General features: G+C 38.1%; 3 protein-coding genes and 1 pseudogene across 57 annotated transcripts in view; all 4 read right to left on the minus strand.

Moving 5' to 3' along the window:
• Positions 1 to 4,724: 4,724 nt before the first annotated feature.
• Positions 4,725 to 79,165, minus strand: CCDC138 (coiled-coil domain containing 138). 36 transcript variants are annotated; one of them, XR_011525868.1, is made up of 18 exons: positions 77,841 to 78,005; positions 76,067 to 76,121; positions 74,120 to 74,240; positions 72,145 to 72,272; positions 70,097 to 70,284; positions 67,922 to 68,080; positions 65,519 to 65,638; positions 60,838 to 60,915; positions 60,618 to 60,725; positions 58,608 to 58,772; positions 44,315 to 44,431; positions 35,391 to 35,539; positions 34,932 to 35,022; positions 34,158 to 34,350; positions 25,200 to 25,376; positions 24,743 to 24,864; positions 7,133 to 7,271; positions 4,725 to 5,222 (listed from the first exon to the last, which is right to left on the minus strand). XR_011525868.1 is itself a non-coding variant. In XM_070571936.1 (17 exons), exons 1-17 carry the CDS (start codon positions 77,931 to 77,933, stop codon positions 5,048 to 5,050), a joined length of 2,253 nt encoding a protein of 750 aa, XP_070428037.1. In that variant the 5' UTR covers positions 77,934 to 78,005; the 3' UTR covers positions 4,725 to 5,047. The 36 variants fall into 36 exon arrangements, 32 of the variants coding, with proteins under 32 accessions (XP_070428037.1, XP_070428038.1, XP_070428036.1 ...); XM_070571936.1 differs by lacking the exon at positions 24,743 to 24,864 and having other exon boundaries at positions 70,097 to 70,281; XM_070571937.1 differs by lacking the exon at positions 24,743 to 24,864 and having other exon boundaries at positions 34,932 to 34,986.
• A 1,201-nt stretch (positions 79,166 to 80,366) lies between these two features.
• On the minus strand, positions 80,367 to 169,347 carry LOC103543735 (E3 SUMO-protein ligase RanBP2). Of its 5 annotated transcripts, none has more exons than XM_070571929.1 (30): positions 169,151 to 169,340; positions 140,873 to 140,940; positions 138,930 to 139,041; positions 138,282 to 138,434; positions 134,349 to 134,579; positions 133,867 to 134,012; positions 131,857 to 132,049; positions 117,208 to 117,295; positions 115,162 to 115,371; positions 114,037 to 114,218; positions 113,779 to 113,954; positions 113,482 to 113,605; positions 112,665 to 112,826; positions 112,263 to 112,400; positions 112,035 to 112,181; positions 110,996 to 111,175; positions 110,825 to 110,908; positions 108,423 to 108,558; positions 104,719 to 104,813; positions 98,808 to 103,785; positions 98,123 to 98,200; positions 95,751 to 95,918; positions 94,983 to 95,075; positions 94,524 to 94,702; positions 88,392 to 88,596; positions 87,058 to 87,159; positions 83,618 to 83,763; positions 82,418 to 82,691; positions 81,955 to 82,289; positions 80,367 to 81,583 (listed from the first exon to the last, which is right to left on the minus strand). In XM_070571929.1, the coding sequence occupies exons 1-30, from the start codon at positions 169,220 to 169,222 to the stop codon at positions 81,278 to 81,280; spliced, it is 9,561 nt and encodes a 3,186-aa protein (XP_070428030.1). In that variant the 5' UTR covers positions 169,223 to 169,340; the 3' UTR covers positions 80,367 to 81,277. The 5 variants fall into 5 exon arrangements, with proteins under 5 accessions (XP_070428030.1, XP_070428033.1, XP_070428032.1 ...); XM_070571932.1 differs by having other exon boundaries at positions 95,751 to 95,921; positions 169,151 to 169,336; XM_070571931.1 differs by lacking the exon at positions 98,123 to 98,200 and having other exon boundaries at positions 169,151 to 169,347.
• On the minus strand, positions 125,028 to 126,724 carry LOC139075496 (phosphatidylinositol 4-kinase type 2-alpha pseudogene; annotated as a pseudogene).
• Positions 169,348 to 187,507: 18,160 nt separating the features above from the next.
• LIMS1 (LIM zinc finger domain containing 1) overlaps positions 187,508 to 288,358 on the minus strand; it is a 158,546-nt gene continuing 57,695 nt past the window's right edge. For 3 of the 16 annotated variants that reach the window (XM_070571967.1, XM_070571970.1, XM_070571965.1), the window contains exons 2-11: positions 213,807 to 213,966; positions 199,282 to 199,348; positions 198,321 to 198,441; positions 197,695 to 197,844; positions 195,682 to 195,832; positions 195,092 to 195,184; positions 194,300 to 194,348; positions 192,625 to 192,700; positions 192,242 to 192,434; positions 187,508 to 190,232 (exon numbers count right to left, since the gene is read on the minus strand). In XM_070571967.1, coding sequence (XP_070428068.1) covers positions 192,287 to 192,434; positions 192,625 to 192,700; positions 194,300 to 194,348; positions 195,092 to 195,184; positions 195,682 to 195,832; positions 197,695 to 197,844; positions 198,321 to 198,441; positions 199,282 to 199,348; positions 213,807 to 213,966 — 1,015 coding nt within the window. In that variant the 3' untranslated portion in view covers positions 187,508 to 190,232; positions 192,242 to 192,286. Of the gene's footprint in view, positions 190,233 to 192,241; positions 192,435 to 192,624; positions 192,701 to 194,299; positions 194,349 to 195,091; positions 195,185 to 195,681; positions 195,833 to 197,694; positions 197,845 to 198,320; positions 198,442 to 199,281; positions 199,349 to 206,751; positions 207,276 to 213,806; positions 213,967 to 218,099; positions 218,435 to 224,292; positions 224,380 to 251,288; positions 251,797 to 288,358 lie in introns of those variants that run through there. The other 13 variants (XM_070571969.1, XM_070571973.1, XM_070571966.1 and 10 more) reach the window with 10 other exon arrangements.

Genomic DNA, 288,358 nt, shown 5'->3' on the forward strand with positions numbered 1-288,358 from the left:
GCGGGTTCCTTTGCATGTAACTAGTTGTTTTTCTCTTGCTGTTTTTAAGATTCTTTAACTTTGACATTTTCATTATGTGTCTTGGTGTGGGTCTCTTTGGGTTCACCTAATTTGGAATTCTCTATGCTTCTTAGACTCGGACGTCTGCTTCCTTCACCAAGTTGGGGAAGTTTTCAGCCATTATTTCTTCAAACAGGTTTTCTGTCCTTTTCTCTCTCTCTTCTATTTCTGGGACCCCTATCATGCAAATATTAGTATGCTTGATGTCCCGGGGGTCCCTTAAACTTTTTTGTTTTTTTTAAGATTGGCACCTGAGCTAACATCTGTTGCCAATCTTTCTTTTTTCTCCCTAAATCCCCCCAGTACATAGTTGCATATGGTAGTTGTGGATCCTTCTAGTTGTGGCATGTGGGATGCTGCCTCAGCATGGCCTGATGAGCAGTGCCAGCCGCACCCAGGATCTGAACCAGCGAAACTCTGGGCCACCAAAGCAGAGCACACAAACTTAACCACTCGGCCATGGAGCCGGGCCCTATCCTCATTTTTTAAAATTCTTTTGCCCAGGGCTGAGCTGGTGACACAGCAGTTAAGTTCGCACATTCTGCTTCTCGGTGGCCTGCGGTTTGCTGGTTTGGATCCCGGGTGCGGACATGGCACTGCTTGGCACACCATGCTTTGGTAGGCATCCCACATAGAAAGTAGAGGAAGATGGGCATGCATGTTAGCTCAGGGCCAGTCTTTCTCAGCAGAAAGAGGAGGATTGGCAGCAGATGTTAGCTCAGGGCTGATCTTCCTCAAAAAAATTTTTTTTTAATAAATAAAATTTTTTTCCTTTTGCTGTTCCAATTGAGTGATTTCAATACCCTATCTTCTAGATCACTGATGTATTCTTCTGCATCATCTAATCTTCAGTTGATTCCATCTAGTGTATTTTTCAGTTCAGTTACTGTATTCTTCAGCTCTGATTGGTTCTTTCTTATATTTTCTATCTTTTTGTTGAAGTTCTTACTGTGTTCTTTCATTCTTCTTCTTCTTTCAGTGAGCATCTTTACGACCATTACTTTGAACTCTTTATCTGGTAGATTGCTTACTTCCCTTTTGTTTAGTTCTTTTTCTGAAGTTTTGTCTTGCTCTTTCATTTGGAACATATTCCTCTGTCTCATTTTGCCTAACTCTCTGGATTTTTTTATGTATTAGGCAGATCATTTATGTCTCATCATCTTGAAGGTGTGGCCTTATGTAGAAGGTGTTCTGTGGGGCCTAATAGTACAATCTCCCTTGGTCACCAGAGTCAGATGCTCCAGGTGTGTCCCCTGTGTAGGCTGCAGCTGTCCTCCCGTTGTGCTTGGGCCACAACTTCTGTGAGCACACTGGTGTGTGGGGCTGGCCCCAGGGGCAGGAGATGCTTTGGAAGGGTGTTGGCTGAGGCAGGTCTGCAAGGGAACACGGGAGCAGGGCAAGCAGTGCTAGCAAGGTAGACGGAGAGTGTTAGAAATGGTGCCCACCAGGGCTGGGACATAATAATAGTGCTCACCAGTACTTCCATCTCCAGCAAAAGTGCCAACAGATCCCTGCCCCTCCAGCACACACCCTAAAATTAGTCAATAAATATCCTTCATGTATAACCCAAGCACTTTTCAAACTGCTGTCTCTGTACTTAAGATTCACAGTAAGTGAGTTTGTAAGCATACCCTTTGTGAGCATAGTCTTGGTTTCCTGTAGCCCTCTGGCTCTCCTGGACGTAAGCCTCACTGGTTTTCAAGGTCAGACATTATGGGTGCTCATCTTTCCAGTGCAGGTCTCCCAGGCTGGGGAGTCCAATGTGGGGCTCGGGTCCCTCACTCATCCAGGAGAACCTCCATGGTTGTGATATCCTTTCTGATCTGGTGTTTTCTTTATGCTCTTAGTTGTGGAAAATCTGTTCCGCTGGTCTTCAGATTGTTCTCAGAAACAGTTGTTCTCTATGTAGTTGTAGTTTTGGTGTGTCCATGGAAGAAGGTGAGCTAAGGATCTTCTTACTCTGCCATCTTGACCTAAGTTCCACCCTCACCAAAGTTTTGACAGCCCCTCATTTAGGTTTTGAATATTTGTTTTGTTTGATTCCTATTTCATAAAAGTTTATTATATAAACTACTATTGTTTACTATTAATATTGTAAGTGAAATATTAATTTCTAATTAGTTATTCCTGGAATATTTCAAAGCTTTGCTTTTTATATGTTTATTTTATAATTGGGCATCTTGCTGAAGTTTTCTAAGAATCCTACAGTTATCCAGGTAATTACATCATCTGCAAATGATTTTTTTCTCCTTTCCCAAAGTTATGTTTCCTTAAAAACTCTAGCGTATTATATAAGAATGGTTAGCGGACTCCCTAATCTTATTCTTAATAGGCAGGTCTCTAGTATTTCACAACAAATTTGTTCTTGGTTTCAGATTCCTTTAAACACACTGTAATAAGTTTCATTAGGAGTATAAGTTGAATTATCATATTTTTAGGCATGAAGGGTATGGCTTTCCTCTTTTGCTCTACAATTATAGTATAATATTTTTTTCTTACCCCAAAGTCAATCTTGGATTTCTGGAATGTATGCCAGCCTACTTGGTCATGGATTAATGCTCTTGTAATATATAGTTGGTGTTAATTTGTTCATAATTTTTTAAGAGTTTTGAATCTATTTTATTCTTTCTTACTTTCTTTGACAATTTTTGGTAGTGGTTCATGCTAACTGTATAAAACGAATTAGGGTACTTTCTCTACATTCTAGGACAGTTTAAATAGCTTTAAATATCTCCTCCTTGAAATGTTAAAGCAAGTCATCAGTAAAAACATCTGTACATGATGTCATTTTTAAAAAGAATTTTCATAATTTTATAAAAGACTTCAATGATTTCCTATTGCAGATTTCCTAAGATAATTTTGATAATTTGTGTTTTTCGAGAAAACAGTCCATTATCCCGATTTTCAAATTTACCAGAACAGGGCAATACAGAATTTATTTATAATTTTAAAAACCTCTCACTTATCCTAAATATTTTTCTTCTTTACAAATCTTTTTGGCTTTCTATCTTTTGCTATGTCTATATATTTTGGGTTTTTTCTTCAGTGTTTTGAGAATATTTATCCTGTTTTTAATTTTAATGGTAGTTACCTTGACATTTTCCAGAAGCATTCTTTTATCCTTCATTTTTCTGTCAAATATTGAAATAGAACATTTGACTCTATTTCTGATGAAAATACAGAAAACTCTTACTTATTAGCTCCTGCATCTCTACCTCAATCTACCTATTAATTCTCAGTTTTTAGCATCAGTTAATATAGTTTTATCCAAATACTTACTACTAAAGTACTGCTTTTTCCGTTCTTTATCCTGTTGAACAATTTAACACTTCACTCTGTTTTATAAACAATTATTTAAAGTTATTTATGTTTAAGTGGTTTCAGTGGTTGCCACAGTCTTTTTGTACGAGACTGATTTAACAGTCTCAATTTCCCTTCATCTCTAAGTTGGTTAGAATAGTCTAAGTAGTTTCTTTTCATAAGAACAGTACGTAAGTGGTAGAATTTCTGAACACTTGCATATCTGAAAATGTCTTTCCATTGTCTTCACCCATGAGAGGCATCTTCAGAAGGTATAAATTCTTAGATTAAAAATTCCCCTTTTCAGAACTTAAGAGGATACTTCCCTATCAACTTCTGGCAGTGTATGAAGCTTGGTTTTTCTTCCCTTGTAGGTAACTGGCTTTTATTTGTTTTTGCCTTTATCCTTATAATTTAATACATACAATTAAATTCTAATTATAATTTGTGTCTGAATTACAGGATGTGGCTAATTATATAGTCCTTTGCTCACTGATTTTTCCAGCTCTTTCTTTAGCCTCCCAAATCTTTATTCAACTGTATCTTTTACTAATGCTTCTGTTCTACTTGTTCTGTTCTCTTCTTCAGCAACATCAAATACCACATGCTGGAGTGCCAACCTCTGCTCTACCATCTGCCATCCATGCTCTTACTCACACCATCACTAGGACTCTGCATTCTGAGATAACTGGTCTTTTGTTCTTGTAACATTGATTCTATTTTCTGAAATATCAATGATGGTATTTTTTTGTTTCTGATGTGCATTTTTGCTTCTGCATTTTCTATAAGCTTCACCTTAGCCTGTCCTCTCTTTATGGCTTTCTGTTTCTGCATCACAAATAGCACATTTTCTTATATTCTTTTGAAAAGACCCAAAATTTTCTGCAAAATTTCTTCCAGATCCTGAAAATGAGATTATATACTGGTAGAGTATAATTTTATGAGTCTTTAGGACAATGCTCCTTTTCTTTGTTTCTCAGTATTCTGTCCTAAGTCCAAGTTCCACCACTTTTACCTCACTCAGAACTCGAGCTAATTCACTCATCTTTTGCTATAGCAAGAGATATCTCTGGGTGTTGGGGCTATGCTATTGTGGCTCACTTTTCAGTTTTAAAAACAAGTTTTTATGCTGTACACATACGCTTTGGTAAAAATTATATTTAAAATACATATAGAAATACAGAAAAAATAAAAATTCTTTCTCTAAAGTACTGTGAATAGCACAATAAAAAAATGAATTATTTGTGAACCTAAGATATATGGAAGAGTTATGATATGAAGACGGTAGTTAAAAATTATGTACTTTTGCTTCCAAAGGGGAGATTTCTAATATATTAAGAAAACAGAATGACAACATGATCTAATCCTGTTCCTACATAAACACCAATTTTATTCCAAAGAATCACATAATTTCAAGAATTTTCCTAAAACACTTTTACAAAAAGTAATTCTAGTGTCATTAATTCTGGAAATTCCATCTTGTACATTAGGACTACCTTAGTTGAACTGAAACATCCCAAATATTCCAGAGCTTCTATGGATTACATTAAAAATTTTTTTTAAAAATTCTATTTATTTTTCATGATGAATAATGCTATTGATAACTTTACTTGGTAGACTTTTAGTTACTTTGGTGATTTTTACAATCTCACAAATAAGAAAGACATATATAATATATATAAAATAATCAGCCAGTCTCATGGCTTGCATTGGAAGCCAGGGAGTTGCATTTTGTTAAACCCAAATTGAACAGAGTTGAATTTAGGTTAATACAGAGAAAGGCATGCTCTGGATGTGTTGTCCTTTGTATTTCTTGAAGCATCAGATGAATTGTAAAAAGCTCAAAGAGCTTTTTATTACTCCTGTAAGAGAATGGGTAGATTAATTTAATTACACACACTCAGGGAGTTTAACTGTAATGATATTTAGAGATAACCTGTGTAAATGTGGGAAAATGGCATCTATTTTTGAAAATAGTTAACTAAAGGACTAACGTGTCAAGAGAAATGAAATAGGTTCTATGAGATAGGCCTAAAGTGGAAAAGTATTCAAGGAAAAAGGAAAATGTTTTATAATCCTGAAAACTGCTCCCTATTCATTGTTACAGAGTTTGAGGGTTTTTTTGTTTTTCCCCTTCACAGCTTAGAAAGAGTCAAATACTTGATCAACTTATTTTAAGTAAACCAGACTTTTTAAAAAGCAGGATATTGGTTTACCTTCTGACTTAGCTCCAAAATACCTTTTCGACCATCCTCTTTCTAATAACCAGTCAGTAATTTCACTTCCAATCAGTTAGAATTATATCTTATAACCTATTTCTTATTTCCTTATCTACATATATTTACCTCTTGAGAGAAATTATCAAGTAACTTTATGTAACCATCCATTTGACAAAAAGAATTTACATCTTTGTGATTTTACAGATTTACTTGATGACTTGCTTGAGCATCAATTATTCCCAACCCTCTTGTTCAAGCTTTGCTCTAGTTCCTGAAGTCTGAAATGAACATAAGCTATAAAACACATCATGAATAGAAAAATGCTTTGGCCCAAGGATGTACTTGCACTTTGGGACTATTTTTAAAAATCCCATGAATTAAGAGCTAAGATAGAATTAAATCTAAGAATTGTTCTTGCGGCTTCATGGCATCACAGGTAACACAGAATGGGCCTTATTGAGAATTTACTGATTACAAATCAAGACAATCATGGCATAGTCAGTCTGCAAGAAGAAGAAGACAATGAATTGCTAAGTTTAACCAATACAAGACCAAAACTAATAATTTGGTGAGTTGAGTATGAGGTTATAATCTCACAATTAATAATTTACTATGGTGTGGTACAGTGTGTGAGGCACCATATAGAATATATGGACCCACTATCACACATCTACATATAACCTTAAGATGTAGTTTATTTACTATTCAAGTATACTGAGGCCTCGTAAGATACCTAAGTTCACCACCATGGAACTCATGGATGAGTGGAAAGGGAGGGGGCAGAGCTGAACCAGAACCAAAATTTTACTGTTATAAAAATGAGGTAAGATAGAAGGTGTTCAGATTTGCCTCAAAAGAAACACTAGACTATAGCAAGACTCAGGGAAAATATAGCTTAAATTCTATGTCCTTTATTTATAATTTAAATACTGGTTATACCTATGTTTGTGTCAGGGGAAAGAAGAGGATATAAAAAGAAAGCCCTTGAATCTTACAATAAAATCCAAATTAGTGGCAGTAGGAAGCCCCTAATAGTCTCCTAAAATAAACCCAATTACTAATACTAACATCATTTTATATCTTTTCTGTCTGCTTCATTCTCATTCCTAAACTCACTTCAGTATATTAATAAACATCTGCAAAATATATTTTTATCTTTTTTATTTTACAGAATACCAATCTGTAATAACTTATTCTGATACTATCACTTGGTTGCTAAAAACTGCTCTTAGTCTTACATACTTTTTGTGGTACTAAAGTTCATTTAGCGGAAATGAGCTGCAGAAACAATAAGATATTCTAAGATTAGCACTCTAATTCTAGTCTAAGTATGTGGTCTTAGATATTATATTAACATAGTTATAGATATCTATATTATATAGATATCTATATTATATATAGAATATTAATATTCACGAATCTCAATTTTATGCATGTTTATTGGAAATTTTGATTTAATAGTCAAAGTTCAACTAGTACAGGATTCATAAAAGTCTAAATGATCACAATAAGATATCTTTCAATAAAAAATGTTAGAAATAAGAAATTCTTACTTGATTTTGGAAAGTTTCTGTAGAATAATACTGAGCTTTTCTAGTATGTGAAGATCAAGCTTAGGAGTTCGAAGCAGCACAGAGCAAGTACGAAAAAATAAAGTGTTGCTACAGGCCTCTAGGAATGGCTGCAAGGATTCTGCAAAACAAATCACCAGTGCTTTACTGTCAGGGAGTAGCTAAAAAGGAAATTAAAAACAAAATAAAACCAGAAATCTGTGAAGTACTTATAAATATTGACTTGGATTTCCATTCTTTTCCTACTTAAACTGTGGGGCAATAATATCATCATTTGAAAACCCACTGGCTTTTGTTGAACAAGGAACACCAAAGATAAAATTATTTCCCCTAACATCAAACTTTCATTAGGTAGAATTTGGCAGAAATCCAATGTTTGAAAAGAAGAGGGAAAGTCATTTCTTCAATAAGTTCATAACAGTATGCTGAGTTTAAATAATTAGCAATAAGGAATTTTGTTGAGGTAGCAAATTTTTTTAAAAACCTCAATTTAGGAATTTCACTTAAGTGTATGACAATTTACATAATCACTGCATAGGAAATAACTTTTTAAGCATAAAAGCAAAAGAGGGGAAAGACTCATAAAAGAAAAGATTTAAAAATTTTATAAAATAAAAACCTTAAGTGTCTATGTAGGATCCCCCTCCCCCCAATTAAAAGGCAAAAGCTCTTTAAAAATAAAACACAGTCAATCAAAGGGAAATATCAAACTTAGGGGGGAGGAGGAGAAATCCCTTTGTAATATACTTGCCAAAAGATATTATTATAAAAAGAGCTCTTATAAATCATGAAGAAAAAGATGTAACTAATACTTTTAGTAATGAGCAAAAGGCACAAACAAGTAATTCACAACAGAATAAATACAGTAAAAATATTTAACCTTAGTAGGAATAAAATAATTGGAATTTGGCAAATTTGTATCAAAAGCCTTAAAAGTCCGCAGCTCCTTTGATTCAGCAATTCTGCTTCTAAAACTGTGTCTGATAGAGCTGCAGCACAGGTTAATGAATACGGGCCACAGTGAAGTTTCTAACAGTGAAAACTGAAGGCTCTGTTAAAGTTGCTATGAGTTGAACAAGACAATGTATAAAAATGCTTTTTAAGGTGTAAACCACTATTATTGGTAATTAGGGAAGCTTAAACAGAAACAAAAACCACACGAAAATATTAAATTGTGGTCTTTAAAACTGAGAGGCTCCACAATCACGACAGGGCTTTCTTTCAAACACAGATGAGGTAGGAGATATAAAGGACATGAAAATACGACAGCTCTGGACTCATCATTCTGTTTGAATCCAAAAGCACAGCGTGAAAAGACACTATGTCAGTATCTTCATAAGTGTACTGAGTAAAATAAACTATTAAATGATGAAATCAACAAAATCCAAAATAATAAAGTCAGAGAAATGTTTTGATAATAGAAAATGAAAGGTGGTATATGCTAGCAATGGAGCACAAGAGACAATAATTACTTTGCATGCAACCATGTGGCAAAAAGTAGGAGAAAAAACTTATTACTCGCCCCACAGTAGTCTAACCCAAGTATGAAGTAAACTTAGCTCACCAAGTTGTATGTGTGTGTGTGTGTCTATATACGTACGTGTGTACACATATACCTCAATCTCTCTCTCTCACACACACATAAATCTCAATCTCAGTTACAGAAAATCTTCTTAAAGAATGAAAATTTAAGTTACAAACATTATCACAAAATCTACAAATAGCATTACAAATACATTGACTGAAATTTCAAGCAGCTTCATTAAACAATTGTACATAGCTTTCTTATTTTAGATCCTGAAGCATATGGCTCATATCAACTCTAAACAAGAAAGTTAACTATCATATGGCTAACAGAATTGAAATCAATGGGTAAAGAACAATCATAAGTCATTTCCAGAAAGACCACTGATGGTTCTTAACATACCTACAATCTATAATATCAATATTTTCAATTTAAAAGCCTAAAAAGCACATAAGAAACTCTGATGGTTGTTTGTATATTGCAAAAGCATGAAAGAGAGTGTATTTTCCTTTATTTTACTATAGTTTATATGTAAATCAGGTCTTGGCATGAACAAAACACACACATTTAAGGGTATTACAAAAAACTCCAACTAAACATTGCCAAATAAAAGTGAACTTCCTTATATAACCTCTGTAGTGGAAAAAAGCCAAGATCATCCAAAGACTTTAATATATTAGCTTTTTTAAAAAGTGAAGCTTGTAAAGTTCTTTTAGAAGTAAAAGAGGTTCAGTGGCTTGATTTCCAGTCTCTCTTTTAAACCTGTGAGATAGACATAAAATAGAGGAGAAAGAAAATTCTGGAATTCTTATACACATTTGGTTAGGTTTAATTATAAGGTTCAAGTATTGGAGTTTTAACATTTTTTCAATACTACAATATTCAAATGTAATTACATTTCATTAATTACCCACAAGCACTTCCTAAATTTGGGGGGGGGGTGTTGGGTGCACATGAGACAGAGCAATTAAGAGATCATTCAAAATTAAGAACACAGAAATTTAGAAGTTACAGTAAAAAGGACTAGTCTTGAGACTGAATAAATTAAATATAAAACCAATATAAAGCAAAGAAATAAGAAAAACACTAGTATGAAGCAAATGTGTAAATTGTGGTCACAGAACAGAATGTAAAAATAACAACATAATGCAAAAATAATGACATAGAGGCTGGCCCGGTGGCACAGTGGTTAAGTGCGCAGGTTCCACTTCGGCAGCCTGGGGTGCGCCGGTTCGGATCCCGGGTGCAGACACGGCACCGCTGGGCACGCCATGCTGAGGTAGGCGTCCCACATATAAAGTAGAGGAAGATGGGCCTGGATGTTAGCTCAGGGCCAGTCTTCCTCAGCGAAAAGAGGAGGATTGGCAGCAATTAGCTCAGGGCTAATCTTCCTCAAAAAAAAAAAAAAAAAAGACATAACTAAATGTCAGGAAGTGAAAGAAGGGGAGATGAAAACTGCAGTAGTGCTAGTGTCCTCATCTTCATCGCTGGGAACAATACCATCTAAAACTGAAACAGTATTAAAAAAAATAGGGGACACTTAAAGGTGATTAAAATGGTAAATTTTATGTTATATATATTTTACAATAAAAAAGGTTAACAAAAAGAGAGACTCAATGTTTTTTACCTTGTTTCTTAACAGAAGAAACTTGCGATAAGACAGTATTTATGACTCAAATCCATTTCATTTTTCCTGTTAAATACATTTCCTTAAATAACATATGTAATAAATCACACTTCTGTGAAAATACTTTCATCTGTCTAACCATTCAGACATCTTATCATATGAACACAACTGTAGAAAGTTATATGAAACAATGTTCACCTAATATTAATGATGGTTATTTCTAACTGATAAGGTTTATGGTGATTTTTTTAAAAAACACTTATGCTTTCTACATTTCTTCTTTGCTTGAATATTTTTCTTTAAGTTTTAAAGGTTTATTATATTTAATTTTAAAATTGTCATTAAATATGCATCACACACAAATTTACCATTTTAACCATTTTTAAGTGTACAGTTTGTTAGTGTTAAGTACATTCACATTGTTGTGCACGTATCCATCTCCAGAAAGTTCTCATCTTCCCCAACTGAAACTGTACCCATTAAACACTAACTCCGCACTTCCCTCTACCCACAGCTCCTGGCAACCAGCGTTCTACTTTCTGTCTTTACATATTTGACTACTCTAGGCAGCTCATATAAGTGGAATCATAGAAGATTTTTCTTTTTGTGCCTGGCTTACATCACTTAGAAATGTACTCAAGGTTCATCCATGTCGTAGCATGTGTCAGAATTTCCTTCCTTTTTAAAGCTGAATAATACTCCATTCTATGTATAGACCACATTTTTCTCTTGCTGTTTCAGGAGTCTCTCTTGGGAGAATGACATCAGCATCACAGTAGAATGAGTTGTTCCCTTTGTCTTTTCTAAGTTACAACCAGTCAGACAACCATTGTTAACAAAGGACTCCCTACACAGCACACCAGAAGGCCTGAGACATCCATGCATCTATACATTTGAAGGCGGGTGGACTGGACCTCCAGGAGGCAGCGGAACTTGAGGAGCAGCCCCCTTCCCCTCCACCTCCCCAGACAGTGGTAATCCAAAACGTACATCCTCCTGGTAGTGGTGCATGCCGGTAGCTAGAGGATGCAGGAGCAGACACGGCACTTGTGGCTTAGCCCCTGTCCCATCACAGCGGTGGCGTGTGGCACACACGTACTGCGCTTCAGGACAGAGTGCTGCCAGTGACCCAGCCCTCTCCTCCTCCCCTAGTAGTGGTGCTGTTCTTTCCAGCAGTGAGGATAGCATCCAGAATGTGGATTTCCCTGGCAAGGGTGGAGTGCCCTGACCTGAGGTTTCAAAAAGCACACTGGTGCACACCAGTGACCAGAGACTGCAGAACCAGCAATAACACTATTGGCTTAGCCCCGTGCCTCCCCCAGCAGTGGCAGGTGGCACCTGAAACCTGAGGCTTCAGGAACCACAGTAGAACCCAAGACCCAGCCACCAGTGGTGGCATCCCTGACAGTGGCTCTACCAGCAGCGGGGACTGCATATAAGACTCTGGACCACCAGCAGCAACAGTGTCACCTGTGAACCTAGAGCCTCAGGCAGCAGTGCTACTAAGCACCGAGACAACCCAGGAGCAGCAGTGCAGGTGGTGCACAGGGCAGCAGCACCCAAGTCCGTGGAGAGCTAGTGGAGGAACAGGAGACCCAGGTGATCCCAGAAGCAGCAGAAGTGTTCAGAGTCTGGTGACCCCGGTGGCGACACCTGAGACTACAGCAACATCGTAAGCAGCAAGGCACCAGCAACCTCAGAGGCACAAGCTGCACAAGGAGGGCACTGACAACACCTCTGGTAGAGGCAGTGGAGGGTGAACAGTGCAGGCTCTCAAATACAACCAGGAGCAGCTTGAAATCAAAGCCTCACCCAAACAAGAAAGGTGTTGACCACCACCAATGCGCCAGCAGTGGATCAGCTCATCAAGCACCATGAAGCACAGCAGCATGGCAGCACAGAAAGCAAACGACAGCTCTCCAGAGGCAAAACCTGCAGTCACAGAGGACTGCAGTCTAACTGACAGAGGAGTCAAACTAGACGGCATGAAAAACTCAAAAGAGTTACAAGAAAACACAGAAAGTTCAATGAGCTTAGGAATAAAGTTAACAAACAGAAGGAGTGCTTCACTAAAGAGACTGAAACTCAAAGATAAACCAAACAGAAATTCTGGAGATGAAGAACAAAACTAATGAGACGAAAAATAAAGTAGAAAGCACTGGAAGCAGAGCAGACCACATGGAAGAGAGAATTAGAGAGCTCATAGATAGAAATGCAGAAATGATTCAAAAATTGAGTAATAAAAACCACATGATCATCTCAATAGATGCAGAAAAAGCATGTCACAAGATTCAACATACATTTATGACAAAAACTCCAAATAAAATGGGTATGGAAGGAAAATACCTCAACATAATAAAGGCCATATATGACAAACCCACAGCCAACATCATATTCAACAGTGAAAAACTGAAAGCTATTCCTCTAAGAACAGGAGCAAGACAAAGATGTTCACTCTTGCCGCTCTTATTCAACATAGTATTGGAAGTCCTAGCCAGAGCAATTAGGCAAGAAAAAGAAATAAAAAGGATTCAAATTGGAAAGGAAGAAGTACACCTGTCACTATTTGCAAATGACATAATTTTATATATGGAAAACCCCAACCCACCAAAAAACTGTTAGAAATAACTAACAAATACAGTAAAGTTACAGGATACAAAATAAACATACAAAAATGAGCTGCATTTCTATACAGTGACAATAAACTAGCACGAAGAGAAATCAACAATAAAATCCCATTTGCATTAACAACAAAAAGAATAAAATATGTAGGAATAAATTTAACCAAGTAGGTGAAAGAACTACACACTGAAAACTGTAAGACATTATTGAAAGAAACTGAAGAAGACATAAAGAAATGTCAAGATAGTCCATGCTCATGGACTGAAAGAATAAACATACTTAAAATGTCCATATTACCTAAAGCAATTTACAGATTCAATGCAATCTCAATGAGAATACCAATGACATTTTTCATGGAAATAGAACAAAGAATCCTAAAATTTATATGGAATAGCAAAAGACCCTGAATAGCCCTGAGAAAAAAGAACAAAGCTGGAGGCATCACACTCTCTGAATTCAAAATATACTGCAAAGCTATAGTAATCAAAACAGCACGGTACCGACAGAAGAACAGACACACAGATCAATGGAAAATAGCTGAGGGCCCAGAAATAAAACCATACATTTAGGGACAGCCAATCTTCTACAAAGGAGCCAAGAATATATAATGGAGAAAGGAAAGTCTCTTCAATAAATGGTTTTGGGCAAACTGGACAGCCACATGCAAAAGAATGAAAGTAGACTGTTCACACACACAAATTAACTCAAAGTAGATAAAAGACTTGAATGTAAGACCTGAAACAATAAAACTCCTAGAAGAAAAAGGAGGCAGTACTCTTTGACATCAGTCTTAGCAGTATCTTTTTCAATACCATGTCTCCTTAGGAAAGGGAAATGAAAGAAAAAATAAACAAATGGGACGACACCAAACTAAAAAGCTTCTGCATGGCAAAAGAAACCATCAACAAAATGAAAAGACAATGCACCAAGTGGGAGAAAATATTGCCAATTCTTATATACGATAAGGAGTTAATTTCCAAAATATACAAGTAACTCATACAACTCAACAAAAGAATGAACAACTTGATCAGAAAAATGGGCAGAGGATATAAACAGACATTTTTCAAAGAAGATATACAGATGGCCAACAGGCACATGAAAAGATGTTCAACATTACTAATTATCAGAGGAATGTAAATCAAAACTACAATGAGATTATCACCTCACACCTGTCAGAATGACTATTACTAAAAAGACAAGAAATAACAAGTGTTAAAGACGGTGTGGAGGAAAGGAAACCCTCATACTCTGCTGGTGGGAATGCAAACTGGTGCAGCCACTATGGAAAACATGGAGATTTCTCAAAAAATTAAAAATAGAAAAACCATACAATCCAGCTATTCCACTTTTGTGTATTTATCCAAAGAACATGAAAACACCAATTCAAAAAGATATATGCACCCCTATCTTCATTGCAGCATTATTCACAATAGCCCAGACTTGGGAGCAACCTAAGTGCCCATCAATGGATGAATGGATAAAGAAGATGTGGTGCATATATATATATATAATGGAATACTACTCAGCCACAAAACAAGACGAAATAGTGCCATTTGTGACAACACGGATGGGCCTTGAGAGTATTATGCTAAGCAAAATAAATCAGAGAAAGTAAGGGTTTTATTCTAGGTCTGATGTTTCAAAAGTTATAAAAATATGGCAACATTCAATGTCAACCAAAAGACTTCAGCTGCCATCCCTGAAACTGAACATAGGTCAACTAATATTTAAAAAGAAAAAAAGCAACAGTAAGAAGGATATACATAGGTAATCTTTTGAAAACACCCAACTGTACATAAATTCCCCCTCTTTAATACTTTTTTCAAGTCCACCTTCATTCCTTTTTGGAACAAGGCAAGGTGGGAAATGCTCTCAAGATCAGCTATTTCTTGAAAGATGACTAGGAGTTTTCTAGAGGCTTGATGTGGGGAAGTGCTAGTCCAGGGACAAAGGCTCTCTCTGGAGCAGGATAATCCATATCCATAATCAATAACACTCCAAGAAAAGTTCCTGGTCTGCCCTTTTCCCACAGTTTCAAACCCCTGTTCCTCCTTCTACTTCTTCATTCCTGAGAGAATTCCAAATCTGTTTGCCTCCTTTCCTTTCTTTCTTTTTTGATCTCTTGGACACCATGAGCATTGCCACTACTTTCTGCTCTGGAACCCCTCAGTTCTGGGGTCCTAACATCCAGAGGAAGTTTCTCCCTTATCTCTATCTTTTCTTTTTCTGAAAGACTTATCTAATCCTCATCACTCCCCTGGCTCTAGCCATGTGACATTAAACAAGTCACTTAATTTCTCAGAACCCTAAGTTTTCCATCTGTCTATATATTAAATGAAGCAGCTGACTAGAGGAGCAGTTTCCAACCCAGTGACTCATGCCATTTTTTTATAACAAATATTTTATAATTCCCCTTTACTATCTTGATGCTATCCTAGGCAAATAACATACTTACACACAGATTTTTAATCAAGAATGCCCTATATGTAACATAAAGGAAAAATAAAAACTAATTTATAATAAAGCAATATTATTTCAATATCAATGCTTGAAACTGCACTGTAAGACACAATGAAGTGGTTGTGTGTTTGTATCTATATATAGAATCAGCACGAATGCAACAAGTATACATGCAAACTGGTGCTGAGGGAACTCTCAAATTAATGAGGAGAAAAAAGGACAGAACAGTGTGGATGGCTGAATAATGGCTGCCCAAAAGATGTCCACATCCTGATTGCTGGAATCTGTGAGTGTTATAATATTATCTTATATGGCAAAGGCTTTGCAGAGGTGACTAAGTTAAGGATCTTGAGATGAGGGAGATTACCCGGGACCATCTAGGTAGGCCTAAATTCAATCACAAGTGTCCTTATAAAAGAGAGGCAGAGGGAGATTTCAGACAGAAGAGGAAAGACAATGTTGTATTAACCATGTGGTTCTGATGCTTTGACATCTGGGGCCTTGTTGACCCTGGAGAGACTGCCCCTCCCACAGGTAGCCAATTCCTAGAGACAGTAAATGACTTGCATGTGAGCACATCTTTCATATGCAAACTAACCAATCCTGGTCCACACCCGGCAACCACCTCCTCTCTATGGGGCTCTCACATAACAGGTCGCTATCCACCTGCCCTGATTACTCCAGGGCCAGGTAGCAGACAACTAGGAATAACCCTTAGGCCCCAGCACCTGCTGAAATTATTCAAATCAGCCAATCCCAAACCTGGTTACCCTGCTTTGCCCATACCTTCCCATGGAAACCACAATAAAGGTTCTTGTCCACAGTTCTCCCCTTTCCTTCTGCTTCCTGACTGATGTGGTGCCTCCCCATGTGGGCCCCTGTGGCATGGTGTGCCTCCTCTCTTAGTATAAAACTTGGTCCAAAAACTCTTTACAATGGGTCATCAATCTCTTGGCCTCACCATATCTGAATAATAATGAAACCTACATTTTAAAACAAATGTGATCACGGAGGCAGAGATTACCGTGATGCAGCCACAAGCCAACAGCTATGAGAAGCTAGAAGAAGGAAGAACAGACTGTCCCTTAGAGCCTCTGGAGGGAGCGCAGCCTGCCAATACCTTGTTTCCCGCCCAGTGAAACTCATGTCAGAATTCTGGCTTCTAGAATTTTAAGAGGATACATTTCTGTTAAGCACCAGATCTGTAGTAATTTGTTACAGCAGCCACAGGAACCTAATACAAATACCAACACGCCCACATCCCAGGGGAGGAAGAGAAAAAAAGAAAGGAAAAAGAAGAAACAACATGTTAACAGCACGCAAAATAAAAGTGGAAAGGAATAAAATTGAGCATCCCATTGTTAGAGTAAATATGAATGTTAATATCCAGTCTAGGATTTAGCATGGGTAATCATGAGTGAGATCAGTTTATTATTTTCCTTTGTGATGCAAACAAACAAAATCAGCAGAACATTAAAAGAAAATTGTTCCATGACCAAATGTCATTTATTTCAGGAATTTAAAGACAGTTCAAAGTCACCATTTTAATTCACTACATTAATCACATGATCCTTTTTAGATATATCAACTCCAAAGACACTAAAAGTGCATTTCACAAAATTCAATATGCACCCTTGAACATAATTGTACAGAACAGATGGATACTTCCTTAAAATGATAAGATATTATCTACCTCAACTCAAGCCAGCAACATTTTGGTTAATCAGAAAACACTAGAACCATTCTCATTAAAATGAGGACTAAGATGAAAATGTTTACTATCATTGCTATTATTCAGCATCGCGCTGGAGGAGACACCCAAACTCAATGAGACAAGACAATATAAAAATTGTTAAAGAAGAAATAAAATTATTATTTACAGATAACATAAATATATCTCTGGAAACCCCAAGAGAATGAAATGGAAAGCCACTACAAACAATAAGACAATGGAGAAAAACTTAAAATACTTCCAAAGGAGACTTCCTAAGCAAAGGGAGAAAGATAAGTTCATTGAATAAAGAGTGTTGGGTCAACTAGATAGCTATCTAGAAAAATAGTTTAATCCATTCCTCATACCTTTCACCAAGATAAACTGCAAATGAATTAGAGACCAACGTGTGTATACATACACATACACACATATATATGTATATCAGCTAAGCATCTGAGAGCAAATAAAGCAGTCAAGGGGACAACGAGAGTGGATGGGGCTCAGTTGTACAGCATGGTCAAAGAGGGACACTCTGAGGAAGTAATATTGGAGCAGGGACCCAATATGAAATTATGTTCTCTGGGTTTAAATTAAGCCTGTAAACAGTTTTTTAAACTACAACAAATTTAGATGTTGAAAACAGTCTGCATGTTGCTTTAGCGGCTGAATGGGCTTTGGAGATAAACAAAACCAAGTTTTATTGCTCTTGTCTTAAAGTATTGTCTTAATTTCAGTACAATTTCAAACATTGTTGTTCACTCTGATGAAAGACATTTGAAGACTGAAAGCTATTTTAAAGACCCCCAAAAATTGAAAACAGGAACTCAAACAGATATTTGCACACCCACGTTCATGGCAGCATTATTCACAACAGCCAAAAGTGGAAGCAACTCAAGTGTCCATCAATGGATGAATGGATAAATAAAATGTGGTGTATATATACATACAATGAAATATTATTCAGCCTTAAAAAGGAAGGAAATTCTGACACATGCTACAGCATGGACCAAATCTGAAGACATTAAGCTAAGTGAAATGTCAGTCACAGAAAGACAAATGCCATGTGATTCCACTTAGATGAGGTACCTAGAGTAGTCAAATCACAGAGATAGAAAGTCAAATGGTGGTTGCCAGGGGCTGGTGGGAGGGAGAATGGGGAGTTAAGTGTTTAATGGGTACAGACAATCAGTTGGGGAAGACAAAAGAGTCCTGGAGACAGATGGTAGTGATGGCTGCACAACAATGTGAATGTACTTAACACTAACTGTACACTTAAAAATGGTTAAGATGGTAAATTTTGTATTTTACCACAATTAAAAAAAACTATTTCAAAGAAAATGAAGAAAAACTAAAACTGATATTGAGATGTCATTTTAAAAATGCTGTAGAGAACAGGAAAAAAAATCTGCTTCTTGCCAGTCTATGATTAAACTTCAAATAAGATGTTTATTCAGGCAGTCCTCAACTTCCAGACACTACATCTTGAAGCCCATGAACCTCCTCCGGCACTTAGACCGCCAAGGACCTCAGGCGGCCCCACGTGCCAGCCAAAGGCTCCGTGTCAGCAGGGCTGCTGTCCTAGTGAGACAACAGGGCTCCCTTTACCTGTCCAATACTATACTGAGCACCAGGTAGATGAATTTACGAGTGGGGAAAGGAGGGGTGAAGAGCTGGGTATTGGGAGGATGTAGTCACAAGGGTATGGGATGTAAGAGTTCTTGAATTATCCCTGTCATCGTATCCATCTATATTAGACTCAATTTCTGAGTCTCTGAACTATGATCTAATAGAAAACATCCATTTGTAAAAAACAAACAAAACAAATGATTAAATAATTTGTTACCTGTCTCTTTGACTCCCTTGCTCTTTTCCTTTTGTTATTTTAGCCACTTTTTACTCTGTGTCATTTTCATAATCTGAGAAATTTTCTTTTGATCCAATAATTCTACTTCCAGGTAGCTATTTTACCAAATAAGCTCCCACACGTGCAAATTTACTTTTGTATAAGTGAACTTATAAAGAAACACTGTTTCTAATAGCAAAAGACTAGAAACAATCCAAATATCCATCAATGGTGATGTGCTTAAATGAATGAATTTTAATTGAAGAAACTCTTCATGTACTAATACAAGATGATCTCGAAGATACAGCGTTCACAACAACACATATAGGACGCTAGCATTCTCTTGATAAAAAGATGATAAAAGAGAAAAATAATATGTGTATGTTTCTGTGTGTGTGTATGTACATAGACAGTATATCTATGAAAGGATATGGAAAAAACTAGTAAAATTGGCTTGGTAAGGAAACTCACTAAAAGAAGATTTTTCCCCTTTTGTACCTTGGAAATTATTAGCTATGTGAGTGTTTTAAATAATAAACATAGTTTTGAAAAAAAATTCCTTAAGTTAAATAGCCAGAGAACTCATTTTTTTTTTCTTCCCTTTTTCTCCCCAAAGCCCCCCAGTACATAGTTGTACATTCTTCGTTGTGGGTCCTTCTAGTTGTGCCATGTGGGACGCCGCCTCAGCGTGGTTCGATGAGCAGTGCCATGTCCGCGCCCAGGATTCGAACCAACGAAACACTGGGCCGCCTGCAGCGGAGCGCGCGGACTTAACCACTCGGCCACGGGGCCAGCCCCCAGAGAACTCATTTTTAAAAAATAAATAAAAATAGTATATTTATTATCTGTATATTTAATTATTTGATTTCTCAGCTTTCTCTACCACATTGATTAGCAGGTCAGATTTTACTCCCCATCATACACACGTTTTTATTGTTTTGTTTTTCACAAAATATCAGAACAAACTTCCTCAAGACAGGCTATATAACACAAACCTAAAGCTTGGCCAAGAAAGGGTTCATATCACCTAGTGTTTACACAGTAGAAAGACCAGCCTTACATCTGAGAAAAAGAGATTCTGTTAAAGTGTCAGACTAGGGAATGCAAGCATCACTGAAGTGATTCTGCAATTTTTAGTACAGCTGTAGATCTGGCAGCATTCAGAGACCACTGAAAAATATATGACTACCTGTGTACATCAAATGACTCTTAAGTAGACTTCAGAGGTTATGGAAGGGACCTGCTAGGTTAGTTCCCTGAAAGGACTGGCCACAAACTCCTTGAAAACTCTCCTGTGCTGAGATGGAAGGCCAAGGAATCAATTTCCTTAGCAAATTTCATAAAACTTCCCACAAGAAATGTCTTAATAAATGGTAACAACAACAAATGAATATAATGAAATATTAAGCAACAAATAAGAGCTAGGCAGAAATGTACAAAAAATCTCATAATATGACATTCAAACCAGAATAGAAAGGAGAAGCGCAAGGAGTTTTATGATGTCAAAATCCCCAGTCTTAATGATGGCCAACAAGCCCCTCCCAATGAGTGCCCTAGGCCCTTCCTTTCCGATTCTTCTCTACTCCCTCCACTCACTTGATTCACCACCCTGGCTTCCCTGCTGTTTCTTGAAATTACCACACCTAACACAACTAATACTTGCCCTAACACCTGTGCTCCAGCTGCTCCAGCTGCTCCCGCTGCCTGGAACAGTCTTCTCCCAGATCTTTGCATGGTTAACTCCCTCACCACCTTTTATAATCCTATGATACTGATATCATCATTCCCCAGTATACCAATAATTTGAGAAAAGTCAACTAGACTATAAGCCTCACAATGACAGGGGACCACTTGCCTTGCTCTCTGTTGTACCCCTAGTGCCCAGTTCAGCATCAGGGAGGAATGTATCGTCTATAGATAAGATATTTGTTGACTGAAATAAATCTGTATCTTCTAATTTTTCTATAACAAATATGTATCACTTACAAAACAAAGTATGTAGATTATGACTGCAACTATGTAAAACATATATATGTATATGTGTGTATATATATCGTAGGCAATATGCAAACTATAAATGTTATATTAAGGTGGTAGAATTAAGAGGGGTGTCAACTTCTTTTAAATTTTAAAAAATATTATTTTATGTTGTTCAGTTATTAAAAATAATCTTCCCATTGTGTTTCCTACAGAGAATATTCTTTCATGTGAAAACTTTTAACTGATAAAACAGGTTCATATGTATGTAAGATTCATGAACTAGAAACGTGGGTGTGTGTATACTAGGTTATGTTTTATTGGAAATATCACATTTATCATTTCATTAAAATTGTCCTTGCTTCAATCTCCTTACTAATAAAAACATAAGAGAATGACAATAAAGAATAGCAAGAAGGGAAGAAATGATTTGCCCAAATCAAAAAAAATTAACTGCCAACGGAAAATAGTAGCTGCACCATACTAAGAAATATGAATAGGTCTACAGTAAGTTTCAGATCCACGGAACAAATTTAACGCATGTAGCATAGTCCAAAATATTGGATGATTCTTTAACTTTATTAAATTTTTCTTACCTATATTCACAGATAATTTAAACAGAACTCAAGCATATTTCTTAGCAAAATCTATTATCTTTTTTATAGTGATATTTAGACAGATAAACAAACATTGATACAACTGTATACATACTAGGACTTAACCATGTTAAAAAAAATAAAAGAAAAACTCAACATCATGAAAACTATTCACAGAAAAAAGACAGGAAGCAATATTCACAGAAAGTAAATGTACATATCTCTGTATAGTAAGACTTTCTTTTTTGTTACTTTGGAGTTTTCCAAATTTCTATTATTTTTGTAATAAAAATAAACTTTACTTAAAAAAATAAGTTCTGCAAAATGTACTCATGTACATTATTGCCATTCAAGTGTTAAACGGTAGCATGTTTACCTTAGACAAGGCAGTTTCTGGACCAAAAAAGAGAATATATAATACAAATACAAACTTAAATCCCTCTATTTAAACTAAGTCTGACAAGAAAAGGAAAGTATTCTTTGAAATAAAATAAGACTCAAGTTCTTATACAGGTAAACCCAAACGGGTGAATAATGGCTTTCAACCACTGAGAGGAGAAAGAAACCACACAGTAATTTTCTAAAAGCAACACTAAGTTATTATATGATATATACCCACGCCCAGAACAGATATAACAAGAAGCCCTCAATCTAAAAACAGTATAGTGCTCATAACACATGTTGAAGTAAATCAATGCATAGATTTTAACTCACACTCAGAGAAATACATTTTAGCAGCTTTCAAAAAACAATATCTATGCAGCTGGAAATATTTCTCATACCTGAAAACATGAATCTGGGGGAAGAGCACAAGGCGAGAAGAGGAAAAAAACCATTCTGCAGAGCACTAACCATAATACAGCTTAATATAAAGTGACCAGCACAGACAGTGTTGTCCAACTGCTCTTCAAAATGTGATGAAGGACCAGTCTTTTTAATTTCCACTCCATCACATGAAGAATCCATCACACTTTTACAAAACACTATTAAAATAGTTAAACAAGGAGGTTATTGGACTAGGGTAGGTCTAGTGCCTTGGGTAGTCAGCCTACCTAAACAAACCAAAACCTAAGCCAGAGGGAGTGCACTGGAATCTAGGAAAAGGAGACTTAAGAACAACTATCCTAACAGCCAAATAACCAAATTTTCCCATGAAGGCAACATTTAAGTTATAGCCAATTAAATAACTGCTTTGCTTCATGTCTTCTCTGTGAAAATCTCTGCTCCAGGCCCGGCCACAGAGCACCCCAACCATTTTCAGTTTTAGTGCTGCTCCATTCGAATCGTCGTTTGCTCAAATACATTTTTCAAAATGTAATGTGTCTCAGTTTACCTTTTATAATACCATTAAAAACACTAGAAAATGAAATAAAACAAAGTCCAAATGTTTTAAATTATTATTGGATTTAACAGATACAAAATTACTGTCAAACTGCTACACAGCTTTCTCAACACTGTCTCTGTGGACTTCCTAGTGAACCAGTCCTAGGCACTTTGCAGTCTGGGGCTCCAGCTCAGCCCACTGACACCTCCTTCCAGCCCCTTGCTCCTATGCGCTTCAGAGGAAGCCTCATGGCTCAGCAGAGCACTGCAAACACATGCTTGAAACACAGTGCCTCACACACAGCTAGCCACCAATGCCCACGAGTTGGGTAAGATAAGCCATGTGTAAATCAATTCTACTGAGATTTCTTTTCCAACAAGGTTTTCCTATGAATTAAAAAAAAAATGGCATGCGAAAATTTTGATAGGGTGAAATTAGTTTCCTATCGCAAATCTAGGAAAAAAAAAACATAAAACCAACAACTAGAGAGGTATTCACTGCATTTTGATCTATATCATCCATTTTTGACTAACACCAGGCACTGGATTTACATTAAAAATGGAAAACATATCAAGCAAATAAATACACCTCAGTCACATATCATCAAAGATCCACCCATTTCCGATATTTGAAAAGTTTCCCATCAGTCAGAACAACGTGGCTTTCCAGGAATCAGCATCAGAAACTGCTTTATTTATTCAACCTCAGCAAGAAAGGATAACCTTGGATTTGAGCATAACTTGAACAAAGGTAAACAAATGTGAATGAACTGAGTATCTGTTGACTATCTAACCTAATATTATTTCTCCAAATGTGAAAGTCACACTGTCACAGTCCTTTCACCCAAGTAGGTCCACTATTTCATAAAATTATACTTAGTTTTCCTGTGGCTACAAGATTTCATCTGTTAGACATATTCAGACAAACTTGTTTCTGATGAATTTGCATCTGGTAAGATTTGTTTTCCTCGTTAAAAAAAAAAATCCTGTGAGACTAGTTGGAAATCTACTCACTTAAACAAATAATCTTAGGTCTCTGTGTCTCAGTTTACTAATTTTTCACTTTTTGATCTACACCTTAAATTAGTAAATCAAGATACAAAACTCCAAAATTACTCATCTAGGTAGCTAGATCCCCAACTATAAGTCTAATATTTTAACAGTTATAAATGGCTAAAAATATTAATAAAATGTCAGAGAAAATTAGACATTTTGGAGCAGAAGAAGAGAACAAACCGGCAAAACCTAACCATAGTGCTCTGGTAGAATGCACCTTAAGTCTAGATCAGAGACCTGGTCTCAAGTCTGAGTTCTACCTCTGTCCAGCTGTGGAATCTATGGATAAGTTGCCTAACTTTTCTAGGCCTCAATTTTTCTATCTGGCCTTCTTCACGGGGAAAAACAAGGTAAAGGAAAAACAAGATTGTATATGAAAACCACTTGAAAATGTGAAACCATATACCAAATGCACCTAGTTAGAAGCATAACCATGCTTTGCCCCAGCCATAAGGGATTCACCCGCAAGCAGCACCAAGCACCACAGGTTGCTTACTACCATGCTGAGCAATGGTTTTCCATTTTCAGTTTCCACCTTCTGGAAGGTATAAACATTTTATTTTAAGAAGTGATGTAGAGGGAAGAGGACAAACTACAAGTGAAAAAAAAACACTGAAGCAAAATGGCTGCTTGTTACAAGTCAAGGGGTTACTTGAGGTTCAAACAGCAATGCCAATCAAAGCAAAGGACAGCATTTGTCCCAGTGCCCTACACATGTTTCGGCTAAATTAGGAACGATCAATAGCAAGTTAAAAGAACTTGTTCTATCAACATAAAAACCAAAACGAAAAAACACCCCACAGACTACAAAAAGTACAGATAAGAACTAAAAAGAGGAGCCATACATACAGCTGGAGAGCCCCTCCCTGCCGTCTGTCCAATAAAACAGGAAAGTCGAAGAGGCAACACCAGGAATATGGCTGTTGTTTCTCTCACTGTGGGGAGAGACACATCCGCTGATGCGACACCCTCTAAGCAAATAGGGAATATGGGATTAGATCTGTCAGAATGACGAGACAAGAGAACAGAGAAAGAGGCTCAAATACACAAGCCACATTTGTGGAGTATATCCACATAACTGAGACAACTACTGGAAACTGTGCTAAGTCAGTGAAAAGTTAGACAAAAGGTTAGGCTTTATAACTTTTGGTGATATTATTAATGACTCTATTACACAGCTGCCAAAATGTTTTTCAAGCATTTGTATTATAAAATGCAAATGTCTGAGATATAGTTACACATTGAGAACAGGTGAGAAAAGTCATCCCACTGTCATTTCTTTGTTACATAAAACTTCAAAACTTACTGGATTCCACCGACATCTGAAGCAAGCTATCAATGACATTGGACAGGAGCCCTTTGCTGGATATTCTCAGGTGACTTAACACCACTGGAACAGCCTGACACTCCAAAAACAAGACTTTTCCTTCGTCTGTCTTCAAGTCCAAACACAGAGAGTCAAACGCCTGAGCCAGGTAGTCAGCTGAAAAACAAGACAGAAAATCAACTGCCAGGTCAGTAGTCCAGTTGGTAATCAGAAACAGAAGGTAAGATGGACTACCATCATTTATTAAATAACCAGAGATTTACAGGCTAAATTGAGGTATTTCCCCCTAACAAATTTGTTAGAACTCAAACGGGAAAACAGGAGAGAAGAGGAATTACATTATAACAGGGTCAATTTCATTCAGAATTTTCATATTTTAACACTGAAATAACAATAAACCCTATTTCTTTTTATATCAACAAAGAAAACAATGTTTAATAGTAAATGCCACAAGTAATGTTTATTTTCCATATTTGATTATATTATCACATGCTTAGAAAAATTTAAACAGTATTAATATTTCTATCTTTACAACAGCTTCTGAAATTATATTTTTTGTTATTGCTGCTTTCTGAGTGTTCACCTATTTCAGAATGTAACTTTATACAAACTTGCTAAATGGGTTTTAAAGGAGGTTTTGTGACTTCTAATAAAGATCAAACAGTAGTCATCCAAAGACAACTTCAGAAGATTGGATATGCTCTGGTGTGTTATTTTTTGTGATACATCTGCCATTAAGAACGTCAGCAAGATTTTACCAAGGCCAACGCTATGATGGCACCTGCTAGATCAGAATCCCTGGAACTTTCTTACAGATGTTCCACAGATGACTGGGAGGCTTGTAAAGCCAAGAGAGAGAAGCACTAATTTCACCAGAATCTATGCATGTGAAATATTAAGATACTTATATCATTACACTTCAATACACCAAACAACCCAAGTCAATAGTCTTATAACAATTTTACATTGTGCTTTTAAATATACAAGAATATTCCAGTTTTGTAAAACTCTTTCAACATACTATTCAAAGGAATAAAAAACTGTTTAGGCTGTTCAAGCGCTAGAGTTAATTTTTCTACTGAGCTCTCTGTTTAAAAAAGGCCTAAGAGTGCCTTGAAATACACTGAAAATATGACAGAATCACCCCATTAAAATTTACTGTCTTCTTGCCTCATGTTGCATTTCTTCTCTGCTGTTTCAGCCTATATAAACTAAGAAAATAATTTAAAACTCTATTAAGAATGAGAAACTGAGAATAATCTGTGTGAAATTAAAATAAGTATAAAAGAATGTTGAGAAATAAGATCTGTGCCACTGGATCAATTTATAGTATACTTTTGGTAGAATTTACTTTTGGTAGAATTTAGTTCAAGGAACACTAAGATTATTGTACTTAATAAAGTAAAACGTTGCAAATATTTAGGTTGAGCAAAATCGCTAGCTTCTGTTCAGACTTGCCTTATTTAGAACCCTATTTTTATATAGCAACAACTCAGGTGGAACATAAACGAATCCTGACTCAGTTCTTCACAGGAACAGTTTATAGCACAGTGCCACTTACTGTATTTGACACACATTGCTTCACTTCTTATTAATACATCGTCCTAGACTAAACAGTCTGAATGCTATGATATAGCAAGTTTGCAAACTTAAAAATTAGTCCTCTATTAATTGAGGGGGAGAGTAGAAAAATGGCATCTGGTTATATTTTTTAAGTGGCTTTATCTTTTAGGGAGAATAAAAACTGTATCCTTATTTTAATTTCCCTAATAGTGAAGATTTTCTAAAAAGAAGACCAATTTAATTTCTAAAAGAGTATTTTAAAAAATTTTAGTTACCAATTATACCAAAACTGATTTCTTTTTATGAATATGCTATATTATTGAGTCTTTAAAGTCTTTAAACATTCAACTATAATCTTTTTATTCCTTATCGAAAGTCAATCTGTTGATCTTAATCAGCATGAATCAGGGTTTTTCCATTACTTAGTCTATAAGGCATGTTAAAAAATGATTAGAAACTCTTTGCAGCAACTCCCATCAAAAGGTGAACTCTACTGCCCACCTTTTGAATCTGGGCTAATCTTGTGACTTTAACCAATTGAATACAGCAGAAATGACACTTAACATGTTTAGAAGCCTGAGCCTGGGCCTCAAAGAGGCCATGCCGTGTCTCCTCTCCAGCTGGGCAGTTTTCTGACACCATGTAAACAGGCCCAGGCTAGCCTGCTTGAAAATGAGAGACCACATGGAGAGGCCCCGGATATGAGAGCAAGCCCAACCAACAACAGGGGGGTCCACCCAGGCTGGCCCGGCTTCCAACCACCCAGCTGAGCTCAGCCCAAATTACCAACCCAAAGAATTGTGAGCTAGTAAATAAAATGGGCATTGTTTTAAGCAACTACATGTTTGGTGGCTTATTATGCAGCAACAGAAGTCTAATGCAGTCTAACAACCTCAATGCTAACCTCAAGTAAAACCAACTCTTTTAAGTTAAATAATAATGTTTACAATGATAGCACCTGGCTTATTAGAAGCTTATGTATGCCAGATTCTTTGATTAACCTTCGCATTAATTATCATTTAATCTTCAAAAAACATTTGTGGTGGAAACAGAAAGAAGTGACCTGTCCAATGTCACACAGCTAGTGATGGGGCTGAGATTCGAACCTTAGTTGTCTGACTCCAGAGTTGAAGTTCTTAACTACTACCTTATACTGCCGTCTTACCAAGTCAATCCTTCCTGTTATCTGAGTATGGCAGTAATTTCTTACATTTCTCTAGGCCTTAAATACAAGCCCATAATTTATAAATATAAATCTGCATAAAGTTGAGGGCCAAGTGTTGAGTAGGGCAGGACAGAACTAGCCTTGATGCACATATTAAAAAAAGAGAGAATATTTGATTAAAAAGACAAATTGTCCCTAAAACAAATAATTCTATCAGATAAGATTATGACCTCTTTTATGATATCTTTACCAAGATAAAATTAGCGTGTACATATTGAAGATTTTATTAATTAAAATGTTTTGACGTTGCTTCCCACATCTACAAACTTATAATTGTTAATGACATGTAACATTCTACTATCCTCATGATGGTGTTGTTAAGGGCCTGATTATTTGGGGTCAAGATATGGGTCCCTTCCATTTGCCTGACCCTCAGTTTGCTCTTCTGTAAAAATGACACACCATTTACCTCATAAGGTTATCGTGGGGAATAAATAAGAAATAACCAGGTGAATGACTAGAAAAATGCCAGCAACTGTGTAAGAACTCATTTAATGTTCATTTCCTTCACTATTCCAATTGTGGATTTGTCAGTTATTTATCCTTATCATTATTACAAACAGCACATTAATACTTTTGAGCTTTTTTCCCTTTTGAATTATTTCCTTGCAATAAATTTTATTAAAGGTTATAATACATTTTGGTGGATCCTGCAGGCAGAAGGCACTTCAAAAACTGTAATTTACAATACTATCAAAATTGTACCTGTTTCCTCTCAATGAAACATTATATTCAATCATTTTACTTTTGTGAGTGTAATAGATATAAGATTATATCTTACACCTAAATTTTATTTCAGAGATTCAACATAGCATAGTGATTAAGAGTGCAGGCTTAACTTCTCTATGCCTCAACTCTCCCATTCATAAAATTGAGATATCACTAACATCTCATAACCTTGTTGTAAGAATTAAATGAGTTAGTATATGTAGAGTGCTAAGCCCATATCATAGTGAGCACAAGCTAATTGTTTGCTATTACTATCATTTCTTTGATTATCTCAGGAAGCGTATGCTCTTAGGAAGTCACAGCAGGGTCAAGAGGCTAGGCTTTAGCAATCGATAGGGCTGGGCTGAATCAGACTCTGTCAAATACTGGTTATGCGGCCTTGGCACAATTATGTAACTTCTGTAAACTAATAACCACTAATACGGGGATAATATTCAGAGATAATGTATAAAGGGCTTAGCACTATAGTGTCAAACTCACACCAAGTATTATCATCTATGTTCATTCTTATGAACAATCTACTTCCACTAGCCAGTCAATGGAAACCAGGTATTAATGTTACAGATCTATATATCTGGGTTATTAAGCACTTAATATTATGTTTATTATCCAACACATTTATCTATCTCCTCCTTATTTTTTCTATTAAATTTATCCATCTTGCAACTGATACTTCTATTTTATAAATAGGAAATATCTTCTTACCAGAGTTAAGACAAGCCTATTGTTCTGATTTAAGAGTATTTCTTATGTTTCAATTTTTAGTTCTCCCAGAATTTGTTGCAGTGCATAAGACAGTATATCTAAATTTTATTTTTCTCCATACTTCTAATCATTTATCCTAATAGTATTTACTAGATGTCATTTTCCTTTCTTGGCTCTTTTACTTGGCTTGCTTTGCTGTATCCCAAAATTATACAAACTGAGATCCAACAGCCTCCCTTCAACCCTCAGCCTGCTGAACCTCTCTGGAGCATCTGACACTGAAGGCAGAAAACACAAGGTCAAAAAGGAATCCACTGATCAGCTCTGGAATTTGATACTGACGTGAATTTGGAGCCACACACCTTTCTTAACATTAATTTTCTCTCCCTGAAACACAGGGGTAGGAAAGTGTTCCTCAGGGTAATGTGAATCTTCCTAAGTTATTACAATAGCACTTCATAAACTGTCAGATGGCATTTCCCAAATTGTCTTCTTCAGAAAACTAGTCCTGTATATTGCTCTTCCACAAAGGGTTTGGAAGTTTAAGGTTGGGAAGTGCTGCATACAGTATATTTGAGTTTTAGAGATTCATAATGCCAATCTTCTTTTTTTTTTTTAACTTCTTCTTCCCCCTAAAGTCCCCAAGTACATAGTTGTATATTCTAGTTGTGGTTGTGCTATGTGGGACACCGCTTCAGCACGGCCTGATGAGTGCTGCCATGTTCGGGTCCAGGATCCAAACCAGCAAAATCCCAGGCCACAGGAGCACAGCGTGCAAACTTAACCACTCGGCCACGGGGCTGGCCCCTTAACAAATTTTTAAATTTTTATTCTAGCTCTCCAAGTTTGTCTAATATTTGTCTAATAGTATTTGTCCAATATTAAATTAGACCTAAAAGATTACTTTCAACAACCAATTTATATACTAATAGCTCTAGACTTTCCCTAGGTGATTTTAAAAGCTTTAAGACATATTTCTAAGTGAATTTTGAGTGATGTCTCAGATATTTCTTTAAAAAAATTTTTAATCAATTTTCACAATCAAAAAAAACACCTAAATTTTTCAAACTAAGTAGCATCAATTCTATATTCACATATTTAGATGAAAGGTAACATAAATGTGGATGTTTCTTAAAGTTTCTTGAAGTAAACAATGGAGAATTATTTAGTGGGATTTTTCAACTTCCATTTTATATCCTAAAGTTAAGATTCTATTTAAAAATACACACTTCTCAGAAATACCCACCAATAACACAAAACCTGACTAAAGACTATCAGAAGTTGTCTATCTTCTCACAAAGACTTTACCAAAAAGGGTACAGGATAGAGAAATGCTTACAGCAGTTTTCTAAAGAGGCACTCTGGCTGAAAAGGAACTTAAATTTTTAAAAATTAAAATAACTTAGAAATTGGACAAAATTCATAAGAAAAACAAATGAGACAGTTACGAAGTGACTAGGATGGGTTATTATGGTAACTCTGGCTAGAGCCGTTGTTTACTATCAATTACCAGAGCTTAAAATTCTCTAGGTATTGTGTCAATATGAATAAATCGCGAACGCATTGTTGAGTGAAAATAGTAACTTGTAGAAAAACATGGTAAAACAGAATTTGTATGTTGCAAGAGAAGACAAACCAAAAGCAATGTTTTTAGAGGTTCACATAAACAGCACTGGAGGACCATCTGTGAGCCCACCATGGTTTCACTTTTGATAACGCATTGGTCTTCCCGCATGCCAACCTCATTCACAATCCCAAGCATTTGCTCATATTGTTCCGTCAGGAATGGCCTTTCTCTTTATTTTCTGCCTATGAAATCCTACATACCCTTGATGGTCCAGCTCAAATGCTCACTCCTTTATAATAAACCCTCTCCTGATCCCCTCTCTCATACCACCAGAAGTAACTTATCATTTCTCTCTTACCAGTAGTACACTATTTAAACTTCTAGTATGTCATTAATTATAAGATGAAGCAGAAGACAATATTTACAATCTACTTAACCACTAGATTCTAATGTCTTTGAGAGCAAGGACTGTCTTATGATTCTTCCTATGTTCTTAAAAACATGATTTGCAAGGCCAGCACCGTGGCTGAGTGGTTAAGTTTGCACACTGCTTCGGCGGCCCAGGATTCACCAGTTCAGATCCTGGGCACGGATCTATACACCACTCGTCAGGCCATGCTATGGCAGCATCCCATGCAGAGGATATACAACTATGTACGTATACAACTATGTATTAGAGCTTTGGGAAGAAAAAAAAAAGAGGAAGACTGGCAATAGATGTTAGCTCAAGGCCAACCTACCTTACCAAAAAAAAAAACCAAAACACTGACTTATACAAGGAGGCAATCATTAATTCAGTAAGTATATATGAAATGAAAATCTTGTGTCACTTCTGGACTTACTATTTCTATTGTCCTATTTTGATGTTTGAAATCAATTATTACTCATTTTTTATTAGTATATGTCACAATTATTTTAAAATCTACTAAGGCAAGCCTCTGTCCCAGTGTTGTTGTTTTACTTGTTTTAAATTATCATATTCATTGCAAATATTTTTGAAATCAACTTTCCTACCACTTTCTCAACTTACACAAACTATACTGGAATTTTAGTTAGTATTATTCCACTAAGCCACTTGAGGTATGTTAAAGTTTTTAATACACTTGGTCTTCCCAGGTAAGAAGTATAAAAGTCCTTTATTTCTGCCATTTAACTTCAGACATAATCTTTACTAACCTGTTCATTCACCCACTATTTACTCATATCTTTATTTATGCCCTGTTATATTTCAAAGGATAAGGTTCCACACACACATTCGATCAATATCTGGATTTTATATCTTTTGTTTTGCTTACACGAACACGACTTTTTTCCCACATATATTATGGCTGCTTATTACTGACAGTCATAGTAGTAATACTATAGTCGTAGGTAGTCATACATAGTCATGATAGTATTGAAAGTCAATAGATTTTTGTCAATTTCCTCTGGAGCTTATTTTTTGAAACACAAATTATATCTTAGTCCATTCAGGCTGCTATAACAAAATATCAGAGACTGGGTAGCTTATAAACAACAGAAATTTATTGCATATAGTTCTGGAGGCTTGAAGTCCAACTCAACAGCATCAGCATGGTGGCATTCTGGTGTAGGCCCTCTTCCTGGTTCACAGCGGGCGCCTTCTCCCTGTGTCCTCACATGGTGGAAGGGGCTAGGGATTTCTGTGCACTCTCTTTCATAAGGGCACTAATCCCATTCATGAGGGCTCCACTGTCATGACCTAAGTATGTCGCAAAGGCCCCCCTCCTAATACCATCATCTCTGGGGGTTAGGATTACACCATATGAATTCTGGGGGGACACAAATATTCAGACATAGCACACTATATTCAGTAAATCTCTCAGCCAGTTTCTTTGAATGTCCTTGATTTATATAGTTAGAGTAGCCAAGAATTAATAGTTTTCTCTATTCCTTTCAACATTCATCCTTCATTTTTTATGGCTCATTGCCGATGATCAGCATGCCCAATACTGTTTTACACAAAAGTGGTGACAGGGAGCACCTAATTTCCTCCTGTTTTATTTCTCTATTTCATTAGTCTTATCAGTACTTAATGTTATATTTATCAAATGATGTTGATATGTGGTGAACTTTATTTTGGACTAATATCCCCTTCTCACAAATGACCTTTCAAACAATTATCACCCAATCTGTTATAACTTTAAGAACCATAACCATAAGGAAGAAAATAACGAAGAACACAAAGTTATAGTTTTGTTTTGCTTTGCTTTAATTTCATACAAATCAGGAGTAACTAAACAGAACATATTTCACAGAAAATAGTCAAATGAAATTATTGCCACTGCCCACTTAAAAAAAATGACCAGATTGGGTTATATAATTTAACAAAGAGGGAAGATAGAAAGATTGTATAGTTATTGTTTGACTACACTGGTATGACTTACTTTAACAAAATTTTCATATTTAATAACCCAAAAAGGGAACTACTTATGGCTATATATCAAAACTGTATTAAAAATGATTAACTATTTTTAATTCATTCACTTCCTTATTCACTATTATATATCAAGCACTATACTACGTACAGGGGGACACAAAGGCAACTTTTTCCTCAGTAAACTTATAAACTAGTGTAGAGATTGACAAACTTTTTCTGTAAAGGGCCACATAATAACATTACAGACTTTGGGAGCTACACACTTTCTGCTAACTGCTCAGCTCTATCATTGTAAGGCAAAAACAGTCACAGATAATAGGTAACAAATGAGCATGGATATGTTCAAATAAAACTTTACAAAATAGGTGGTGGGGGCCAGATTTTCTCCATTGGCTATAGTTTGCCAACACCTACTCTAGTGGAAAATAATTTAAAAAACAGGAAAATTTCAACACTCTATGGTAAACACTATATGGTAAATAGTGGGAAGCAAAGGTTGCTATAGGAACAAGAGCTAAGAGAATCAACAAAGGCTTCCAGGAGGGGGCAACCATCCGACTGATGACTCTATTTCCCCAAATTCAGCGACTAAAAGTAGTTTTCTGTAATGTGCCACCATTATAAAACAACTTAAAATCTAATTCTGAAAATGCAAAACATATTTGACTACATAAGAATTGCTTCATTATCATAGTATTCTCTTCTAGCTGTTTACAGAAAATTATACCATAAGCATATTTGAAAGCTTACCTTGAGTGACTGTTTTGAGAACAATTAAAGTTGATAAGAATCTCACTGGTAAATTGGAACTCTTAAAAAAAGCAGCTGTCTTTGGTTTATTCTCCACAGAATGTTCTGAAGAATTATCCGGCATTCCCTTAGTTACTACTCCTTTGAACAGGTCTTCACCCAATCTCCTCAATGTTGATGTCATAGTTGTATGCTGTTAAAAATATGTACCATCTTAGTATACTTATTCATGTCCAGAAAATACATATTTTGAATACTACAATCAAACTTGTGACCTAAAAATGACTCAATTTTTGGCTAATTAAAAAAGTAAAGTGGATGTGCAATATTGCTAAGTATTAATTTTACAATCAACTTTTAAAAATTATGATATATTTTTCTAAAAGAAATAGGCATCTATTAGAAACAGAAAAATTAAGAAATTAGAAAGTTATTTTCTAAGAATAAAATTAGAATAGAGACAAGATTCAATTTCAAAACATTTAAGAACAGAAGATCATGATATATTTCTGACATAGAGAAATCAAAGAAAGGAGGTAGATGCTATGGCTCTTTATTGCTCCACCACTCCTGACAACTGGCATGACTAGCTTACAAAGTCATGATCTGGGGCCTCAGTGCTTTACAGCTCAATGTGACTATAAATGTCACAACTTACATGAGTTTTAATAATTTCAGAAGAATAAAATCCTGGGTTAGAATCACGGCTAATTCTCATGGAGAACAAATTAAAGCAAGAAAATGGGCAAAACAGAAATAATGGCATATAAGTACCTCTAAAATAATGTAGACTCTTACAGTATTCCACAGAGACAAAGGGGCAGAGAATCTGTTTGAAGAAATAATAGCTGAAAACGTTCCTAACCTAAGGAAACAAACCAACATCCAGGTACTGTAAACACAAAGAGCACCAAACTAGAGAAATCCAAAGAGGCCCACGTGAAGACATTAAAATTACAGTATCAAGAATTAAAAATAAAGAGAGGATCCTAAAATCTGCAGGAGAAAGGCAACAAGTTAAATACAAAGGAAACAACATAAGGCTATCAGATGACTTCTCAGCAGAAACATTACAGGCTAGAAAGAAGTGGCACAATATGTTCAAAGTGCTGAAAGGAAAAAACCAACAGCCAAGAATACTCTACCCAGCAAGGCTATCATTCAGAACGGAAAGACAGATAGAGAGTCTTACAGACAAGCACAAACCAAAGGAGTTTATCACCAATAACTAGCCTTATAAGAAATGTTGGGGCCAGCCCAGTGGCGCAGCGGTTAAGCGTGCACATTCCATTTCGGTGGCCTGGGGTTCGCCAGTTCGGATCCCGGGTGCAGACATGGCACCGCTTGGTATGCCATGCTGTGGTAGACGTCCCACGTATAAACTAGAGGAAGATGGGCACGGATGTTAGCTCAGGGCCAATCTTTCTCAGCAGAAAGAGGAGGGCTGGCAGCAGTTAGCTCAGGGCTAACCTTCCTCAAAAAAAAAAGGAAAGAAAAAGAAATGCTAAGGGACTTAGTAAGCAGAAAAGACCACAAATAGGAATAAGAAAATTATCCAAAAAAACCCCAAAAACAAAACAATAAAATCACTGGTAAGGGCAAATATACAATAAAGGTAGCAGATCAACCACCTAAAAAGCTAAAATGAAGGTCAAAAGATGAAAGTATTACAATTATCTATTTCTGTAATAAGAGTGTAATGGGTACATATGCACAAAAAAGATATTAGATATGATATAAAAAACAAAATGTGGGAGGAGCATAAAAGAGAAGAGCTTTTAGCAAGAGGTCAAACTTAAGAGATCATTAACTTAATATACATTGCTATATAGGTAGATTGTTATATACAAACCTTATGATAATCACAAACCAGAAACCTAGAATAAACACACAAATAATTAAGAGAAAGGAACCCAAATATAATACTAAAGAAAGTGATAAAACCACAAGGGGAGAGAGCAAGAGAAGAAAGGAAGAGAGAAGTACTAAAATACCCACAAAAAAGTAACAAAATGGCAAAAGCTACTTTAAATGTCAATGGACTAAATGCTCCAATCAAAAGACACAGGGTGGCTTATTGGATAAAAAAACAAGACCCATACATATGCTGCATACACGAGACACACTTCAGGGGCCAGCCTGGTGCTGCAGTGGTTGAGTTCATACGTTCTGCTTCAGTGACCCAGTGTTCACCAGTTTGGATCCTGGGTGTGGACATGGCACCGCTTGGCAAGCCATGCTGTGGTAGGCATCCCACATATAAAGTAGAGGAAGATGGGCAAGATGTTAGCTCAGGGCCAGTCTTCCTCAGCAAAAACAGGAGGATTGGCAGGAGATGTTAGCTCAGGGCTAATCTTCCTCAAAAATACACCCCAAAAAAACGAGACACATTTTAGACCTAAAAACACTCACAAAACAAAGAGAAGGGATGGAAAAACATACTCTATGCAAATGGCAAAGAAAAGAAAGATGGGGTAGCAATACACATATAAGACAAAATAGACTTTAAAACAAAAACTGTAACAAGAGACAAAGAAGAGCACTACATAATGATGAAGGGAACAATCCAACAAGAGGACATAACACTTGTAAATATCTAGGCACCCAACAAAGGAGCACCTAAATATATAAACAACTATTAACAGAAGAAATAATAACAAAAGGAGAAATAGACAGTAACACAATAATAGTAGAGGATTTCAACACTCCACTTACACCAATGGATACATCATCCCAACAGAAGATCAATAAGGAAACAATGGCCTTAAATGGCACATTAGATCAGATGGACTTAGTAGATATACGCAGAACATTCAATCCAAAAACCGTAGAACACACATTCTTTTCGAATGCACATGGAACATTCTCCAGGACAGATCACATGTGAAGCCACAACACAAATCTCAATAAATTTAAGAAGACTGAAGTAATATCAAACATCTTTTCTGACCACAACAGTATGAAACTATAAAACAACTAGAGGAAGAAAACTGGAAAAGGCACAAATATGTGAAGATTAAACAAAATGCGACTGAAAATGATTGGGTCAGTAAAGAACTAAAAGGAGAAATAAAAAAATACCTGGAGACAAATGAAAATGAAAATATGACATGCCAAAATGTATGGGATACAGCAAAAGCAGTTCTAAGAGGGAAGTTTACAGCAATACAGGCCTACCTAAACAAACAAGAAAAATCTCAAATAAATAATGTTATACTATACCTACAAAAGTAGAAAAAGAACAAACAAAGCCCAAAGTCAGTAGAAGCAGGGAAATAATAAAAATTAGAGCAGAAATAAATGAAATACGGACTAAAAACAAATTGGGTCAATGAAACTAAGAACTAGTTCTTTGAGAAGATAAAGAAAACTGACAAACCCTTGGCCAGACTCACTAAGAAAATAAGAGAGAAGGTGCAAATAAATAGAATTAAAAATGAAAGAGGAGAAATTACACTGGATACCACAGAAATACAAAGGATTATAAGAGAATACTATGATAAACTGTATGCCAACAAACTGGATAACCAAGAAGAAATGGATAAATTCTTAGACTCATACAACCTCCTAAAACTGAATCAAGAACAAACAGAGAATCTCAATAGACCAATCAAAAGTAAAGAGATTGAAACAGCAATCAAAAATCTCCCAAAAAACAAAAGTGCAGGACCAGATGGCTTCTCCGGCGAATTCCACCAAACATTCAAAGAGTTAATACCTATGATTCTCAAACGATTCCAAAAATTTGAAGAAGATGGAATGCTTCCTAACTCATTCTATGAGGCCAACATTACCCTGATAACCAAAATCAGACAAGAACAACACAAAGAAGGAAAGTTAAAAGCCAATATCGCTGATGAACATAGATGCAAAAATCCTCAACAAGACATTGGCAAATCAAATACAGCAATACATTAAAAGGATCACACTATACCAGGAAGGCAGAGATAGTTTAACATCCACAAATCAATCGATGAGATTCAACATATTAACAAAATGAGAAATAAAAAATCAAATGATCATCACAATAGATGCAGAGAAAGTATATGACAAGATCCAACAGCCATTTATGAAAAACTCTCAACAAACTGGGAATAGAAGGAAAATACATCAACATAATAAAGGCCATAGGTGACAAACACACAGCCAACATCATACTCAACCATGGAAAACTGAAAGCCATCTCTGTGAGAACAGGAACAAGACAAGGTCGCCCACTCTCGCCACTCCTACTCAACACAGTAGCGGAGGTTTTGGCCAGAGCAATCAGGCAAGAAAAAGAAGTAAAAGTAATCCAAATTGGAAAGGAAGAAGTGACACTCTGTTTGCAGATGACATAATTCTATATATGGGAAACTCTAAGGAACCAACATAAAACTATTAGAAATAATCACCAACTACAGCAAAGTTGCAGGGTACAAAATCAACCTACAAAAATCAGTTGCATTTCTGTATACTAATAACGAACTAGCAGAAAGAGAAGTCAAGATTACAATCCCATTTACAATTGCAACAAACAGAATAAAATATCTAGGAATAAATTTAACTAAGGAGGTGAAAGACCTATATCCTGAAAACTAAGACATTATTGAAAGAAATCAAAGAAGCTACAAAGAAATGGGAAGATATTCCATGCTCATGGATTGGAAGAATAAACATAGTTAAAATGTCCACATACCTAGAGCAATCTATAGATTCAATGCAATCTCAACAGGAATCTCAATGACATCCTGCACAGAAATAGAACAAAGAATCCTAACATTTATATGGAACAACAAAAGACCTCGAGTAGCCAAAGCAATCCTGAGGGAAAAAAACAAAGCTGGAGGCAGCATAATCCATGACTTCAAAATATACAACAAAGTTGTAGTAATCAAAACAGCATGGTACTGGCACAAAAACAGACACACAGATCAATGGAACAGAATTGAAAGCCCGGAAAGAAAACCACACACCTATGGACAGCTAATATTCGACAAAGGAGCCAAGAACATACAATGGAGAAAGTAAAGTCTCTTTAATAAATGGTGTTGGGAAATCTTGACAGCCACATGCCAAAGAATGAAAGCAGACCATTATCTTACACCATAAACAAAAATTAACTCAAAATGGATTAAAGACTAGAATGTAAGACCTGAAACCATAAAACTCCTAGAACAAAAAAAATAGGCAGTACACTCTCTGTCACTGGTCTTAGCAGCATCTTGTTGAACACCATGTCTACTCAAGCAAGGGAAAAAAAGGAAAAAATAAACAAATGGGACTACATCAGATTAAAAAGCTTCTGCAAGGCAAAGGAAACCATGAACAAAACGAAAAGACAACCCGCCAACTGGGAGAAAATATTTGCAAATCATATATCTGGCAAGGAGTTAATCTCTAAAATACATAAAGAACTCATACAAGTTAACAACAAAATAACAAACTACCCCATCAAAAAATGGGCATAGGACATGAACAGACATTTTTACAAAGAAGGTATACAGATGGCCATCAAGCACATGAAAAGATGTTCAACATCACAAATTATTAGGGAAACGCAAATCAAAACTACACTGAGACATCACCTTACACTTGTTAGAATGGCTATAATCAACAAGATGAAAAACAACAAATGTTGGCGAGGATATGGAGAAAAGGGAACCCTCATGGGAATGCAAACTGGTGCAACCACAATGGAAAACAGTATGGAGATTTCTCAAAAAATTAAAAATAGAAATACCACACAAGCCAGCTATCCTACCACTGGGTATATATCCAAGGAACATGAAATCAACAATACAAAGAGATTTATGCATTCATATGTTCACTGCAGCATTATTCACAATAGCCAAGATGTGGAAGCAACACAAGCACCCATCAACTGATGAATGGATAAAGAAGATGTGATATATATACAATGGAATACTACTCAGCCATAAAAAAGGACAAATCACCCCATTTGCAACAACATGGATGGACCTTGAGGGTATTATGTTAAGTGAAACAAACCAGACAGAGAAAGACAAATACCGTATGATTTCAGTCACATGTGGAAGATAAACAAACACAGGGATAAAGAGAATAGATTACCAAAGGTGAAAGGGGTGGGGAGGTCGGCAAAAGGGGTAAAGGGGAATATATGTATAGTGATGGGTAAAAACTAGACTGTTAGTGGTGAGTACGATGTAGTCTTTACAAAAACTGACATATAATAATATACACCTGAAATTACACAATGTCATAATCCATTATGACCTCAATAAAATAATTTTTTTTAAAAATAAAAAAACCGGGGCTGGCCTGGTGGCACAGCAGTTAAGTGCACACATTCTGCTTCAGGCGCCCAGGGTTTGCTGGTTTGGATCCCGGGTGTGGACATGGCACTGCTTGGCAAGCCATGCTGTGGTAGGCATCCCACATATAAAGTAGAGGAAGATGGGCATGAATGTTAGCTCACGGCCAGTCTTCATCAGCAAAAAGAGGAGCATTGGCAGCAGATACCAGCTCATGGCTAATCTTTCTCAAAAATAAATAAATAAATAAAATTAAAAAACCATAAAAGGCAGGAAAAGAGTGGAAGAACAAATGTCAATGAACAGAAAGTAAAAATATGGTAGATATTAACCAATGATATCAAAATTACTTTAAAAACAATAGTCAAAATATACCAATCAAAAGAGACTGTCAGAGTAAATCAAAATACAAGACCCAACTATAGATTGTCTTCAAGAAAACCACTTTAAATATAAAGACACATTTATTGAATGTAAATGGATAGAAAAATACACCATGCTAACATTAAGCAAAAGAAAGCTGGAATAGCCATATTAATTTCAGACAAAACAGAGTTGAGAGCAAGGAGAGCTACCAGGGAAAAGAGGGGCATTACATAATGATAAAAGGGTCAATTCTCCAAGAATATATAATAGTATCTTGGGTACAGCAATTACTTTTTTTTATTTTTATTTTTTTATTTATTTTTTTAAAGATTTTATTTTTTCCTTTTTCTCCCCAAAGCCCCCCGGTACATAGTTGTATATTCTTCGTTGTGGGTCCTTCTAGTTGTGGCATGTGGGACGCTGCCTCAGCGTGGTTTGATGAGCAGTGCCATGTCCGTTCCCAGGATTCGAACCAACGAAACACTGGGCCGCCTACAGCGGAGCGCGCGAACTTAACCACTCGGCCACGGGGCCAGCCCCTCAGCAATTACTTTTTAGATACAACACCAAAGGAACAATCCATGAAAAAAAATTGATAAGCTGGACATTCTTAAAACAAAAAACTCCTGCTCTGCCAAAGACACTGTCAAGAGAATAAGACAAGTCATAGATTGGGAGGAGAAAATATTTGCAAAAGACATAGCTGATAAATAAAAGACTGTTATCCAAAATATAGAAAGAATTCTAAAAACTCAACAATAAGAAAACAAACAAACCAATTAAAAAACGGGCAGAGGACCTGGACAAAGTAAGATATACAGATGGCAAACAGACATATGAAAAGATGTTCACAAGTGTATTTCATTAGGCAATTGCAAATTAAAACTATGAGACACCAGTACACAACTATTAGAATGACCAAAACCCAAAACACTGACAACACCGAACGTTGATGAGGATGTGGAACAACAAAAACTCTTTCATTGTTGCTAGAAATGAAAAATAGCACAGCAACTCTGGAAGGCAGTTTGCAGTTAAAAAACTACACATACTCTTGCCATATTATCCAACAAGCATGCTCCTTGGTAATTACTCAAAGGAGTTGAAAACTTACGTCCACACAAAAACCTGCACATGGATGTTTATAGCACTTTTATTCATATTTGCCAAAATTTGGAAGCAATCAAGATGTCCTTCAGCAGGTGAGTGGATAAATAAACTGTGGCACATCAACAATGGAATATTATTCAGTACTGAAAAGAAATGAGCTATCCAACCATGAAAAGACATGTAGGAACCTTAAATACATATTGCTAAGTGAAAGAAGCCCATCTGAAAAGTCTAGATACTGTATGATTCCAACCATATGACAAGCTGTAAAAGGCAAAGCTGGGGCCAGCCCCGTGGCCAAGTGGTTGAATTCATGCGCTCCACTTCAGTGGACCAGGGTTTTACCAGTTCAGATGCTGGGCATGGACATGGCACCGCTCATCAAGCCATGTTGAGGCGGTGTTTCACAAGCCACAACCAGAGGCACTCACAACTAGAATATACAACTATGTACTGGGGGGCTTTGAGGAGAAGAAGAAGAAAAAGAAGATTGGCAACAGTTGTTAGCTCAGGTGCCAATCTTTAAAAAAAAAAATAACAAGGCAAAGCTATGGAGACATTAAAAGGATTAGTGATTTCCAGGAGTTAGGGGTTTGGGAGGCATGAAAAGGCAGAGCACAGAGGACTTTTAGGGCAAACTATTTTTAGAATCAAATTATTCTGTATGATATGATAATGGTGGTTATATGCCATTATACAGTTGTCAAAACCCACAGAAGGTAAAACACCAAGAGTGAATCCTAATGTAATCTATGGACTTTGAGCAATAATGACGTGTAGGTGTAGGTTCATTGATCATAACAAATGTCCCACTCTGGTGAGGGATGTTGACAGTGGTGGAGGTACGCATGTGTGAGGGTAGGGAGTATATGGGAAATCTCTGCGCTCAATTTTGCTATGAACCTAAACCTGATCTAAAAAATAAAGTCCATATATAAATTTAAAAAAAGCAACATGAGAAATCTTTATGGTGACGGAATTGTTCTATTATCTTCACTGTATCACTGTCAATATTGTGGTTGTGACATTATACTAGTTTTACAAAATGTTGCCATTGGGGGAAACTGGACAAAGGATACAAGGATCTCTCTGTATTAGTTCTTATGACTATAGGTGAACCTATAATTATCTCAAAATAAAAAGCTTAATTTAAAAAGTACATGCAATTAGACAATTATTAAAACTAAAATATTAGAAATCCATCAATAAATGTTGAATAAATAGAGAGGGGCAAGAACACTACTTTTTACTGCAAAAGTAGATGCAGGCTGGCAGTACTGTCTAAAACAGCACATAGAGTGGGGTACTGAGTATATATTTGAAGACAACAAAAATAAACTAAATTACCTGAAAGAAAAGGAGAAAAACATTTGGAAGGAAGGTAAAACAAAATTTCATTCAATTTTGTGAGTTTAGCCTTTTGTGGCTAAAAGCAAGCATTCACCCAATCATTTTCTGAAACCATTATACAAACAGCAAAATCAAACAGATTGTAAAAAGAAGACAGTGACATTAACAATCTGATAATTTATATAGTGTTGGTGAGGTACATAGTTAAGATCAACAAATTAAAAATTATATTCTCTGCACACTCTGAATATGCAAGCACATACACACACACGCTCCTGTACTTATCCATGTACACCAGAGGCAAAACGTTTAGGATATCACCTCAGGAAAAGGCATCTTTCCTTAACTTCAACCATCACACTACTCAATACTACTTAATCATCAGCACTGCACTGAGCAGTTTACTTGTGTGCTTCCTAAGTTCCACAGGACCAAGATTAAACTACACAAGCACAAATTTGTTTTTCACCTTTCTTAACCAACTGAAAGCTAGAACAGCATTTATCAATACTAACTAGGGAAATAAAATTTAACAAACTCACTACAATTCATAGAACAAATGGCTACATATGCATGTCATAATTTGAATTAAATGACCCTTATATAAGTAGGTAATACATACCATTATTTTATGAAAAGCTGAAATAATTTTGTCTTTGATTAGGTTATCCTAATAATCATTGTCCCATTCAGTTAGTGTATATTTATTAGCATAAACAGACCAAATGCTTAATTTACATTACTGTTAGTAGAATGTGAAAAATTATAAATTAAACAATGGGGGTGGCAGTTGGTTTTAACAATAATCTAACAGCAAAACTCCTAATTTATACAATTCTGAAACTCAAAAAACAATGTTATATATTGAATCTAATATACAGCATTGAGACATAAGATATATAAAAGGAGAAAGAAAAGAAAGCAGTGAATAAAGCAAGGGAAGCAAGGAGAAGTCCTAAAATAAAAATAGAAGACATGCAAAAAAAAAAACCGTGAAAGATCAAGAGAATAATGCTAACACAGTGTTATTTAAAGACAGACTCATTAATCATTTACCTGTGTTCCAGCATCCAGCTGCCTTACAGACCAATATAAAAATTTTACAAAAGGCTCATGAAGTTTGGCACTCACAAATGGCATCCACTGTAGCTGCTCTGTCAACACAGGCAAAAGCTAAAGATAAAATGATGGAAAATATAAATGCACAGTATTTTTAGATGTCTGAAATCAATTACCATAATTTTCCAAAAATTATTTTTTTCCAAAAGAAAAAAAAAGCTCTCTAACAAAAGACAGTCACTTTAAAATCATAAACAATACAATATGGAAATACGTATTTGAAAATTTAAATATCTATTTCCTTTGACCCAGCAACAGCACATCTAGGATTTTCAGATCAACCTATACAAACATACTCTCTGAATCTTAAATGGTTAAATAAATTTATGGTGCATATATTATCATTAAAAATGATAATGGCATCTATATTTATTGCCATGGCATATTCCGGGGCAACAAAAGCAGGTTAAAAAGAACAAGTGTAATAAGATCTCATTTATATGAAATATGTCTACATGAATTTATATTGAAAAAAGATATACGAAAGGATGTTTTAAACAACAGTGAGATTTTAATAATTGGGGTGATATATACTTTCCTCTTTTTTGTCTGTTTTGCATAAATATCTTAATAATTAATGTCAATTTGTAAAAATAATAATGTGCCACTTAATGATAGGGATACATTCTGAGAAAGGCGTCATCAGGCGAGTGTGCCATTGTGCAAACATCCTTACTTACACAAACCTAGATGGCCTACTACACGCTTAGGCTATATGGTACTAGTCTTATGGGACCACTGTCATATACGTAGTCTGTCATTGACTGAAACATCATTATGCAGCACATGACTGTACATATATTCTGAAAAGATGTTTATCAATGTTGCTTCAAGAGTATGTCATTTTGCTAAAAGACTTCAAGACCATAAAGATATATTCTAAGCATCTGGTGGAATAACCCCAATTCCAGTACGGTAGCCTAAGAAAATAACCTAAACTATACCCCTCCAAAAGCACATGCACAGAAGTATTTGTCACATTGTTTATAAGAATAAATACGTGAAAATAACTTAATTGCCTAGCAATAAGGAAATGGTTAAATCAGGTGTATATACACTCAGTGGGCTAAAGATTATGAACAAAATGAAAAATATTAATAATAAATTAAATAAAACAGTAACAGCTAGGATACAAAATCATATGTAACTGGGCCACAGATGTGATAAATAAGGTATGAAAATAAACATGAGTTTGGAAGGACATAAGTGATCTTTCAGAGCAAAAACTAGATACTGCTGACCACTCCTTCCTTTTGAAATACTCTCCTTGGCTTCTGTGACACCAATTTCTCCTAATTTTCCCTCTACTTCTCTGGTCAGTATCAGTCTCTTTTGCTGGTTCATCCTCATTCACCTTATCATTAAATGTTGCCATTCCTTAAATTCGGTATTAGTAAATACAGACTAATGACTCCCATATTTATCTATCTAGCTCAGACCTCTCTGCTGAGCTCTAGTCTGTCATATTTCAGTGCCTACCAGATATTCATTTTGATATCTCAAACTCAACTTGTCTAAAACAAACTTAGCAGATGGAGGAGGCTCAAACCCAGATTTCCTCCAACATTTCCTACGTTGAGTGAATGCTACCAACATTCATCCAGTTGCAAAAGTCAGAAACCTGGAAGCCAATCTGGACACTCCAAGTTTTATACTGGATCCATTACCAAGCCTCATCAAGTTTACCTCCTAAATAGTGCCTTTCTAATTCCATAGTCACCATCTTAATGCAAGTTACTATCTTATTTCACCTCACCTATGTGAGAGCTTCCTAATTCTTTTCCAGCATCTACTCTTGCATCCCTTCAATGCTATCTCCACATAACAGCCAACATGATCCTTTTAAAGCATAAACCTGATCTTATTTTCTCCTTAAAACTCTTAATTGGTTTCCCACTAGTCTAAGTTATTTTCTAGAATGAAATTTCAAGCAAAATTGAAAAATTACACCTTAAGTTGAGAAATATCTAAATTGTACTTTTGTGGATGAATGGAATTTGATAATTACCTACTCTGTTAAGGTCATAATTCCAGCAAAATTTTATATACTTCATTTCCCCCCTCTGTATTTTTATATAAGATTTAAAATTGGTAAAGAATGAAAGTGATTTCAGAGGGAAATCTTTCAAATGGGACTACACTTACGTATACAAGATAAAGTACACAGAATTACCTATAAAGTTTTTCTGCCACAAAACAAGATATGTAACACCACAAAGCAGCATGCGAAAAAATTAAACGTGAGATAGTCAACAGACCCAGGCTCTTCAAAAAGTTATTAGCATAAAAATGTGAAGTGGGGACAGCCCTGGTGGCCTAGTGGTTAAGTTTGGCACGTTCTGCTTTAGCAGCCTGGGTTTGGTTCCCAGGCACGGACCTACACTACTTGTCTGTCAGTGGCCATGCTGTGATGGCAGCTCACATACAAAAAGGAACAAAAAAGAGGAAGATTGGAAACAGATGTTAGCTCAGGGTGAATCTTCCTCAAGGAAAAAAAAAAAAAATGGGGAGGGAAGGAGGAGAGAAAGCAAAGCATCCCAAGTTTAAAGAGACTCAGGAGACAGTAAGACCAAAAGTAACATATAGGCCTGGTTATATGCTGTTTCTGTTGTGGTGGTGATGGTGGTGAATATTTTGGCAATAGCTTTATTGGGATTTAATTCACACACCATAGAATTCACCCATTTAAAGTGTATAATTCAATGATTTTTAATATATTCAGAGTTGTGAAACTATCACCATAGTTTTAGAACATTTTCATCACCTTTCTCCAAAAAACCCTAACCATTAAGTAACTCCAACACTCTGAGCCAACTGTCCCAGCCCTAGGCAACCACTAATCTACTTTCTGTATATAGATTTACCTATTCTGGATTTTTCATATAAATGGAATCCTACAACACTGGGGTCTTTTTTGACTTCACTTGTAATAGTTTCAAAATTCATTCCTGTTGTAGCATGCATCAATACATCATTCCTTTTTGTCAGCAAATAATATTCCACTGTATACATACACCATTTTATTATCCATTTGTCAGCTGATGGACTTTTGGGTTGTTTCCACTTGTTGGCTATCATGAATTGTGCTGCTATGAACATTCATGTACAAATTTGTGTGCACACACACTTTCATTTCTCGAGTACATACCTAGGAGTAGAATTGCTGGCTCATATGGAAAATCCACGTTTAATCTTTTCAGGAACTGCCAGACTATTTTCCAAAGTTGCTATACCATTTTACATTTTTACCACTAGTATATGAGTTCTAATTTCTTCACATCTTGGTCAACACTTAGGGTTATCTGACTTTTCGATTTTAGCCATCCCAGTGGGTATGAAGTCATATATCAATGTGGTTTTGATTCGCATTTCCCAAATTACTATGTTGTTGAGCATCATTTCACGTGCTTATTGACCATTTGTATATAATTCTTAGAGAAATGTCTATTCGGATGCATTGTGCATTTTAATCAGGTTGTCTTTTTTGAGTTGTAAATTTTTTTTTTAATATTCAGGATGGAAGTCCCTTTATCAGATACATGATTTGGAAAATACATTCTCCATTCAGTTGGTTGTTGTTTGACTTGCATGATCGTATCCTTTGAAGCACAAAAGTTAAAACAATGTTTTGACTCAAATTTCACTTTTTAATTAGTTAGAATTTTCTCAACAATGGAGGTTTGCTCGTCTTCTGTTTGGGTCTCAACAACCAATACTTATTGGACATCTGCTTTTATTAAGGCACTGTTAGTGCTAGGGCTGCAAAGAGATACAGAACCCAAACTCATTGTCCAGGCCCACAAAGATCACCATGCTTCAACACTTCCTTCTTTTCCCAGTATTTCCCTTTTTCTCCTCACATCTAGTACTCTAGTCATACAGAACTTTTGCAAACAATTAGAATACACAGCTCTTTTTCCCAATTCCATGTTTTCTCATGTGTTATATTTTCTCCCCCCAACATTACTGAGGTATGATTGACAAATGAAAACTGGATATATTTAAATTGTAAAAAATGACGTCTTGAGGGCCAGTCCAGTGGCACAATGGTTGGGTCTGCGTGCTCTGCTTCAGTGGCCCGGGGTTCGCAGGTTCAGATCCTGGGCATGGACCTAGCACCATTCGTCAGACCACGCTGTGGCAGCATCTCACATAAAATAGAGGAAGACTGGCACAGACATTAGCTCTGCAACAATCTTCCTCAAGCAAAAAGAGGAAGACTTGCAACAGACGTTAGCTCAAAGCCAATCTTCGTCACTCAAAGAAAAAACCACGTTTTCCTATATGTACATACTATGAAATGAATGATTACCACAATCAAGCTAATTAACATATGCATCACCTCACATAGTTACCATTTGGGGAGGTGGGTAAGAACACTTGAGATCCTAACAGCTGCGAGGTGATATCTCACTGAGGTTTTGACTTACATTTCTTTGATGATCAGCGATGTTAATCTTTTCACATACCACTTGGCCATGTGTGCATCTTATTTGGAAAAATGTCTATTCAGATCCTTTACACATTTTTTTCATCAGGTAAGTTTTAAATTTTGATAAAGTCCAATTTATATGTTTGTTTTTCCTTTGGTTCCTTGTGCTTTTTATGTCATATTTAAGAAAACAGTGCCAAATCCAATGGCATGACGATTTACCTGTATGTTTTCTTCCAAGAGTTTTGGACTTTTACCTCTTATGTTTAGGACTTTGATGCACTGTGAAGGTTCATTTCTGGATTTTCAATTCTATTCCCTTGATCTACATATCTACCCTTATGCCAATATCACACTCTACTTGTTACTGCAGCTTTGTAGTAAGATTTAAAATCAGGAAGTGTGAGTCCTCCAACTTTGTCCTTTTTCAAGCTTGTGTTGGATATTCTGGGTCCCTGGCATTTCCATATGAATTTCAAGTCAGCTTATCAATTTCTGCAAAGCAGCCAGTTGGGATTTTAATAAGGGTTATATTGAATATGCAGATCAATTTACGAAGTATTAGCAGCCTACATCTTCTAATCCAGGATTAAGTATGTCATTCCATTTTATTTAGATCTTTTTAATTTCTTTCAACAAGGTTTTGTAGTTTTCAGAGTATGAGTTTTACACTTCTCTTGAACAACTGATTCCTAAGTATTTTCTTATTTTTGATGCTACTGAAAATGGGATTGTTTTTCTTTCTTTTTTTGGGGGGCGGGGGGTGGTTTTGACAAATTTATTGGTACTTTAGTAAAGACATTCACCTCAGTCATTTCTCTCTCCCATCTTGACCTTAGGTTAATATTTCAGTTGAGTCAAGAAAAGAATATGTAAGATGTTATTTTAACATAAATAGTAAAATGGACAAAAACGGAAAGTTTGCCTTTCCATTTAAAGCAAGTTAAATTCAAGTATCTTGATAGAATTAAATCATGTAAGTAAGAACTAATAGCTCTATTTACATTTCCATCGTTTTACTTGGGGCTTACTCTAAACTTAAATGCAAGTGAACACAGTGTTAGGAATATATACAGGCTGCTTCTCTGGAGTTATTACCTATTAAAGAGCTCAGCGAGTAGTTACCAGCAAAAAAGAGTCTGAAGCTGCCTCTAAACTTAAAATTGTAGGAGTTTTCAAGGAATCATTATACTGTATGTTTCTTTTATCTGTGACTACACTTTTTTTTTGAGGAAGATTAGCCCTGAGTTAACTGCTGCCAATCCTCCTCTTTTTGCTGAGGAAGACTGGCCCTAAGCTAACATCCATGCCCACCTTCCTCTACTTTATATGTGGGACACCTACCACAGCATGGCGTGCCAAACGGTGCCATGTCCGCACCTAGGATCAGACCTGGCAAACCCGAGGCCGCCGAGGCAGAACGTGCACACTTACCCACTGCGCCACTGGGCCGGCCCGTCTGTGACTATACTTTTAAAGATGTATTTAACTGTCACATTAAAAGAAATTCATATACAAAAAAAATTTAAAAACCTACAACCCTTAACACATAGATCTAACAAAGTATATGTGGTCAAAGATTCCATAAAATATGCATTTTCTTTCCTTCAATTTTCAGTACCTAAAATGTACTTTTGAGAGGCCACTGGCAAATATGTATACGCTTAAAATAAACCATGCTACTGTATTAAATAAGAATTCTTGCAGTAAGTTAAAACCAAACCGGATTTCACTAGTCACTCAAATGCTTTGACAAAGTTACAGAAAGTGCATCTTTCTCATTCTCCATTGTCATATAATGTTGCGCTTTTTTGGGGTGCATTTATCTCTTTTAAAAAATAAAAGTAGCCAAATATTTAAGTATTTTATATATTTACATTTTTGGTTGTGGTTTATATTTTAAAAGAAAAGCTTCCTTATGATTTGCCTCAAGCTCTGGTGGAGATGCTTACAGAAACTAGCTAATAAAAATCAAGAGAAGCACAACTGAAATACTGACTTACTCTGGTAACAAACGGTTGTTCTTTGAAGACTAATGAAAGTAGACAAGATCCATTAAGGTAAGTGGGCTATTTCAAATACTCAACAGTTTACATAAGATTTTAAAATGTTTTTTAGAAAGAGCTAAGCATCTGTGTCCACTGACAGCAATGCAATACCTGGTTTATCAAGACTTGAAACAAAACCAATGCCTATTAGGAAGAAAGCTATATTTTATCTAATTTACTTTCAGTCAACATTCCACTAACATTTTCCTCCCAATACAATACTCCTTCCTCTCTAAAAGGCTGTTCCTAGGAGCCAGATGGTTTAGGTAAGAAGGGAGTTAAGTTAGAGAGTAACTGCTTGCAGTTGAAGTAGATGATAGGTTTTTGCTTCTCTCTTAATGGGCTAACAGTTGTATCTAAAAAAATATTCCATTCTTAGAAAGATACAATTTCTGATTTTTTGAATTATCTGTAACCTTTGGAAACTAATCACACGAAACTGCAAAATTAGCAAATGTCTTGAAATCTGTATATAAAACATAAATTACCTCTAATTTCAAACTCTCATTTATTAGTATACCACTCAATCTTAAAAAAAAAAAAAAGGCAGCTCCAAAGATAGTCTCATACCATTCTTTAAAAAAGGAAAATGGTTCTTTTTAGCTTGACAGCTGCCCCACACCCAAATTTCAAAACACATTATTTAATTGTCTTGGTCAGGACCTTTCCAACATGAGATTTTACATGTCACTCCCATAGCTTTTGGTTATCAGAAAACCCATGATTCCCTGTATTGCAGGAGTTTGGTCCTGCTGACGCTGATGTATCCCTTCCAATAGCCTTCATCCTCATTTTTGCTTCTGGAGGCATTTCCTCTGGTTCACTATCCATTTTTCTTATTCTTAATCTAACAAATAATATTTATTTGTTCAAAATAGTAACAGCAATGGGGCTGGCCCCGTGGCCGAGTGGTTAAGTTTGTGCGCTCCGCTGCAGGCGGCCTAGTGTTTCGTTAGTTCGAATCCTGGGTGCGGACATGGCACTGCTCATCAGACCACGCTGAGGCAGCGTCCCACATGCCACAACTAGAAGAACCCACAACGAAGAATACACAACTATGTACCAGGGGGCTTTGGGGAGAAAAAGGAAAAAATTAAAAAAAAATCTTCAAAATAGTAACAGCAAGAGGTATTCAGTGATTACATATCTTATGGCTCAATGAAACGAATGACAACAACGTGCTAAGGGATTAGAAGGAGGAACTGGGAACACTGTTATAAGGTATCTGCACTATCTATGAAACGGCTGAGTGTTATCTGAAAGTGGACTTGGATCAGTTGGTAAACATACGCTGCAAACTCAAGGGTAATTGTTAAAAAAAAAGAAAAAAGAAGTATAAGTGATATGCTAAAAGAAAAAAACTCACTCATATAGAAAACTCAATGAAAACCAGAAAAGGCAGAAAAAGTGTGGAAAACAAAAAGAAATAACAAGGACAATAAAAACAGTAACAGAGTACATAGTAATCCAACTATACCAGTATTACTTTGAACATCCATGTTCTAAATACACCAGTTGAAAGACAGGGACTGTCAGAATGAATAATTCAAAAAATATATTTTCCTTCTATTTCTTCTATATCCATTTATTTATTCTATATTTCTGTTTCTTCTATTGAATTAGGTTTGCTAGTACTTCACTGAGGATTTTTTGCGCAAATATTAATCAGGGATATTGGTCTGTAGTTTTATTTTCCTGTGCCTATGCCTATGTCTGGGTTTGGTATCAGGGCAATGCTGGCCTCACAGAGTGAGTGTGGAAGCACTGGTTCCTATTCAACTTTTTGAAAGAGTCTGAGGAGGACTGGGGTGAGTTCTTTAAATGTTTGGTAGAATACTTCAGTGTAGCCATCTGGCACTTGGCTTTTCTTTGTTGGTAATCTTTTTAATTACCGATTCAATCTCCTTACTAGTTACTGCTCTGTTCATATTTTATATATCTTCATGATTCAGTCTTGGTAGGTTCTGTGTTTCTAGGAATTCATCCTTTTCTTCTGGGTTATCCAATTTATTGGCATACAATTTTTCACAGTATTCTCATAATCTTTCTTATTTCTGTGGCATTGGTTGTAACATCCCCTCACTTCTCATTTTAATTGTGTCTTCTTTTCTTCCTTAGTTTATTTAGCTGGGGGTTTGCCAATTTTTATCTTGTCAAAGACCAAACTCTTAGTTTCATTCATTTTTTTCTATTTTCTGTCTTATTTATCTTTAATCTTAATTATTTCCTTCCTTCTGCTAACACTGGGTTTAGTTTGTTCTTCTTTTTCTAGTTCTTTGAGGTGTAATGTTAAGTTGTTGGTTTGAAGATCCTTCTTCCTTTTTAATGTAAGCTATAAATTTCCCTCTTAGTACTGCTTTAGCTGCATACCCTAAGTTTTGGTATGTTTTTATTTTCATTTACCTCAAAGTATTTTCTAATTTCCTTCTTGATTTATTCTTTGACCTACTGGTTTTTAAGAGTGTGGTATTTTCTACATATATGTGTACTGTCCAGTTTTCCTTTTGCTATTGATTTCTAGTTTCATTTCATTGGGATCAGAAAAGATACCGTGTATAATATTAGTCTCTAAATTTTCTAAGACTTGTCTTGTGGCCTAACATATAGTCTATCCTGAAGAATACGCCATGTGCCCTTGAGAAGAATGTATATTCTGCTGTGGTTGGGTGGAATGTTCTGTATATGTCTTTCAGTTCCAACTGGTCTATAGTATTCCTCAAGTCCTCTATTTCATTTATGACCTTCTGTCTGGATGATGTATCCATTACTGAATGTGGGGTACTGAAGTCTTACTAGTAGCAACCTCACATGCACTGCTATTTATTTCTCCCTTCAATTCTGTCAACAGTTGCTTTCTACACTCAGGAATTCTGATGTTTTATGGATAAATACTTATCATTGTTATATCTTCTTGGCAAATTGATCCTTTTCTCATTATAGAGTGTCCTTCTTTGTTATCTCTTGTAACAGTTTTTGATTTAAAGTTTATTTTGTCTGATATTTTGTTTGAACCACCCCTACTCTCTTTTGGTTATTATTTGCATGGAATATCTTTTTCTATCCTTTCCACTTCCAGCCTATATGTATGCTTAGATTTACAGTGAGTCTCTTGTTGACAACAAATAGTTTGATGGGTTTTTTAAATCCATTCAATCTTATGCCTTTCAATTGGGAGGTTTAATCTATTTACATTTAAAGTAATTACTAATAAGAAATGACTTGCTATTTCCATTTTGTTAATTCTATTCTGTATGTTTTGTAGCTTTTTTGCCCCTCCTTTTTTCTCTTACCACCTGCTGTTACATTCCATTGACTGTTTTGGTAGTCACATGCTTTGCTTCTCACTTCCTTTTGTGTATACTCTAGATATTTTGTTTGTGGTTAACAATACAATTACATAAAACATCTTAAACTCTAAAGAAACTATTTGAAAGTGATAAAAACTAAACTTTAGTCATAAGCCAGAACCCTAATCCTTTACAGCTCCATCACTCCGCTTATATTATTGATGTCACAAACTACATCTCTATACATTGTATAACCCATTAACATACATTTAGTTATTTTTTATGCTTTTGTCATTTAAGTTCTATACAAGAATTAAAAGTGGATTTATGCACCAAAATTACAATACAGGTTACTATACTTGTCCATGTATTTCCCTTTAACAGAAAACTTCCTATTTTCATATGGCTTAATGTTGTTGTCTAGTGTCCTTTCATTTAAATTTGAAGGACTCCCTTTGGTATTTCTGGTAGGGAAGGTCTAATAATAATGCACTCCCTAAATTTTTGTTTATCTGGAAAAGTCTTAATTTCGCCTTCATTTTTGAAGGACAGTTTTGCCAGATACTGTATTCTTGGTTAGTGGTTTTTTCTTTCAGCACTTTGTATATATCATCCTATTACCTTCAGGACTACAACGTTTCTGTTGAGAAATCCACTTATATTCTCATAGAAGCTCACTTGTACGTGAAAAGTTGCTCCTCCCTTGCTGATTTCAAGACTCTGTCTTTGACTTTCAAAGATTTCATTATAATTTGTCTCAGGGTGGGTCCTTTTGGGTTTATTCTGTTTGGAGGTTGTTGAGGTTCTTGAATTTGTACGTAAATCACTAAGTCCCTCAGATTTGGGAAGTTATCAGGTATTATTTATTTTAAAAATCTCTCTGCCTCTTTCTCTCTCTTCTCTTTCTGGGTCTCCCATAGTGTGTATACTAGTCTATTTAGGACACGTGACAATATCCCGTAAGTTCCTTAGTCTCTCTTCACTTTTCTTCATTCTTTTTGTCTTTTTGCTCCTCTGACTTGATGACTTCAAATAACCTGTCTTCATCTTTGCTGATTCTTTCTTCTGCCTGATCAAGTCTGCTGTGAGCCTCTCTAATGAATTTTTCAGTTCAATTACTGTATTCTTCAGCTCTAGAGTTTGGTTCTTATATATTTTTTTTTGGTGGTATTTTCCATTTGCTCATGCATCATTTTCCTGATTTTGCTTAGTTGTGTATTTGTGTTCTCTTTTAGCTTACTGGGCATCTTTAAGAGAGTTTTAAAATTCTTTATCTGGAAGTTAAGAGATCTGCGTTTCTTTATGGTCTGTTTCTGGAGCTCTGTTCTGTTCCTCTGATTGTCCCTATTTCTTTGTATGCTTTGTGATCTTGTTTTGATATGGGCATTTGAAAAAAAAAAATCACCTTCATGATTTTATGCCTGGTTTCGCGCAAGTGAAGACCTTCACCAATCAGCCCTGCTAGTGGTTCTAGGACCTCTTTTCTATGGATGTGTCTTCTCTGGGCTTGCATGTGCTTTTAACTGTCTTAATTTCCAACGTGGTTTGCCCACTTCTTCTCAGGAGCCCATAATCTCTTTCTCCCTGTGGCATCGGCCTGTGGAAGTGCAGATATATGCAGCTCAAATATACTGCAGCACTCACATCTATTTTCCGTGGTTTCCAAACTATGCCACAGTGTTTGTCAGGCGAAACAGAAAACAGTCCTGCAGCCAGCCCAACAGGCTAAAATGTTGGACACACAGTCCACTTGTGTTTCAGCACCAAAGGTGGAGCCATGGTGTAGGACTGTTTCCTCCTGACTGCACCATGCTATGCTGGAAGGGGCACAGGCATTCAAAATTCCAGAAGCTTTCATATCCCTTTGGATGGAGTCTCTTCCTGGTTACGTGTTGGCCTGGGTGCTGCAGCTTCTCAACTGGTCTCCAGAATTCTCAGAAACATGTTTTCGTCTGTACACTGTTGTTAACTCAACATCTCCATGGGGGAACAAGGGCCTGGTGCTTCTGCTTCCTACCTAGTCTGCATGTTGTTGACATCAATCTTCTACAGATATTTTTTCCACCATCAGTTGTAACACATCTTAGCAGATTCCAGTGCAGGTTTTACTGAATTACTTTTTTCTCAATTACTTTGAAAACATTCCATCTATCTGTTTTTGAGTCATACAAGAAAATCAGTTTTATAAGGTATACCCAGTTTGGTCATCTACCTAATATACCATATTTAGTTCCCAATGGCTTCTTGTGTTTTTAAATATTAACGATCCTAAAATGTTAATGGGTCACAATTGTGATAAAATATACAACAAAAAGTGTCAGAAGTTTCCAAAGGTAATTTGTGAAGAGACTATTGTGCAAAAATATTTTGAGCTACACCAATATTTTTAAAATAAATACAGTGATCATCAAAGGGGTTCATGCAATAATGCTGTTAACAAAAAAGCCTTTTAAAAAAGACTGCGTTATTTTTAAAGCACAAATTGTACACATTCCTAACAAAACCTGAATACTTGCTTGTATTGGCCACAAGAATATACAATTATGTAATTCATTAATTTGGTACTATTTATCCTTCTCTTATTCTGTTAAGAAGGCTATTCAAAAGCTTTAAGATTACTTTACATTTTTTGATGTATTAGTAACCATAAATTGAAAACAATATTTCAGTTAAGGATCTAGGCTCAACAAAAATTAGTCCCCAATAAGTCAAAAAATCCTTTAAGGATGATTAAAAAGAATCCTGTGCCAAACATGTGCTAAATATTCTCCTCTTATGCCATTAATCTGATATAAAAACAGAATATTACATGATCCATATTCCATTTGTTAAAATTGTCATTTTTTAGCCTTAATATCTTAAGACTGCCCTATCACATCCAGTTCTAACAAATGGAATTTCTCTACAGAACTTTAATACTGCAGGTCCTCCTAATTAACAGCTACTTCTAAAGTAAGGCTAAATATAGAGCGAATAGGCGACATAGGTGCTAAAAGAGAAAAAGTTCTAAACAAAGGTGTATTTGTTTCCTATTGCTCCCATAACAAATTACCATAACCTTACTGGTTTAAAGAACACAAATTTATTCTCTTACAGTTCTCTAGGTCAGAAGTCTGATATGAGTCTCAACCAGCTAAAATCAAGGTGTCAGCAGGGCTGTGTTCCTTTCTGGAGGCTAGGGGAGAATCTACTTTTTTGCTCATTCAAGTTGTTGGCAGCATTCACTACCTTGTAGTTGTAGGACTGAGATCTCTGTTTCCTAACTGACTGTCAGCTGAAGATAATTCCTAGCTTCTAGAAATTACCCACATTCCTTGGTTAATGGCCCTCTTTCTCTATCTTCAAAGCCAGCAAGGATGGGTTGACTCCATGACCTACTCTTCTGCCTGTTTTGTCTGGTTTAAAGAGCTCCTGTGATTACTGGGCTCACCCAGATAATCTTAATCTCTATTTGAAGGTCAGCTAATTAGGAACCTTAACTTGCCATGTAACATAATGTATTGACAGGTTCCAGGAATTAGGATATGAACATCTTGGGGGCCATTATTCTGCCTAGCACAAAAGGCATTTAGAAGAAACATTTTAAGTGAAGATGAAAACCGGAAATAATTTCCTAAAAAGAAACCCTAGCCTGTATTTAATAATCATGAAACTGTTTCTGAAAACATTAAATGAAACAATTTTACACGTCTACTCGTCAAAGTTTTAATGTATTTCTTGTGACATATAACTGTCAATCTCTAATGACCATTTATACTAACCAGAAATCATGAGTACCAATATACAAATTAATGTCTGTAATTTAAGAAAATAGTCATTTCTCTTTGTTAATAAGAAATCCCTTGAAAACAGACTTTTTATCCCTTTGTGAAAAAGGCAAAGTAAAATTATTTTAGTGGGATTTGAATTCTAAACTGATGTGTGACAGGAATTGTTCAAATCAACTGATTATTTGCATAATTCTAATACACAATTATTTTGCCCTTTTAGGAGTAGGGTTTTTTTCCTTTTGAGGAAGATTAGCCCTGAGCTAACTATCTACTGCCAACCCTCCTCTTTTTGCTGGGGAAGGCTGGCCCTGAGCTAACATCCATGCCCTTCCTACACTTTATGTGTTAGGAGGCCTACCACAGCATGGCGTGCCAAGCGGTGCCATGTCCGCACCCGGGATCTGAACCAGCAAACCCCTGGCCGCCAAAACAGAACATGAGCACTTAACTGCCGCGCCACCAGGCTGGCCCCAACAGGTTTTTAATTTCTGATCCCCATCAAGTTAAGAAAAATCTAAGTATGAATTAACTTTAATTAAGTCTAAAATAAATCTTTTTGGAAATGACTATTGGTATGGTCAATTTTCCATCAAAAATACTTTCAATATTTTTTTCTCTTGTAAAATGCACCATAGGCTTTCTTTTTTTAATCTTCATGTCTACTGAGTAACATATTTCAATTAGAAAACAAACCTTCACACACTTCTCCTGAATATCATTTCTCTGAGAAGCAAATTTGATTACTGGTTTTCCACCATCAATTCCATATTCTTCATTTTTCAATTTGCTAAGGTGGTGATCTGAAATCCAGTCCATGAAGACAGTTAAAAGTTCATAAATTTGTGCATTAAGTGGTACCTATATGTAAAAAATTAAATCAAACCTTTATTTCAGTTCACAATCCTATAAAACTTCAAAAGCAAGCTTTAAATTTGGTAAGTGATTATAGAATAATTTACCTAAACCACTTCACTAAAATATATATTGAATGACAAAAGCATTTCCAAACGAAAGATGTTTCAAATCAAGTATCTCCAATTAATATTAGAAACATGTTAAATACTGGCTGAGAGAAGGGGAGAAAACCCACCACAATAAAGAAATTGAAAGAACTTCACCGTATTACTAAAATTGAGAATTTCCACAAAAATTCTTTTTCTAAGTTTGATAACACAGAAGAGTAAAATTGGCCTCAACTCCAGAGCATGAAGCAACATAACGAAAAGATTTTAACAAATTTAAAGGTTTCAAAAGCTGAACAATTTCCACTATGGAATTTCATATTTTCTTCTTCCCAAAGAAGTTGTTTCTTTCTTTGTCTTTACATTATAACATTCTATAAAGAGAATATGAAAATTTTTTCCTGGAAATCCTGTTCTCTGAGAGTCTACCAAAATGGGAGGGAAAAAAATAAGAACAAAATGCCAAAAAAAATTTATAAATTCAGTTCGACTGATTTTAGTCAGCCTTCAAACCACTTTTAATCAATTTAATTGAACATTTATCACACATCTACCTTAAGCAGGGAACTATGCTAGGTTTAATTAGTTTTTTAAAAATCTGAAAAGACAGAGAAATATAAAAGCAAATTAATACAGGGGCCGGCTCCATGGCTGAGTGGTTAAGTTTGCGTGCTCTGCTGCGGCGGCCCAGGGTTCGGAGACTGGGCGCAGACATGGCACCACTGGTCAGGCCACGTTGAGGCGGGGTCCCACATACCACAACTAGAAGCACCTGCAACTAAGATATACAACTATGTACCGGGGGTGGTTTGGCAAATAAAGCAGAAAAAAAAAAAAAAAAGACTGGCAACAGTTGTTAGCCCAGGTGCCAATCTTTAAAAAAAAAGCAAATTAATACAAAGGTAACATTAAGCAGATAGCATGGTTCTGTTTTTAAAAGAAATGAAAACAGATGTCCACAAAAAGCCTTGCATACAAACATTATTAGCAGGTTTATTCATAATAGACAAAAACTAGAAAAAGCCCAGGTGTCTATCAATAGAAGTATCGATAAACCGTGATATATTTATACAATATATATTTATACTAAGAGGAGCAAACTACTGATGCACTCAACATTACAAGGAACAAAATAAGCCATTCACAAATGAGTACACACCGTAAAACTCCATTGACCAAAGTTCTAAAATAGGCAAAATTAATTTATGGTAATAGAAATCAGATCAACAACTACTTGCTGCAGGAAAGAACTGGGAAGTGACATGAGGGAAGCTTCTAGGATGATGGAAATGTTCTTCATAGTTGTAGGTTACATGAGTTGTAGGCATTTGTCAAAACTGATCAGACTGTACCCTTAAGGAGCTGTGCACTATGTTCCTGTATGTGATATACCTCAAAGTAGAAAAATCTTAGGGAAAAAAAGTGAATGAATGAATGGGAAGGATTGTTGTCTTGATAGAAAAGTAACACTGAAGGCTTGTGGAATCTCAAAACACAATGAACGAGGAAGCTGTTGTTAAGCTTAAGTTCCTGTGATAGTGTTACTGTGCCTGAAATACTGCTGAAATATTGTTTTGCTTTTGCAAATTTGAAATATTATGCAGATATATCTCTGTAAAGGAATTATTATGGTTAATCTTTTCATACCAAAAATAATGTTTGCTAAATGTAAGAAAAAGATTAAAGAACAAAGAGAAAATTTCCTGGCTTTCCATTGCAGAAATTTTCAATCATATCATACCTTATAAGTTTTTGAAACTAGTACTTTTTCTTGTTTTAAACTTTTCATTTCATGAGCAGCATGGGAACTTCCTTTCAATCTCTGTATGGTCATAAACTCATATTTCCTCTGCAACAGGACATATCCATGAATTAAAGAACAATTATATTAAAAGTGAGAAAATCCAAAGGAAATCATTTTAAAATTCACTTGAATTGCAAGAGAAGAGCAGGCAACTTACCTGTAAATTATCTAAACGAGCCTGAACTCTTTTAGCCTGAATCTCCATCTTCCTGTTTTCTTCATTTACTTCATTTAACTAAAGCAGGAAAATGTTAGATATTTCAATATAAACCTTAAGCTGATTTCATACTAAAGCTTTCCCACATAATCTATCTTATCTAGTCTGTATAACCAAGCGATGTAACAAAACAGAGGTAGCATTCATGATTAAAGATCACAGCTAAAATCATCATTTGTCTCTAAAACATTAATGGTACCTAAGGAAGTTTACTTCACTCTACGAAAAATTTGCAAGTCTCCTGAAATCTTACAAGCACACATTTTAATGGGAAACGTCTTTTAATTGAACTTTTTATTTAACTATGATGTAGTAACAGAAAAGCATACAAACGATTTAAGTATGCAGTATAATAAACTAATGGGATTGGATTAAATGTATATATTAATTTGGGAGGAACTGACATCTTTACAATATTGAGTCTTCTCATCCATAAACATAACATATCCTTTAATTTATTTAGGTTTTCTTTATTTTCTTTTAATAATGTTTTGTACTTTTCAATCTACATTTTGCACATCTTTCTTTAGATTTATTCCTGGATAGCTAATGTTTTTTGATGTCACTACCTATGGTGTCTCTCAGTAAATAATATTTACTATTTCATTCTTGTTGGTGTACAGAAATACACTTAATTTCTGTATACTGAACTTATATCCAAAGATTCTCCTAAATTGGCTTAATTCTAATAACTTGTCTGTGTACTTGTTTGGATACCTACATACATAGGTACATAAGCATGTCATTGTGGATAATTCTTTCTTCCCTTCCAATCCTTACTTTCTCTTTTTTTCCCTTAGTACATTGACTAGCACTTTCAGTACAATGTTCAATGGAAATAGTAACAGTAAGCACGTTTATTTTGTTCTGATCTCAGAGGGAAAAGATTCCAATGACTTATATTAAGTATGATTTTGATTTTGGATTTTTTTTTTGTAGACACTGAGGGGTAGTTTTTGTTTTTGTAGATATTCTATTAAAAGCCAGCCCTGGTGGTCTAGTGGTTAAGATTCATCACTCTCACTACCTCAGCCTGGGTTTGCTTCCTAGTCAGGAAACCATACTATCAATCAGTTGTCATACCATGGTGGCTGCATGTTGCCGTGATGCTGAAAACTATGCCACCAGGATTTCAAATACCAGCAGCGTCACCCATAGGCAGACAGACTTTAGAGGAGCTTCCAGACTAAGACAGACTAGAAAGAAGGACCTGGCCACCTACTTCTGAAAAACTGGCCATGAAAACCCTATGAATAGCAGCGGAGCATTGTCTGATACAGTGCCAGAAGGCGAGAGGATGGCACAAAAAGACCGAGCAGGGTTCTGCTCTGCTGTCCACAGGGTTGATAGGAGTCACAATCGATTCAATGGCAGCAACAACTCTATCAGAATTAAGAAGTTCTCTTCAATTGCTAGTTATTATCATGAGTTGGTGCTGAATTTTATATCCACAAAATTATGATTTTTCTCCTCTTATCAGATAACATGTTAAATTTCAAATGATAACTACCTTTGTATTCCTGGACTAAATCCACTTAGTTGTATTGTCCTTTTTATGTATCACTGGATTCAATTCACTGATATTTAAAATTTTTGCATCTGGGGCCGGCCCAGTGGCGCAGCAGTTAAGTTCGCACATTCCACTTCTCGGCGGCCTGGGGTTCGCCGGTTTGGATCCTGGGTGTAGACATGGCACCGCTTGGCAAAAAGCCAGGCTGTGGTAGGCATCCCATGTATAAAGTAGAGGAAGATGGGCATGGATGTTAGCTCAGGGCCAGTCTTCCTCAGCAAAAAGAGGAGGACTGGCAGTAGTTAGCTCAGGGCTAATCTTCCTCTAAAATAAAGTAAAATAAAATTTTTGCATCTATATCCACGAAAGACTGGTTTGCATTTTTCTTCTCTTGTAACGTTCCTGACAGGTTTAGTTTCAAGGTTATGCTGGCCTCATACAACAAGGACAGTTTTTCTTCCTTTTTCTATTTATGTTTAAGGTACATGATACTCCTCCTTTAAAGTCAGCTATGAGTCCTACTTGTTCCTTCTTTGAAGGCAAGCTGTCTTATTTTTCTCTGACCACTTTTAAGATTTTATCTTTAACTAAAGTTTTCAGCAGTCTTAAAACAGTGTGCCTATGTATGGTTTTCCTCAATATTTATCATGCTTAGAGTTAACATAAGTTCTTAAATCTGTAGATTAGCATTTTTCACCAGTTTTGCAAAATTCTTGACCATTATCTCTTCACATATTTTGTTTTTGACCTATTAAATCTTTTTGTAACCCCCACGTTAAAACTTTTTATCTATCTCCTACATGTCTCTTTTATGAGTTTTTCATTCTTCTCCACTCGATGTTTTCATTCAAAGATTTTTTTATGAAACTATTTTCCAGTTCACTAATCCTGTCTTCTGCTGTGTCTCATCTGTTGTTAAACTCATTCAGAGTTTTGAAATTCAATTAAGCATATTTTTCAATTTCAGAATTTCAATTTAATTCCTTTTTCTAGATTCTAATTCTCTAATAAAGTTCTCAATCTTTTTCCTTACTTTCTTGAACATATTAACAATTATTTTAGTCATTGCCTATTAACTCTAATATCTGAATCACCTGCAGGTATGATCATGTTGTCTGGGGTTTTTCCTCTTTATATTTAGTCATGTGATTTTTTTTTTAAATATGCTTAATTTTATATAGAATGACAGAAAAACTATAATTTTTATACTTGTAATATCTTTTTTCAGAGAGGGCTCATCCTTTCTTCTGGTACGTATTTAAAATGAGGACTGATCACCTTAATCTGATCAGGAACTGAGATCAGTCAAGGCCAGGTTTCAGTTTGAGGAGGGTTCTATCTACTTCTAATTCACCTTTTCCTAGGGAGCAACCCTACTGCTTTCAACTGAGAGCCTGGGGTGTTCACTGGGACTCTCATCCTCAATGAGTCTTGGACATTAATCCTTGTCTCCTCAGCTTGGCAAGACTTAATGGGAAATGTTACTATTATTACAGGAAGTTTATTTATATCCAGTGCTATCATAAATTACTATATAAGTCAGTCACAAAAATAATTTATTTTTTTTAAATTTATTTTTGCTAAATAGAAATTTCAAAGTATGTATCATTTGTCATGCCAGAAGTTGGCAAATTATGGCCTGTAGGCCAAACCTGACCACTGCCTATTTTTATAAGGTCTTATTAGAACACAGCCATATTCATTCACTTACTTATTGCCTATAGCTGCTTTTGCACTATGATAGCAGAGTTGAGTCATTGTGACAGAGACAATATGGCCCACAGAGCCCCAAATATTTACTATCTGGTCCTCAACAGGAAAAATTTGCTGACCCCTGATCTACACTAAACAAAGTAACCATAAAAAAGCTTTCTGACACTTGGTACCAAAGAGCTTCTCCCAAGCTCCTTCAGTTTGGATCATAAATCCAATTATCAATAGGCGCAATCACTTACTAATGCACATAGCCACTTCAATCACCACACACTCATGCAAACACATGCAAAACTATTAAGCATTACATAAACCTAAGAGATAGGTATAGTTAACAATGTACCTATGTTAGCAACTAAAAGAAGCCCTTCTCAAAAAAGGGTGGTATATTAATATTGTGAAGGGAAAAAGAAATCTTTCCAGGGATAAAGCTGCCTTTCAGACAAAAGTAAGTCAAAGTCATATTCCAATTGTAGGAGGCCACAAATGAATTCAGGGAAGCCAAAGAATTAAATTAAGTGAGAAATAGAGTACCTAGTTATCACTGCCAAGGAGAAAGGTTATAACAAGTAGTGACTACAGGAAATCAAAAGCAGAAACAGAAGAACACACAGCTAGCTGAGGAATTCCAGGAGGCAGATTATCTCTGAGAGTTTGAGTTTAATTACAGTCTAGAATCCATAAAGTTTTCCAGCCCATGCTTCAATTTTTAAAGTGACTGGGTTTACCCCAATTTCTGCTCATCTACTTCTCCCCACACAAATATACACATAATCATTCTTCTTCCCCTCTTCAACATATTCCTCCACTTTCACATCTTTCAGTCAAAAGCTGGCAAAGGAAAGTAAAGGAAAAAAAAGAAAGAAGATAGAACTCACAAAAATATTTCAGTTATGCAACTGTAGTACTATTAAGTATTGTCCTAAATTATACCATTTGTATAAATGAAAAATTGCACTGCAATATGATACCAATCTATACTCCTGAGACTATGAGCAACGTGAAGGCTTTCTTCTAGGACAGTGCCTAGCATAGAACAGATACTCAGAAAAATAAACAAACATTAAATAAGCAGTGGCATGTAACAGCATTTACAAGGAGAAGTATTATAGCTAGAAATCAATACCTAAAAGTCCCCAGGATATCCTGTTTTATCTTTTGCTTGTTTGTAAAACAATTTCAAATTGTCCAACATCTCAGCTGGTTGCCAGATGAGAAACAAAGACCTTAGGAATACTTTATTTATATTTGGAAGTACTTTATAACAAAGCTAACAAATAAATCAAAAATTTCTCTAGCTAGACTGTGTTCTAGGATTTTGACTTACAATTTGTTAAATAAAAGCTATACAGTTCTAACAATGTCTTGTAAACTAATATATATTAAAACAGGTCTTACCTGTTTTTTCAAGTTATCATTCAATTCTTTCAACGCATCAAAAGAGGACCTTAGCCTCTTGCTTTCTTTATTTCTTTCCTTAAGAACTTCAGTTAAGTGCTCAACTTCTGCATCGTGTTGCTAAGAGGGAAAAAAATCTGATCTGAAAATTAGGTAAGGATTCCAAATGTCAATAATGCCACTGAACATAAATTAATTAAAAATTAGAACTCCTTGAATTACAAGGACTTTAATCAGTGCATTTAAGTATACATGTCTAATACTGCAAGTTATAAAAACTGTGTAATCAACCAAAGTCATAACCAAAAAGAAGTATTTGTTAAACACCTATTTAAACGTGCTATATGGGGCCAGCTCAGCACACGTTCCGCTTCTTGGCGGCCCAGGGTTCGCTGGTTTGGATCCTGGGTGCAGACGTGGCACCACTTGGCACGCCATGCTGTGGCAGGCATCCCACATATAAAGTAGAGGAAGATGGGCACGGATGTTAACTCAGGGCCAGTCTTCCTCAGCAAAAAGAGGAGGACTGGCAGTAGTTAGCTCAGGGCTAATCTTCCTCAAAAAAACCCCCAAAAAGACGTACTATACAAATTAAGTAGCAATAAGGCTATTTTCTGCTTCTGCTCAGAAACTCACTAAAATAATTTCTATCTTACATCATGGAAAGATAAAACAATGAAGGATTTCTCATCCTCCTTAAGAAAGTTATTCATAGCTTTATAAATTAAAATTTAACGTTTTAGTTACCCGCAAGGAGTAGAAGCAGCACAATATTCCATAGATAGAACTAATTTCCTGTTCTCATAAAGTAGCTAAAATTGTTTTTACATCTCAAAAAATTTAAATACATAATAAAATTTCTCTGAACCCCAAACTATTTGACTTTCCTTAATTAGTTTTATAAATGATTCAAATCAATTTCCCCTCTAATTACATTTAAATGAGATAGCACCTTTTAGATTTAGTGTGAATACTTGTAGTTTCTTTCACTTTTTACTCGCAATTTATTCATGATGTATTAGAACAAGCAAGTTTCTATAGCAAATGAAGGAACTAAATTAATTCCTTAAATGAATTAAACTATATTAATTTGAAGTAGATGCAAATGAATGCAAGTGGAAAGAAATTCTCATGATAAAAATTAAAAATAGTTTAAAAAGAACACAATTGGAAATTTTTGAACTTTAAAGTACCAGAAATAAAAAAAGTCACTAGATGAGCTCAGCAGCAACATAGAAATGAAAGTAGATCGAGCAATAGACATCAAATCTGAAGAATACAGAAGAAAAAGATGAGGAAAAAGGGACAGAGCCTCAGAAATCTGTGGGATAATAGCAAAAGACCTAACGTGAGTCACTGGAGACCCAGAAGGAGAGGAGAAAGCAACTGGAACAGAAAAAATTACAAAGAAATATTAGTTGAAAAATTCCCAATTTGGTGAAAGACAAATTTACAAATTCAAGATATTTGGTGAACCTCAAAAAAGGATAAAGTCAAAGAAAAGCACAAGGAGATACATCATAATTAAATCAGTGCTGAAAACCAAAGATGAAGAAAAGTCATGAAATGATTCTCTTTACATGACATTCTGGGAAAGGCAGAACTACAGAGACAAAAACAGACCAGTAGCTGCCAGGGGCAGAGGATGGGGAAAGAGATAATCGCAAAGGAGCACAAGGAGGTTTTCAGGGTGCTGGAATTATTCTTTATCTTAATTATGGTGGTGATCAGAAGACTGTATTACATTTTTTCAAAACAAACAGAATGAATTTTACCCTATGTGAGTTACACCTACAGTAACATCCTCAATATGAAACAAAGAAGGATCCCATTCTACCTATATAACATTCTTGACAAAAATATTTAATCTGCACATAACTGTTAGGAAATAATCAGGCAAATACAGACTATGACATACTCCATAAGACTGCTGGCCCAGAGTCTTCAAAGAAAAGTCTTACAAAAAACAAAAATGGTGAACTTGATACTCTAGATTCAAAGAAACCAAAAAAGATACAAAAATCAAATATAAGGTATGAATTTTGTCTAGTTCCTTGATCAGAAAATAATACAAAAAAGCAATGGAAGACATTTCAGGGACCAATTGGGAAAATGAATGAATGGGAAATGAATATATTGAATATATTGTTAAATTATTTAATTAGCATTAATTTTCAAATATGATAATGGTGTGGAGAATGTCTCTCCTAAAAATAAGGATTCATAACACTAAGGAAGCATTTAGGGGTGTTATGTCATGATTTTTACAAGTTACTTTCAAATGGTTCAGGAAAAAAATGGGGCAGGAGGAGAAATAAAGCAAATGTGGCAAAATGCTAATAACTAGTAAATCTAAATTAAGAGGAAAAAAATTATATTACTCTAAAATCAAATGCTGGTTACCTCCTTTATAATCTGAAATCTTGTAAGAACCTCTTCTTCGACACCTTTAATTTTACTCAAAGCAGTTTCATGTCTGAAAAGCAGTTGTTCTCTTTCAACTAAAAAACGTTCTCGCTTTTGAAGTTCTTCAGCAAATTCCTGTTGTGCTGCAGTTTCACACTGTATCAAAATGTCAGATTTAAGCATTTTTAAAAACCACATTCACAAATTCTACAAATTATATATTTACTGAGATTGTAGCTTAATTGAACGATGTTTAGGACTACATTGGTACCAAGTAAAATCTGGACTACATTACAGCTAAACTAGTACAGCAAGTAAACTTGCACAGAAATTCTATCTTGTTGCAAAAGGACATGATACTGTAGTGAGATTCCACTATGATGACTCAAGAGAATTTGGGTTCCCAATGGATCAGTACTATACAGAATTAATCTCCTATCCATGTTCTACTTCAACTTCATGGTCCACTCTTTTACATATTTTCTCCACTCCCTCCCCTTCTTGTCTATCATCTTAGGCTGAAAGACTCCAGTCCTGCATTAAAGCACTAACCCCCTTCCCTGACCCAATGCTACACTGCTAAACATCACTGGAGAAAAACCACACACAATGTAAAAAAAACATGTTCTCAATGCAGCCCAGAGATCATTTTATATTTTCATGGTTGGCTTTCCCATTCTCCATTGTCTATTTCAAACCTTCTCCACTCTTTACTTTGAACACATCACGTCCTACACAATTCTGTGCAGACAGCCTCATCTCTAACTTCACAGGGAAAACAGAAGACAGCAGAAGGAAACATCAACCTCCTCCCCTCAAGACACACACCTTTCTCCTCCCCTCCCTAATACAAAGGTAGCCTCAGGATCTCATTGTCTTCTGCCTTCTCCTGGAGACTGCTATGCTGATTATCCCTCTAATATTTTCAATCTCTCCCATCTCATCGGAAATGAAATCTCTTTTGACTCTGCCCTCATCTCCTCCCCTTCACAAACTTCTTTAAAATACTGTCATTTGCTGAGCCCTCTTCTTTACCTCCCAGTTACTCCTCAATGTACTTTAATCTGGCGTCAGTGTGCATTCCCCTACTGAAATGGTTTACCTATTACTAAACCTGAAGGTCACTTTTCAGTCTTGATTTTATTGTCTCTCAGCAGCATTTTATACCATTGTCCCTTTCTTCCAACTTAAAATACTCTCTTTCATTGGTTTCCATGACACCACATTCTCCTGATTTTCCACCTCCCTCTCTGGCCAGGGCTTCTCAGTCTCTTTTGCAGGCTCTGCTTCCTCTACTGTCCTTTACTGATCTGTGATAGCCAGCCTGAGTTTTCACTATTTTCTTTCCCCCGATATGCTGATAAATTCACAATCTGACAAATCACTCCTTTCTAAAAGCCTCTCACCTCCAATCTCTTGCACCTGGAATGCCTTTCCCAGTCCTCTCCTTCCCTGTAAATTCTACCTCTCAGTGAAGTACTAAGCTAAGTCTCTTCCTGAACTTCTCCCCAGCGAACTTAGGCCAAAACAATCTTCTTCTGAAACGCTATGCTAATTATAATCCGAATTATTTAGACAAAATAAGATATTGGTTTCCAAAAAATGTTTAACTACTTCATGTGTATAGAAATATAACATATTTCCAACTAGAAGAATTTCAAACAGAAACTGCGCATTACATATATACTTTTGCTGCCCACCTAGTGGATGCTTGATAATACACAAATTATATCCTTTGGAGACAAAAAAGTCTCAAAGAAGATAGATAAAGGCCAATGTTCTGAATTGAATTTTGGTGAAAGTTGACAAGAGAACTTCTTACATATAGGTATTTAAAACAATGAATCTAGAACACCTACTTAAAAAAGCACAGTTACCAGCAGATTTTGTTTTATTTCTTAAGCAGGGATGGGATGGGATGGGAATAAAACACAAGGCAATCTGAAATCTAAGAAACACACCTACACATAAAAACACCACTGTTCATATTTTTCTCTCAGCCATACCTTTTTCCCTTCAATAGTTCCAATAAATTGTGTTTGCTCCCTTCTGACCTTGTCTTGACACATTTATCTAAAATAACTAAGATCAAATACTTGTATTCAAATTTTGTAAATGTCTGATGCTTAGAACAAACATTTCTGAATTCTCAATTCAGTATTCAATTCTCACCTGCAGTTTCTGATGTATCTGAAATAATTCATCATATATCTGATTGATCTGATGTGGAAGTAAACTCTGCTTGTTTGACGCTTTAGATGGTGGATAGCTGACATGTTTCAAAGGAGAGTCACTTGCACCACTACAACTTTCAGTCCAATTTCCTGAATTTGGGGCAAAATTAGTTGGCAGGGCAACTGCTAAGAAAACAAAATTTTAATTATAAACTATATTAATTTACAGTTTTAAATATTCTGATGGAGTAATCTTCAAGAAGAGTTACTTTAACTATGAATTGTATTATTGTTAAAAAGTTTCAAGTACTACATACAGAGAGAAAGAATGATAACAAATGTAGTAAAATGTTACCACTTAGAAAATTTGGGTGAAAGCTGTACAGGAACTCTTTGTGCTTTTTGCAATTTTTCTGTAAATCTGAGGTTATTTCAAAATAGACTTTAAAGTGCATGAAAACACTCATGTATTAATTGCCTAGGCCAAGAAACGGAAAGCTACCTCAGAAATCCCTGATCAAATTTCCTTCTCTGCCCTAAACCAAATTAACCACTAACCCAAATATAGTGTTAATCACTGCTTTGCTTCTTTTTAATTTTTACTATTTGTGTTAAAAAATGCACCTTGTTTTTCAACTTTATATAATGTAATTATATAGTCATATAATTAGGTAATTTCTATAACCTCCTCCTTTAAATACTATGTTCTTGTGTTAATGACAGAATCAGGTTCACAAATCGTCACTGCTTTATCCTATTTTATATTTTTATATGCCAACATTCTACAACAGGTGGATATCTAAGCTGTTTTAGCTATACAGATGCTACACCATCTTGCACGTGGCTCCTGGTGCACACGTTCAAGAGTTTCTCCAGGGTATATAACTAATAGCAAAATGGCTGGGACTTACGTTATATGTGCAGGTTCAACTTTATTACTGATACCAAATTTTTCCCCCCAGTGGTTCTACTAATTTACTTTCCCAACAGCAGTGGATGAGTGAGCTCCTCTTACTTCACTTCTTTGCCAACACTGTTAGCAGAAAATAAATGCTGACAATACAAAGAGCAGTGGCTTCAACTTCCATTAGCCTCCTGGGAGCCCTAGCTTTAAGGAAGAGGTCTCTCATCCTGTACAGACACTAGGGGAGCCAAAATTAAAAATAATATGAATTTTTTTTTAAAAAAAAAGTTCCACTTCACTCAGTTCAGCAAATGCCATTAAAGTGAAAGATACTTCTAGTACTCTCCTTGCCTCTCCAGGTTCCCAGCTCACCAATCCCTGGCCTGAATATTTCTTAATTTTGTCAACTTTTAAATACATTCAATTTTTTTTTATAGGTTATCCTATATTTTCAATTGTTTTTGGTGGGAAATTTCCACCATGTAGCAAGAAACACAAATCAAGGCAGAATTATTTTTCATTTTCCTCAAATGCTGAGACGAATGGGATAAAGAAGATGAACGAGAACAGTAAGGGAGAAATGTTCGTTGTGTGTAGACAATGTATTCCCAGGAGAAGAGATGCAGACAGTCTACCAATGGGGCAAAAGTGCTCTCAAAGTCTTGCAGCTAAGAGGAGGAGGGCACCACCTCTGGTTGCCTCTTGCCTTGGAATCCTGACAAAACTCTGATAGGCAGCCTGGTAAGACGGTAACTACTAGTTCAGTGCCTAAGGAAGCCATACCTTAAGTAATCTGGAGTATTTTCTTAAAATATTAAAGGATTACTCAAAGACTACCACAATCTTTTAATCACTCTCTAACACATAATGACATGAAAAAGAACTGAAGAAATTATGAAAAGGACTCAGTTGCTTAACTTATTTTGATACATTTTGGGAGTGTAGGAACACTGTAAAATAAAGAAGTTTATTTTTCTCTTCTCCTTTAGTTTAGTAATAAGCACAGAAACTATCTCACGGCTTACCAAAATTCAGAATACAGAAATTTAGAGACACCTGAGGACCAGTGTTATTACTATGGGATAAGCTTTATGTGCTCTACTTGACAAAGTTAATTGTTCTAAAATGCATATTTCCTTTACCTTTTTCTATTTCTCTAAAAGACTCCTTGGTTATTTTGGAGGTACTGACTCTATCATCACTCTCAATCAAATCTTCTTCTGTTTCCTGTTGCTTCAAATCTTGAAAAGAATCCAGTTCATCATCTAGGCTTTAAAAAAAAGGTCTATCACAGCATTCTGGAAGTTTTCTATAGCATTTCAAAAAGATAAAACTACTTTTCAAATATTCTTAGCATAACAATTGAGAAAAATGTAACAAGTAAACATTTTTAAGAATGCAAAAAGTAAAAATATAAAAAATAATAGTCATTGATCCTGAAAACTCAATACAAGTATCCTTCTACATATTTAAATGGCTTAATTTAAAACTACATATACCTTTGGAATGCTCTACAACTGCCAAAATCTTTGTTTTGATTCCCAATACTTCTGTGAGGTAAATATAACAGGTATTGTTATCTGTAATTTTAGCTAAAGGAAATAATGTTTAGCATGATGAAACTGAACCCTAAAGAACTTAAATAACTGACAGGACACATAGCTAGTAAAATGTGGAGCAGAACTAAAATCCAAGTGTTCTTGCCAAAAAGATGATCTCAAAGTTACAATTTCAAAAGCAGTGCTGTTGAAAGGAAATACAATGCAAGTCACATAAGGTAATTAAACTTTTTCTAGTAGCAAAATTAAAAACACAAAGACATGAAATTTTAATATATTATATATAACCTAGTATATCTAAAATATTATCACTTACCTTATAATTAATACAAAAATTATTGAGCTATTTCACACCCTTTTATCCATCTTCCAAATCCAGAATGTATTTTACACTTACAGCATATCTCAATTGCTGACCAGCCCCGTTTCAAGTACTCAACAGCCACATGTTACCTGTGGCTCCTGTGCTGGACAGTACTATAATTCTAAACTAGACCATAACTATGGATTGTGATAAAACTATCCAATGCTATAAAAACCTTCATAGTCCAAATGCTTCAAATTATAACTTGAAATTATACCCAGATCATTTATAAAAACAAAAAATGATAAAACTTATCAGTTAAATATAAGAAAATAATCTTCATGAATTCATAATTATCTTAAAGCCATTTTTACTTTCCTTAACTTCATGTCCAAATTTTGAATCCAGATCAACAAGGTTACTTTGTGAGTGCCAAATGAAATAGTAATAATGACAATGATGATAATAATAGCATAGTTGAGTGCTTTTCTATGTACTTAACACTGTTCTAAGTGCTTTACATGGATTAATTCATTTAAGTAGAGAATGACGCAATTACATGAAAAATTCAAGCTCCCAAATATTAATTGCATTAATAATTTAGAAATATTTAGACACAATTGTCTTTTATCTCTCCACAATTATCTCAACATTTTATTTTGTGTATGTATACAGCTTTATGATTTAACATTATTTCAAAATGCTTATTTCACCATAGCTTCCACTGTTTTTATACTGGTTTTACCCATCGTAAAATCTCTGCTACAAAACTGCTAACCCCTCATAGCCAAGTATTATAACATACATATTTTGTAGTTACCATCTCCCCAAACCAACTTCAATTTTCTCTCTCAACTACTCAACATACAGTGCTTACCACACTACCAGACACACAATAGATACTGAGTTAAATAACGATGCCTAACAAAGCTATATTCATTTTGACCGTAGTTCCTTTTTTTCCTAAAAAAAAGAGTACAATCTTCATTTGGGTCCTGGATGAATAACCGTAAAAATAATTTTTCATATTTCATACTGTGTAAATAACTTTCCATTATAAAACCAAACATAATGCTAGGTTTATGCTTTTATCACAGAGATTCTCAGTAAAAATTAATGTCTCTTCAACTATTCGGCAGACTCCAGACTGCTTATACTTCCTCTCAGAGAAAAGGAAACACTTAAACTGCCCTTTACTCCTCCTCAATTTTTGAGATGCTGAGAACACGGCAATAAGGATTCAGGATACTTTACCAATTCACGTTTAAGTACTTGAATGAACTACAAAGAGGTGTTGTATAATGCTTTCTTTCATCAGAATAACATCTTAATGATGAACCGACTTTATCTCCAGATGAGTAGATAGCCAAATCATCTGGTAAAAAAAATTGCAGAGATTACTTACTAAGATCAGATGCCTAATGATCTTATTCTAGGCTCCTAAAGGTAAGAAAGCAAAATTACTTAGCGATTTCTTATCTGTCTCCCCAATGCAAACTTCTAGAAAATAGGCATCAAATCTTCTATTTATTTAGCACTTTATTGATTTACTGATCACAAAATGGTCTTTCATTCATCACCTTATTTGACCCAGCAACAACCCTGTGAAATAAGCAGAATAGGTGCCTTTAACCCTGTTCTAATGGTTATGAACCTGAGCACCAGAGAAGTCATGAGAATTTTTCCAAGTAACACAACCAGCAAGTGGAATGACTAAAATTCAGAATCCAGCCTTCTTTCTACCTAATCACGATACCTTGTCAGTTCTCAAAGTTTAAACATTTTAAAATTTTATATATTTCAACCATTAAATATTTGTTTAATAAACTGTTAGCATTATCTAAAGTCAGTGAATAAAAGAAAGAGAGCTTCTCTGATAAGAAATTTGGAAATACTTTTAAATGTATGCACCCTTATCTAACACTTATTTTTACTCCCTCAGAAATTTAATGAGCTATACTTTTTAGCTATATTTTGGAAGGCTGGAAATTTTAGGGCAAATTTCAAAAACCAAAATACAATTTTAAGATATTTTTAAGAAACTAGACTGAGTAACTGAAATATTTTTTTTTCATACTGAAGGAATGTTTCAGAAGAGTGTTTACAAAATTTCAAAATGAAATTCCATAATCCACTATATGGTAAACTTTTAAAGATATTAATTACTGTTTCTGCTGCAATCATCTCAAAATCTAATGACTACGCCAATAAAGACATTCCCTAAGAACTATCAACAAATCAAAAGACTAATGGTTAGTTACACATGTTGGTTACAGACTACCACATGATGGTCTAACCCACCCAATCCCATGGTGTAGCTATCTTTATCAAGATGATAAATTTGATAAATTCCTCCCGTGAAATAATTATCATCTTAATAATTTGGAAAAGTTCATGCCTAGAAAAACAACAATTAGTTTCCTTTACTGGATATACTCTGTTTAATTTTTAACATCTTTAAAGGCAGAAATACTGTAACTGAAAGACACAAAAAGCCTAATTTGATTTTTTTTTTGTAAGGAAGGTTTGCCCTGAGCTAACATCTGTTACCAATCCTCCTCTCTTTTTAGCTTGAGGAACATTAGCCCTGAGCTCACACATTCATGCCAATCTTACTCTACTTCGCACCTGGGATGTGCCTCCACAGCACGACCCACAAGTGGAGGAGGTCCGCGCCCGGGATCAAACCTGCGAACTCAGGCCGCTGGAGCAGAGAGCACAGACCTTTAACCACTCAACCAGGCTGGCCCCTCAATTTGATTTTTTAAAGACATCTTACACACTGACTCTCAAAATCACAATTATTATTAGTTAGTTCATCACCAGAATGAAAAAAGCTCAGTATCATAAGATATCTGGCATTAGCCACAACTCTAAACTTTTTTTTTAAGATTGGCACCTGAGCCAAACTTTTTTTTTCCCCTGCTTTTTCTCCCCGAGTCCCCCCAGTACACAGTTGCATATTTTAGTTGTGGGTCCTTCTAGCAGTGGCATGTGGGACACTGCCTCAGCATGGCCTCATGAGTGGTGTCATGTCCGCACCCAGGATCCGAACCAGCGAAACCCTGGGACACCGAAGTACAGAGCACGAACTTAACCACTGGGCCATGGGGCCAATCCCTAAACATTTTTTTTTAAATCCTTCCTCTCAAATTAAATATGTTAAAAACCCCAAATATACAGAGTATTCTATTGGCTTACCTGGGGAGGTTAAAGATCTCTTACATTTAGCCGGATCAAAGTGTGAAAAATCATACTAAAAAAAAAAAACAAACATGATGACATATTTAATTTGTATACTAAGAATCAACTTACAGTCTCAAAACAGTTACTCACAAATTACGTATTAATTACAAAGGTTAGAGAGAAGAAATCTGGTAGACAACACCTTAATCAAGTGATCAAAGTTAATATCACCAGTAATGGATCAAAGCAACACCATGTCTCGTGACTAACAGAGCAAGCCACATGTCACTCATACAGTCAGCTCCTCCTCCTGGCGACGCTATGAATGAGTGACGTCCGCAACGTCCTGTCCTCCACAGCCCCACTCAGCTCCTGTGGACTCGGGCCTACGGCTTCCCGTGTGGGGTCAGCCCGTCTCCTATTCGGTCCTCCTCTTCTCCTGCTGCCTCTACTGTTCCCAGCGTTACTGTCTTTTCCAGAGAGTCCTGCCTTCTCATGATGTGCCCAAGGTAGGACGGCCGCAGTTTTATCATCTTTGCCTCCAGCCACAGTTCAGGCCTAATTTGCTCTGGGACCCACGGGTCGCCTTTCTGGCAGTCCAGGGTGTCCGCAGAGCTCTCCCCCAACACCATATTTCCAATGAACCCATTTTTTCCTGCAGCCTTCTCCACTGTGCAGCTTTCGTATGCGTACACATACACAGTAGTTGGGAGCACGAGGGTGTGGACAAACTTGGCCTTGGTGTCTGATGACACTTCCTCACACCTGGTGATCCTCCCTAATTCGTCCATTGCTGCCCTTCCGCGTCCCAGCCTTCCCTTGGTTCCATGGCTGCAGCCTCCATTTAAACCGATGACTGAACCAAGGCAGACAGATTCTTTAACAATTTCAGTGTCTCCACTGTCTACGTTAAAGTTGTGCACTTCTTCCGCAGTGGGATTTCTGTCTTCGTGAGGTTCAAATGCATGCTGCTTTGGCACTTCTGTCATGCAGAAGGCATGCAGTCTTAGGTAGTATTTCATTCATGTAGTATCTATGCAGTATTCCTGCCAAAAATGCATAACCAGTATCTAATCATGAGGTGTCCATCAGACAAACCCAAACTGAGGGACATTCTAATAAATAATTCTCCTATAATCTTAAAAAAATCAATATTACAAAAAGAGAGACTTGAGAACCTGTTCGAGACTAAAGGCAACAAAAGAGACAACCAAACGCAATGCTCAATTTCAGACTGGATCTGCACCAGGAAAAAAATTTTTACAAACGACATTACTAATTGGTGAAATCTGAGTACGCACAATACATTATAGAATATTATTGTATCAATGAGAACTTTCCTGAGTTTACTGCTGTGCTTGTATAAGACAACGTCCTCATTCCTAGAAAAACACACTCAACTATTTACACTCGGAGGGAGAGTCACAGACGCCAGCGCATTACCCGCAGCCCGGCAAACAGGCGCGCACGGAAAGGAGTCAGCGAGGGAGAAGGGAAGCACGCGGCCACACGGCGACCCCACGCCAAGGGCACAAAGGAGCTCTTTCTATTATGATTGCAACTATTTTAACTTCGGATTTATTTCAAAGTAAGCAGCTTTCCAAAGGAATTGTTTCTGAACTCCACTCAAGTTCAAAATTGCGCTCAGCAGCGCCGTGCCACCATCCATAAACCACCGCCTCCACAGTCTGCGGCGCCGCGGCCTTCTCACGGGAAACTCGTCTCCCCACGCCCTGCGGCCACAACCCGCCCCCTCCCTCCGCGGCCGCGGACGAGGGCGCGGCCTCACCTCGGCGGGGCAGCCACCGCCCAGGCCGTAGCGGCTCTTGAGACGCTCCACCACGACGTCCTGGCCCGGCGGCTTGACGAGTCTGGGCTCCATGACGCCCAGGCGCCGTTGTGCCGGGGGCAGCCTGGAAACGCCAGGCGCAGGGGCGGGGCTCCGCGGCGGAAGTGCGTGGGCGCCGGCGCGACCGGGAGCGGCGGGGCGGGCTCCAGGGAGGAAGTGCGTGGACGCTGGCGCAGCCGGGAGCTGGGCGCTGGGGCCGCCTCGCGCTCGCGGCGTTGCAGACGTGCGCTCGTCATGGCTGCCTGTCCTGCTTGGCGGTGTCGCGGCTGATTCGTTCGCTCGTGTGCTGGGGCTGATAAATGGTGTCTGATGTTCTTTTCCGTGTCTTAAGTTAAGCTCTTGCTCCTTGGGTTTTCCTGCGTCGTGTCGAAGAACACGGCCGTCCGCAGCGGTCGCAGCCCGCCCCCGGGGCAGTCCCCCGCATCTGCTGCAGGCGCTCCGCATGAGGGCCCAGCCTGCCTGGGAGGACCACCGCCAGGACGTGTCTAACCCGTGTGTTAGTGTGCCTTTGGACGCAGGAAAATACAGCTGGGTGGCCCCTGCTCATTGTGATCCACAGGAGGAGACGATCCAGATTGCTGCCAAGCCTCGGAGTTGGAAAAGGCTCGGCGGCTCCCTTTCCCCGCCACCGGCCTGTGTTCCACCGTGGCCCAACGGCAGTAGTGGCATGTAGGCTCCGAGAGCATTGCTGGCTCTTCTGACAGCTCCCCCGGGGCCTACAGCGGTGCCTGGCCTTTAGCAGGTGCTCCGTATTTATTGGCGTGCTACCTCAACCTAAATCCTCTATTAAACCGGGACAAGAGGCCAGCCTGGTGGCCTAGTGGTTAAGTCACTTCTGCGCTCCCCCAGCCCGCCTCGGGTTCGCAGGTTCCCATCCCGGCGACAGCCGTACACACCACTCGGCAAACCACGCTGTAGCGCATCCCACGTTCAAAATAGAGGAAGACTGGCACAGGTGTGTGTTCAGCGACAATCTTCCTCACCAAAAAAAAAGGGACTGATGGAGGGAAATAACTGAATATCCACTTAATTTCTCCCATGTATACCATTACACTAGTGTAATCCTTTACTTTTCTAAATTGTGATGTTCAACAGCACGTCTAGATTAACAACTCCTAGATTGGATTATCTTTAAAGTTCCACAAATGCCAAAATTGTATATAAGATCAAACTTTTAAAGTCATTATCTGGAAATTATTTAAACCAATACTTTTTGCCATAAAGTATTAAAGTGCACAAATAATTTTATAGTCTGTCGTTAAGCAAATTTTAATGAGAATATAAAAAATCCAGCCAGTTAAAAAAAGTACATTTCATTGTGGGTTTATAGCACATTAGTGACTAAATAACAAAGAGAAATCACAAAGTCCTTTCGTGAAATGTGACACAATGTCTTTCTTATAAATGCTTCAGGCCACTTGTAAGCATCTTTGGAATACTAATACTTTTAGAAAAGTTGGTTTGCGTGTCATTTTATGAATTTTTTTGGTCAAAGTATTAGTTTTCAAAGCTTTTTAATTCATAACTTTAATGCTTTACGATAGCAATCAGTATAGAACTGTTCTCTAAAAGAATCTCTAAAGTGCATTTACTTATTTATTCTAAAATCATGACAAACACATCAGCTGTCCCAGCTGAAAAATTACAACACGCTTTACAGCAACTTATGTTACATAGGTTGCCAAAGGAGTTCTTCATATTAAGTGTGCATGTATGTAGTCCATGGTTCTCATGTGGTTCAAACTGATACCAAAAAAGGTTACCTGACATTGTGGCCAAATGGACTTAGTGATGGTGTTCCATCACTCATTACTCACACAAACCACCCATGACATCCTTTCCCTCCTTTGACTGGCAGCTGAACATGTATTTATTACAGGATAGACTATTTCTCAAATCCCCAAACAAGGGAATAAACCCATCTTTCACTAACCAAAATGAAGTGATTTCACTGGGGAGAACACAGGAGGGTGGAAGGCAGTCATTGTTAATGATTGGAATATACAAAATTTGGTGCTTTAAGCAGATTCTTTGTAGTTTTATATTGAGTTGGGTGATAAGGAAGATTAGCCCTGAGCTAACATCCACCACAATACTCCTTTTTTGCTGAGGAAGATTGGCCCTGAGCTAAAATCTGTGCCCATCTTCCTCTATTTTCTATGTGGGATGGGGGTCACAGCATGGCTTGATAAGCGATGCATATGTCTGTGCCCGAGATCCAAACCAGCGAACCCTGGGCTGCAGAAGCAGACCGTGTGAACCTTAACCACTACGCCACTGAGCCAGCCCCCAATTTTTCTAACTTTTGACACTTGCCATTTCCAAATAAATTTTAAGTGTATCAAACTTGAAAAGGGTCATTTCCTTGGGAACTCTAGAAATTATGTGGCAGTTTGAGTTTACAGACTTTTAGTTGTTCTCCTTACTTTGGTTCTAGAATGAACAAACAACTAGATGCACAAGTAATGAATTTTTAAAATGTCATGGCTGTTAACAATTGTCACTTTATTTTTGCTACAAAATTCACCAGAAAAAGGTACTGCAACAATCTAGTATAAAGCAAATCTTTAACCAAAGAACATGGTATAGACCTTTTTAAAATATTCATACTTTATCACAACAACTGCAAGGAAAAGTTCAAGTTCTATCACAGAACCAAGCTGCAGTTTGAGGTAGTAGAAACAGATGACAGAAAAGTAAAAAACAAAACAGAAACAACTAAGGAAATAACTCAACTTGTTTAAGATGTAAAAATTAATTCAATACCTTTGAAAGGGCAGAGGAAGCTACATATCATTTTAAGAAAAGAAGGTACTCTACTTTAAAAGTTAACCTAACTATACAGGAGGTGCAAGGATTATAGAAGAGCACTTTGGTTAAGTCTCTACCCTCTGTGGCTCTATCCATTCATAAGAATCTCTACGCATAAATGAGCACACCAATAGTTAAAATTACCAAATATATTTCAAATCTAAAATAAAAATTATCCAAGTTGTGGTCCCTTTATTCAAATAGTATATGCATGCAAGAGGTCCAATATCTTAAAAGGAATTAAATTGCATATATCATATTCCTTCAATGGTTTGAGAAGGTCTATTGCTTTTAACAAGATTAGTATTCCATTTTAATACAAATATGTCAGGAGTACATAAACACAAGTACACCTGAAATACACCAGTGTTTTAACTTTTATTTCACACCATGCACGGTCAATTATAACACATTAAAAAGTGACAACAGCTATAAGCTGCAATTTTACATTTATACATTGGAAACGTCCATTTTCAAAAGCTGAACATAATTACCATATTGTCATAATGGCTAAGCTTCAATTCAACTGTTTATACAGGCAAAATTTACTATGAAAAACAATGATTTTATATCTGTCCACATTCTGTGATACTAATTCTTCGACTAACAGACCCTTCCGGAGAACCAAATGATTCAATCTTTTTCACAGTATCCATGCCATCCTTAACAAACCCAAATACCACATGCTTCAAGTCCAAATGTTCTGCTTTTTTCAGTATTATAAAAAATTGAGAATTATTGGTATCCTGGCCTCGATTGGCCATAGAGAGTAGGCCAGGATCAGTATGTTTCACATCAAAATTTTCATCTTCAAATTTATCTCCATAAATGGACCGTCCTCCTGTTCCATCATGTTTGGTGATATCTCCCCCCTGAAAAAAGATTTAAATTAATAGGAATCCTGAATAAAATATTAAAATACAGAAAGAACTAACCACTATAGAATAAGTCCTAAACACCCAGCTTCCCTGAGAATGTGTTTTGAAACTAAGAAATAATGCATTTTTAAAAGATGACAAAAATGAAAAGGTCTTTTTCCCACCCTCAGTTTCTAGCAGGTTTCAAAGTATTAGAAATTTGAACCATTTGTGGGGATAGGAAATTGGGGTGGTGACACCAAATAATGTATGGAGAAGCTAAAGAAATATTAAGAAAATTATAGGTGAGGAGAAACACTCAAATTTCCCAAGTTAGTGTGGTACACTTTTGTAGACTTCAATTGTGAGACATAGTTAATACTTACTTGGCAAACAAAACCTGGAATTACTCTATGAAAAACAGAGTTCTTGAAACCAAAGCCCTTCTCTCCAGTGCATAGTGCTCTGAAGTTCTCAGCAGTTCGAGGAACAATGTTTGAAAATAATTCCATAGTTATACGTCCAAGGGGTTCATCGTCTGCGCAAACATCGAAAAACACCACAGGATTTGTCTCCTTTGATAACTCTGCTATCAGTGACACCTGTCCTTTTTGGAGTTTCAATAAATTCTGTTGACATTCTTCAAATTTTTCCTTAAAACAATCAGCCATTTCTTTAGTTTTAAATCTTACTGCAAGCTGTTCCACTTTGGCTTCTCCATCTATTAAACAACAACAAAAAACACAGTGACCTTAGTATTAAACTAACTGTTATACCTTTCTTTTTATGTATTTGTTATAGATTTTAGAAAAGTCCAAAAACTGAAAAGTAGTTGAATGTATAACTCACCAGCATAATCTGAAGCAGTCCAAACCAAAGCATTGTTTGAAACATTTAAAGGTTTTAATTCCATTGTTTTGGTAATAACATGGTTTGCACACACTTTAAAGACTTGGTCTCTTCTCATTAGGATCCGATAGTAATTCTTCATTGTATGCCAAAGAATCTTTATATCTCCAACACCACGCTCCTTCCACTGACTGACATCTCGATCCCATCTATAAAGTTTGGCTCTCTCTTTAAACAAAACTTCTTCATCTTCTTCTCCAGATTTTACTTCTACCTATGATAGTATATGAAATTATCTATAAGCTGCTGCTTATAACATATTCCATAACAAATTCCAAAGATTCAAATTCCTTAAGATACTGTCTTTGTAATGATATTAACAGTATCAAGATAGACAGTAATCTCTTAGGACTAAGCATACATCTGATTTGGGTGAGATGGTGAAGACCTGATTTGTCATTAAATATTTTTCTCTTATGTAGTATTCTTCCTTTTTGGAAATTAGACACATTCTTTTAACAGGATAGAAGCAATTTCAAAAAGAGCTCGTTTTTCCGAAATAAGCCAGTCTGAGAAAGACAAATAGCAGATGATTTCACTACTATGTGAAATATAAACAAATACACGGACAAAGAAAACAGTTCAGTGGTTACCAGGGGAAGGGAGATGGGGGTGGGCACAGGGGGTGAAGGAGAGCACTTACATGGTGATAGTCAAGAAATAATGTGCAACTGAAATCTCACATTGATGTAAACTATTATGAACTCAATAAAAAAAAAAGGGAAAAAAAGTGCTTGTTTTTCAAGAGAAATTTAACTACTGATTAAGGTTGAAAACTGACAAAGTAATTTACCTAAGACAACATTCCGGTCCAGAAAATATAGTTTACTTTTGATTGAAAAGACTTTGACAAATAGGAGATTAGATTGTTTTTGCCCCCAGATTTATGATATGAAAGCAAACATGATATTCAAACAACGTATGAAAAAATTTAGTTCTTCCCAACAATTTCATATAGAACATTCATAAACAATATTTACATATAAATTTGAACAAAGACACTTTATACATAAAGGCTGAACTTCTAATAAACAAAGAGCTTCTAATTAAAATTGTCAATATTCTGAAAGAAATGCAAACAAAGCTAGCTTAAAAATCTAGCCTAAGTTATTAGTAAGATTTTCGTTCTTTAATATTTACCTCCGGTAAGGAAACTATTGGTTCAAAATGGATATCTTCATTATGAACTACTTCTTCATCACTACCATCTTCATCTTCACCAACTTTACTGGTTGACTGTGTTCCAAACACAGCTGCTCCAGTATTTGCCCACTGGAAATTTTTATCTGATGAATAAATCAGAATATTTAAACAGTGATATCTATTTTTATAAATTCTTAATCCAGTTAGATTACTTTATCGATGCATCTAATTTCCAACGATGCAACATATACATCTAGTAAAAATGTTTAAAATTACATTATTCTAGCAAGTTCAACTCATGCAGTGAGCACACAGTACGTTTAGTACTGTTTATGTTTGCAGATATAAAGATAAGATCATCTGAGTCTTAGGTAAACTTCATGATAGTAAACCACACAAGAATTTTCGGTAATGAATCAGGTTCTTAAAAATACATACCTTGGAACTCTGAAAACTTAGCTCAGTTCCAAAGGTAGTTTATTTCATAAAACATTTTATCACGTGATAAAAATAACTTTGAACCTAAAAATGTCCTCAAAGAGGCCAAATCCGCTACTTCCAAATTAGCCAAAGCAGCCTAAACATGTTTATAATTTCTCTACCTCATAACTAGTGTTGGAGCTTAGATTTCCTGGCCAGGTGGTACATGGTAGCCTTGTGAGAAGTTCGCTGACTCCAGCTGATGGGATACCAGACTGTTAGGAATGAAAAAGCTCTAATTCCCATGCAAAGGAACTAAGGCTATTATTCTCCCTCACACCCTGGAGAAGGTGAAAACAAAAAGCTTCTTCATTCTCCTCTCAACTGAGATGACCCAGCCTGCTAATACATTCCCCACTATCTTAGAAGAAAGAAACACCTCTTAACTTTTCATGGCTTGCTAATAAATCAATGCCTTAGAGAACCCTACATCTGGTGCTAAAAAATAAGACAAGAAAAATGTCACAGATCATTTAAAAAGTAACTCAGCACCTTGAAGAAAGAACAAAATGAGTAACTAAAACAGTAACGCCTCCTAGGCCAGATTTAATAGGGACAAAAAACAGAAAAATGCTTAAAAAAAAAAAGAAGAAAATTCTTAGGAAGATATTGCAAAAGAATGCTTCGAAAACAAACAAAGCACAACCTCAAGTTGTGTGGGGGCTTCCTGAGAAGAGTAACCACAGATCTAGATGATACACAGATTTGGAGCTCAAAAATAACTGCTTCAGGAACTCTCAAGCAGATAAATTTTTAAAATTATCCCAAATACCCTTGGGGTGTGGCAGAAAATTTCAAAATTCCTCTAAAGCAATAATTCTGAAAGCAAAAAGCTGGGTGCATATTACACTCACACTAAGAGCTTTTTGTAAATTACCAATGCCTAGGGTACCATGCCCAGAGAGCCAATATAACTATCAGGTGTTTTTTTGAAGTTCCCAGGAAATTCTAATATGAAGCCAAGTGTTGAAAACCACCGCTCTAAAGGGACCAGGATGAAGAATTTATACAGTAAAAGTATAAAGATATGCATGTCAATAATCAATTTCACAATAATAGTGCTAGGTAATAGTACATAGCAGGCTTCCACTACCCGTTTACTGAAAACATTACAAAATCTGAAGGAAATATGATAAATTGGCAATCACGGACAAAGGCGGGTGGTGGCTGAACAGGTGTTCCTTATGTTCTCTTAGTTTCCATATGAAATATTACACAACAGACATGGAAAGATTAATAGATCTGTGTAAACAGGACTTTCAGAAGAAAGTGAGTAGGAAAAAAAGGAAAAGAAAACAAAATGAAACAAAAATAAAACAAAGGAGATGAGCAACAACAATAAAATGAACAGATGAAGAAAAGTAATCACCACAGAAATAACATGTAAGAGAAAAAAAAAACTAAACCCAACAAAAACAAAAAGTTTAAGATCAAAAAGGTCCACACAACAGGAACAAATTTTAAAAAGATACCATCATTCTAGTGAAATTTATGACTTCTCTCAAAAGAAAAAAAGTCCTACAAGCTCTTAACCAAAGACGAAGGCAAGACTGAAATTGTGAATTATCAAGAAATTTACAAAAGTGTGAAAATTCCCTATAAAAACCGATGGGATACAAACACACTTGATTCCAGGGGATTTACAGTTTCAAATACTATCCTGTGCTTGTTAGCACAATCCAACACACAAGAAAACTAATAATTTAAAGAAAAGTAATGACAAAATCTGGAGATGAATAAAAAACACAAAGAAAAGGAGAACTGATAAAACCAAAAGCTGTTTCTTTTCAAAGACACAGCACAAATTCTTGTCAGATCTCAGAACAAAACAAAGTGAGGAATGTAGTTTAAACAAGAGCCTGGTAAATAATGACTGAAAAATGACCTGTAGCCATGAGGAGTCAGTGTCAGCGGGGAAGACTTAAAGCAAGCCTCCCTCAGGAGATCTCAGTCTTGCCTATCATACTTCGCAATACTGACAGGGTACTCTGAAAAGGATACTGAATAACAGGCAACCTAACATCAATTTTCATGTGGTTTTTTGTTGTTGCTAATTGTATCCACTATACTGCTGTATTTGCTCACTTATCCTGTGACTTCAGGCTACTTCATAAAACAAAAATAAAGCAACTTGGTATCAGTGAAGCTATGAATTTCAACATAATGTAGTATCAGAAGGTAATTTCTAAAAGTTTTATATGTATTTCCATAAATGGCAAGAGCTGTGAAACAAGTGTAAATATGTGAGAAGGAAGAAACACTATTCTGAATTAGATTAATCATGTTAAGTATATTATTTATCTTCAATAAAATTTATTCCATAAATCAAATCTCTTGTACAAGAACAATTCAGGTGGTGCTATAATCAGATATATGAAAGACATTATAAGAATAAGAAAATATGCCAATAAACTTGAAACAATCAAGGAAATGGATTTTCTACAAATTATACCAAAATGGACTAAAAATAGAAAAACCATTGGAAAAGATGGGAAAGCTCACCAATTATAAATTAGAACAATAAGTTCACACAACCATTATATTAAAATTCAATCCAGGATACTGCAAAAATAGAAAACTACAAAATCATGTCCTTAAAAAATACAGATGCACAAATCTTGAAATATTAATAAATCAAATCTAAAACTATAATTAAAAGAACAATATACCAAAGTCAAGGTTATCCCAAAACTGGAAAGACAGTTTTGCATTTCAGGATGAGGAGGACTATTACCATGACTTATGATGAATTAAGAGAAAATTCTTATGGTTATATTAATAAATGTCAAAATAATACTAACATACAGAAGCCATTCCTTATTTAAAAACTAAAACCGGAGGGTGGGGATGAGGGAAGAAACATCCAACTGAGCTACGACACTGGGGCAAAGGACTAGTTCTCCCAGTTTTGCTTGATTCTCTAGCACAATCATTAAAACCTCTCCTCCTGATCTTACCTTTGGAACCAAAAGCAAAATCCCCAGAATTACTGGAAGCCAAGTCTGCAAATGACAGCCCTGTGCTACTTCCAAATCCAAATGCAACTGTTTTGTTTTCCACTGGCAAAAAGAAAAGAGCAATTTAATACTTCATTTAATATACACTGAATATCAAAGTTTTACCCAGGCCCCAGAAAGAATGAGGGTAGGATCTTCTACACTGCTGAGGTGGTGGGGAGTGGGGTATGGATCTTCTGGGTATTTCTCTGAAGAAAAGTTAGAAAATACATCCAATGCTGAGTCCCCTCAGTATTATCAGGTTTACAGGTACTATTCTCAATGAACACTACACTAAAATCACGCCAAAAATCACTTTTAAAAAATGATATAGATCTATCCTAAGCCATATATAGAGAGCTATATAGTTTCTGCTCTATATAGTCTTCTATAATCTAAAGCAAGCATTCATTCAAAGGCAGGACTTTAGGAAACAACTGCATAAAGATTTTTTGTGTTCTCTATTATCAATAATAAGCTCACAAAAACTGAATGTTTTATTTATATTTGGTCACCAGGAGTTTTGGGATCTTGTCTTAATTCTGCCAACGTGCAGCTACATGATCTCCAAAAGTCCTATGCCTTACTTTCCTCATGCGAAAACACATAATTTTAGGTCTGAAGTTACCTTTCTTTTGTAGCATGTTACGACTCTAAAGTGCCTATTATAAATGTAGTATTTGTGACATATTCAGGACTACTTCTGAAAAAAATTAGGTAAAATAGACAATGTACCCATATAAAGCAATAATTTAAAAGATGTCCCCACCTCCTAAAATCAACTGAAATGAAAACCAAGGGGGAAAACATGTCAAATATTAGTTTGCTATAACTGAATAGTTAACTTAATGTAGCCAGTAGAGAAAAAGAAAGACATCATAAAAACTTAACACCCCTACTGTAATGTCTACAATTACTTCATATATACTTACAACAATTTTAATATACTTCAGTGATAATATAATTCAAACAATATTTGAATGAAAATTCTATCATAAAGAAAATTTCTCTGTAAGTATACTATTGTTATTTATGCTCAGGTAGATAGGTGAGAATCACAATGCTCTGTATGCCCTAATAACTACCATTCTAACAATAAAGATACGTGTTTATTATCTTTGTTGGCAAGGCAGTATGACTTTCTGTTTATTACTACAAATATCTTACAACCCAAAATTTAAGAAAGGGAACTTTTAGGATCTGCATTTAAAAGTCTCTCTTCTCAAAAATATACGTATACCTTTTGTAATATATGCCTAGAAAGAAGGTTTTTGTAAACATACATCAAACTTTACCTTGGCTTGTAGAATCTGCATCATTTTCCTTTCTAGTAGACAAATCTACAGGTTTGTCCACAGTTCCAGAAGAAATAGGTGGTGAACTAACAGATTTGGTAATAAAATCAGGTTCTTCAGACTTACATAAAAATGGTACAGTCACTTTAGTCCCACCTGTACACACACTGTCAGCCGTGCTAGTTATTTCCTCATTCTGGGATTTCTGCAAACAGGAAACGAAAAATAACTATGCCATTAAATACTGATTGACAAAAGGATTGTATACCCTATTTTAAAAGAAACTGAGGACTTGGAGTTCTGGACAAAATGGAGTAAGCACACTTCTTCACCTTATCTCTCTGTCCTATGCCGTACTCCACCCTCTCTCCCAATACCTACAGCTGAATCAGACTGAAATAGATAAGGCAACTGTAAGAAGCCTCTGAAAGGTGGATGAAAGTAGGAAGATTAAGAATCTCAAGACATGAGGGATAATCTGGTGATGAGAACCTTGTGGGGTTTGTTTTGTGCCCCACCTCCAACCCACAAACCAGTGGGGTACTACAGCAGCCCAAAAAACTGGAGCTGCAAATGGCACAGACGGAAAAAGTCCCAGAAAAGCCGACTCTCTCTGGCCAGGGGGTGGGGGACGTCATGAAATGATACAGGTGTTGAATGATCAGAAAAAGACTTTAAAGAAGCTATTCTAACAATGCTCCTGGGGTAAAGACAAATACACTTAACAGAAATGAAAAGACAAATTCTCAGCAAAAAAAATTGAAGGTATAAAGAAGAATCAAATACAGATTTTCAACTGAAAAGTACAGTAACAGAAATTAAAAACTTTACAGACTTTATCCAACAGCAGAATACATATTCCTCTCAAGCTCACATGGAATATTTACCATAAAAGACCACATCTGAACCATAAAACACACCTCAACAAATTCTAAAGAACAGAAACCACACAAAGTATATTCAGTTCACAATGGAATTAAACTAGAAATCAATAACACAAATATAGCTGGAAAAATCCCCAAATATTTGGAAATTAAACAAAACACTTTTAAATAATACACATCAAAAAATCTTAAATTAAAAATTGTGAACTAAATAGACATGAAACTACAGCTTATCAAAATTTGTGGAATATAGCAAAAGCAAGGAAGGGGAACTTTCTAGTACTGAATGCATATATTAAAAAGAAGATCTAAAGTCAATAAACTTCCATCTTAAGAAACTAGACAAAGAGGGGTTGGCCCAGTGGTGTAGTGGTTAAGTTCACGCGCTCCGCTCTGGCGGCCCAGGGTTCGTGGTTTCAGATCCCAGGTGTGGACCTACACATCGCTTGTCAAGCCATGTTGTGGCGGTGTCCCACATACAAAGCAGAGGAAGACTGGCACAGATGTTAGCTCAGGGACAATCTTCCTCACCAAAACAAAACAAAGAAAAGAAACTAAAGAAAGAAAAGTAACACAAACCTAAAGCAAAAAGAAGAAAAGAAATAATGAAAAGTAGAGCAGAAATCATTAAAACAGAAAATCAATAGAGAAAAAACTCAACAAAATCAAAAGCTGCTTCTTTGAAAAGGTGAATAAAATTGATAAACCTCTATCCAGGCTAACCAAGAAAACACGAAAGAAAACAAAAATTACTAATATCAGAAATGAAACAGGAGCCATCAGTACCAATCCATGAACACTAAAAAGGTAATAATTTTTTTTTTTTTAAAGATTTTATTTTTTCCTTTTTCTCCCCAAAGCCCCCCGGTACATAGTTGTATATTCTTCGTTGTGGGTCCTTCTAGTTGTGGCATGTGGGATGCTGCCTCAGTGTGGTTTGATGAGCAGTGCCATGTCCGCACCCAGGATTTGAACCAATGAAACACTGGACCGCCTGCAGCAGAGCGCGCGAACTTAACCACTCGGCCACGGGGCCAGCCCCAAAAAGGTAACAAATTTTAATGAACTTTGTAACTTCATGAACAGCATTATGCCCACAGATTTGATAACAGATGAAATGGACCAATTCCTTGAAAGACACAACCTACCAAAACTCACACAAGAAGAAATAGATAATCTGAATAGGCCTCTATCTGTTAAAGAAAATGCATTATCAATTAATATCTTTAAAAAACTTAAGTATCATGCCCAGGTGTTTTCAGTAGTGAATTCTACCAAACATTTAAGAAAGAAATAATATCAATTTCAACAATGTCTTCAAAAAATTTAAAAGCATAGGGAATACTTCCTAACAACATACATGAAGGAAAAATTGATAGGAGAAATAGGCAAATCCACAATTATGCTTGGCAACAGTCCTCTCAATAATAATCAATAGAAGAAGCAGACAAAAAATTATCAAAGATATATTAGACCTGGATAACACAGTATCATCTAATTTGATCTAATTAACATTTATAGAATGTTCCACCCAAAAACAGCAGACTAAACATCTTTCTCAAGGACACAATGAACATTCACAAAGACAGCCCTCATTAAATTTATAGAACTGAAATTATTCAAGATATGTTCATAGACAATAATGGAATTAAATTAGAAATCAGTTAACAGAATGGTATCTGGAAAATCACCAAATATGTGGAAGCAACATACTACTACCTAATGCATGTATCAAAAATAATGTCTTGGGGCTGGCCCCGTGGCCGAGTGGTTAAGTTCGCGTGCTCTGCTGCAGGCGGCCCAGTGTTTCGTTGGTTCGAATCCTGGGCGCGGACATGGCACTGCTCATCAAACCACACTGAGGCAGCGTCCCACACACCACAACTAGAAGGACCCACAACGAAGAATATACAACTATGTACCGGGGGGCTTTGGGGAGAAAAAGGAAAAAATAAAATCTTTAAAAAAAACAAAAATCAAAAACATAATGTCTCAAGGCAAATAAATATTTTGAACTGAATGAAAAGTGAAAACACCACATATTAAAACTTGTGGGATGGAGCTAAACAGTTCATAAAGAGAAACAGCATTAAACATTTATATTAGAATGAAGAATGATTTAATCAGCAACTTAAGCTTCTAATTTAAGAAACTAGAAAAAAGCAAACAGGAAACAACTTTCAATGGATTAATGAATAAACTGTGGTACAACCACGTAATCGAATACTACTTAGTGATAGAAAGGAATAAACTATGTATTACTACACACAATAACTTGGATAATCTCAACAGCACTATGCTGAGTGAAAAAAGCTAGTGCATCAAACGTTACGTTACATACTATATGATTCCATTTATGCGTTAGTCTCGAAAAGGCAAAAATATAGAAACAGAAAACAGATCAGCAGTTGCCAGAGGTTATGAGAGGATCTGAATACCAAGGGACAGTATGAAGGAATTCTTTGGGGTGGTGGAATTGTTTTATATCCACTCTGTGGTGGGGATTACAAGAATTCAGGCATGCATAAGAACTCAGAACATACACACACATACACACAACAAAAAGTGAATTTTACTCACGTAAATAAAAAAAAATTCATACAAATGAGAAAAGTCATTATTTCTTAATGTACTGAAGCACAAGGAAAAGATAATTCATACTATGTTTGTGTCAAATAGCTTAGGTTATCATAGTATGGCTATTCATAAAAGCCAAAAAGTGGAAACAACCCAAATAGCCATCAACAGATAAAGAGATAAAGAAAATGTGATATATCCACACAATAGAATATTACTTGGCCATAAAAAGGAATGAAATAGATACATGCTACAATGTTAATATACCTTGAAAATATTAAGTGAAAGAAGTCATACACAAAAGGCCATATATTATTATCATTTATTTATATGAAATGTCCAGAACAGAAATATAGAGACAGAAAAATACATAAGTGATTACCTAGGGCTAGAGGAGTTGTGTGGAAATGGCGAAGGGTAGTGACTGCTAGAGGTTTATAGGGTTTCTTTTGGGGATGATGAAAATGTTCTAAAATTGATTGTGGTACAGTTGCACAACCACGTGAATATACTAAAAAACCACTGAATGGTACACTTTAAATGGGTGAACTGTATGGTATTTGAATTATATCATATCACAATAAACGTTACCCAAAAAATGTAGGCTAGAGTACTTAGGGGAGGGGAGTGTTTTAACTCAGCTCCTAATGCATCCTCCATTAGAGTTCTTGAATAGAAAACTCCAGGAAGACAAATCAAACTGTTTTGTTGCCCAATCATCGGCACAGTGCTAACTCATGGTAAACACTTACAAATACAGTACCCTTAGGCATTTTATGCAAAGGATGCATATCTGAAGACCCTGCATAATCCAAAATGAATTAGAATTAGATTGAGTGTAAAGTAGGAAGGATGCATTCTAAGAACGTGTAAATCTACATCCATTACAGCATATTTTAGCTTAAATGGGTTTTAATTCTGTTTCATCTCTGTGTATCAAAGGATGCTCTTCTCCAAAATTACCATTTATTGTGACACTTTTTTCAACCTTTATATTGATTTATGACATTTCACTTCTACACCAAAGGTATTTTTCGAGAGCCCCTAGTACTGCTATTTAATAAATATTATGATAGTGTTACAGGATATTTTACAAAAAGATTTTAAGTTACAACAATAATGAATGTTTTACTTTATTTACTTTTTTGCTGAGGAGGATTCACCCTGAGCTACCTTGGGCCAATCTTCCTCTATTTTGTACTGTGGGTCACTGACACAGCTTGGTGTCAACGAGTGGTGTAGGGCCGTGCCCAGGAACTGACCCAGAGCCACCGAAGCAGAGCATGCTGAACTTAACCACTAGGCCATGGGGCCAGCCCCCATGAACGTTTTAAAATAACACAACTGTCACCTCAAATAAGATATTTCAACTCCTATAAACAGTAAGTTCACAAAACACTGACAAAAGATAAGTTCTTTTATAACAGCTAAAGTGGCACCACAAGGTGGGAAAAGAATAGATGATGTACAATTTGGTCTGTGAATCAGTGTTGAAATTCTTTTCCAGTTTTAAGAGAAATTTTAAATAAATAAGTTTAAGTTTTGCACTTAAAAGAGTAAGGTCATATTTAAATTGCCTCGATTCAATCTGCATAATCCAAATGTATATTAATACGACTACATGTATTTGCTGAATGAATAATTGCATAAGTCTCTGAAAGCCAGCAATTAAAGATTAACAGAAATTACATATTGTGTACTTTCAGTGAGTCCAGGGAAACAGTTGATTGATTTAAAACACACTTTAGATCTAACATAGTGAGACCACAAATGTAAAAAGTTGAGATAGGATTTCCACAAATAAATCTATTTGGTTATAAATGAGAAAGTAATGTCATTACCTCAGCTGATGGCCATTAGCTAAAGGTACAGTGATGAATAAGTTTAAACCTACTGAACAGCTGGCAAATCCTAGACGGACAGCTAGAAAAACAGGCCAGCTAGACTCTTCAGAATCAGATGAAATACGAAAAGTAGTAAATTTCTTACAGATTCAGGCCATGTGTTGAATCACATCTCTTTCTAGCCACATACTTTTTAAATAAACCATTGCATTTATAACTAATTCTAGGACTCTACTTCATTTTAACCACCTTTCCAACAATAAAAAAAATAGATTACTTGAGGGGGTAAGGAACCTTTCTGAACATATGTCAATATTAGATTGTAAACAATTGCTAGACAGGGATTTTGTCCTCTAGTTTCTGTGGAATGCAAATTACCACACCAAAGTGTTGTCAGCTATTAAAATTATCACTACATTTGAGCTAAGAAAGTAGCCAAATCATGAAATTACTGACAAAGCAAAGGCCAAGGGAACTAAGTTTCAAATGCTGCTATTTCCTATGCACTTTGCCCACCCTAGAATAAACTAACATGCATGAAAAAATGAACTACTTACTACCATTCTCAGTATTGTGGTAGACATTCTTAGGGATATCTGCTCAGTCCATGATACCCTCACCCCCTAAAATCCAACATTCACACAGGGGTGAACCTTTATAGGCCTCTCTGTAGAATAAAATTTCTCCTTCTCTGGCCATGGCTGATTGGTAGATGCCTAATCCATTTGCTAGTCACAACCCATTATTACCGTACGGTAGGAACATTCTAGTTTATTGCATCAGCAAAGGCAACTTAACCAGAAGGAAAACAATGGAGATGTTCTTACTTGAGCTTCCTGAACTTTTTGAAGCTCTGACTGAAAGTCTTCACCATTTCCATTGTCCTCATCAGTGTCACTGCAGACTCCACAAAAAAACGTAGGTGGAAGTTTTAATGTATCTGCTTTTGCCTTCTCTTCAACTGTTGGTTTCTTTTCCCAAACAATAACACATTCTTTCTCATTATCTGAAAATCCCATATAACACAAGCAAAAGAAAGTTAAAAGCAGAATAAGTCCAACTACTCTACAATGGTCCTCATGCAATCTACGAATGCTAATGAGAACAGGAACCACCAGGAAGATGATGTTTTTCACTTCATATTATTTTAAAATATTTTAAATCACCATGGGCATATTACATAAGTAAAATTGGTAATGACAGAAATAACCAGATTGGGAAATTCCTTTTAAATACATATAAGATTTTTAAAAAACATTATAATTAGTAATTTTAACTTCACATACCCGTTAGATTTTCTTCCAATGGTCTACATTTTTCTGAGTCATCCAGATACAGTTTTCCATTAAGTTTCTTGACAGCTGTTTCAAAATCTTCATCTTAAAGTATAATTGATTTTATTAAATAAAAGAATTTCTACTAAGTTTCAGGAGTTTTCCTAGCCAGAAATCTAGAACTTATCTCTAACTTCATGTTTCCTTACTCCACATATGCAAAAAGCAATCCGTTTTGCCAATTTTATATCCCAAATGCCTTTCCTACTATTGGGACTTTCATTCAGGCTCTCCTTTTGTCTGAGCTGCTCTCCTATCATTTTAGCTCATCTTCCTATCGCCATGTCCCACAACCCAATCCTCTATACCACTACTCAATCGGTCCTACTGAAACTTTTCTGAGCATGTAACTCCCCTGCTTAAAAACACTGACAGAGCACACAAAGTTATCCATCATCAGACTCTTGTCTGCCTCATCACTCCCCTGCCTCATCACTCCCCCATCCCTCTACAACTCTGAGGAAAATATGATTGCTTCCAATTCCCTCAAAACGCCTGCCTTGCTCATCACAGCCATCCAAAACATGCTTACTTAATGAATGAATGCAGTTCTGTGGATCGTTAAATTCATTAACTATTTATACATACATTTAGGAGAAATATCTACCTGCAAGGACAGCAACAATGGGTTCTAAGAGGCAGGCTTAAAATAATTTAACCATACCCTCAATTACTAAGATTAGCATGAACAGAATGCTTGTAGAATAATAGAAGATTTACCATCCTCTTCCTCTTCACTAACATAATCTGGTCTATTCTTATAGCAGAAGAAAGTTGGAGGAAGTTGAAGTTGGCTTGCAAGAGCTTTTTGCTCGGGGGTTGGGGTTAGCTCATATACGATGAGAACATCATCATCTGAAGGAAGATCTTCAGGTTTTTTCTTCTCTTCTGCTATAACACAAGTCAAAAAAAATCGATAAAGGTGTTAAATATATATTAATATCAATATTCTAACTGAAAATAAAAACCACAGAACTTATCTTTAGGTTAAAATAATAGCATAGTGATAAGAACATGTATACTTTGATGTGAACAGAGCTTTATAAAATAATCATGAACTAGAGTTAATAGCCTGATTTAATGTTCTATCAAAAATTCTTAGTGAACACAAAATCTATTTAAAACAAAAAAAAATCCTGCTTTTACTTAGTGATCATCAAAAAAATTATTAATGGCTTTAATTTAAAAAGGTATTTAAAAAGTGTTACCGTAACCATATTTGTCATACTAAATAAGTTTAGCAAAATATCCATGCATTTGCAACAAATGGAAAAAATTAAAGAAATCATAAGCAAAGATTAGTATAAATATGAAACTAATGCAAAGCCAACCTTGATTAGTTCCTACAAGGAAAGTTACATCCAGTTTTGCATATTTCCAAGCATGACAATAGATAAAATTAAATAAAAACTGTTTTCCTGTGGGTAAGAATGTAAGACAATTTCTATAGCTGAAAAACCACCACCAACAACAACAAAAAGGCAAAAAATGGAGAGAAAAGGAATTCTGGTCTATAAAGAAGAATTTCCTGCTAAAGGAACTGATAAAGTAAGCAAATCGTGAAGCATGCTATGTACCAACTGGTGCTGTCCAATAAGGCAGCCTAGCCACATGTGGCTATTAAGCACTTGCTATGTGGCTAGTCCAAAGTAATGTGTGTTGCAAGTGTAAAAATACACACCAGACTTTGAAGACTTGGTACAGAAAAAAAGAATGTAAAATATCTCATTATTTTTTATACTGATTAGACGTTGAAATGGTATTTCAGATATAATGTGTTAAACTGAATAGATCATTAAAATTAATTTCATCTGTTTCTCTTTTTATCACTTTTTTTTTTTATTTTTTAATATGGCTACTAGAAAATTTTAAATTACATATACAGATCATATTTTCCTTTGGATCACCCTGATCTAGAGAACTAGAGGCCTTTCACAATGTTAAACTTGCCTTGCACTCTCCTCCATTACAAAAACTTAGTATCAATTCCTAGCCAGGGAGAGTAAAACAATGCTGTAAGATACAGATTCTTGTTCCAGATCTGCTGTTAACTAGTAAAGACAACTTGGGCATATCAGACGGCTTCACAGGGCCTCATTTTTCTTATGTCTAAAGCTTTCATCTCTAAGGTCCTTTGGGACTATGACATTCTTGGACTTGAAGGAAAACAAGGCTCTCTGTTCCTCAGTAGCATATTGGTAAATTTGCTCTTAGGCCAGGGATTCTTAACCTAGGGCCCACGAAGTCTACGTGCAAGAATATACACTTTACAGACAAAAATCCACACTTTTCACACAATGTCCCAAAGAGTGCATCCTTAAAAATAAAGGTTAAGAGCAGCTTTGTCTAGTAATACGGCTGATATGCTTTAAAACTGAAGGCCCCAGAAATCAAGGATTGTCATTTTATTATTGTACTTGTCTGGCAACCTATAACATCGTTGAGTTGCTCAGGATAGGTTCTTCGACACTAATAGGGAGTTTTCATTCTCCGAACCTTGCTCTCGAAGGTCTTTAACAGATCCCCCTTCCTATTATACTCCAGTATCAACATTTACTCTTAATAAATGATCTATACTACATATATAACATACCAGGTATATAATGGTGACTGTTAAAAATGGGGCTTTCAATACTTTCAAATAGGATTATTTTTCTAAACCATGGGCAAAAGGATAGCCCTAAAGGGACACTCTGTTCCATGTTGTATACATGCTGCTGCCATCACATGTTTGGATACTGGCAGACATTGTGGCTAAAGATAAAGGTTAGACAAAATATAGGTCTTCATTAAGCAGAATTGAATATTATAGAGTAATGAAGTACAAAGCAGCAAAAGGTAAAAACCACACAAGTCTATCTCAAAATAATGTTGTGCAATAGTGAGAAAACCTGACATCCAAGAACATTAAAAAACTGCATTAAAGGGTGTTATACCACCAGTCAAAAGGTACTTGCTTAAACTGACATTCTTTAACATGCACATTGTAGTGTTAAGTACTTAATTTCATACAGCCACAGTTACTTTGCTAAGGACTACCAGCTGCTAAAAAAAACTGATGTCATCTCATACTGAGAATGCTAGCTCTATACCTTTGTCCTCAGGCTGTAAGGAAGGGGTGCTGGTCCAAAAAGCCATTGGATTAGATTTAAAAAGGCTAAAATTAAATCCTAGAAAATAAAGAGTATTTCATTTTTGAATATTTTGAGAATCAAAGTGAATATGATTTTAAAATATAAAAAGCCAAAGTCCCTCAATTTATACCAATTTGGCTGTCTTACATATTCATTTATCCCAGTAGTTTCATTCTTTGCTCACTCAATAAATAGTGGTAAGACTAACTCACATAAAATGTGACCATCTCAGTACTATGTTTTTTGAGTGACAAGAAAATAACAATAAATTGAAGAATGAATACTATAAAAAAATCAGACTCGAGTTAACGCTCATGATTCAAATACATGAGTCACTGAACTTGAGTACTGTATTGGGTTCTTGTGATCTGTTCTCAACATGATACAAATATCTTCCAGTTACTGAAATCTCCTAAATAACTTATACACATACTCTTTATTGCTGTTTGAACATGCACAGGTAAACTATTTAGAGAGAAAAGAAATTTGCACAAATATTTTTTGGCTGTTCACAAAGGACTGTGTTTATGACCCAACTGCTACTAAAACATTAGTATTCTACAAAGGGTCTGCATCAAGATAAACATTAAAAGAAAAAAAAATGAAAGGAAAATTCTGCTTAATCTAAAGACTAAGTGCTTACCCTTTTCTGGTGTTTTAAATGTGTATTTAGTTGAGGACTCCTCCTTTGGAAAAGAAGCAAAGAGATTTTTGACTTTGCCATCTGAAGATTGTTCGGTATCAGAGTTCTTTGACTCTTCGTAACTATCAGGTTCCACTTTTCGTTCAGATCCACTCTGGACTACTGAATTAGTTTCACTATTGTTATTTTTCAAAGGTGCATTAAAACTAAATCCAAACAAAGACCCAGTAGCTGAACTGTTGCCAAATGCAAATGGTTTTGATTTTTCACTACTAAAAATGCTTTTAACAGACTCGGAACCAAATACAAACTTGGGAGGAGAAACCACTGCCTTTGTTGTTATTTCAGATGTGCTAGACACTTCTCCAACTTCTGAAGATGCATCTGCTATATCGTCACCCTGAATTAAATCCGTCCTTTCTCTTGTGGTTTCTTCTAACATGGCTACAGCAATTTTGCCACATGGTGACTCTCTGGGAGTGGTCGATCGAGAAACATGAGGTGTTACCAAAGTATCTTTTTCTTGGGCTACTTTTGCTTCATCAAATATTTTCTTAAATGAGTCTGCAACATCCTGTAGTTTAAAACGGACAGCTAAATGTTCTACTTTTCTTTCTCCGTCTGCAAAGTCACATGCAGTCCACACCCACACTCTTTCTGTCCCTTTCATATTTTGCAAAGTCATGTCTGGAGTTATTCTGTGATTGGCACAAAGTTTTAATACCTGGTCCCTTCTCATTACTATTCGAACTTGCTTATTATCATAATTTTGTAAAATCTTTATATCACCAATGCCTCTTTCTTTCCACTGACCAACATCTTTATCATACCTATAGAGTTTTGCTCTGTGACTAAAAACAACTTGTTCGTTTTCCTCACCACTGGACACTTCAACTAGATCAGGTAAAGGTACAACAGGTTCAAAGTACTGTCCATCTCTCTCTTCTTCTTGAGTAACATCAGATTCTTCATCAGTGCCAACTGAAGCCCCACTCTGATTCAATTTGGCAGGAGATTTAGATGGACTCAAAGCAGATTTAAAGCTGAAGTTAAATCCTGTTGTTGACTCACCAAAGCGGAAGAGATTTTTTCTCACAGGGCTACTTGCCAAAGGTGAAGCATGTACTGAGCTACTACTTACACTATCATCCAAAGCATCTTCCCTTAAATCATAGTTATCCCACTCTAATGTCGGCCCAGTGTTCTCAGGATTTGGCTTGTTGGTTGTGTCTGGAGTACTGACAGGAACCACATCTGAACTCTTACTCTCTTTGTCAGTGACTTTTGCTTGATCATTTGTCAAAAATGTTTTGAAATCTTTTAGGCCACTCTTCATTTCTTCAGCTCTCTGTATTAACTTGGCCGCTCTGCCAGTATCTACAAGTTTATGGGGAGTTTGAAGTGGTATATCTAATAGAAGTCGCTGGCATTCCTCAAATTTCTGCTTGAATTCTTCAGCCAGCTCCGGCGTTTTAAATTTTGCCGCCAGCTGCTCTAGTTTGGCATCACCATCAGAAAAATCACTAGCTAACCACATCCATGCTCTATCTGATCCAGAGAGAGGCTTCAGGTTCATTGTAGTCGTTATCCAGTGATTAGCACACACTTTTAGTACTTGTTCTCTTCGCATCAGCATTCTTAATTTGCCATTGACTTCGTTTTTGAGAATTTTTAAGTTCCCCAAACCCCTTTCTTTCCACTGACTTATCTCAGCATCAAATCTAAATAATTTTACCCGCTGTGAATAAAGAACTTTTTCATCTTCTTCTCCAGTTACAAGTTCTACTTTTTCAGGCATTTGAACTACTGGTTCAAAATGGATGTCATCACTGTCCTCAGTCTTATAGGCATCATCATCTTTCTCAAAGTCAGCAGAAGTGTCAGCTTTATCAGCCATTTTGTCACTTTGTGATGAGAATAATTTTTCTCCAGCACCTGAAAATCCCTTGAAATTAGGGTCTTTTTTGCCAAATTGAAATCCTTCTCCTGAAGCTGATTTTGCAAGATCTGCAAAGGTAAAACTGCTACCAGTCTGACCAAAAATCACACCACTATCATTCTTCTGACTACTAACATCCTGAGCCTGAAAACCAGTGTCATTTCCAAAGGGCTTTTCACTCTTCTTCTCTTGATTTCCTGGCTCCTGAATGCCAAATTTGAATCCATCAGCAGACACTGGAATAGAAAAACTAAATCCTTCTTTTGTTGACTTAGAGTCTATATTGGAAGAACCCTGAAATGTAAATGAAGGTATATTTTCTTGATCCACATGCCCAAATTTAAATCCTTGCTCTGCAGTGCCAAATTTAAAAGTTTTTTCTGAAAAGTTACTTTTAAATCCTGTTCCCACCTGACTCCCCGAAGAGTCATTTAACTTAGTTTTTGAGCCCAATGTGAAAGCTGAAGGAGTTTCTGCAACAGGTTTATGAGTTGGTTTGGGGGCATCACAAGCCACACATATCAAGAAAGAACTCTCATTTTGCACATGGCAAACACTGCAATCCCACTGTCCTTCCTTCTTGGTGAAAATTCCTTCAAATCCACTCTTTGGAGCCTTGCTTGTATCAGAAGAGGGAGGTGCTGAAGTGGAAGAAGTAGGCTGATTTTGTTTATTTGGATGCTCACAGGCAACACATCTGGTAGCGCTTGCTTCATTTCGCACTAAACATACACTGCAATCCCACTGTCCTTCCTTCTTGGTGAAAATTCCTTCAAATCCACTCTTTGGAGCCTTGCTTGTATCAGAAGAGGGAGGTGCTGAAGTGGCAGAAGTCGGCTGATTTTGTTTACTTGGATGCTCACAGGCAACACATCTGGTAGCACTTGCTTCATTTCGCACTAAGCATACACTACAATCCCACTGTCCTTCCTTCTTGGTGAAAACTCCTTCAAATCCATTCTTTGGAGCCTTGCTTGTCTCTGAAGTACTAAACTTAAAAGAGGCAGGTGCTGGAACAACAGTAGACAGACTCGGTTTACCTGGACTCTGACAAGTAACACATTTTGTAGCATTGGCTTCATTTCGTACCGAGCATGAACTGCAATCCCACTGTCCTTCCTTTTTACTAAACATGTCCTCAAATCCACTCTTTGGAGTTTTACTTGTCTCTGAAGTACCAAATTTAAAAGAAGCAGATGCTGAAACAGAAGAATTAGGTAAACTCTGTTTTCTGGGATTCTGACAAGCAACGCATTTTGTAGAACTTCCTTCATTTTGTACCAAGCATTCATTGCAATCCCACTGTCCTTCCTTTATAGAAAAAACAGATCTGAAATCGCTGTTAACAGACTTAGGAAGATCTCCCTGGCCGAATTTAAAGGAAGCCTGCTGAACAAATGAAGATCCACTTTTGTTAGGAGACTTTGTATTCTGGCAAGCAATGCATCTAGATACACTAGGTTCATTTCTCACTAAACAAATACTACAATCCCAGTGACCTTCTTTCTTTGGAGTCATCAATGCAAATCTATCTGGAGTGTTTTCTGGGCCAGTTTTAAGAGTAGAAACAGTTTCAATTAATGGTGGGCCAAGGAGCTCTTTATTGCTTGGGTTTAGATTTTGGCATGATACACATTTCTTAGAGGTTGCAGCATTCTTTAATGAGCAGCTGTTACAATGCCACCAAGACCCTTCTTTCTTTGAAACTTGAAATTCGAAATTCAGGTTTCCAGCATCAGACTTGCAAATATCCTTGTTATCATGACTTGTGGGTTCTTTTACAATTCTCATAGCCTGATTTGTTGTGGTGGTGACATGTGCAGCTGAGGCTTTTAAAATGCTCTGGGCCTCTTCAAACTTGCACTTAAAAAGTGCTGCTTCCTCAGGAGTTTTGAATCTAATAGCAAGTTGTTCTGGTTTGGGCAACTCATCTGCATAATCAAGAGCATGCCATACAAAAGATCTGTCTGATCCAGCATTTGGTGTCAGTTTCATATCTGGACTGATGTAATGATTTGCACAGATTTTCAATACTTGCTCTCGTCTCATTAGAAGGCGAATTTTACCAGATGTTTTATGTCTTAGTATTTTTACATTACCAATTCCACGTTCCTTCCATTCTTTGGATTCTACATCAAAACGAAATAATTTTGCACGATTGCAAAAGAATTCCTCTTCATCTTCCTCACCAGTTTTTACTTCAATCTTATCAGGAAGAGGTACCACAGGCTCAAAGTGAGGGCCATCATCATCATCATCACCATGGGCACTCCCTCCATCTGTTTCATGATTCTTGTTGGCCAGCTCTGGAGCAGGTGTTCCAAACACTGATTTCCCTGGACCATGGAAAGTAAATGTATCATCACTTCGACGAAAACCAGAATTCTTTTGCTGATTTGGGCCCACGTTTTCGGTAAATGAAATTCCAGGCAAGTTTTTGCTCCCGAAATTGAATGTATTTCGAGGTCCAGTGGTTTGACCAGCTTTTGGTCCACTGAAGCCATCACCTTGCAAAGGTTTATCTGAAGTCAAGAGACCTAAAAGGCTTTCACTATTATTGTAAGCTGTAGAAGGGGGCTGTGTCACAACCTGCGGTGAGGAAAACGTGAAGTCACCATCATTGGATTTGAAATTTGAGTTAAATTTAAAAGGAGTTGGCTGTGTTGCATGTGCAGGTGCTGTCAAAGATGGCCTTATTCCTTCACCTGGTACAGGCTGAACAAAATTAGTTTTTCCAAATTCTAGAACCTTAGATTCTGCAGATCTTGAAGCATGAGCTGCAACTGGAGGTTTTGTGAAATAACCTGGTTCTGGTAAAGGTGGATTTGTGTTTGTCTGTTGAACATTGTAATTAAAGTAATCATCACCCCTGGGTGATAGAATTCCTGTTGCAGGAGACTCAAAACGCAATGGAGGACCATACATCTCTTGAGAGAACATACAAGCAGACGAACTTTGCACTGGTGGTGTGTGCATCTGTTGTGAATAGGGATAAATATGCTGTTGAGGTGGAAGTCTATTCATGCCATAAACTGGACCCTAAAAGAAAGAAAAAAAAGTTAAAATTTTTTGTAGGTTGTCTACAAAACTACAGATAACTAGATACAAACCAATTCTCACAAACCACAATCATGAATATTGTAAGGTAAAGATATCATTAGGGTATATGGTATATCACTAAGAGAAGACAACATTACTACAAAGATACTTACAGTTATGGTCCTTCTTGGCATATAATGAAAATTGCCTTAACTAATGACAGCATCTTAAAAATCTAATTCTCCTACAATAAACGCATAGAATAAATATCTTCTTCATTCCTAAACAATGTGCCAAATGACGTTAACAATAATGATGATGATGATGAAAACTAACACTTATTGAGCATTTTACTTACGTGCCAACTGGGCACTGTTCTAAGCACTTTATATATATTATCTCATTTTAGTATCCTCAAAAACCCTATGAATTAACGCATTATTATCCTCATTTTACACATGAGGCAATTAATGCATAGAGAGGTTGAGAAACTTGCCCAAGGTCACAGTGAGCAGAAGAGCCAGGGTCTAAATGCACCCAAGCCCTCTGTCTTCAAAGTTTCACAATGAATTCCTGTTGTAATACTGGGTCTTAATCGACAGTAACATAGCCACTTCAGGTCTGGAAGTACTTACCACATAGTGGTTCAGCAAGGACATTCTAGTCCTATGTCTGCCAAAACAGAATGAGGAAGGACCCAGCACAACCACCACCACCACCACCCACATTTAAAAAATATTCTAAATGTTCACACTTAACATAAAAATAAGATGACTAAGGAGCATAACTTCTATATCTGGAGAGAAATTTAAAATATCTATATCTCGTGGGACATAAAGTTTTAATGCTGACCTATTCCTTGAATTTCTTTGAAGGAAGTCTGAACAGTTAAAAAGGAGATATTTATAAATGTATAAATTATTCCTTTGTTACCTTTGTGGGAGTAACATTAGCTGCTGGTCTGAGAAGATACTGGGAATTATATGCTGGTGACTGACTATAATATACTGAAGGGCCAGTAGTTGCAACTAAAAAAAAAAAAACAACAACAAAAGAAAGAAAACACTGTTAAAAAAAGTCTATACTACAGTTAAGACTATCTAGGCAAGAACTATAAGTACAAAAGCAATAGAAATTAAAGAAAGATTTAACTATACAGATTTTTTTTCTTAAGTTCTATACATCAAAATATACCACAAACAAGATTATCAAATGACAAACTAGGAAAAACTGCTAAATATGACATATGAGGAATAAGAGAGCCGCACCACAGTGGTCAACAAGAACAAGCGCCTCACAACAAGCATCCAAAAAGGAGCCAAGAAAAAGTGGTTGGTTCATTTTTTAAGACTGGTATGATGTGAAAGCACAGTTGTGTTCAACCTCAGAAATACTGGGACTACACTATTCACAGGAAGGATTTAAGGAACCAAAAAGCATCTGATTGCCTCATGACCTTGTTTTTGAAGTGAGCCTTGAAAACCTGCAGAATGACAAAGTTGCATTTTATAAACTCAAGCTGAGAATGTTTGGGTCAAAAATCAGCTGACAAATTCATGGAAAGGATCTCACAAGTAACATAAAACATGTTCCTTGGGTTAAAAAAAAGACAGATCATGACTGAAACTCAGGTTGATGTCTACGCCATTTTCTCAATCTGTTTTGTGTTAGTGTTATACCAGGAGACCAATGACTAGAAGACACTCATGTTGATGGCAAAACTACCAAAAGTCATTTGCTTGATCTGTTTTATGAAAGTTTTACCAGAAAACGAAACAACTTAAAGACCATTTATGCCTTTACACAAAGAAATGGAAATTATGACCCAAGAGGTGCTAAATAATTGATTCTGGAAAGCACTGAAAAAGACCTAGAAAAGGGTAGCCAGTCTATTTACCGCTTCATACAGTTACTAGAAAAGTAAATACTGCCAAAGAAGCCCAAGTTTGAATTTGGAAAACTAATGGAACTGCCTGGTGAAGATGGTTATGTTTGGAAATATTATGGGGAGAAAACAGGCATAGCAAAAACAACAAGTTGATGGATATGAGCCAAGAATCATAAAGTCTGAAATTTAACTAGTCACTTATCAGTGACTAGTGACTCTTAATTGTAAAAAAATTAAAAGTTTTTATAAACTTACTAAAAATAATCTAATAGAAAAAAATACCAGATGAACAAATAACTCAGGAAATACAAAAGATTATAAAGTGCTGAGCACATCTAGTATAAAAATAAAAAACACTGATACTATTTTTGTTTTTCAACACTGGCAAAGGTTTTTATAAACTAGCAATAGTTAACACTAGGCAAGAGTGCAAACAGATGGGCACTATCAGATACTGGTGGTTAACAGTGTAAACTGGCATAGCTTTTCTGGAAAGCAATTTCTCAACTAAACAAATTTTTAAAATACCCTACAATCCTCGGAATGTGCCCACAGCATTATTTATAATAGCAAAAACTGTAAATAACAAAAATAAGGGAATAAAATTTGCATTACTTTCACATGATGGGACACCTGGCATTCACCGATAACATTTTCAGAAAATGCTCAGAACTTAAAGTAATATTTTAAAAAACAGGCTTACTCATCTATAATGTAAGAATATGGTAAAATCTCATTAAAAATTCTTTATGTATACAAAGACAAAGGACCAGAAGGAAATACTCCAAAATATTAATTGAACTGTATGTGATATTGTTAGTTTTTAGTTTTCTTTACATTGTTCAATACTTCTGAATATTTTCTCTAGGCTTATTAATTGTTTTTTAATCATCTTATTTTGAAAAGACAAGGACTATTTTGGTATATTTTTACTTTGATTAAAAAAAACAAAATCTGTGAACACATGAATGGGAATCAGGAGACTTGAGCTCTCCTTTCAGGGCCACAAAGCTGCTTTGTGACCTTGTCATCTAACCGGTTTAGGGTCTCTGTTTTTCTCAATTGTAAAATGAGGATGTGCTGCTTTTACACATTTCATAGGGTAATTGCAAGAATAAAATGAGACAATGTGAATTGTTATGTTTAACACCAGAAGACATCAAAGGAAGAAATGGAAATTGTAACCCAAAAGGTGCCGAATTATCAATTCCACACAGCACACAAAAAGCACTTTTAGAAAAGGCTAGCCAGTTTACTTATCTTCTCTATACAAGGCTCTATATAATGCACAAGGTTTTTAAATGAGCAATGTTTGAACTCATGGCATCTCATTTTTATCTATGACTTATGACATTTAGTAAGTTTGACCTTACAAAGATTTTCTTTCTATTATTTTGCCTGCATTTAGAAAACACTGTCAGAGGGGATAGTGGGGCTGACTTAACTATGCCCCTATGAACCATCACACAAATATACTTATCTAAACTAGACCATACCATTCTAAACCTTTCCTGGGTTAAAATCAATTAGATAAAAATGCCCTACTACTATTTTGGGAATCTGTCTCGTGTAAAAGAAAGCTACTTTTTTTTCCTACAAAGATTGGCAGCTGAGCTAGCATCTGTTGCAAATCTCTTTTTTTTTTTCCTTCCCTTCTTCTTCTCCCCAAAGCCCCCCAGTACATAGTTGTATATTCTTGTTGTAGGTCCTTCTGGTTATGCTATGTGGGATGCTGCCTCAACATGGCCTGATGAGCAGTGCCATGTCTGCACCCAGGATCCGAACCAGGGAAACCCTGGGCTGCCAAACCGGAGTGTGCAAACTTGACCACTTGGCCACGGGGCCTGTCCCCAAAGCCTATTTTTATCATCATTTCTAGCTGCCTGAGGGCAAGGGATCATACTGGCAAGTGGCTTTAAATTTAGGCCATCAGAGTTTTAACCCTGGCTCTATCAATAACTAGCTATACAATAATGGATAAGTTAATCTTTCTAAACTCATTCCCTCATCTATTAAATTGGGATTAATAATGGTACCTATCACTCTGGGTTATTGTGATTATATAAAATTACATACACAAAGCACTTCAGCACATAGACAACCCACAAGAAGCACTATTAGTACTCTTTAGTTCATTAAGTGTTTACTGTATACTATTAAGTAAATGCCTAATACATACCCACACATACACAAATGCTTATAATAAGCATGTAAAGCAAGTATCTCCACGTTTTGAATAGAAAAACTAGCTGAGAGAGGTCAGTATGTGACAAAAGCACAACCTCAAAATCCAATAGGGTCTAGCTCCAAACTCAATCCTTCTACATATGACCATGGTATTTCAAAATAAACAAGATTTCCTATGAATGTCATATCTCTCAGTAGATCGTCAAAATAATTCCTGAGAAGTCTAAGTTGCTAATTAGTCATCTCTTAATGCATAATGATATCAGTTAACGTTTTTCAATTATAAGGAATGGTTCCACCTCAGTCTCAGCTCCTCTGAGATGTGCATTAAAGGTTTAAGTGCTTATATACACAGGATCAGATAAAGCTTGTTCTACTTCTACTTGGAGTTAGAAAAATCTCAGTAATACCAAATATAGCTTAAGCAACCCATAAGCAGACATATATAGACATGCATGTAAACAAATGTACATAGACAAAGTGACTTCACAAGTTATCTATTTAAAGGAGGGAGAAGTACAATGATTTTACTAAAACTGGAATTATCCAGTTGCCAACCCACCTGTTAGCGGGGCCCCATGAAAAGTCTGTGATCCCTGATATCCATCAGGCACTGAATCTGGTCCATAATTCTCTGTAGGCCAACGATGAGGAGACCCTGAGTTACTGCTATTTAGTTTCAACTCTTGCATTTCTTTCTGTTGGAAGAATAAAGAAAACAATTTTAAGTAATTATATCATGCCAGAAATAGTGTTAGAACAAACTTAAAAATTTTAAACTTAAATACTTGATGCCTTCTAAGAGATTCTATATTTCAATAAGATCTGAGTACCAGGTGCAGATTTAAGAACATGATCCTTAATTTGTCAAAACTTATTTGCTCCCATTCTTTTATTCCTTAATACCATTCATTACCTAATTCATTCACTCTAGGTTAGAGTTGGAGTTAGCTCTAATCTAAACAACTGAATAACTTCCTAAATAGTCTACACTTGCCTAAATTGATCTTTCTGAAGTTTAACTCTAGCCAAGACACTTCCCTGCTCAAAAAAAACAAGAAACTACAAATTAAACTTCTCTGACATTCAGTCCTCAGCAGTATTATCCCAAACATCCTTCCAGCATGTCCTTTCCACACTGCTTTACTCTTCAGTAAACCTGGACTACTCAACATTCCAAATTACTGCCCAGTACCAGCTTTCCACTTACCACATTTGATGTAAAAAAAAAAAACAAAACACTAATAATTGTTCAAGATGATGCTCAAAAGCTCCACTAGGAAAAGGAAAACAACTAATTTTTGTTCAGAATATATTATGTATATAATAATATATTCCTAGCACTTTACTTTTAAGTTCCTAATCCTTACATGTTAGGTAAACAAGATTAACTCATACCTTAAAATGAAAAAAAAACCGCAGGAAACGGCACAGCTAGAATTCAAACCACATCTTACTCCAAAAATGTTTTCATAGCACCACTCTGATGCCTAGACAAAATGGGAGACATACTGCTCTCTAATGGGAGTTTTGTGGCTAGCTATCAGATCTCTCTCATTTTATAGACAACTAAATGACAACATCCTCCTCAACTCCAGAACCTACAAAATATCCCTTACAAAACTGGCACTTACTAAGAAATTATTTCTTTTTCCAAAGAAACTATATTGGTTATCAGCCAACAGGTCACTTTTGAAAATAATACTAAATATCTTTATATGGTCCCAGCTATCTGACTGGTTATAAGTGAGTTCAGAGACAGATCCAGCACATCTGCTTTCTTCTTGCAGAAGTGCTTTCAAATAGAAATTTCCCCAAAGACATAATTATTGAGGTCAAAAATACCTCAAATTTTCAAGCTAAATATATTTTCCCCATTCATCCATCTAATATGTCTAGTTGAGATACTGCACATCCAAAAATAAGAAACTGGTAGAATCAACTGGAAAACTCTACTGGTCACCACTGGTATCTGGACCACAGTTTTGAACATGCAATTAATGCTACCATCATAACTTTAAAAATTCAAACAACTAGAAAATGTGATGAGAACTGGTTTCAGTAATTCTCACTTTACAGATGAGAAGGCAAAAGTCAGAGAGATAAAGAAGTGCCTGGCCCAAGATCATTAATTAGTGGTAGAGCACATGGACTATCCACTACACTGCCACAGAATACAATGTTGGGTGCCTGAAACCTGTATTGTAAGCCAAGATTGTATGTAATATCATAATAGGCCACGATTACACAAAATTAACATACAAAATCTTTGTGCAAATTCAAAAGTTTGTTCCCCTCCAAATAGCATATTTGAAATCTCACACAGTGCTGATAGTACTGTAATAATCACACACATATCACGATTTCCTTGGTGTAGCTTTAGAACTACGAGTGATTTACTGCTTGCCCAATGAGCATGAAACAACTTACCTGTACTTGCAATTCCAAAAAAGAAAAGCTCTGTGGAACCCCATAGTTAAAGGTCACTTTCATATAGGTAAAGTAAAATCAAGCACACATAACTATTTCCTTATATAACTAAATCAAATTCATATGAAAGCATTAAAAAGATAAAGAGACTTTTTGAAGCTTAGACTACACGTCAATTCCTAACTACAAATCTGACACACACAACCACAGCCAGTATGAGAAATGAACTCATAGGCCAGGGTATAATTAGTATATTTCACTAGTTCAACTCAATCACTTGGGAATGTCCTCTAAGCCCGGAATGATGCTATGTTTTGGATAAAAGTGTCTCTGCCTTTGAAGGATCCACATCTGGTCGAGGACAGAGACACATAAGTAAATTCAAAAATATGCCAAGTGTCAAGATACAGGTACGTACAACATAGTATAATTGTACAGTAGCATGGCAAAGGGCTTTAGAAAGAAGTGAGGGAGTGGTCAAGGAAGGAATCTTAGAATAAGAGAAGCACAGTTTAGAGAAATTAAGTGACTTACCTTAATGGCTTCTACTTGTTGGCAGATCATTTTCAGTAAAGAATTTTGATCTTCTGCCCATCGTGGTGGTGTTTTGGGAGAATACTAACAAAATAACAACAAAACAGCATTTAAAACATTTAGAACAGAAACACATTTCGCAATGTAATAATTCATTTCTTTCCCACTTACCTTGTAACTTTTACTTGGTGATAGAGAATATTTGGTGGGAGACGGCGTAGAATATTTTATTTCTGAATCTGTAGTCCGCAAAGAACCATTTTTATAAAGAGGACCTCCTTCAATATAGTCATCGAGTTCCTGCATGACTGAATTAAGCATCTCTTTTACAGACTCCAGGGGCACAGGCAACTAAAAACAAAAGGCATGAATCAAGGGCTTTAGTTTGCAAAAATGCCAAAATAAGAACTCTGAAATAAATACAAAGATCTTACTAATTTACTTACATTTTTCTCACTTTTGTATAACAAGCATTTTATGCTTTACATATAAATAACACAGAAGAAACTGCTGTGTAATCTAATGTCTTCTGATTATAAAGGCTATGTTGTTTCTATTCCTTCTGTTAGCCATAACAATGGTAGAGGAATGTTAACTTGGGGACACGTGAACAAAATAAATTACTAGTGTTTACTAATTGATTCTGAATGGTGAGAGAAACATAGATGCTGGAATGCACTAGACAACATAAATCCTAACCTAAGAGCAGTAACATAAATTAATCAACAAAATACTTGGAAGGTTGAATATAACTGAAGTTAATACCATCATGACAGCCTCAAACTGCTGACAGCAGGAAAACAGCCCATAGCAAATGAAGAAGATGAGAAGAAATGCTCTAAAGGTGTCAGCAACTACGTCCAATTTCAGTAAAATGTTTAACCGCCAAATTCATTAAGAACTAGTCCTTAGACTGCGATATTTGCTTTGATTACATTGCCAAGATAACAAAAATAAATGTCCTGCCTTAGAAACCTTTTCTAATTCCCCCGCGAGTATTTCTGAGTATCAACCTAGATTCCCAAGCTTAAAGAAACACCAAACCCAAGACAAAGCAATGCTAATTAAATATTCATACATATACCCCTTCTGTGCATTAATAATAAGGTATTATCTAGCATTTTTGAAAGGATCAAAATATAAAACCAAGGCAAAAATGCTTATCACCCAGTTATCAATAATAAGAAAGTAAAACAACCTACAAACTTACTTTCTTAACCACTGAAAGATTTGAATCACTGTCATCTAAAATCTTTATTAGGTAGTCCCTGCTCTTTCTCAGATAATTCTTGCATTCTTCTTGTTCTTCAGGAGAAAGAGCATCATTTTCAATGTCTTCTGCTTTCCTGTGAAAAATCTACAAAAAGAGTGCTTTTATGAAGCAATAAAGTTAAAAAAAAAACACAAACTTTTAATTCAAAGCACTACATCTACTTACCAGTGCAAGATTCCAATAAGAAACAACATTTTTTATAGATTCAAAAGTAGTCATAGCATCGTCTATATTTCCATTAACTGCATCCAATATAGCAAACGTGATGTGTGCTTCTTCTTCATATTCACCAATTTCAGATGCCTAAACACATTTAGCAATTTTTAGTCAAACTGCCTCTACTCAGAATATCAAACTCAAATGACTTCCCAAAGCTTTTGTATGATCTAATGAGATTAACATCTCAGTACTCTTTTTAGCCATATTCTATATGTGACAGCTAGTGGATTTAGAAAACAACACCACCATTAAACAACCAGGCAATCAGTTTAAGCAGTTTATATCTCCATTTCTTTATAAACTGGAAATCCCTATCTCCAAGTAATTCACAATGGGATCATCCATTACCTGAATGTCTGCACTATGAAAATGTTTAAACAGAGGGTCAGTAGGTTCAGGAATACTGCTCTTCTTTTTGATTGTCTTCAACAATGGTAAAACCTTCCTCCAATAATGAACACTTCTGCCTATGTATTCCCGTTGATCATAAAAAGAATTAAGACTGCTGCCCTAAAAGAGAGAGTTAGAAGCACACAACCTAAGGAACACAAATGATAAGATCTAAAAATTCCTTTATAAATGGTCTGAACAACTGGTTAAAATCTCAAATCAAGGCCAAACAGAATCTCTAAAGTCATACGCTCAACTTTCCAAATATTGGAATAACTAACCACCCTAATACCAGTGATCATTTGAGACCCAACTTTTAAACACTTTCAATGATACTATCTAATGAGGCAGCCGAATCTATGTTTTAAAAATTTGCCATTTTTAGACAGCTGAAATCTGCTGCTCTGTAAGTGTCACAGTTTGTCAAAAGGCTAACCATCTACACCTGATCTTGCCATAGAACAGGCCTCAGATTTTTAGAAGGATGTATAATGCCCTTACCTACAAAGCCTTGTAATACCTAACAGGGAAAATATTTCTCAGGCTGGACAAAAATATAACAGCTAATACTTACATAACACTTATTGTGCCAGGCCCTGTTCTAAGTGCTTATATATTAACTACTTTGTGGTAAGATTAAAAAAATGCAATTTACCTGGCATAACATGAACAAGCTGCTATTGTTTTTAGAACTAAAAGACTTTCAATGAAAAGTTTAGGATTCTTAAAAGTTATGGTAATGTTCTCAACCATGAGTACACTTTAATGAACTCACCGTTTTCTGGAGGCATTTTGCCCAATGTATAAGCAGAGCAGGTTGAAGACCATGTTTTTCCTGGCCTCTCAGAGTGTTTATGTCATGCTGAACTAAAAGTCGTAATTTTGCTGAGGTTCCAGGTCTAAAAAAGTTTTATTTGATAAAATTGATTTATAAACACAGGTCAACGTTTACATGTATGTTAATCACCACATGATAATTCAATTAAATCCCTAGGCAATAAGTTTTAAATTAAGTAGGTTTCTAAATTAAAAACCTAGGCAATAAGTTAAAGGAATATTTTTAACTACTTACATTGCTTTTCTGTGAATGAGACTACAAACTGCATCCCACCAAGATTTTTGTCTTTCTGTACAAAGCTGTTTACACACAGGAAATGGCAAGCACAGTGGCTGACAGAAGCTGTAGTGAGAATTACATTTCTCCTTTAACTGTAAGTGGCTGGTGTATATTACTCCAAGCAGAAATACCTATTTTATTTAAATAAAAACTCAAGTAAGAAAAAAATTAAACAAAACTCAAAATATCTAATTTGTTAAAATCTTTGCTTACTTCAAGATCTAAGATACATATTGATTCTGGTGCATTCGTTTCAAGTCTGGAGGTTTCCTGGGGTAAATGATGAAAAAGCTGTTTCAGCCATTTTCGAATTGCAGGTAAGGTAGGCAACGAATTCCACTGTAAGCCAAGCCAGGTAAGGTGCTGAAGACTACCATTATGTGCTCGAATGGCACCTGAAATAAAGGGAGAAAATTAGCTTCAGGTTTTGGAAATTTTTTTGTGTGCCAACATAAACAACTAACACATTAAATGTTTATTAATTTTATAACTGTTTTTCTACATCAGAGCTGGGGGAAATTCTGTGATAAGCAAAGTCTCATGTTCTTATTAAAAGTATTCACACTTTAGGAATTTTAATAAAAACCATTATGATGGAGAAACTACTACTCTAATTTAAAAAACCTACTGACAGAGGTCAAATAAAAAATGGCTACCCAATAAGAAATCTTGAAACAATGAATTTACTTTGTTATTAAAGAGTCACTACAAGAATGGGATGCCACTACATTAATCTATTAAGATCATAAAGGGATCTTTTCTTCTACAAGAAATTCAATACTGAAAAAGTTACAGGCTTCTGGAAGCATAAAGAGGTAGAACCTTTCTAGTAATACGGCAATTTGCAAGAGACTTAAAACGTGTTCATCAACTTTGTCCCAGTAATTCTGTTTTTAGGACTCTCTATGGAAAACATTTGATATGGAGACACTGAAGTTTTCATCAGACTGTTATTTTTAATAGTGAAAAAACTGGAGACATCCTGGATGTCCAACAATAAAAAGTGGCTAGCAAATTATGGCTAATTCATAAAACAGACTATACTGCCATTAAAAGTGATATTTACAGAGACATATACAATAGGAGAGAATTTATGAAAGACAAATCATATGTATCGTATAAACAACTATTTAGAAGAAAAACGTGCCACCAACTACCACCACCAACCCCTCACACCCCCTCTCTGCACCAAAAACCTAAAAGGAATACCGAAAAAAATTAAGTCATTATTTCTAGGTAAACAGATTATGGGAAATTTATTTCTCTTTTTGCTTTTATTTTTCTCCTAACATAAAAGAATTAAGATGCAAAATGTTTCCTTTGAAAGATACAACTTACCAATATCATATCTAGCCAAATCGTCAGGTTGTGGGGCTTGTACATCAATGTTTCCAATATCATCGCTACCAAGGAAAGATCTATCCTTGGGTGACTGACTAGAAAACAGAGCATCATATAAAGCAGACTGCCCACTTTTATTTGCAAAGGATTCTACAACCTCTTTTAAAAAATCTTGCTTGTCACGACTTAGGTTTAGCAGCATGTGCCCTGAAAAACAAATTATCTCCATCATTTAAAACATAGAGATTGTTTTTACTCACATCTCTCAACAGTTTCATTCACATAGCTTAAGGAGAAACAACATAATTATATCAGACCTAAGCCTCCAAAGCAACAACAAAAAGTGGACAACAAAAAGGGTGCTTATGCAAAAAATGAATATAGATTATAGGTTTAAAACATCTGTGTCTACATGCTAGAGTAAAAGGAAGGAAAACAGGAATGTGTGTGAAAAATGCCAAAAGTATTTACATTTCAGATGGAAAAGTGTGGGATTTAAATGGCCATACGACAGCAGGCCCAATCTCAAATTCTCTGATCTGATACACTGATTTCTAACCCTAGCTGGTCAGAATCATCCTTTAAAAAGCTTTAAAAATATTTATTTCCAGGCCCCACTCCCAGAGACTCTGATTTCACAGGTTTGGGGTAAGGAATCTATTTTAAAAACACTGCTTGGATGAAGTTCTAGTACGTACCACAACATCGAGGAACTTTGAAAACAATATACTATGTGAAATAAGGCAGTTGCAAAAAATTACATATTGTATGATTCAATTTATATGAAATATCCAGAAAAGGGAACTCTAAAGAGACAAAAAGTTAGAGGTTGCCTAGGACTAGGAGGTTTGGGGGAAATGAGGTGTGACTGTTAATAGGTATGAGGTTTCTTTATGAGGTGATGAAAATGATCTAAAATTGATTGTGGTGATGGTTGCAAAATTCTGTGAACATACTAAAAACCAGTGAATTGTACACTTAAAATGGGTGAATTATATGGTATGTGAATTTTATCTCAATTAAGCAGTTTAAAAGAAAACAAAAACACTTCTTGAAGTAATTCTGCTGGTCAGTCACGTTTGATTACCACCAAACTATTATCTCTCTGAAAATTTGCAGAGACAAGCTCAGGAATGCCCAGATCGAAGACATTAAAACACAGTTCATTTTACTAACTGTTACACGCTGCAAAGGCATCTATGACAGCCCTGCAAAGGTAGAAGGGAGACATAAGAAAAAAAATGGCAAATTACTTCTTCAAGGACTGAAAGTCTACCTCCCACAAAAAAGTAGGCTGCGGGATAGAGGAGCAATATAAGCTTTGACCAACAGCCTAACTGCAGGCCAAAATTTACAATAACTTTGACTTGATACTACCTTCTTGCTCTTTACGAAGTTCATTCAATTTTATATCAAAACTGCTTCCTATGGAAACTTTTCCTACAAAAAGCATTATGCTTCTTCAGTTCATCGTTTGATTCACTGGCTATGTGAACACCTTGAAGTTTTTGCCTTAGCAAAACCAGATAACATATAACAGACCTTTAGGATCCATCCCAAATAGTCAAAACAGGGAAGAGATCTACAAATTCCAAGAGCCTAAGAGAATGTGAGTATCTATCTTCCATCTTTCTATGTTGTTGTCAGTTCCTTAAGAAATAAATCTGTATCTTCTTCACTTTATACCCCCCAAAGCAGTATTTTACAAGCAACTGATGTTAACTGGTTGGCAAATCAGTAATTAGTCTTAGTTCAGAAAGTGCCTTAAAATATTCAAGATGCAGGCTCTAGCAGTCAGACAAAGAAATGGTTAAGGAGTTTCTTCATCTGGGAGCAAACAATATCACATATTCCTTTTAAAGAATATACCATTTCTTCTAATTCTTTCTATATCTCTTGCACAAATCCAATGTGGCAAAGAGAAACAAATGATTAGGACAAATTATCTCCTGGACAGACAGAAGATATTATCATATGATGCTCCAATAGAAAAATTTTCCTTTTTTTCTTTTTAAAATAAAATCAGTTAAACATTACTATTACCTGATTGGCTCAGACGATCAAAGGCCATTATTTCTAGCAGATTTTGTCCAGCTTCTCCTTTTATTAATTTAATCTTTGGTCTTGGAACCTGATAATTTTAGAATAAAGAATCTTAATTTGTTGACAGCCATATTTCTAATGATAAGATGTTCCCTTCTATTACATGCTGCTTTTTTGATAATGAATAAACAGTTAACCATGGTTAAATTGAGTTAGAAAACCAACTGCAAAAAACTGGAATGCCTATAAAGAGTACTTTTGAGAAATTACTTTCTACTAAAAAAAATTAGAATTACATTTGCGGAAATGGAGTATTTGGAGAACTTATCTACCCTACATAAACAGAACTGTAGCAGAAGTGATGACAACCCTACTTAACACAGCACTGGTGGAATCATACTTGGAAGTGCCACACTGTGGGACAGCAGATTTTCAAAGAGAATGGACAATTTGGAATACCACTGAGATAAACCAGGACAACCAAGAGAGTAAAAGGACTCTTAGCCATACCTATGAAGAACTGAAGAATGATGAATAAATAGAATGGTGAAGAGAAAACATGATAGCTGCCTTCAGATATTAAGAAAATTATCTTGGAAAAGAAGGGTTAGCATTTTTAATAGCACCAGAAGAAAAAACACCACCAATGAGTAACAGCTTCAAAAATATTTTTACTTCATATAAGGAAGCACCAAGAACTAAATTACCAAAAAATGCAATGGGCTATCTTGAAAAGTAGTGAATGCCAATCACTGAAAATGTTCAATCACAGGCAATGACCACTTAACTGGAGATATCCTAACAGTAACTATATGGGTAACTGGGGTAACTGCTGTTAAGTCTCTTCATGACTTTCTTAATTAGAGTAATGGGAGTATAATTTGCTATAATCTCTGTGAGGTTGGAAATTGGGCAATAGCTCTAAGCATTATAAACGCATACACTTTGATCCTGCAGTTCTTCTTGCAGTAATTCATTCTACCCATAAATTTTCACATGTGAAATGGCACAGCTTATTCATTGCAGAATCATTTGAAGTAGCATAGAAAAAAGGAAAAGTAACCTAACCCCTTGGGTTCAGGGCATTGATTTTTTTTTTTTTTATCTCGAGGAAGATTAGCCCTGAGCTAACTACTGCCAGCCCTCCTCTTTTTGCTGAGGAAGACTGGCCCTGAGCTAACATCTGTACCCATCTTCCTCTACTTTCTACGTGGGACGCCTACCACAGCATGGCGTGCCAAGCAGTGCCATGTCCGTACCCAGAATCTGAACTGGCGAACCCCAGGCCGCTGAGAAGTGGAACGTGTGCACTTAACCACTGCGCCACTGGGCCAGCCCTAGGGCACTGATTTAAAAAACCCCAAAATATGTACGTCCATAGAGTGGAATAATATGTAATCATCAAAACAAATGAGGATGCTATACTCATCCTATGCTTTCTATACTAATATGAAAATATCAAAATATATTTCAAAATAAATAGAATGTACACAATATTTTCTATGTGTATTTTTTAAAGGGGAGTGAGAGTGTGTGTATCTGCTTGTACGTGCATAAAACATTGTTGAAGAAGTCACAAGAAACTAATAAAATTAGTTCCTCTAGGGAGGAGAAGTAAATGACTAAGGAACAGAGGTTGGAAGGAGATTTCACAGTATACTCTCATATGCCACTACAACTTTAAATCATGTGAATATAGTCACTTTTCCTAAAATACTAATTTTTCAAGATAAAAATATTCCTTATGAATCTAAAAGCTTCTGATTTGAAATTTTAGAAACATTAGTTTGACCTATGCTTTTACCCACAAGTTTTCTAAACATGATGCCAAACTTTGTGGTCTATAGATGTTGAAGACCACAAAAAGAAGAAATAAAACGTGACATAAATCTTTTTGCTTTCAAATTGATCTCAATTCACAAAACTAGTCTGTTTTACAAAATTATGCAATGGTTATCATTTGTGACCACTTGATTAGTTATGAATCCACTCAGTCACATCATCTCAAGTCAGTATTTTCCTTATCTTAATTAAAAGATTTTAAGAGAGACTTTAATGACTAGGTGAAATGCAGATATACTTACCAGAACCACAGCATTCCCCTGATCAAGAGTATGAAAACCCTATCATTAAAGAAGTTAGCCTCACATGATTCCTTAAGGACCCCATGCCAGTCCACACTTCCCTTGTGTTGTTATAATTATTTGATAAAGCTTTACAACAAATGACAATATAAAATCCAAACATCTAAGAGATTTCCATTATATATTCATTCAATAGAAATACATGGTAGGTAAAAAGAGAGACTGAAGTAAAACGTCTATGTGCTGAAGTGGAACAATGAAAAAATAGTTTTAAAAAAAGCAAGGTATTCAGGGGCTGGCCCCGTGGCCGAGTGGTTAAGTTCGCGCGCTCCGCTGCAGGCGGCCCAGTGTTTCATCAGTTCGAATCCTGGGCGCGGACATGGCACTGCTCATCAGACCACGCTGAGGCAGCGTCCCACATGCCACAACTAGAAGAACCCACAACGAAGAATACACAACTATGTACCGGGGGGCTTTGGGGAGAAAAAGGAAAAAATAAAATCTTTAAAAAAAAAAAAAAAGCAAGGTATTCGATTGTAGATAAACCTCCACTTAGGCAAAACAGTTTTTAATATTAGAGAAACGGTTTACTATATGCTTGCATATTCAGAAAACTTCTTGAATACCCAAGAAACTGATAACAGTGGTTGTCTTTTAGGAATAGAGACTTTAGTGAATGGGTTAAGAGGGAGAGTGAGTTTTTACTATTAAAAAAGGTCAATTTAAAAAGCTTGATTTTATGTGTTATGGTTAAAAAATACATAGTGAAGGGGCTGGCCCCATGGCCGAGTGGTTAAGTTAGCGCACTCTGCTGCAGGCGGCCCAGTGTTTCGTTGGTTCGAATCCTGGGCGCGGACATGGCACTGCTCATCAAACCACGCTGAGGCAGCGTCCCACATGCCACAACTAGAAGGATCCACAATGAAGAATATACAACTATGTACTGGGGGGCTTTGGGGAGAAAAAGGGGAAAAAAAAATAAAATCTTAAAAAAAAATACATATTGAAGATTCTAGGAGAGTAATGTCAGCATCATGGTGGAGTGAGTTCTTCCCTTAGTCTCTCCCCACTAAGAAATGACAAAAAGGACATTCATAAACCAAGAGAGGATATTCACATAACACATCAGACATCTGAGAGATCCACACAGCCATACGGCTGAAGGTGGGGGTGCTGGACACCCCTGGGAGGCTGTAGGAGGAGGTAAGCAGATCACCTCTCCTACTCCCCAGCAGCAGCAATCTAGGGCATGGGACCTTGCACAGCAGCCAGTGCAACTCTGAGAGGAGAAGAAGGAAAAGACAGCCCTCTGCTTTTGATCTCAGAGTTGCCTCAACCCTCAGGAACTCTCCACACCGAGGCAGCTAAGCAATCATGGGGGCATCCCTACCAAGCCGAGCACTCCTGGGTGGAAGACAGTGAGTGCAGAGCAGGAGCACAGAGGATGGTGAACGCAACAGAAAGCACCTTTCCCTTCCTCCAACCTGGTGCATCAGCTTGGCCAGTTGGCCAGAGCAGGGGATTCCCACCAGAGCGCCTGTGCCTATGTGCGTAAAGCAGTGACAGCTGGCAGGCAGATGCAGACAGGCCCTGTCGGCACAGCTTCCAATGGACAGGCACAGCTGCCACAGGTTGCAGCAGGCTCAGAAACACAGCTCAAGCCCCTCCCAGTGGCAGGAGGTGGAATCTGCAACCAGATACTACCACAATGCTACGGCAAAAGACCACCCCCTCAAACAGCAAGAAGTAGTACACTAACACTCCTGACCAGAAAAAAAACGACAAGCACCCAGAAATAAATCCTGAAGTCACAGAAATTTACAATCTAAATGACAAAATTCCAAATAGTTATCATAAAGAAACTCAATGGGTTAAGAAAACTCAGAAAGATAGTTCAAGGAACTCAGGAATAAAATTAATGAACAGAAGGAATTTTTCACAAAAGAGATCGAAACTATAAAAATAAAAAATCAGAAATGTTGATGATGAAGAAAATAATCTGGAATCCTTAAAAAACAGAACCGAAATTACAGAGAACAGAATTAGTAATTTAGAGGACAGAAAGACAGAAATGCTTAGGATGAAGGAGGAGAGGGGCCAGTTTCATGGCTGAGTGGTTAAGTTCGCGTGCTCTGCTTCAGCGGCCCAGAGTTTTGCTGGTTCAGATCCTGGGCGCAGACATGGCAGTGCTCATCCAGCCATGCTGGGGTGGTATCCCACATGCCATAACTGGGACCCACAACTAGAATATACAACTATGTACTGGGGGGGCCTGGGGGAGAAAGAAACAAAGAAACAAAAGATTGGCAACAGATGTTAACTCAGGTGCCAACCTTAAAAAAGAAAAGAAAAAAAATACGGAGGAGGAGAGAGAACAAAGACTAAAAAGAAATGAAGAAATTCTCTGAGAAATTCCTGACTCAATTAGGAAATGCAACATAAGGATTATAGGTATTCTGGAGGGAGAACAGTGGAAGGGAGAAGAGACGAAGAAAGGAGCAGAGAGCTTGTTCAAATTAACAATAGCTGAGAACATCCCAAACCTGGCAAAGCAGCTGGAATTACAAGTAAACGAAGCTGACAGAACTCCTAATTACATCAATGCAAAAAGACCTTCTCCAAGGCATAGATGAGTAAAACTGGCAAAAGTCAATGACAAAGAAAAAATATTAAGCACAGCAAGGCAGAAGAAAATAACCTACAAAGGAACCCTTATCAGGCTTTCAGCGGTTTTCTCAGCAGAAACCTTACAGGCTAGGAGTGAGTGGAATGATATATTTCAAATTCTGAAAGACAGAAACTTTCAGCCAAGAATACTCTATCCAGCGAAACTATCCATCATATATGATGGAGAAATAAAAACTTTCCCAGATAAACAAAGGCTGAGGGAGTTCATTGCCACAAGACGCCCCCAACTCACAAGAAACGATCAAGGCCTTCATAGCTAAAATAAATAAATAAATAAAAGAAAGGGTTTACAAAGCATTGAGTAAGGAGATAAATAAACAAAATCAGAAAATTGCAGGTCTCTATCAGAACAGGTTAGCAAACACTATAACATTAAAGATAAAGGGAAGGAAAGCATCAAAAATAACTATAATCACTTCCTTTTAATTACAAGCTCGCAAAACAAAATGGAGTAAGTTGTGACAATAACTTACACAGGGAAGAGGAAGGGGATGAAACCTGCTTAGACTAAGGAGATAAGAGGCTATCAGAAAATGCACTATCTCATCTACCAGATCTTTTCTAGCAACCTCACAATAACCACGAAACAAAAAATTAGAACAGAGACACAAATGATAAACAATGAGAAAACTATCATAGATAATAACCAAACTATCATGGCAGTCATAAATACACAGGACAAGAAACAAGGTAAATATAGAACAACCAGAAAACAACTGGTGAAATCGCAATATTAGGCCATCATATATCAACAATCACTCTAAATGTAAATGGACTGAATTCTCCAATCAAAAGACACAGTGGCTGGATGGATTAAAAAACAAGACCCAACAATAAGCTGCCTCCAGGAAATACATCTCAGATCTAAAGAAAAACACAAGCTCAGAGGGAAGGGATGGAAAATCATGCTCCAAGCTAATGGCAAACAAAAGAAAACATTTTTCCCCCCAGAAGTGGACTTGTTATTCATACATTTGCGTTGGTTTAAATACATTACATACCATTTCTACATTGTATTAGAAGAACAATACAGAGACAGCAGCACTCTCAGAGCCCAGCCTCTACTCCCTAACACTGGGGGACACGGCCATTCTGCGAGTGCCACCCAGAAACCTGCCCTGGCACTCTGGGTCCCTGGCTCTCCCAAAGACCACATTCAAGGCAACCTGAGTACAGGCTTCAAGAAGAACGGCGACAGGCCAAAAGAGGATGCCCCGCACTCTCACCTGCCAGGGCTGGGACCAGCTCCCTCTTCCACTGATCCCAATTTCCTTCTCATCACAGAGCTGGTCTTGATGAGAGCAATGTGCACATCTACTTGGCTTGTGGAAGCAACCCGGCTCCTTTTTAGGCTGTTTAGCTTCTCTTGACACCCACGTGGGGAGCTTTACCAACACACCCGTGTAAAGATGTCTGTGGAGAGCTAAAGACTCCCAGGTCCCCTTCCGACCTCTGGGAGCCATGCTGCTCCTGCAGTCTGGGGGCAGGCATTCTCACAAACATGGTCCCCCAGGCCAGAGTCCAGGTCAGCTGAATGGGATTGTCAGGGTTGGGGCCAGTGGGGGAGCTGTGCGTTGGTCCACAGGGCATGCATATCCAGCTCCTTATCTTCCTCTCAGCTGGGTGGAAGCTGGAACTTGGGGGCCGGAATGGAAGGGGATCAGCCTGGCCCAACTGACAAGAGTCTGCACATCTCTGCTCTGCCTCCTGGATGGCAGGAGCTGGGCGAGCAGAGGGCACACAACCATAGTCCTTGCTCCTTTTCTTTGGTTGTTTTTCAAACCTTCAAGATAGTTTCTTTCCACGGCTGATTGACCAGTCACAGGGGGCCAGCAACTTGAAGTGTCCAGTAGCAAAGGGCTGCCCCTTAGCCACAGATGGCACCCTCCTGAGGCCATTCTTTGCTTTGGTGTAGAAAGAGCTTGGACACCTGGCAAGGGGGACAGCTGAGTGAAAAGAGACATGGAAGCAGGAAGATGACACTGAGCCAGGTAGGCACTGGGGGACAGTTTGAAGGCCTCTCTCCTTTGGGCCTGCCTTTCTCAAGAAGCTGTGGAAAAACTGGCCTGGAGCAAGAAGTCAGAGAGCAAAGGGAAGCTGCCAGTGAGGAGGGAGAATACCAGTCTTGTTACCTCCACCAAGCTACAACCAAGTTGTAGCATAAAAAGAAGTCTAAGGACCTAATATCCTGTCCTTTTCTGAGCTGAGACCCACCCCCAGAACCCAGAACTAAGCCCCTAAGTCAAGAGTTGAGAAAAAATTATCTAAAACAGGAATAAATGAGAGGACTGGCAGGCTTTCCCACCTTTGGCTAGGGCCAAGGACTCAGGAAGCAAGGCCGGAGTAAGTTTGCCCATAGACCAGTTACAGCTCCCAGGATACACCTGGGCCATGTGGACCACTTTGACATGCTGGGGAATCAGCTTCCTCCCTCCTGCCTTTGCCTGAGTGATGGGCAAGCAGCAGGTCTGCACAGAAACCTGGGTCCCTAGCAGGGCAGAGAGCAGAGCCAACATGATCGTTGGCTCGGAGATCTAGAGAAGCATCCAGCCTTAGAATTGCGTTCGGAGTCTCTCAGCCAGCCTATTGCACTGGGGGGAGGGCAAGGGGAAGAAGACTTGGGAAAAACCCAAAGTAAGTGTGACTTCTGTCTGTCCCAGCACTGCAAGTCACCCAGATGCCTTGGTCCATGGGAGTAAGGAACTGAGAGGCATCTGAATGTCTGGGTCCATGCAAATATAGGTCTTGATTAGAGGTTTCTGACATGAGAGAATCTGGGATTCTGCCTGTGTTTTGCCACTAGTATTTAAATTTGTTTTTGTTGTTTGTTTGCTTTCCTGATGCAGAATACAGTGAGGAACTGAAACAGAGCAGGGTGTTAGGGAGGGAAGGGAATTTCGCAGCCTGCCCCCAGGAGACGCTAGAAGGGAGATGCTCCTTCACAGGCATCTGAACTACTCGCAGGGAGCTCCAGACACGCCCCCAGCACTCAATGTTCCTCTGACTGTGCTTCTCCCTGTGCTTGGGAAAGCCCTGAGCAGGGCGACAAGAGAGGGAGAGATCTTAAGGGCACTGTTCTCCACCGGCTTCTCTGGCTTCTCCTGTAACCCACTCCCCAGGCTTCCTCCAGCCCAAGTCTCAGAAAACATGCCTTTATCTGCCTCTCAGGCTACCACCATGAAAAGAAAGGCTTCTGACTCTGAAAGCTCTGTGTGTAGGAATCACTAGCAGACCGCTGGTGGGAACGGGCTGTCTCGACAATCACAGGTGGCATCTGGACGAGGTGCAGGGGACTCTTGTCTTTCAGGGCCTGGCTCAGATTTAGGATCTGTCCTCGCATAAGAGCAATCTGCTTATGGAACTGTTCCCTGTCAAAACCAGGATCTTTCTTGAAGAGTTCACAGAGGTCCTCTTCTAAGTCCTAGACAAAGTTAGGGTCCAATACCTTTGAAACAATCAGATCTTTGATCTCCTGAGAGAATGGGACTTTTGCCTGGAGCAACCAGGCCCAGTAAAAAGGATATGCCCTCCAGGAGTCAGGATGCTTCAGGGTTTCAGAAAGCCAGCCCATTGTCTATGGCAGCCACCTTGATAACAGGCTCCTTCACCACCACCCAGTCTGTGTCCCGAGAGCTAGAACTATCCATTGGACAGTGGTATTTAATCAGCCAGTTGTCACTGCCTCGATCAGTATTGCGGATGATGTAATCCAGTACCACAACTGCTCAAACTGAAGCAGTAGTTGCCAGTTAGTGTTCTCAGGGAGAGGTTCTGCTTCAAAACACTGTAGCCAGTAATCTGCATCTTTGTAGCCTTCAACAAAGAGCAGGAATGAACTAACCTTTGGCCTCAGCCGTAGCCCAATGTGGTTAAACTGCTGCCCAAGTTTTGGCACCTTCTCCAGTGCAAGCTGCTTGCCCTTGGACTTCACTCGGTCAATGGCACTATAGTTGAAAGTCTCACTGGCCAGGTATACTACCTTTGTACGGGGCACAATGTTGAGTTCCAGTTTTTGGTCCACCAGGCTGGCCCCTGCCTCTGAGAGATAGCCCTGGTTGAGGACAAGGCAATCACAGCCAAAGCAGCAGGGACAGCACAGCTTCTGCAGCCACCTGGTCCACTTAGGATTAATGTGCCCATATGGCTCTTCATTCTTGGGTTTGAAGACAGCAACCATCTGCCCCGAAGGTCCTTGACGAAGTAGCTCCCGCTGGAGCCCTGGTAGATGTGCTCAGGGAAGAGGCAGCACTTGATGGCCCACTCGGCCTGGCACACCACGGCCTCGAACTCGGGGTCCCCTGGGAACTCATTCTACTCGTGGTTGGCCTGCACAGGGTGAGCTGCCACCGTGGCCTGGGAGGCCAGGGCTTGGGCCTGCGCCACCACAGTTTGGGTCTGGCCCTGGGCCGCTGTGCCCTGGGCCCAAGCCAGCAGTGGCTGCCGCTCCCAGTCGTGGCCTGGCGACACAGGTGGAGAGAGGCCCTGGCTGGCCACCGCCGCCACTCAGACTGCGGCCCCCGGCACCTGCCAAAAGTGAGCACTGGAGCCAGACGGGAAGGTGTAGTCCGGGGCTTGGGCCCACTCGGGGGACACAAGTGGGCTCGTCTCATCCATCCCTCAGGCCACCAGCTCCTGCCATACGTATATCAAAATAGACTTCAAGATAAAAAAAGCAAAGAGAGAAACAAAGAGGGGTAGTATACAATGATAAAAGGGACACTCTAGCAAGAGGACATAACACTTATATATCCACCTAACACAGGAGCACCAAGTACATAAAGCAAATATTAACAGATCTAAAGGAAGAAATTAACAGCAACACAATAATAGTAGGGGACCTCATCCCACTTACTTCAAGGAATAGATCATCTGGAGAGAAAGTCAACAAGGAATTAGGGGATTTAAGCAAAAAACTAGACTAGATGGACTTAATAGATATATATATATATATAGAACACTCCATCCAAAAACAGTGGAATATACATTCTTCTCAAGTGCACAAGGAAAATTCTCAAAGACCATATGGTGGGAAACAAAGCAAGCCTCAATAAATTTTAGAAGACTGAAATCACATTAAGCATCTTTTCTGACCATAATGCTATGAAACTAGAAACTAACAAGAAAAAAGCTGAGAAAATCACAAATATATGGAGACTAAACAACATGCTACTGAACAACCAATGGATCATTGAAGAAATTAAAGGAGAAATCAAAACATCTGGAGAAAAATGAAAATACATCATACCAACTCTTAGGGGATGCACCAAAAGCGGATCTAAGGGGGAAATTCATAGTAATACAGGCCTACTTTAACACACAAGAAAAATCTCGACTAAGTAATCTTAAACTAGACCTAACAGAACTAGAAAAAGAAGAATAAACAAAGCCCAAAGTCAGCAGAAGGAGGAAAATAATAAAAACTAGAGCAAAAATAAATGAAACAGAAACCAAAAAATACAGTAGAAAGGATCAATGATACAGAGAGCTGGTTCTTTGAGAAGATAAACAAAACTGACAAACCATTAGCCAGACTCACTAAGAAAAAAAGAGAGAAGACTCAAATAAATAAAATTAGAAATGAAAGAGGAGAAATCACAAGGGATTGCACAGAAATACAAAGGATTGTAAGAGAACACTATAAAAAACTATATGCCAACAAACTGGACAACCTAGAAGAAATGGATAAATTCTTAGACTCATACAAGCTCTCAAAACTGAATCAAGAAGAAAAAGAATCTGACTAGATCAATGACAAGTAAAGAGATTGAAATAGTAATCAAAAACCTCCTAAAAAATTAAAGTCCAGCACCAGATGGCTTCTCTGGAGAATTCTACCAAACATTCAAAGATATTTAATACCGATCCTTCTCAAACAATTCCAAAAAACTGAAGAAGACGGAACACTTCCTAAGTCATTCTACAAGGCCGACATCACCCTGATGCCAAAGCCACTTACATGCCAATATTGCTGATGAACATAGATGCAAAAATCCTCAACAAATTATTGGCAAACTGAATACAGCAATACATTAAAAGGATCATACACCATGATCAACTGGGATTTATATTAGGGACAGAGGGATAGTTCAACATCTGCACATCAATCAATGTGATACACCACACTAACAAAATGAGGAACAAAAACCACATGATCATCTCAATAGAAGCAGAGAAAGTATTTGACAAGATTCAATACTCATTTATCATAAAAACTCTCAAGAGAACGGGTATAGAAGGAAAGAACCTCAACATAATAAAGGCCATATATGACAAAGCTACAGCTAACATATTCAATGAGGAAAAGCTGAAAGCCATCCTTTTGAGAACAGGAACAAGATAAGGGTGCCCACTCTCACCACTCCTACTCACCATAGTACTGGAGGTTTTGGCCAGAGCAATCAGGCAAGAAAAAGAAACAAAAGGGATCCAAATAGGCAAGGAAGAAGTGAAACTCTCACTATTTGCAGCTGACATGATTCTACATATAGAAAACCCTAAAGACTCCACTGGAAAACTACTAGAAATAATGAACAACTACAGCAAAGCTGCAGGGTACAAAACAACTTACAAAAATCAGTTACATTTCTATACTCTAATAATGGACTAACAGAAAGAGAAATCAAGAATACCATCCCAACAAAAAGAATAAAATATCTAGGAATAAATTTAACCAAGGAGGTGAAAGATCTATATGCTGGAAACTGTAAGACACTATTTAAAGAAATCGTAGAAGGCATAAAGAAATGGAAAGATATTACATGCACATGGATTGGAAGAATAAACATAGTTAAAAAGTCGATACTATCTAAAGCAATCTATAGATTAAATTCAATCCCAATCAGAATCCCAATGACATTCTTCACAGAAACAGAAGAAAGAATTCTCAAATTCATATGGGGCAACAAAACACCCCAAATACCTAAAGCAATCCTGAGAAAAAAGAGTAAAGCTGGAAGGATCACAATGCCTGACTTCAAAATATACTACAAAGCTATAATAATCAAAACAGCATGGTACTGGTATAAAAACAGACACACAGACCAATGGAACAGAACTGAAAGCCAAGAAATAAAACCACATATCTTTGGATAGCTCATCTTCAACAAAGGAGCTAAGAATATACAATGGAGAAACAAAGTCTCTTCAATAAATGGTGCTGGGAAAACTGGACAGCCGCACGCTAAAGAATGAAAGTAGACTACTATCTTTTCCCATATACAAAAATTAACTCAAAATGGATTAAAGACTTGAAGGTAAGATGTGAAACTATAAGACTCCTAGAAGAAAATGTAGGCACTACACTTTTTGACACAGGTGTTAGAAAGATCTTTTCGAATAACATACCTACTTGGGCAAGACAAACAAAAGAAAAAAAGACAAATGGGACTCCATCAGACTAAAGAGCTTCTACAAGGCAAAGGAAACCAGGAACAAAACAGAAAGACAATCCATCAACTGGGAGAAAATATTTGCAATCATATATCCAACAAAGGGTTAATCTCCAAAACATATAAAGAATTCACAGGATTAAACAAAAGAAAGATCAAAACATGGGCAGAGGATATCAACAGACATTTTTCCCAAGAAAATATAGAGATGGCCAACAGGCACATGAAAAAATGTTCAACATCACTAATCATTAGGGAATTGTAAATCAAAACTACAATGAGATATCACTTTATGCCCATTAGAATGGCTATAATCACCAAGACAAAAAATAAATGTTGGAGAGGGTGTGGAGAAAAGGGAACCCTCATACACTGCTGGTGTGAATGCAAACTGATGTGGCTGTTATAGAAAAGACTATGGAGATTTCTCAAAAAATTAAAAATAAAAGTACCGTATGACTCAGCTGTTCCACTACTGGGTATTTATCCAAAGAACTTGAAATGAACAATTCATAGAGACTTATGCACCTCTATGTTCACTGCAGCACTATTCACTATAGCCAAGAAGTAGAAGCAACCCAAGTGCCCACTGACTGATGACTGGATAAAGAAAATGAGGTATGTTTATATAATGGAATACTATTCAGCCATAAAAAGAGACAAAATTGTCCCATTTGCGACAACATGGAAGGACATTGAGGGTATTATGTTAAGCGAAATATGCCAAAGACAAACACCATATAATTTCACTCATATGTTGAAGACAGATTAACACATGGACAAAGAGAACAGACTAGTAGTTACCCAAGGGGAAGGGGGTGAGGGGATGGGCATAAGGGATAAAGGGGCACATATATATGGTAACTAACAAACAATAATGTACAAGTGAAATTTCACAATCTTATAAACCGTTATGACCTCAATAAAATAAAAAAAAGTAAAAGAAAATTTAGTAAATTTTAGTTTCCATTAAAAATAAGAAAACTGTCAGTTACTTGAGGATTCTATAAAAACACTAAACACAAGAACATTTTAGTGCTTAAGTAAATTATCAAACTTCATTAACTTAACTAATAAATAATTCCTTATGAACCTAAATGCTTTTGGTAAGCAAACAGCAGCACTTAACATTGTGGGCTGGATATCAACGATATTTTTTTAAAGATCTATATAATATGAACTAGAAGGAGGAGACTTCTCTAACAGTAATTCTCCGGTGAATCGTTTTTTCTTTTCCCCAAGCAAAAGATAGTGCTCTAGAGCTAACATCACTTTTATAACTTGGGTTTAATGCATTTTTTGGCAGACTATTTTACTTGTTTTCATTTCAGAATTAATGCAAGCTCACTAGAGAACTAAGAGAACATTAAAACGACAAAAATGGATTGGTGAAGGGATAATACCCAGCATCTCATCATCTAAAAATAATGGTTAATGGGGCCTGCAAGGAGGCACAGTGCCCCACTTCAGTGGCCCAGGGTTTGCCAGTTGGATGCCGGGTGCGGAGCACTACACCACTTATCAAGCCATGCTTTGGCAGGTGTCCCACGTATGAAGTAGAGGAAGATGGGCACAGATGCTAGCTCAGGACCAGTCTTCTTCAGCAAAGAGGAGGATTGGCAGTGGATGTTAGCTTAGGGCTAATCTTCCTCAAAAAATAAAATAATGGTTAACATTTTGGCATATTTCCTTCATGTCATGTTCTATGTATAAAGAAAGGTTTTATTTTCCAAAGATGAATAAATATACTGCTATATACTATATATAATATACTGTCATTAATGTTATATACATATTACGTACAACTGCTTTTCAATTAACATGTAAAAATGGTTGTGGTAAGTGCATTTTGCTATCACAGTTTATGTAACCATACCACAAAATTTACTTACTCAGGTTTTTGTGCAAACACACATATCTTTTTGAACAAAGTTTTATGCATATTTGAGATTATTTCCCTATTACAGGTGCCAGAAATGGTCAAGTAAAAAGATCAAACTCTCGGGGCTGGCCCCGTGGCCAAGTGGTTAAGTTCGCGCGCTCCGCTGCAGGCGGCCCAGTGTTTCGTCGGTTCGAATCCCGGGCGCGGACATGGCACTGCTCGTCAGACCACGCTGAGGCAGCGTCCCACATGCCACAACTAAAGGAACCCACAACGAAGAATACACAACTATGTACCGGGGGGCTTTGGGGAGAAAAAGGAAAAAATAAAATCTTAAAAAAAAAAAAAAGATCAAACTCTCGAAACTGGTCTTCCAATTATCACAGCAATGTAGACTGCCACAAGCAATGCATATATGTACCTGTTTCACCAGCCTCACCAGTACTGTATAAATCTTATTTCTCAACTATCAAATTAACTATTTCATTTTAACTTTAATTCTATAGGTTTATTCATATTTTCATTATATACCAGGATAAACCTCCATGAGAAACACAACAAAGTCTCAGTGAAATGTCAGTTGCACCCAGAACTGTAAAAGGCTTACCTGAAATGCTATGAGATAGCACAGGGCAGCCAGCTCAGAGAGAGCTCGCCATTGCACATCACTATGCTGACCCATCTTCAAAAGCAGAGAACCAGCATGCATGTAGAAATGTCCTTTTATTTCTAAGAAAGTAGCTGAGAGCTCATCACTTCCACCCACAGAAGATTTCACAGACTGAAGAGCACTATCAAAACTGTAATATTCAAATATTAAACAGGTATTAAACCTATTGCATTGTGAATAATCATGGTTCCATTACTCAATTCAAAATAAAACTGATACAGGAATTTATTTCCAGCTTCATCTTCCACATTTCAACTCCTTATAATCCTCATTCTGTTTTATAAATTATGACTCATCTAGTCCTTTTTATTCTGCATACTTCCTATACTTCAAGCTTAAGCTCTAGAATGATGTCTTATTCTAAAACAATTATTTCCAGCCCTCCAATCACAGAAAAGATAGAAATCAAATGATAAGATTACTGATTATGATTTATGTTTCATAACAGACCAGAATAAAACCGGGGAGCTAAAATATTTCCTAGCTTCTTTTCGATCATATGGTTTTATTATTTAATTCAAAGTTGGAATTTCTCAGATTAGACATGCCATTTTCAAAACACAAGTAAAAAACTTAAGAGATTTGAGTTTTCAGTATCATAATTGCTCTTCTTACTATATAGATAACTAGAGTTAAATAAATTGTATTTCTATTATTTGTAACCCACATACTAATTAGTGCTTCCAAATTCTAATGGTCCTCAGTCTTCATTTCGTAAGAAAAACAGAAGCAAACACTTAATAGAAATGTGAAACATGATTTTAAAGTAGGATATAATAAGAAATGTGAGCAGCAGGTATTTTTTCTAGCATGTGAGTTCTAGGGAACCCTAGAGGTTCTCAAGATCCCTTCAAGGGATCATGAAGATAAGATTATTTTTATAGTACTACTAAGAAATTGTCTTTTTCATCCTCATTTTCTCATGAGACCAAAAATTTCTGAGTATATAAGCCATACAAAGGAAAACACCCTAAATATTTTCAATGTAATCTAAAAGTGTAAGTTAGTTTTTTTGGACACTACCAGTACTCTACCATCTTAGGACACTAAGTCCTTCTTCAAGAAAACTATCTACCCACTAGACCCCAATGAAAAGAACTTTTTCCATATCTCAGATGGATAACAAGAATTACCTTTCAAACAAATGGATAATCTAAACCAGAGACTGGCAAACTTTTCCTATAAAGGATCAAATAGTAATTTGGCTTTGCAGGTATACAATCTCCGTCACAACTGCTCAACTCCACCACTGTAGTGTATAAGCAGCCATAGATAATATGTAACAAAAAGGCATGGCTGTATTCCAATGAAACTCTATTTACAAAATCAAGCACTGAACTATAGTTGGCCCACAAGCTCTGGTCAACCTCTGCTCTAAACCAACATCCTTAAGACAAATCTAAGTGATGTTTTTGTTCAATGGAATTTATTTAAGTGAAGTGGAATACTGGTCCTCAAAATCAAAATTTAGGAAAACAGAAAATCACATATTATATTTTACTTATCTTGTTTCTAAAATAAACATTGTTTTCTGCAATACTAGTGATGTTAACTGCCTCTCCTAGAACATCTGACAGATGAAGTTTATTCTCTGATTTTCACTCAAGATTATTACTTTTTGAAACAAAATATGGAATAGCAGTGAGAACATTCATTTTCAGGCTTGACTCTTTACTAAGCATGCCAGAACTAGATATTTAACTACAAAAACAATTTAATCAAACCTAAACAATAACACAGTCCTCTAAAAATCAGTCATACAAAATCAATCATAATACCACGACAAAAGAAGAAAGATGCCTTCCAGGTGGTTCACTGTATTAACTACTACCCCTGGGTACATTACAGAAATAATGACTCAGTAAAAATATTTAGACCAATGAACTGAATTACTATGAAGAGAAAATCTGTAATTTACACTGATGTAATCTCCTTAAGTCAACATACCTTGCCAATAATTCTCTACTTTCTTGTACATCTCTAGCAGAGAGTGTGAGAAGCATAAGGTTAGCATACGCCAGAAGTAAGTCTTTATTCGTTGCTCGCCAGTCACTTTTATCAGACTCCAAACACTGTAAAGATTCCAGATACTCCTATTTCACAGAAAGAACACCAAGTTAAAAAATTTTATCAAATGTTACAAAATTAATCATTTTATGCCTACAAATTCCTTTGCCCATTCCTATATTGTAAAACCATACTGATTTTTACATCAGCCTATAGAAACACCAAAAAAAAAATGTATTTGTCTTATTTATCTCTCCAATCTACCTATTATAAGTTAAAATCATCCTAGTAAAAACTTCATTTCACAGTTGCTGTACAGTAACGAAAGAAATTTAAGTCTCAGAGGGTACTGCTTAATTATAACAGGATGTATGGTAATTGTCTATATGGAAGTATAGAGAGACCCAACAATTTTTGCCTACCTTAAGTGTCTGTACAACACATGAATTCCATTCTAAATTTGAACGCAAAGCTATGTTTCTCTCTGCCTCATGGCAGTGGGCCACAGCATCCTTCAATCTTTTATTTGAGCGATACAGCTCTACTAGTCGGATGTTCACATGGACATCATCGGGTCTTGCAAAGAGTTCTGACTGAATCAAGTCAAAAAGTTTATTCCATCCATCTTCACCTTTACAATCTAAAAGCTGTTCCTGTTAAAAAAAGTTGTTAATTTAGAGAAACATTGGTGTAATTTTAAACACATCATGGTTCCTATGAGCACCATTTTACTGTGTCTAGCTTTCGTAAATTACCACCAGAAGTACCATCCTACATGCCTCACTAGACCCTTCAAAGAGCTGCTTCCAGCCCAGAAGCTAAACCCCAAGAAACTTATGTGGAGAGAAACATCTGGGATTACATAGCAGCACTGGCTGCACATCCTCACCTCAGATACTGCTAGGACTATTGCCTCACATCCACGTACACCTCAGTCACCATTAGAAGTTTAGGCCTCCCCAGTCAATCTTCACACCACGATCCTTATCCTCAAACTCCTCTAGATCTCCCTAAATCTGACTCAATCCCCTAGCCCCTCTGCTCCCACTTTGGACTTCCTGTTGTTCAGCTATCTTCTCAGAATCTTCACTTCACCTTCTGGCCTTAAATGAACACAGTATCATCTCGAGATAACCCACATTACTTCTTGGCCACGGTAGCTTTTTCTCTGCTAGCCTACATACAAGCAGAGGAAGTGGGGTTTGTAACCTACTCACTCCCAATGTCACCTCCAAATCATACATCCCCCTACATCTGTTTATAATCCTGTTTTCTAAAGGACATGCTATCCAGCTACTCCAGCCATTCCTCAACATTAGAAACTGGAATGAAACATTTTTCCTTCATCCCTAACAACTGTGACTGGTATTAGCAATTGAAAGATGTACAAGATATACAGCAGCCTGGCTACTCAGTTCTTTACCTCACCTCTATGGCATTGTTCTATACTCCAGCCTAGCCACCCATACGGCATTGACACGGGTCTTCAAAATCTGTATTTTGGTCATACAACTCAGACCACCACACCCCTTCTTCCACCTCACTCAGGGCTCACATGCCCTCACTGACACACATATTTGCCTGTACCACATGAAAAGCTCCCTTCAATACAATGACATCACCAAGTTTTAATTCTCCATAAAACACACACACTCATACTTTCCTTCTCTGTCAATCTAAAATGTCATAATCCCTAATCTCCGTAATTACTGCTTACAGCTCCTTTCAATTAATTCCCTCCTCTACTCTTCCTTAGAAAAACCCTATCACCTGCTTTCGTTGTGCCTATAAACTAACAGCTGAATAAGTGGGGGTAGTGAATTTTGGAAATCACAACCAGGCTAACTGATTTACTTTCATAATCTCAACCCTCCAAACTGGTAATGCCTAGACCAAAACCTATTTTACCTCTAAAAGACTCATTTTCTCCATTCCCTGAAAAGGTCACTTCATACTCCTACTCTTTCCTCAAATTTTCCACACTTTCCTTCAACTCTCACTTTCAACTTATGATCACAATTCATCCCCTACTAAGAAAACGGAAGTCATCAGAAGTAAGTTCCACTTTACCTTACCTACTTGTACTCATCTCCTTGCTCCCTCCACCTAGCAAAGACCAAGCTCTCCATCAGTGCTCTGTTTTCATCGCCCTCTCACCTTCTTCTGGATCATTTCCATAAACTTACACTTGGCCTTTCTATATCTGCAAGAGCTCCACACTTTGATTGTTTAAAAATAAATAAGTAAAAGATCAACATCATTACATACGCTTTTCAAAAATTCTACTCTCATACTCAACAGAAAAAGTCGTCTCATCAATAACATTTTCATTCACTTAAACAAACGCCAAAAAACTATTTACCTTAAGTAAGCCTTAAATTTCAGGAGGAACGATTACTTTGCTAAACAGTTACAAATCTTATGGATTTCAATTCCAAAAAATGGGGGTGGGGGGAATGTGATATAAGAAAGGTTCAGCTTTAAAGAGTTATTAAACAAAATCAGGATGCTTCAGAGGCATCTAACTTGTATTACACTGCAAGAAAAATAACCCTCCACCATTATGTATCTTCCTTAATGACAGTGTCACACATGGACTAGACTGTCATGACCAATAAGGGAATTATGTTTGAGGCATACAAAGATGATAAGGTAAAGAAATCTGCACACTTGGACCAAATATTTTACATTAATATTTAAAGCCCAGCTGCTTATCAGAGGGAGAAAAAAACAATGTTAAATTAACATTAGTATTCATTCTCTAGGAGTTTTTAAAATAGCTTAGATTTTAAAATCTGTGCACAATTGTTCATAGCAAATTTATAATAGCCAAACACTGAAACAACCAAAATGCCCCTCAAAAGTAAATGGTTGAACTGTAGAACACATCCATATCACAAAATACTACTCAGTAATAAAAGGAACAAACTACTAATACACACAACTTGGATGATCTCAAGACCATTATGCTGAATGAAAAAAGCCAACCTCAAAAGGTCACATACTGCATGATTCCACTTATATAACATTTGGAAATTACAAAATTATAAAGTTGCAGAACAAATTAGTAGCTGCCAGAGGTTAAGGATGACGGGGTGAGGTCGGGGGGGGGGGGGCAGTGGAGATGACTATAAAAGGGGTAGGTAGTGTGAGGAAGATCTTCATGGTGATGAAATAGTTCTGCATCTTGACTGCAGTGGTGGTTACACAAATCTGTACGTGTGATAAAATGAAAAAGAACCATACACACACACTGTACCAAAGTGAAATTTCTGATTTGGGTGTTGTACAATAGTTACATAAGATGTAACCACTGGGGAAAGCTGGATGAAGTCTACACAGGACCTCTCTGTACAATCTTTGCAACTTCCTGTGAAAAAATTGATAATTATTTCAAAATAAAAAGCTGAAAAAATTTTTATCAGAAACATGCATAATGGGGGGGGCAGCTATTAAAAACAATATACACTTAAAATTCTGTTTGCCTAGCACATTTGGACAGACTTTCTCCAAAAGAGTTACTTAGTAAATTGCATTTTACTCAGTAAAGAATAACAATCAGAATCAGTTAATATATTAGCAACAACTTCCCATCATTTTTAGTAACTACCTACAACATACTGGAGAAACTATCTTTTACCTTTTGCTTGAAAACCCCACTATCCCAAAGACAATCCTTTTCATTTTTAGACAACTGTTCTTAAAAAACTTTATAATAACCCTAAACTGTCATGGATAATTTTCACTCAATAAAGTAAAAATTTTATATCAGGGCTCAATTTAAATCTTTGTTCCAAGATCTAGCTACAAAAATATTAATGATTCCATAAGGGTAAATGAGATACCATTTATAAAGCATAATACTGCCTAATAAGACAACATATGCTCAGACAAGGTTTGAAGAAAACAATTTTGTTTTGTCATTCTTTTTACAGGTGTAATTGACATATATAACACTGTACTAGTTCAAGGAGCACAATGTTTTGATACATGCATATATTGTGAAATGATTTCCACAATAAGTTTAGTTAATATCTATCACTTCACACAGCTACAAATTTTCTTGTGATGAGAATTTTTAAGATCTACTCTCTAAGCAACTTTCAAATATACAATATAGTATTGTTAACAATAGCCACCATGCTATACTTTACATGCCCGGAATTCATCTTATAACTAGAAGTTTGTACCTTTTGACCACCTTCACCCATTTCCCACTGACTCCTCACCTCTACAAACACTGGTTTAAGGTTTGCTACTGAAAAGTCATTTAAACTCCAAATATTAGAAATAGCTGTGTCTTAAGTTTTCCCCAACTAATTTTATTATATGTTTTGTTTTGTTCACTTTTTTACCTTTAGTTTATAAATTGCAGGACTTCCTGGGAAAAGTTTAGCTGCTTTTTCAACCCAATATTTTGCTCTTCCATCAGTAACATCATTTTTACAAAGCAATTCTGCAATCTTCAACACAAGATCTTTTTGTGTTGGGTTTAATTCCACTGAACGCTGATATGAGAAAAGAAATAGATTAGTAGGAATACTAAAGTCTATACACTCATATACAAAAGTTAAAAATTTATCACTGTGCCATTAAAAACACTTCCTAAATAACAACATATTATTTCAAAGTTGTTAAAATTAAACTTCAAACTGTCTTGGAACTTTTTTTAAGAAAAATTATGTTCTTATTAGATAAACACCAAAAAAAGAGAGAGAGAGAAAATCAGACACATAAGAACAGCATTTGTGACCATGTTAGACTTAAAATTTACAGATGTTAATCTTTTACAAGTGCTAACCTCTTAATGATAAACTATAGTGTACTTTTGGTCACATAATTTAAAATCTGTTCCAAGCTGTGTCACTTAATAGTACTACGATACCAAAGTTTATTTTCATGACTTCCACAAAATATATTTAAATTATTTATTACATAAATTACTCTGGGCATCATGTATGTTTGGCTGTGCAAAGGCTATACTTTAATCTTATACAGTTTACCTTATAACATTCAACAGCTTTGTCTATGTTTTCCTCCACTTCATAAAGAAGACCGAGAAATCTGTGAGCTTTGGGATCCCTTTCTTGCACATTAATATATGTAGATATGTATCTGTTCAAAAGTAACAATACAGAAGTAATAATCTTTAAATTATCACATTTAAAATTGTATTTAAATGTTAAGTGAAGAGTTCATCTTAAACCAAAGCACCCACTAATATATATTGTCATTCTAATTACTGACTACCACTATTTATTTATTTATTTTGCAGAGGAGGATTTGCCCTGAGCTAACATCTATGGCCAATCTTCCTCTTTTTGCTTGAGGAACATTTACACCTATGCCAATCTTCCTCTATTTTGTATGTGGGTCGCCACTAGAGCATGCCACCACCGAGTGGTGTAGGTCCACACCCAGGAACTGAACATGGGCCCCAAAAGCAGAGTGCACTGAACTTAACCACTACGCTACAGGGCCGGTCAGACTACCACTATTTAAACTAGAATATGCAGATAACTCAAAAGTATCCACAGGAAAAAAATGAATACCTAAACACAAACATACATACAAAGTTGACAACATACTCATTTTACCATTAAACACCACACTTATGAAATACTTTTTCCAGTGCTACCTACACATAAGAAATGAACACATAAATTGCTTTTTCTTCCTGATTACATTGTGGTAAACCACTAAAGAGCTTTGCAAAGGAATTAGAAAGTGATTATAGCAAATATTTTTAAAGTTATCATAATGCAAAACACTAAAGACTACCAATTCCCCAAATAACAACTAAGTGAATGTACTTACCTTTTAAACAAGAAAACGGTATCTAACAGTACTGTACCCACCTAAATAGAGTAGTGGAAAAATTACTAAATACACTACCCAAATGCAGGTAATTTCCATTTCTTAAATCGAGTAACAACTGGGCCGGCCCTGTGGCCAAATGGTTAAGTTCGCACACTCCACTTTGGTGGCCCAGGGTTTGCTGGTTCGGTTCCTGGGCGCAGACATGGCACACCGTTCGTCAGACCATGCTGAGGTGGCATCCCACATAGCACAACCAGAGGCACTCACAACTAGAATATACAGCTATGTACCAGAGGGCTTTGGGGAGAAGAAGAAGAAGGGGGAAAAAAAAGAAGATTGGCAACAGTAACAACAGCTCAGGCGCCAACCTTAAAAAAAAACCCAAAAATCAAGTAACAACTACAAATAAGTAAGCATCTTCTAGACTCAGTGAGTGTTATCATAAGAGAAATCAGACCAAAGACCAAAACTGGAGGAAAAAGTATCGTATTAATAAGGAAGAAGGGTTAACAGACCCAAAGCTACTAGTTAAATAACAGTGTTACCATTCTCCTTACTTATCAGCATTTCCATCTTCCGATCAATGCCTTTAAATAACCTGCCTCCCTCCTAATTTCCTGCTTTAAGCCACTCCAAACCAGGAAATCAGATCATCAACCTTACAGACCCAAGACAAAGCCTCAGTGTCACCTATTCAGTTAATTAAAGATCTTTTACACAAGCTGTTCTCCTGCCCAGGAATCACAGTTTAATCTCGTATTCACTGCTATTTTCCAGCTGATTAAAGTACAAGATATCTAACCAGGAAGAAATTAAGACATAAACATGGCTCTCTCTTATTCTAGGACCCAGGACAATCTTTAGGAAAAGTGTTTTAAGCCAAATTTCTTGCCCTAGGTATAAACAAGCAGCAGGCATGTAGAAAACGCTCATTATAGGCTCAATCTCCATGGGGTCTAGGCTACTCTTAACATCAGTCTGAGCGATGAATCCCTTATTTCCAGGATATACTGTACTGAGGAAGAACTGCTGGAAAAAAATATATTTTTTACCCATTTCAAAGAAGAACATGAGGTAAAGGCATTGATTTCATAAAACTAAAGCATATTTATTGTTTGGTACTTACTTTTTAGCAAGATCATATTCTTTAGCTTCATAGTACAGCTTTGCAAAATAGAATCCTTTCATTGACTTCTAAAAAAAAATAATAGTTTTTATTTTTCATCTTGTGAATTTTTCAAAAATTTCTCAAGAACTAAAAATTTGTCCTATGTTAATATCATCGGGTTTTGTTCACTTAAAAGGTAAAAACAAAAACAAAAACCCTGCAGAAATACATATATGGTCCAGAAGTCATGATTCCATGTTTTATAATTCTCACAATAAAACAGACAATAAACTTAAGAACAGCAAGACAAGATGACATTAGAAATTAAGAATTTGTATCAGCAAGAAACCTCAGAAATCATGTGGTGCCACTCTCCCACTTTACAGATAAGCAAACAGACAGAAACCCGCCTACATGGTGGGGGCGGGGGGAGGAGGTCTACCAGAAACCTCTCTTCTCCTACCACGTGTAAGCCTTTATGGGGAAGAATATGGAAGTACTTCCGACCCATTAAGGTACTGGGGATTCCTGGTCCAGGTACCGTTCTCTCTACAGAGGAGTATTTCACACTCAAGGCAGAAATAAAAACTGAATTCTTCAGGTAATAAACGAAGTCCAGACTCCAGCTCTTTTATTTCTATAAGCTCCGAAGTCCAGAATGTTGGACACATCAGATAATGTTATAGACATGTGATAATGATAAGAGTACACAGCCATCAAACATCCTCTTTTAGAAAACTATACAAGGACACAGAAAAAAATCAAAAAACAGTCTACAGAGCAGTATGTTTTAATTTATTCATTTTATTCCTAAAAAATGCAGATTTAGGATTTGTTCACTCTGCCTACTATTCATCAGGCACTCTTCTAGCCACTGGGCAATCAGCAGTAAACAAAGTCTCTGTCTTCACGAAACCTGAATTTTAGGAGATGTGACAAGCACACAGTTATCTGTGCTATTTTACAGTATTTCATCAGTTATTTACAGAATATCACATTTTAACTAAGCTAAAATCAGTATTCGTCTCACAAATCACAGGTATCCTAACACTGTGCCCACAGCGTGCCTATTTAGTTGGGAGTGTTTCTTCTTTCTTAGTTGGTAAAGGTGGTGGAGCACAAATAATGGTATTATAGATTCTATAAAATAAGAGAGAGACAGGGCTGGCAGGAAAGCTCTCATTAAGGGGATATTTGATCAGAAACCTGAATAAAATGAGAAGTAGTTATCTAGGGCAGACTAGGTACCAGACGGACTAGAATAATTTAATCCCCATTGTTCACTATATAAAGTTTCAGTTTTTCCTTCTTATGAAACCTCCAGAAAAATACTCTTAAATCACAAGTATCTTCTGGGGCTGGCCCCGTGGCCGAGTGGTTAAGTTCGCGCGCTCCGCTGCAGGCGGCCCAGTGTTTCGTTAGTTCGAATCCTGGGCGCGGACATGGCACTGCTCATCAAACCACGCTGAGGCAGTGTCCCACATGCCACAACTAGAAGGACCCACAACCAAGAATATAATACAACTATGTACCAGGGGGCTTTGGGGAGAAAAATGAAAAAAAAAAAAATAAAAAATCTAAAAAAAAAAAATAATAAAACAAGTATCTTCTTAAAATACTCTTCTCATTATTTCAAAGATACCATACTCTCTTTAGTTTGACTTCTACCCTAGTGGCCATTCCTTCTCCAACTCCTTCACAGGCTCATCCTCACACTGACTTTCCCAAGAGGAGGTCCTAAGTCCTCTTCTCCCTCAGGATCTCTCATCTGTAACATAACCTGGATTTCACCTATTGACAACTGACAATATGTTGACTCTCAAATATCTATCTTTGGTTCTTGTTTCTCCAAGCTCTAAACCTAGGTGCAAAATACCATCAACAAGACCTGTCAGTTGTACTTTCTATGTTATCTCTCTCCTGCTACTACCAAAGTCCAAGCCTGCTATGATCTCTCTCTGGGACTACTGAAAAAGCTAATTCCTTCCTGTTTCCCTCTGTATACTTTTCCTCCTGTCTAATTCATTCACCAAAGGGGTATCATTTTAAAACATAAGAAAAACCATGCCATGCCTTTGCTTAAAATTTAAAAGTCTTCTATGGCTTCCATTACACTTTCAAAATACCCAAATTTCTCACCAAAGACTAGCATGATATGGCACCTGCCCAGATCTCCAACTTTACATCATGTGGCCCTTGCATACTATGGTTTAGCCAGTAACTAAAACCAGAATGTATGTCTCCAACAGGGGCAGCCCTGAGAGGCCTGACTGTTTAAACAAAGACCAATAGCGGGTATTGATGTAATGTGATTTCTGTCCAGTGCTTTCTATGTCAGAGAGAAAAACTCAATGAAAGCAGGTAAATGGCAGAGTAATTAACTGTCTTAAGGTAGACAAATGCCCCACCATCTAATTAGAGACATGCATGAACGAATGAACAAGATTCTCACTATCCTAGTGAAACTACGGCTAAGGGGCAATGAGTTTGAGAGAATCAGCTTACAAAGACGACCCTGTTGAGCATGACTCTAGTCTGTGACAGTGAAGATACTGAGAAGTGTAGAATAAGTGAGAGGCTCCCAGTGCCACTCACCTCCTTCTCACCTCTCCTGCACACCATGGGGAGGCAGGGCTGGGTCTAGCACACCTGTCAAAAGCATAGCACAAGTATCCTAAGTCAAGCTGAGTAAACTCCAGTGAAACAGAAAGGAAAAAAAAATCACTTTATCTAGATATTCAGTAGAAATACAGACCCTGAAAGCAGGGCCTCCCAACCTTCTAATCTTTTTAGTTTCAAGCAGGAGGTGTCAGAAAAGTTACCATACTGGCTTTGGGCGGCCAAGCATTCAGAAATCTCACTTTTTGGTCCTTGATGTCACTTTCTGCTATTCCTGTGAAGGAGAATTCACCTATCATTGGATGGTTCACTCACTAACAGAGCTGGGTTTAGATCTTCACTCAACATGAGCTGGGTTTAGACCTTCATGAGACAGGTTGGTTTTACTCTAATGATGTTGGGTTGTTTCCTATTAATCCTGCTCAATACAAGAGGAACTGTAGTTCAGACAACTGGTGCATAAGCTTGCCTGAGGAGCAACTAAATCAAAGCTAAGATCGGTTTAGTTGTGACTGAACGCTTCTAAGAATCCCATCTAGGCAGGACAACACAGCAGCACACTGGCATTTCAGAATGGGTCAAAAATTAAGACCCAACTATACGTTGTCTAAAAGAAATTCAAATTAAATATAAAACACATACAGATTAAAAGTAAATAGTTGGAGAATACAAAACACTAACTGGAAAACATATATGCACTCCCATGTTCACTCCAGCATTATTTGCAATAGTCAAGATATGGAAACCACCTAAGCGTCCATCAACAGATGAATGGATAAAGAAAATGTGGCACAGTCATCCACTGCTTAGCAACAAGGATACGTCCTACGAAATGCATCGTTAAACGATTTCATTGTTGTGCAAACATCATAGGGTGTACTTACACAAACCTAGATGGTACAGCCTACTACACACCTAGGCTATATGACATTAATATTATGGAACCACTGTTGCATATGTGGTCCATCATTTTCTGAAATGTCATCATTATGTGGCACACGAATGTATATACATATATACACATACACACACGTACACACAATGGAATGCTATCCAACCATTAATAAGAATGAAATCTTGCCATTTGTAACAACATGGATGGACCTTGAGGGCATTATGCTAAGTAAAGTAAGTCAAAGACAGACAAATATCACATGATTTCACTTCTATGTGGAATCAAAACAAACAAAGAAACAAAAAACAAGCTTTAGATACTAAAGAACAAATTGGGGGGGGGGGGTGGGATATGGGCAAAATAGGTGAAGGGAATCAAACTTCCAAAAGGTACAAACTTCCAGTTATAAAATAAGTCATGGGGATATAATGCACAGGATGGTGACTATAGTTAATAATACTATACTGCATATTTGAAAGTTAAGAGAGTAAATCTTAAAAGTTCTAAAAATCTGTAAGAATGTATGGTGACAGATGTAAACTAGACTTATTGTGGTAATCATTTTGCAATATATACAAATATCAAATCATTAAGTTGTACGCCTGAAACTAATATAGTGTTGTATGTCAATCACACTTCAATAAAATAAATAAAGTCAATGGTTAGAGAAAGATATACCAGTTGGAGAAAGACATACCAATCTAACACTAATCAAAAGAAAGCAAGGGTTGGGGCTGGCCCCGTGGCCAAGAGGTTAAGTTTGCATTCTCTGCTGCAGGCGGCCCAGTGTTTCATTGGTTCAAATCCTGGGCACAGACATGGCACTGCTCATCTAAGCCACGCTGAGGTGGCATCCCACGTGCCACAACTAGAAGGACCCACAACGAAGAATATACAACTATGTACCGGGGGATTTTGGGGAGAAAAAGGAAAAAATGAAATCTTTAAAAAAAAAAAAAAAGCAAGCAAGGGTAGCTTTGTTAATTTCAGACAGAGAAGACTTCAGAGCAAAGACAGGTATCAGGGATAAAGAGGAACATTACATAATGATAAAAAAAAGTCAATTCTCAAGCCAGCCCTGATGGCCTAACTGGTTAAAGTTCAGCTCACTCCACTTCGGTGGCCCAGGTTCCATTCCAGGGTACGGAACCACACCCATCATCTGTCAGGAGCCATGCCGTGGGGGTAGCTCACGCAGAACTAGAAAGACCTACAACTAGAATATACAACTATGTCCTGGGGCTTTGGGGAGGGAAAAAAAAATGAGGAAGACTGGCAACAGATGTTAGCTCAGGCCAAATCTTTCCCAGCCAAAAAGAAAGAAAAAAGGATATTAAAAAAAAAAAGTTATCCTAGGAGACATAAAAGTCCTTAATGTGGTAATCACCTAAAAACAGAGCATCGCAATACGTATGTAAGGCAAAAACTGATAGACCTCCAAGGAGAAACAGATGAATCCACTATCATACTTGGAGACTTCAATATCCCTCTATAAGAAACAGATTCAATAGACAGAAAATCAGTAAAGACATAGCTGACTAAACAATATCATCAATCGGCTGGATATAATTGAAATCCATAGACTACTTCATCCAACAACAGCAAATACAGTCACACGTCACTTAACGATGGGGATACATTCTGAGAAATGCATCGTCAGGTGGTTTCATCATTCTGCAATCAGAGAGTACTTACACAAACCTAGATGGTAAACCTAGGCTATCTGGCAGAGTCTACTGCTTTTAGGCTATAAACTTGTACAGCATGTTACTACACTGAATACTGTAGGCAACTGTAACATAATGGTAAGCATTTGTGTATCTAAAGATATCTAAACATACAAAAGGTAGAGTAAAAACATGGTATAAAACATAAGCGGTATACCTGTATAGGGCACTTACCATGAATGGAGCTTGCAGGACTAGAAGTTGCCCTGGGTGAGTCAGTGAGTAAATGGTGAGTGAAGGTGAGGGCCTATGACATATTGTATAGCACTGTAGACTTTACAAACACTGTACACTTAAACACCATGATAAATTTACAAAAACTTTTCATAAAGAAATATTTCTTTCTTCAATATTAACTTTGGATCACTGTAACTTTATTTTGTAAACAAATATTTTTAATTTTATGACTCCTTTGTAATAATATGGCTTAAAACACAAACACATCATACAGCTATACAAAAACTTTTCCCTCTTTATATCCTTATTCTATAAGTTACTTTCTACTCCTAAATTTTTTTTTTTTGTATTTTAAGCTTTTTTGTTTAAGCACATTAGCCTAGGGTCAGGATCATCAATATCACTGTCTTCCACCTCTATACATCTTTTCCCACTGAAAGATCTTCAGGGGCAGTATCACTCATGGAGCTGTCATCTCCCATGATAACAAGGCTTCTTCTGAAATACCTCCTGAGGCCTGAGGCTCTTCTTCAGGAGGTGTCACTCTTTTCAGAGATATGTCCATGGTGTTTTGCTTGGTTTCTTTTTTTCATCATAAATTTGCTTGTAAGCAGATAATGCACCATGAACATTCCTCTCTATTCCCCGGTGTTGGAGTCCATGTTTTCAAACTGTTTAAAGAGCTTCTTGAGGTCTGCAAAAGCTTCTACTAAGCACTTGACTGTGAATTTTCTCAGGGGGTAGGAGGTCTTCTTTTTCTTCTCTTGCAGTTTTCTTTTCTCTTGCCTCTTCTTCAGTTACACATTCCTATTCCAGTTCCGACGACTCTTCATCAGTCAGTTTCTCAGGAACCAACTCTAGGAGCTCCTCAATGTCACCCTCATCCACACCCAGATTAAATTTGTTTGCCATCTCAACCACAGCCTTGTTGATTTTTGCAATCTCCTCATCTTTGGCAAATCCTTTGAAGTTATGGATGAACCTCCTGAGTGTCTCACGAGCCCCAAACCCCACCAAGGTTCTTGATGCAGTCATAGATGCAATCATTCCAGAATTGCATCAATGTCTTCTTAGCGTCTTCCTCAGTTGCAGCAATAGCCTGGGCAAAGGTCCTCCTCAGGTATTAGGCCTTAAAAGGTGCCATAACAACTTGATCCATAGGTTGGCTCAAAGAGTGGTATTTGGAGGGAAAAACACCACTCTGATGTTGGGATGAAGCTCATCAACACAAGGAAGATGTCTGGGAACATTATCAACAATAAGCAAAATCTTTAAAAGTATGTTATTCTCCAAACAGTACTTCTTCATTTCACTGGAATAACAATTCAGGAGGGCATCTTGGAAGAGGAGCTAAGTCATCCATGACTTCTTAGTGCCCTCATAGTATACTGGTAGTGTGTGCTTGATTGATATGCTTGAAGGCCCTGGGCTTCTCACTGTGCCAGATCATAAAGGGTTTCAATTTATAGCCTGCAACACTGCCCCCAAACAAGACTGTGATCCTGACCTTAAAAGCCTTGAAATCTAGCACTGACTTGTCCAACTCATGGAAGAAAATCCTTTCAGGCACTCATTTCCAGAATAGGGAGGTTTCATCCATATTGAATATGTGCTCTGGCAAGTAATCTTCCTCTACAACCAGCTTATCTAGAGTTGCCAAAACTTCTTCAACTGCCTTCACATCAGCACTCTCAGATGCACCACTGACGTCCACATTATATAACTATTGAGTTGTTTAGACCACCCCAACTAGCAGTAAATTCAACATTGTAGTCAGGCACAACCTTTTCTTTCAACATTGCAAACAAGTTTTTCTTCTTTTTTTGGTGAGGAAGATTCACCCTGAGCCAATCTTCCTCTTTTTTTTTTTTCTGGCTTGAGAAAGATTAGCCCTGAGCCAACATCTGTGCCAGTCCTTCTCTACTTTGTAAAGTGGATGCCTCCACAGCATGGCTGATGAGTGGAGTACGTCTCGTGCTGGGGATCTGAACTCGCAAACCCAGGTCACTGAAGCACAGTGCACAGAACTTGAACTGCTCAGCCACAGGGCCAGCTCCACGAACAAACTTTTTAGCTTGGCTGTAATCATCATGGTGCTGAGAAAAATACACTTCTGCATCTGCTCTTCAATCCAGAGCATTAGAAGTTTCTCCACGTCTGATATAGGCCCTTCTCGAACTTCTCTTAGTCTCATTGCCTTCAATGAAGCAGATCCTTAACAGCTTCCATCACTTTGTTCTTGCTCTTCAAGATTGTAGCCATGATGGAATTGGACATGCCTGACTGGCAAGCAATAACAATCACTTATTTTCCACCATCGTAGTCCTAAATCACTTTTAATTTTGTTTTAAAGAAATCACTCAACATGGCCTCTTACTGGCAATGTTAGCAGATTCTGTATGCTTAGGGGCCACGATGAACAAAACAACATGACATTAAATCAAGCACAAAAAAAAATGATGCAATCAAGAGACGCAGTAATCACAAGATGTATGAGGCTGCTGCAGGCATAACATGGCATACCGGAATACTGTTTTACAATACACTTTTTTATAACTGGAAAGACTACTCTCTAAAATAACAATAAAAAGTATAGTATAGTAAATACATAAACCAATAACATAGTCACTTTTTATCAAGTATCATGTACCATACATAACGGTATGTGCTACACTTGTATATGACTAGCAGTGAAAATTTGTTTTTACCAGCATTCACCACAAACACGTGAATAATGTATTGTAGTTCCAATAATGCTGAAACTACAATGTTACAACAGCTACAATGTCACTAGGAGAGAAAAGTTTCTCAGCTCCATTATAATCTTATGGTACTACTGTCTTATGTGCAATGTATTGTTACCCAAAATATCGTTATGTGGCATGTGACTGTACACATTCTTCTCAAGCTCTCATTGGACATTCACCAAGACAGACACATTCTAGACTATGAGACACACCTTAACAAATTTAAAGAATAAAAGTCATACATGTATGCTTTCAAACCACAATGGAATTAAATTTTAGAAATCAATAACACAAAGATAGCTGAATAATCCCAAAATACGTATGAGACAACAAACTACTAAATAATACAAAGTTCAAAGGAAAATTTTAAATTATTTTGAACTAAATAAAAACTAAACAAAACATCAAAATTTGCGGCATGCAGCAAAAGCACTGCTTAGAGGGAAATTTATAACAATGAAACACATATTAGAAAAGAATATCTAAAATCAGTCATCTAACCTTCCACCTTAGTAAATTAAAAAGAGCAAATTAAATCCAAAATTAACAGCAATAAGAATCAGAGCAGAACTGACAATAGAGGGAAACTTTCTCAACTTAATAAAGAAGAGCTACAAAAGAACCTACAGCTAACATCATACTTAACGATAAGGAACTCAAATTTTTCTAAGATCAGGAACAAGGCAAGGATGTCACCTTCACTACTCCTTTACATCATCATACTTGAAATCCTAAGTAATACAATAAGACAAAAAAGAAATAAAAGGTATACAGATTAGGAAAGAAGAAATAAAACTGAAGGCATGACTATCTATGCAGAAAATGTGAAAGAATCAACCAAAAAGTTCCTGGAAATAATAAGCAATTATAGCAAGTTTGCAAGATACAAGGTTAACATAAAACAGCCAATCGTGGGGCTGGGCCCCATGGCCAAGTCGTTGGATTCACTCACTCTGCTTTGGAGGCCCAGGGTTTCACCAGTTTGGATCCTGGGCGCAGACATGGCATCGCTCACCAAGCCATGCTAAGGTGGCGTCCCACATGCCACAACTAGAAGGAACCCATAACTAAAAATAGACAACTATGTACCAGGGGGCTTTGGGGAGAAAAACAAAAAATAAAATCTTTAAAAAAAAAAAAAAGCCAATCATTTTCCTACATACCATCAATAAACAAATGGAATTTGAAATTAAAAACACAATACCGTTTACATTAGTACCCCAAAAAATGACATAGTTAAAAATCTAAGAAAACACATATAAGATCCACATGAAAACTAGAAAACTCTGATCAACAAAATCAAAGAACTAAATAAAGGGAGAGATGTTCCATATTCATGGACAGGAAGATTCAACATTGCCAAGATGTCAGTTTTCCCCAATTTCATCTATAGATTCAATGCAATCCCAATCAAAATCACAAGTTATTTTGTGGACATTAACAAACTGATTCTAATGTGTATACAGAGAGGGAAAATAACCAAAACAATACTAAAAAAGAACAAAGTTGGAGGACTCACACTGCCTGACTTCAATACTTACTATAAAGCTACAGTAATCAAGACAACATAGTACAGGAGTCCCCCCTTATCCTTGGTTTCACTTTTCACGGTTTCAGTTATCCACGGTCAACTGCATTTCAAAAATAACACTACAACACAATGCCTATATCATTCACTTCACTTGATCTCATCACATAGGCACTGTATCACCTCACATTACCACAAGAAGAATGCTAAGTACAGTACAAGATATTGTGATAGAAAGAGACCACAGTCTCATAACTCTTATTACAGTATATTGTTATAATTGTTCTATTTCATTATTAGTAATAGTTGTTAATCTCTTACTGCACCTAATTTATAAGATGAACTTGATCACAGGTAGGTGTGTACGTATGTATAGGAAAAAACAGCATATGCTGGGTTTGGTACTATCTGTGGTTTCAGGCATCTACTGAGGGTCTTGGAATGTATCTCCCATGGATAAAGGAGGATTGATGTATTAGCAAGAGTATAAATAGTAAAATGGGACAGAACAGACCCAGGAATAGACCCACATAAATAGAGTCAACTGACCCTTGACAAACGACCAAAAGCAATATAATGGAGAAAAGATAGTCACTCAACAAAGGGTTTTGGGACAATTGGACACACACATGCAAAAAAAAAAAAAAAAAATCCAGGGGCCAACCCCACGGCATGGTGGTTGGGTTCAGCATGCTCTGCTTTGGTGGCCCAGGTTTGCAGGTTCAGAACCTGAGTGTGGACATACACCACTTGTCTGCCAAGCTGTGGCAGCAACCCACATAAGAAACAGAGGAAGACTGGCACAGAATGTTACCTCAGGGATAATCTTTCTCAAGCAAAAAAAGAAGAAAGTTGGCAACAGATGTTAGCTCACAGCAAATCTTTCTTAGCAAAGAAAAACAAAAGAATCTATACATAGATTTTACACTCTTCACAAAATTTAACTCAAAATGGATCACAAACATAAATGTAAAACACAAAACTATAAAACTCCTAGAAAATAACACTGGAGAAAATCTTGATGACCTTGGGTTTGGTAATGACTTTTTAAATACAACACCAAAGGCACAATCCATAAAAGAAATGATAAGCTGTACTTCAGTAAAATTAATATTTTCTGTGCTGGCAAGAGTGACATCAGCATCGTGGTGGAGTGACCTCTTTCCTTAGACTCTGCCCACTAAGACATAATGAAAAAGACATTCATACACCAACAGAGGCCATTCACAGAACACAAAAGACATCTGAGAGACCCATGCAGCCCTACATCTGAAGTTTGATGTGCTGGACCCACTGGAGGAAGTGGAAGGAGGTAAGGGGATCTCCTCTCCCTCCCACAACGGCAGCAACCCAGGGAGTGGGACAATGCGGCTCAGAGAGGAGAGAGAGGAGGGGTGGCCCTCTGTGGGAACACCTTTGCTCTCCAAGTTCCCTCACAGCCTGTGGGAAAGCCCCACACAGAGATGGCTATTGCAGGGGTGTCTTCATCAAGCCAGGACCCCAGGAGGGCAAATAGTGAGGGCACAGCGAGAACAGGCCCCAGGTACACACAGGCCAAAGACAGTGCCCCTCCCCCAACCTGGCACTCAAGCTCTGTCAGCCAGAGTACCTGTGCAAGTGGTAAAAAAGCAGCAGCTGTGAGCAAGTAAGCTGGGGTCACGGTGGACTCAGAATACACAGCTCTTGAGCCTAACCCAGTGGCAGCAGATGGAAGCTGTGACCAGATACTATCACAATGTGGAGGCACAAATCCAAACCATCACACAGTATGAAAAAAGATGTTAATAACCCAGAAGAGAAAGAAAATGACAAACACTCAGAAATCAATCCTGAAGGCCAAGGAATTTATAATCTAAATCAGAATTCAAAATAGCTATCATATGGAGCTGGCCCCGTGGCTAAGTGGTTAAGTTTGCGCGCTCCACTGTGGCGGCCCTGGGTTCGGATCCTGGGTGCGGACATGGCACCACTCATTAGGCAACATTTAGGCGGCATCCCATACGCCACAACTGGAAGGACCTGCAACTAAGATATACAACTCTGTACCAGGGGGGATTTGGGGAGATAAAGCAGGAAAAAAAAAAAGATTGGCCACAGTTGTTAGCTCAGGTGCCAATCTTTAAAAAAAAAAACAAAAACAAAATAGCTATCATAAATCAACTCAGTGAGCTACAAGAAAATACAGATAACTCAATAAAGTCAGGAACTTCTTCACAAAAGAGCCAGAAACTATAAAGAAAAACCAATCAGAAATGTTGGAAATGAAAAACACAATGAACAAGATAAAAATCTGTACTCTCTGAATAACAGAGCTGATGTTACGGAGGAAAGAATTAGCAGTCTGGAGAACAGAAATACAGAAATGTTTCAGATGAAGAAGAGAGAACTACAACTAAAAACAAATCAAAAAATTCTCCAAGAAATATCCACTCAATTAGGAAATGCAACCTAAGGATTGTACGTATTCCAGAGAAAGAAGGGAAGAAGAATGCCTGTTCAAAAAGAAGAAAGCTTGTTCAAAGAAATAATAGCTGAGAATTTCCCAAACCTTGGGAAGGAGCAAGAAAGTCAAGTAAAAGAAGCTAATAGATCTCCTACTTACATCACTGTAAAAAGTCCTTCTTCAAGGCATATCCTAGTAAAGCTGGCAAAAACCAATGACAAAAACTATTAAGGGCAGCAAAGCACAAGAAAATAACCTACAAAGGAACCCCTATCAGGCTTTCAGTGAATTTCTCAACAGAAACCTTAGAGGCCAGGAAAGAGTAGAATGATATATTCAAAACTCTGAAAGACAAAAACTTTCAGCCAAGAATACTCTATCCAGTGAAACTATTCTTGAGATATGAAGGAGAAAGAAAAACTTCCCCAGATGAAACCTCAGGGAGTTTACTGCTACAAGACCCCACTCCCCAACAAGACATTCTTAAAAATTTCTTGATACCTGAAATAAAAGAAGACCTGAAAAAAAGAGAAACGGTTTACAAGCCTCAAACAAAGAGATAAATAGGTACACAAAACCAGAAAATTACAGCTCTCTATCAGAACAGGTTAGCAACCAATTATCATATTAAAGATAAAGAAAACGAAAATATCAATGTTAACTCATTATTTTTAAAGTTTGGCACCGGAGCTAACATCTGTTGCCAATCTTCTTATTTTCTTCTTCTTCTTCTCCCCAAAGCCCCCCAGTACATAGTTGTATATTCTAGTTGTGAGTGCCTCTAGCTGTGTTATGTGGGATGCCACCTCAGCATGGCCTGATGAGCGGTGCCATGTCTGCGCCCATGATCCAAACCGGCGAAACCCTGGGCCACCAAAGCGGAGTGTGCGAACTTAACCGCCCAGCCACAGGGACAGGCCCTAATCTCGTTATTTTCGACACAAACTCACAATACAAGACGGAGTAAATTGTGACAACAATAAGTTAGAAGGGGAAGAGGAAAGGAATAGAATCGGCTTAATCTAAGGAAATATGAGGTTATCAGAATTGGACTGTCTATGAGATTGTTTATACTAACCTCATGGTAATCACTAAACAAATAATCAGAACAAAGAAATAATAAATAAAGAGAAAACAAAACCGTAATAGAGAACTACCAAACTGAACTGGTAGCCTGAAATACACGGGACAAGATACCATGGAAATGCAGAAGAACCAGAAAATGAGTGATAAAATGGCAGCATTAGACCTCAAATATCAAGAATCACTCTAAATGTAAATGGACTGAATTCTCAAATAAAAAGACACAGAGCAGCAAGATGAATTAAAAAGCAAGACCCAACAATATGCTGGCTCCAGGAAACACATCTTAGCTGCTCAGAGCAAAGAAATGGAAGAGGATACTCAAACCGAATGGCAAACAAAAGAAAGCAGATGTTGCTATACTTAGACAAAGTAGACATCAAGACAAAACAAGTAATGACAAAGAGGAGCAGTATAAAATGCTAAAAGGGACACTCCATCAACATAACACTAATAAATATATATGCACCCAACATACGAGCACCAAAACACATAAAGAGTATTAAAAACCTGAAGAGGAGACATTAGCAACAACACAATAATAGGAGACCTTAACACCCCAGTTACAGCAATAGATAGATCATCCAGACAGAAAGTCAACAAGGAAACAATGGATTCAAACAAAACACTAGACAAGATGGACTCAATAGACATATATAGAACACTCCATCCAAAATCAGCAGAATATACATTCTTCTCAAGTGCACACAGAACATTTTCAAGAATAGACCATATCCTGGGAAATAAAGCAGGCCTCAATAAACTTAAGACGACTGAAATCATATCAAGTACATTTTCCAACCATAATGCTACGAAACTAGAAATCAACTACAAGAAAAAAGCTGGGAAAGTCACAAACATGTGGAGACTAAACAACATGATACTGAACCACCAATGAATCACTGAAAAATTAAGGGAGAAATAAAAAAAATATCTGGAGACAAATGATAATGGAAACACACCATACCAACTCTTACGGGATGCACCAAAAGCAGTCCTAACAGGAAAATTCATAGCAAATACAGGCCCACCTTAACAAAAAAGAAAATTCTCAAATAAGCAATCTTAAACTACACCTAAAAGAATTAGAAAAAGAACAAAGCCCAGAGTCAACAGGAGGGAAATAATAAAAAATTAGAGCAGAAATACATGAAGTTAAAACAAAAAAGACAAAAGAAAGGACCAACGAAACAAAGAGCTGGTTCTTTGAGAAGACAAACAAAATTGACAAACCCTTAGCCAGATTATGAAAAACTACATGCCAACAAATTTGATAATCTAGCAGAAAAGGATAAATTCTTAGACTCACACAACCTCCCCAAACTGAACCAATATGAAATAGAGAGTCTGAATAGACCAATCACAAGTAAAGAGATTGAAATAGTAATCAAAAACCTCCTAAAAAATAAACGTCCAGGAGCAGATGGCCTCTCTGGAGAATCCTACCAAACATTCAAAGAGGATTTCATAACTATCCTTCTCAAACTATTCCAAAAAATGGAAGATGATGGAACACTTCTTAACACATTGTATGAGATCAACATCACCCTGATACCAAAGCCAGACTATGACAACACAAATAAGGAAAATTACAGGCCAATATTGCTGATGAACACAGACGCAAAAATCCTCAACAAAATAGTGGCAAATGAATACAGGGATACATTAAAGAGTTCATACACCATGATCAAGCAGGATTTATACCAGGGACACAGGGATAGTGCAACATCCACAAATCAATGAGATATACCACATTAACAAAATAAGGAATAAAAACCACATGATCGTCTCAATAGACACAAAGAAAGCATTCAACAAGATCCAACAGCCATTCATGATAAAAACTCTTAATAAAATGGGTATAGAAGAAAGTACCTCCACATAATAAAGGCCATATATGACAAACTCACAGCCAACAACATACTCAACAGAGAAAAATTGAAAGCCATCCCTCTGAGAACAGAAACAAGACAAAGGTGCCCCTTTCACCACTCTTTTTCAACACAGTACTGGAAGTTTTGGCCACAGCAATAAGGCAAGAAAAAGAAATAAAAGACTTCCAAACAGGCAAAAAAAGAAGTGAAACTCTCGCTGTTTGCAGATGATATAATTTTATATATAGAAAACCCTAAAGAACCCATTGGGAAACTATTAGAAATAACAACTACAGCAAAGTTGAAAGGTACAAAACCAACTGACAAAAATCGGTTGCATTTCTAGAGTCTAAAAATGAATGAACAGAAAGAGAACTCCAGAATACAATCCTATTTACAATGAGAACAAAGAGAATAAAATACCAAGGAAAACTTAACCAAGGAGGTGAGAGGCCTATACAATGAAAACTATGAGATATTACAACGTGATACACCACATCAACAAACTGAGGAATAAAAACCACATGATCATCTCAATAGATGCAGAGAAGGCATTTGACAAGATCCAACAGCCATTTATGATAAAAACTCTGAACAAACTGGGCATAGAAGGAAACTACCTCAACATAATAAAGGCCATATACGACAAACCCATAGCCAACATCATACTCAATGGGCAAAAACTGAATCCCATCCCCCTGAAAACAGGAACAAGACAAGGATGCCCTCTATCACCACTCTTATTTAACATAGTACTGGAGGTCCTGGCCAGAGCAATCAGGCAAGAAAAAGGAATAAAAGGAATCCAAATAGGGAGGGAAGAAGTGAAACTCTCGCTGTTTGCAGACGACATGATCTTATATATAGAAAACCCCAAAGAATCCATTGGAAAACTGTTAGAAGTAATCAACAACTACAGCAAAGTTGCAGGGTATAAAATCAACTTGCATAAATCAGTAGCATTTCTATACTCCAGTAATGAACCAACAGAAAAAGAACTCAAGAATACAATACCATTCACAATCGCGACAAAAAGAATAAAATACCTTGGGGTAAATTTAACTAAGGAAGTGAAGGACCTATATAATGAAAATTGCAAGGCCTTTCTGAGAGAACTGGATGACGACATAAGGAGACGGAAAAACATTCCATGTACATGGATTGGAAGAATAAATATAGTTAAAATGTCCATTCTACCTAAAGCAATCTACAGATTCAATGCCATCCCAATCAGAATCCCAATGACATTCTTTACAGAATTAGAACAAAGAATCCTAAAATTCATATGGGGCAACAAAAGGCCCCAAATTTCTAAAGCAATCCTGAGAAAAAAGAACAAAGCAGGAGGCATCACAATCCCTGACTTCAAAACATACTACAAAGCAACAGTAATCAAAACAGCATGGTACTGGTACAAAAACAGGTGCACAGCTCAGTGGAACAGAACTGAAAGCCCAGAAATAAAACCACACATCTATGGACAGCTTATCTTTGACAAAGGAGCTGAGGGCATACAATGGAGAAAAGAAAGTCTTTTCAACAAATGGTGCTGGGAAAACTGGAAAGCCACATGGAAAAGAATGAAAATTGACCATTCTTTTGCACCGTTCACCAAAATAAACTCAAAATGGATCAAAGACCTAAAGGTGAGACCTGAAACCATAACGCTTCTGGAAGAAAACATAGGCAGTACACTCTTTGACATCAGTATTAAAAGGATCTTTTCGGACACCATGCCTTCTCAGAGAAGGGAAACAATAGAAAGAATAAACAAATGGGACTTCATCAGATTAAACAGCTTCTTCAAGGCAAATGAAAACAGAATTGAAACAAAAAAACAACCCACTAACTGGGAAAAAATATTTGCAAGTCATATATCTGACAAAGGCTTAATATCCTTAATATATAAAGAACTCTCGCAACTCAACAACAAAACATCAAACAACCCAATCAAAAAATGGGCTGGAGATATGAACAGACATTTCTCCAGAGAAGATATACTGATGGCCAATAGGCATATGAAAAGATGCTCATCATCGCTGATCATCAGGGAAATGCAAATCAAAACTACAACTAAGATATCACCTTACACCCGTTAGAATGACAAAAATATCTAAAACTAATAGCAACAAATGTTGGAGAGGTTGCGGAGAAAAAGGAACCCTCATACACTGCTGGTGGGAATGCAAACTGGTGCAGCCACTATGGAAAACAGTATGGAGATTCCTCAAAAAACTAAAAATAGAACTACCATACGATCCAGCCACCCCACTACTGGGTGTTTATCCAAAGAGCCCGAAGTCAGCAATCCCAAAAGTCCTGTGCACCCCAATGTTTATTGCAGCACTGTTTACAATAGCCAAGACGTGGAAGCAACCTAAGTGCCCATCAACAGACGAATGGATAAAGAAGATGTGGTACATATATACAATGGAATACTACTCAGCTGCAAAACAGAACAAAATCATTCCATTTGCAATAACATGGATGGACCTTGAGAGAATTATGTTAAGGGAAATAAGCCAGCGAGAGAAAGATAATCTGTGTATGACTCCACTCATATGAGGAATTTAAAACTATGGACCAAGAACAGTTTAGTGGATACCAGGGGAAAGGTGGGGTGGGGGGTGGGCACAAAGGGTGAAGTGGTGCACCTACAACATGACTGACAAACATTAATGTACAATTGAAATTTCACAAGATTGTAACCTATCAATAACTCAATAAAAAATTTAAAAAAAAAACTATGACATATTATTGAAATAAAGTGATGATGACATAAGGAAATGGAAAGATATTCTATGCACATAGGTTGGAAAAATAAACATAGTTAAAATATCCATAGTACCTAATGCAATCTACAGATTCAATGCAATCCCAATCAGAATCCCAATGACATTCTTCACAGAAACAGAACGAAGAATCCTCAAACTCAAATGAGGCAAGAAAAGACCCTTAACAGTTAAAGCAATCCTGAGAAAAAAGAACAAAGCTGGAGGCTTCACACTCCCTAATTTCAAAACATAACACAGGGCCGGCCCGGTGGCACAGTGGTTAAGTGCACATGTTCTGCTTTGGCAGCCTGGGGTTCCCCGGTTCAGATTCCAGGTGTGGACAAGGCACCACTTGGCACGCCATGCTGTGATAGGCGTCCCACATACAAAGTAAAGGAAGATGGGCATGGATGTTAGCTCAAGGCCAGTCTTCCTCAGCGAAAAGAGGAGGATTGGCAGCAGTTAGCTCAGGGCTAATCTTCCTCAAAATATATATATATATAACAGAAAGCTATAGTACTCAAAACAGCATGGTACTGATACAAAAACAGACACACAGAACAATGGAACAGAACTGACAGCCCAGAAAAAAACCACACATCTATGGACAGCTAATTTTTGGCAAAGGAGCCCAGAACATACAATGGAGAAAAGAAAATCTCTTCAATAAATGATGTTAGGAAAACTGGATAGCCTCATGCAGAAGAATGAAAGCAGATCATTATCTTTCCCATACACAAAAATTAACTCAAAATGGATCAAACACTTGAAGGTAAGACCTGAAACCACAAAACTCCTAGAAGGAAATGTAAGCAATATACTCTTTGACATCAGTCTTAGAGGATCTTTCTGAATACCATGTCTACTCAGACAATGGAAACAAAAAGAAAAAATAAACAAATAGGACTTTATCAGACTAAAACGCTCTTGCAAAGCAAAGGAAACGAGGAACAAAATGAAAAAACACTCCACAAACTATGAGAAAATATTTGCAAATCATATACCCAACAAGGGGTTAATCTCCAAAATATGTAAAGAACTCACACAACTGAACAACAATAAAACAACCCGATAAAAAAAAATGGGCAAAGAATATAAACAGACATTTTTCCAAAGAAGATATACAGATGGCCAACAGGCACATGAAAAGATGTTCAACATCACTAATGATTAGGAAAATGCAAATCAAAACTACACTGAGATATCACCTTATCCCTGTCAGAATGGCTATAATCACCAAGACAAAAAATAACAAATGTTGGAGAGGATGTGGAGAAAAAGAGAACCCTCATACACTGCTGGTGGGAATGCAAACTGGTGAGGCTGTTATAGAAAACAGTACGGAGATTTCTCAAAAAGTTAAAAATAGAAATAACATATGACCCAGCTATCCCTCTACTGGGTATTTATCCAACGAACTTGAAATCAACAATTCAGAGAGACTTATGCAGCCCTATTTCTTTTTTTTTCTGCTTTTTCTCCCCAAGTCCGCCCAGTACATAGTTGTCTATTTTAGTTATGAGTACTTCTAGTTGTGGGATGCGGGATGCTGCCTCAGCATGACCTGACGAGCAGTGCCACATCCACGCCCAGGATCCGAACCAGTGAAACCCTGGGCCAGCCCCTGCACCCCTATTTCATTGCAGCATTATCCACTACAGCCAAGAAGTGGAAGCAACCCAAGTGCCCATCAACTGATGATTGGATAAAGAAAACGAGGTGTGTATATATATATATATTTACACACACAATAGAGTACTACTCAGCCATGAAAAAAGACAAAATCATCCCATTTGGAACAACAGCGAGGGACCCTGAGGGCATTATGTTAAGTGAAATATGCCAGACAGAGAAAGACAAACACCTTATGATTTCATTCATATGTGGAAGATAAACACATGGACAAAGAGAACACAGTTTAGTGGCTACCCGAGGGGAAAGGAGTTAGGGATGGGCACAAAGGGTGAAGGGGCACGTTTATATGGTGACTGACAAATAATAATGTAAAATTTCACAATGTTATAAACTGTTATGACCTCAATAAAAAAAGATTCTGTTCTGCAAAGAATTCTGTCAAGAGAATGAAGATGAGCCACAGACTAGGAGAAAATATTTGCAAAAGACACATCTGAGAAAAGACTGTTATCAAAAATACACAAATAACTCTTAAAAGTCAATAAGAAAACACAATAAAAAATGGGTCAAAGATCTGAACAGACACATCACCAAAGAAGATATACAAACAGCAAGTAAGCATATAAAAAGATCCTCTACATCAATTTGTTTAATTGCAAATTAAAAACAAGATACCATTACATACCTATTAGAATGGCCAAAATCCAGAACACTTATAATACCAAATGCTAGTGAGGATAGGGTGCTACAGGAACTCTCATTCATTGCTAGTGGGAATGCAAAATGGTACAGCCATTTTGAAAGACAATTTGGCAGCTTCTTACAAAACTAAACAAATGTTTACCATATGATTCAGCAATAGTGCTCCTTGGTATTGACACAAAGGAGTTGAGAACTTAAGCCCACACAAAAACCTGCACATGGGTGTTTATAGCCAAAATTTCGATGCAACAAAGATGTTCTTCAATAGGTGAATAGACAAACTGTGGTACATCCAGACAATAGGATATTCTTCAGCACTTAAAACAAATGAGCTATCAAGCCATTAAGAGACATGGAGAAGACTTAGATGTATATTACTAAATGAAAGAAGCCAGTCTGAAAAGGATACATACTGTATGATTCCAACTATATGACATTCTAGATAAAGCAAAACTATGGAGACAGTAAAAAAGATCAGCGGTTGCCAGGGAGGAAAGAGGGATGAACAGGCAGAGCACAGAGGATTTTTAGGGCAGTGAAACTACTCTGTATGACACAGTAATAGTGGATAATATGTCATTATACACTTGTCAAAACCCATAGATTGTACAACACCAAGACTGAACCCTAAGGTAAACTAGACTTTGGGTAATAACAATGTGTCAGTGTAGACTCATCAATTGCAACAACTGTACTACTCTGGGGGGGATGTTGATAATGGAGGAGGTCATGCACGTGTGGAGGCAGCGAGTATGTGGGAAATATCTATATTTTCTGTGCAATTGCTGTGAACCTAAAATGCTTTAAAAATAATCTAATAAGAAAAGATTTTTAACTCAGCAAAACTAATTCAACAGCACATTAAAAGTATTATACACCGTGGGGCTGGCCCCGTGGCCAAGTGGTTACGTTCGCGCGCTCCGCTGCAGGCGGTCCAGTGTTTCGTTAGTTCGAATCCTGGGCGCGGACATGGCACTGCTCATCAGACCACGCTGAGGCAGCATCCCACATGCCACAACTAGAAGAACCCACAACGAAGAATACACAACTATGTACCTGGGGGCTTTGGGGAGAAAAAGGAAAAAATAAAAATCTTTAAAAAAAAAAAAAAAAAAAAAAAAAAGTATTATACACCGTAACCAACTACAATTTGTCCCAGGAATGCAAGGGTGGTTCAATATAGGAAAACGAATGAAGTAATACATCACATTAATGGAACAAAAGGAAAAAAAACCACATGATCACCTCAATTGCCACCAAAAGAAAACAGCATTTGACACAATCTAACACCTGTTCATGATAAAAACTCTCAGAAAACTGAGACTACAAGGATTCTGTCAGAAAACAAAGCATAACCTCAACAAAAAGCCATTATGTTAAAAGCCCACAGCTAACATCATACTCAATGGTGAAAGACTGAAGGCTTTCCCCCTAAGATCAGGTATGGCTTTCACCACTTCTATTCAACATCATGCTGGAAGTTCTAGTCAGAGAAACTGGACGAGAAAAAAAAATAAAAGCATCCAAATCTGAATTGAAAGGAAGAACTAAAGCTATATTCACAGACAACATGGTCCTATAAATAGGAAACCCCAAAGAATCCATAAGAAAACTACTAGAGTTAAAAAATTAACTCAGCCACACTGAAGAGTACAAGATCAACACATAAAAGTCAGCTGTGCTTCCACACACCAGCAAGGAACAACCACAAAAGAGAATTAAGAAAGCAATTCTAGGAGCCGGCCCCATGGCCAAGTGGTTAAGTTCACACGCTCTGCTTCAGCAGCCCAGGGTTTCACTGGTTCAGATCCTGGGCGCAGACATGGCGCCACTCACCAGGCCATGCTGAGCATCCCACATGCCACAACTAGAAGGACCCACAACGAAAATATACAACTATGCACTGGGGGAATTTAGCGAGAAAAAGCAGAAAGAAAAAAAGAGTAAGATTGGCAACAGTTGTTAGCTCAGGTACCGATCTTTACAAAAGCAAAAAAACAACAAAGCAAGCAATTCTATCTACAATAGGATCTAAAAGACTAAAATACCTGGGAATAAACTTAACCAAGAAGGTGAAAGCCTAGTACATTGAAAATTGGAAGACATTGTTGAGAGAAATTAAACACCAAAATAGACGAAAAGACAGATGTGGTCATTGATAGGAGAATCTAATATTGTCAAGATGTCAATACTACCTAAAGCAATCTATAGAGTCAATGAAAATTTCAGCCTTTTTTGCCAAAATGGGAAAGACAATCCTCAAATTCATATGGAACTGCAAGGGGCCCTAAACAAACGCTCTTGAAAAAGAAAAAAGTTCGAGGACTCCACTTTCCAATTTCAAAAATTACTATGAAGCTACAACAACCAAAACAGTGTAGTACCAACATAAGGCCAGAGACATAGACCAAGAGAAGGGAAGTGAGAATTCAGAAATAAACCCATAAATCTATGGCCAAGTGATTTGTAAAAAAGGTGCCAATCCATTCAGTGAAAAAAGAATAGTGTCTTCAATAAATCGGGATGGTACAACTAATTTTCCACATAGAAAAGAATGCAATTAGACCCCTTCCTCACACCATGTATAAAAATTAACACAAAATGAATGAACAACTTAAACGTAAAAACTAAAAATCATGGAACTCTTAGAAGAAAATGTACCGGCAAATCTTCATGACCTCTAATTTGGCAATATATTCTTAGATATGAGATCAAAAGCACAAAAAAAGAAACAGAAGATAAAATGGAATTCATCAAAATTAAAAACTTTTTGAATCAACTGACAAAGAAAATGAAGAGGCAACCCTACAGAATGAGAGAAAATATTTAGAAATCATATCCAAAATATATAAACAATTTCTACAACTCAACAACAAAAATACATTCAATTAAAAAACCCAAGGCAAAGAACTTCGATAGACATTTCTCTAAAGATACGTAAATGGCCAATAAGCCAGGAAAAGATGCTCAACATCATTAGTAACTAGGAAAATGTGTATCAAAACCACAATATAAAAACCACTTCAGACCTATGAGGATGGTTACATTAAAAAATGAAAGAAAGAAAATAACAAGTCCTGGCAACGATGTGAAGAAACTGGAATCCTCTTACATAGCTGGTGGGGATGGAAAATGGTGCAGCCACCATGGAAAACAGTTTGGCAATTCCTCAAGAGCTAAACATAGAATATGACCCAGCAATTCTACTCCTGGATATATACTCAAAAGAACTGAAAACAATGTCTCAGTTATTTGCATGCTCATGTTCACAGCAGCATTACTCACAACAGCCAAAAGGTGGAAAAAATCCAAGTGTCCTTCAAGAGATGAATGGATAAACAAAATGTGGCATATACATACAATGGATTATCATTCAGCCATAAAAAGGAATGAAGTTTTGATACATGCTACAACATGGACAAATCTCTAAAACATGCTCAGTGAAATAAGCCAGACACAAAAGAACAAATATTATATACTCCTACTTATATGAAAAATCTAAAATAAGCAAACTCATAGAGAAAGAAAGTAGATTAGAGGTAACCAGAGCCTAGGGGGAAGGGGAACCTGGGGAGTTATTGCTTAATGGTTACAGAGTTTCTATTTGGGGTGATGAAAAGTTTTGGAAATAGTGGTGATGACTGAACATTATGAATGTAATTAATACAACTGAATAGCACACTTAAAAGTGGTTAAGGGGGCCGGCCCCATGGCCAAGTGCTTAAGTTCATATGCTCTGCTTCGGCGGCCCAGGGTTTCACCGGTTTGGATCCTGGGAGCAGACATGGCACCACTTGTCAGGCCATGCAGAGGCGCCATCCCACAATTATAAGGACCCACAACTAAAAAAAAAAAAAAATACACAACTATGTACCAGGGGGCTTTGGGAGAAAAAGGAAAATTAAAATCTTTAAAAAAAAAAAAAAGTGGTTAAAATGGCAAATTTTGTTACATATAGTTTACACAACTTAAAACATTAGCAATTTTGTATACCAAAACTCACTGAATTGTACACTTTAAGTGTGTGAACTGTATGATATATGAATTATATCTCAATAAAGCCATTAAAAATATACTCTAATTTTATGTGAAAATAGTGCTATACACTCAGAAAATTATTCCAAATGATCTTAGTATGACAGTATTGACTACACATCCTTAACAGGATATATTCTAAAACTAAAAAGCTACAAGCAATCAAACTTCATTATTCTTAACATCCAAGAAAACAGGTCAAGAAGGAAAGTATTGTAGTTAACAATACTTTTAAAAAGCAAAGAAAGAAATACACCAGAATTGGGTAGATAGAGCCTCCCTTTCCCACCCCCTATGAATTCATACATTTTAAATTTATCAGGAAGTTTACGACAATAATAGCAATACACAACAGTCAAGATGGCACTAATAGGAACAAAGTTTTCTTTCCCTTTTTTAAAATGAATAGATTCCCACAAGGTACAATGTCAATACATACAGAAAAATCAACTCCATTACCTATTTCAGGCTTCCAACTATCTCACTAAAGAGAACTATCTTAAGATAATTAAACAACAGTTACTAAAGACTAATATACAGAACCATAAAATCTGAGCGAAACTTGATGATCTTCTGTCACCAATCTGCTCATTTTACAAGGGAACTGAAGCCCAGGGGAGTTAAGTGCCTTGTTTAAAGATGCATAGCTAGGAAGGAGCAGAGCCAACGACAATCCATAATTCAGTCAGTGCTTCGTTCCATGACACCTATGCCATTATGAGCAAATGCTTGAATTCACTTTAGCTGCTAAGTATCAAGAACTGATGTGGGGCTGAAAATAGGAACATTCAGACCTTGAGAAATGCCACATTATCTTCCTCTTGACAGCCAACTGACTCCCCTCCTTCCCCACACCCCCTCCAAAAAGCTCAGGCAAAATGGGTTTGTTCTCAGCATAAAATGATGGGCTCCACACTTATGGAGTCCTGACAAGGGTGACGGCAGGGGTTATAGAGAATAAGCAAAGTGCAGATACTGAACAGTGAGTTCCCCAATCCCCTTCCCCTGGAAGATAAGGTTAAAGGAAATCTCTCAAAAAACAGAAGACGACACAAAAAAGAAAGATGCAGAGAATCAAACCAGAACCAACTTTCAGTTAATCAGAACATGAGAAAGACAACAGAAAAAAGAGAGAGAAGAAATGCTCAAAGAAATAACACAAGAAATGTCCCAGAATTGAAGAAAATGAGTTTGCCAATTGAAAGGAAACGGCCAGAAAACCTATGAGCTATGAAGAAAAGGAATCACATCAGACTTCTAACAGTACAAACGATGAGAAAATGAAGCAATGCCCTCAAAATTGAGCAAAAGATTATTTCGAACCTAGAATTCAATAACCAAACTACCAATTAAATTAGGTAAAGACATTTTTCATATACAATGTTAAAAAAAAAAAATCCCATCCATTCCTTCTCAAAGCAAACTGGAGATTGTGCTACACCAAAACAGAGGAAGTAAGTCAAGAGGACATGAGTTGGAAGAAACCAAGTGTCTAACGCAGAAAAGGGAATTCTCAAGATGATAAAGGAAAGTCTCAGGAACACAGCTAAGCAGAAACCAGTCCAGGATGGAGCAGTAAGACAAGAGCGAAGAGTGCTCCAGAAGGAAGACTCTTAAAAAAACATTTTTTTTAGATCTGAAATTGAGGGGTTATGTGATTTATTTAAATCACACTAGAGAGTTTAAATTGAGTTTGGGTAAAGAATTAGTAATAAATCACAGAAAACTAAAGAAAGCAAAAAATAAAGCAATTATTAACTATAGGAAAAGTAAAACTACACAATAAGGGCAATTCAAATGCAAAAATATTTACCTTATAATTATATAAACTATAAATACACATTTAACTAAAAATTACAATAACAGAACTGGATGAATGAGAGGGAAATAAAAACATCTGTCAACAGAGGTGTGGAGGAACAGACTAGAAGGCCTGTAGAAAGTGTCTAAAATGGGGAGGAGAACAAGAAATAAAAGCACATAGGTATGTATGTTATTCAGAAGTACGAAGTACAGCCATAAACGGCAGTCAAGTTGCCTCTGTGGAGTAGGAATCAAAGGCGTGGAATAGGAACTCAACTAGATAGAAATCTAGGAAAACTAAATAGAAGCCATCTGAAAAAACAAAAGTTAAAGAAACACAGGCGACATTTTCAACAAGGGCAAAAGGCAGTGTGAATGAGCTGGAAAATGGCAAAACAAGAGGAGATGAACAAATGAAAGCACAACGGAAGCCTGGGAAGATAGACTACGGACCCATTACTGCACTCCAAACTGGGAGCCAGTGAAACCAATCTCTTTCGACTTTTCACAGCCACTGTCTCTGCCCCATCCACCATGTCCCTTCCAAGCTATCCACAGCACCCTGTTTTGTCATTTCACTTAGACCTAAGTCTACAGAATACCTTCACATGTTCCAAACTTACTTACTTGCTAATCAACATGCCACTGAAATTCCCAGGTGCTAAAATTAATGATTTCTCCTTGTCCGAAGAAAAACATGATTAAAATAATACTCTTTAAATGTAAAAGAGAGGTGGCCATAATAACCAATCCTTAAAATTTTGCCCCCACTCCTCTTTATTTATTTGACTAGGTAGTTCAAAGAACATTCTAACTTCTGTCTAGCCAATGGTTCTTAATCTTTTGGGAGCCAGGTGCCCACTAACAATCTCATGAAAGCTCTAAACTTACTTTAAAAAAAAAAAAAGTCATATCAATAAACAAAAACCATAATTCCAGGCGTACAAAAACCCTTAATAAGGTTCTGTTTTAGACTTTGGCACCACATTTGTGTTTGCGACTATGCCGGCAGTTTGAAATTACAACCTGCATGTAAGTACCTATTCCCTTCCTCTAGAGGAATAGACTGTAACCTACTCCTCTATTCCTAAAAGAAACTAAATCAGGCCGAAACCAAAGCCTTGCTGAGCCACCTATCGGACAAAGTATCTTTAATCTCTCCAGGTCTCAACATCCACAGGGCTGTTGGGAGCACAAAACACAATCACATAGGCCTGGTATGTGATAAAAAGCACAATTTTGTTCTATTACAATCACGATCGTCCCTGAGTTTTCCTTTTTAGTTTCCTCACACCTTTACTCTCGTAGGCCCTTACCTAAACACGCCTTGAACATCCATTTAACATCCATTTAACATCGACATTTACTGAGTGCTTACTATGTGCGAAGCACTGCCCTCGATGTTCAACACCGAGCACCCTGCACACTCCCACCACCACCATACCCGCATCTTCTTGATGAAGGAGGTTTAACCCGCCTCAAAGTCCACAGCTCACCAACGGCACAGCTGTGCTTCGACCGGGCAAACTGACTCAAGGTGCTGTGCACACCCGCCCTCAGCGCCTTTCTCCTCACCCTCCACTTCCAGTCACTAAAGTCTGGGTGAATCCAAAACATATCTAGCACATTATTTATCTTAGGAAAAATACAAGAGCATGTTGTTGAAAAGGTTACAAATTTTAAGTCACAGTACGAACGCCCCGTAAGAAATTCAGAATTCCCAACATTCCGTTGGAAAAAAAAAAAAAAAAGCAAATAAAAGCAGCTTCCACAGAGCGCCGGGAATGGGAGCGGGGCGTGAGCAGCGCGGGCAGAAGCCCCAAGACCACAGACGCAGCGACGGCCCACGAGCGCCCCGCTGGCCCGCCGGCGCGGCCCAAGGCCCGGTCCGCGCCGCGCCGGTCCCCGCAGCCTTCGCCCGGGAGGGGGCCGCCGACGCGGCGGGGAGCCGGCCGGGAGCCGGGAAGAGCGCCGCGGGGACGCGGGCGCGGCGACGCCCGGGACAGGACGGCGCGCGGACCGCCGGGAGCGGCCAGGAGGAAGAGGAAGCGCCGGCGCCAACGGCCGCCGCGCTCTCCTGCTCCGTCCCCAGGAGCTCGCGAGCGCCACGCCGCCCAACACACCGCGCGAACCGGCCGGCGCCTCAACGGAACGCGCCAGGGAGCGGCGGCCGCCGGGAGCCATGACGCCGGCGCCGCGCGGGGCCGCGGCCGGACCAGGGCGGAGGCTGCCCGTCTCCCCAGGGCCCGCTCACCTCTCGGGGCGACGGGGCGGAGCCCTGCACCGAGGCGATGTACCGCTCCACGTCGGCCTTGCTGCGCCGCATCGCGCCGCCAACCCGGCTCCTGACGCGCGGGAGGCCAGCCTGAGGCCCACGGCGGTCGGCGTCTCCAGGAGCGAAGCGCTTGAAAGCCCGTGACGCAGCGCCGTCGCCGGCGGAGGAGCCGCTCGACCCGCGTGCGTGTTGCGTCAGCACTGTGCGCCACGCCGACGACGGCGCGCTCCCGCCGAGCACCGCCCTCCCGCCCCGAGTTCCGCGCGCGGTCTGTCGAGCCCTGTCAGATGCGGGCTGTGGAGAGCGCCGGCGCCGAGAGGCGCGGGGAAGGGACGTCCAACCCGGCGCCCGGGCTAGGTCAACGACGTGATGTTTTACCTGAGGAGTCCTCAGAAGTTTCGGTCGTTCCGTCTTCATCATAGTTACGCGATGCTGTGGACGTAAAAAGCACTCTCACGCCATTTTGGTGAGCGTGTAAATTGGAACGACCTTTCTCGAGGCGATTGGTTAAATCTATTTGTCTGACACGTGTGCGTACGCAGCATACGTGTTAAAACTCATGCTTTTTTAAATGACATATATGAGAAAATTAAAAATACATTAAGAAGCAGGCCGCAAAGACTATGTTTGGGGAGGATTATAATTTGTATATATGAATAGCCCTCCCAAATTTATATATATTTCAATAGCAGAACGGGAAATACTAAAATGTTAATGGTAATCATCTCAAAATGAGTTATCTGTATTTTCCAAATCTCCAAAAATCTTTACTTTTGGAATTTGAATTTTAAACTCTTAGTTTAAAACAAGTTTTATAAAATGCTTTCAATGGTAAAGACATTTTTGGATTAAAAAAGATCACATCTGTATATACAGTAGGGTCTTAATTATCTGGGAAAATATCAAACAAAGGAAATATGTTGAAATTTTTAAGCAACTTTAGGATGTTATGGTTATGGATAATTTTTATCCTTCTTAATAGACTAAGTACAGTTTTATCCGATCACCTGGAATTAACCTGGCCTCTTTCAGGCTATCTCCTCAGTCTATTCTTTTTGATTTTTCCGTATTTTCTACATTGAGCAAGTATTTCCTTTAGACAGAGGGAAAAATGCAGTTTTATTTTATTTCAGTCATATTGGATGGAAATAAGAGAAAAGGAAATGATGATACTGAGGTCACTAGTGTGACTGACATACATTAACAGTGTCAACTTAAAAAACAAATTTGCCTGCTATTTTGGCTCAAAATGAGCCTATTTGGGAACAGCCAAAAGAATTGCAATTTGGGATGGGCATGCTGTGGCTAACCACAGGCAAATTGGAAAACAAAGGAAGAGAGCTTCCTTAAGAGAGAAAAAGGGGGAGTAAGGAGGGGCTGTTCCAAGGAAAGTCCATTGAGGGAGAGGAACAGATCAGGGCCCAACAGCTGCTCACTGGCTGAGCCGTGGCTGAGAGAGAAATCTTCCTTCAGAGTAGAGTAGTTTCACTTCTGTGGAACATGCAAGCCTCCAGTCTCCTTCTGTTTGGTGTAATTATGATGTGTGAAGGGATGCTGGAGCTCCCCTACAGGCCGTCCTGATTCCAATTTAGTTAAGGTTTCTTTTATTAATTTCCACAAAGGAATAACATGTGAAGAGAATCTAGTTTGGGATGGAAAATCCTGTTTTAGGTAGTTGATCTATTTCACTTGAGGTACCATTCCATGAGTTTGCCTTGGACAGAGTGTTAGTAATAATAACCACAGCTAACAAGTAAGCGCTTTCTCTGTTCCAGGTCCTTTTCTTAGCACTTCACATGTGTTAACTCATTTAATTCTCCCAACAGTTTCGTAAGGGTCCTATTACTTATTAATATCCTCAGTTTTACAGATAAGAAAACCAAGGGAGTGAGCAGTAAAGCAACTTTCCCAAGCATACTTACTTAGTAAAATTACTACCATTAATCTGTTTAAGTTGCACATACTGAAAAGGAGTGGGCCAAAGAGAGAACCTTTCTTGAGGAACTCAAAAGACTTTTCTCGAGTTCATTTATTAAGCTTCGAAACCTCTGTTTTCACTAAATGGGACGATGAGTCTGCCCTTCTGGGCTTTAAAAATACAGTAGACATTCTTCTGCATGATGATGTCCATTCCAGCCCACATCTTTTCCCAACATAGACCAGTTCCATCCAAACTTATTCTACAACTAATTACCCTTCTCTCAAATCACACACCTAACTATAATGTTCTCTACAAGGAACTCAGCAGAAGGATGAATTCCACTCCAACGGCTCCAGAACTCATGTGGATGCATTGCAAATTCAATTCAAATTAGAGTTGAATTTATAGAAATATCTGAAAGATATGACATGACATTTTCCATTAGCAGTAGTTTTATCTGATTAATCTGAGTCCTCAACTTCTCAATTAATTGGACTAACAGGCATCCAAAACTGATGCTGATCAAACTCAGGAGTTTCTTTCATCTCCTCAAGTACTTCTGTCCTCTGTTACTGATTGTCACTCATTGCAGACACATTACTTTTCATATATCATATCATTCTTTTTTTCTTCAGAATCATTCATACTGTCAGTTCATCTCACCATTTTCTCAGTGCTCCCAATTTGTATGATTCTTTAGTAATCCTAAAGTACTGCTTTTTTAGGTAGCACTTTGAATATTCTCATGCCTTTTGAATTTAGTAGACACGATGAGATTAAAAACGTTCGTTAAAAAACTCGGAAACAAGAGGAACCAATATGACTGCACATTGCCAATGACAATATCTTTTGTTCTTGCACGTAAGTTGTTTTGGTTTAAAAACTTTCACTGTGATTGCATCTCTGAAAATAGAGGCTTCTGTACAAGCTGCTCTTGATGTCCATGCAACCTAAACTGCCTTTCTTGTGCAGAAATGGATCTTCCATACATCATCTGAGGAAGGATTGGAGCTATCACATGATAGCACAACCCTGCCAGGAATCAGAGTTTGCATAAATCGTAAACTAAGATACATATATGTATATGCATTTGTATGTAAATATCTTTATGTATGTGTATGTATGTATGTATACATATGCATGCACATATGTATATATGTATGCATCTATGGGAATTGAATCCGCCAGGCCAATGCTGTGTAATATAATGTGATCAAACATATAATTTAAAGTTTTCTAGAAGCCACACTTTAAAAAGGAACAGGAGAAATTAATTTTAGTAATCTTTTATTCAACCCAATATATTTTAAATATTATAATTTCAACATGCAATTAATACAAACAAATTGTTAATAAGCTGTCTTACATTCTTTTTTTTGTACTAAGCATTCAAAATACAAAGTATATGTGTGTGTGTTTTACACTTACATCTTAATTCAGATGCTAAGTTTTCATCAGAAATACTTGATCTGTATTTAAATTTCATAAAACTTAGGGTTGAAAAAACAGGTTCATATACCCAAGTTGTTCCAAACATACTTAGAAGTTGTCAATAATTGAGTTGAATATCAAGTTTTAAAATTTAAATATAAATTAAAATTAAATCAAATTAAAAATTCCGTGGTTCAGTAGCACTAGCTACATTTCAAGAGCTCAGTTCCTAGTATATTGGACAGTGTCTAGTATATTGGACAGTGCAGCTCTATATAATTCTATTGCTTGTTGTTCAAACATTAAACTTAAAAAGGAACAAGTTATGTAAGAAAACAGTTACTACCTGTAGCAGTCAATGTGGCTAAAGGAAGATCCAAAAAGTACAGCATCCTAGAAGCTAAAAGCAGTGCTTTAAGGAGAGAGTAATCAACAGCATAACGTGCTGCCAAAAGGTCAGGAGTGATGACTGAGAAAAACTCTTTGGACTCGCTTCCTAAAAGCTGATTTTTGAAAGAAATATCACAGGCAAAAACCAGCATTCAAATGGTTAAGGAGGGATTAGGTGGTAAGGAAATGAAGAGACAAAGTGATGATTACTTTTTTTTTTCTTTGCAGGGGAAGAGTCACCCTAAGCTAATACCTGTCACCAAGCTTTCTCCTTTTTTCTTCCTTTTTTCCCCCCAAAGCCTCAGTACATGGTTGTGTATAGTTGTAAGTTCTTCTGGTTCTTCTTGTATGAGCCACTTTCACAGCATGGCTACTGACAGACAAGTGGCGTGGTTCTCCACCCAGGAACCGAACCTGGGCCGCTGAAGCAGAGTGCGCAGAACTTTAACCGCTAGGCCATCAGGGCTGGCTCTACTTTCTTTTTAATAAGGAGAACTGATGTTGGTATTTTCAGTAAATAATCATATAGAAAAATCGCCCTTTTGGGCAGGTGTATAGATTTATGAATTTTAAGACATGTATAGATTCATGTAATCACTACCACAATCAGAATACATAATAATTCCATCATCCCAAAAATCTCATCACATTATTACTTTAGAGTCATCCCCTCCACTCACCCCTTACTGCTAGCACTTCTCCACACTATAGTTTTATCTTTTCCAGAATATCATACGAATGGGATCATACAGTATGCAACCTTTTGATGCTGGCTTCTTTCACTCAGCGTAATGCCTTTGAAATTTATCTAAATTTTTTCATATATCAATAGTTTATTATTTTTCATTGCTGAGCAATATTCCATGGTATGAACATACCACAGTTTTATTCATTTACCAGTTGTAGGGCATTGGGGTTGTTACCAGTTTTTTGTGATTATGATTAGAGCTGCTATAAACATTTGTACACGTTTTTCAGTGAACACAAGTTTTCATTTCTCCAGGGCAATGGTTGGCAAACTATGGCCTGTAGCCTGCCTGCCTGCCTGTTTTTGCAAATAAAATTTGATTGCAACACAGCCATGCTCATTTGTTTACATATTGTCTTATGGCTACTTTTGCACTGCAATAATAAAGTTGAGTCATTGTAACAGAGACTTGTGTCCTATAAGCCTAAAATATTTATTATCCAGCCCTTTAAGGAAAACTTTGCTTACACCTGCTCTAAAGTAAAGAGTCAGGAGTGGGATTGTTGGGTCCTATGGTGGTGTTATGTTTAACTTTATAAGAAACTGCCAAACTGTTTTTCAGAGTGGCTGTATCGTTTTTGCATTCCCATCAGAAATATATGAGATCCAGTATCAGAAATATATAAGAGATCCAGTTGCTCTGCATCCTTGTCATCACTTGGTACTATCAGTATTTTTTTTTAAAGATTTTATTTTCCTTTTTCTCCCCAATGCCCCACAGTACATAGTTGTGCATTTTTAGTTGTGGGTCCTTCTGGTTGTGGCATGTGGGACGCTACCTCAGCGTGGCCTGATGAGCAGTGCCATGTCTGCACTCAGGATTCGAACTTGTGAAACCCTGGGCCGCTGAAGCAGAGCACGCTAACTTAACCACTCGGCCACAGGGCCGGCCCCTGTCAGTATGTTTATATTTAAGCCATTCTAAAAAGTGTGTAGTAGATCTCATCATGATTTTATTTTAGCTCTTAATAGGTAATTTTGTTGAATGTTTTTTCATAGGCATATTTGCCATCTATATATCTCATTTGGTAAGTTGTCTGTATTTTGATCAGCTTGTTTGTTGTCTTACTGTTGAGTTTTGAGAGGATTATATGTATTCTGATTGCAAGTCCTCTATCAGATATGTAATTGGCAAACAGTTTTCTCCAAGTCTATAGTTTATTTCATTCGCCAGTGTCTTCCACAGAGCAGATGTTTTTGATTTTGATAAAATTCAGCTTATCAATTTTTTTCTGTTTTATAAATCATGCTTTTGATGTTGTGTCTAAAAACTCTTTGCCTAACCCCCAGTCACAAATGTTTTCTCCTATGTTTTACAATTTATATTTAGATGAATGATCCACTTTTGAGTTATTTTTTGAGCTAAGTGGAAGGTTTATGTCAAGAGCCTTTTTTTTTTTTTTGGAGGTAGATGTCCAGCTGTTCCGGCACTATCCTTTCTCCATTAAATTACTATTGCCCCTGTGTAGAAATCAGATAACCACATTAGCATAGTTCTCTATCTGGACCCTCCATTTTGTTTTGTTGATTTATATACATCTGTCTTTTTGCAGATACCTCACCGTCTTGATTATTGTAGCTTTATGTGTCTTAAAATAGAGTAGTGTGATTCCTCCAACTTTACACTTCTTTGTCAATATTGTTATCATATTCTAGTTCCTTTGACTTTCCACATACATTCTATAATCAAATTTTCTATTTCTACAAAAAATTCTGCCAGGAACTTAATTGTGAATATGTTTAATCTATAGATCATTACAGGTAGAATTGCCATCTTTACCATGTCTTCTACTCCATGGGCATGGGCCTGGACCATTTATTCAGGTCTTCTTTGTTTTCATCAGGATTTTGTGGTTTTAAGCATATACAACCTATACATGTTTTGTTAGTTTATAGCTATTTCATTTTTGATAGAGCTAATGTAAATAGTATTATTTTATAGCTTTTGGCTTCCAATAGTACATTGCTAGGATAGAGAAATACCGTTGATTTTTGCTTGTTGACCTTGTATCCTGTGACACTGTTAAACTCATCTATTAGTTTTGGAGATATTTTGTACGTTACTTGGGATTTTACACATAGACAATTGTGTATTCAATCTGTATATCTTTTTTTTTAATCTTGCCTTATTTCATGGTCTAGGACTTTTAGTATGATATTGAATAAGACTGGTGAGAGAGGACATTCTTCTCTTGTTTCTGACCTTAAGGGGACAGACTTTCACCATTAAGTACAATGTTAGCTGTAGGTTTTTTGTAGATGCTTTTATCAGGTTAAGGAAATTTCCTCCTATTCTTAGTTTGTTGGCAGTTTTTATTATGAATAGACTGAATTATGTCAAATGCTTTTTATGCATCCGTTGATATGATCATGGAATTTTTCTTCTTTAAGCTGTTATTAGGATTACATTGATTGATTTCAGAATATTAGATCATCCTTGAATTCCCAGGATAAACCCCACGTAGTTGTGATGTGTTTTGCTGTTTGTTTGTTTGTTTATTGTGGTAAAATAGATGTAACATAAAAATTACCATCTTAACTGTTTTTAAGTGTACAATTCAATGGCATTAAGTATATTCACAATGTTCTGCAACCACTACCTCTATCCATTTCCAAAAGCTTTTTATCATCCCAAACAGAAACTTTGTACCCATTAAGCAATAACTCCCATTCACCCCTCCCCCGGCCCCTGATAACCTCTACTCTGCTTTATGTCTCTATGAATTTGCCTATTCTAGGCACCTCATGTAATTGGAATCACACAGTGTTTTCCTTTTGTGTCTGACTTATTTGACTTAGCATAATGTTATCAAAGTTCATGCATGGTATAGCATTTTCAGAATTTCATGGCTTTTTATGGTTGAATATATATTAACATTTTATATACTATTTGATTCAATTTGCTAATGTTTATTGAGGATTTTTACATCTAAGTTCATGAGGCATATTGCTATTTTCCAATTTCCCTTGAGATTTTCTGTTTGATCCATTAATTATTTAGAAGTCTGTTGTCTGATTTCCGAGTGTTTAGAGATTTTCCTGTTATGTTTGTCTTATTGATTCCTGGTCTACTTCCATTATGGTCAGAAGACACACTATGCATGATTTCAATTGCTTTAAAGTTGTTAAGGTTTGTTTTATGACCCAAGATACAGTCTCTCTTGAATTTTCCGTGTCCACTTGAAAAGAATGTGTATTCTGCTCTCGGTGGGTAGAGTGTTCTACACATGTCAATTAGATCGAGTTGGTGGGTGATCCTGTTCAGTTCTCTTGTATCTTTACTGATTTTCTATCTACTAGTTATATCAGTTATTGAGAGAGGAGTATTGAAGTCTCCATCTATAATTTTGGATTTGCTATCACTCCCTTCAGTTCTGTCAGTTTTTGCTTCATGAATTTTGAAGCTTTGGTGTTATGCAAACTCATTTAGGATTGTTGTGTCTTCTAGGTGAACTGACCCTTTTATCATTATATAATGTTCTTCTTTATCTCTGATGATTTTCTTTGCTCTGAAATCTGCTTTGTCTGATACTAACATAGCTACTCCAGCTCTTTTGATTAATGTTTCTATGGTATTTCTTTTTCCATCCCTTTACTTTTAACTTTCATATATCATTATATTTAAAACTAGTTTCTTGTATAGCACATAGTTGGTATTATTTTATCCACTCTGACAATGTCTGTCTTTTAATTGTTATGTTTAGTCTATTTATATTTAATGTGAATATTGATATGTTTGGACTTATGTCTTCCATTTTATTATTTGGTTTCTGTTTGTTCCACTTTTTATTCTTTACTCTTTTCTGCCTTCTTTTTGGTTATTTGAATAATAATATTCTCACTCTGTTTTAATTTATCTATTGTCTTTGAATATATGTCTTTGCATAGTTTTTTGTATACTGGCTCTAAGGATGATAATATACTTAATTATTCACAGACTACTTAGAAAGAATACTTTACCATTTAAAGTAGAATGTAGAAAGCTTATGACATATAGATATCTTTATCTTCCCTCCTTTATGTTATAGATGTCTTATATTACATTTATATGCATTGTAAACTCCACTGAACAATGTTATAATTTTTTCTTTCAATCATCAAATATGTTTTAAAGAACAATAAAGAACAGACCCATTAGACAGAGATCACAAATAGAAGACTTTAACAATACTATAAACAAACTAGACCTAAAAGACATCTATAGCAAACTCCATTCAATAATGACAAAATATGTGTTCCTCTCAAGTGCACATGGAACATTCTCTAGCATAGACCATACGCTAGGGCATATAACAAAACTCAGTAAACTTAAAAGAATTGAAATTGTACGAAGTATGTTTTCCCAAAGTAATGAAATGAAATTAGAAATCAATTACAGAAAGAAATTTGAGAAATTCACAAAGATGTACAAATTAAACTACATAATTCTAAATAACCAATGAGTCAAAGAAGAAATCACAAGAGAGATTAGAAAATACCTTGAGATGAATGAAAATGAAGATACAACATAACAAAACTATGGGATGCAGCGAAAGTAATACTTAGAGGGAAATTTATATTGGTAAAGGCCTATATTTAAAAAGAAGATCTCAAATGAGTAACCTAAACTTCTGCCTTAAGACATGGAAAAGAAGAGCAAACTAAATGTAAATCAAGCAGAAGGAAGGAAATAATAAACATTAGAACTGAAATTAGTGAAACAGAGACAAAAACAATAGAGAACTTAACAACAACAAAAATCCAGTTAAAAATGGGCAAAGAACTTAGATAGGCCTTTCTCCAAAGATGATATACAAATGGCCAACAAACATATGAAAATGCTAAGCATAACTAGTCATAGAGAAATGCAAATCAAAATCACAAAAAGATATCTTTTTATACTCATTAGGATGGCAACTATCAAAATAACAGACAATGACAAGTATTGTGAGGATGTGGAGCAATTGGAACCCTTGCACGCTGTTGGTGGGAGTGTAAAATAGCACAACCACCTTGAAAAACAGTATGATGGTTTCTCAAAAAATTAAAAATAAAGTTACCATATGATCCAGCAATCCCAATTCTATGTCTATATACAAAAGAATTGAAAGCGGGCTCTTGGATTTATATTTGCACACATATTCCTAATGGCATTATTCACAATAGCCAAGTGGTAGAAGCAACCCATATGTCCATCGACAGGTGAATGGACAAACAAAATGTGGTTATACAATAGAAAATCCAAAGGAATATTCTTCACCCCGAAAAAGGGAGGAAATCCTGTCACATGCTACACCATGGATGAAACTTGAGGACAGTGTGCTAAGGGAAATAAGCCAGTGGCCAAAAGACAAATACTGTATGATCCTAGTTCTATGAAGTATCTAAATAAATCAAATTAATAGAAACAGAAAGTTAAATGGCAGTCTCCAGTGGTGAGGGGAGAGGGAAATGGAGAGTTGTTTAATGTATATAGAGTTTCAGTTTTGCAAAATGAACAAGTTCTGGAGATCTGTTCAACAACAATGCAAATATACTTAACACTACGGAACGGTACACTTAAAAATGTTTAAAATAGTAAATTTTTTTTTTAGGAAGATTAGCCCTGAGCTAACTGCTGCCAATCCTCCTCTTTTTGCTGAGGAAGACTGGCCCTGAGCTAACATCTGTGCCCATCTTCCTCTGTTTTATATGTGGGACACCTGCCACAGCATGGCTTGCCAAATGGTGCCATGTCCGTACCCGGGATCTGAACCAGCAAACCCCAGGCCACCGAAGTAGAATGTGTGAACTTAACCGCTGCGCCACCGGCTGGCCCCTAAAATGGTAAATTGTACCTTATGTATTTTTTACCACAATTAAAATTTTTTTAATTATTTAAAAGAAAACAATAGAGAAAATCAACAAAACCAAAAATTGGTTCTTTGAAGCCATTTTAAAAACTGATAAACTTTCAGTTAGATTGACCAGGAAAAATGCAGACACAAATTACTAAAATCAGGAATGAAAGGAGGGATATCAGTACTGACAGAAATAAAAAGGATTGTAAGCGAATACTATGAACAATCATATGCCTATGAATTAGATAGCTTAGATGAAATGGACAAATTCCTAGAGAAAGAAAAACTTACCAAAAGTGACTCAAGAAGAAATAGAAAATTTGAATAGACCTATAACAGAGATTGAGCTGGTAATCAAAAGACATCCAACAATCAAAAGCCCAGAACCAAATGACTTCACTGGTTAATTCTACCTAACTTTTTTTTTTTAAGGGAAAGATTCGCCCTGAGCTTACATCTGTTGCCAGTCTTCCTCCTTTTTCTTTTTCCCCTCCCCAGAGCCCCAGTGCATGGTTATATATCCTAGTTGTAAGTCCTTCTAGTTCTTCTATGTGAGCTACCACCACAGCATGGCAACTGACAGATGAGTGGTGTGGTTCCATGACTGGGAAATGAACCTGGGCCACTGAAGTGATAAGAGCACCAAACATTAACCACTAGGCCATCAGGGCTGGCTCTCTACCTAACTTTTAAAGAAGAATGAATGCCAGTCGTTTTCAAACTGTTCATAAAATTAGAAGAAGATAGAATACTTCCTAATTCAATTTATGACAAAAGTATTACTCTGATTCCAAAGCCAAAAAAGACAACAGAAGAAAACTACAGGCCAATATCCTTTACGAATATGCATGCAGAAATCCTCAGCACAATGCTAGCAAACCAAATCTAGCACCATATAAAATGGATTACACACCATGATCAAGTGGGATTTATCCCAGGAATGCAGAGTTGGTTCACATACAAAAATCAATCTACGTATTACAAAATAATAGTTGAATTAAAGGAGAAAACCACATGATCATCTCAATAGATTAAAAAACAGCATTTAACATACCTGAATCCCCTTTCATGATAGAAATACTTAACAAACTATGAGTAGAAGCGAATTTCTTCATGTGGTAAAAAGTATCTACAAAAACCCCACAGCTAACATCATACTTAATAGCAAAAGACTGAAACCTTCCCCTTAAGATGAGGACCAGGACAAGGATGTCTTCTTTCACTGTTTCTATTCAACATTGTACTGGAGGTTCTAGTTAGGGCAATTTGGCAAGAAAAACAAATAAAAGGCATCCATAGAGGAATGGAAGAAAGAAAAATATGTCTATTCACAGATGACATGATCTTATATATAGAAAACCCAAAAGAATCCCCAAAGAAAATCTATTAGAGCTAATAAATGAGTTCAGCGAGGTTGCATGATACAAGGTCAATCAAAGTCAGTGTCTTCTCTAGAGTAGCAATGAACAATCTGAAATGAAATTAAGAAAACAATTCCATTTAGAATAGCATCAAAAAGGATAAAATACTTATGAATAAATTTAACCAAAGAAGTGTAAGATTTGTAGATTGAAAACTACCAATATTTTTGAAAGGAATTAAAGAAGATCTAAATAAATGGAAAGACATCCTGTGTTCATGAATTGGATGAAAATATATGTCCACACAAAAACTTGTACACAAGTGTTTGTAGCAGCATTACTCATAATAGCCAAGGGTGGAAACAACCCAAATGTCCATCAATTGTAAGTTTATAAACAAAATGTAGCATATCCATATAATAGAATATTATTTGGTGAAAAAGGAATGAACTACTGATGCATGCTACAATGTGGATGAACCTTGAAAACATTTTGCTAAGTGAAAAAAGCCAGTCACAAAGACTACATATTATGTAATTTCATTTATATGAAATGTCCAGAATAGGCAAATTCGTAGAAACAGAAGGTAGACTAGTAGTTGCCAGGGGATGGGAAGAGGGGGAAATTGAGAGTGACTGCTAACGTGTATGGAGTTTCTTGGGATGATGGAAATGTCCTGTAATTAAATCCTGGGGATGGCTGCACAACCTTGTGAGTATCCTTAAAAAATCGCTGAATTGAGGGGCTGGCCCCGTGGCCGAGTGGTTAAGTTCGCGCGCTCCGCTGCAGGCGGCCCAGTGTTTCGTTGGTTCGAATCCTGGGTGCGGACATGGCACTGCTCATCAAACCACGCTGAGGCAGCGTCCCACATGCCACAACTAGAAGGACCCACAACGAAGAATATACAACTATGTACTGGGGGGCTTTGGGGAGAAAAAGGAATAAAATAAAATCTTAAAAAAAAACAATCTTAAAAAAAAAATCACTGAATTGAACTAAATTAAATCCTCTGGAGAATGTAGATATTTTTAAGCCAGACAATCTACCTGGTCAGGTGCAAACCACAAGTTCCAACTCCTCTTCAGCGGTCTGGGCTTCCAAAGTCAGTTGTGTTTTCAAAGTGTTGACAGGGTTATTCAGCTCTGTCTCAGTTGTGTTGACACCTAGTGGCCAGTTGAGCCACGGGCAGTGGTCTATCAGTTCAGCTCTCCGAACTGAGTCCAGATCCACAGAGGAGCAGCTCAGGAAGGAGCACTGGAGTTCATAAACAACTTTATGGGGTCACTTCCCTGAGCAACTCTCCCAGCAATTTCCCTGTTCCTTCATTTCCTGTGGCTTCTTGGTTTAGTCTCTCAGGCAGAAAAATGAGGCTTTAGTTCCCCAGCTCTGCCATGTACTTCTACATCTGGGGCCAAGCAGCAGGACAGAGTTGGAGCAAAAGCAACAATGGTTGGTTTCGCCCGCGTGGGACCACGGCTCTGCCATTTGAAGAAGAGTCCCTCTTTCAGAGTTTTGGCTCCTGGGGTCCAGCTAAATGGAAATTCTCACCAGACTCTCTTTACAGGCTGTTCTCTTTGCCTAGAAAGCCCATTTCCCCTTTCTCCCTCTGGAAGTCTCCTTCAGTGTCTTTCCCTTTGGGAAATCTTTCTAGACTCCTTAGAATTACCCATTCTCTCCTCTAAGCAAGCTCTGTGTCTTACTCGTATTTCTAATGTTGGTTTTTCATCACACCACATTCTGAAGCATTTTTTCATGGCCCCGGTGAGCTTTCCGAGGACTGAGTGTTTATTGCTGTTTTACTATCCTCTAGCACAATGGCTGACCAAAGCTGACGTGCAAATAAATGGTTTCTTGAATTTGTTTACCTGTCATCTATCCTCTCCCCACTTCTAATCTGCTGCCTTCTGTCTGGTAGAGGAAACTCCTTAAGCTTGTTGGAATTGTGTATAGACTAAGCAGGTGACAAGCAAGGGCCTAAGGGATTTTACCAAAGTAACAATATGAACTTTAGTACATGAATTTTAGTTGGTCTTTTTAAGGCCTTTATTTCCTAATTTTTGCCTCTGTTCTGGTAGAAGTTGTTGCCAGAAAGCTTGGTTCCGAATAATTTAGGACTCATTACACATACACAAAATTAGAAGACCCAGCTGTCCTCTAAAGGCATTTACAACTTGAGAGAGGGAAATAGCCATGTAAAATTTCAAAAATAGAGGATAATGTTCAAGAACAATACCTCCTGATTAAACCTGTGGTTTAGGGGGGATTATTAACTGGAAAGCAGTATGAGTAATTTTTAAAATATTGATGCCTTTGCCCCAATATAATCCCTCTTATGGGGTCTGATGTGATATGATGCTAAAGATGTGTGGGAAAGGAATATCCTTTTAATAAGCTGTGCCTTTCATGATGCTTGTCTCTAATATTTTTAGGATTAGGATCCTCTTCTTGGACTGCATAAATATGTTTTACATCTTCCAGTTTCTACTGGAAAGTAGTGAACATGAAACAATCACCTGCCTGGTACAATTCTAGGTTTAAGCAGCCACTTGCCCTTGCACTGAATAGTGACAGTCAGTAAGTGGAGAGTCTCCTACTTGATCTTGTGGCATCAAAACTTCTAATATGACAGCAAGATTAGACAGTAAAGCAGGAAATCCCAAGGTTTTAGGTGAGGAGAAACCACATTTTCTCTTTCTAAAACATTGGGATCTCCCAGTGGAGAAGTGGTGTCTCAGGGGAGGCAGGTCAGGACACAGTAGCCAGCTCCCTTTTGCTGCCCAGTGTTCACTGGGAATTCTAGAAAGTGAGGAGGGGTGTGTATCTGAGGCACTGAATTCATGATCCACCAAGTAAGGTTTTAAGGTTTGGGCAATCACAGCACAGTTTTTGGAGCACACCAAAAACAAAGCTTTATTTTCAATTCTACCAAGCTAGAATTTATTTTTCCCCTGAGGAAGACTTTTGCTGAGCTGACATCTGTGCCAGTCTTCCTCTATTTTATATGTGGGTCACCACCACAGCACGGCTGACGAGTGGTGCAGGTCCGCAACCTAGACCTGAACCTGCGAACCCAGGCTGTCGAAGTAGAGCGCGCCGAACTTCACCGCTATGCCATGGGGCCGGCCTCCTAAGTTAGAATTTTTGATAATTTATATAGATGCTGCCTTTAGCTCACCATTGCTCCATAAGTGGAGGAAAATTTGCCAAAAAACAAACAAAAAAGCCAGATGTAAACAATACTGTAGAATACACGTTTAACCCATTTAATGGAACATGTTCAAAAGAGAAAGTTAGCATTGCCCAGTACCGTAGCATAACATTTTTTTGGCAAACTGAAAAATACTACCTGAAGAGAGCCCTTCTCTCCCCTCCAAAAAACTCCAAAAATATTTTAAAACCATTTTCCTAACATTTTGATATATTTCCCATGTCTTTCTAAAATGCCTTTTTGCATATATTTATGATGATCCTGTTTATAAGATTTTGGATCCTGCTTTTAACATTTATTGTAAGCATTTCCCAAGTAGTCTTTTTGGTGTGTGTGTGAGGAAGATTTGCCCTAACATCCATTGCCAATCCTCCTCTTTGTTTGCTTGAGTAAGATTAGCCCTGAACTAACATCTGTGCCAGTCTTCCTCTGTTTCGTCTGTGGGATGCCTCCATGGCATGGCTGATGAGTGGAGCAGGTCTGCACCCAGGATCTGAATCTGCAAACCCCAGGTCGCTGAAGTGGAGCGCCCAGAACTTTAACCACTCGGCCACAGGGCTGGCCCCGTAAGTAGAATTTTTAAGCAAGGAAGGGATGACATTTGCATTTTTAGAAAGAAAACCCTGGCTGTGGTCTTTGTGCTGGTTCTTAGCTTTAAAAATTCTAATAGCTTTGTGGAATACTTGAAACTGGTAAAGGTATAATCTACACTGCCCAAGTATTCCGTCAGCCATGCAGTAATCACTGAGCTCCTGCTGGGCACTGGGCATGGCATGGAGGATACAAAGATAAAAACACCAGTCCTTCCCTCCAGGAGCCAACCTTCTGGTGGGAACATAAACCAATACATGTGGTAGTGCACATCACAGCTACTGAAACAGAGAATGTGAACACAGAACTAGGGGAGAAAAGAAGAGGGACTAGTTTTGCTTGAAGGAGACAAGAAAGATTTGAAAAATGGGGTGAAATTTGAGCTGAGTCTCAAAAGTGAGAAGACTACCTTTATTACAGGAGGGCTGGTCAAGATCTGGGAAAGACAATAAATTCTATGTGGAAAGGGCACTGGCCATTGGGAGAAAAATACACTTAATAATAGGTTGGGACCCGCCTATGAAAGTCCTTGATGCTATAAGAGAGTTGGGACTTTATCCTGCTTGTTTCAGTAAGCCAAATGGAGGTTAATAAGCAAGGGAGAGTTGATTGATGGTTGCTTGGAAGTCAGAGCAGAGTGAGGATAGCATAGAGGCAGGCAGGGGCTGTAAATCAGGAGAAGAGAGCTTTCTGGGACCTTTCTACAGTTGAAGGGATGGATTTTGGAGTACTTAGATGTGGAGAGAGGTGGAGGTTGTAGGGAGGGAAGAATAGAAGACAACTTGATATTAGTCTGGAAGTCTAGATAGATGGTGATGCCACTACAGGAAATGGATAAATGGAGAAACAGGAAATGGAAGAGGGCCTGGGCCGCCCATCTCCTGGCCTCCTCCCCTGCCTGGCTAAGTTGTATCCTCCTTTCAAGATGCTTTCAAGGCTCCTAGGAAGCCTTCCCTCCTCCTCCGCTGAGGGTGCTGCTGTTGTGACCTTGAAAAACCCTATGCCCACCCCATCACAATACTTCTCACACTGTGTTGTAATTACCTGTCTCTCCTACTTGGGCAGGAGGAAACCAAAGCTATGCAACTGCCAGGAAAGAAAAAGGAGTACCAGATTCAGATCAGAGCCCCGGGAATGTCCATATTTGAGGAGGATGAAGAGCCAAGGAAGGATGGAGCACTGGAAGAGAAACGCCCCCTGACAGCCCTGGGAGTGAGCATCACCTTCCCAACACACCTCACACAGTGCCTCAGGGTTTGCTGAATGATGTAGTAAGTAAGATACGTATCTCCTTTGTTAAGAACTGAGAAATATCAGAATTTATGGTGAATAATGGGAAGAATCCACCACCATTCTATATGGTTCTATAGATTTGCTATATACTATGTATATAGTAACCAGATCCTTTTCTCATTTTCTTTTCTTCATATATATGAATGTTTCCATTATACATTCAAGAATATTTGAATTTTCTCTCACACTCATGCATACACACACATATATATCTTACACACACCCCTCCCCCACAAGTAACAGAGGAGAAACATTTATAAACTTGGAATCACAGGAACTACTTGGGTTCAGATTCTGGATGTGCCACTTTTTTTTTTTAAAGATTGGCACCTGAGCTAACAACTGTTGCCAATCTTTTTTTTTTTTTTTTCTGCTTTCTCTCTCCAAATCCCCCCGGGTACATAGTTGTACAGCTTAGTTCCAGGTCCTTCTAGTTGTGGCATGTGGGACGTCACCTTAACGTGGCCTAACAAGTGGTGCCATGTCTGCGCCCAGGATCCAAACCACTGAAACCCTGGGCCGCCGCAGTGGAGTGCACGAACTTAACCACTCGGCCACGGGGCCGGCCCTGGATATGCCACTTTTAAGTTGTGCAACTTCAAGGACCTATTTAACAGTACTATGCAATTCCTCTGCTGTAAAGTGGGAATTTTAAGTAACCCATATGGTTGCAAGGATTAAATAAGATAGTATTTGTGGAAACTGCCTTGTGAATTTTATATAGAGAATATTTAATAAGATATTTTTACATGGATTTAGATATAATACTACTTAAATTATGTTCCAAAAAAAACTACATATAGTAAAAGTTTAAAATGGCTTTTTCCCCCCAACGTGGATTTTTAAAAATTGAGGTATAACTGACACATAACATTATATTAGTTTCAGAGGTACATGATTCAATTATCTGTATATATTGTAAAATGATCACAATGAGTTTAGTTAACATCCATCACCAAAAAAGTATGAAAAAATTTTTTTCTTGTGATAAGAACTTTTAAGATCTACTATCTTAGCAACTTTCAAATATGCAATACAGTATCACTAACTCTAGTCTCCATGCTGTCTACTATATCCCCGTGACTTATTTATTTTATAACTGAAAGTTTGTACCTTTTGGTCCCCTTTACCCACACACCCTGCCTCTGGCAAACACCCATCTGTTCTCTGTATCTATGAGCTTGTTTTTTTGTGTTTTAGATTCCACATATAAGTGAGATCATACAGTATTTGTATTTCTCTGTGTGACTTACTTCCTTTAGCATAACGCCCTCAAAGTCCACCCATGTTGTTGCAAATGGGAAGATTTCCTTTTTTATGGCTGAATAGTATTCCATTGCGTGTATGTATGTGTATATGTGTGTGTGTGTGTACACATATATATGAAATAAAATATGGCGTGTCTATGTATATATATACACACATATACACACACACACATATACCACATTTTCTTTATCCATGCATCCATTGATGGACACTTAGGTTGCTTCCAAAATGGCTGTCTTAAGCACTAGTCCTATCTTCTCAGTTCTATGTCTCAAAGCCATTCAAAATAAACAATGCACAGTAAGTTATTGTTAATAATTATGAACATTTATTAAGCACCAAGAGTATACTGCAGTGGTTGCTATATAAAAACATAATTATCATATAGTGTCCCTGCCATTGAGCTTACAATCTATAATGAAATACAACAAGAATGCTGTAAGCCTACCTCAAAATTTCCTTAACTTAGAAATGGCCATTTTGGCGAATAAATGAGACAAAATGACCCATCATTTCAGGTACAATGTTAATAAGGCTTCTGAACATGACCCAAAGAATGTTTGACTTGTACTGAGCCATTTTTCTCAATTATATTAGGCTTGGTAAGAAGAAGAGCACTTTGACATTTGGTGAGAACAATTAATTATTTCAAATTGCCTTGTGGACTTTGAGATACTCAGTAGCCTGAGTTTTCCACAGCCAGGGAAAGTCCCATGAAAAGTATTATCGACTAATCCAAGTTTGTCTTCGGTCCCACCTACATTTCCACTTCTTCCTCCTTTCCCACATGTCAGGGCTCCAATGGTACCCTAGCAAGGAAGAAAGTACTATATGTAGCTATAAAACACCCTAAAGTAGTAGAGGCTTAACAAGTTGAACTTCCAGGAAATAGTAATTCATTTTTAAAGAGATGAGTTACAAAGACAACAGTGGGACCTCTGGCCACAGGAGAAGCCTGGCTACGTAAGATACGTAAACAAAGCAGCTGAGCTCAGTCCCGGTCTCTTCCAAGTAATTTAGAATATAGGTAAATGGTTGCTTTTCTGCTCTGTGTTTCTGCTGTAGGAGTATTTAAGAATTTAGCATCAAGACCCTATACTGCTGACTTTGTACTATTTTGCCTATATCCATAGTATAATATTTAATAAATACTTTTAAGATTTTCATTGCTGGTCATATATTAGCTGAAAAAGGCACACTGAAGAGATTTTGATTCTTACTGTCAAATGCAAAGACTGTTTTAGACTTCTGAGCACATACAGTCTCAAACTATATATAGTGATTATTTTCAATCATTGATAATTCTTCGAAGTCTAAAAGAACACTAAAAAATAGAGTAATTGGTTATAAGTTATCTGAAAACTGAAATAGAATTTACTCTGTAAAGTACATGCACAAACTTTTTAAAAATACACGCATACAAATATTTTAATGACAGAGTGGTTAGCATCCTGAGATTTTTTTTCCAGCAATTTTTGGAAAAACCAATAATTTTTTCCCTTAGAAGTCCATCTTGGCAACTTTCTTTTAAATGATAACATAGCAGCAGCAACATTTAAAAAACGTTCACAAAATTTGCTTTGCATACAAGTTTATCGGGAAAGCATGGTCCAGAAACTTCAGGAAAAAACTTTTTATAAAGTAGAATAATTCACTACTTTTGACGTAAAATTGACACTTACACCTTCACTTTCCAATTTAAAAGTGTCATTTATAGTACTTATACTACTTATAGTAAATGAAATCTAATTAATTATGAGATTTGAAATGAAAACCTTGAAACACATACCAACATCATTCTCTTCTAATAAGATAACAGAAATTAATTTCAATGTTTCCTCAAAATAGGAGAAAAAATTAAAAAAGAAATAAACATAGCTATGGTAAATGAATTTGGGTTTACAAATTTCAATCAACACACTTATTTTTAGTTAGTATTGCGTGGAATAGCTACAATTCCTGATTAAAGTATGTGTTTTTCTAAGGCAAGGCAAGTCTGATTATGGATATAGCATGGATATTAGCACAGCTATAAAGGCAATATGACCAATACATATACATTCACTTTTTTTAAGTGATATATTCCAAGCTACATAAAATTTAGTTTCACGTCCTATTCTAAGACTCTATCTTTGACTTATTAGAAGCATGATTGCCGTAATACATTAAAAAATACTTCATTTTTCCAATATTGTAAAGTATACTGTATTTTCAAATACCTAGTATAAATTTTTTTGCACAAAATTTAAAAAGACATACTATTAGCTAGCTATAACTACTGCGTTAAGTAATTGTATGAAGGAAGAAGTTCACAAGGAGAACAAAGTATAAAACTAAGCATAATAATTATTGCATTTAACAAAAAAAATCAAGTAGTTCTGAATACACTTCTTAATAATGTGTATATTCATTTTATAGCTACTAGTTTGATAAACATGTTAAAATTCTGAAAGATTTGTTTTTATTGGTTGGTAATTTTTCTTCCCTGTATCCTCCCCAACAGGAGTTGGCATTAACTTTCTTTTGAATACAAAGTAAAATAATGTGTATAATTTTCATCTGAGTCACATAAAAGCTGACTCTTTTTATTTTAAAAAGTTATATTTAATTTTTTGGACCTTAATTAAAATTTAACATTTAACCCATGTGTTTTTTGCTATTAGGTATAGTCTACATTTCAACAAATTGATAAGAGTTATTAACAAAGGCAAATCTTGATTTCATTTGTATTTTAAATATGATTACACAAACTTTTATTCTTTTTTAACGAGAAAAAGGAGATGAAGAAAACCATTCATATAGGTCCTCTGCACTCTCAACTGTTTTGAGATACAGCTTTAAATAGGGTGGATGGAGTCAAGTAATGTTGGTAATCTCTTATCTTTGCATAGAAGAGAAAAATAAAATAAAGGAAGTTATTTCCTTCCTAAGGTCTCAGCTAGTTTCTTAAGTCTTTTCTTCAACTCCAATGGAAATTTCTCATAGCACTTCTTACAGACTGGCTTCATGTCAAACTCCACAAATTTATTCCTAAAAATAATAATATAAAAAGAAATTAACGGAAATATATCAACAAAGACATATAAATAAAATGAAGTAATTTTATTGAAATAAATTAAGATACTATTTGATAACGTCTATATTCATGTTAGCAAAAAACTATAATTTTAATCTCAATTCTCGTCATTATGGTAGATGTGAAAACTTAATAATAATATCATTTGAAAAAAATTGTACTTATAAATTGATCCTATACATCTCCCTATGTAATACAGAATATATATTACATCTGGACTAAGTGCCAAGTATACAGGAAGTCTAATGTAAATATAATTTAGGTAAATAAAGTCAATCACATTTTAAAGTACCATGAGAACATTTTAAAGAATAGTTATTTAAAGCAAAAACATTGTACTTCTGTAATTTGAATGATCCTCTCTTTACTGAAGACAAAATAATCTTTCTTAGTATTTTAAATTAGGTAGCTATGAGGTTTCTTCTTTCCTGGCATAAAATGGTTTGCTTCCCACCCCCAACAAAAAAAATCACCTTAAAAAGAAAACTCCTAAATCATAATGGGTTATTTTTGTTGGTAGATAGAACAGAGTTTCTAATCACTCTTAAAGAACACAAATGAACCAGACTGTGGTTCCATTTTGTGGATGGTAGCTGTATGGAGAACTCAGTTCTTCATTTTAGGAGCTAGAGCAATACACATTATCAATTTATTGTCAAACAGTTCTGGAGAGGATAAGTTTTCAGATGGTCTCCTAACTATTTGTAATGCATTTAGAATTGGAAATTACAATAGCTTATTACTGAAATCTAGCATCCTTAATTGTGAATTAAGTAAATACATAACTTTAGAACATGTTCATTTTTTGTGAAATTATATTTAGGAAGCATTGTGGAACAAGTCTGGTGGTACACTGTCATTTATGACAAATGATTAAATCTGCTGATATAATTTTAAAAAACAACGTTAATAACAAAGTTAATTCCTGACCACATATTTAAAATGAAAAATCTTTTATTTTAAAGCACCACATGAGAATTTTCTAGCTGTTTTTCACAGGGATCCTAATGCTGATAGTAATTGAAATGATGTTAAATTTCAATTGGCAGTTTGATTTCAATAGTACTAGTGAGTTAAAAATTTCTCCTGAAGTCTTCTTAGAACAAAAGCTATTAAAACTGCCGCATTTTTTAATGAAAGAAATAAATCATCGCTGCTTTCAGAGATGCATATTACTGCTAAGCAAACCTTCCATTGTTTTAATTTTATGTTTGAATTTTAATTCCTCTTTATAGAAGGAAATGACAACTGAAACACTAAAAAATGTTCAGAGCTTAGAACACAGTGGTAACCATGAAGGAAAAATAGGACAATCACGCTAGCAATTCAACAGAATTTCAAAGATTGAAATATTTCCCATAAAAATCAGAAATAAAATAGTTTGAAAACACCAAGAAAATGAATTCATAAACAGTAGCACATGCGCACTGTATGAAAGCACATATCTACCCACCAAGACAGCTGATATCTTACTACGCATGCTAGACAGTCTTTACTTAGTTATGAAACACACTGAAAGGATATAATTTAATATAGAACTTAGAACATGCAACACCGGAATTTATCAAGTAAACTGTTTTTGGCAAAGAAACCAAAAACCAGGATTTTAAAAGCTGCAATTATCAGAGAAAAATACTTTAAAACTTTTCCCAGTATCTATTAAGAGACTGGAATTCTCCCCTTGGAATCCATTAAAAAAAAAGAAAGAAATCTATACCATATTGTGTTTCAAGAAAAGAGATGAAGGAGTCTATAGATTAAGGGAAATAAGTAAAGTACAAGCCTGTATTAAGTGTGGACTTTATTAATTTAAACTTTGTAATTTTAATAATTATGCAAAAGGACCAACTCTACACAGGGCGAATACTTGTATTTCAATCTCTGACAGCTACAAATACATGCCAAAAAGAAACAAAAAAAGCAAAAGATAAAAACAGAAAAAAACATATTCTGCAGGACTAACCAAAGAAGAAAGCAGTGAAAATGATGATAGAAGGGACAGAAAAGTTTACAAACAGACTGGCTTTTTCTTTTTCTGCTTGTCCTTATCCTTTGCTTCTCTCTCCCGTTTGGCAAGTCGCCTCTTAAATTCTTCTGGCATTTTCTCATAACAGTGTTTGCAGACTGGTTTTAGATCAATTTCAACAAATTTATCCCTTTAAGCAGGACAAAGAAGGAATAGAAGAAAGAACAGGGAACAATTAAAGGAAGAACCTTTACTTTTAGAAGACCTGAACAGAAAGAAATAAGGAATCAAATTCTTTTTAAACTCTACAAATATTTTAAAAAATGTTACCCCAAAGTTATCAGACTTAGGATTCACACTTGACCAAACTGTAGACTTACTTGAGTGTTAATTTAGTGTTGCAGGTGGAACAGGCAAAACAGTTCACGCACCAGGCCTTATTAAGGGCAGAGACCACTAGAGAAAGGAGACGGATGTCTGGTCACATACACTGGTATGGGAAGTTGGGAGGTTAAATTTCCAACTATAAAACAGAATTAAGGCTATTTCCATGACACCTGGAAGAGGTTCTCAAGAAGTTTTCTTGTAAAAGAATCACATAGCTAACAATCTCAGTGCCATTAATTAATGTTTACTGAATCAATGAATTCTATTAATTTACTTATAAGGCTATTTTTTCACATTATTAAAAAACATACAAACTGAGCACGTAATTTATGTCTTCTGTGACTGCAGGCTTCACCTGAGGGAAGATTATTATTGATTTTTTTTTTTTTTGAGGAAGATTAGCCCTGAGCTTACATCTGCAGCCAATCCTCCTCTTTTTGCTGAGGAAGACTGGCCCTGAGCTAACACCTGTGCCCATCTTCCTCTACTTTATATGTGGAATGCCTGCCACAGGATGGCTTGCCAAGCGGTGCCATGTCCACACCCGGGATCCAAACTGGTGAACCCCGGGCCGCCGAAGCAGAACATGTGAACTCAACCGCTGTGCCACCAGGCCGGCCCCTATCATTCCCTTTTTCAGACTGTATTTATAGTTACATTGTTTTCCTTTCCTGAGTATCCTGTGAGGCATATCAATGGTATGTATGTACCACGTCTTCACACCAAAGCCCACGTCCTCACGCCGTGGATGAAGCGGGTATATCTAAACTGTATTAGGTCACTCGGATGAACTTTGCTGGCACAGTGCTTGCCTCCCAGTGCACTCTCCACTACTTTTCTGTCCCTACTGCCACTGGGCCAACGAAGAAATATGAACCAGATAAGTAATTAAAAAGAAATTCAGACATTAACTTACTCATCTGTAGAAATCTTTCCTCGAAAGCTGACAACAAGAAAAGAGCGTCCTTCAGCAGCTTCTCTCACCTAGCACTGTCTCACGGAGGAGGGAGCTACGTTTTATTTTCAATGGCACTAAAGATTGCATTCCTAACTAATCTTTTTGCAAACTGCATATGGGCAGTGTTTCAAAGTATTTCCTGAGTTAGGTTCTCTGCTGAGAACCATAAAGCATGCTGACAACAGGAATGTTTAAAACTTTGCCAGATAGTTTCTGGCAGAACTGTGCTAGTGACTATTAGCAAACACAGCTGCTTCCTTTCTGTTCCAGTCAATCAGCCTTGCCTAATTACCACAGCACAGGCTGGTCAGTCCTAGAAACGTCTACACATAACTGCCAGGTTTTAGCATCTGCAGGGCTAAAGTGACTCTTCCTAATGACCACGGCAGATTAAACTGTTCCTAATAAACACTGCGCTACAGCACCCAAGTTGTATAATTCTAGGGAATGGAAACAGAAACAGATCTCAGGGCTGGCCATGAACAGTTCCCACAATTCCTACTGGAACAACCCTCGGCCCTGGCCTAAAGCATTGCCATAAATGAGTAACAAATCCAACTCGTATGATATTATCATCTTACTGCTATAGATTACAGATTACTTGGGAAACATGCAACCCCTTGGGAACTTGTCCACTTCTTTCAATTTTCACATTGCCCAAGTGATTTTGTGTCAAAATGATGCCATATAAAATTCCTACAGATCCTTACCATCACCTTCTATAACACGGTTGCAGTGGAAACAAACATCACCAAATAGCTGAAAATGAAAACAAGTGGTAAAAATTCAAGATGTTTTAGAACACCAAACATTTAATATAATTTCAGTTCTTTCTACCACTGAAAAACAAATAGCTGGCTACTTATATCTAGAATTTACCATTACTAGAGAAAATTAGTAAAAGTTTATTGACGAGTTTTTACTTCTTAGAATGAAAATACTTTACTTTTCATCACTATCAAAAACAAAAAAGGACTCTGGAAATGTTCCAGATTTCAAGAGGCTAATGGAACATGGCAGCTCTAGACTGGGTCCTGTATGGGAGTGGAAAACAATGCTAAAAGGACATTAAAGGATGGTATCAATATCGATAACCACGGTTACAGAAGAGATTTCCAAATTCTTGGGAACATACTTTGAAATATTTAGGGGTAAAGGATCATGATGAACTTATCATCAAATGCTTCAGGAAGAAATATGTGTTTGTGTAGATATATATATTTGTATACAAAGATATGTGCATTTAGACGTGTGTGTTTTTACAAAGTAAGCAAATGCAAATGATAAAGCACATGGTGAACCTGAGTAAAAGGTATACACGTATTCTTTATGGTTTTATTTTATAATCTTGCTGTGAGTCTAAAATTATTTCCCAAATAAAAAGTTAAAAAGAAATCTTTATAGTCCTATGTACATTTTCCAAGAGATTTCCTTGTAGCTAAAATACTCATAAGCCCAAATTAATAAAAATATATCTCGCATCCAATAAGTACAATCCATACCTGGTTATAGTGGGTTTCACAATATGCCAGGCCCTTCCTTTCATAATGGCGATGTCCAAGAAATGGTTTTTCACACTTGGCACAAACAAAATGCTGAAAAAAAAATGCTATAAATCATTTTTGAATTGCCATATTTTATTTATTTAATGAAGTAAAACTTGAAAGTTAAACTATCCTCAGAGAAGAGAAATGAACGTTTGAGGCAGTTATTTCATTTGGCCATAGGTAACCCTGCAGTACTATCATCTTAATTCAGGTGTTTTGAGTCTTTGGCAGGTTAAGACTCAGCCTATTCAAACAAACAGAATGAGAAAGAGGTGAACATGTTAGTAGCATCCATGAAGGAGGGGCTGCTGGTAGACATGGACCATGACACTTCTTGCCTCAAGGATTTAAGAACAAAAGAGCACATCCTGTATCCTGACTGAGAAATCACAAAAGCAATGTGTATACTATATTCTTAATTTTCTACAAAGTCAGTTGTCTTTAAAATGTCCATATTTAATCTTCAGAATCTCCTAATCTTGCAAGCACATCTGAACCATGGAAATTCAAAAGTACTGGTTAGCCCTCCACCATTGAGAACTCACCTCCACGTGCCACTGCTTGCCCATGGCGTTGACCACACGCCCTTCAATGGGCCGTCGACAAGCGCCGCAGATGGGGACCCCCATTTTATCATGGCACGGCAGGCAGTACAGTTCTCCTTTCAGCTCCCGGGCATCAGCAGTCAGCTCCTTCCTGTCCATGAGGAAGATACCAACTCAATGATACCAGCAAGAGAGAGAATAACAGGCAACCAATGTGGCCAACACACTTTTTAGAAGGTTTTTGAAGACAGCACTTTAACAACCCCTATAACTTCTTTTTACCCCCTTAATGGTGATCAGAGTAACCTCAATTAATAGGCTTGAATGTTTCAGATTCCTATCAAAACATCAATATCATAGAATAATGATAAAATGTTTGAGTAAGTCAGATACATACCAATACACTGGTCATATTTATGATTTCCTTGTCTATTATCACATTGCAGTCCATTTGTCCTCCTCTTTTTTTTTTTGAGGAAGATTAGCCCTGAGCTAACATCTGTTGCCAATCCTCCTCTTTTTGCTGAGGAAGCCTGGCCCTGGTCTAACATCGTGCCCATCTTCTACTTTCTGTGTGGGATGCCTACCACAGCATGGTGTGCCAAGCGGTGCCCTGTCCGCACCCGGGATCCAAACTGGTGAACCCCGGGCCACTGAAGTGGAACGTGTACACTTAACCACTGCGCCACCGGGCCAGCCATTTGTCTTCCTTAAAAAGCTAGAGGAGAATAATCACAGTCCTGAGGACAGACTCAGTGATGTTATCGTTCCAAAATAACTAAGGAGTCAGGAGACCGGTTCCATTTACTAACAATTAAACTGTCACAAGCTGTTAAGAATAGTTATAGGTTAACAGAAAATAAACAAATGAAATGTCCAGAATTTTCCTTCTCTAAATGCTTAAGTCCAGTCTAATAAGGCTATTTCCAGTCTCCTGTGTCAATAAACATTTGGCCAGAGAAGGCCCCAGTTAGCCAAATGGACTTGTTTGAATTTCATCTGTTTAAACAATTCTTTAGAAGTGCTAATGGAAAATGAGCAGAGAAAAATCCCACCAGAGGAAAGATAGGAAGAAAATGAGAAAAGTCACAAACCAATAATCACAAAAAAGATGAGGTGCCTGTGCTTACATCCCGAAGCTGGTTTCTTAATCTCCAGCCGACCTTCTCTCTCCCCTCCCACTAGAATTTAGCATGTAAGTTCATACTGATTACAGTAAAGTACTTTCTTTCTATTAAATTTTCATACTAGATAGCAAATTCAGAAAATCATAGCCTAATAATTTATCGTGAGTTTCTGAAGAAAAAAATAATCCCCTTAGATGTAAATAAAGCAAAATTAAATAAACATAATTAAGATAACATCCTAATGATTAAGACTGTTAAAGTTATGTATGTACAGAGATAAAACTTAAGTTTTTTTTATCCTGTATTAAAAAAACCTAGTGATCGAAAACAGTTTTTGGGGGGCTGGCCTGGTGGCGTAGCAGTTAAGTTCACATGTTCTGCTTTGGCGGCCTGGGGTTTGCTGGTTTGGATCCCGGGTGCGGACATGGCACCACTTGGCACGCCATGCTGTGGCAGGCGTCCCACATAGAAAGTAGAGGAAGATGGGCACGGATGTTAGCTCAGGGCCAGTCTTGCTCAGCAAAAAGAGGAGGATTGGCTGCAGATGTTAGCTCAGGGCTAATCTTCCTCAAAAAAAACCCCAAACAAACAGTTTTTGGGATACTTGGGGACAATTTAATATGGACTGAATATTTAGAGGTATGTGTATACATGCATGTACACAAACACACACACACACTCAAACCCAGCAACATGTTAATTGGTGAAACTGAATGAAGGTGATGGAGGTGTTCTTTATATTATTCTCTCAGCTTTCCTATAGGTTTACAATTTTCCAGATTCAAAGTTGGAGAAAAGCAATTTGGTTTGCCAGAGTAACAGAAATAGAGTAAATGTGGTCTTTCATTTCCACTATTTGTGCAACATAAGGAAGAAAACGCAATACCCGCAGTTGGCACAGTTGAAGTGGTCTGGATGGTAAGGGTCGTTCTTGAAGACCAGAGGCTGCTCCTCAATGATGGCATGGCACTTCTGGCAGATGTATTTTCCAAGACCTCGGGCTTTCTCACGATTATGACAGGGGCGACAAAGATGTCTAAACAGAGCCAAAACTTTTTTAGAAACTTAAATTTAAAATCCAAAGTTCTCTCTAATAATTAAAAAGAAATATGCTTCCCATATCTCTGAAAAGAAATTAAAGAAACCATTTCTTTAAAAATCACTGTTAACTTAGAGCAGAATCAAGCTCTTTACATGAAAACTACTAGTTTTTACATGAAAAATTATTTATTCCAACCTAGAGAGTCTGACTGATTTTTAAGAAACTCCATTTTAAGTGCCTTCCCCTTTGACTGCCCAGGGACACACGCAGCAGCTGTGCCCTGATGCACAGAAAGTCTAGGGACCTCTCCTAACAGGCACCAGCCAAGTCAATACACTGCAGTCTTGAGTTCCTGGACCTTAAATTCAGTGTCCTAAAGCACCGCCTTATAGTCCCATGAGACAACACACGTGACCTTGTAGTAGTCCAAGCTTATCCATCCACACCTGACAGGGATGAAGAACTCCTACCTCCCGGCATTCTTGACAAACCCAATGTCTGCCAGAACTTCCTGGCAGAGGTCACAGCGGAAGCACTCAGGATGCCAGCTGTTATTCATGGCTTTGATAACTCGGCCAATGATGAATTCACCTGTGGGAAGGTAACACACAAAGGAGGTCCAATGTGGAATCTTATTGCTAAAAGCAGTAAGTAACAATACATTTAAACCTTTCTGCACAAATAGGGACTGTTACGTATGTGTCTACATTACATACACTCTAATGTATGTAAGTACTACGTTAGAAAAATGTTTTCTATTGCATTTGGGTCCTTGTTTTTCAATCTGTAGCCATATTTTTGAGCTGTCTTATCACATCTCTGAATCTGGCTTTCCTTTTTCAAACGACGTACTGGGCTCTCTTGAATGCTTTTTGGTTGTTTCTGGTCATTGTTGACAAAAGAAACTAAAATCCATAGCACGTTTTCTTGTAACCCATACTTAATGTCTCCTTCTCTTAAACCTTTAAAACACCTAGTCAGTTTCTCCAGTCTCTGGAGACCTAGTAGAGCTGTTAGCAACCAATGAAGTGGCCACGATGCAAGCAAGTCCAGCACTTGTGCGGCACACAAGCAACCCTGAAGCATCTTATGCCCCTCACTGATGTCCTCCCTGTCTCTTTCCTGGCAAACCCAAAAGCAAGTAGCTAAAGGTTGCATTAAAGGGGACAAGCCCATTCCAAAACATCAGCTAATAGAAGTCCTAGTTAGTCCGAAATACCTTTATACTAGATGTCCTTAAATATCAATTCTCTCCAGGTTTTGATAGCCTTCCAATTTGTTATATATTAATAGTAGGGAAGAGGACTAATAAAGTACCTAAATGCTATTTATAATGAGCATCAAAACCCATTTTCTCTACTGACACTTTTGTAGTATTAAATAACAATTTTGAAACTTACTTTTTACTTTGCGTTCAACAATAAAACTTACCACACTGATGACAGCAAGGAGCAAAAAGCATCTGAAAATCATGTTCACAGTACTTCCTTCCTTCGAACTGAAATAGAAAGTCTCATCAACTTGTAAATACAAAACAATCACAGGATGAATAGAATTATTCTATGGAGACATAGAGGAAAGATTTTGTTTTTAAAGATTTTATTTTTCCTTTTTCTCCCAAAGCCCCCTGGTACATAGTTGTGTATTTTTAGTTGTGCGTCCTTCTAGTTGCGGCATGTGGGACGCCACCTCAGCATGGCCTAATGAGTGGTGCCATGTCTGTGCCCAGGATTCAAACTCGCAAAACCCTGGGCCACTGAAGCGGAGCGCGCAAACTTAACCACTCAGCCACGGGCCGGCCCTGGAAAGATGTTTTTGAACTAAGAGCTCTGTTCTAAGAATTTATAATTGTACTGAGATTTTTGAAACTAGATATACTTTTGTACATTCCATACATCTACATGTGGGTACAGGAAACATACAATGAACAAGCTGAGACTAGAATAATATTATACCTCCAGAGTACGGTGACCTCACCTCTAACTATGCCTAGTTATTTTTCGGCTCACATCTTCTACCTTTAAGAGTTTGATGAAAGCTACAGACCCCTCTTCCCAGAAAATATGCACATATATACAAACTCCTCCCTGAAATCTTTTAGATTAATATCTAAAATATTTTACTGTAAGCTTAAACATTTACAAATGGTAAATATTCTAGCAAATTTTAAATTTAAACATTTTTAAATGGGGCAAAAACTCATTAAAAAATGAATTTTTTTTAACACTTGGAAAATTTACATACTTCATTTCTCTCCTTGAACTCTTTCCATTTCATTTCCCCCAAAGTTTTATCCCAGTATAATATTTTTTATACTAAAACCTTTAACTGATCACCCTTCCACACTTCTCTGCAATTGAAATATATATAACGAAACTTTAAAATTTGTTTTATTTTCTGAATCTATAAGGCTCTAAGGTTAACATTCTCTTTTTTTTTAGATTGTTATCATTACAATGATTTACAAGTACACAAATGATCAAAACATCAATATGTTACAAATGTTAAATTTTATTTTTTTACTATTTAATTATACATTTGAAAAGTATGTCTCAATGAGATGTGCAGGGCTCCTCTTTCCCTCACAGTTAGTTCACGCATCCACGGATAAATACGACTGACCACTAGAAGAGTCAGGGCTCAACATTAATACTAGAGTTATTTTCTATTTTAGGGGTTGATTTTACCCTTTCACAGAGATAAGTCATGGTAATTATATAATGATTCCCTTTGAATCTTTGAGCTCCTTATAAGCAATACGTCAAAAACCACATATTGTTTGCCTATCAAAATCCATTTTTAATGATGTATCAGTTGTCAACTGAATTTCCTCAGTTATGGAAATTAGCTGCAGATTTAGATCATTCAACTTATGGAACATACCCACTGTAGCTTAATTGGCAGACGAGTCAAAGCAGATTTATTTTGTACCAGAAAGAGTCTTACTTCATTTTTAAATTCAAATGAATGAGCTCTAATATATTTAATAAATCTATATTTAAAGTTCCAAATAGGAAATAACAAATTAATATGCTATTACGCAATACTTTGTCATAATGCATTGTAATGTGTAGCCCAAAGCAGAAGTTATTTATGAAGTGAGGTATGTTCCTTTACTGAATATATGTTACGTACACGTATAGAAATTTCATTTTAGCAGTGATTACAAAAAGAAGTCAAATCTAAAAACCCAGAAATAACTCCATTAATTTAGTTAGAAATGATCAACTTTCTCTCAGCCGCCCCAGTCTTACTCAGGGGTGAAGAATGGTCTGAGAACTGTTTGGCTCAATTGGCCATTTAAGTTTATCAGTAAGAGACTGGATAATGATGAAAATACATCGTAAAACCTTCATGAGGAAAGGAGAATGTTTTGTGGACCATTTGTTTTGTGTGTGTGTGTGGCAAGTTTTAAGTTATTAGTTTTTAAAATTAGTACTTTTTAATGCAAACAACTTGACCAAAATCTGTCACAGAATTTTGAGACCCACTGAAACAAAGTTCAATGAGAAAAAAGGGAACGATTTTACTCTATTTAATGAAAGAGAAAGACACATATTGCTTAAAAACACTAAACGAAACCAGTCTAGCAGTTAGGATATATACTCTATTTGTTAGCAGAAGGCAGAAAAAATTAGGATTGGTTGTAATTTGAACAAGTCCTTTAAGATCTGATTTGGGGCTGGCCCAGTGGTGCAGTGGTTAAGTTTGCACGTTCGGTGGCCCGGGGTTTGCCAGTTCGGATCCCGGGTGCGGACATGGCACTACTTGTCAAGCCATGCTGTGGTAGGTGTCCCATGTATAAAGTAGAGGAAGATGGGCACGGATGTTAGCTCAGGGCCAGTCTTCCTCAGCAAAAAGAGGAGGATTGGCAGCAGTTAGCTCAGGGCTAATCTTCCTCAAAATAAAGGATGTGATTCAATTAGGCAGCATATTGTAGGAGTGAAGAACACAAACAGTGGATCCAGACTGCCGGAGTTTAAATCCTGGCTGAACCACTAACCGGCTGTGTGACTCTGGGCAAGCTGCTTAACCTCTCTGTGCCTCATGAGAGTCCACACTTATTCTGCTTTGGCTGTTTGTTCTAGCTCGTAACATATAGGCCCCATGTTCACAGTTCCTACCACTGCTCTCTTTGCTTTGCTCTCACAGGACTGTCCCTTTAAAAAAATGAGTCTTTTTGAAATTAGGGAATGAAAAAGGCAAGGTCCTAAAAGGAGAACTGTTACAACTGCTCCGACATCCCAAGTCCACCACAGAGCTGCAGACAGAACCTCCAACAGGCTTCCTAAGCCAGGCTTCATCCCTAACAAGAGAAGACACAGCACAGGGCAGACTGGGCGCCTGAAGGGCTTAAGGCCCCGACTGACGCCTTTTGATCGGTGTCCTGGAGCAAGTCATCATAGTAAGAGTTGAGATTCCTTTCTTCCAAAAAGCAGGAGAAGTGCGTGCTATTGTGAATAAAAGTATATCAGGCAAGCCAATTTTAGGAAGAAAAAGTCAGAAATTGAGTTCCTTGAAACGAGAATCTGAAGATTAGGAAATGGCATCCCTTGATACCGTCCACAGTGCCACTCTCTTCAGGCCCTGGGGTGCTCACCGAGCGTGAGGACTACTGCAAGTGGAGGGCTTCTGTTGCTCTGAGGAGCTGCCTCTTTGCTACAGTGTGTAGAAATGGCCAAACACAGTCATGGCTCAATTTCGGAGCCTAGGAGAAAGGCCACAAGTTGATCCCAAGTAAAACTCTAGGATGTAAAATGAGCAAAAATCAAAAATCATAAATTCAGAAGAATCAAACTTCCATTAAAACTGCCTTTCTAGGTAACGACACGTTACAACCCAAAATTGGTTTAAAATACAATAAGCCTGTAAGAAATGTTCATGCTCCAAATTAGTAGTGTTTAAACAAAATGCCTAAGAATCCTGGGGCCCCACCACCTGCACCGGGAAGAGGGTTTGCCCAGTGTGGGAGAGGACGAACTGCAGCCCAGACTGGCTCTGCTTTTAACTGTTCTAGGTTTTTAGGTTTTGCAGTTCTGTAAAAATTCCCTTGGGGGGTGGGGGGAGAAGAATCCTGCTGCTTTAAAAACAGCTCAGCATTAGAAACTCAGCTGATGGTCTCACTTCCAGTCAAGCGCAAATGTTGGAAACCCTCACTTGCCGATCTGTACTGGTTTGTCAGAAACTGCTTCTGGGCGAGTGGGTCAGCAGATAAGCACCTTCTCTAGTTGGATAGTTTCCTCCCGACCAGTCTTCCCTTCTCAGGTTTCAGCCTTCCTGAGTAATCAGGATTCCGTGTAAGAGGAAATGAGGGAAGAAATCTCTTTGTAAAACATCTTTCCACTAAATCACTCATCATAAATTGGTCTTTCCTGTTATGTATTTTGCGATAGAGAAAAAAGAACACATTTGGGAAATTCAAACTAAGAAGGAGAGAGAAAGAAATCTGAATTATCAACAAAGACCTCACACTCTAAATGTGTACTAGGCCAGGTTGAGGAAGGCTGCACACCAAGTCCCTGGTCCTTGGGTCAGTCCATCCCAGCTTGTAATATTTCTGGAATTATATCACTCTATAACTGTTGGTTCCATTTCGCTCCACAAGTATTTTCTTAGGGGAGAAATTAAGATAATCCTTTTACTGGAGATACTCTGAGATGTCACAAAGTTAGATTAGGAGCCACTACAGTGGCTCTATAAGTTGATGTGAGGGCCTCTGGGTTGAATGGGCATTTCCCCCTGGAAATGGCATTTAATCAGCCTTCTCATGCCACCAATGACCTGGTCATCTTACAAATATTTCTTCATGTGTACTGGAGGATGATTGGAGATACTGCTAATTTATGAAAACCAACAGATTTCACTTTGAAGGTTTAACTACAACACCAAATTTAAAGATCACTAATCATACATAACCCATAAATTTGTAAAATCTCTCTAAATTTTCCTGGTCTGAAAATGAGAAAAGAACCATGATAGCTGTCTTCAAGTTCTATCTAAAACACTGTGAAGATTGTATTCACTCCTGGAACTAGGACATGGTGTGGTCTACACAGCATGCCATACATTGTAGACTTTCCATAAATATTCATTGATAATTGAATGAAACAGCAGTGACGCCATATACAAGAGAGCATGACCTACCAGATTTTTAAAATATCATTCCTAGGGCACCATTTCAGGTTCAGTGAGAGTCAGGGCATCACAGTGGAGAAGAACACAGCTGTGGAGATGAGCAGGCCTGAGATAAAATCCTGATTTGACTACTTATCCACCAGTTAACTGTGGGCAAAGTCTCTGAGCCTCATCATGGCCATACATAAATTGGAAATAAAAATACCTAACTTGCAGGGTTTGTGTGAGAATCAAATGAAAGAAAAAGAATAAGAACAATTGTTTGTAAAACATCTAGTATAGTGCATAGCTCATAACACGGGTTTAATATTTAGGAATAAAAATATAACTCATAAATCTTCTAAAATTAGCAATTATAGGGCATTTCTTGATGCATAAAGGACAACATTCCAGGCATCGTAAAGGAATGTGAAGTACCACAAGCCAGGTGGACCCCCACCTTTGAGAGACTCACAAGAAACCGGGAAGCAGCACCTCGACTTGTGGTGGTGGTGGAAAGGAACACCACTGTTATTGGTTTAACATGTTTGCATTGTTTCTATTAGGACCATGATCACTATCTTCTGATAGAGATAACATTTAAAAATGAATAATTTTTATAATCATTAATATTTAAAACTTATTTAAAATTAAAATGCAGAAGTATAACATTTGAATAGATAAAAATGAATTTCAGTTTGGGGAACCAGTTCTAATCAGCACACAGAAAACATATCTTGCCTTCTGCTAAATGAGGATGATATTTTCATTACAAATAGTTGAGTGATGAACTATCCAAGAGTGGTATACTTATTTTCCCTTGTGCCAATTTAAACAAGAAAATCTAAGCTTTCTCTAGGGTCCTTCTTAAGTGAACTCTTTCTAGAAATACTTTCTAATTAAATTTATGGCATAAAAATTAACTCTGACTACAGTCAAATTCTGAGACAGGACTGTAACGACTTTTGTTTCATGTAGTCTAAGACCTCAGTAACCCAGGGCACATGCCCATTTAGATCAGCTTCTATTACCACAGTGAAGTTCACTGCCTATTTGTGAAAAGATGCCCTCATTGTTTAGGGCTGTGGTTCTCAACCAGGGTGATTTTGCTCCTCAGGGGATATCTGGCAATGTATGGAGATATTTTTGGTTGTCACAACTGGGGATCTAGTGGGTAGAGACTAGAGATGTTACTAAACATCCTACAATGCACAGGACAGCCCCCACAACAAAGATCCAGCTCAAAACGTCAGTAGTGCTGAGGAGGAGGAGCCCTGGTTTAGAGTGCGTAAGCACTACTTTTCTGAAGTTGTACCCACTGGGAAGTGGAGGAAAAGAGTGGGCTAACTTACTGGGTAATGTACATGCTACCTTGATTCAAACTCATAACACTATGAGACATGTGTGATTCTCGCCTTGTTAGAGAAAACTCACATTCAGAAAGATTATATAACTTGCACCAAAACCAGTGGAACTGGGATTCAAACCCATGGCTGTCAGATCCCAAATCTGTACTTCTTCCTCTGTATCCACAACCTCTCAGGCATAGCAATAGAGAATACAACCTAGAATTCTTACATTATCTTGCGGGTTTCTATCAGAACTCAAAAATCATGGTTGAACAATAACCCTGGCTTCTCTGCCAACACAACATGTGACCTTTACTTCAGAATTGCTCACTTGAACAGGGATGAAGAGCTGATTTTATTGGACATGGAACAATGACATTATAGCCTGGTACTACTGGGTGCCTTTTTGACCACGTACCAATAAAATGAATCCACCCTCTATCCCCACTGTGCAAATCTGAGGAAAATGTCGAGGTCCGGCAAAGTCCTAATTATGGATACACACTTCCTAAGACATCTTAGGCTGCATAGTTTCATTGATGGCTTCTCTCAGTCAGCAAATACTCAGAGCACCCTCAAAAGGGAAGGCCCTACGCTGGGAGGTGCTGTAGATATACGTACTAACAGTGTGCAAAACCACCTCCTGAAAATTTTCTAAAAACCAGTATTAGCCATTTATTAAGCTTTTCTCACATGCCAGGCACTGTGCTATAAAGCACTTTAAACACCATCTATTACAATTTTCAGTGGATTCTGGGGGGAAAATTCCGTCCTCAGGTAGATTTAACTTTTCCATATTACCAAGCACTTCGTAAGACTGTGAAGTTTTTGTATCTAACTTTCAATGACTTGATCTTGATCAGTCTAGTCTAATCCACTGTAGCACAAGTTCCCTGAAGACTGCATCTATTTGGTTCATCATCCTACCCTAGAACATAACACGGTGCCTGGCACATTGTAACTGCCTAGCTAATATTACCAATATTTGTTGAATGGATGGATAGGTCAATAAATGAATGAACAAACGTCACTCCCCCAATCTCAGGGAAGTCAGACCCCTGGAGCTCCTTAGTCTCCTCCAGTCTGTGGAGGAGACTCAGTCTTGCCCCGTCTTGCATGACCTTGGTACTTTTGAAGGGTGCTGGTCAGGTGTTTTGCAGAGTGCTCCTCATTATGGGTTTGTCTCATGAGTAGACTAAGGTCATAGATTTGGGGGAAGACTACCACAGAGGTAATAATGTGCTCTATTTGTTGCAGCATCTTGGGAGTACATGACTTCTTACTGATGTTAACCTTGATTACTTGGTTAATATCTGCCAGGTTTCTCCACTGCAAAGTTAGTACTTTACCCCTGCTACATCCCTGTTAGAAGTGAGTCATTAAGTCCAGCCCATACTCAAGGGGAAGAGAATTATGCTCCTTTTCTTTTCTTTTTAATGTATGCTCTTGGAAATAGAATTTACAGTTATTTGAATCATTTAAACAAACTGGAGGGAGGAGAGCTTTTAATTCAAGAAATGATACTCCAATACCCAAAGTGAGTATATTAAGATCCCAACTTGATATAACATGTCACTCAATCACAGAACATTTTGGTAATGCCAGTATCCCCAAAATCACCTCTTAACTATAACTCCTCCATTGCCCCTTTTCCTCTAAAACACAAAAATTAGAAGTAACTTCATTCAGTGTCATATGTCTACAACTTACTTTCAAATTATTTGGCAAAAAATGGGTGTGGTGTGTGTGTGAGATGCATAGGGTACACAATATTCATTATATTATTCTTTCAACTTTACTGTAGGTTTTAAATAAAAAGTAACTTCAGGGGTCGGCCTGGTGGCCGAGTGGTTAAGTTTGCGCGCTCTGCTTCAGCGGTCCAGGGTTTTGCCGTTCGGATCCTGAGCACAGACATGGCACTGCTCATCAGGCGATGCTGGGGCGGTGTCCCACATGCCACAACTAGAAGGACCCACAATGAAAATATACAATTATGTACTGGGGAGATTTGGGGAGAAAAAGCAAAAAAAAAAAAAAAAAGAAAGTAAGTTTATTCAACACCACTACATTGGCCTGAACCAACATATCAAGTCAGTGGACCACATATGGTACTGAAAACACATCATGGCTCAGGAGTTCTACTCATGGTTGTATCCACAACTGAAATCTCCTGTTTCCACTTAAGAATGCATTTCTTTCATTCGCCACTCTACATGCAGGCATGATAAAGCTTGGACAATGTTCATGAGATGAACAATAGGAATTGGGTAAAGAGTACCAAGATTTTGAAGTATAGCCTGCAAATGTTTACTTTAGAAAATGCCTGACCTAGTTCCTAGTTGGTATATTAGCAATGTATACTATGCAAGTACTGTATACATACCACTGTATTTATTAAGCATCTAATAGTCATCAAATGCTGTAAAACAAGTCATAGAGGTAATGAATTAATTAGGACAGTCCTTGTACCTAAGGTATTCAAAGTTTGACGGGAAGAAGATAAACATATAAATAAATAGCTATACTAAAATGTGTAAATGCTCTCCATACTAAAGGTATAAACAAAGTGCTGTGTGGAATCAGAGAGGATAAGTGAAATGAAACAGATGGGATAGGCTGAAAGCACCACTAATGATGTCTTGTGTTAAGAAACACCTTGCGTAAAGTAGTCCTTACTGACGACAGAAGCTGCAGAGCATAAGAATCTTTAAGTTCTACCCTACATTCTTCAGTGGTGATGGATTACAAGCTTAATGGCAACCCTTAAGTTCACTTTTTAAACCACATAATCTAGTGGGATTCAAATTCACCTTGAGTAAGGAGCCAATGTGGTTAATAATCCTGCTTGCTGCTAAATCACTCTTAAGGAGGTGCAGATGAGCCAGAAAGACCTGCGCTCAGTCAGCTCAGCTCAGACACCCATCCCAGTGAGTGGGCAGGAAACAACATCCAACTCTAACCTGTCTTCGTGGCTCAAGGGAATCTGTCCTGGCTCTCTGATCCAGAACATCAGGAAATTCCACAGTAAAGTGGATCCCATTTTCAGGGGCGAGTGAGTGCAGAGAACCCCCCTGTAAGTCTTCACAGCTAGTTTTCTAGAGAAGAGAGTAGGGACTGTGGAAATGAGGGAAGGATGATGTTTTAATGACAAGACAAAATCAATATCAAAGATATAGAGTGGAAAAGACGCATTTGCTATTGTTACCAAGACTGAAGCACGTAAGTCATGTTTCAAATGGAAAGCAAACGAGGTAAGTTTTTGAGCTTCCTTTTCTGGAAAACAATTGATTGCTGGACATAACTGAAAATGCAGATTATTTCTTGGAAGTCTTGGATAGCTTTGTCTCTATATCATTCAACCAAAGGAAAAGCTGTATTCTCCACATGCAGGTTTACAAATCCCTGGCCTGAAAAAAGGGTTTTAATTGTAAATGTAGCTAAAAATAGCACTCTTCCTCAGGACCCAAGGGAGCTTAACTGGGCAACAGCCCATTACAGGCAGACCCCGGAGACACTGCAGGTTCTGTTCCAGAGCACCACAGTAAAGCGCATAACACAATAAAGCACGTCACAAACATTTCTTGGTTTCCCAGTGCATATAAAAGTTATGTTTACACTATACTGTAGTCTATTAACTGCGCAACAGCATTATGTCTAAAAAGAAATGTATACCTTAATTAAAATATACTTTATTGCTAAAAAATGTTGACCACCATCTGAGCCTTCAGCGAGTCATAACCTTTTTGCTGGTGGAGCCTCCTGCCTCGATGTTGATGGTGCTGACTGATCAGGGTGGTGGTTGCTGAAGGTGGGGGTGGCTGCGGCAAGTTCTTAACATAAGACAACAGTGAGGTTTGCCACACTGATTGACTCTGCTTCATGAACGATTTCTCTGTAGCATGCGATGCTGTTTGACAGCATTTTACCCACGGTAGAATTTCTTTCAAAATTGGAGTCAATCCTCTCAAACCCTGCTGCTGCTTTATCAACTGAGTTCATGTAAATTCTAAATCCTTTGTAGTTATTTCAACAATCTTCACACCATCTTCACCAGGAGTCAATTCCATCTCAGGAACCCACTTTCTTTGCTCACCCTTAAGAAGTAACTCCTCTTCTGTTAAGGTTTTCTCATGAGATGGCAGCAATCCAGTCACATCTTCAGGCTCCACTTCTAGTTCTAATTTTCTTGCTGTTTCCACTACATCTGCAGTTACTTCCTCTACTGAAGTCTTGAAACCTCAAAGTCATCCATGAAGGCTGGAATCATCTTCTTCCAAACTTCTGTTAATGTTGATATTTTGACCTCTTCCCGTGAATCACAAATGTTCTTAATGGCATCTAGAATGGTGAATCCTTTCAAGAAGGTGTTCAACTGACTTTGCCCAGGTCCATCAGAGGAATCACTACCAATGGCAGCTACAGGCTTATGAAAAGTTTTTTTCTTTTTTTTTTTTTTGGTGAGGAAGATTGGCCCTGAGCTAACATCTGTTGCCAATCTTCCTCTTTTTTGCTTGAGAAAGATTAGCCTTGAGCTAATGTCTGTGCCAATCTTCTATTTTGTATGTGGGTCACTGCCGCAGCATGGCTTGATGAATGGTCCGTGCCTAGGATCTGAACCCGTGAAAGCTGGGCCACTGAGCAGAGAGTGCAAACTTAACCACGACACCACTAAGCCAGCCCCTGAAGAGTATTTCTAAATAATAAGACTTGAAAGTTGAAATGATTCCTTGATCCATGGGCTACAGAATGGATGTTGAGTTAGCAGGCATGAAAACAACATTAACCTCATTGTACATCTCCATCAGACCTCTTGGGTGACCAAGTGCATTGTCAATGAGCAGTTATACTTTGAAAGGAATCCCTTTTTCTGAGCAGTAGGTCTCAACAGCGGGCTTAAATTATTCAGTAAACAATGTTGGAAACAGACGTGCTGTCATCCAGGCTTTGTTGTTCCGTTTATAGAGCACACATAGAATAGATTTAGCATAATTCTTAAGGGTCTGAGGATTTCTGGAATGGTAAATGAGCATTGGCTCCACCTTAAAGTCGCCAGCTGCATGAGCCCCTAATAAGAGAGACAGCCTGTTCTCTGAAACTGTGAAGCCACGCATTGACTTCTCCTCTCTAGCTACGAAAGTCCCAGACGACATCTTCTTCCAATAAAGACTGTTCCATCTGCATTGAAAATCTGCTGTTTAGTGGAGCCACCTTCATTGAGTCTCTCAGCCAGATTTTCTGGATAACCTGCTGCAGCTTCTCCATCAGCGCTTGCTGCTTCGCCTTGCATGTTTGTTATGGAAGTGGCTTCTTTCCTTACACCTCATGAACCAACCTCTGCTAGCTTCAGACTTTCCTTCTGCAGCTTCCTCCCCTCTCTCAGCCTTCATAGAATTGAAGAGAGTTAGGGCCTTGCTCTGGATTAGGCTGTGACTTAGGGGAACGTTGTGGTGGTTTGATCTTCTATCCGGACCAATAAGACTTCCTCCGTATCAGCAATGAGGCTGTTTCACTTTCTTACCATTCATGTGTTCACTGGAGTAGCACTTTTAATTTCCTTCAAGAACTTTCCTTTGCATTCATAACCTGGCTGTTTGACACAAGAGGCCTAGCTTTTGGCCTGTCTCGGTTCTCGACATGCCTTTCTTCCTAAGCTTAATCATTTCTAGCTTTTGATTTAAAGTAAGAGATGTGCGACTCTTCCTTTCATTTGAACACTTCAGAGGCCATTGTCAGGTAATTAATTGGCCTAATTTCAATATTGCTGTGTCTCAGGGAGTAGGCAGGCTCAAAGAGAGGGAGAGAGACGAGGGAATGGCTGGTTGGTGGAGCAGTCAGAACACACACAACGTTTATTGATTAAGTTTGCCGTCTTATACAGGCGTGGTTCATGGTGCTCCAGAACAACTACAACAGTAACAGCAAAGATCACTGATCACAGATCACCATAACAAATACAATAATAATGGAAAAGTTTGAAATACGGCCGGAACTACCAGAACGTGACACAGAGACATGAAGTACGCAAATGCTGGTGGAAAAATGGCACCTACAGACTTGCTCGATGCAGGGTTGCCACAAACCTTCAATCTGTAAAAAATGCAGTATTTGCGAAGCACAATGAAACGAGGTATGCCTGTCCTAGACTAGTTCTGGATAATCCTAACATCTTCTAGAATAATATCAGACGACCCAGGGAGGGTATTTATAGTCCAGAAGGAAAGATGAGTGAGAGGTGGCAGGAGAACAAGTGTGAGTCATGCTTTATTCCGTCCACTCAGGCGCTGCCGGAGCCTGCCCTCTGACTAAGCACAAGTGGCAGGGCAGCGACGGTACCCACACATGAACTAGGAGCTTAGGAGGTGAGGGCAACGACTCCAAAGCGGCAGGCGGATGGACAAGGTAGGAAAAAGAAAGTGATAGAAAGGGAACAGCAGGCCAGGGAAATAACAAAAATGTTTGGGAAAACACAGCCTGCCTTTCTCTTTTGAGGTCTTCTCTATTGTTCCTCTGGAATCTCTCCTAAGGCCTTTGCCATAACTACTCATTTCAATAAACATGTCTTAGATTTGAAAAGAATATGTAAGGGAAAGAATACCACATTGGACATTAGGAGATCAAATGAGGTTCTCATCCCATTCATATCACCAATCTGCTGTGATATCAGGACATTTCAACCTCTCTGGGCCTCAAGTGAAAAGAAAACGTAGAGGTAAGATAAGAAGGGGTTTACAGAGTGTGAGGACTGATGTTCCCTCTGGAGGCAGAGTCTGCGATTCCCTTCAAGGTGCTCTGGAGTCTCCCCTCCTTCCTTGCAGTCCTGGCACCCCTCCACTGTGCTGACTTAGAGACCTGAGAGGCTGTGTCAAGACTCTGAAGAAGCAGGTCCTTCGATCCTTTTACTCGATTGAGTAACTCCCCCCTCTCCCTTTCTCTTCCTGCTGCCTCAGCCCCTAGGGATTTCTTTTTCTTCTTCATGAATCTAGTGGCCACTCTCCTTACCAATGGTGGACCCACCCACAAGCTCAGGAGAGATCTGTGACCTTGATGTCTAGATTCACAGCCACTACAGCCCCTCTCCCCTCCTGCGGTTGGACTGCTTCTCTCCTGCTCCTGTCTCACCTCAGCTGTCACTTGCCATTCCCATCCCAAAGCCATCACCCTTGACGGGAAAGAGATTCCCAATACCCAGGGAAGGAGATAGGAAGAAGTGAAAGAAAAGAGAAAAAGAACTCCTATTCCTATTGCCAGGGTTTTTGTTGTAGGGAATGTATGTTTCTGAGACACGGTAGGAGCTCAAAAAGTGTGTTCTAGTGAATAAAATGGTGTTTCCTAATGAAAGCTCTTACAGCTGTTTCCCAGAGTTACTTTACTATCCACATAGTAGTTCTGTATTTCAGGTGCCATGACGGCATAAATAGCTTTCCTGCAGGCTAGCCTGGGAGCCTCACTCTCAGGAGGCATTGTTTCTACGGGAAAATGCTGTCTGAGAGGCAAACAATTGACTTACTAATGATCTTTAAAAACCACCTTTCCTTCCTCAGGAATGGCTTTTAAAACAGAGAAATTAAAAAATCAAGGCAGAAGAAATCAAAGAGCAGCCACCTTTGGCTGTAACATAATTCTATGTACATATATTACCAGATAGAGACACACATATGAATAACATATAGATACACAAATATGTAAGGACCAACTTGGTAAAAGTAAATGATCTAATTGATCTCACACGCACATGTGCACACACACACTCACATCACTCTTATTTTCATTAACAGCATGCAGTCAGCTTCGCTAGACCAGTCCCAAAAGTAGACTATTTTGTGAAAAGGAGGTTTCAGTTATGGTAAGAATAAAAACAAAGGAAGTGAAGACCACGTGGTAATATTGGAGGATCAAGAAAACCAAGTATTTGGAAAAGAATATAAGACATACAGGAGAGCTAAATACAAGCAAGGTATCCCCCCAAATACTCGTTCCCAAACAAGATCCTCCTTAGAACATGAATCCATGGAAGTTACCACTCATCGCCTCAAAGTTGTGGAGCAGGTAACAGATATCTTCCTTTAAAGAGGATGTTTAGTGGTCCTCTGAGGAGGCAGGACACAGAGGCAGGAATCAGGAGGTATGTGTAGGGGAGAAGGCAAGTGGGGACCTGGGTGGAGAAGCCAGAAAAACTGTGGCTGAAGCGTATGAAAAGGTTTTGTCTGCTGAGCTGAACTGCTCAGCTCTGATGGGTCAAGTCACGAGGTACCGGGGGGGCGGTTCTGAAAGAGGAAGATGAAATAAACAGTATAAATGGTGGGGACTGTCAGGGCATTCCATACCTGAGCCATCACAGACCTGACAAGTACCAAACACCTGGCAGTGTTCCTGCCCCTTCAAGGTAACCTTTGATACTGAAATCTAAAATGAAGAAGGATGCCTCAAACAAGGAAGGGAAGGAGAGGGAGCAGAGGGGAATGGTACCTCTCTGCTCTGTCCAGGTTGACTCACCTCATAGAACAGGCCCTCTGGGAACTGCTGGAAGCACTGAGCACACACGAAGCACTGCTCATGGTACAGCTCGCCATTACTGTTCACGATCTTCTCGGCGGGCGCAAAACCCCCCTTGCAGCGCTCACAAGTGGCGTTGGCAAGGGCATTGGCCATGTTGCTGAAACACACAAAAGACAGGCCGTCACAGACTGTCAAGCTTTTCTTAGATATAAGACCAAATGACACAAAGAACTGAGCAGCAAATTCTACCTGTTCACAAAAATCGTATTTTATCTATCATAAAGCCCAATTTCTTGCTTGGGTCTTAAGTACTCAACTCAAACTGTTCCCATCTCTTTGTCCTAGTATCTCAGGTTCTGAAAGGGCCTCCTGCTCGGAATCTGCTTTTCTTTAACAATCCTGACAGTCCTCCTGCTAAACATACTATGGCCAGTGCCCACTCTCTATGGGAACTAGGGATAGAGATGAGAGTCAACAGTCAGCCTCAAGGAGCTCGTAAGTAGCTTAAATAAAACATCCCCAAGTCAACATCTCAAAGCCAATTTTTCTCCCTTCTGAGAACAGAATCTAAACTGTACATCCACTGAATGCCATGGCATAGCCTAGTCACTGATCATCCCTTTGGCTATAACCTGTTGAAAGCATCTGCTTAAGTAACTCTTAAAACTAGCCAAGATGCCTTAGTCCTACAATCTAATTAGTAAAAAAAAAAAAAAAATTTGGACACTAATATTATAAATATCTTATTATCTATATCTTATTTATCTACCTATTATCTCTAAGTATCTTAAAATCACCGAATTTTACATTATGAAGGTCATTTTACAGAGAATGAAACGGAGGTTCAGAGAGGTGGACCAGACTCCAGGTCCCCTGCTCACAAGATTACAACCGAATTGCAATACCAATTTCAAACACGTGAGAGGAGGTGACAGGGGCACCACCACACTTCACAGGTGAGGAAAATGAAACTCAGGCAGTCAAGGAACCAGACAAGCCCAGTGACTTGGTGACTCCCTCGCCAGTCATTTTCCTACACCTGGAAAAACACAGGAGGCATTCAATCAATGGTCCCAAGTTGCACCTACCCACCGTGTAGTTTAGAAGAAGAAAAGCGTTATCATCAAGCATATAACAGATGATTATTTATTCTCTAACGAGCCCCCTGGATTTCACGTCAAGAACTGTTCTGTTTCTGAAAGGCCTTGGAGCGGAGAAGGTCCCCTAAGCAGAGCAGTCAGTAGTCAGCTGTCCTTCATAATGTGGCAAGTTTATTTCAGACGCCCACTCAGAACAAGCTCTCCCTGTGTATCTGGTCCCCTGTGCCACTTCTGACCACCCGGATATTGAAACGATCTACTTGTGAAGTTACTGCCCACGTTCCCCTGAATCTCCTCAATTGCCCCGTGAGGCAGGCAGGATGGGGGTCTCCATTTACAGACACATTAACTGCCTTGTCCCATAGCAGTTTCTGAGTTTTGCTCTTTCCTTAGCAAAAGGGTTTGCACATACCATCCCACCCCAACGGACGACAACTGTGCCTCCTTCCGCCAAAAGATTCCAAAGAACAGTCTTCCTATTTTGTAGCCTTGCCATAACTACCCCATGCAGAAGTACCGTGTTCATAACCCAGTACCCATCAAAACTCAACTTGACTTCATGGGCTTAAATAGAGAATTAAAACGTCACCAAAAAAAAAAAAAAAAAAAAGGAAGGAAGGGAGGAAGGGAGACCGCCTCATTGTTTGGCAAACCTAGCCTAAGTCTCATATGAAAACAAATTTTCTACTTTGTCATCTCAAAGTCACTGTGAGTCAGGCAGAAAAGTCCATAAAGCCCCTTCTTCAGCGGGCTTTGCTATAAGCCTGACGAACTGTGGCCGTTTCAGCAAAACTCCTGGAAAGGTTTGTGCTTCCCCCTTTCTCTTGACCAAAAGCCACAGGTGTCCCTTGATGAAGAATGGTAAGCCCACACCTGCCCCAGCAGTTCTTAGTACTGTTTGAGGATAAAATAAGAAAAAATATATAAAACCACTTTGGAAGCCAGCAGATGCTACTAAAATATAAAGCACTATTATTAATTTTAATCCTCTCAAAAGATTCACCAAATCCTCAATGATTTTAATAGAACTCTAAAAAAGCTGAAAAAGAAGAACATTCTGGAATGTCTTGATTCATGATTACCTAGATCTGTGGTTCTCAAAGTGTAGGGACCCCCATGACCCTTTCATGGGTTTGGAAGGCCCTCTCTTTTCAATTACATCTCTGTGGGAGGCCATATTTTCTTTCTTTATTTTATCTAAAATAATATATTACAATAGGATGAATGCAGACACAGATATGAGAAACTGCCCTTTATTAAGACAGATATTAATAAGATTTGCAAAAATGTAATACACTGCCACTTTTCCCACCAACCTTTTGTCATTTATGTTTATTAATATTATTAATGTGTATGAGTTTGTTTTTTAAATTAATAAATATTAAAAAATTTTCTCAGCTTTATTTTCTACTACAGTTAATATTGATAAACAAAAGCTCTCTGGGGACCTCAGTAATTTTTAAGAGTGTAAAGGGGTCACAAGATCAGCACATTTATCACTGACTTGTTTATACTCATTATACTACAGACTGTTTATATTCAAATAGTCAAACAATTAGAAAATAGGTAGACACATTATAAAAACAAGCATATAAGTTTTTTCCCACACACGGGAAAAATAAACTAAGTTTTAGAGATAATATAATATGTATTTTTGAAGAGGTATTCCTTTTAATAACAAGGAGGAAAAGAAAGGAAACAGAACTTTAGAGGAAACTTTCAGAAAAAAAAAGACCAACAACCTCACCAACCTAGTGAGCTGTTTACACTTCCCTTTCCTCTCGTCTTTGACCCTCCAACACTACGTACTTTTTTTAATAGACTATGTTTTAGAGCAGTCTTAGGTTCACAGCAAAACTGAGCAGGAAGTTCAGAGATTTCCCACGTCCCCCCCCCAAACCCGCAGCCCCCTCACAGCGCCCCACCAAAGAGGAACCTTTGTCACAGCTGATGGGCTATGTCGACCTGTGTGAGTACAGTTGATTTCTGCCTTTAATACTATATCTGATAGAAGGTACTTTCTAAAAGTACGAATGATAGTTATAGCTGTCAGTTAGTTAGAATTAATTTGCTAATTTTTCAGAAAAGAATTTTCACGACAAAGTGTTGCTGACAAGAATACAGATGTGGGAGAACACAGATATGTGAGCGCCTTTAGCGGACACTCCACCCCTGGCTGCCGTGACTGACCGTGCTGACCGACTTCCACATCACCCACACACAGAAACCTGAGCCTGCCAGACTCAAGCGCCTCAGTTACCAAAGTACGTGCAACAAATATTCTGGCATTAAAATGCAAAAATGTGTAAATCTAAAAAGCATCCTGAGAGTTCACTCAGTATTTCAGTTATAGTATAATTACAATGGCCCAGTTACTCTTGTTAGGAAAACAAATGTGATCTGTGGCAGTACTAGACAGAACGGATTAACCGCAATAGACAATCAGGTCACTTAAACTCTCCTGAACCCTTACATGACAAATTGGGGATTTATAATAATTTCAAGATTCCAACTTTGAATGAGGTCAATAATCTTACAAGAGTTGGTCTAAATACTACTTTGCACTATTTTTTTTTAAACTGCTAAAACCCATTTAATAATATGAATTAGACTAACTTTTTAGAGTTAATGGCATGTTTTATTTACAAATACATATTTGCTAGTTACACAACATACTTATTTATTCATTCAGTCCTTTAGAGACTGTATTAAGAAACCCATTTAGCCTACTTCAAATTGTTGGTTGTTAAACATAACAAAAATGTGTATCTTTATCAACAGTCTGTAATTCAGTTTTTCACTGTTTCCTTCAACCTGATCCTTATCTATGGGAAGTTTTAGAGCATAAAATTTTCGTATTATACATCCTGACAATGAGGACTCGAAACCTCCCTCTTGTACTACCTAATGAAAGCCTGCTACTCTCAGGAGCCTACTGAAGACAAGGACATGCCTCCTCCTACTTGAAAGGTGGCATTTTCCTTCATATCTGCATTTCACCCCCGGCAGTCTACAGGAGGGGTCACCCACCTGCCTGCTGACGCAGCCCGGCGGCAGCAGCTCCCCAGCCCCCGACCCTCAGTCACCCTGGGAAGCCCCTGCTGAAAGTCGAGCAAATAGAACTGTAAACGGCTAGTGCCCAAGAGGACTAGATGTGGAAGAGGGGAGTTCCAGGAGAGGGGACACTTACAATTTCGCGTAAAAGTCACAAAACTCCTTGTAGACTTTTACGTCACTGTGCCTGCGCTGCAGCTTGGACACAGCCCTCTCGTCTTCATTGCCATTCGCCTGGTGGACACTGTTAAGGGCTGTCTGGGGGATTTCTTCGTTCTCTGGGATGACATAGGGGCGCGCCCTGCCCGGGAACGCCATCTGTGGGTGCTTGAGAGCTCGGAGCCCAGGGCAGAAAGTAGCGGGACAGGAGGTGGAAAAACAATATCCAGGCGCCCCTGCTTCCCCGCCAGGGTCACTCCCACTGTTCCCACACACGTCAGCCCCAGGCTTGCCAGGGTCGCTCCTGGCCCTTCACGTTAAGAGCTCCAGCAGCAAAGCAGTCAATGGGCGTGACAGTCCTGATTTACTGAGGTATTCTGGAAGCTCTAGAAAACATTCCACAGCATGGTGGCAGTCCTTGCTGGAGCGGCCTTCCCGGCAGACTCTGTCTACAAATGCTACTCCAGGGACAGAGGACTGCTGGGTAAGCTCCCAGAGAAAGAAATAGCCATGTCCCCTGGGTATCTGTCCCCAGGCTTCATCAACACTAACATCGTGCTCTCAACTGTGGTGGGCAGAGGAATCTCCTGGAGAGCTCGAAGAACACCCCCAAGCAATTCTGTGTTTCTAACAAGCTGTCTGGTGTGGTCAACGGTGCCGGCACACTCTGAGGGGCATAATGCCCAGGGCATGCTTGCCAGCTATGCCCTAGGCTGCCTTCCCCTGGGAGTCTGAGAGTTCCCAAAATTAAGAGCTACGTTTGACTTTTATTTATCCTAGTACTTGGCACATAGTAAGAGTTCGACACTGTTCAATGAATGGACACATGAGGAAATAGGAAAGAACTGGAGTTTAGTTAGAACTCTTTCTATTTGACCCCGCCGAATTCTGTCTTAGGGGAGTCAATGTTCCTTGGTCTTTATCATGACTAAGGATGCCACTGGCATTCTGCTGTACTCACTCCACACTACTGCCGTCATGTAACAGTATCAGCTGTGAAGGTGATGATGATGCAGTTTCACTGGCAATACAAGGGTTCAGAGTCTTCTCAAGTTTCAGCCCTTTCAGCACCAATGTACCACCCCACAAACACCAAGGTACCAAGGGGCACTTGAGAAAGGGAATCTTGAGAACAGGTAAAAGTTACACTCACCAACAGAGCAGATCACACCAGACATAGGAGAGCCATGAAATCAATAGCAAATAGATAAAATGTGGCTGAGGCTCTTGAGACCTAACTATGAATAATGATGCCCAAGTGTTAGTAAGTGCTTACTATCATATCCCGATAAGGTAGGTATTATTTACAGATGAGGAATAACTAGTAAGTAGGTGAAGACAAGATTTAAACCTACGTAGTCTGATTCTAGAGCCTATATTGTTTACTATGTGAGAAAATGGTTAAAGATAATTTCTGGAGAGCAAAAGAGGTTAACTAGAAAAGATCAGGTAGTGGATACAACATGGTACTAGAAACAGAAAATGAGATCTAGTCTTCTCACTCAGAACCTTACAGAACTCAGAGCACAGGTCAGAAACTCAAAGGCTGTGGATCCTGCCCACGTCTGAGGCCTGTGGCTTATGGAACAAGAGACTCACCGTTTTTTAATAGGAAAGAAACACCCTCATGTTTAATATTTTTTTAAATGACCACGGGGAATAGAGAGAGGAGGCAGCAGGCATGGAAACACACACACACACACACACACACACACTCGGACTCTGAGACCAGAAGCACAATGCACTGAATTAGTTTAGGTGGCATGGCAGGCAGTGCGGAGCCAGACAAGCCTCCGGCCCAGAACACTTCTTCCCTCTTAACCTGACTATGTTCTCTCTATTCACACTTCTACTTTACCTAAGACACTCCTCTTTCCAAAACTCAAAATCAAACTTTATTTTAATTATCTTTAAACTTCTCTACCTTGGTATACAGGGACTCAGTCCATGAACATAGGGACTTCCCCTCCCCGGGGAGAAGGTTCTAGACAATGACTTGATGGTGAAAAAGGAGGAAGGAGGCCCACCACCACTATGTCTCTCAACAATAATCCTCCCAACTTGCCAGTTTACTATTAGCTTTCAAATAGAGTTAATTTATCCTGCATTAAAAATAAACAAGGGGACAGCCCCGTGCGCGAGTGGTTAAGTTTTGCACGCTCTGCTCCAGCAGCCCAGGTTTTTGCTGGTTCGGATCCTGGGTGTGGACCTAGTGCGGCTCATCAAGCCGTGGTGAGGCAGCGTCCCACATAGCGGAGCCAGAAGGACCTACAACTAGAATATACAACTATGTACTGGGTGGCTTTGGGGAGAAGGGGGGAAAAAAAAAGAAGGTTAGCAACAGATGTTAGCACAGGTGCCAATCTTTAAAAAAAATAAAATAAAAAATACTTTTTAAAAATAAATAAATAAAATAAACAAGACTTATATTACCTTCTCAAAGAGCTTAAATGAGCTGCTCAAAGTCACACAGCTAGTAAGTGGAATGTCCCAAGTTCAAATTCAGACATCTGCCTCCAATGTTGTTGTTTGTTTGTTTTTTACCTCTTTGTAAAATCCATCCCTTACTGGTGCTTCCAGGAACTGATATATTTGTCCATGCTAAAGAAAAAAGCTGTCAGGCTCCACTTCTTTATTTTCCTTACCTTATTCTCCTTACCATATTCTTTACATTTCTTAAGCCATACTAGTTCTAGTGATTTCAAATCATGTTCATTATCCTGCCAGAAACATGATCAGATCCAAAATACTCAGCCACACTGAGGTAATGCTACTTGGAGACACCAACTTACAGGGCAGAAGCCCTGTAAGCACAGAAGCCAGCCCTGTAAGCACAGAAGCCAGCACTGGGAGACTCCCCTTTCCCTTCAGTTCATACTGCATCAAGGAGCGCTGCAGACACGTCTCTACCTTTCCCTTCAGTTCACACTGCATCAGGGAGCGCTGCAGACACATCTCTACCTTTTCACCTCTCTTCACATGCCAAAAATGTAACCTCCACGGGGGTAGGAACTTTGTCTTGCTCGTGCTGGTGCCTGAGAGTCATGAAGAGGCCACCACTTTGCAGATGCACAGTAAATTGTATGTTGATGAATGAAGTGGTGTGAATAATCCATCTACTTGATCTAGCAAACCATGGAAACAACGAAAGCAAATTAGCTACCAGTCTGCTAAGCACTCTGAGTCAGCAGGAGATCTAAAAATCTAACTATCTGATTTACTTCATAACTGGTTTATTTCTACCAGACAGAAAAGTAGAACTAAGAAAAAGCTAATGGCTCCTGAACATATGACACAATGAAGTCTCTTTTCTGCCAAGGAATTAAAAATAATGTGAAAGATCTACAATCGAATTTTTAACTTTTTATTTTGAAATAATTATTGAGTTGCAAGAAGTTACAAAAATTGTACAGAGAAGTCCTTTGTACACTTCACACAGTTTCCCTAATGATTACATCTTCTGTAACTGTAATACGATATCAAAACCAGGAATCTGACATTGGTACAATGCATGTGTATAGGTCTATATCATTTTATTTTACAAGATTGGCCCTGAGCTAACATCTGTTCCCAATCTTCCTCTTTTTGCTTGAGGAAGATTGTCACTGAGCTAACATCCGTGCCAGTCTTCCTCCACTCTCTGTGCGGGGTGCTGCCACAGCATCGCCTGATGAGCAGTGTGTAGGTCTGTGCCTGGGATCCAAACCTGCAAACCCCAGGCCACCAAAGCTGAGCGCACGAACTCAACCCCTATGCCAAAGGGCTGCCCAAGGTCTAAGTCATTTTATCACATGGGTACATTCATGTAACCATCACCCCATCAAGGTATAGAACTATTCTATCACCACAAAGATCTCTCTCATGTTATCTCTGATAGTGACACCCACCTTTCCCCACCCTGCCATCCCTGACCCCTGACAACCACTAATCTGTTTTTCATCCATGTAGTTGTAATTTAGAGAGTGTTACTGCCATGGACTGAATATTTGTGTCCTTCAGAATTCACACGGTGAAGCCTATCCCCCAATACGATGGTGTTTGGAAGTGGGGCCTTAGGAGGTGAGTAGGGTTACATTAGGTCATGAGTGGGGCATTAATCCCTCAGAATGGGATTAATACCCTTATAACAAGAGGAAGAGACACAGAGGACTCTCTATTGACCATGTGAGGATACAGCCAGAGGCAGCTGTCTACAAGCCAGGACGTGGATCAGACACCATGATCTGCTGGTGTCTTGATCTTGGATCTCAGCCTCCAGAACCCTGAAAAGTAAATATTTGTTGTTTAAGCCATGTAGCCTATGGTTTTTTTTTTTTTTTTTTTGAGGAAGATTAGCCCTGAGCTAACTGCTGCCAATCCTTCTCTTTTTGCTGAGGAAGACTGGCGTTGAGCTAACATCCATGCCCATCTTCCTCTACTTTATATGTGGGACGCAGCATGGTGTGCCAAGTGGCACCATGTCCACACCCAGGATCTGAACTGGCAAACCCCAGGCTCCCGAGAAGTGGAACGTGCGCACTTAACCGCTGCACCACCGGGCTGGCCCCACCTATGGTATTTTTGTTATAGCAGCCCAAACTAAGACAGTTACATAAATGGAATCATCAGGATGTCACCTTTTAAGGTTGGCTTCATTCACTCAGCATAGTGTCCTTGAGATGCATCCAAGTTATATATATATATATCTCAATAGCTTGCTCCTTTTTATTGCTGAGTAGTATTCCATGGTATGGACATAACACAGTTTGTTTAACCATTCACCCATTGAAGGAGATTTAAGTAGTTTCCAGTTTGGGGCTGTTGTGAATTCAGCTGTGCATAAGTTTCTGTGTAAATCTAAGTTTTCACTTCTTTGGGATAAATGTCCAAGAGTGAAATTGCTGAGTTGTAATGATAAGCGTATGTTTAGTTTCTTTAAGAAACTGTCAAACTTTTTTCTAGAGTGGCCATATCATTTTACATTCCCACCAGCAATGTATGAGAGACTCAATTTTCCACATCCTTGTCAGCATTTGGGGTTATGATTATTTTTTATTTTAACTGTTCTTATAGGTGTGTAGTTTCAATTTTTATTATGTATATGTATTAAGTTTATATACACGCAGATTAGTACAAAAAGAAGTCAAAAATATCATTCCATTAGATAATTGCATGGACAAGGAGGAAAAAAAGAGTAATAAATGTATTTGGGAAAAAATTCAAACACTACATTGAGTTATTTGTGACAAGTAAAATCTTTTAATAGTTTGTGTGTGAATGTATGTGTCCTCCTAATCTTAACTGTCCCTTTGATGAAAGTAAAGAGCTTACTAAAAGAATGATTTGATTCTTGGTCAACAAGAAGATATTAGGTTGAAATTAAAGCAAAACTGTTTTTGGTCTGTGTTTTGTTTCCCCCAGTGGCCTGAGTACAGCCGGCTCATGGTTCGTACTGCTGACAGAGCCACTAGAGGACGGAGCTCGAACAGAGGACACTCCCTCACCCCCACCGCTCAGCCACTAAACTGCTCCGCACCATCAACTAAGTCGGTTCTATGGTGTCCTTCTGCTAACTCACATTAGCGCTGGAAACTTACATGTATTTATTTTTTAAAGTATGCTTTTTTGGTGAGGAAGATTGGCCCTGAGCTAACATTTGTTGCCAATCTTCCTTTTTTTCCTCCCCAAAGCCCCAGTATATAGCTGTATATCCTAGTTGTGGGTCATTCTAGTTCTTCTGTGTGGGTCGCCGCCTCAGCATGGCTTGATGAACAGTGCTAGGTCCACGCCCAGGATCCGAGCCTGCGAACAACTGGCTGCCAAAGCAGAACACGCAAACTTAACCACTTGGCCATGGGGCTGGCCCCAGAAACTTAAATTTAAATTTAAAAATTCTCTTATCTCTTTAAGTTATACTATTTAAGAAATACTGTATTAAGGGGAAGCAAGCAGGAGACCTTCCATTTCTTTTTGGTTTCCTCTATTTCCAGTGAGGACTATGTTAATGAGGGTGCTTGGCACTCAGTAGTCCTAAACAGAGCTCTTCAATAAAAGTCACCTGGATATGAATCAGCTTTATGGTCACAAGTATCATATATACTATGTAAATATTTTTAAAATGTTTAATCAATCAGCATAACAGCATTTATATGGATATTAAGACAGATTTGTGGCTCTGTCTCTTTGCTTACAATTTTGCCAGATCTCATTTTTTCCTCCTCTCCTTTCTTCTTATCACCAAGGAATATCCTGGAAGCTGGGAGAGAGAAGGGAAGCTGAGGTTCTAAAAGAAGAAAAGATGGGGCATGAAAGAGCCCAGTCAACTTCCATCACATATCTCCTTCCCATTAGCCTCTCCCTAGGAGCAAAAGACACTGACCAGCTGATTCTCAGAGAGAAAGTGTCAGGGAAGAGAAATTGTTTGCACCTCACACATGCAACTTATGCTGAAACAACAAAGGAACTAATACAGTGAGGGTTCAAAGTGAGGGTGTTTTAGGGCTAGTGGCAGCACGAATGGGCTGTTCTTCCTTTAGCAACTTTTTAATTAATGTCTGTAGCTTCTTAAAAAGTAAGTGCTTGCATTATTCCACTGTTTACTTACTTGTATTATTTTACATCATGACTGAACAAATGGAACTTTTACTATGTGCTCATGATGCTCAGGCCCTAAGGGGGTACCTAAGAAGTGCCTGTTGAATGAATAAACAAGAGAATACAAGCCTCTGTTTCTGTGAGTATACAGTGTAGGTGGGGACACAATATAGGGACATACATACATGGTTTCTTCCATTATTCAAGCATGTAACAATGCAGATTTCTGCCTCAGTGCCCAGTGCTGAGTGAACGAGGCTGGCTGTGTGCCCTAGCACCTGAAGAAGGGTCAGTCACCATGTGGCACTCTTGGCCCAAAAGGACCACAGAGGAGAGGCAGCGGGTCCATCCCTCCTGTTCTCCAGCTGCCTTAGAGCAGAGCTAAAAGAAATGTGTGTTATTTTTCAAGGGAGTAATTTGAGGCCAAACAAACACCATTGCTCAAGTTTTATATCTAGGCATTGCATTACTTTTAAACCATTTTTGACACTTAATAATGTCACTCTAAGAAAGTAAACAATCCTTTTAGACTACGATTGTAACCATGAGAAAAATATTTATTTTAATTTCCTTGATTGAAATTACTGCTAACACTACAGTGGCAGCAAAATACCTCTTGAAATAGGGTGGGAGGCTGCATTTAAAAAATATCAAAAAAGCCAGTTTTGTCTGAGTAGTGGGCTGTTGGGCGTTTTGGCTGAAGAACTAGGCTTTCCCGAGGCCCGTGACTCCTTAAGGGTTCTTCCCAAGAGGTCCTATAATCTGATTAACCCTCCTCATCACCATGGCTAATTTGGGTCTTTGGGAGATGCTGCAGGACAGGTCTGAACCCCAAACATCCCTTAAATCCATTCAGAGTAGAGAGATTTCTATTTCATAAACTCAACGTTTTCTGAGCATCTCTGTGTATCAAACTCTATCAACTACTGACTGATCTACTGTGCAATGTCTTAGTCTTAGTCTGTTCAGGCTGCTATAAAAAAATACCACAGATGTGGCTTATAAACAACAGAAATGTATTCCTTACAGTTTTAGAGGCTGCATGCCCCAGATCCAGGCGCCAGCACGGCGGTGTTCTGGTGAAGGCCCTCTTGCGTTCACAGCTGGCACCTTCTCCGGGTCCACACATGGTGCAAGGGGCTGGGATCTATGTGGAGTCTCTTTTATAAGGGCACTAATCCTGTTCATGAGGGCTTCATCCTCACGACCTAAGCGCCTCTCAGAGGCCCCACCACCTAATACCAGTTTCACCGTATGAATTTTGGGGGAACACAAACATTCAGACTATAGCAGGCAGGCTCTGAGACCCAGCTGAGTGCACCTAATAGCTAGTTAGATGCCAAACCACACACAGCATATCTGATGTTAAGGTGACCACCCCAGGGTCCCGTAAAGAAGGCTGCAGGGCTTCAGATTCTGTCAGTCCAGCTAACTCTGTGATTATAGCCAAAACAAATTCCAACCCCGACACAATACACAGCCAAAGATAAATACCTACTTATAGATATCATACCAAAAAACTGCTATTTCCAGGAGCTCAAACACTTAAAGTCTGGATATAATCATGAGCATGGCTGCCAGAATCCTAAATCAACTTTTTAATAACTAGTATTTTTAAATTAAAATTCCCTCAAAGAGCAACAATTAATTATATGCATCACTACCAAATATTTCATCTATGTAGTTTTTTAAAACCAAGGTAAACATTTTGACTAATTGACTCTAAAACATGGGACTCTGACATAGGAAGAAGGCAGGGCTAATAAATGTTTCACCCCATTCCACAGATAGATTTATGTATGTGGATGGCTAAACACTCAACAATAACTACTAGAAAGAAGCTTCTCCAACTTCAGTCCAAGGCTTCCATGAACACTTGTTGTTATGAACGCCATCGAATGGATTCCTACTGCTAATGGCCCTGTGGACAGCAGAGTGGAGCCTTGCACAGTCTTTCCGTGACACCCTCTCACCTTCCGATGCTGTTATCAGACAATGCTCCGCTGCTATTCATGGAGTTTTCATGGAAAATTTTTTGGAAGTGGGTGGCCAGGTCCTTCTTCCGAGTCTGTTTTAGCCTGGAAGCTGTGCTGAAACCTGCCCACTGTGGGTGACCCTGATGGTATTTGAAATCCTGGTGGCATAGTTTTAAGCATCACAGCAACATGCAGCCACCACAGTATAACAAACGACAGACGGGTGGCGTGGTTCCCCAAGCAGGAAATGAACCCAGGCCATGGCAGTGAGAGTGCCGAATCTTAACCACTAGGCCACCAGGGCCGGCTGCCATGAATACTGGATATTCAAGTTGAGATGTTGGTTGAATTACCATATGGCAAAATGAATTATTTTCACGGTGATTCTCCTTCCTACTCAAATGGAAACTTTAATCTGATTTTTCCTTACTACTAAAAACAAAATAATCATGATATGCAAGCAAAAATAATGGAGCTGGAAAGTTCTTTCTCATTTCCCAGCTATGAGGACAAATGCACTGTGTTGTCTTTCAACAGACAGTGAGCAAAGAAACAAAGGTTGGCCAGAAAAGGATATGGAGTTGCAATGAATATGCCATTTTGCCTTATCTGTTAAAATTGTTTCCTAATCCTTGACTGCATAGGAACAAAGAAATTACTCGTTACAATAGGGACAAGAGAGTCAGAGAGAAATAAGGTGCACGCCTACTCACACCAACTTAAAACGAAGAAAACTGCACGCTTGTTACCTGTTAGCACTTGTGCTGCTCACTGGGACCACAACCAAAGCTGGGAAGATCCTCTTCACCTTTGTCAGAGTAGGTTAGAGACTGAATGAAAACTTTATCCCCTAACAAAGATGGAAAGAACAGACTGCAATGATCTCCCTCCACACCATCAACCATCCTTCCCAGGGCCTCCGACTCGTCCCAGCACTCAGAGCAGTCCCGCCATGACAAGCAGGTGGGAACAGAGAAGGCCGCATCTGAGCATAACACCCTTGGAAACGAACCTACCTGAAAGCGAGAGATGATCATTAGTGCCGGAGATGGGGATTTACAGAACCACAAACCCTGTGATATTTTAAGAAGTGGGTCTGTATCCCTCGTAAGGAAAATTAGTGAAACACAACTCAACCTCAAGCTGAAAATTTTCAGGAAAGTAAACTAGCAGGCACACTTTTAGTCTTAAAATCAACAGTTAAAATACAGCGTTTGTAGTAAAAGAGGATGAAGTAAACATTCCTCCTCTGGTGTCTGAAGGAAAACTGTCCCGCTTCTCGAAGCCCACAGGCAGAAGAGCGGCCACTCAGGAACCATCGGGTAGAACGCACAGGGGGACAGCAAGCGGCTGTATGCTGCCTCAGGCCCAGAGGGCCTAGACACTAGACACATCCTCATAGCGTTTCGCAGCTCAGAAACCCTCTGCTCGCAACACGCACAAATAGCTGCAAATACACAGTTCAGTTACTCAATCTTAGCCAATTTAATAACTACTGACAGACTACTTAGAGGCCTATTTCTTGGTTAGTACCTCTCTCTGGATGATCTTTAGAAAAGTTTTCCAACATTACCCAACCAAGAAGTACCCATCCACAAAAGACTCAAGTGTGTGAAGGATACGGAGCTTAGGGAAGGGGAGGGAGAGAGACTAAAATAAAGGTCGTCACAGCATCCTCTCCTTTCTCCATGACACTCTCTCTAAGATTAACAGGTCTAACTTTATCCAGAGATATTCCGAACCATCTGCAGAGAAAAATCAAGAGAGTGCAAGACTTGGACACCTTCCCCTCATCACTCAGACACAACAGAGCTGACTCGCTGCCTGCAACTAGCCACCTAGTCTCTACCAGATGAAGACATTCTCATCACATGAGGCGACCCACCACAGAAAGAAAGACACAAAACTAGACTGAGAAAGCAGCAGAATATGTAGCAAAAAGGCAAAATCATTAATAGCAGAAAACCAAAAAATGATTTGAACAATGGGGCCACCTCAGTTTCTGTCGCCCCATGTGCGAAAGTGCGAGTACTCTGGGACAGGATCACTGAATTGCAGTGTTTTGTTGGATAAGTTGAATTCCCATATCCCCATCAGCTCAAATAGTAATATAGTTTATTACAGAAAATTTACAAGAGGCAGAGAAGAATCACGCATATTCCTGCCATCTGGTGATAAGCACTTTAACCTTTTGATCTCTGTTCTTTTTAAAATACATGTATGATTTTACGTACAAACAGAATTGTTGCAAGGCGCTCACTGGGCACCCTGTTCAGTGGATAAGGAGTGGGTGAAGATTTAACACTGCGTTCCTCACCGCAAAGGTGCTCCTTACCTCCTCAACAATACCATGAGCCACTGAACATAAAAATTCCATAGTCTTCATACCAAGCACCCTCCCCAGAAACTCAGACAACTCAATCTAACTCATATCTTTCAGCACGACTTTCTCTTCTCAGAAAAAAATAACTCACTAAACTATCATCACTGCAGTCCGAAATCTATAAGCTCTCTCACAAACTTCCTCCCACTGGATTCCCACAGCCGCTCAAATAAGCAGGGTGTTTGGTCAAATGAAGAAACATTCTTAAAATTCTCTCATACGCTGGGCGATTTTCCCTGGCCTTTTAAACATCCTCACTGGAAAACGTCTCTGCAGGAGTTCCTCCATTACTCAAATCATTTCTCCCTGTTATTCACATTGTGACCCACTAACATACATTCTCACGCCTAAACATCTTTTAAAAAGATACATTATGTCCTGACCAAAATAGACAAATTTGAGGAAGGCTTGTCTTTCATATATAGAACAACAGTATTTTTAGCTAACAGTGTTGACTTAAGAGAAGCCCAACTTATCAGGGAAATCCTACTAGCGTATTCTTGAACTCCTTATATGGCTGTGGTGGCCACAGCACCACACTCTCTGGCTCTACACGACATTCTTATTTTAGTTCTGACTCAGCCAGGGATCTCTCACTGAACACTGACCTTCAGCTAGGTTGTAGAGGAAGTCAGTGGGAGTTTTCATTTTGTGACTAAGCTTAACATGAGGTCTACTTTCCTTAATGATAAGGTAAAAGAAAACCATGAGAATTTCAGTATGGGAGCATAGAAAAAAACATTTTACCCAAGTCAAGTGAAAACAACTCTTTCAAATTTAAATCTACATAAATTTAATTGGCAGTTGTTTTCTTTTTAACGTAGAACATGATTTCATGTACATTTTACTGCATTAAGTAACATTTAAAAATATTAGGATTGAGTAGAAGAACTAAATTTTTGTGTGTGTGCACTAACTTTAAAAAGGTTTCTTCTCTTTCATTTACTTCAAATTACGTGAAGCATATACAGAAGGGCAAGGAATTGTTTTAGCTACCATGACTTAGATTTCCCCTTTAAGAATGCCAAAAGTTGTCGAAATGACATAAGGTCACAGGAGGCCTGACCACTGGCTGGTGTCAATGTAATGATGTCCAGCCCACAGCTAGGGCTTCAGTTTCTCATCTTCTGCATGTTCCTCCTCTTCTGGCTCCTGTCCTCAGCCCTTCTCTCTCCCCATAGAGCTCACCATCCTCCGTCTCAGAATGAAGCTTGGGTTTTGAAAGCACTTTACAGGGTTAGGTAGGAAGCGCTCTGTTCAATCCCTTTAGCTCTTCTCAAGAACATGTAGTTTATAAATCTAGAAACAACATATAAAAGTCTGGTAATTATGACTGCAGACAGACCCTTTCATTTCCTGGAGGAGTACTGTTGGAGTATCTTTGGTGGGCCACCTATGGAGTTCCCGGCTGCTCTGTGAACGCAGCCTTCTCCTTTACCCGCTGGCCCTGGTGCTCTTCAGTAGAGGGTGCTGAGGAGACCGCAGGAGCAAAGGGTTCTGCGTCCTGCTCCTGCGCTCCCCGGCAAGCTCCTGGGTGCAGGGCTCTCTCTGGCACCAGCACCTGCAGCACACTCAACTGCGTCAGTGTCCAGTGGCAGCCAGCTCTCCCGGCAGCGGCCCCTGGTGGTCTGGCAGCAGGGGCTTCTGGCTCCTGCAGTGCGTGGCAGCCCGCAGCACACTGGCCCCTCTGTGGAGGGCCTCAGGTGACACCTCAGCTGACAGCCTTCCCTGGCACCCTGGAGGGAGGGTGTCCTACAAGGTCAGATTTCTAGCAGGCTACCATGGTGCAGCACCTCAGTAACTTCTCTGCCATCCAAGAGTAGCGTGTCCTGGGGTGGGGAGGGGGGCTCCTCCTTGGGGCACTGTCTCAGCCCTGGAGGAGTGGCTGCTCCTTATAGCTGCTATTCTCAGACTCTTCAGCATTCTCCCCACTTTTAACTAGCCAACCCCTTATTACTCCAACTCCTGTTAGAGTTAATAATTCTATCTATCTTTATATTAAACTTTTCTCATTCAAATTACCGTGTGGTTTTTCTCTCCCATCTGAACCCAGATCCACACAAGAAGCCAAAGTCAGAACTCTTTAATTGACTGCTTTTAGACCTCATGGGCCCTTTATCCAATATGAGGCACATCTCACTTAGCAACTTAAAACAACTGTATCTGCATTTGAAACTAGGAATGGATGGGAGGAGTGGATTATAAAATAAAAGGACAGCATAATAAAATGGTCAGTTAGATGGGAGTCCAAGTCAGTCTACCCCATTCTTTGTTTCTCCAAGCCAGAGGCCACAAATGGACTCACCGTTCAACCTAGGACCAAGGATACGGCAGCCGCCAACCTCCCCCAGCCCCTCCAGTATAGACCACGCAGCTCCTTCCTGTTAGCACTCTGGTACATGGGGCGTGTTGGCAGCCAGTCAATCTGGGTTCCTACAATACTTCACACTGAGTGTTGCCCCAGGGAAGAGGCAAACAAGGACACATACCTCTGTTTCTGTCCTCAAGAAACAGAGAGGAGAATAAAGGAGACTTTAGGAAGCTCTTACTCCTCTTGAAGATAGAAGGAGGGTGATGAGGAGACCTGCATGCCTCCCGAGCACTGGCTGCACACCAGCACAGCTGGCTGGGGCATCCTGAGCGCCTCTCCTGGGGGTGCTATCCACAGTCTCTCCGTCAGGATCACTCCTGTGTTCCCCTTTCCACCATATTATTTCTGCTAGATGAGAACTAAGCAGCAGCCTGCTTTCTAAACAGTCCTTCAATTTCAGAACTCCTGTGGTGAAAATGACCGTGTGTACTGCTTAACACATGTGTGCTGTCTCTCCAGAGCTGCAGCATGACCGCTGCCACCTCTAGAAAGCACAGCTCCAGGAGGAGCTGCGAGCCAGCCCTGGGAGGGTTCCAAGGCTGGCCTCACATTTCTAAGCTTCTGTATCTTCCCATGGGGATCAGGCAGACTCTAAAATGTAACACACTAATATTCTGAACAATTTCTGACTCAAAATGAGCTTTTAAGAGATGATACATTACCTTATTATCTCTTCTCTTTCCTCCTCATCTACGTCCCTCAATCCCCATATATATAAAAACTAAAAGGAATGGTGGGCATCATGAACTAAGATGAGAGTCCCTGAAAAGTGAGTGCTGTGTGAAGGAAGGCAGCTGCCACAACAGAGCAGAAACCAGCCCTGTAGCCTTGTAGAAGATGTCTGCGACCCAAAACAGGCCAGTGACTGCCTGACTCCACGGGAACCGTCTTTGCTCAGCCTGCTTCCTCCCTCTCCATCCCTGCAGGACTCCTTGAGGACATCGCTCCCTCCGTGTACTCCTGGAGCTGTGCCTCTACTCTGCCACAAAGAGGGGACAGCCACCATCCAGTTCCCAGCTCAACCACAAACTTTCAAGAAATACTATTTCTAAACAACAATGTGCAAGAGAGAATCAAGAAGGCCTGGGGAGAGAGAGATCTCAGGGAGATGATTTCAGTTACCTTTGTAATTGAGGTGCACACACGTACACATACATGTGTGTCTTTTAAGGTTTAACTACTTAAATAATGTTTTCTTCTAAAGATTGGCACCTGAGCTAACATCTGCTGCCAATCTTTTCTCCTCCTCCCCCTCCCCCTCCCCCTCCTTCTCCCCCTCCCCCTCCCCCTCCTTCTCTTCCTACTCCTCCTCCTCCTCTTTTCTTCCCAAATCCCCCCAGTACATAGTTCTATGTTCTAGTTGTGGGTCCTTCTGGTTGTGGCATGTGGGACACTGCCTCAGCATGGCCTGATGAGCGGTGCCATGTCTGTGCCCAGGATCTGAACCAGCAAAACCCTGGGCTGCTGAAGTGAAATGCGAACTTAACCACTCAGCCACGGGCTGGCCCCTAATTACTTTGATAATATTAAAGAAACTTAACCCTTCCTGAGTGTAAGGCAAGGGGCCTCCCTGCTCCAGCCCTTTCACAGACAGAGCTGAGTTTCAGGGTAGGTTCCAGGGCAGGACAGCAAATGCGCACCTGGAGACTCTGTGCTGATCCAGTCCTTTAATCCAAACCTTTAATCAAGTGCAGCAAAGCATAAAACAGAACATGCTCTTTTCATGGCACAAACGAGGAAGCAAAAATGTCATCAAAACCAGCCTGGCACCAGGTCAAATCACTAAGCTGGGAAAATAGAAAGAATAACATAATTGAGTTTTCAGAGAGCTTAGAATCTAGTAGGAAAGCGAATCAAATGATGAAATGCTGAGAATGGTTCAAATAAACTAATAAAACCAAATGGACTGAACATAAGTAAAAGAGCTGTCTAACTCTAGGGATAGCATCTGTGAGGGATGTATCAAAAGTCCATGATTTAACTCTATTAAAAGCAGGAGTCATTTCTACTCCTCCATAGATAGCAATATTTTAAACTATTAGAGACAAATGACTACATGATTATTTATCCCTTCAGATAAAACTGCTCTGAAATAAAGGAAATAATTCTGTGTTAAAAGGATAAATTTAAAAAAAACTCACCAAATCAATTACTAAGAGTTAAGATGCTGGCAAAAGTGAAGGGACAGAAGAATAAGAACAGTTCAAAAGGGCAAAACCAAAACTTTACATTGCTGTCATGATAAACATTTAAGGGTCCTACTTTCAGGAATGGAGGGGGTTAGGCTTAAGGGGAAAATCAGCTGGTACAGTTGTTTCTTTTTTACATAGTTCTATATTCTAGTTGTGAGTGCCTCTGACTGTGGCATATGGAGCACCGCCTCAGCATGGCCTGATGAGCGGTGCCATGTCTGCGCCCGGGATCCGAACTGGCGAAACCCCGGGCCACTGAAGTGGAGCGTACGAACTTAACCACTCGGCCATGGGGCCGGCCCCTCACCTGGTACAGTTTATTACCCTGGGCACAAATATAATCAGAAGAACAATATCACAATGGCTCACAAGGCAATGTCAGCGTTTTCTCATCCAGTAATTTAATTTGTGTACTTGCTAGGCACATACAGGCTGCCTCCTGGTAAAGGGCTCACAAAGAACTTGAACGAGGCAGCGTCCCTTCCCTCTTGTTGAACCCTTCCAGGTGAACACAGCCAGCCTGAGGCAGTATTCCCGAGCCTGGAGGCCACGACCTGGGGCTCACTCTCACTCTGCAGGAGCCCTGACAGGCAGGCCGTGAGTCACAGTTTGGTTCTTCAGTAACCTTTGCATTCCTGCTCACATTTTCAAAGCTGAAGCGCCAGAGAAAAAAGGCTGGAGGCTTTCCTGCAGCTCATTTACCACTCATTTGGCTCTAAGCATCATTTCGTGCCAAAAGGTCTGGCACCGTCTGACAAAGAACAAACCGTGCAGAACCACAAGAATTCTGAGCACCTGCTTCCCTTGAGTTTTCCTTCCTGATTTCACCCTACTTTCTGAGAATGTCCGGTCCTAGACCTTGAGACACCTCACTCCTCCAGCACTCAACTTCTCACAGGGCGTCTCTCAAGGGAGAGAAGGTAGCTGAATTCCAACAGATGAAATTACTAACACGGGTGCTTAGAAAGTGGAGCAACTAACTTTCTGCTTTTCAAACAGATGTGGTTTCCCAAATAATAAAAATAGAGAGCATTCAGTCACTTGATATTGAAAACGAAACACAATAAATCCTCCCTGAATAGCTCTAAGTCTGTTACCATCAGAACACTCTCTCCTTCACAAATGGTGCTCAGTTGGCAAATGGGGAAACTCAAGCTCCTAAAATAAGTGACTTCAAAAGTTGACAACTCAGTGGTGACACCAGGCACTGGGCCTCATCTCTGCTAACCCGACTCTAAATAGCCATCTTAGGTAGCCCGCATTCCGTGAGCCAAGTTCACATTTTCAAAATAAACTTAAACTGTCCTACAAAAGAAAGAAATCCATCTCTGCCCCATGGAGGAAGAGCAGCACTGAGAGATGTTCATGTTTCTCAGTCCAATCTCTTTTCTCCCACATTTTGAGACTTTCACTTTCTAACAGTGTTAAGGAAACATTTTCCTTTTTCAGTACAAATTGTGAAAGTCTTAATAATTATAACAGGTGGACACCCTAGATTAAGATAAGGAGTTCTATCTCTTTCCACCCTCCTCCTCCCACCCACCTGCAAACTACACACGCCAGAGCCAACACTGAAATCCGGGGTTGGTTTCTATGTCACTGGCAGGCATGTGACTGACAGCAGAGGGAACTTCACGGGGCTTTGCTGGATACTTGACCAGCGCTATGATGTCTGGCATGAGGCACAACCACTACTAAGCCCCAAATAAATGATAAATTGTAATGTGATAGTGACATAAGAGGGAAAAGTTAAAATTGTGCCATTCATCAAGACACATATAAAAAATTTTTAAACTTTGATTATTGAAGATTTTAAACACATATTAAACCAGTGAGAATAGTGAAATGAATCCCATCAAACCCATTACTCAACTCCAAAAGTTATCAAATCATGATCAGTTTGTTTTACCTATTGCTCAACCATAAAATATTCTGAAGCAAATTCCATTCGTCATATCATTTGATCCATAAATTCTTCAGCATGTAACCATGACATATACTTAAGCTCTTATTTCCTACAGGTGTATAATGTAGCACAGTGAATTCTGAAGGAGGCTCAGTATAGAGATGCTTGAATTTCACTGTTTCAAAATTAGAGACTCTTAATTGGAGGCAGGCTGTCCTCCCCTAGCTTTGAAGTCATGCTCTCCTGGGCAGAGATGCCCCAGCAGCTGCCACAGGACCAGACGAAGGGGACCAGGAAAAGAGTCCCGAGTCTAGCCACCAGCCCTTCCCTTCCCACAGCACTTCTACAGAACATTGTTGCTTCTGCTTTATACAACAGTCCCCAGGAAAATCCTGTCTGGAAAAGATGATTCTTTTAAAAGCTTTTGACTGAACCTTCTACTCCTTTTCTGAGATTCTCAAATGAAAAATTTGCTGTACAATTGATATCTGTATTATTTTTTGGGGGGGTCTGTTCTCGTGACAATCAGAAGTTCTAAAAACATTGATTGGTTTTCTGAAATGGTCTGATAGTTCACCATTTCTATTATGAATGAAAGTTAAGTCACTGGTATGCACCAGTTTCAAACGGTAACTGAATCAATCAATCTCACTCTCTCTTGGTCTATATACATCTCAGGAGACCACGTAGGCTCCGTCATAGAGAGGAATCTTGCCTGGAAACAGTCCTGTAAGTCTTTCTGTTTACAAAGCTGAAAGATTACAAATTAGAAGCCCACACAAAAGCTGTGGTCTATTTCTAGTTCCATGCATACTCATACTTCTTCCCTATAATATTGTCATTTCTTCATTCCCATTACCTCTAAGCAATTAGAATTTTGACAATAAAATGTACCATTTCATCTCAATACCATTGATACTGCCTTATTTAAGTAGTTAGAATAGCAGATGGCAATACAGACATGTACAAAGATGATAGCAATAAATTTCTGCTGAATTGCAGTTGGTTATGGTGGCCACAAAACCTTTCAATATTGCCTTAAGCACATATGATCACAAAAACATTGTTTTTTTAAAGAAAACTTTATGAAATAACAGCCATAATTTTTATCTTCAAAAACGAAAGTACTGAAATTTCTCCCCACATTATAAAATACACCAAAACATACTGCACTACTTCAATTAGATAACAAGATCCTCTGCTTTGAAGGAGGGTTTGGAAAGAGGTATAGTCACAATCTTATTTTTTAAATCCTCATTTATACTACATTCTATTATCTTCTAATGGCTGTAAGTTTAGCTTGGAAAGAAAAATCCGAATACTCTATTCTAATTCCACTGCCTCTTCAATAGATGATCCAAAAAACTGCTTTCATAGTTCATCTCATTCATTCACAAATATTAACTGAACATTTACTAGTTACATTGTACAAGTCACTCAATGAGAGTTAGGAAATGACTCCTAATCTGGATTTGATAGTCACCTTTCCACAGATGCTATCTGAAGCCATGAATACTGAGGAGCTTGGGGAATATTGCAGCAACAACAAAGGGGAAATTGAAAAGCAGCAGCAACTAATAAGAAAACTAAGAAAAGGCAGCACTGGGGAGATAAAGGAAGAGGAAATTTTTAAGAAGGAAGTATTAGTGCTTTAAAATTTCAAGAAATAAAAGGAAAGTAACTTGATTTATAGTGAGACCCTTGGGACTGGGAGGTGAGCCTCCCTCCCATGACAGATACGCCCCCTGCCAGCTGGCAATACAGCACTGGCACTTGACCTGGGCTCTGCCAACCCCATGCTCTTACCTGGGACAACTTCAGTGGTGGCCCCTGGCCAGTCTGTCTCAGCAATGGAACCTTGGCTAGGATTAGGATGTCTGCTGTCTGCTCTCCCTGGCCCCTGCCTATTCTGAGCCTGGTTCTTCAATCTTTCCATTTCTGTCAATTCTGTCAGCAATCTGAAATCTTTCTAATAAAATTCTTTTCTGCTTAAGTTAGCTAAAGTCTGTTGCTGTTGCTCCTTACCGAGAACCAAAACTATCAAATGACATGGGCCAGGGACACGGGGAGGTCAAAAGCTGGACCACAGAGGATTAAGAATGCTCAATTAAGTAACAAGAGACCAAAGTTACAGCATCTCTGGGACTGTCTGTCACAGAAGGGAAGCAGGAAGAGGTCAGGATGCTAAAGAAGGAGGAGTTACACATGATCAGTCCCTTCAGAGGCAGCACAAGATCTAAGCTAGTGGGCAGGTGGGGAGGTAAACCTTAGAGAGGGAGGGAAGACAGTGAGACCAAAATCAAAGCAGTCAAATTGAGACAAAGAGAGGAACAACTGTACTCGTTTTATAACTTTTCTATAAGTCTAAAATTATCCAAAATAAACTTTATTTAAACAAAAATGGGAAGGAAATATAGATAGAAATCTCATACCATTTAGCTTTGATGGTTTCAGGAAAGTAGGAGAGGAGCTGTAGGCAGAGAGTAGGGTCAGGTTAAGAAAACCATCGACAGGAGAAGTGTCAAATAGGAGTAATAATGAGTGTGATAAGAAACGTCAATAAAATAAGCATAAGAACACCCAGCAGTAGCCAGGAAGAAGTTGAAGCTGTAAAACAGAAATCTGTTTTACATAATTTATTCATCCAGAGTTTGAGAGTGATCTGAATTGGGAACTGGTGCATTGGGGAATTGTCCAGAAAATGGCAACAGCCCTGAAACAGCGGGCCATGAAGGGTATAGGGCATTAGACACAGTAAGAAAATGCAGGCAGACTGGCCAAGGAGGAGGGGGCTAGAGTCAGAGATATGAGGGAAAGGAAGAGACTCACTACTCACTGTAGATGCATGAGAGAAAGGACAGGATAAAGGCTGCTGTCAGGAAAACCATAATCCAACAAATGGCTCTGGATCAGTGATGTGTGACCGTGAGGTCCAGCTGGGCCATGCTGATAAGGGAATATGAGGAACCACAAAGCTGAAAACACGTTATCATGATTTTCATTTATTCATGCAACTGAATGAACTTTTACTGAGTATCTATTATGTAAAAGCCACTGTGAAGAAAAAATCCCACACAGATGATCAATGCACAGCTTTGCCTTCAGACATCTTACACTTTCGCAAAGGAGCTGAGATGTGCATATTACTAACAGTGGCATAAACTAGACTGTCCTGGGCTTCCAGAGAAGCACGTGGTGCTAGGGAGGCCAGGGCGTCTGACGAGAAGAAGTGCACTTAGAGCTGCAGAGTGCTGGTCTCCAATCCCACTCCCACCCCCTCCCTTACTGGGCAAAAGGAGGATTAAACAAGAAAATATGTGAATATATCTAAAAGTACTATGTTCACAGAAGTTCTACAGATGTTAGTTTCTTTCCTGGATTCCCTTTGTTTTTATTCTACAAATGTTGACTGAAGCCCAGCAATGAAGTAATAAATGGAAAGTGAAATCAGAGAGGAATACAGCAGGATGGAAAGAAAACATGGGAGGCAAACGTGGTGCTCTATTCGTTCACATACGTGCAAGCAGATCTCGAAGGACAGTGGTCAATGACAGAGATAAGATGATTCACAGACATACAAATACAGATTCTGAATGAGGAGAAACAGAGGGCTCATATAACAACATTTAAACATTTGACACCACTTAGTGATGTTCTTCTTCTCTGTGCATTGTATATGAGTGGTCTTAAGTACCCTGACTTCATCTCTTGTAGGATCCCCAGGCTGAGTTAAATTACCTAGTCTAGCCTGTGTGGCAGGCAGCCACTATAAGACAGCCCCTGGAGATCCCCGCCTCCTGGTATTGACAAAAATTCTCTCTCTGACCAAACTCTAGTCAGGCTCTTCTGAGCTCTCTTTTTAACTAGGCCCTGATCTGTGAGCTTCCATATTCACTTCTGCATTGTCCAGTTTTAGCAAGAATCCTGTTAAGTCAGTTTAACCAGAATCTCCCATCCTTGATATCTTATCACCCTCTATATCCAACTGGGTTCCTCATCTTCCACTATCCTCCAGAGGATGTCTGATTACCCAACTCTGTCTTCAGCAAGAATCCTGTTAGGTGGGCTTAGCTAGAATCCTCCCTTACCCTTGATGTTTCCTCTCATTAATTTTCCATCCACTGATCCCTACTCTGCTCCTTGGCTAGAAATCCCTACTTTTCCTTGTTGTATTTGGAGTTGTGCCCAAACTCTCTCACCCACTGCAAAACCTCACTGGAGTGGTCCCTACATCTGTCTTGATGGTCCCAAATAAAGTTTGCCTCACTGCTCTTTAACAAGTGTCATTCATTTTTTTTCCCCACAGTATTCACACCTTTGTGTAATCCCCTCCCTGTCTCCAGCGTGGGCTGAACATACTGACTTGCTTCTAATGAAGACAATACAGCAAAAGTGATGAGGTCATTTCTGAAGTTAGGTTATAAAAAGACTGTGGCTTCCATCTTGAGCTCTCTCGCCCTCTCTTGAATCACTTCCTCCATTTGAGCCTTGAGAAGACTGCAGCCCTGACAAAGTTTAACAGCAACCTCATGAAAGACCTTTAGCCAGAGGCACTGAACTAAGCTGTATCTGGATTCCTGACCCACAGAAACTGTGAGATAACCAATGTTGGTTGTTTTAAGCCTGCAGTCAGAAAATTAGTACCCATAGGTCAAATCTGGCTCACCATCTGCGTCTGTAAATAAAGTCTTATTGAAAAGCACACAGCTACACTCATTCACTTTCTATGGTTGCGTTCACACTACAACAGCCAAGTTGAGTGGTTGTGATAGAGACTGTATGGCCTGCAAAGCCTAAAATATTTATTATCTGGCTCTTTACAAAAAAAGTTTGCCAGGCCCTCTTGCTGCTAAGTTTTGGGGGTAATTTGTTATTCAGTAATAGAAAATTAGTGCTCTCTGCTCCTACATTTAACAATACAGTGTGAAATAAATTAGAAAAATGTCAAAGAAATCTGAGTCTGGAGGGCCTGCTGGGGGAGCTCTCATGCCCTATCACACATTGGCAATGACTCCAAACAGAAGAGAGGTATGGTTTGCATCTCTGACAGGAAGATTTCTCTCCCCACCTGGCTACAGCCCAGCGGATGAGAAACACCACAGCTCAGCCAACAAGAAATGCCACCGCTCAGCCAATGAGAAACACCACAGCTCAGCCAATGAGAAACACCGCTGCTCAGCCAATGAGAAACTCCACAGCTCAGCCAATGAGAAACACTGCTGCTCAGACAATGAGAAGCACCACAGCTCAGCCAATGAGAAACGCCACTGCTCAGCCAATGAGAAACTCCACAGCTCAGCCAATGAGAAATGCTGCCGCTCAGCCAATGAAAAACTCCACAGCTCAGCCAATGAGAAACACTGCTGCTCAGACAATGAGAAGCTATTGTCACTCTGAATTGTTACTTTTCCCTAATGGACTTTCATTTAGAACAGCCCCTCCCTACTCCCCTTTTTGCTCTATAAAAGTAAGTTCTACTTAGTTCTCCAGATTTGCTTATCATTCGCCATAGCACACACATCCTGCATTGCAATTCTTTTGGCTATTTCTGAATGAATTCATTTTGAGGGTAAAATAACTGGCAAATTTGCTTTTTAAGTTGACAACAGTACCTCTTAATTATTTCTCTGTGTGTCTGTTTTTTTTCACCGAACACTTAGCTCCATGTTAGTAGATAATGAATGCTTTAATCAACTTCATATCCCATTTCCCTGACACATACAAGGACCCTAATAAATGTAGACTGAAGCAAGAATGCCTAGACAAATATATTTTACACACTAATGCTGAAAATTCACAACCTAACAACATGTCCTTTAAATAAACTACAACATTAAATTAAGAGAAGCCAAAACTACAATTCATGCTGAATAGCCAATATTTCTAGTTGCCTTCATTTTAAAAGTATCAGCTGACTGCCAAATGCTGAATGAGTCCAGATTCAGGAAAGTTTTTGATCTTTTAAACTGGCTATACTTTTATAAAACCTCTTTGTTTAAAATACCTGTAACATCAGTTTATCTCTGATACGTCCAAGATTATTGCCATTAATTTTTACCATGAAACAAAGAACATATTTTCTAGCACCTGGAAATGTTGTTGAAATTTTCCAAAACACTGCAGAATTTCAGTTTTGTTCCAACAAATTCTGTATGTCAGAGTTAAAAACTAAAGTTGGCAGCAGAAACTGCCGGACATAAACAAACATCCTACATGCAGTGATTTATTGTCACTTCCTACCTCACTCTGGTTCCCTTCATATTCTGTTTGCCAGGGCCAGGAGGACAACATTTTCAGCAAGATAAGAACCTGAATAGTCTTGTAATGTTTAATTTTAATTTTAAGTAATATATTATGATACAAAAATGTAATATTTTTAACTTTTTTAACCTAGATATTTTCTCTGGCAAACATGTACAAGGAAGAGGCAGAAAAATCCCATTTCTTTTTAATCATATTACCCATAGGCAGCACAAAAGGTCAACCTTTATTTTTATGTTCAAAAGTAAATTTTTAACTTTTAAGATATGATCAGTGTATTCTTCAGTGTAAGAAATCTTACCCTAAAACCTAAGTGAAGCCTAAGTTTCGTGGTTAAGAGCTCACACTTTGAACATAAGACACAACTAGATTCAGCCCTGGGTTCAAATGCCAATTGCCCAAATTACCAGTCATGTGTCTGTAAGAGTCCTTTCCCTTCTCTGTGAAAAGGGGTAACTACACCATACCCCTCAGGATTATTGTGAAGATTCAACGAGACTGTGAAGCAGTTACCACAGCCAGAAGAGCAGTAAATGGTATGAAAGGCCAAATTGGTTTAAAAAATAATTGAGTTTATATTTATATAGAACATATTTATTAATAATCTTACTGACTGTGGGTTTGGGAAAGACTTCCCCAAAAGGACATAAAAAGCACAAACTTTATATAAAAGAAAAGAAATCAATAAACTATTAGAAAAACTTTTGCTTTTCCAAAAACACATAAAAATGAGGAGACAATCACAGACTGGGAAGAGACATTTACAAAATAGGTAGCTGACAAAGGATGTGTATCTAGAATATAAAAAGCACTATTACAACTTAATACTATAAGAAACAAACCAATAAAAGATAGGCAAAATGTCTGAATATCTTGCTAAAGAAGATATATGGATTGCAAATAAGCACATAAAATGATACTCAACTTCACGAGTCACTAAGGAAATAAAAATTAAAACCACGATGAGATAGTACTACATACCCTTGAAATGGCTGAAAACGAAAAAAATGCTCCACGTGAAGTGTTGGTGAGGATGTGGAGAAAACAGAACCTCAAATACTGCTGGTGGGAATATAAAATGGTACAACCTCTTTGAAAAACAGTTTAGCCATTTTTCAAAAAATTAAATATACACCTACCAAACAACCCAGCCATTCCACCCAACAGCAACGAAAGCATACAGCCATATACAGATTTGTACATGAATGTTCATAGCAGCTTTATTTGTAATAGCCAAAAACTAGAAACAACTCATATGTCAACCAAGTGACTGGCTATATAAGTTGTAGTCTATCCATAAAATGGATACCGTAACTCAATGATAAGATGGATGAACTACCGATACATGCAACAACAAGGACGAACCTCACAATCCCTCTGCTGAGTTAAAGAAGCCAAACAAAACAAAGAGTACATTATTGTGTCATTCTACTTATATAAAATTCTGAAAAACAAACTAATCTAGAGTGACGAAAAGCAGATCGATGGTTGCCTCGGGATGCAGGGAAGGAAGGGAGGAGAGAGGATTACAAATGGGATGCAGAAACCTTGGGGATGATGAATACGCTCATTATCTTGATTGTGGCAGTAGTATCACTGTGTATACTTGTCAAAATTGATCAAACTGAACATTAAAATTGTGCACTTGAGGGGCCGGCCCCATGACCGAGTGGTTAAGTTTGCACATTCTGCTTCGGCAGCCTGGGGTTTCGCCGGTTCGGATCCTGGGCGCAGACATGGCACCGCTCATCAAGCCATGCTGAGGTGGCATCCCACATGCCACAACCAGAGGAAGTTACATCTAGAATATACAACTATGTACTGGGGGCTTTGGGGAGAAGAATAAAAAGAAGAAGAAGATTGGCAACAGATATTAGCTCAGGTGCCAATCTTTAAAAAAATAATAAAAATAGTAAAAATAAATAAATAAAATAAAATTGCTGACTCGACTGAGGTTCATTAGTTTAACCTCAATAAAGCTGTTTCTAAAAAACCTGCACAATGGAATGGTTTTTAATGTTTATACACTACTGTACGAACAGACCATTCTTGTGGGTTAAATTCGGTCCCCCCAAAAGATAATGTTGATGTCCTAACTCCTGGTACCTGTGAAAATGACCTTGTTGGAAACACTCTTTGCAGATAAAATTAAGATACATATTAAGAAGAGGTGATACTGCAGTAGGGGGTTTGTCCAACACAACTAGTGTGCCTATAAAAAGAGGAGAGGAGACACAGGGACAAGACACACAACAGAGAAGACCACGTGAAGAGAGACACACAGGGAGAAGAGGGCCATGTGAGGAAAGAGGCAGAGACGGGAGTGATGCATCTACAAGCTAAACGATGAGCACTGCTGACAAACCCAGATGCGGGAGGTGGCAAGGAAGGACCCTCTCCTTCAGGCTCCAAGGGGGCTGGCCCTGACACTGCTTCTGATTTCCAGTCTCCAGGACTGGGATACAATACATTTTTGTTGTCTGAATTTGCTGGTAATTTGTTATGGCAGTTCTAGGAAACTAAAATGACCATAAAAAAAGTAGGGAGTTTTATATTTATGTGAAACATTTAATAATTATTTCTAAAAGTAGACTTTCTATAAGAAAATATTTGTGTCAAATTTGTTTTAATCACAGAGTGACCAATGGGTTGCACAGACAGAGAGTAAGTGGCTGTGTCCAAGATATGTAAATATATATAAAATAAACAGTTACCGTTTCATTTTAACAGCATCTATCCAAAGTAATGTAGGTAAAACGCAAGTTTTAGTCAATGGCTATTTTCTTTTGCTTTTGTAAGTAATTTATAACTGATACTTTTAGGCTCTTTTTTTACTAATAGGAAAGCAATTATAATGATTAAAATCTTGGCATTTAATTGTCATAGTAAGTTATTTGGAAAATTTTATGTGTACTGACAACAGATTTACAACTTGATTCTGCTAAAGTTGAGGTTCACGCCTAAATTTCTCTCAGCAGTACAGGAAACAGAAAAGGGATCCTTGTCTAAAGTCTTTTCACTTCTTTCAACCATTCTTTTAACACATAATTTTATTTTTATTTATTTATTTATTTTTGGTGAGGAAGATTGTCCCTGAGCTAACACCTGTGCCAATCTTCCTCTATTTTGTATGTGGGATGCCACCACAGAAAGGCTTGATGAGCGGTGTGGAGATCTGTGCCCAGATCTGAACCTGAGAACCCTGGGCCGCTGAAGTGGAGTGCACAAACTTCACTACACCACTGGGCTGGCCCCAACACACCGAATTTTTAAGCAGTAACATTGCTGTTTTTGATTTCAGCATATACTCCCTCAACTATATAGAAATATTTTAGGTGATAAGGAGGAAAACATATTTCCTTTCAGAAGATAAGCTTCCCAAAAGTACTGAAAAGGAAAAACAGAATGATCATGGTCTATACTTTGTTAGATATATCCCTCTCTTAGTCTTCTTTCAGTGTGATTCGTACACAAATTGTAAGTTAATAATCAAGACTAGAAAATGTGGTCAGAGTAAAAGAGTTTAATCTAGAATAAAAGAGGTACCTCTAAGCCAGTTTAGTTTCTTATTCCTTCATCTATTTAATGAGGAATAGATACTGGACAGTGACTACCCACTAGGCACTGTGGTAGATGCTAAAGATGCAAAACAAGGGGAGGCGTCTGGCCGTGGGGAGTCCTCTCTCTATTAATGGAGGTGGGGTGGGTAAGTGAGAAGGGTGACGACCGGTATGCCTGTAAAACCAATTACAGTATCACAATATGAATATTGTGGATTACTCCTTAAAATTTTTTTTAATTGAGATATAATTGCTATATAACATTGTGTAAGTTAGAAGTGTACAATATGTTGGTTTGATACAGTTACATATTGCAATATGATTACTACAGTAGCGTTAGCTAACACCTCTATCATGTCACATAATTATCATTTCTTTGTTGTTTAGAACAGTTAAGATCCAGTCTCTAAGCAACTTTGATGTTTTTAATACAGTATGGTTGAGTATAATCACTAAGCTGGGCATTAGATCTCCAGAACTTATTTATCTTCTAGTTGCAAGTGTGCACCCTTAAAACAACCTCGCCCCATTTCCCCACACTCCCAGCCCCTGGTAATCACCATTCTATTCTCTGTTTCTATGAATTCGGCTTTTGTTTTTTTCAGATTCCACATTTTACCGAGATCATACAGTATTTGTCTTTCTCTGTCTGACATCTCACTGGGCATAATGCCCTCAAGGTCCATCCACGTTGTCATAAATGGCAGGATTTCCTTCTTTCTCATGGCTGAAAAATATTCCTGTTTGTGTGTGTGTGTGTGTGTGTGTGTGTGTGTGTGTGTATGGATTACACTCAAACACATATAAGAAAGCACTACTACCTTTTAAAAAGCAACACTGGCAAACTGATACCTCTCTGGACCAAAGACAAAAAATATTTGCTATTAATTGTGCGATGTGTTTATTGTTAGGAAGATCAAAAGTGCTCTCACTGAACCATTAAACAATGAGAACAAACAAAAATGGCAAAGCTGCAATTCTATCCCTCTAATTGTCTAAAAGACTATATATCTACAACTAAAATACAAACATTGGTTTTTCAGCCAAAAAATGATCATCAAGTTGCAAAACTGGTACGTAAGGATATGCACTTCTTAGGTTGACCAATTCCAACTTCAACTGAACTCAGAGCCCTAACTTATTTGAATGAAGGGCAGGAACTGGTTACATAATGATGATCACCTTTTACAGCCTTAGGTTCTTCCTCCTCCCCTATAGGATTCTGAGTTAAAAAACAAAAAACAAACAACATGAAGGTTCTTAACACAGTGCTTGGCCCATAACAAGGACTCACTCAATGGTAATGTGTTATTCAGGATGACACGATCTGAGTTTTCTACTCTTAAACCAAGACAAGGACATTCTCACTGCTTAAGAATGATTAGATCCTGTATCTAGAAAGATATGAGCTCAGAACGTTTATTTAATAACCAGAAAGTAAAGGTTACTTTTCTCTGCACTTGCTCCCATTGCTGGTTATCCAGTTCCGTCAGTAAAAGGGCAGGAAAGGAAAGCATAAAATGCTAAGGAGTAAAGAACTTCTCACTGCTGCATCCAGTCAACTTCACAAAAGGATACAAATTTCAAAGTACATTTTCCTGATTCACGTTCATTTCAAAAGACTGACAAAGCCCTGATTTTACTCAGGCAAAATAAATCTAACCGGGAGGCGGAGGAGGGGGAGGGTAGACACATAACTAAAGGAACAAGAGGGAGAGATCTAAGTGTTCCTTATCTTAGCACTGACCAGGATCTATTGTAAGGGGCCAAACAGGAAATACTTCTGTTTTTGAAGGAACACATGTTGGTGTCACAACTCAACTCTGCCACTGTAGCAAGAAACCACTATAGACAACACATACAAATGCACGGCTGTGTTCCAATAAAACTTTATTTATGGACATTGAAATCTGAATTTCATGTAATTTTCATATGTCATGAAATATTCTTTTTTAAATTTTTTTCAGCTATTTAAAAAATGTAAAATCCATCCTGACCTCACAGGCCATACACAAACAGGCAGTGGGCAGGTCTGGTCTGTGGGTCAGAGTTTGCCAACCGCTGCATTACACTATGTTTCAGAGCGAGGCAGCAAAGACTTGCATTGTGAGGTGTTGCCAATCAGTTATTTACAGATGCTTTATATTTGGGGCATAGCAAAAGTGACTTTGAGAATGTTAAAGGAGCAGGGGATTGTGGATTGTTCAGGTATGTTTTTCATTCAGGTTTCCTCGAAAAATACTGTTTGGGTGCAACGTAGTTTAAGACACAGAATAAATGGCTAGAAGTAAGGAGATATATATATATATATATATAAAGGGTATATCTCAGATGTTATTTTGGGGCATCGAAAATTTCAGAGGGGGGCTGGCCCTGTGGCACAGTGGTTAAGCGCGCACATTCTGCTTCAGTGGCCCGGGGTTCACCAGTTCGGATCCCGGGTGCCGACATGGCACGGCTTGGAATGCCATGCTGTGGCAGGCGTCCTACATATAAAAAGCAGAGGAAGATGGGCATGGATGTTAGCTTAGGGCCAGACTTCCTCAGTAAAAAAAAAAAAAAGGAGGATTGGCAGCAATTAGCTTAGGGCTGATCTTCCTAAAAAAAAAAATTTCAGAGGGGCCAGCCTGGTAGCATAGTGGTTAAGTCCACATACTCTGCTTCAGTGGCCTGGGGTTCGCTGGTTTGGATCTGGGGCACAGACCTACAACACTCCTCATCAAGCCACGCTGTGGCAGGCACACCACATATAAAGTAGAGGAAGATGGGCAGAGATGTTAGCTCAGGGCCAATCTTCCTCACCAAAAGAGGAGGATTAGCAGCAGATGTTAGCTCATGGCCAGTTTTCCTCAAAAAAAAAACAAACAAATTCAGAGAAGAAAGAGCCAAAGCTCTGTAAAAGTATGAGGCTCTGAACAATTTCTGACCCACTGGACCAGGAGTGGATCTACTTCCCTCTTATGAATCCACTGCTTAAACTGGAAAGTCGCCCAGTTCTACCCAGGCTGTGAGGAGATGGCCATAAAGACTATCTGTGTGTGTTTACACAGCCTTTACGTGCAGAGTCTTTGTGTGTGCATGAGTATACATGCTTATTCAAATCCTTAACATTTAGCTTCATAAAGGAAAATTATTTCCAATTGGTTCTTAGGCATGTTAGATTCTAGCTAAAATTAAGGACATGTTCTAGAACTCAAGATGAAGGCCCCCAGGACACTTTCTAGTAGTAGTGACAATTACTATTTAAATAAGGTAAACTGCTCTAACATAACCCTCAAACACAGTGGATAAGGTTCCATTGTACAAGTTATACAAGTATAGCAAGTTTCAGGTTATGTTTAATATGTTAAATAAAAATCTACAAAGGCAGTGTTTTTCACACTACCTTTTACATGCTTCTATTTTTTAAACAATTTCAAGTTTGAAGCCAGAACTATTTTCATGACTATTACAGTGCTGTTTAAACACTTGTATTTTGTTTCAGAGCACAGTCTTTTATTTAAACTTAAAAGAAAAACGTTTTCTGGCAGTAAGCATAGCCCTTTTTAGTCTCTTATGATAGTTTTTCTGCTAGAGTCCATAAACATGCCAAGAAAATGAACACGTGACTGAGAAGGAATGAGAGTAGGAATGCATCTTGTGCAATACTTGAGACAGCATGAAAGACGTTTGACATCACATGTATTCAAAGTCAAACAACTGCTTGTAGGAAGAACATCTGTTGGTCACATTCGCTCTGCCAGAACCTAGGTGTCCCCTGAGGGGACGGACTGTCTCTCTTTCATCACTGCGGCTCTATTCAGCACACAGTAGGCACTCAACAAACATCAGCTGAATAACGCATGGAAGGCATTAACCCCACAGCACTGTTGACAAGATTAACAATACCCCGGCTCGCTACATTGGTGGTGAGGATCTTAGAGATGATAAACAATGCTCAATAATGGTAGTTATTTTTATCCCCATTTTAAAGAAGAACAAATTGAAGTTTAACAAGATTACATAACTTGTCCAACTGAGTGGCACTGAAACGGGTGTGCCTAATTTCAAAGTCCCTACCCTTCTTGACTGCTATTAGCTAAGAAACCTGACTTAATACTAAAAACAGGCTTAGTATAAAACTAGGGGAAAAAACTCCTACCTCTGTAAATTGATAAAAAGTCCATGGAAAAGCAGACAGTTGCCTACTTTCCTTGCTAAGCTCTGCACTCTTGAAATAAGGAAAATGGTCACTCTGCATTAGGGGACAGCGAGATGGGAGAAACACTTCTTCTTATGGCCAGGAAACTACATAACCAGAATGGGTGGAAAAATATTTTCCCTTAACCCAATGAAACAAGCAATACTTAAGAACTACTCTTCTTCCTTTAAGTTAAACTTTAGACAAAAGAAAAAAATCTAGTTGTTTCAAAGGCTGTTATAACCACATAAATAACTACCCTCCTTAAGTACACAGGTAATTTTATTCACAGGTAATTTTGCTACGGTCTGAAAATAAGTAAAAGATGGCTGGTCTCGAACATTGTTTTACATGTCTTAATTTTTTAAAAAAAGGAAATTCCTTAGGATCCCAAGTCTGAAATTAAAACTGTTTTTGGTAACTTTCCACTGTTGGATCAAGAGTCGACTGGAGTTTACAACTAGATGTCGAGGTTGGAAGTCACTCCCAAGAGCCTCTCTAGTTGGCAAGAGAGAGCTCAACACTGTCAGCAAACCTCACCCTTAAAAATTATAACAACTCAAACTCTGAAGCTTCTAAATTCTGTTTAATCCAATCGATTCAAAGTCAATATACTAAACGTAGCTAAGAGACATGGGACATTGTAGGGAATAAATTCTAACGACGTTAGTATCAATAACAGTCCTTTAATGCTACTATTCTCTTCAAAAGGTAGTGAAAGAGTCAATAATTTTCAAATAAATGTTTTCCTTTCAAAGTACAGTTCCTGTAGTACAGCTGGCTATAAGAGAAACACAAATTTAACAGAAGTTTAAAAAACCTTCTTTGTCAATTTTTTCCCTGTCAAATTTACAGAATTTAAAATAAACTCTAAAAATGAATTTATAGGAAAAGAGCAACAGTACACAAATATAAATATCCCTCTGGCCATCTAACTGGACTATTCAAACACTTAAATCAAGAGTCTATAAACAAATGAAAATATTGTACAGAAAATGCAATAAAAAGAGAAGGAAGTCTCTCTTCACTGCAGCTTTCTGTCAGCACTAAAACAGGAACACTTCACCTCAGAAACAGAAAACCTAAACCCTTCACGGTTAACACAGTATTTTAACACACAGCTTAACGTTGCAGGGACTTTTTAGAACCTAAAATCTAAAAGAAATTTCAATAGATGTAACAAAAACTAAAATTGTGTTGTTTCAGGTAAATTAACTTTGATAACAAAAAACCTCTAACCTTTCTAGTTAAAATGGTCTCCAGATTTTGACGTCCTTCCTTCCTAGCTTACACTCAGTAGTTTCTCTGCATTCCTTCGTTAAATAGATTTCAATAATAAAGAATCCTCTATGAACTCCCCTGACCCCCACTCAAAACACCACAAACTACTCTCACCACCAAAAATCTAAGACAAATTCTTCACAGAAACATGTTCTAATAAGCTAAAGCAATCTATCTTTAAAATAAGGGGAAGAAAACAATTGTTTCCAGTTTTAAATATTACTCTGGTGATTATAAATTTTTAAAGATAAAACAACACTGCAGGTTTGGAGAAGAGCTAAAACAACTTACAGGATTTGTGAAGAAATGGGAAAAAGTTCTAGTTTTGCCCAATCAAGCGCAATCTTAGAACTATGTTCAGTCTTTAATTACAGACTGAGAGGTTCCTGGTGGAACGTCCTCACTGTGGCCTCCCCATTACTGCATCCAGTTAGGCATGAGCCTCGCTGCCATCGTTAGGTGCGACCATGACTCTGCACTCACCTTAGCTCTTCCTCCGGGAACCCATTTAGTCTCAAACTCTCAGGACGATCTCGTCGTCTTCTGTAGAGACCTGAATGTGAAAGCTCTTTAAGCTGTAATGCAGTCATACTTCTCTCTACACATCAATTCCTGACACTTTAAAGCATTTCTGCTGAGCAGTGTGGCTGCCAGGGCTCAGAAAGACAGTGTCCCTGCCACGGGACCTCAGCACACCTGACCCAGACTTAGAAACCTCTAGGCAGGCCGGCGCTGAGGCCCAGCTTCCTGTTTCTCGCTGGCACACGCCCTCCTCAGCAAGCCCTGGCGGCCTTATCTCTGAGCCTAGCACCTTGGAGGGGGGAGTTAGTGACCTGGGTTGCTCACATGTTTGCTAGTAAGCAAAATTTAATTGTTATGAATAATCATACCAATTCCTTTATAAATCTTTCCAGTATCATTCTGAATTAAAATTGGGCTAAAAAGCTCCAGCAAGCTAATGACCAAAGGAGGGTCCTGCCCTTTTTTATTTGCCAGGAAATCCACTAACACTTCACAAGCAGCTGTCAGTTAAAGAAGTGCCTGGTCATCATGAGCTCTTTGGGACATTTTCCTTAAAAAAAAAAAAAAAAAAGGCACAATTCTAAGGGGAAGCAGTCCACTTCCTCCCTCCCACCACTCTTAAATCCTCTTTAGAAAGGAAGTGCCTTTGTCTTTTTTTCGCCCATTAAATATTACTCAAAAATTCATAACTGAAAGCAAAGTGGTTTCTTGTATCAATCTCCATTCAGTGATGTTCTAAATCTCTAACCACCCATTCTGAATAATCCTCATAAATGTGCACTCAGTTTAATCAACACTGTCTGCCTAAAGATGCTACCGGGGCCTATGCAGCCCTTGAATTTATCTGTGTATTGGATCCTAGACATGACAAAGTTAGGAAAGAGGTTTTGTTTTTCGGTGTGTGTGTGGGGTGTGGGTGAGTGTTTGCAAGGTGGGGTTGTAGATAATGGAGGACAGATAGCATGGTGTAAGTCCTTTATCATCCAGCTGTAAGTGATGATAGTATAACAGAAGGTGGGGTTCCAGCCTCCCATCTGATTCAGTCCCACTCAGTACCTATCACCACATCAGAAACACAGGCTAGATCCTTGGCAGGTTCTTAACCAGTAGATGACTTCAGGGTCCAGTAATTTCTCTCTGAGTAATTTGTATCAGCTTCTTTCCTTCCAGAATCCCCTCAACAACAAGAGCACAGAGAAATGGCTCTGAAACTTTTTTTACAGCAAGAATTAAAGAGTTAACATATTCTCCTCTCTAAAAGTATCTGTATTATAAATACAAACACTGAGGCGCTCACTGGGAAAGTGGGGTCTCTATCTCACTCCTGCACTCAGGACATGGAGATGGAGCTCCCCTCAGGGTAACCATCACCCTGGTTCCATGGTCCCAACTGAAAACACACAACTTACAACAGCTGCCATCAAGCATAACACATATTTTTAAAGAAGTGGGGAAAATATTACTAATTTTGTTACTACACTACATTTAATTAGTGACGAAACATAAAAGAAATCCAGTGACAGATGTATCTCTCCCTCTGGAAGGATACACAAAAAACTGTTACAACTGGGTGCCCTGGGGACGTTAACAGAAGAAAGCTTTTCTGTTACATACCACTTTATATCTTCTCAACTTTCAAAAAGAAGAGAAATAATCCGGAAGATCTGCATATATCTTTTATACAAAGCCCTAGGATCCTACTGAGATGGAACATACAGAAAAGCTTAAAGTTTACAGTAATAGAAACATAAAATTAGGATTCCTAAAGTGTCTAATTCTCACATTTTTGTCATGACAAGCAAAAAACAAGTGAAGAGAGACAACCACAACCTTTATTTTTTTTTCACTCTAGGCATCAAAACAGAATAGATGCCTGATGAATAAAATACAAATTAATCGTATGCACTGCAAACACAGAAGCCGCAACATTAAATATGCCTTGCTTCTTTAGAAAAATGTAAATAGGAGAGCTTGATTTTTAAAAGAGCTTTTAAGAAACTACTGCAGCGTGCTGACGAAGAAGAGGAACATGGTGGCCGTGAACTCGAGGTTCACAAGGCAGGAAACACCTAGTGGTGCAGGACAAATCCTGTATTTGATGAGTCTAAGGTTAAAAGGATGTGAACAGAAAGAAAAAAAAAGTTCCCAAGCTATATAATAAATAAAGTGAAACAATTCTTGCCCTCTGAATTTTAAAATAGCTGTGCTGACAAACAGCAATTTCAGTAAATCAATGCTTACATTCTAATGAAACTGTCACAACTGAGTAAAATTAGATTCTAGGGCTTTGGGCAAAGCTCTGTTACCAATTGTCTTTTCATTGAAAAGACGGTGACGGAGAGGAGAGGCTTCTTTTTCTCCCCAGCACCCTTCAGATGCGCACTGAGATCTTACTGTGCTGTATGCAGAACTAGGGAAAAGATCCACAGGCATGGCCAGGTACCTGCACAATTTCTGAGAGGGAAATTCACAAATCCTGCAAAATACACCACTGACTAGATCATGCTGCAGCCAGACTGCCAACCCCTCCCCTCACAACCAAATGATGCTCAGCATCATTGCCAGGGAGGGAGAACCCCGGAGCACACCCCTGGACCACATGGCAGGGCGCAACAGCCAGAGGAGGTCTCAGGTCTTCCTCTTTTTTCCTCTCCTACTTTCCCACAGAAACAGAGTTAGCAGTTGTGCTTGATTCTCAGATCAGGCCTATTTAAAATGAATTTCAAACTTCAAACAACTGTCTTAGCACGCTTTTTTTTTTTTTTAAATAAATTCTGGAATTTTTATTTAATTTTGTTTATTTTTTGCTTTTTAAAGATTTTATTTTTTTCCTTTTTCTCCCCAAAGCCCCCCCAGTACATAGTTGTATATTCTTCGTTGTGGGTTCTTCTAGTTGTGGTTTGTGGGACGCTGCCTCAGTGTGGTTTGATGAGCCATGCCATGTCCACGCCCAGGATTCGAACCAACGAAACACTGGGCCGCCTGCAGCGGAGTGCGAGAACTTAACCACTCAGCCACGGGGCCAGCCCCTGTCTTAGCATGCTTTTGATAGCAGAGAGGAAGGTGTATGTAAGTGCATTTTCAGTGGGTCTCTATCCAGGGAAATTTTTCATTTTAGCACTCTAAAAAATCTTTGAAGGCCCGTCTAACCTCCCATTTAATGCAGAATTCCCTTCTCCCACCCTCCCCATGGCCTCACTGCTATACAATATCCCTCACCTGGGGTTCTGCTTCTCCTTAGACACTACCAGTGACACAGCACTGACCGTCTCATAAACTCCAGGCGCTCCCACCCACCCACACGCCCAGTGGTTGTTACGTCTCTGTGCTGCCAGGCTAATCTCTAACCCAGTAGTTTTCTATCTTTTGGAGGGTCATGGAGAACCTTTTATGAATCTGATGGAAGTTAATGACTCTCAGAAAGTGCGTGCGAGCACAAAATTCTGTAACTATTTCAGGGACTTGATAAATCCTTCAGAATCCAACAGGTGGACTTTATCTTAGACCTTCCAATTTGTATTGATCTCCCCCTTCTCCAAAAACTCCAACATCACAGCGTGGGGCTTCTGACTTCCACTGTTCATGTAATACATATTTACTCAATGCCCTGCCCTGGGCCAGACACTATTTCAGAAGCACTCCTTCCATCTCCCCTTAATTTCTCTCAGCCTCCTAACTGATCTTTCAGTCACTGATTTTACCCTCTTCTAACCTATCCTCCAAATTCAAAGCATTCTTTTAAAATGTAAATTGATCACTTACTTATCCTGCTGAGAAACCCTTCAAGGGCTCCACTGCCACTGGCACCATCTGTGCCCTCTCCCCCACTAGCACTGGACTGAACTCCAGGCGGTTCCTTCCTGGACAGACTTGGCTTCCTCTCACCTCCTGGCCTTTCCACATGCAGCTGCCTGACTGGAAGGATCTCTGGCAGAACTAGCTCCTGGTCACCCCATTAGGACCCAATACAAGCACCATCTCTTATAAGAAGCCCTCCCAGACCCTCACCCGCAATCCCCTTTCTGTGAGCCCCAGAATGCCCCGTGCTTCCTCCTGTCATCATAATCACAGTCTCATGATAAGTTTTTTTTCACCCACTCTTCCCTTAGAATACAGCTCTTTGAGGGCAGTAATGTATCTAATTTACCATGTGTCTACAAGGCCAGGTATATGGTAGACATTTGCATTTGTTAAATAAGTTCTCTGGTTTAGTTGTTCAGCTATTGATTTTGAGAGCCTAATCACTTTACAATGTTACACTTGAGATTAAAGCTCTAGAGTTTTGAAAAAAAATATGGGGGGGAGCATTTAATACTCAACATTTAATACTAAACATTACCTAAATGAGATTTTTAAAAGGTGCATCCATTCCACAGTTTCGGAAATTTTTACTTTCTTGGTGACACTATGAAAACTCAGAAGCTTTTCATATTTGTAGAGTTGAACAGTACCTTCTACAAGTATAAACACCTTCCATTTGGGATAAGAATAAAAAAATTAGCCTAGATTTTTCTCTATACCTGACATAGTCCAGTTTTTAGCATACTTGGTCCAAGTAAGTCCTTCAGGCACTGGAGGGTAAAGAAATCTAATTAAACATCAAGCCTCTAAAATTGATCATTAGTGTAACTCAATTGTCAATCCTTTCTCCTATACAGAGCTAAGACAGCTGCAAACTGGCTTCCAAGGCAGACTTATAGTAACTAGGCCTCATTAGCAATATCTTTATACTAGCTACTAAAGGCTTGTAAACTGGTCAAACAGCTGTACATTTCCAGGCCATTAATTTCCTTGTGTAACGCAGTAAGAGAAGAATTTTATGTTTTGCAATTAACTTTGAACTTAATGGAAATGAACCTTTTTTAGTTTAAATTTTATCTCATGAATAATCATTTATAGGGGAAAGCAAACTTTCTCTAATAAAGCAAGAATATCCTTCCTCACTATTTCCAACATATTCATCTCCTAAACATTTATTCTCCAGCCATGCTATCTTCCTAAATGAGGCCTCTCAAGAGTGTTCTGGGTTATCAATATGAAGGAAGGACCCAGTGTTGAAAACAGATCTGCTGCAATAGATATGCCATTGTGAGTAGGTTTAAGTTCAACCTAACCAGAGCAGAGAGTATGAGAAGGCAGAATCCACTATCCAGAAAAAGTCCAGAATCAGAAAAAAAAAATCACCAAAAATATGGTTCCATTCATAAGTAGATGATACTGCAACTGTCTTCTAGCCCTTCTGAATTTTTTCCTTAATCAGCCTCTCTGTAACTCTGACACATCCAAGTGGACAGGTTGAACTATCATCAAAAGCTCGTGAGAACTTGACTGTATCATTCTGAGTCAGAAACATACAGAAGTCTCACAACCAGCAACATGGGGTCATCTACAGTCTTCTGTTAGACAACTGAAGAGTGTTCTCAAAAGCCACTGTAACAATAGGGCAAGTTTTCCTGGCATATTTAAAAAGAATTTAGAATGAAATTTCAAGTAACCTATCCCATTCCACATTTTTAAGGGGCTCAGGGAGAGTACAAGGTAAGTTGGTGTGAGGGTATGAGAGGCAAAGGAGAAGACATTTGGCCGAGAGCCCCACGTTTGCCAGTGTTCTTGCTGTGGCTGGCATATAGGCAGAGAGGAAGTCATTTCACTATCAAAGTCCTCAATTTTTCCATTTGGAAACAAGCGGCCAAATCAGATGATCTCAACAGTCTTTTCCTCAGATCAAAATGACTTGATTTTAAGAAAGGACCTGTGTAACACGGTGTGCCAACGTTGACTAGACTCCCTGATATAGCGCACTTTATTTCTTAACCATTGCGTTAGTCAGAAATCCCATTTCTGAATAAAATAGGAACACAAGGTCAGGATTCATACACTCAGCCACTCAGTAAACATTTCCTAAAGGCCTAACATGTGCCAGGCCCTCAGAGCAGTCTTTGAACGTTTCCTGATCATCACTCCCCTGTTCACTTCCTCTGGGGTCAGAAGAGCTGCTCCAAAGATAACAGTCATATAGGATATAAAATACCACAAAAAAGGCACATGACACCCAGCCCCAACACACACCTGCTACAAGAACAGAGAGCCCTCCTCAACAGAGCACTGAAGTCACAGGGAAGGAACAAGGCAACAGGGTTTGCAGGAGAACTGCGCTTTTCCTCCTTGAGGGTAACCGAGAATGTATCTCATTTGACACAGTAAACATGTTTTTGGAAAACTGCATATAAAGTTAAACTTTTGTAAATAGAGTAATTTTTAATTCTCAAAAGAAATTTGTTTTATTTTTTTTTATTAATGTTATGATAGATTACAACCTTGTGAGATTTCAGTTGTACATTATTGTTAGTCATGTTGTGGGTACACCACTTCCCCCTTTGTGCCCTCCCCCCACCCCCCCTTTCCCCTGGTAACCACGGATCAGATCTCCTTGTCAATATGTTAACTTCCACCTATGAGTGGAGTCATATAGAGTTCGTCTTTCTCTGACTGGCTTATTTCGCTTAACATAATACCCTCGAGGTCCATCCACGTTGCTGCGAATGGGCCAATTTTGTCTTTTTTTATGGCTGAGTACTATTCCATTGTGTATATATACCATATCTTCTTTATCCAATCATCAGTTTCTGGGCATGTAGGTTGGTTCCACGTCTTGGCTATTGTAAATAATGCTGCGATGAACATAGGGGTGCAAGGGACTCTTGGGATTTCTGATTTCAGGTTCTTAGGATAGATACCCAGTAATGGTATGGCTGAAAAGAAATTTGTTTTATAAGGAACTCTAGTGATAATATTTTTTAAGAGAGAACTTTTCTATAATCTAGATTTTCACATAATTTGACTTAAAATTTATGATTTTACATAACATTTCTATAAATATTGTTTATACTCATGCTACTTGCCCACCTTATAGCCTATCTGTATCTGTTGAGCATATTTCTAAACTAAACCCCTATTTTTAAAAATCCAATGAGTGGGTACTTGTGTGTGAGAGGAGAAAAGAAACAGTTATTTTCACATTCCAAGACAGGCAGAGTCACAAGCCAGCAATTCTGATCTTCTGAGCACCCGGAAAAACAAACATCGTTTTTCTCCCTGCCCTGGTATTCAAGAGGTGTGTCCTAAAACGTACAGTTCCTGCCCCACTCCACTCCAGGGCTCCTTATTACAGTTAGCACTGTCAACACAGACACTTCAAAACTGTTTTCACCAGGTTATCAAACTACTCCCTAGGTTCTGTGTAAAGTCTCATCTTAAAGGCAACAACATCAAAAAGAGCTGTGTTGCCTCATTTCTGATATCAGTATCATCCCTTTATTGACCACTTTTTTCTCCCTCAGATAAAAGTTCAGTGCAATGACAAAAATAAGATTTAAAATTTTAAGAAAGCTCTAAAGACATAATTATTTCAATAAGGACATTAACATCTCCTATATAGTTGTATGGTTCCAGAGCGATTGATGGCAACTGAAAATGATAATGTAGACATCTATTTGACATGAAATGTATTCATGATACACTGTTAAGTGAGAAAAGACTATAGGACACTATATACTATATGATTCCATTTCACATGAAAGACCACATAAGTATATACCACATATGTGTACATCCATACATCAGAGAGTCTGGAAGAATATATACCAAAATATCTTTGGTTGGTAAAATTTGAAAAAGTTAAAAATTAGTTTTTCTTTTGGATTATCCATATTTTCTAATTTTTATACAATGGACAAACATAGTTCTATAATAAGGAAAGTAAAATTTTAAAGCTTAAAATAAGTGACAAGAACAAAAATTAAGTGAAGATACATTATTGCATCTTCCAGGGGATTCACAAGCTAATCAGGAAGAAAGGGCACCCCTCAAACCTCAGTGTACATAATCAAATACTGATGCCTCCCGACAGAGGGTTGGATGTGAGCAGGATCTAGACAGGGAAGGATTTGGGAAGAGAGAGAGGAGAGGAGGGTGGAGGGTACTCCAGATGAAGGAAACCTCAGTGTGATGTGCCTGACAGAGAAGTGTCAAGGGGACAATGAGACTGGCAGGGTAGTGGACCTTCCAAGGCAGGACTACAGCTTTCAAGTTGATAGGAAAAAGCCTGTAAGTCACGAGCAGAGGGTCTGCTGCTGCTAAAGTGGGAGAAGAGGGTCCAGCTGAGGTCTCAAAGGACAGGGGAAGGACAGACACAGACAACATTACAACAGGACTGGCAGGTAGGACTCAGGGGGAGGGTACAGAAGAACACACTGTGCACTGCCCATTCCACTCACATGTGCTCAGTGAGCTGCAACACGCGGCGGCTCTGCTCTAAGCACTACACATCCAGCGTCCAGGTGCAGCCTTCAGCCCAGTGGGGGATACTGGTGCCAACCACATCATCACACACACCAAAGAACAGAGTGCCATGAGAATGCTTATAGCAGGGTGGGGGAGGGATAGCAGGGAAATGTTTGCTCAAACAGAAACACTGGATCTGATGATAACCCAAACCTGAGGGAGGAGTAGGCACTAAAGGAGAAAGGGTCCGAGGTGTGGGGGCATTGGTGGAGGAGTGACCAGCTTGTGCAAAGACCCAGAGGCAGGAGGGAATGAAGTCTGACCATGTGGCTGAAGGGAAGAGTTGGGAGGCGAAATTGAAGCTGGGTACCTGAGGGTTACTGGAGATATTCAGTAAGAACATGATTGCCTTTTGACCTTGTTCCCAACATAGACATAGATGAATCTTGTCAGTTTGCTGTTTTCTTGTTTAACTTGAGGGATGACTTGGGTCTCAAGGATTTGTGAGTTTCTTTTGCAGAAGAAAGAGAATGCACTGGGGAGGCTGCGATCACCAGATGGCTGGCCCCCAGCAGCCACTGCAGATTGCCCAGGGGCTTATCGGAGTGACTGTTTGTTTCTCCGAAGCTCCTCCTGCCAAGCCCGTTAACTCCTCAAAACCCCCTGTTTTCCGCTCTTCTTAAGGCAGATTTGATCAAACCCAAGCTCCCACCTTCTCATCTTGGCCAACTGGACTGGGGCCTTTCTCCATCTCCAAGCACCGATGTCTCAGGGCTGCGCATCGGGCACACGAACTTGAGATTGAGAGGTTTGGTATCAAGATGAGATTAGAGAGACAGCTACTGGAATGTTTCAAAGGGCTTTGTAATTTTTATCCTAAGAGCGAGAGGAAGGCACTGTACTGTTAAACAGGGAACTGACAAGATCGAATCTGTTTCACAAAGACCCTCTCACAGCAGCATCAGGAGGACAGATATTAAGGGGCAAGTGAGGATGAAGATGGAGGCAGACCTGTTAAGAGCCTCTGTAGCAGTCCAGGGAAGAGAGAAGAGCTGGCGCGACAGCGGTGACCATGGAAACAGAGAAGAAGTGGTGTGAAAGATATGCCTAAAGTATAACAGAGGAGCCAGGGTGTCAGGCTAGACACAGAGAGGAAGGGAGGGAGGCAGCAAGCACCGACATGGTTAACATTTTCTCCCCCAGTGTGTTACTGACAATGTAACAAAACCGACCTGGTGAAGTACAGCACAAGCTGTACCTGATGCTGCCTTCATCTTTAATCTTGTCTACAGAAAGGCAGGCATTTTAAACCTACTTTGAATCCAATAAAATAGTTTTCAAAGAGTATTTACAAAAGAAAAAGCTGGGACACAAAAATGTTCACCTCACACTATTACAAAGTTCAAAGCCTTTTGATTATTTATCTAATATAATTATTACTGACAACAACAGAAGTTTGAGTGTCTACTAAGCACACTATGTATACGGTCTCATTTGATTTCCACCTCAATCCTATGAGGCATGCATCATTACTATTTCCATTTTGCAGACGAGGTAACTGAGTCTTAAAGCAGTTAAATGTCTTGACCAAGCAATGCAACCAACAAGGGAGAGTGTGCATCCAAACCCAGGTTTATTTGACTCAAATGTTCCTGTTTTGGCCACTACCTACACTGTCTCTGGGTCCTACAACACTCTTTCCCCCAGATCATCAAAAGGTTCACTCTGACAAACCTAACTCAGGAGCATGGCAGGCACAGGACAGAGAGGACAACTCTCTGCCTACAAACACAAAGTAGAAAGAGACTGAACCAAAGCCACCTCGGCCAGCCCATACTTTCCATCCCCAAAAATGAACCAGAAGGATCTAGCTATGTTCTAGAGGGATATTGTGAATGGGCAGCCAGAAGGTGTTAGAAGGAGACCCGTGGTTCTACTCTTGTATAACTCCTACTAATACAGATCTCCCTCTGCGGCTAATTTTCTCCTATAGGTCTGGAAGCAAAAGCCAGTGAAAGAAAGGAGTTAAATTGGTGATCTTCAATTTAACTGAGTTCCTGGATTGCTTAGAGGTCTTTAGGTCCAAATTACCAATTCTGTCTTACTCCCTTTCAGAAAACACGTTAATATTTAGTGTTTCCAAGAGTTATGAAAAAAAGGGCAAAGATTCAATGAAAACAGATTTTCTTTATCATAGCAACTCTGCTGAAACTAAGCATATTGTTAACCAGCAACAGGGGAGGCACTGGAAGCAAATGAGACAACAGACCTTAGGAGGGCATGGGTGTATGAAGAGGCACTGAGAATGTGACCAAACCAATTTCAGTTCCTTTGATAACACTTCTTACCACAAACAAATTTTAGAGTTTAAGCCATACAAACAGCCACTTGCTCATACAACCTTATGCAAAGCAAGGCTGTAAAGAAGGCGATTCTAAAACATAAAACAAACCAATCACTATGAGAGACTAATAAAAAAACAAAGTATGCAGTTTCATCCTCCAATCTTGATCTTAAGAAATGCCTGCCAAAGCAAAGGACCTATTTCTAAGGCAAACGCAAGAAAATATCTATGCATAATTTTTTCCCCAGGGGACTCAGTTTCTTCCCTGAGGCTCACTATGATTTAGGAAATAATACCTATAACAAGATCTAAGTTTACTGAGCACTGACCATGTGTCACTATTTTGAGCATTCTGCATGTACTTATCAAAGGTATTTTTTGCAATGATTCAATACGTAAGCAATATTATTATTTTCATTTTAAAGATGATGAAACTGATGTAGTAATATAAGTAATTTGTCCAAGATCATACAGTTATTACATGAGTGAGAATTTGAAACCTAGCCTAATGCTTGGTTTTAGCCACGCTTTTTTAAAAAAATTTTTTATTGAATTAATGATAAGTTACAATCTTGTGAAATTTCAGTTGTACATTAATGTCTGTCAGTCATGTTGTAGGTACACCCCTTCACCCTTTGTGCCCAACCCCCACCCCCCCTTTCCCCTGGTAGCCACTAATCTGTTCTCTTTGTCTACATTTTTAAATTCCTCCTATGAGTGGAGTCATATAGAGATTGTCCTTCTCTATCTGGCTTATTGCACTTAACATAATTCCCTCAAGGTCCATCCATGTTGTTGCAAATGGGACGATTTTGTTCCTTTTTATGGCTCAGTAGTATTCCATTGTGAGTGTGTGTGTGTGTGTGTGTGTGTGTATATATATACACACACACACACACACACACCACATCTTCTTTATCCAATCATCTGTTGATGGGCACTTAGGTTGCTTCCACGTCTTGGCTATTGTAAATAATGTTGCAGTGAACACTGGGGGGCATAGGACATTTGGAATTGCTGACTTCAAGCTCTCTGGATAGATACCCAGTAGTGGGATAGCTGGGTCGTATGGTAGTTCTATTTTTAATTTTTTGAGGAATCTCCATATTGTTTTCCATAGTGGCTGCACCAGTTTGCATTTCCACCAGCAGTGGATGAGGGTTCCTTTTTCTCTGCAACCTCTCTAACATTTGTTACTATTAGTTTTAGATATTTTTGTCATTCTAATGGGTGTAAGGTGATCTTAGTGTAGTGTTGATTTGCATTTCCCTGATGATCAACGATGATGAACATCTTTTCATGTGCCTATTGGCCATCCATATATCTTCTTTGGAGAAATGTCTGTTCACGTCTCCTGCCCATTTTTTGATTGGGTTGATTTTTTGTTGTTGAGTTGTGTGAGTTCTTTATATATTATGGATATTAACCCTTTGTCAGAAGTATGACTTGCAAATATTTTTTCCCAGTTAGTGGGTTGTTTTTTTGTTTCAATCCTGTTTTCATTTGCCTTGAAGAAGCTCTTTAGTCTGATGAAGTCCCATTTGTTTATTCTTTCTATTGTTTCCCTTCTCTGAGAAGACACGGTGTCTGAAAAGATCCTTTTAATACTGATGTCAAAGAGTGTACTGCCTACGTTTTCTTCTAGAAGCCTTATGGTTTCAGGTCTCACCTTTAGGTCTTTGATCCACTTTGAGTTTATTTTGGTGAATGGTGAGAAAGAACGGTCAATTTTCATTCTTTTCCATGTGGCTTTCCAGTTTTTCCAGCACCATTTGTTGAAAAGCCTGTCCTTTCTCCATTGTATGCCCTCAGTTCCTTTGTCGAAGATTAGCTGTCCACAGATATGTGGTTTTATTTCTGGGCTTTGAATTCTGTTCCATTGATCTGTGCACCTGTTTTTCTACCAGTACCATGCTGCTTTGATTACTGTAGCTTTGCAGTATGTTTTGAAGTCAGGGATTGTGATGCCTCCCGTTTTGTTCTTTTTCCTCAGGATAGCTTTAGCAATTCGGAGTCTTTTGTTGCCCCATACAAATTTTAGGATTCTTTGTTCTAATTCTGTAAAGAACATCATTGGGATTCTGATTGGGATAGCGTTGAATCTGTAGATTGCTTTAGGTAGAATGGACATTTTAACTAGGTTTATTCTTCTGATCCATGTACATGGAATGTCTTTCCATCTCTTTATGTCATCATCTATTTCTTTCAGAACAGCCTTGTAATTTTCACTGTATAGGTCTTTCACTTCCTTAGTTAAATTCACCCCAAGGTATTTTATTGTTTTTGTAGCGATTGTGAATGGCATTGTGTTCTTGAGTCCTTTTTCTGTTAGTTCGTTATTAGCGTATAGAAATACTACTGATTTATGCAAGTTGATTTTATACCCTGCAACTTTGCTGTAGTTGTTGATTACTTCGAAAAGTTTTCCAATGGATTCTTTGGGGTGCTCTACACATAAGATCATGTCGTCTGCAAACAGTGAGAGTTTCACTTCTTCCCTCCCTATTTGGATTTCTTTTATTTCTTTTTCTTGCCTAATTGCCCTGGTCAGGACCTCTAGTACTATCTTAAATAAGAGTGGTGATAGAGGGCATCCTTGTCTTGTTCCTGTTTTCAGGGGGATGGCACTCAGTTTTTGCCCATTGAGTATGATGTCGGCTGTGGGTTGTCATATATGGCCTTGATTATGTTGAGGTAGTTCCCTTGTATCCCCATTTTGCTCAGAGTTTTTATCAGAAACGGCTGTTGGATCTTGTCAAATGCTTTCTCTGAATCTATTGAGATGATCATGTGGTTTTTATTCCTCACTTTGTTGATGTGGTGTATCACATTGATTGATTTGTGGATGTTGAACCATCCCTGTGTCCCTCGTATGAATCCCACTTGATCGTGATGTATGATCCTTCTGATGAATTGCTGAATTCGGGTTGCCAAAATTTTGTTGAGAATTTTTGCATCTATGTTCATCAGCGATATTGGCCTGTAGTTCTCTTTTTTCGTGGTATCCTTGTCAGGTTTTGGTATCAGCGTGATGTTGGCCTCATAGAATGTGTTAGGAAGTGTTCCATCCTCCCCAATTTTTTGGAATAGCTTGAAAAGGATAGGTATTAAATCCTCTCTGAAAGTTTGGTAGTATTCCCCAGGAAAGCCATCTGGTCCTGGGGTTTTATTCTTTGGGATGCTTTTGGTTGCTGTTTCAGTCTCTTTCCTTGTGACTGGTCTGTTCAAATTGTCTGCTTCTTCTTGAGTGAGCTTTGGGAGATTGTAGGAGTCCAAGAATTTATCGATTTCCTCTAGGTTATCTATTTTGTTGGCATATAGTTTTTCTTAGTATTCTCTTATAATCTGTTGTTTTTCCTCAGAGTCTGTTTGTTATTTCTCCTCTTTCATTTCTGATTTTGTTTATTTGAGCTTTCTCCCTTTTTTTCTTTGTAAGCCTGGCTAGGGGTTTGTCAATTTTATTTATCTTCTCAAAGAACAAGTTCTTTGTTTCATTGATCCTTTCTACTGCCATTTTTGTTTCAGTAGCATTTATTTCTGCTGTGATTTTTAGTATTTCTCTCCTTCTGCTGACTTTGGGCTTTGTTTGTTCTTCCTTCTCTAATTCAGTTAGGTGTAGTTTAAGATTGCTTATTTGGGATTTTTCTTGTTTGTTAAGATGTGCCTGTATTGCAATGAATTTATCTCTTAATACAGTTTTGCTGTATCCCATATGGGTTGGTATGGCATGTTATCATTTTCATTTGTCTCCAGGTATTTTTTGATTTCTTCTTTAATTTCTTCAATGATCCATTGCTTGTTCAACAGCATATTGTTTAGTCTCCACATCCTTGTGCCTTTCTCAGCTTTTTTCTTGTAATTAATTTCTAGCTTTATAGCATTATGATCGGAGAAGATGCTTGTTATTATTTCAATTTTTTTAACTTTGTAGAGGCTTGCCTTGTTTCCCAACATATGGTCTATCCTTGAGAATGTTCCATGAGCACTTGAGAAGAATGTGTCTTCTGCTGTTTTTGGATGAAGTGCTCTATATATTTCTATTAAGTCCAACTGTTTTAGCTTTTCATTTAGCTCCACTGTTTCCTTGCTGATTTTCTGTCTTGATGATCTGTCCATTGATGTGAGTGGGGTGTTGAGGTCCCCTACTAGTATCGTGTTATTTTTGATATCTTCTTTTAGGTTTGGTAATAGTTGCTTTATGAACTTTGCTGCTCCTGTGCTGGGTGCATAGATATTTATAAGCATTATTTCTTCTTGATGAAGTGTCCCTTTGATATTATATATTGTCCCTCTGTGTCTCTCTTTACCTGCCTTATTTTGAAGTCTGTCTTGTCTGATATAAGTATTGTGATACCTGCTTTCTTTTGTTTGCTATTAGCTTGGAGTATTGTCTTCCACCCCTTCACTCTGAGCCTGTTTGTCCTTGGGGCTGAGATGTGTTTCCTGGAGGCAACAGATTGTTGGATCTTGTTCTTTAATCCATTTTGCTACTCTGTGTCTTTTTATTGGAGAGTTCAATCCGTTTACATTGAGGGTGATGATTGATGCATGAGGGCTTAATGCTGTCATTCTGTCACTCATTATCCAGTTTTCCTTTGTTTCTCATCCTGTGTGTTTTAGCCTACCCACTGACTTTTGCAATTTCTTATACTGGGTTTCTTAGATTTTTCCTTATTTATGGTTTGTGTCTCTGTTCTATTTTTTAGTTTAGTGGCTACCCTGAAGTTTGTATTCAGAATCTTGTGTACAATATATAATCCATTTTCTGGTGGTCTCTTACTTACTTGGCCTAGCCTGATTTAGTCTCTTTCCTCTTCACCTCCTAAATTATTATTTTCATGTCTTATTCCAACTCGTGTTGTGAGTGTGTGGTTAGAGTGATAAGATCACCTTTGCTTTGGTGGTTTCCTTCCCTCTATCCTAATGCTATAGTTGAATATTTGCTATCCTATTCTGATTCTATCTATTTGTCTCCCTACTCTGTGATTTCTGAGCCCTTTCTCCTTTGTTTCTTTTTTCAGGTGTTAGAGCCTTCTTGAGGATTTCTTGTTGGAAGTTTTTCTTTTACAAAGACCCTTAGCTTTTGTTTGTCTCGAAAAGATTTAATTTCTCCCTCACACCTGAAGGATATTTTTGCTGGATAGAGTATTTTTGGCTGGAGATTTTTATCCTTTACAGTTTTGAATATGTCATTCCATTCTCTCCTAGCTTGTAAGGTTTTTGTAGAGAAATCCACTGAAAGTCTGATACGAGTTCTTTTGTAGATTATTTTCTTCTGTCTTGCTGCCCTGAGTATTGTCATTCATTTTTGCCATTTTTACTACTATATGCCTTGCAGTAGGTCTTTTTACATTGAGAAATCTAGGAGATCTGAAAGCTTCCTCCACACACATTTCACCCTCAATCCCTAGATTTGGGAAATGTTCTTCTATTATTTCTTTGAGCACTCCTTCTGTTCCATTTTCCTTTTCCACACCCTCAAGAATTCCGATAATTCTTAAATTGGATTTTCTCATTGAATTGGCTATTTCTCTGAGATTTTCTTCATTGTTTTTAATTCATAGTTCTCTTTCTTCCTCTGTCTGGAGCCATTCAGCCTGTCTATCTTCGATTATGCTAATTTGCTCCTCTATGATATCTACACATGCATTCACGGAATCCATATTCTGTTTTATCTGATCCATTGTATTTTTCATCTCTAGTATTTCTGATTGACTCTTCTTTATAATTTCAATCTCTTTCGTGAAGTAACTCCAGAACTCGTTGACTTGTTTCTCTACATTTCCCTTTACCTCATTAAGTTTTTTGATGATAGCTACTCTAAACTCATTTTCACTTAGTTTACCTATTTCCAAGTCCTCAGGCCTTAATTCTGTGTTTTTATTGCTTTCTTTCTGGTCTGGAGCTTTCATAAATTGCTGGATGGTAGAGGAGCGGTTTTTGCACACGATGCTAGTATTCGGTTGCAGTTACAGCCTGTCACCACTAGATGGGGGTCGAAAGCCACGCATTCTGAGCCCTCCGCCTTCAGCCACGATGGCAGCGTGCAGCACAGGTCGGGGGAGGAGGGGCACTTTCTCTCACGCGCGCACCTGGATTGGATCAGCTCTTGCTTTCCGGTCTCCCGGGGCCCTGGTTTGATGGGGTCCCCGCACACACGAAAGCTTTCCCCCATTAGAGGGTTTCCACTGCACAGGTGGTGGGAGTCCTGGATGATCCTGTGGACACATGGCCCCTCCCCCGCTCCTTCCCTCACCCGCAGCAGCGATCCCAGTCTCTAGGGGAAGGAGTGAAGTTCTCTCTTACCCTGGTCCAGCTCCTCCAACGGCAGCTCCCGCCTCTCTGCCCTCCATCGTTTGGCTGCTGTGGGTCTCTGATTATTAGAATTATTGGTTGAAATTCAGTTGCTCCTGTTTTGGTTGTAGTTTGGAGGGGAGAGAGTCCCAGGTGAGCCCACCCTGCCATGTTGCTGACGTCACTGCCTTAGGCCATGCTTTTAACCATTAAACTGTACTACTTCTTAGCTCAAAAAAGGTTATTTTTCTCAGTAGAACAGAGCTTATGATCAGAAATTATTTTAAAATTCAACCAAGGCTAAACACAACCTGGTATACTGGATTGGATGCTAGAATAGAAAAAAGATATTTTGAGGGTAGTGTAACAAGAGAGGAAACTGGGTGAAGGGTATTACGGGGATTCTCTGAAATCTTTATCTTTGCAACTTTTCTATAAATCTAAAATTATTCCAAAATAAAGTTTATTTTAAAAATTCAAAACTATAATTCTACATGATAACAGAGCTGGTATCTCTAACAAGTGATGACAGGAGAGAAAGACAGGGAAAGGATTTTCCTCCAAATTAAGAGAGATTTAAGAGACATAACAATCACTGTATTATTAAAGTATGGACTTTGTTTAGATCCCAGTTCAAACAAATCAACTGCAGAAGGATGTTCTTGGGACAAATGGGAAAATCTTATTATGGACTGGGAAGGAGGTGACGTCAAAGAATAATCACTCATTTTGTTAGATGTGATAATACCATGTGGTTATACAAGAAAATGTCCATATTATCAGAGACCAAGTCTGAAATAATTTGAGATGAAATACCCTAATGTCTGGGATTTGCTTTTAAATGCTTAAGTAAATTAAGAGAGAAAAAAGACCTCGAATAGCCAAAGCAATCTTGAGAAAGAAGAACAAAGCTGGAGGCATCATGCTCCATGATTTCAAACTATATTACAAAGCTACAGCAATTAAAGCAGCATGGTATTGGCTTTAAATCAGACATACAGGTCAATGGAACAGAATAGAGAGCCAAGAAATAAACCCATGCATATATGGTCACTTAATTTATGACAAAGGAGCCAAGAATATACAATGGGAAAAGGAAAGTCTCTTCAATAAATGGTGCTGGGGAAACTAGACAGCCACATGCAAAAAAAGAAACTGAACCCTTATCTTACACCATACACAAAAACTAACTGAAAAATAGATTAAAGACTTGAACATAAGACCTGAAACCATAAAACTCCCCAAAGTAAACACGGGCTGTAAACAACCTGACATTGGTCTTGGTGATGATCTTTTGGATTTGACATCAAAAGCAAAGGCTTCATTCTTTTTGTTGCAATTGTAAATGGGATTGTATTCCTAATTTTTTTTTCTGCTACTTCGTTGTTAGTGTATAGAAACACAATTGATTTTTGTATGTTGATTTTGTATCCTGTCACTTGACTGTATTCATTTATTATTTCTAAAAGTTTTATCATGGATTCTTTAGGGTTTTCTATATATAAAATCATGTTGTCTGCAAAGAGTGACACTTTCACTTCTTTTCCAATTTGGATCCCTTTTATTTATTTTTCTTGCCTGATTCCGCTGGCTAGGACTTTCAATACTATGTTAAATAACAGGGGTGAAAGTGGCATCCTTGTCTGGTTCCTGTTCTTAGAGGGATAGCTTTCAGTTCTTCTCCGGTGAGAATGATATTTGCTGTGGGTTTGTCATAAAATACCTAGGAATAAACTTAACCAAAGAGGTGAAAGATCTGTACACCGAAAACTATAAAACATTGTTGAAAGAAACTGAAGAAGACACAAAGAAATGGAAAGATATTCCGTGCTCTTGGATTGGAAGAATTAACATCATTAAAATGTCCATACTTCCTAAAGCAATCTATGGATTCAACTCAATCCCTATCAAAGTTCCAACAACATTTTTCACAGAAATAGAACAAAGAATCCTAAAATTTATATGGAACAACAAAAGACCCCGAATAGCCAAAGGTTCCTGAGAGAAAAGAACAAAGCTGGAGGTATCACACTCCCTGATTTCAAAATATACTAAAAGACACAGTAACCAAAACAGCATGGTACTGACACAAAAACAGACACACAGATCAATGGAACAGAATCCAGAGCCCAGAAATAAATCCACACATTTATGGACAGCTAATATTCTACAACAGAGACAAGAGCATACAATGGAGAAAGGAGTCTCTTCAATAAATGGTGTTGGGAAAACTGGACAGCCACAAGTAAAAGAATGAAAGTAGACCATTATCTTACACCATGCACAAAAATCAACTCAAAATGGATTAAAGACTTGAATGTAAGACCCAAAACCATGAAAATTCTAGAAGAAAACATAGGTAGTATGTGCTTTGACTTCGGTCTTAGCAGCATATTTTCAAGTACCATGTCTGACCGGGCAAGGGAAACAAAAGAAAAAATGAACATGAAACTAAAAAGCTTCTGCACAGCAAAGGAAATCATCAACAAAATGAAAAGACAATCTAACAACTGGGAGAAGATATTTGCAAACCATGTATCAGATAAGGGGTTAGTATCCCAAATATACAAAGAACTCATACATCTCAACAACAAAAAAACCAACAACCCAATTAAAAAATGGGCAGAAAAATCTGAACAGAGATTTCTCCAAAGAAGATATATGGATGGCCAACAGGCATATGGAAAGATGCTCAACATCATTAGCTATGAGGGAAATGCAAATCAATACTACAATGAGGTATCACCTCACTCCGGTCAGAATGGCTATAATTAATAAGACAGGAAACAACAAGTGTTGGAGAGGATGTGGAGAGAAGGGAACCCTCGTACACTGCTGGTGGGAGTGCAAACTGCTGCAGCCACTATGGAAAACAGTATGGAGTACCTGCAGGAAATTAAGAATAGATCTCTCATATGATCCAGCTATTCCACTGCTGGGTATTTATCCAAAGAACTTGAAAACACAAATGCATAAAGATACATGTATCCTATGTTCATTGCAGCATTATTCACAATAGCCAAGGCTTGGAAGCAACCTAGGTGCCCATCAAGGGACGAATGGATAAAGAAGATGTGGTATACATACACAATGGAATACTACTCAGCCATAAGAAATGATGAAATCTGGCCATGTGTGACAACGTGGATGGACCTTGAGGGTATTATGCTAAGTGAAATAAATCAGAGGGAGAAAGTCAAATACCATTACGATCTCACTCATAAGGAGAAGATAAAAATAATGATGAACAATCACATAGCAACAGAGATTGGATTGGTGGTTACCATAGGGGAAGGGGGGAGGGGGAAGGCAAAAGGGGTGATTAGGCACATGTGTGGTGATGGACTATAATTAGTTTTTGGGTGGTGAACATGATGTAATCCACACAGAATTCAAAATATATTACAATGTACATCTGAAAGCTATATAATGTTATAATCCAACGTTACTGCAATTTAAAAAAAGAAAGAAAAGGCTTCAAAATAAAAATAAATAAGCGGGACTACCATAAACAAAAAAGCCATCAATAAATTTATTGATGGCACAGCAAGCCATCAATAAAATGAAAAGACAACCTAGGGAATGGAAGAAAATATTTGCAAACCATATATCTAATAAGGGGTTAATATTCAAAATACATAAAGAACTCATACAACTCAACAGCAAAGAAACAAACAATCTGATTAACAAATAGGCAGAGGAACTGAATAGATATTTTTCCAGAGGAGACATACAGATGGTCAATAGGTACATGAAAAGGTGCTCAACATCACTAATCATCAAAATCACAATGACGTTCTACCTCACACCCCTTAGAATGGCTATTATCAAAAAGACAGATAATAAGTATTGGCAAGGATGTGGAGAAAAGGCAATCCTTGTGCACTGCTGGTGGAAATGTAATTTGGCATAGCCACTATGGAAAGCTGTATGGAGATTCCTCAAAAAATTAAACATAGAGCTCCCAGATGATGCAGCAATTCCACTTCTGGGTACTTATCCAAAGGAAATGAAAACACTGACTCAAAAAGATATCTGCAGCCCCATGTTCACTGCAACACTATTTATATAGCCAAGACATGGAACCAACCTGTGTCCATCAATGGATGAATGGATAAAGAAAATGTGGTCTATATATGTATATGTACACACAGACACACACACAGGAATACTATTCAGCCATAAAAAAAGAATGAAATCTTGCCATCTGCAACAACATGAATGGACCTTGAGGGTGTTAATGCTAAGTGAGATAAGTCAAACAGAGAAAGACAAATATTGTACGATATCACTTATATGTGGAATCTCTAAAAAAAACACAACTGAACATATAGATACAGAGAACAGATTGGTGGTTGTCAGAGGCAGGATCTGGGTGAAATGGGTGAAGGTGGTCAGAAGGTACAAACTTCCAGTTATAAAATAAATAAGTCATGAGAATGTAATGTACAGCATGGTGACTATAGTTAATACTACTACTTGCATATCTGAAGATTGTTAAGAGAGCAAATCTTAACTATTCTTATCACAAGAGAAAAAAATTTGTAACTATGGTGACAGCTGTTAACTAGACTTATTGTGGCGATCATTTTGCAATATATACAAATATTGAATCATTATGTTGTACACTTGAAACTAGTATGTTATATGTCAATTATATCTCAATTTAAAAAAGATAAAAGGATATATGAAGCAAATGTGGCAATATAACAAAGTCTGAGTAATGAGCTACAGATTCATTTCTTCCATTTTTATATTAGATCATCTTCATAATAAAATTTTTTTAAGTTAAAAAAAATGTCAACCAATGGGGATGAAAACAAATGTGACTTCCTTGAAGTCAGAACACAATACCCTGATACCAGCAACAAAAATAGCACAGCATGCAATGACAGGACAAGAGGAGGTCTGGGGCAGGATTCCCAGGTTTACTGAGTACTTCTTCTAATGAGGACTCTGAGGATGTCACATCTGAGAGATGTTAAGTAACTTGCCCAAGATCACACAGGGTACACTAAAGGATATGTTAAATTTCAAAAGGAGGACATGGGAAGAGAGAAGAGAATATTCCAGGTGGAGAAAAAAGAAATAGCACAAAGGCATGGAAAGGTGGAAAGCTGACTCAGAGACCAATGGGTAGCCTCATTTTATGAAAACATAGTGGGAACAGAGGAAGAGTGGGAGACAAGGCATCAAGGCAGTTTAGGGATATATTTTGAAGACTTGTCAATGCCAGGCTAAGAATTCACGTGACATGTGATTAAAGAGCCATAAATGGTTTGGATTCAGGGTGGAGGGAGTTATAAGCCTGGAGACAGCCAGTTATAGGAGACAGTCCAGGAAGCAAGATGCACCATGGAGGAGGGGGGGAGAAGACTCCAGAGTGGAGGTGGAGACTTCATAATCTGTCACATAAAAAAGTGCAGAGAAAAAAACAAAACAACCAGAAAAGCACATGCACCTAAACAGGAAATTCTTTTGCAAGGACCTAGCCAGATCACGCCCCAGTGAAGACCACTTCAAACTCTCAGAACTCTCAAATCACCTACCCCACCCTCCTTTCCTATCCTCTCCTATTGTGGAGAAAACAGAAGTCATGTGAAAGAAGCCACCTCAACTGTCTTGAAAACAAGCCCTTGTTTTCACTATTGCCCCCACTTTGTTCAGGATGACTTCTGGTTCCAATGGAATTTAATAAAAGGCACAAAATAATGCTGATTCTACATTAATGTCATTTTGCTGTAGTCGTAGTAATAACAACAGTAACTATGGTGTTAATGCTTTACATATTATTTCATTTAATCCTCAGAACACCCTGTGAAATAAGTGGCATCCCTATTTTGCAGAAGTAGAAACCAAGGTCTACAGTTGGTGACAGGACTGTGATTTGAATGGGTACACCATGTCTTCAGCTCCCTAGTCTGTACTCACTCTACCATATTGTCTCTCTAAAAGTCTATCAACAAGAAAATAGATATAAAAAGTTGTGATCTCTTCAATGGAATGCTATATAGCTACAAAAGAAAAATAATTCAGTAAAGCTACATAAATCCACAAGAATAAACCAAAAAATTAATGTTGGGTGAAAAGCACAACTTGTATAGTAACACCAATAGTATACACTACATAAAATCTAAAACGAAACTACCCCATCTACTGTTAAGAATACATAAATGTGTAGTAAAAGTAGAAAGACATGCACAGAAGTGATACATACCAAATTCAGGAAAGTGGTTTCCTTATGGAGAAAAAACAGGAGGAAGGAAAATAATTGGAAGAGGAAGATTTCAACTATATTTGTAATGTTTTATTTCTTAAAGGTGATGCATATTTGGAGGTTCCTTCTATTCAATTCTATACTTTCACATTTTTTTTAAAAAAGAAGGATGAAGATACAAAGCAGACCTTATCTTAGAGCAGATTTTAAGTCCACAAGTTTCAAAGCACTGTGTCTGCCCCCATGTGGCTCTGTAAGATATTACATGCACACAATTTTCAGGAAACGAAAGTTTAAAAAGGGGCATTGTTAAATCTCAGGTACAACAGCACATGAATGTAACTCATAGTGAAAGCCTGAGTAGTCGCCACTTGACATGCAATCAATATTTAAAAACATATCTTACCACTTCTAAACAATACTTACTACAACAGAAGACCTAAACCACTAAGCTAGATGCAAAAGAATGAAATTGGATCCCATCTTACACCACTCACAAAAATTAACTCAAAATAGATTAATGACTTGAATGCAAGACCTGAAACTGTAAAACTCCTAGAAGAAAAGTAGGGGACAAGCAACTTGGTATCAGTCTTAGCAATGATTTTTTTGAATAAGATACCAAAAGCACAAGCAACAAAAGTAAAGATAAACAAGTGGGACTACATCAAACTAAAAAGCTTCTGCACAGCAAAGGAAACCTCAACAAAGTGAAAAGGCAAACTATGGAATGGGAGAAAATATTTCTAGACCGTATATCTAATAGAGTGTTAATATCCAAAAAATGTAAGAACTCATACAACTCAAGAGCAAAAAACCAATCGAATTAAAAAATGGGCAAAGGACCTAAGTAGACATTTTTCTAAAGAAGATATATAAATGGCCGACAAGTACATGTAAAAGTGCTCAACATCTCTAGTTAACAGAGAAATGCAAATCAAAACCACAGTGAGATATCACCTCACACCTATTAGAATGGCTGTTATAAAAAAGACAAATAACAAGTGTTGGCCAAGATGTGGAGAAAAGGGAACCCTTGTGCACTGTTGTTGGGAATGTACATTGGTGCAGCCACTACCGAAAAGAGTATGGAAGTTCCTCAAAAAATTAAAGTAGAACTACCATACAATCCAGCAATTCCACTTCTGGGTACTTATTCGAAGGAAATGAAAATACTAACTCAAAAAGGTATCTGTACCCCTACGTTCATTACAGCATTATTTACAATAGCCAAGACATGGAAACAACCTAAATGTCCATCGATGGATGATGAATGGATGAAGAAAATGTGATACGTATATACATATATATATACACACAGGCATACCTCAGAGATATTGCAGGTTTGGTTCCAGACCGCCATAGCAAAGCAAATATCACAATAAAGTGAGTCACATGAATTTTTTGGTTTCTCAGTGCACATAAATGTTTACACTCTACTATAATCTATTACAGGTGTCAAAAAACAATGTACATATCTTAATTAAAAATTATTGTTAAAAAATGCTATCATATGAGCAATATATACGTTTCAAAACACACTGTACACTTTAAAATTACACAATGTTATATGTCAATTATATCTCAATAAAGCTGGAAAAATAAAAATTAAAAAACACTATTCTAGGAAACTCACTCAAAGGAAGACGATAATGAGAAAGTTATTGGATATAAACTATAAGGGAAAAGGATCATTGTAAGATACAGTAGAGACAGTAAGATTAAATAAATCATAAGACTAGCAAAAACAGATGAGAAGGGCTGGCTTTCAGATACAATTACCTTAATAGGTAAATGACCACCTGGTGTATAGACTTCAAAACCCAGAAATAAACAAGCAGAAAGAATACAGTAAAAAGAAATCCTGCTCACAGCATTGTTTAGTTTGTAGAATTTAGTACTTTTAATAGCAAACTTTACTAAAGACAAACACCTCTTTTCTGAGTATCCAGGTTAGAGAGAAATAAACCTAAAAATCATACCACAGCGAATCTTAGATGTATAGGAACAAGTCCTTGTGTAAAATTATTTGCATAGATGCATTACTTGTATGGTGAAGATACTAGATAACTGGCATGCTTAATTATGTTCTATTTAACATTTGCGGGGAGGGGGAGCTGAAAATTGTACAGCAGTTCCCACTATGTCCTTTATGTTGATCAAAGGCATCTCTCATCCCCTGGCTGCCCAAGCTCACATCTAGAAGTCATCTTCTTTCTCACCAACCCAGTCAGCGATTGTCGATTTAATGTATGAAATGTCTCTTCCATTCCTTTCTTGATTTACATATACATGCTTTAAAGCCCTCGCTACCCCACATACTGCATACCCAGCTGATGTCCTTGACCCTCACATTCTCCCTTCCATAAGAGGCCTCAGCTTACAGGGGTTAAGAGGCAGGACTTAGAGTCAATCAGGCTTGAACTCAGATGCCAGCTTTGGTACTTAGTAGCTGTTTCTTTTATTTCTAAAAAGGGGATGGTTAAACCCCTACCCTCCAGAGTTGCTACAAAAATTACACGAATTGATGGAGGTAAAGTGGCACACAGGAAGTTCAATAAAAAACAAATATCACCATCATCATCAGTATTTCTCCTTTTCCTCACTGCTGTCCAAGTTTTTTTTTTTTAAATGCAAATCTGATCATATTATGTCTCAGTTTAAAAGACTTCAACAAGATGTCCCTTTTATATGGGATAAAGTTCAAAGACCTTGGCATGACATGAAACACAACCCTCCACAACCTACGTACCTGCCGGGCCTCACTCCCAGTCACTTTTCCCCTTCCTGCAGTGAGTCCTTTCCCCAGCCATGGTTGCCCAGCTCAGCACACTCGTGCGTCTCCATGATTCTGCTGCTCCTTTACCTGTGATGAACTTCCAACTCCCTCCTCATATCCAGCTCTTAGCCAAGTCCATATTCCCACACCGTTTCCATTTTGTGGAGCCTTTCAGAGCTCCCCAAGGAGATGGTGGAAGCTGACCTCTCCTCTGGTCTCCTCCTGAACCTTCTGGCAAATCTACTCTGTTGCACTTGCCATACTGTAATGGTCACATGTTGGTCTGTCTCCCTCACTGAAAATAAGAGATACTCAGAGCCTGCAAAACAGTAGGTATACAAAGAAATGTTTGCTGAACGACTGAAGTTCAGAAATTTCACAGAAACACCAGAGTATTTATAGATTTTTTTAAAAGTATCTCACAAAATTATGATACTTTTTCTTACTAATATATACACAAACACATATTTACACGCATGCACATACACTGAAGTTTACCCAAAAAAAGTCCTTGGTTCACAGTGATACAGAATTTGCTGGATGCTGGAACAGGTAGCTGGCTTCCTATAAAAAGGTCTTACCACAGTGAAAATTTTTTTTTTTTTAAAGATTTTATTTTTTTCCTTTTCTCCCCAAAGCCCCCCAGTACATAGTTGTATATTCTTCGTTGTGTGTCCTTCTAGTTGTGGCACGTGGGACGCTGCCTCAGCGTGGTTTGACGAGCAGCGCCATGTCCGCACCCAGGATTCGAACCAACGAAACACTGGGCCGCCTGCAGCGGAGTGCGCGAACTTAACCACTCGGCCACGGGGCCAGCCCCCACAGTGAAATTTTAAAAACTTAAAGTTTGACCTTCAGTTTCTTAAGCTCAGCAATCCAGTTTTGTCAGTATATCAAAAGTGGCTCCATCTCAGGAGTTCTCATTAACCAAGTTTTAAAGCTGATGTGTAAAACCAGAAATCCAACTTCTAACTGCCAGGCAAACGAAAATATTTAGCTTTCTTAAGCAGCATGTTCTCTCTCTAGCTTTAGACCAAAGGAAACGTCAGAAGGCCGTTTGGTGTGCAAAAATCAGAAAAACGGGAGTTATGCCATCTGAATATTCGGTGACATCAGACTAGGATGGCCAGATGTACTGCCCTCCACAAGGGGCATGGGCTGGCAGTGCAGACACGGTCCTCAGGCCTGGGGGGCCATGGCTGCCTCGCTTGGTGCCTTGGCTGCCAAGCCTCACCTCTGTGACTCTCCTTTGGTTTGCTTGTTCCAGGTTCACATTTTTCTTTATATATACATTCAAGGTCACTTCATCCCCTTTAGGTGACTACAGATCTCTAATCTCATATTGATTTTAAAGTTTGATTTCCTTTCTTCCTAAATTTTTCTTGGGTTCCTCACTGGAGTACCCAAGTATGGTCAACAATACATAGGTATAAAGAACCTGGTTAAAAAGATTAAGATTATACTTTATTACATTCTCTAACTAAGGGCATCACTGGAATCCAAACATTGATACATTCTTCTGCTTATGTTTAACCATGTGCTTGGCATATAGCAGGTACCACAGTAGATATGCGTGGAATGAATAAAGAGGAAAATGTGAACAATATAAGATATTGAAAGGAATAAATAAAAGTTTCCCAAAAAAGAAATTTTTAAAAATTTACAAAAAAATTGATATTTTGAATGGGCACTTCTTTCAGCTCGACACACACAGGTTTCTAGGATGCAAACAATAGAAACCACCTTAGGTTAATTTTAAGCAGAAGGGAGACTCAATAAAGGATATCGTGTTGCTCAGAGAATCTCCAGGATCCACAAAGAACGGAGTTTGTAATGACATCCTGTCCACTGAGGGGAGTCTGTCACGAGACCTGCTTCTCTGGGCGCACACAGCACCACAGGACTTTTGATACCACCATCCCTGGACAGCGGGCCTTGCTGCTCACTCTGGAGGCACTGCTGCCCATGAAAGCGGCTACAGCCATGCTCTCTAGACATTACTGCAGGCAGTTCCTAATCCTTTGCATCTCTGGCTCTCAAGTCAAAGTCGAGTGCAGGTGCACTGACAGCTGGAGCCCACACCACATGCCTGTGCCTCAGCTCATGAGAGGCTGTTGCTGCTCAGGTGGGAGCAAGATTCAGTATCCTGTTGAGATTCATAAGATGGAGAACCACCAAACAATGAGATTCCAACAAAAAAAGAATGATATAAATTAAAATCCCCCGCTCAAAAAAGAAATCAAATCTACTTCCACAGGTCAATTGTTCTTACTTGGTAGAGATTCAACTTCAGACTGCCAAGTGCTCTACACAACTCAGGTCAGCCCCACAAGTGCAACAGACTCGACTCCTAGCTTGCTCCCCTGCGCCTTTGTCCAGCCCTACAGAGCAGAAGCCAGTGGGGAGGGTCTGGCGATTCTCTAGTTTTCTTCCAGGACAGAAGGGAAGGAAGCTAGTTAATGATAGTTACAAAAAATCCGCTCTTGAGGATGGTGATCAGGATAAGACTTGTTTCGATGTAACTAAAATGTTAATATCTAGTCATTTCTACAGAACTGGATTTAATTTGAGAGGCTAAAGGATCTGAATGCAAAACAGTCTAAAAGTTGACGGTGTTAAACAATGTCTTTAAAAACTGCTACAACTCTTCTACAGCTGATCTACCAAACCAGCAAGCCATTGCTGCAGTGGGCCAGAGCAAGTGCTGCATACTCTGCAGGCCCATGGTCTCTGCTGCGACCAGCCTGCGTGCTCTCGGGGCTCACAGGCAATGACAACAGTAATAAATGAGTGTGGTTGTGTTCCAAGAAAAGTTTATTTATGGACACTGATATTTGAATTTCATATAATTTTCACATCTTCCTTTCGTTTTTTCCACCATTTAAAAATGTCAAAACTATTCTTAACTCACAGGCTGTGGGCTAGATTGAGAAAACAGATTTTTCTTTATAAAATGCTAACTCAAACAAAATATTGGACATCACATTTCTTGAAGTGAATATCCAAAAGACCTACACAATCATAGCTTTCTAAAAGGACTGGGGCTAGGTTTACAATGATAGGAAAAACAGACTGTCAGCTTCCACTCTGCCTACATTGGCACAAATGACAGAATAAATAAACGGATCATCTGACTTGCATACGCCTGCTTGGCTGAGCCTCACTCCCCACAAGACGACCAGCACAGGGAGGAAGACTGTGGTTGCTAAACATCTGAGGAGGAAAAGGACTGCTGTGCCCAGGGAACAGAAGTACCCTCCCTTCTCCCCAAAGGACTCCCACCCCCCATGTTGCTAGTATCCAACAATCGGGACTTCATCCTAAGCAAAACTCCAAATGAGGTATTTTATCTTTGACCTGAGACCTGCAATGCTAACCATCCAGCTGCCCACCTTCAATCTCTCCCTCTAAATACAATACTAATCAATTTTTCCTTCTTCTTTGCTTACTAAGAAGTTATAAATTTCCTCAATTCTATTAAAGCTGTGGTAAAAAAAAAATCTGACAAACTAATTTAAACTAAACTATTAATGGTTAAAGTATAACTCCCCCCAAAATATCTTCACTTGACAGTTACCTTTAATATTTTCACTGGCAATATGGAAATTTCAACTACAGCAGGAGATATTTTTTGAGCAGAAAGAGCTTTCTGTGCCTCTCAAATCACGTCTAAGACCCACTTGGTGGAAAAAAAAATGCATTTGTAAACTAATAAATTTGGGGAAAGTAGATATTTGTTTTAGTTTATTGTGAACTGATACACTGGAAAATTTACTAGTTGGAGGGCCTTGAGACAGCTGCCTAAACACCAGGTCCTAATTTGTAATACAGCATACCCTGTAGATTCAAGGGGAAGTTCACAAACATACACTGCACAGCCTACCAGAAAATAGGAACTCATAATCGGTAGTTATTATTGTGATAAATAAGGATATCTAAGAAACAGTTTAGGACTTGATCTGTAGAACACATGGGAGAAGACTTTAAAAGAATAGCACTTCTGTTTGCATTATGGAAAAAGAAAAGAGGGAGAAAAAGAAAAGGCGCATACAGAAATTCTTCCAGCTGTCGGGGTGGAGAGATAGAGTGTTTCTCCCTGCTTCTCTCACATGCAGACACACACACACACAAGCACACACACTAGCAACCTGTCAGAAAGTACTGATCTGGTCTGTATTAGTGAATTTGCTGCTTATTCAATTACAAGAACTGGGAAGGAAAATCAAGTACTATACCAATGTTGGTCACTGAATGGCGTGGCCTCAGTATACTACTACCAGGTCACAGGGAGGTCAAAAGAGTATCAGCTCTTAGTGTGTCTGCAGCAGACAGCCAAGATCCCCGACACAATTCCTTAAGCATATTGTAAGGCACTCCTGCAAGCAGATGCCAGGAGATCACGCCCTGTTCCTAATCTTTGCCCTGAGGGAACTATTCTAGCATGGGCCTCCCCTCACCCAGGTACACCAAAGGTTGTCCCCAAACCTCCAGCTCTTACTTGACACTTTGCTATAGGTGGAAACTTCTTCTCCCTTTAATTAAACGACTGGGCAAAAATATGACCTTTGCTTTACAGACTTCAAAAATGAGGCTAACCCCTTTCAAAATCTCAATGATGTTTTTTGCAGAAACAGAAAAATCCATCCTAAAATTCGTATGGAATTTCAAGGGACTTCAAAAAGCCAAAACAATCTTTAAAAAGACAAAGTCAGAGGTCTCACACTTCCTGATTTTAAAACTACAAAGTTCCAGTAATCAAAACAGTGTGGTGCTGGCATAAAAACAGACACACAGACCAATGGAAGAAAACTGAGAGCCTAGAAATAAACCCTCACAAATATGGTCAAATGATTTTTGACAAGGGTGCCAAGACCATTCAACGGGGAAAGGAAAGTCTTTTCAACAAAAGGTGATGGAAAAAATATATATCCACAAGCAAAAGAATGGAGTTAGACCCTCATCTCATATCATATACAGAAAATAAACTCCAAATGGAACAAATAAAACTCTTAGAAGAAAACACAGGGGAAAGGCTTCATGACATTAAATTTGGCAATGACTTCTTGGACATGAAATCTTGGATATATATACACCAAAAGCACAGGCAACAAAAGTAAAAATAGATAAATGGCATGACATCAACAATAAAAACTGTGCATCAAAGGACTCAATCAATAGAATTAAAAAACAACCCATGGAAGAAAATATTTGCAAATCATTTATCTAATAAGGAGTTAATATCCAGAATCTATAAAAAACCTCTCACAACTCAATAACAACAAAAAACCAACCAGATTAAAAAATGGGCAAAGGACTTGAGTAGACTATTCTCCACAGAAGATATACAAGTGGCCAATAAGTACGTGAAAAGATGCGCAACATCACCAATCATTACAGAAATGCAAATCAAAACCACAACGAGATACCATCTCATACCCATTAGGATGGCTAATCACCAAAGAAAAAGAAAAGAACAAATGTTGGGGATGTGGACAAACTGGAATCCTTTTGCACTCTTGGTGGGAATATAAAATGGTGCAGTGGCTATGTAAAACAGTACGTCAGTGCTCAAAAAAATAAAAAATAAGGGCTGGCCCAGTGGCATAGTGGTTAAGTTCCCATGCTCCACTTCGGCATCCAGGGTTCGCCAGTTCAGATCCCGGGCACGGATCTATGCATCACTCATCAAGCCATGGTGTGGCACGTGTCCCACATATAAAATAGAGGAAGATGGGCACAGATGTTAGCTCAGGATCAATCTTCCTCAGCAAAACAAGGAGGATTGGAAGCAGATGTTAGTTGAGGGCTAATCTTCCTCATCAAAAAAATGAATAAATAAATAAAAATAAATAAGAAATAGATTTACCGTATGACTCAACAATTTAATTCTGGGTATATACATAAAAGAATTGAATACAGAGATGCTAACAGATACTTGTACACTCAAGTTCATAGTAGCATTATTCATGATGGCCAAGAGGTGGAAGCAACTCAAGTGTCCACTGATGGATGAATAGATAAACAAAATGTGATACATACGTACAATGGAGTATTACTCAACCTTAAAAAGGAAGGAAATTCTGACACATGCTACAACATGGATGAACCTTAAGGAAATTATACTAAGTGCCATAAGCTAGACCCAAAAAGACAAATACTATATGATGCCACTTACATGAGGTACCTAGAGTAGTCAAATCTATAGAGAGAAAGTAGAATGATGGCTACCAGAGGCCGGGGGAAAAGGGAGAATAGGGGGTTATAGCTTAATGGACAGAGTTTCAGTTTTGCAAGATGAAAAGAGTTCTGGAAATGAAAGCACAACAATATGAATGTACTTAATGTCACTGAACTATACACTTAAAAATGTTCAAGATTTGTAAATTTTATCTTATATGTATTTCACCATGATTTAAAAAAATGAGGCTAGAAGCTGCAAAATGAGGATCCTGAAGGATTATACAAGACTCTAATTCTAATTCTTTTCATTTTTCAGACAAAAAAATAAAATTGAAGTCCTGTAGGTAAAAGAGCCAAGAGCAGGATCCAGGTACACTTACTGCCAGCACACAGCTTTACAAAAAAAAAAAAGTAAGGATAATGGGAAAAGATTGAAAGACAGGAGTTAAGTGGGACAAAGACGACAAAGTAGGCAGAATCAAAGGAAGAAAGAGAATGAAGGGGAAATTCCAAGAACATTTTAAAACAATTTCTGTCTTGCTGGAATAGAAGTCTGAAAGTATCATTTATCTTGTTCGGGGTAGAGCTGAGGTCTGTGGAAATTCCCATATAAGGCAGTTTGCTCATGGTTATTTCCTCAAGCAGACATTACAGCTCTCCAACTGAAAAAGGCATTACGCACTGGAGAGAAAAGAATTCTTTGGCAATGACATGCATATATACATTAAAGGCTGTGGTTTCTGTTCTTAATGGTTAGTAGATTTGCCAGGACATGTCATCCCCACGCCCAAATATGGTTCAGCACACAGCAGTCAACACCACACAGTTTTCCTGTGGTCTCTACTGGTGGTGGTGATAAAGGCTGGTATGACCTTCCTGCTCTCCATAAATGGCCCCTCAGTCAATAACGTCCTACAAGATATGGTAACATCTTTAATTTCTGTTAAAGAGCAGTTCTGCCTTTTACGTGTGGTCCCTTTCTTCCACAGAGTTTTCCTTCTTAGGTGAAGCGGATCTCCTGAACCACCATAATTTTCCCCAATGGCTTCAAAGCAGAGCCTCTACCTTTGAATTTTTAGGACGAGTCTCACTACCTTTTTCTTAGATCTATGCAGGCAAATTTGGTAACTACTAGGCACATGCAGCAACTTGAAATGTGGCTAGACCAAACTGAGATACACTTTAAGTATAAAACACACAAGGGATTTCAAAGATTTAGTTCAACAAAAGTAAACTATCTCAATAATTCTTTAATATGATTACATGATATGTATACAGTTTGGATGTGATAATAGTTTGGCATATTGAGTTAAATAAAATATATTATTAAAATTTATTTAACCTGTTTCTTTTTCCATGCAGCTACAAGAAAATTTTAAACTATACTTGTGATGTGGCTCACATTACATGTTTATTAGATAGCACCATTCTAGATAATATAATAAACCTTGTTTACTGAATAAAGAAAGTAGCCCAGAAAGCATTTTGAGGAGAAGGCACTGAAAATTCAGGCATGCCCTGTCCAAATTTAAGAAAAAAGGAATCCTTGAATCCTTTCATTTCTAACCACAGAGCAAGGGGAGTGGCAGCCTGGACTAGAATTCTGGTGCTCTCTCTCTCTTCTTAGCCAGGGCAAATTTCTTCACTTGCAGATTAGATTTTCATCCATAACATGGGCATAATAAAACTCCATACCTGCTGTCAAGGACCAAAAAACAGAAGGAAAGCATTTTAACATTTTGCGACACAAAGTATGTCCTCAGTAAATGTTAACGTCCCTTTCTTTTAAGGTCCTGGAAATCCTGTGGACACGTTCAGTAGCTGATTTAGTCATCTTGGGGTTAGTCATGGAAAGCCTGGATTCCGATTCTCTTTTTTCCCTCTTCTCCAATCTAATTACTTCCTTAGAGCTCACCCTTACAGGGCGAGGGTATACAGGGAGCCTTCTGGGCAAAATCTATCCCCTTCCCACAGCTGCACTGTCTATTCTGTTTGTCTCATATTCTTCCCACCTCCCTTCTGCTAGCGCATGTATTTAAAAAATCATTAAAATTAACTTCAATATTGTGGCTACTGCTCATTTTCTCCTTAGGACCGTTATCAATAGCTCATTGCTACTGCCTAAATTTAAATACAGCTCTGTTACAATTTTACCTATTTTGTGTGTGCACACTCTGTTTTCTTAAGACACATGGATACATCCTTTATTTCCCAGTAGTGTCTCAACAGATACACAATGAATGACATTTATAATAGTCTCAGAAATAAGTAAAATAAAACTGAATGTTGACTTTCAGCTACTGACCAGGTCAATCAGGTTTACAGGGAACGAAAAGCAACTTCTTTGACTAGGAAACTACATCTGATTTGGTAGTCTGGGGTTTATTTCTGGCTGGTTTGTCCATGGAAAATTAATGTTTATGATTTCCTAGCAGTATGCTAGGCTGGCAGCCCTGAAGATTGAATTCCTCCCTTGGATGGTGCTATTTTCTTATCTTCCAGTCAACCTTCCCCAAATACTTGCTGTTATTTATTACAAGGACTAACCCTTCCGAAAGTCTGGCTTAAATAAGTTTATTGTGTGTTGGTGTGATCGAACCTCTGGATATCACTCACCTCTAGGACTCTCTCCACAAGGAAGACAGCAACTCTAGGTCGGGACTGGATGGAAAAGAAGGATCAACTCCTGCCAGATTTCCTCCTTGCTATCGCTTTAGAGAAGATAGGGGCTGGTGACAGAAGCAGAGGAGGAAAAGGAAAGGGAAAGAAATAACGAGGGAAAGAAAAGGTAAGAGAAGGGTTGAGAAGACTGAAGAAGGAAAAACGCAAAGGAAAGAGAAGAGGGTCTTTGCAGTATAGTCAGGCGTGGGACACTTTAAAGAGGTCAGCATCTGTGGAGATGCGAAGCAGAAGAGAAAAACCATGAGATGATCAGATACAAAGCAGAACTTGGCTTCTTTTTAGCTCAGAACCCTGAATTCTAGAAGTTCTGGATCTCAAAGGAGACACACATGAATGGTGCAGAGTAAAACAAAAAATAAAGGAAGGAAAAGAGTTGGTGGTCCCTCAAAAAATTAAACAGAGGGGCCGGCCCAGTGGCGCAGCAGTTAAGTTCACACGTTCTGCTTCTCAGCGGCTCGGGGTTCGCCAATTCGGATCCCGGGTGCGGATATGGCACCACTTGGCATGCCATGCTGTGGTAGGCGTCCCACATATAAAGTAGAGGAAGATGGGCACGATGTTAGCTCAGGGCCAGCCTTCCTCAGCAAAAAGTGGAGGACTGGCAGTAGTTAACTCAGGGCTAATCTTCCTCAAAAAAAAAAAAAAAAATTAAACAGAATTACCACATGACTCAGCAATTTCACTGCAGGGTTTATACCCCAAATAATTGAAAACAGGGACTCAAACAGATACTTGTACACTCATGTTCCTAGCAGCATTATTCATAGCAGCCAAAAGGTGGAAACAATCTAAGTGTCCACTGAGAGCTGAATGGATAAACAAAATGTGGTACACCTATACAATGGAATAACATTCGTCCATAGAAAGCATTCTGATACATGCTACAATGTAGATGAACCTCAAAAACATTTATGCTGAGTAAAAGAAGCCAGACACAGAAGGTCATATGTTGTATGATTCTACTTATATAAAATATATAGAAGAGGCAAATTCATAGAGACAGAGAGTGGATTAGAGGTTATCAGGGGCTGGGAGGAGGGAATGGGGAGTTAATGGGTATGGGGTATCTGTTTGGAGTGATGGAAAGTTTTGGAAATAGATAGTGGTGATGTTTGTACAACATTAGGAATGTAATTAATGCCACTGAAGTTTATACTTAAAAATGAAATGACGAATTTTATGTCATATGTATTTTGCCACAATAAAAAAAGAGGAAAGGAGGGAACATTTGTTGACCTCTTAAATCTCACCAAATATGAAACTAGGATCCTTTTACATCCATTAAATTAATCCTCATTAGTCACAGATTAGGTATTACGGCCATTTACACAGGAGGAATCTGCAACTCAGGTAGTAAATAATGTGTTCAGAATCATAGAAGTGGCAGAAGTAAAATGTGAACCCAAGTCTGGTGGCTCTAAAACCCAGCTCTTTCAACTATACCCAAGTGTTCAAGAGGAAACAGGCTCAACGAATAAACAAACAAGGGAGAAGGATTCTCCTTACAGGTCTGACACACTTGCACAAGCTGACCCAGAGAACTAGGTGTCTAAACACTTTCCCAGGCTGCAAACAAGCTGCTTGGCAGCAGCAAAGAAACTTCCTTTTAGCACAGTTTTTAAGCCCTATAAATATACTGCTAAAAGAATATCTGCCTCTTCTCTCCCCCTGCTGAGAATACTTGGTAAAGTTTACTTTTTTCAATTTCTCATGTGCTATATATCCTATCCCAAACTCTCATCTGAGGTGCTAAAGTGCCCATCCCCCAACCCCCAAGAGGACCATTATATATTTGTAGCAATGTTTGGTATATAAAATACTTTCCTAGACGTCACCTCATTTAATTTAATCAATCACTCTATAGGACATCAACATCTCCATTCTGTAGACTGATAAACTATGCCCCAGAAGCAACACCCAACTCGGAGCTAAAATCTGTCCTAGTGTAGACACCGGACAGAGGCATTTATGGGAGCATTGCTCCTATATTATAGCTTTGTTCTGAGAATGAATGGATCAATCAATGTATTGCTAAGAACTTTTGGACAAGACCTAATTCAAAATCACTGTAAGGCCTCTGCACTAAAAAAATAAAACTAAAAATATTTTTTTAAAGTTTCCTAAAAGCTTTACCTTTTCTCTGGGAACTTTTGGAGCTGCTGACATCAAGAAATTGTCAATGAAACTTAAGACTCCTTCCCATCCTTATGACGGATTCAAGGCCCCGTCACGAGACTGTTGAAACTTCTGCT

This window comes from Equus przewalskii, chromosome 14 (assembly GCF_037783145.1).
Source record: "Equus przewalskii isolate Varuska chromosome 14, EquPr2, whole genome shotgun sequence".
Classification (NCBI taxonomy): Eukaryota; Metazoa; Chordata; class Mammalia; order Perissodactyla; family Equidae; genus Equus; species Equus przewalskii.

Coding starts and splice junctions, on each gene's coding strand:
- LOC103543735 (XM_070571932.1), bottom strand. CDS start 169,222: ATGCGGCGCAGCAAGGCCGACGTGGAGCGGTACATCGCCTCGGTGCAG. Junction 88,597..94,523: donor AAAAAGTTCAGGAAGCTCAA/GTAAGAACATCT, acceptor TCCTGTTTGCAG/AAATCCCAGAATGAGGAAAT. Junction 82,290..82,417: donor GACTGCTTCAGATTATGCTG/GTGAGTTATACA, acceptor GTTGTTTAATAG/ATGGAGAAGCCAAAGTGGAA.
- CCDC138 (XM_008507144.2), bottom strand. CDS start 78,344: ATGCGGAGCGCCTGCAGCAGATGCGGGGGACTGCCCCGGGGGCGGGCT. Junction 60,726..60,837: donor CTCGTTTAGATAATTTACAG/GTAAGTTGCCTG, acceptor GTCCTGTTGCAG/AGGAAATATGAGTTTATGAC. Junction 5,223..7,132: donor CAGAAACTTTCCAAAATCAA/GTAAGAATTTCT, acceptor ATTCTCTTACAG/GAGTAATAAAAAGCTCTTTG.